Here is a 212,533-nt window from a genome sequence, read left to right on the forward strand (position 1 = left end):
CAAACACCCAAAAGAGAAACCCTATTTAAGTTTCCCTTTATGTTGTGAGTCAGTAGATTTCACCTGGAGGTGCATCTTGAATTAAGAGGAGGCTTATCTGGAAGAGGCTATTGCAGAGCCTGTGTTTCCAGGAGGTAGATCTCATCACTAGGAGCTCAGGAACTTTATTTAGTTCATCACTATATCTTCAGCACTTGCAAGAGTCTCCATCATATAGTGGTAATTAACAGATATTTGTTGAATGAAGGGATCAATGAATAAAGGTGGAAAGGAGCAGCAAGAGTATAGTAAATACCGTTTGGGGTATATGTTCAAATGATGATTTCCTTGTTCATTAGTTGGCATGGGTTGGGCTACAGGAACAGAAAGCCTAACAGCAGAGGAAACACATAGAGATTTTTTTATCTTATGAAGCCCAGGGCAAACCAAATACCATCAGAGACCCAGGTTATTCCACGTTTCTGCTTTGCCATCCTTTACACTAGCCATTGTCCTTATTGTGTCATCTCATGGTCACATACGGCTGTTGCAATTATAGATATCAATTGCTCTTTATTTTTTGCCAATTTGTTTTTCCCCAGTGATTTTTGCAGGTATTTTCTTGTCTGGAACCAGGAAGCTACAATTCGCTGCAAGGGAAGCTGAGAGCAAGTTTGTAGAATTCTAATCTGCATAGTAGAATTATCAATTGTCATACTTGATAGAGGTGAGAATGGGAATTGAGAAAGTATGATGATTGAATCATTCCATAGTACCTGCAACAGAGCTTCCCTGTAATTTGTTGATAGTCCATGGGATTGGATGTTTAAATATCATGTTTGAGCCACATATGAGTCTTCATCCCAAGCCACCACTCGGTGGTATGGAAGTGGCTAGCTGCCCCAAGCTTTTGGAATTCTAGAGTCAGAAAGAGCCAAGTGAGTTTCTGAGGATCGCTGGAACTGCAATATTTATGAGCCCTCCCAAGCTGTTGTTGTTGACTCTGAAAAATACTCGAAATTTGGTCTCTGGCAGAGAGCACAGAACAGAGCAGACACTTGAGAGAAGTAGGGATACAGAGAGAAATAAGATGGACTTCCTGTTCCTCGGTCTAGTCCACTCCTGAGATACAGTGCCCTTGGATCATTTTAATAAAATTTCCTCTTCCAACCTACTTTTAAAATTTCATCCAAAAGTTTTTAAAGTATAAAGTGTGATCAAAATTGTACATTCAGTGTGCACGAGTTTTCTTTTGGGGATAATAAAAAAGTCTAAAATTAGACTATGGTAATAGTTGTACAACTCTACAAATGCACCAAAAACCATTGAATGATGCACTTTAAATGGGTGAACTATATGTTAATACAGTAGGTAAATTAGATCTCAATAAAGCCATTTCAAAGCTTATATTCACTGTAATTCAAATGTGTGAAGAGGTATATTCTATCATTTATATAACTAATTTAATAATCCTAAATAAATCCCTAAATAACCCTAAATAAATCCCTACCTTTCTCAGTAGCAAGAAAAAAATATACTTTATGTTTGCAATTAAATGTTTATCTCAGAATCTTTATGCTCAGCCCATCTTCATTGGATGCTTTGGCATTTTTTGAGCAAATGGTTGGCCATTTAGCATTTTTACCCTTTCTATATTGAGTCAGTGTCTGTAGATGTTCACAGGTCTCTGCTGCTGACACTTTGGCTTGTATCCTGGAGGTTGCCTATTGGGGTACCCTGCTTTCATCTGGTTTCTTGAACCATCATGATGCCCCCCATTGTTCTAGATTCTAATCCTTGCCTTTTGCTTCCAATTGTCCAAACCCAGTACACAAAGGTCTGCTTTTGCTGACCCAGACTTCTGCTGGTCCACTATCTTTGAAAGTCTTTCCAAGTCCTCCCTCCATTAAGCACAGAGAACTTTCTGGATTTCCACAAGCAGTTTCCATTTTTAGTCCCTAAGGAGACAAGAACACTCAGGCTTATCTATCTATTGACCTGCCTTGGCAACTGACGTGAAATCCTTCAAACCTACTTTGAAAGTCTCTTCTCAGGATTCCCTGCTTTCAGACTTCCCATCAACCTATGTAGTGTTTCTCCCTTATCCAGTACCCCTAGTCCCCCAGTCAGAACCCTCTACCCCTTTGCTTTCAGTAAAATTTCACCTGCTCTACATCGCCAAGCCTCCTTCTGGTTAGGTGAATGTGAACTGCTGGAATTAAAGGAAAAAAAAAAATCATTTACTTTACCCAAGCCAAGCTTTCAAAGTGTTAGAAAAATTCGACTTTGAATGTCAAAAGCTGGCTTTTTCTTAAATTTTATTTATTGAGATACAATTTAAATAAGATTAAAAGCATACGTTTAAAGTACATATGTTGATATTTTCTATTAAATGTACATGTCGCTTTAATTCAGTAGTGAGTGAACTTGATTCGTATTTGCAAAAGTGCAAGGAAAGACCCTGAGAGTGAAGCTGGGGCATCTGAGTTTTGAAAGGGTAGACCCATCAGCCTGTAATTCTCTGTGAAACTAATAAACTTGAGAAATCCATGTAATCAATACATGGCGAGAGGTGCTCTGTTAGCTGTGGTCGTTATGACCTTTTTCTCTGGTTTCTGAATCGCTCTACTACATGTCATTGGCTTCCACAGCCTCAGGCTGGTCAAACTCCCACTCAGGTGTAGAGTCCATCTTTTCAAATTCTGCCTCTCTTCAACAGAAGATTCTCAGTTCACGGACTAACAGGCAGGGACTATTTTGATCCTTGCAATTTACAATAAGGTACAAATGAGGCTACTGGGAATTACCTGAATTTTCAATGATCGGTACCTGAGTATTGGGTCTGATCTGTAGAAATACTAAGGGGCCTGGCCCTTCTCACATTAATCCATGGCTGTTTTAAGCCAGCCTCTTCCTGCCTTTGAGGTATGTCTCTGTGCTTCTCCCACTTTTATCTTGTCCACTGGGGAGCCAATGGAAAGTCATTTTTGCAACTTTCTTTCCATCCTCCTTTATTCTTGCAGGCATCCTTCCAAAGAAGTCATTTCATAAAGAATATGAGCCCTAAATACCTAAAATGATGAATTACATATCCATCAATTCTTAGAGTTATTATAACCATAAACCCGCTATACCACAAAGGTTAAGAGCATGGAATTTGATAAACTAATGTTTGAATCCATTCCTATAAACTCCCAAGTCTACTCTTGGCATTACCATTTTTTGGGTCCTTAATTTGAGCCAGACATTATGTCAAAAACTTTTACATATATGGCAAGTATATGATAGAATTTCATAATCCATAAAGGTAAATTTCTTTCTAGCACCAAAATCACAATAATTCAAACCCTCATTCTGCTTGATAGCTGGAAATCCAGCCTGTGTGGGTGATAAAGTCTGGGTGAGTAAAGGTCATATCAGACCTTCTGGAAACACAGCAGGCTCTCTCTGAGTCCATCCTCATCCACATGGGAGCTTTCTGCATTCGTTGGTATGTATCATGCCAGGTCACATCATCTGGACCAGGTGCACTTTTCAATCTTGAAGTTATGCAATGCACGTAAACTGCAGAGTTCTGTAACATTAGGTATAGGCAACAACCCCACCTGGAATACACATGGACTCTGCAGTGAAATACAGCCCGTGCCCAGGATATTACCAAACTCAGAGCTGCAAAACTAAAATAAAAGCAATGTTTCAAATTCAGTCCACTTCCTAAAAAAGTGCACTGATGGCATCTTGTATAATGAGATGTGCTGGTGATTTCTTTTTAAACAAAAGCCTACAGTCAGAGAAAACGGAAAACTAGGATTTGCAACATTATATATAATTACAGAGCTATGTGACCAATAACATTATATATAATTACAGAGCCATGCGGCTGATAACTCAGATGTGACTCTCCCTCTCCACACCTCATATGCACAGACAACTTTCAGTGGCCTGGAAGTCCTTCACTGGTATCCACTGTTCAAATAAAGCTGGGGTGAGAAAACTATTCAAAGACCTAGATATTAAAACTTCTCAGGAAGAAAACTAAGGTACGTAGGTTTATTTTTAAAAACATACATACAGTGTTTTACATTTTTTTCTCGATATAAACAAAATAGTGATCATTTTTTAAAATCTAGAAAATAGGCCTGGCGTGGTGACTCACGCCTGTAATTCCAGCACTTTGGGAGGCTGAGGCGGGTGGATCACCTGAGGTCAGGAGTTCGAGACAACCCTGGCCAACATAGTGAAACCCCGTCTCTACTAAAACTGCAAAAACTAGCTGGGCGTGGTGGCGTGCCCCTGTAATCTCAGCTATTTGGGAGGCCAAGGTGGGAGAATTGCTTGGACCGAGGAGGCAGAAGCTGCAGTGAGCCAAGATAATGCCACTGCACTCCAGCCTGGGCGACAGAGTAAGACCCCATCTCAAAAAAAAAAAAAAAAAAAAAAAAAAAAAGAAGTAGAAAATAAAGAGAAGCAATAAAGAAAAAATGAAAGTCACTTAAAAGTTTATTGTTCTTTTTAAAAACCAATAATATTTAATCTATTATTTTCCAGTCTTTTTCTTACAAATGCATTTGTTAATAGATTTTATATTTATATAATATCGTGTATTTTATTAGTAAATATGTTGTTTTTACAGTCTAGAATTATTAACATACTAAAACAAATATTTTATTATATTTTAAAATTGTTTTCACAAATTAGATCAATCAACATGTAAACTAAATTGACTTCTAAAACAATAAAACCAAATTATACTTTCACTTGAAGTGTTAAAGAATACTTATCATTCTTTTTTTTTTTTTTTGAGACAAGGTCTCATTTTGTCACTGAGGCTGGAGTGCAGTGGCACAACCACTGCCCACTGTAGCCTTGATTTCCTGGGCTCAAGTGATCCTCCCACTTCAGCCTCTAGAGTAGCTGGGATCACAGGTGTGCACCATTACACCTGACTATTTTTTTAAATTTTTAGTAGAGACGCGATCTCACTATGTTGCTAAGGCTGGTCTTGAACTCCTGTGCCCAAGAGATTCTCCTGCGCCAGCCTCCCAGAATGCTGGGATCACACTCATGACCTACCATACCTGTCACTTAACACTCTTAAACCTACGAGCATTAAATATTTAAACAAATAAAAACTGGTGCCACTTCAAATTTTAAAAATATCTTCCTGTGACTGCTAGAGATTTGAATTGTTTTCATGCGCTTGTTGAGCAATTATATATTCTCTTTTGTGGATTAGCTGGTTCTGCCCTTTGTGTAGTTTTGAGCTGGACGAGGGGAATGAAAGATTTTACTTGTTTCTTACTTTTGGTAAGATCACTTGCATAAAAAAAATAATAATAAACCTTTGTCATATTTTTCTCAGTCTGATGTTTAGCTTTCTTATGGTCATTTTTACTCATTGAAATGTAATTTTCTTACGTGTTCAAAACTCAGTAACTTGGAAAGACCTACACATGTGAATGTATAAGTAAATACATTTTTCTCATCAGGAAATTCCTAACATAATTTGGACCTGGGAGTGTGTGTACTCAGGTGTACACAGGTGGGCTGCCGGGCCAGTGCTCACCCACGTGTGCTTGGCTAACCTCACTCCAACGATATCCCTCCACCAGGATGGCCAGGTTGAACAATGCATTTGCTGCTATTTCTCTCAGGAAAGACATGAGGCAGGTCAGGCGCTCATTCTGCTGCTCAGACGTGGATAACCTTGTGAAGGACCCATTCAGAGAGCGAGTTGCTTAAAATAAAATGGCAGGAAGACTTTTAAGAGATGGAACATCTGTGATAAACTCATTTTCTGTGTGAGCACCAATGGAGATGCCTGTCTGGGTCGGCTGAGCAGCATGTCTATAGCAGTTGAAAATTCATTTCATTTCATTATCGGAACTATTCAAGCACTCCGGTTTGGATCAGGGAACAGCTTCTTAAACCTGCAGGAAGCTCATTTACCCCTGCTGAGGCTCCAGCTCCCTTTCTTATGGGAAGGTAGAGACGGCTTACTTACAAATCCTGGCATATATGTGTGTGTGTGTGTGTATATATATATATATAATCTACATCCACACACGTATGATTTGTATTGAAGCAGCACATTTTCCAGGCTCCTCCATCTCTAGCAGCCCTAATATTATCCTTTTTCTGTTTTATTTGGGTCTGTTTCAAGGCTTCTTTCCAATCCTCTCATCTGTTAGAAATACTGCTCTCCGTGCATTAGTAAACAGACAAGTGCCTCTCAGGTGGCGCACAGTGAAACAAAGAACAGAGCATCAATTCTCTCAACAGCCCACAATGAGGCAAGTCATAGTATTTTTCAAACAACAAACACTGGTTGAGAAAACTTTTAAAGAATCCCAGATGGCATTTACAGATTCAGAACTAAATTAATGGAGGGGAAAAATTTCTATATACTTTGAAGCCTTTACAATGAAAGCCATAAGACTTCTAGTTGTTTCTCGACTGCGACACTTCTGGGCTGCAACACCATAACTGCAGCCACATTCTCAGATCTTCCATGTCAGAGAAGGAGCCAAGAAGCCTGTGGCTACTGAGAAGAGGCCAGCTAAGTGATGCTGGCATGTGGGAAGCAGGCACACTACTAGTGGATAGGGAGCATGGTGAATGGAGAGACCAGTGAGGGCAATTTGCATTCCTTGAGGGCAATTTGGTCTCCAAAGAACAGAGTGATCAGGAAGGAGTGATAGCCAAGACAGTCAGCCAAAGTGTCGCAGCCATCCGAGGAATCAGGGAAATCCTGGCAGGTGGGCCCCTGGCCAGGGTGAGGGAGTTTAAAAAGTAAGTGCCTCTAGAAAGCTTACCTCAGATGACTCAGAGGAGGCCTTCATTCCTGGATTACTGGCTAAAATAAACCACCATCCCTCCCTTAGAAGGAGCCCTAGGATGGGCGTGGTGGCTCACACCTGTAATCCCAGCACTTTGGGAGGTCAAGGTGAGTGGATCACTTGAGGTTAGGAGTTTGAGACTAGCCTGGCCAACGTGGTGAAACCCCATCTCGATTAAAAATACAAAAATTAGCCAGGACTGGTGGCGGGTGCCTGTAATCCCTGCTACTCGGGAGGCTGAGGCAGGAGAATCACTTAAAACTAGGAGGCAGAGCAGGGGGCGGAGCAAGATGGCCGAATAGGAGCAGCTCCAGTCTCCAACTCCCAGCGCCAGCGACACAGAAGACCGGTGATTTCTGCATTTTCAACTGAGGTACTGGGTTCATCTCACTGGGGAGTGCCGGACGATCGGAGCTGGTCAGCTGCTGCAGCCCGACCAGCGAGAGCTGAAGCAGGGCGAGGCATTGCCTCACCTGGGAAGCGCAAGGGGGAAGGGAGTCCCTTTTCCTAGCCAGGGGAACTGAGACACACAACACCTGGAAAATCGGGTAACTCCCACCCCAATACTGCGCTTTAGGAAACAGGCACACCAGGAGATCATATCCCACACCTGGCCGGGAGGGTCCCACACCCACGGAGCCTCCCTCGTTGCTAGCGCAGCAGTCTGTGATCTACCGGCAAGGCAGCAACGAGGCTGGGGGAGGGGCGCCCGCCATTGCTGAGGCTTAAGTAGGTAAACAAAGCTGCTGGGAAGCTCGAACTGGGTGGAGCTCACAGCAGCTCAAGGAAACCTGCCTGTCTCTGTAGACTCCACCTCTGGGGACAGGGCACAGTAAACTAAGACACACAGACACCTCTGCACAGACGCAAACGACTCTGTCTGACAGCTTTGAAGAGAGCAGTGGATCTCCCAACACGGAGGTTGAGATCTGAGAAGGGACAGACTCCCTGCTCAAGCGGGTCCCTGACCCCTGAGTAGCCTAACTGGGAGACATCCCCCACTAGGGGCAGTCTGACACCCCACACCTCACAGGGAGGAGTACACCCCTGAGAGGAAGCTTCCAAAGCAAGAATCAGACAGGTACACTCGCTGTTCAGAAATATTCTATCTTCTGCAGCCTCTGCTGCTGATACCCAGGCAAACAGGGTCTGGAGTGGACCTCAAGCAATCTCCAACAGACCTACAGCTGAGGGTCCTGACTGTTAGAAGGAAAACTGTCAAACAGGAAGGACACCTACACCAAAACCCCATCAGTACATCACCATCATCAAAGACCAGAGGCAGATAAAACCACAAAGATGGGGAAAAAGCAGGGCAGAAAAGCTGGAAATTCAAAAAATAAGAGCGCATCTCCCCCGGCAAAGGAGCGCAGCTCATCGCCAGCAACGGATCAAAGCTGGACGGAGAATGACTTTGACGAGATGAGAGAAGAAGGCTTCAGTCCTTCAAATTTCTCAGAGCTAAAGGAGGAATTACGTACCCAGCGCAAAGAAACTAAAAATCTTGAAAAAAAAGTGGAAGAATTGATGGCTAGAGTAATTAATGCAGAGAAGGTCCTAAACGAAATGAAAGAGATGAAAACCATGACACGAGAAATACGTGACAAATGCACAAGCTTCAGTAACCGACTCGATCAACTGGAAGAAAGAGTATCAGCGATTGAGGATCAAATGAATGAAATGAAGCGAGAAGAGAAACCAAAAGAAAAAAGAAGAAAAAGAAACGAACAAAGCCTGCAAGAAGTATGGGATTATGTAAAAAGACCAAATCTACGTCTGATTGGGGTGCCTGAAAGTGAGGGGGAAAATGGAACCAAGTTGGAAAACACTCTTCAGGATATCATCCAGGAGAACTTCCCCAACCTAGTAGGGCAGGCCAACATTCAAATCCAGGAAATACAGAGAACGCCACAAAGATACTCCTCGAGAAGAGCAACTCCAAGACACATAATTGCCAGATTCACCAAAGTTGAAATGAAGGAAAAAATCTTAAGGGCAGCCAGAGAGAAAGGTCGGGTTACCCACAAAGGGAAGCCCATCAGACTAACAGCAGATCTCTCAGCAGAAACTCTACAAGCCAGAAGAGAGTGGGGGCCAATATTCAACATTCTTAAAGAAAAGAATTTTAAACCCAGAATTTCATATCCAGCCAAACTAAGTTTCATAAGTGAAGGAGAAATAAAATCCTTTACAGATAAGCAAATGCTTAGAGATTTTGTCACCACTAGGCCTGCCTTACAAGAGATCCTGAAGGAAGCACTAAACATGGAAAGGAACAACCGGTACCAGCCATTGCAAAAACATGCCAAAATGTAAAGACCATTGAGGCTAGGAAGAAACTGCATCAACTAATGAGCAAAATAACCAGTTAATATCATAATGGCAGGATCAAGTTCACACATAACAATATTAACCTTAAATGTAAATGGACTAAATGCTCCAATTAAAAGACACAGACTGGCAAACTGGATAAAGAGTCAAGACCCATCAGTCTGCTGTATTCAGGAGACCCATCTCACACGCAGAGACATACATAGGCTCAAAATAAAGGGATGGAGGAAGATTTACCAAGCAAATGGAGAACAAAAAAAAGCAGGGGTTGCAATACTAGTCTCTGATAAAACAGACTTTAAACCATCAAAGATCAAAAGAGACAAAGAAGGCCATTACATAATGGTAAAGGGATCAATTCAACAGGAAGAGCTAACTCTCCTAAATATATATGCACCCAATACAGGAGCACCCAGATTCATAAAGCAAGTCCTTAGAGACTTACAAAGAGACTTAGACTCCCATACAATAATAATGGGAGACTTCAACACTCCACTGTCAACATTAGACAGATCAACGAGACAGAAAGTTAACAAGGATATCCAGGAATTGAACTCATCTCTGCAGCAAGCAGACCTAATAGACATCTATAGAACTCTCCACCCCAAATCAACAGAATATACATTCTTCTCAGCACCACATCATACTTACTCCAAAATTGACCACGTAATTGGAAGTAAAGCACTCCTCAGCAAATGTACAAGAACAGAAATTATAACAAACTGTCTCTCAGACCACAGTGCAATCAAACTAGAACTCAGGACTAAGAAACTCAATCAAAACCGCTCAACTACATGGAAACTGAACAACCTGCTCCTGAATGACTACTGGGTACATAACGAAATGAAGGCAGAAATAAAGATGTTCTTTGAAACCAATGAGAACAAAGATACAACATACCAGAATCTCTGGGACACATTTAAAGCAGTGTGTAGAGGGAAATTTATAGCACTAAATGCCCACAAGAGAAAGCAGGAAAGATGTAAAATTGACACTCTAACATCGCAATTAAAAGAACTAGAGAAGCAAGAGCAAACACATTCAAAAGCTAGCAGAAGGCAAGAAATAACTAAGATCAGAGCAGAACTGAAGGAGATAGAAACACAAAAAACCCTCCAAAAAATCAATGAATCCAGGAGTTGGTTTTTTGAAAAGATCAACAAAATTGACAGACCACTAGCCAGACTAATAAAGAAGAAAAGAGAGAAGAATCAAATCGACGCAATAAAAAATGATAAAGGGGATATCACCACCGACCCCACAGAAATACAAACTACCATCAGAGAATACTATAAACACCTCTACGCAAATAAACTGGAAAATCTAGAAGAAATGGATAATTTCCTGGACACTTACACTCTTCCAAGACTAAACCAGGAAGAAGTTGAATCCCTGAATAGACCAATAGCAGGCTCTGAAATTGAGGCAACAATTAATAGCCTACCAACCAAAAAAAGTCCAGGACCAGATGGATTCACAGCTGAATTCTACCAGAGGTACAAAGAGGAGTTGGTACCATTCCTTCTGAAACTATTCCAATCAATAGAAAAAGAGGGAATCCTCCCTAACTCATTTTATGAGGCCAACATCATCCTGATACCAAAGCCTGGCAGAGACACAACAAAAAAAGAGAATTTTAGACCAATATCCCTGATGAACATCGATGCAAAAATCCTCAATAAAATACTGGCAAACCGGATTCAGCAACACATCAAAAAGCTTATCCACCATGATCAAGTGGGCTTCATCCCTGGGATGCAAGGCTGGTTCAACATTCGCAAATCAATAAACATAATCCAGCATATAAACAGAACCAAAGACAAGAACCACATGATTATCTCAATTGATGCAGAAAAGGCTTTTGAAAAAATTCAACAGCCCTTCATGCTAAAAACACTCAATAAATTCGGTATTGATGGAACGTACCTCAAAATAATAAGAGCTATTTATGACAAACCCACAGCCAATATCATACTGAATGGGCAAAAACTGGAAAAATTCCCTTTGAAAACTGGCACAAGACAGGGATGCCCTCTCTCACCACTCCTATTCAACATAGTGTTGGAAGTTCTGGCTAGGGCAATCAGGCAAGAGAAAGAAATCAAGGGTATTCAGTTAGGAAAAGAAGAAGTCAAATTGTCCCTGTTTGCAGATGACATGATTGTATATTTAGAAAACCCCATTGTCTCAGCCCAAAATCTCCTTAAGCTGATAAGCAACTTCAGCAAAGTCTCAGGATACAAAATTAATGTGCAAAAATCACAAGCATTCTTATACACCAGTAACAGACAAACAGAGAGCCAAATCAGGAATGAACTTCCATTCACAATTGCTTCAAAGAGAATCAAATACCTAGGAATCCAACTTACAAGGGATGTAAAGGACCTCTTCAAGGAGAACTACAAACCACTGCTCAGTGAAATCAAAGAGGACACAAACATATGGAAGAACATACCATGCTCATGGATAGGAAGAATCAATATTGTGAAAATGGCCATACTGCCCAAGGTAATTTATAGATTCAATGCCATCCCCATCAAGCTACCAATGAGTTTCTTCACAGAATTGGAAAAAACTGCTTTAAAGTTCATATGGAACCAAAAAAGAGCCCGCATTGCCAAGACAATCCTAAGTCAAAAGAACAAAGCTGGAGGCATCACGCTACCTGACTTCAAACTATACTACAAGGCTACAGTAACCAAAACAGCATGGTACTGGTACCAAAACAGAGATATAGACCAATGGAACAGAACAGAGTCCTCAGAAATAATACCACACATCTACAGCCATTTGATCTTTGACAAACCTGAGAGAAACAAGAAATGGGGAAAGGATTCCCTATTTAATAAATGGTGCTGGGAAAATTGGCTAGCCATAAGTAGAAAGCTGAAACTGGATCCTTTCCTTACTCCTTATACGAAAATTAATTCAAGACGGATTAGAGACTTAAATGTTAGACCTAATACCATAAAAATCCTAGAGGAAAACCTAGGTAGTACCATTCAGGACATAGGCATGGGCAAAGATTTCATGTCTAAAACACCAAAAGCAACGGCAGCAAAAGCCAAAATTGACAAATGGGATCTCATTAAACTAAAGAGCTTCTGCACAGCAAAAGACACTACCATCAGAGTGAACAGGCAACCTACAGAATGGGAGAAAATTTTTGCAATCTACTCATCTGACAAAGGGCTTATATCCAGAACCTACAAAGAACTCAAACAAATTTACAAGAAAAAAACAAACAACCCCATCAAAAAGTGGGCAAAGGACATGAACAGACATTTCTCAAAAGAAGACATTCATACAGCCAACAGACACATGAAAAAATGCTCATCATCACTGGCCATCAGAGAAATGCAAATCAAAACCACAATGAGATACCATCTCACACCAGTTAGAATGGCAATCATTAAAAAGTCCGGAAACAACAGGTGCTGGAGAGGATGTGGAGAAATAGGAACACTTTTACACTGTTGGTGGGATTGTAAACTAGTTCAACCATTATGGAAAACAGTATGGCGATTCCTCAAGGATCTAGAACTAGATGTACCATATGACCCAGCCATCCCATTACTGGGTATATACCCAAAGGATTATAAATTATGCTGCTATAAAGACACATGCACACGTATGTTTATTGCAGCACTATTCACAATAGCAAAGACTTGGAATCAACCCAAATGTCCATCAGTGACAGATTGGATTAAGAAAATGTGGCACATATACACCATGGAATACTATGCAGCCATAAAAAAGGATGAGTTTGAGTCCTTTGTAGGGACTTGGATGCAGCTGGAATCCATCATTCTTAGCAAACTATCACAAGAACAGAAAACCAAACACCGCATGTTCTCACTCATAGGTGGGAACTGAACAATGAGATCACTCGGACTCAGGAAGGGGAACATCACACACCGGGGCCTATCATGGGGAGGGGGGAGGGGGGAGGGATTGCATTGGGAGTTATACCTGATGTAAATGACGAGTTGATGGGTGCAGCACAGCAACATGGCACAAGTATACATATGTAACAAACCTGCACGTTATGCACATGTACCCTACAACTTAAAGTATAATAATAATAAATAAATTTAAAAAAAAAAAAAAAAAAAAAAAAAAACTAGGAGGCAGAGTTTGCAGTGAGCTGAGATCACACCACTACACTCCAACCTGGATGACAGAGTAAGACTCTATCAAAAAGAAAAAAAAAAAAAAAAAAAAGGAAGTCCTAGGCAGGTTATTGGAGAACGGACTCAGGTACATGAAAATTGTCCGGTTCCCATCAGAGACAGCTCCCAGACAGGGCAGCAGCCCTGCGGCTGAGCACAGGCCAGGGCAGCTCCATGGAGGGGTCTGCTTGAGGCCGGGCCTCTGTGTGTCTGGGATATTGGTTGCTTCTCTTCACCCTACTAAGTATAGGGTTAGTCACATGGCTCAGGAGGTGCTAAGTCTGCAGGAGGAATGGGGCTTAGGTTAAATCCACATCATAATAATGTGATCAAGTTCTACTATTTATAAGTGACCAAATTGGGAATTTGTAGGCAAGGTAAGAAGTATAGGGATGGGAGTCAGGAGCCCCGTAAGTGCTGGAAGAACTTTAGCATTAAGACTGTTAGGTTTTAAAAGCAATATTATGTTTATTTTGCACCCTAGTCTATTTCTTTTCTCCAAGGAGTCTGCCTGTTACAACACTGCACATAGAATGGGGGCTGGATTAATGCCTGTTGCTGGACTGGAGATGTCTCAAGAAAATCAGGTGAATGGGTACTGTAGATTAGCCACTAGAATGGGGTCCAGGAAGAGCTGGACTCTGTGTTGTGGGTTGAATGACTAGGTTGCAGGCGGATGAGTACAACAGAAACAAAACTGTGGCAATCACCCTTGGTTGAGCATTTACTGCAGACCTCTCATTACATGAAATGTTTCATGTGCATTGTTTTATTTACAGAAGGCCTATGAGATGGGTACTGTTTTTTTCACACATAGTGACTGATGAAGAAAGTAAGTCTCAGTATAAATAAGAAACACCCCCAAAGTCACATGAATGAATGGTAGAGCTGGACATGACAGCCAGATCTCTCTGACTTGGAAGCCTATGGGATTATACACTGTTGATGGCCTTTTTTGTCTGGTAATATTTATCCTATGCAGTGTCAGCCTCAGTCTGATTGATTGACTGCTACACTGATTAAGTACAAGATCCCATATCTTGTCAACAGAGTTAGAATATTTTATTTGAATTCCCAAGCTTCAGCTGATTCACCCTTTGCCCGCGTGAAATTAGTAAAATGGCTACATTAACATTTCTTTTAATGCTCTTTTTAAAAAGAGTACATTTTTAAGCATGGAAATAATGCATTTAAATGTGCTCTATAAAATGTGCAGTTGTTTATAATAGACCACGGAAATTGCAAATGCAAAAGTACAAATTGTTTTAGACATGGCAATTTTTGTACTTATAGTACTTACAATGGCCTAAAATACACATTTTAGTGTATATGTGCTGAGAAATGTGTTTTTAAATGTTGACTTGCAGTGTAGACATATCAAAATTTTTTCATTAATTGCAAATATATCCTAGTTACTACCTATTTCTCGAATTAGAATAATATCTACCTCATTTTAATGACCAATATAGAGCAATTCACACAAACCTAATTTATGGGTGGGAAGCAAGATGGAAAATAAACATACAAAATGGTAAGTCTGCTACTTCAAAAGACAGACATCTTTATTATATGTATTCGAATAATGGTGACTGTTGTTTGATCTGTACAATAAAGGTGGAGATGGGGAGAAAGAAAAAGGGAAAGGTAGAGCAGCAGAAAGGAAACAAGTAGAACCAATGATGGGAGTCGGGGAATCACATTGAGTTATTCACATGACAAACAAAAATGAATGATTTTTTTTTGGCAGAAATATTTCATTAAGGTAGGACTGTGACTTTTTACTCATTTATATTGAGCTTAAATGCCAGAAAAATGTTATTATTTTGCCTACTCTCATTTATTAAAATCATTGTAAAAATGTAGTTCCCAGACATCCATCTGTCATATCAGGAAATAAACTAATTTTCTCTTTCTTTTTTTTTCCTCCAAATATGCTAGAAGATACTAAAAAATGTAATAAAATTTATTATATATTTTCTCCACTATATAAGAATACAAATACTTACTAGAAAACTTGGAAACACAGAAAATAGAGAAGAAAAATCTGTATTCTTACCACCCAAATAAAGCGAATCTTAACATTTTAATAAATTGTCTTCCTTCCAGTCTTCCCCCCCACTTATAACTACTTACAGGCTTAAACCAACATTTTGGGAAACCATTAAAATATTCAGAGTTCAATAATTACTAGGTGCATCATCATTATTCCCCCCCACATTGAAGAAAAGCAACAAAATGCTTCTGAAACCCTTAGTTTGTGCATCTCACTCTGAGTCCAAGAGAAATGATGTTTTACCTAAACTTAGTTAATTTCAACCTTGCATCCTTCACTGCTTTTGATGTATCCAACCATATGTGTGACAGAGCAGAGCTTCCATATACTGTTCCCAAGTCTCTCTCCCAAGTGCATTGTAATGATGATGGAACCATGAAAGGAGCATCAATGAAGAAATTGTACAATTCAGAATGTCAGTGAAGAATAAATCTAATGAACTTAATGTCTCAGCAGGTATCTATTGGTTCCAAAATTGGAACACAGTACATGGTAAGAATTTTCTTCCCTGGAGATAGCAGCTAGGAACAGGTCTGTTTTGATTCCATTAGTTTAGTTTAACATGAAAGCTGCTCCCTGCACTACTTAGTCTTTTACCAAAGATTGATGGGCAAATAGTCTACATAGCCCAAGCGAAGGGAAATGTTGGACATTCTGTGGGAAATTCAGGTTCTACAGAAGCAGTCTTTGTATCTACATGTGCACCTCTGTGCTTTGCCTCATTTTAAGCTTCTCCTATGTGATTGGTTGAAAGAGGACTCAGGAAATCTCAGAAGTTCTGGATGGACCTTCAGGTCACTCAGTTGCCTGACCCTTCTGTTTTCAGCAGGTGAAGCATGAGAGAAGTTATGCTACATTTGAGAATGGAAAGTTTATATTAATTATAACTGATGTGTGTTGTGGGGAGTCAGGGACCCCGAACGGAGGGACTGGCTGAAGACATGGCAGAAGAACATAAATTGTGAAGATTTCATGGACATTTATTAGTTCCCCAAATTAATACTTTTATAATTTCTTATGCCTGTCTTTACTGTAATCTCTGAACATAAATTGTGAAGATTTCTTGGACATTTATCACTTCCCTAGTCAATACTCCTGTGATTTCCTATGCCTGTTTTTACTTTAATCTCTTAATCCTGTCATCTTCATAAGCTGAGGATGTATGTTGCCTTAGGACCCTGTGATAATTGCGTTAACTGCACAAATTGTTCATAAAGCATGTGTGTTTAAACAATATGAAATCTGGGCACCTTGAAAAAAGAACAGGTTAACAGCGATGTTCAGGGAACAAGGGAGATAACCATTAGGTCTGACTGCCTGAGAACCGGGCGGAACAGTGCCATATTTCTCTTCTTACAAAAGTGAATGGGAGAAATATCACTGGATTCTTTTTTTCAGCAAGGAACAGCCCTGAGAAAGAGAATGCATTCCCAGGGATAGGTCTTTAAAATGGCCGCTCTGGGAGTGTCTGTCTTATACGGTTGCAGAAAAGGGATGAAATAAGCCCCGGTCTCCTGTAGTGCTCCCAGGCCTATTAGGATGAGGAAATTCCTGCCTAGTAAATTTTAGTCAGACTGGTTGTCTGGTCTCAAACCCTGTCTCCTGATAAGATGTTATCAACGACAATGCGTGCCCAGTGGGACATGAAAGTTTATCAGCAATTTTAATTTTGCCCCAGTCCTGTGATCTCGCTCTGCCCCCATTTGCCTTGTGATATTTTATTGCCTTGTGAAGCATGTGATCTCTGTGACCCACACTCTATTCGTACACTTCCTCCCCTTTGAAAATCACTAATAAAAACTTGCTGGTTTTGCGGCTTGGGGGGCATCATGGAACCTGCCAACATGTGATGTCTCCCCTAGACACCCAGCTTTAAAATTTCTCTCTTTTGTACTCTTTCCTTTTATTTCTCAGACCAGCCAACACTTAGGGAAATAGAAAAGAACCTGTATTGAAATATTGGGGGTGGTTCCCCTGATAGATGTGGTTTATAGACTTGAACTTTATAAACTCAAACTATGTATGCTTATTCAGATGTTGGCATTTTGTGTCTTTATACATTGGTGGCCAAATCTATGCAAGAAAAAAATGGTGAGAAGTTTTGTAGCTTTGGCAACTTTGTCCCATAAAGTCACAATTTCTTCCCCACTAAAGTTTTCTGCCTTGATGTTTTATAGGGCTTTTTGTCTTGGGAAGGTGCTGTGGTCTTGAAATTCCCAAAGACTATGTAACCCAGTAGAGAACATCATCCCATGATTATCTTTAGGTAGACTAAGTGTTCTGTATCTTTGTATATGTCTCAAGAGTTTGTCATCTACTTTTAGCTTATCAGAAAACTAGATTTTCCTGACTTATCTAGGTTCTATTATTTCTGCCTTTGTCATCTTATAGTTAGCCCCAACATTCTTGATGTGTGCACCCATATGTGTTTTCTAAATTGTATACAGCATCACTGATTAATTTCTGTGTTTCATCATTGACTTGGAACATGGACCTATACAGAATGAAGATGGCATTCTTTGTTTTCCTTAGTTGGTAATATAAACCTTTATATGTATTTGCTCTTCCTTATTATTTCCCTTTCTCATCAATGGTGTCTCTCCCCTTGGCCTCAAATAGGCTAATTGCTATTTATTCCTTGATATTCTGCTTATGTAATCACTTGCTTCTATAATGGTTACTATTACTTTTTTGCTTGCTAATCAGTGAATCAGTATAATTTCTCAGACAGTAAACTCCATTAGTACTTCTCTAAGTATTGCATTTTCTTCAGCTCCCATATATTCTTCCCTGGTTCACTGTATTCTCTTTATGGTCTAGACAAGAAGATGACAAATATTTTCTATTGATGGCTAGATAGTAAAGATTTTAGGCTTTGCTTGCCATGTAGTCTCTGTTGCAACTACTCAGTTCTTCCATTATAGTACAAAAGCAGCTGTAGAGAATATGCAAATGAATGGGTGAAGCTATGTTTCCATAACATTTTATTTGCAAAAAGAAGCAGCAGAATGGATCTGGCCTGCAGGCTAAAGTTTGCTGATCCATGTTCTTGACTATCACCTGCCAGGATAGATTTGTTATAATCCCATCATCCTTTTGGCACATTAAGATTTTATAATATTTACATGTACTGTTATGTTTATTAATAATCATAAGGGAAAGATAATAACATTTCCTGAACACTTAAATGTCATAGGAACTGTGTTAAGCATCATACATAAATTATCTCATTTAATCAGCTCAAAAGCCTTGGGAGGTAGTTTCTAATATTAGTCATATTTTACAGATGAGGAAACTAAAGCACAGAGACTTTAAGTATCATGCTCAGTAATGCCAGTTAAAAGGAATCCATGTGGCCCACATCCACAGCCCAGCCTACAAACTACTATTCAGTTCTGCCTCCACACACTGCAATACATGACTTCAGGTGTGGTGCCTACAAGTCCAAGGGCACCCTGGTCAAGTGGCCCTTTGAGTTTGTTCTAATTAGCTCTGGCCAAAGAAGTGACAACACTGCTGTTGTGGATCACCCAGTCCACAATGATCTTAAAGATTAAATATCACTTTTTCATATGTTTGTTGCCCATTTGTATATCTTCTTTTGAGGATTGTCTATTCATGTCCTTAGTCCACTTTTTGATGTGATGTTTTTTTCTAAATACTCAACATCACTAATGATCAGGGAAATGCAAATCAAAACCACAATGTGATACCACCTTACTTCTGAAAGAATGGCCATAATCAAAAAATCAAAAGACAGTAGATGTTGGTGTGGATGCAGTGAACAGGGACCACTCTACACTGTTGATGGGAATGCAAGCTAGTACAGCTGCTATGAAAAACAGTGTGGAGATTCCTTAAAAAACTAAAAGTAGAATTACCATTTGATCCAGCAATCCCACTACTGGGTATCTACCCAGGGAAAAATAAGTCATTATTCAAATTAGATACTTGCACAGGCATGTTTATAGCAGCACAATTCACAATTGCAAAATCATGGAACCAACCCAATGCCCATCAATCAACAGGTGAATAAAGAAACTGTGGTGTGCATATACATATCAAGTGATCTGTCCACCTCAGCCTCCCAAAGTGCTGGGATTACAGGCGAGAGTCACTGCACCTGGCCTGAGGAAAAAAATTTAAAAATCATTTCTAAGTCCCCATCCAAAGAGAACTACTGTTACTAATTTGATGTTTTACATTTTCTTGTGCATACTCTACATGTAGATTATTATTGAGAGAATACAGATTATGGTTTTACATACTTCTTTTTCCATTCAGCATAGTAGACTGACCATTTTTCATATCTTTAAATGTCATGCAAAAGTATCATTTTATTGTATGTCATTTAGGTTGCACATTACATTCTAATTCCTGCTGACTGGCTATCAGGATTTTCTTCTCATAATTATCTAATACTCACTTGGAATCCTTGTAAGAATAGTTTCCTTACAAAATGAGAAAAGTTGAGCCCTTTCTATTAAAAAGGTTAAAATAAAAACTTCATGTGTTTAATTCTGGTTATCTGGAAAATGCACTATGCAGAACTTACAATGTCAAATAAATGAGCTGCTAATAAATGTAGATCATGTCTTATCCAAAAATGCCTATCTACGTGACATAGTATAGTCATTGTTATATATCAGTGCAGAGGGGAAGAAGCTGTGATGTTAATAAAGTTGAATTTTAAAATGAAAATCCAAAGAACTATATGTATATAGGCTAAATAAAAAGTTACTTTATTACTTAATAAAATGGATTAAAATGAGTAATCACCATAATTCATATATTCAAGAAGTTTTCTTTTCAAATTAACATTTTGAGTCCTGCCATGCCATTCCCCTTCCATATAAATACACTCACATAATACATACACAACACACATATTCACACCCACTCACTCTCCTGAATTAATCAATTCTACATTTTGTTAGAGTTTAATCGTAAGATTTAGTGACAGATATTTTTCATATCTTGTCATATCTAACTTCTGGAGTCACGTACATATGGTGAATTTGGTGCAGAAATGTGGCCAGATTTTTCAAAAGCACCAATCAAAACATTTTGATGGTTCATTTAATATAAGCAAAAAAACCCCTCACTTTATGTTTTTTTTTTTTTTTTTTTTTTTTTTTTTTTTTTTTTTTTTTTTTTTTGGTAACTTCTTAGAACAAGTGATTTTCCAGCAAGGGGGTGTGGGTGGGTTTCACTGTATCCAACAACATATTGACTCTCTGCCTTTTTTCTCTCTCCTTGAAGATTCTTTAACTTGGAATTCAATTTAATAGTTAATCCCATAAGGGGATACAATAGCTGCTACACATTCTGGCAGACTCAAAAATCTACAAATTTTTAGTTTTAATAATGTTTTCCCTGTCTCTAATTTCCTGTGTAAGAAAACATTCTCTTGGACAATTACCCCTGTAATGGCCTTGCCAGAATCAATTTCAACTTTAGTTGTCTCAGAGAGTTCAGTAGCAGTCTGGGATATTTTTTTCCCCAATAATTTTCATTTTTTCTGCACAAGAAATCTTAGATTTTATTCATTGTCATCTCAAATGTCTTCACATATAGTTAAATATACATAGAACATATATGCATTAGCATTATGTATTAGTATAATATTCCAACTGTCTCCAACTCACAAATGGGTCAAGTTCTATGAATTCTTCTCTCAGTCATTTGAAGCAAGCTATATATTTAAGGGTAGATTCTAAGAAAAACAAAATTTAAAAATTTGAACCTTAATGCATCTGTAGAAAGCACTTTAAGCAATATTTTATGTGGCATGTAGTCCCTAGTGATATGGAGAAGTTCATTCTGAATTCTAGTTGCAGATACCATGAACACATCTCTCCCCATTCAGTGTCTTCTCTACCAGAGACATAAAGATTGGCATGTGGGATTCATTTGGAAGGGGCAGCATAGGCACAAATAATCCCTATTGCCAATTTCTTGTTTATGCTTTACAACTTCAAAAAGAAAGACATTTCTCCAGATCTTTCACACCTCAGAGATACCCAACTGAGGACCAAAGGACAAGTTTATTCAGAAGAAATGTCAGGGGAAGTTCTCGTCTTAAATATATCTGCAGGCTTGCTGTTTATATAACAGTTATTTTTTTCCAACTGAGAAGAAGGTAAACGTTTTTATTAACTTATGAAAATGAAACAAAATGCAAGTTTACACAACATGAGGGCTCAGATGCTACTCTTGTAGATCATCATTACATTTGGGGGAATTTCTTTTCTTTCCTTCCTTCCTTCCTTCCTTCTTTCCTTCCTTCCTTCCTTCCTTCCTTCCTTCCTTCCTTCCTTCCTTCCTTCCTCTCTCTCTTTTTCTTTCTTTCTCTTTCTTTCTTTCTTTTTCTTTCTCTTTCTCTCTTTCTTTCTCCTTCCTTCCTTCCTTCCTTCCTTCTTTCCTTCCTTCCTTCCTTCCTTCCTTCCTTCCTTCCTTCCTTCCTTCCTTCCTCTCTCTTTTTCTTTCTTTCTTTCTTTCTTTCTTTCTTTCTTTCTTTCTTTCTTTCTTTCTTTCTTTCTTTCTTTCTTTCTTTTTCTTTCTCTTTTTCTCTTTCTTTCTCCTTCCTTCCTTCCTTCCTTCCTTCCTTCCTTCCTTCCTTCCTTCCTTCCTTCCTTCCTCTCTCTCTTTCTTTTTCTTTCTCTATGTCTTTCCTTCTTTCTTTCTTTCCTTTGTCTTCTCTGTTGCCCAGGCTGGAGTGTTGTCGTGCAATCACGGCTCACTATAGCCTCGATTTCCTGGGCTCAGGCAATCCTCTCACTTCAGCCTTCTGAGAACCTGGGACCAGGGGCACACACCACCACTCCCAGCAAATTTTTAAAAATTATTTGTGGGCCAGGCATGGTGGCTCACGCCTGTAATCCCAGCACTTTGGGAGGCCGAGGCAGGTGAATCTCTTGAGGACAGGAGCTCAAGACCAGCCTGGCCAACATGGTGAAACACTGTTTCTACTAAAAATACAAAAATTAGCTGGGTGTGGTGGTGGCACCTGTAATCCCAGCTACTCAGAAGGCTGAGGCAGGAGAATCGCCTGAACCCAGGCGATGGAGGCTGCAGTGAACCAAGATCATGCCACTGCACTCCAGCCTGGGTGACAGAGCGAGACTCCATCTCAAAAAAAAAAAAAAAAAAAAAAAAAAAAAAAATTTGTGGAGACAGAGTCTCCTTGTGTTACTCAGACTGCTCTCTAACTCATGGGCTCAAGTGCTCCTCCCACCTTGGCCTCCCAAAGTGTTGGGATTACAGGCATGAACCACCACACCCAGACTGTGGAAATTTCTTAAGCAGAAGTGACTGCAAGCTGTCTGCAAGGCAGTGGGTGAAAACATCACTTACTTTGTTGAATACATCACTACTGAGGGATGAGATGGCAGCTTCAGGTATATGGGCAGCCACTCCCCCTCCTGCCCCTAGGTCAGGCATTTCTCAATTCTCAACTGCTGCCTGCTGAGCTTGAATGAGACTTTAGAACCTTTTTCTACAATGGCACCCCATCCCATTCTTTTTGTCTTGTAAAAAGATTTTTATAGAAAGAACAGATTTTTAAAAAGAATACATCAAAAGTCAGTGTAATCTACCATATTTTCACATTAAATAAGGAAAACCACATGATAATATCAAAAGATGTAGAAAAAGCATCAGACAAAATTAATTCATGTTAAAAACTCTCAACAATTCAGGAATAGAAGGGAACTTCCTCAATTCAATAAAGGACTGTAGGTTTTTCAAAAATCAGTACCCAGAGCTCTCACAGAGTCAGGAATAAAGCCTGTTCCCATCAGCTAGACTGAAAAAAAAAAAAAAAAACAACTCCCTCGTAATTCACAGGACACAGGATAGGAGCAAACTCCCTCAAACCAATTAATGGCATCTACAGAAACGCTCGTGGTGTATTCAGTGATGAAAGACTAGATGCTTTCCCTCTAAGATCAAGAAAGAGACGAGGATGTCCATTTTCACCAGTTGAATTCAATATTGTACTGGAGGTTCTAACCAGCACAATACAACCAGAAAAAGAAATAAAAGACATTCAATTTGAAGGATAAAAACAACACTGTCCTTGTTTGGAGACAATGTGGTTATCTTTGTAGAAAATCTTAGGGAATTTACAAAACAAAAGAAATTAAAACTAGTGAGCTTTGTAAGGTGGCAGGATACAAAAATCAACATAAAAGTTAATTATATTTGGATATACTAGCAATGAACAATCAGAAATTGAAATTCAAATAACATTATCATAACATTACTATGAGAAATTAAATAAGACAAATAAGTGAAAAGATATATTGTGTTCCTTCCTTGGAAGACCCAATAACGTTAAGACATCAGTCTGTTCCAGTTGCATCTATAGATTTAATTCAATCCCAATCAAAATCTCAATAGGTTTTATTTTAGTAGAAATTGATAAGTTGATTTTGAAATCCGTATGGAAACGCAAAGGACCTAGAATACCCAAAATAATTTTGGAAAAGAGCAAATTTTGAGGACGAATGCTACCTGTTTTCAGGATTTATTGTAAAACGTAAGTAATCAAAAAAGGTAGTACTGGCATGAAGATAGACAAACTGATCTAAAATTTGGCTAAAACACAGGTGAATGGATAAAACAACTCTGGTGTATCCATTCAATGACATACTATTTTGTAACAGAAAAATGAATTACATGATGAACACAAATACATTTTAAAATGATTATGCTGAGTGAAAGAAGCCAAGCAAAAAGGGTTAGTATTGTAGGATTCCATTGATGGAAAATTCTAGAACATGTGAACTAATCTAGCGTGAGAGAAAGCAAATCTGTGGTTGCCTAGAGACCATGGGGCAGGAATGGTAGAAAGACATTACAAAGAGGTATTAATACGAGGAAGCTTTGGTGTTTCAGAGGTGGATTCATATGTCCAAACTTACCAAATCAAGTTGTATACTTTAAATATTTGCGGTCGACTGTATGTTAGCTATACCTCCCTAAAGCTGTTAAAATACTAACAATTAAAAACATTCAGTATTAAAGATTCTTCTTCAACTCTTTGGCGAGAAAACCAATGGAATGGGCAGTTCAGTTTCAGGCAAAGAAGTATTGCTGCTCAAGAATGGTTTCTGAACAGATTGGAGGTTAAAGAAGGACTATTGAAATCCTGTTTAACCTAACTACCTTTCTCAAAATACATTGATCTTTTTCCTTAAGTAAAAAAGATTAAAATGAGCTATTTTCTGGCACTAGTGGAGAAGATGGCAAATATGCAATGATCTAGCTGGACTTTTTTCCTACTTTTGCTATCAGGGCTGATGACTCTCAAGGCTCAGATATCTGTAGCTCAAGAATGGATGCGACCAGTGATGGCAAGCCACCTTGGGCCATTCAAGGCTCCCAGCAGGAAAGAAGGCATCTCTCATTTGGGTGTCTATAGAGAAAGCCCAACACTCTCACCTCCAGACCCAGGCTCAGCCTCTTATAATGCTCCCATTTCTCTCTCTGGTCTGGCCAACCTAGCTCAGATCTGAACTGCTTTTTCTCGCTTTTGACCAGGGCTTATCTCATAGGCCTTGAAGAAAAACTCCACCTGGAGTTCCCACTTGGAGAAAAACTCTTGATTCTAATGCCTCATCCTGTATTGGTGGAGATATAGTGTTCAGAGTCCCAGAATTTCCACATTCAAGTCTTCCTGGCCAGCAGAGTGATAGCTGACTCACATTCTCAAAAATATCTACGCCAAAACTACAAGGTCATGCCTGCTACTACTCCTACTCCTCAAAGGGAGGAAATCCCAGACCACAAACTACAGTGTAACAAAGTCCCTGAGAAAAGTGTCACTCCTTCTTTTCTTCACCAATCAAAGGAAGACAAAAACAAACAGAATTTTAAGGAGTTTTCTGAACATTAATTAGCAGTATGAGCTTGGACAATTCACAACTTGTTGGTCTTCAATTTCCCCAGCTGTAGAAATAAAACAATTATACAGAATGATCTCGAAGGTCTCATTCAATTCTATGCAGACACATATGTTCCCAGGCCTTAGTGGGTTTGCAATCTGGTTGAAATAGAAAACTAGCCATCCTGAAAAAAAAAAAAAAATCCAGCAAGCATTAGTAGAAAAAATACAATTATGTGTTCAATTATGTGGTACAGATTCTGAGTGTTCTAAGAATTCAGGGCACAGTTGTTTCTGAGGCTAGAGAAACAACTCAAGGCCTCATGGAGGAATGGTGTTTGTAGCTTGGTCTTAAATATTGTTTACTAGCTCTGCAATTCCAAAATCCACTGGGGCAGTGGCTAATTTTCAGGGCAGGAACTGTGTCTCCTTAATCACTGTACTTCTCCTCCCTAGAGCTCCGTGTCTACACGATTGTATTTAGCTCCAAATCCACTCTATCTTGTCCTGTTTACTGTGGGCTCATGCATGCTGGTCCAACTATATTGTAAGTTCTTAAGAGCCAGGCCTTTAGTTTACAAGTTTGTATCAATTCTGTGGCTCGACACAAGTAAATCATACTCTTTATGACACAGGCCTTTCTAAACTCTCTTTATTGAATTGAAATGAACGTAAACTGTGCGATCAGGGCAGGTTTCAAAGGGAAAGAAGTTATTTAAAGAGAAATCTGAGGAGACAGGAGAGAAAAGGATGGCTCTGTTGGATGCTTGTGAAGGAGAAACATACCACAAAAGAGTGACGTATATGTAAGTCATGGGCTGGCTGCAAGAAGACTATCAGCCTCAACTCTTTTGGTTATTTTATTTTATCTTGTCTGTGTTCAGCCAGATGCTCTACCACCTTCTACCGTGCTTGCTGTCTTTTAAAATCCTTCCTGAACTCTATAATTTGGGTGCCTTGTACTCAGGTCCTTAGAAAACTGTGGGCTAGTAATAACCATGTCTGCATTCCTTCTCTAACCTTTAGCATAGAGCAAAGCACAGAATGATGCTTTATAAAGTATCTGTTTCTTCATCCCTGAAATTTTTTTTTCCTTAGGTAAATGAAATGTTCTTAAATGACTGTAGCATCAAATTTCGCAGCATGGTTAATTCTAATGCAGCAATTGGCTGGGATCAGAGGTCCCACCGAACCTAGACATGCCTGAACAATGTAGACATTTGGGACACAATGGTTTAGGGACTTGGATTTGTGCTTGGAGTTTGAGTATGGTTTATGATTGGGGCCTGTGCAGAGTATGGCCAGGAAGGGCGTGGCAGATTGCATTAACGGTGCCAAATATTCATCTCTTCCTGAATGTACTCTTTGCCATGTGATTTTGCAGTTTCAGTAAAGAAGCGAACTCTATTCTCTACCCCCAAATCCCACCCTTGAATTAGGCTGGCCTTGTGACTTGCTTTGGCCAACTGAATACCATAGAAGTAAGAGTGTGCTAGGTCCAGGTCTCTGCTTCAAGAGGCCTGGCATGTTTTCACTTGCTCTGTGCTTGCTCCTCTGCTGTAACCGGGAGTAGATGCTTGGGAGAGCCTGGGGGAAGCTGAGACATAGGAACAGAGCAGAGTTGCCCCATCATCCTAGCCAATCCCAAATTAAACATAAAACCCCAAATGTGTGACTCAACCCAGTTGTGATCCGCTGAGCCCAGCCCAGGGCAACTGGACTTGCCAAACACATGAGCCAAGAAAACGTTCACTGTTGTACGCTACCAAGGTTGTGAGGTTGTATGTTACCCAGCACTGTTGTGGTGATAGGTAACTGATACAGAGGGCTTTGCTGTGGTCGTGAAAAGTGGGATGAGGGTTCAGCTGCAGCTCTTGTAGTGGCTTCTCATGAACCAGTGCTGGGGGAGTTGTTAGACTTTATACTCCTTGCTACCTGTTCTTTGGAAGCAAAGCACACCTCTGTTGGACAGATAAAGTTCAAGAGGTTCTTGGGCAAAGTCAGAGATACAAAAATCCTTGGGATGCAGATACTGCATTTCCTGCTAAAAGGGGGAAGGAAGTTTGTTTTGTTTTGTTTTGTTCATTTTTTTTTTGAGATGGAGTCTCCCTCTGTTGCCCAGGCTGGGGTGCAATGGTGTGATCTCGTCTCACTGCAACCTCTACCACCCGGGTTCATGCCATTCTCCTGCCTCAGCTTCCTGGGTAGCTGGGACTACAGGCACGCACCACCATGCCCAGGTATTTTTTGTATTTTTTAGTAGAGACAGGGTTTTGCCATGTTAACCAGGAGGTCTCTATCTCCTGAGTTCGTGATCCACTTGCCTCAGCCTCCCAAACTGCTGGGATTACAAGCGTGAGCCACCATGCCTGGCCAGGAAGTTCTTTTTAAGACTCAAGTGATCAGTCAGAAGTAAAATGAAGCAGATTAAAGTGGGCCATGCCAGTTACACTATATTTTCAGATAACTTGGGGAAAATAAAAAAAAATCAGCACAATTAAAAGTAGTATAATTCCTATTTGAGATATGATGATATTTGTATCTATTAAAATGTCTTGAACAGCTGGAATGATCTATTCATTCATGGAAAAATATTTATTTAGTGACTACTATGTGTCTGACACTCTTTTGGGTATTAGAACTACATCAGTGAACAAAACACACAAAAAGAACTTCCTCTACTCTGAAAGCTTATAGTAGAGGTTGAGAGATAATCGTCAAAAAGCATTTTAAGTAAATCATATAATACGCTGAAAGATCACACACGCTACTGGAAAGTGAAAAATAACTAGAGTAAGGGGCATGGGGAGTGCCTCAGGAAGGATGGGGGACAGTTACAATTTAAAGATGGCATTTAAAGAAAGACTTAGAGGTGAGAAAGTTCTGTGGAGGTGCGAGGAAATGAGGCAGAAAGGGAAGCTGCTTGAGTAAAGGCCTTGACATGGGATCTTACCTCCTGTCTAAAGAGCTGCAGAGGCCAGTGTGGACCAAGAACAAGGTGGGGACAGGTGTGGAAGAGTAATAAGAAAAGTCAGAGAGGTAGCGGGGTCAAAACTGTCTAAAGCCATGAAGGCCATTATGGGTACTCTGTCCTTGGAGGAAAAATGGGGGCCTTTTAGAGGGCTTTGAGCATGAACGCCATCACGCTCTGATAGCTGAGTCACATTCTCAAAAGTATCTACACCAAAAGTACAAGGTCATGCGTCTTCCTAGGATGGGCCGCTGGGGGTGGGGTGGTGTGGAGGCCACTGCAAGAATCCAGGTAACATGAGAGGGCCCAACCACAGTGCTGTGAGAAGGGGTGGGTTCCTGGTATACATTAAAGGAAGGCCCAAAAGAATTTGCTGATGGGTGGGATGTGGCGCAGGAGAGAAAGACAGAAGTCAAAATGACTTCAAGGCTTTGGGCCTGAGAACTAGAAGCATGGGGTTGTCCTTCCCTGGGGTGGGAAAAGTGCGAGGAACAGAATTTGGCAGAAAGAATAGGAGTTCCAATTCACACATGTGAAGGTTGAGCAATCTGCTAGATATTCCAGCAGAGATTTCCTGTATTAAGGAATACTAGAATTTAGCTTTGTGGATTCCGTGGAAAAACTAGGCTCTTCTTTTCAAAGAATATAAGCATATCCAGAAATTCACAGATTTCTGATTTCCAAGAAGGTTGGTGGTTCTTAAGATCTGTTTGCTTTCATTTCTCCTTTAAATCACATTTCTGTTTTATTAACCTAAAATTTTGCATATATAGTGTAATTATTCCTCATCAGGATAGACCCAGTTATTTATTTCTAAATTGCGAATTTCGTTTGGTAATATAAATTACCAGTCAACATCAAAATCTCAGAAAGTGTCATGTACATCATTTCAAGTGCTAAGCAAAAATGGATTTGTGGAGTCCAGCATACCATTAAATTGTATATTTAGGGATTTAATTTTAGATATCCTGAATTATATTTTAACCATCCAACAATCATTTACTGAATAAATGCCATGAGCTTGGAATTGTGCTAGCATCAGAGGGACCAGAGACTTTTTAAAATGTCCTTTAAAAAGGCATCTTTAGGAGCCTGTGTGGAGGCAATGGTGGACTTACGGAGAGCTCTGGTAAGGACCTTTTAAATGACTGAAATATTCATTGTAATATAACTATGAATTCAGGCTTAAGCAAATGGGTGGCGGAGCGCTGGAGGAAAATACAGTCTCTCTTTTCTTTATTCCATGTGCAAATTCCAGCTCCAATTTTGTAGACAATTCTTTTATTTACTAGTGCTTAGTACAACTCTTTCTCTCCATTACCCCATCAAAAGGTACTGGTCTGTCTCAGAAATGACAGGCAGAAATAGGTTAATTAGATGAAATAGTCACAGCTTCTGGGTTACCCTCCCAGATCACAGTGTTTTATCCTTTAAGCAGTGACCACTGAAGTTCGAGTCTGGAAATGGGCAATGCTTTGTCAGGCAGGAGTAAAGAAGGAGTGAGCTGCCCAGAGCCCCTCACAAGAGTGTCTGCTGTCTTCAGTCTAGCAGAGAGGACACAGTGGCCCTTTTGTTTTCTTTCTTGGAAGCCTAGAGCCACTTCCGAGGATCATATGCATTCGGTAAAGAACTTAATATTACCCCCCACCCCCAACGTGCCATATTTAATACAATGAAGTCCAGTCCCAATGTTTTGCCTGTGATAAACTGAGGAAGGTTTCTGCTCGGACGAGGACCCGGGCTCCAAAGGCAGGTAGTCTATTTATGGCTGTTTCACAGCTTGGGGCCAAGTGACTTTGGGTGAGTCACTTAATCGGCCCCTGCCTTGGTTTCTTAATCTGCAGGAAGGGCGGGTGGTTATGTAATCACAGGGTTGCTGTGAGGATCATATGAGATAATCCAGCTAAAGCTTTTAGCACACAGCTTAGTATAAAATAGATGCTTAATAAACGTTAGGCATTTTACATTCTGATTTCAGTCCTTGAGTTTACAGTTCAAATTTTGATACCTCTAGAGCCAAGGCTAATCGTGTGAAACAAGAGAGCCCTACAGGACAGGATCTAAGAAGATCCCCTCAGCCCTACTCCAGGATCCTAAATACATAGGCTTTCAGGAGCCTGGATGTCTAGACGTTTTATGAAATGTCCACTAGGTGGCAACATGTGGTCATATTTACTGTCCTCACTGTCTAAATTTCCAACAGGGATCCTGAAAAACCACATTCACCTTATCCGATACTTAACAATTTTATCATAAAAAAACCCAGATTTGCTACAGTCATTATTTCAACTAAAAAAACCTCCAGTTAGTGGGTTCTTGTTTTAAAAATAACATATTTGTTATTCACATTGTTTGAATGGTTATCCTTGTATCATAAGAACAATATGATGTTAAATATCACACTTGAGAATTTCTCTGTTTTATATTGTTATGCTCCTATTTGATTTTTAAATGTTTTGTTTTAACACATTGGTTACCTGACAAAGGATGAAGGATGTTTATCATGATTCAAAAAAATCTCATTGCATGACCTGTTCATTTGGCATCATATTAACAACTTGGGGAAAGAAAGGATAAAAAAGTTTTTTTTTTTCTTATAGATTTTCTGTTCTTAGATCAAAGTCTTGATGCAGACCAAAAAACAAAACAAAGAAAAGGCCAGCAACTGCACATGGTACACAAACCTTGTGTTCTACCAGGGTGCGATTTTTCACAAAATTCAAAGTAATCTCTCTAAAATGAACATGTATTTTACTTTCCTTGCTATTCCTTTCAAGTATGTGTGTGTGTGTGTGTTTTTTTTTTTTTTTGGAGAAATGTAGATAAGGAATGAAGGAAGAATAAATGGATGACTCTGACATAAAAGGAGGCTTTGGCATGCAACTGTTATGTGACAGCAAGGAGTAAAAAAATAAGAATTTGTGGATGAGGAAGAGTTGGCAAGAAAATGTTCCCAGTGATGTGAATTAGGATTGAAGGACTCCAGCCGGAAGAGGGGATTATCATGTGAAACACAATTATATAATAAAACCACTATAAAGACACAAGAGAGATTTGTATGATGAAATGTTATGTTACCTTACATAATATATGTTTTGGTACATGATTGAGAGGTCTTTGAGAATGCCATGATACATTTTATTGTTCACTTACATTTATTAAAAACATAAAATAAAAGGGTAAATAGTTGATATTAACAAATAGAGTTTCAGAACAAGTACCGACTATGGGCATTTTTTCTAAGTCCCCACTGTCTATAATAAAATAATGATACATTCCTCATCAGTACACGTGTTAAGTCTTTATTTTTTAACTAAAACTGTCATTAATGATCCAACTACTGCCTGGAAATTAACTCGGGCCTATTATAAAATTAGCATTTCCAAACTCATATTTTAAAGCAATATTTAAATGTCTGTTGTTCTTAGTGGTGGGGGGCTCCATAGTAGGAAAGGAGGCATATTGATTACAACACATATTATTGAGGAGGGTTGTCCCAGCATACGCTTCCAATTATATTGAAAATTATCCTGTGATAAGACATAAGTATCTGTAAATGTTATACAATGGGGTTTTATCTGTTTGTTTTGCGAAAAGCACACTATCAGTAAACAGATGGTTTAGAACTATTGAAGCATAGTTGCTGAGAACTGGAAACTTGGCCTTAGCAAGGACAAAATATTGTATGTAATTGTTTATTAAACAAATATTTATTGACTCTCTGATGTGGGCCTTAGAAATTCAATAGTGATCCAAATAGGCATAGTTTCTGACCCCATAATTGCTCCCAGGTTCTAATAGAAAAACAGACAATAAGTAAAAAGTGTAATACATGTAGTAATGATGGAAAAGAAAGCTGCAGGAAATTTGAAATAAAAGAAGAACGTTTGCCTAGGGTACACACTGGAATTGAAGTTTACTAAATAAATAACTTGTACATGTAAAACAACAACAATAAGAAACCTAAACAAAACCCCATATAGTTTAATATTGCTAATTAATGATCTTTCAAATAACCAGTAAATATATTTCACAGATTACCAATTTGTTACCATCCTGCTATCCTTCAAGCTAGCACAAAATCTACAAACGAAACTCTTCATCTGATTCCCATTTAACTGACTCTCTGAAATTAACCTCTAGTGTCCACGCCATTGATGACATCTGTGAGTGATGCTCACTGCCTCTGGATCTTGCAGCTAGTTAGCTAACTCTCTGGAACCCCAGATCCTTTTCTCACATGACTGGGTTATGTGTTTATTAACCATCAATTGTATGCTTTCCCCAAACTGATGTATACCAGTTCTACTGTACATTTTAGTTTTTTAATTTACTTGAATATCTTGTGAACTGATGAAGTAGGACAAAAAAGAATAGTTGTTTTTATGAAAAATAAGTTGAATGCTTTGAAAAGGACTCAAGGATAAATTACTGAAAAATATTTTGCTCCCAAAATAGGAAATGATACAAAAACAACGGATTCAAAGAACTGATGAAAATCTAGAAGTGTCCTGTACTTAGATTTCCTCCCAAGTGTGTTTATGTCCTCACTTTTCTTGAAAATAACTGAAGCTGGACACTTTAGACTATACTCTTTTAGGTGTGTTTGTTTAAAATTAAGATGCTTAGGCTGGGCATGGTGGCTTACGCCTCTAATTCCGGCAGCACTGGGAGGCTGAGGCAGGAGTATAACTTGAGGTCAGTTGAGCAGCCTGGCCAACATGGCGAAACCCTGTCTGTGCTGAAAATGCAAAATTTAGCTGGGCATGGTGGCACGTGCCTGTAGTCCCAGCTACTCGGGAGGCTGAGGCAGGAAAATTACTTGAACCTGGGAAGTGGTAGTTGCAGTAAGCTGAGATCGCACCATTGCACACCAGCCTGGATGAAAGGGCAAGAGCCTGTCCCAAAAACTACAAAACAAACAAACAAACAAAACAGCCATCTGGCCTACACATATTGAACATTTCTATTGCAAACATTCAGTGGTTCCCTATCAACCTGCCAAATTAAATGTACATTCCTCACCATGGAGTTTCAGGCCTCCCAAAATACAATGGTGATTTACTTTTCATGTAGTATTTCCTACTATTTCCCTACTTATATCCTGCTCTCGAGTCAATAAATTACCTGACATGGCTAACCGTGGTAAATTACGACAGTAAAATCTGACCGTTTTATGCCTCCTGGTATCCATGCCTTTGTGTGGCCACCCCCTGCATTGACTCTGGGCTTGGCCGTGTGGTTTGCTTTGGCCAATGAAACATTGGTAAATATGACAGAAGCAGAGGCTTGAAGGGGATACAAAATTTCAGCCAGATAAGAGGAGTAAGTTCAAGAGAACTATAGTACAACATGGTGATGGTAGTTGATAGCAAAGTATTGTGTTATTGAAAATTGATGAGAAAGTAGATTTTAAATGCTCTCACCACAAAAAAAAAAAAAAATGATAAGTATGTGAGGTAATGCATATGGTAATTAACTCAATTTAGCCATTCCACAATGTATATCTACAGTATTTCAAAACATATTATACACAATAAATACATGCAAATTTTACTTGCCAATTTAAAAAAATAAATAAAGCAACAACGGCACCAAACAAAAATAAAAACAAAGTAAAAATGCTTTGCATTGGGGATTGTCCTCTTGGAAAATGGCTGCTGCCATGTGACAAATCCAAGCCAGCCTTTCTGAGGATTAGAGCGGCTCAGCTGTCCTGGGTGGATCCTGGCTGCCTTATTCAACAGTGCTGCTTGAAACAATAGCCTGATCCTAAACTTGAAGACATGGGCTGACCATAGACTAGTCACCTGGTAGAAGCCCCTGGCTGTTCTTTGACCACAGATGGACTAGTTCCCAGGCCAGCTGTAATGTGTGATTTTTACTTTTTCTGAACCCCCAGCCCTGCTTTTACCCTCCCCACTCCTGTGTCATTGCTCCCAGGGAAACCACCTGAATGGAAACCCCAGTGACAAAAATAACACAGCACTTACAGAGAGCCTGTTGGCCATCCAGTGTAAGGTAAATGATTGAAATCTTTGCTTTGGACACATTTTCCCATCACACAAAGGTTTACCAAACACACAGTCCGAGAAGCCCCTTTAAGACACTGTTTAATATAGTTCTAAAATCATTAAGTGCCATAGAGAATAACATTTCCTTAGGATTGCTTTCTTAAATCCTATAGCTTTCATTTCCAAGGGAAGTGGCTTGATGTAAGTGCAGGTGTGCCTCGTTTTCTTGTGCTTTGCTTTACTGCACCTCGTAGTTACTGTGTTTTGTGCAAATTAGAGGTTGTGGCAACCCTGTGTCAAGCAAGTCTATAGGCACTATTTTTCCAACAGTACGTGCTTACTTTGTGTCTCTGTGCCATATTTTGATAATTCTGATCATATTTCAAAGTTTTTCACCACTTTATCTGTTATGGTGATCTGTGATCAGTCATATTTAATGTCACTATTATAATTGTTTGGGGTACAATGAGTCACATCTATAGAAGACAGTGACCTTAAGTGATAAATGTTGTGTGTCTTGACTCTCCTAGCTTCTATATTCTTTGAGACACAGCAATAATGAAAATAGGCCCTTTAATAACCCTATCATGGCCTTCAAGTGTGCAAGTGAAAAGAAGAGTTTCAGGTCTTCCACTTAAAGCCAAAGTTTAGTGAGGAAGCCATGTCAAGAGCCAAGATAGGCTGAAAGCTCAGCCTCTTGCACCAATGGTTAGCCAAATTGGGAATGCAAAAGAAAAGTTCTTGAAGGAAATTTGAAGTGCTACTCTAGTGAACACACGAACGATAAGAAAGTGAAACAGTCTTATTGATGATATGAAGAGTTTTAGTGATCTGGATAGAAGTTCAAACCAGCCACAACATTCTGTTAAGCCAAAGCCTAATACAGATCAAGGCCCTAACCTTTAATTCTATGAAGGCTAAGAAAGGCAAGGAAGGTGCCCAAAAAATGTTTGAAGCTAGCAGAGTTTGGGTGTATGAGGTTTAAGAAAAGAAATCATTTCTATAACACAAAACTGCAGAGTAAAACAGCAAGTGCTGATGTAGAAGCTGTGTAAGTTACCCAGATCTAACTAAGATGACTGATGAAGGTGGTTACGTGAAACAACAGATTTTCAACGTAGACAAGACAGCCTTACGTAGGAAGAAGATGCTCTCTAGGACTTCCATAGCTAGAGAGGACAAGTCAATGCCTGGATTCACAGCTTCAAAGGACAGGCTGACTCTCTTGTTAGGGGCTAAAGCAACTGGTGACCTTAAGTTGACTCTGATGCTCATTTACTATTCTGAAAATCCTAGGGCTCTTGACAATTATGCTAAATCTACTTTTCCTGTGCTCTATAAATGAAACAGCAAAACCTGGATCACAGCACATATGTTCACACCATGGTTTACTAAATATTTTAAGCCCACTGTTGAGAACTACTGCTCAGAAAGAAAGATTCCTTTCAAAATATTACCACTCATTGACAATGTATCTAGTCACCCAAGGGCGTACAAGATATGTATGATAAAGATGTACAAGATTAATGTTATTTTCATGCATACTAATGCAACATCCATTCTGCAGCTCATGGATCAAGGAGTAATTTTGACTTTCAAGTCTTTTTATTTAAGAAATACATTTCATAAGGCTATAGCTGCCATAGACAGTGAGTCCTCTAATGGATCTGGGCAAAGTCAGTTGAAAACCTTCTGCAAAGGAGTCACCATTCTACATGCCATTTAAGAACATTTGTGATTCATGGGAGGAGGTCAAAATATCAACATTTACAGGGGTTGATTCTAACTCTTATGGATGACTTGGAAAGGTTCAAGATTTCAGTGGAGGAAAGTAACTGTAGATGTTGTAGAAATTTCAAGAGAACTAGAATTAGAAGTGGAGCGTGAAGATGTTACTGAATTGCTGCAATCTCATGATAAAACTTTAATGGACAAGGCGTTGTTTCTCATGGATGAGCAAAGAAAGTGGTTCCTTGAGATGAAATCTGCTGGGGAAGATGCTGTGGACATTGTGGAAATGGCAACGGAGGATTTAGGAGATCCCATACATTTTGTTGATAAAACATTAGGATAGACTTCAATTTTGAAAGAATTTCTACTGTAGGTAAAATGCTATCAACAGCATCACATCCTACAGAGAAATCTCTCGTAAAAGGAAGAGTCAATCAATGTGGCATACTTCATTTTTGTTTCATTTTGAGAAATTTTGCCACAGCCATCCCAGTCTTCAGCAACCACCACCCTGATGAGGCAGCAGCCATCAACACTGAGGCAAGACCCTCCACCAGCAAAACAAAACAAAACTATGACTCCGAAGGCAAAGATTATCAATAGCATACGTAGCCATAAAGCACTTTTAAATGAAGATATATACATTGTTATTACACACTTAATAGACTACAGTATAGTTTAAACATAACTTTTATATGCACTGGGAAACCAAAAACTGTGTGACTTGCTTTATTGCAAGATTCACTTTATTGTGGTGGTCTGGAACTGAATCTACAATATCTCCAAGGTATGCCTGTAACACAGCAAAAAAGAAGAAAAATCACAAAAGGGTAATAGGCCAAAAGTCTTATGTTTTTGAATAAAAAAGTAAACTCAGCACTATAGGTGAAACCATCATTTCTAATTTATTTCTGGTTGACAGTATATTCACCCCAAATTTTGAAAGATTTAGTTATAAATGCATCAAATAGTTTAGTAATGTTCTAGTTAATAGCAGAAAAGAAATTCTTTATCAGGCATATTACTCTATGAGATGGAAAAGAAATATGCGTAAACTTTCTGAATATTAGCTAGATTTTCATAGTCTTGGAAGGTTCAGCTAAGTTTCAGACTTGGACTAGTAGGCTCAGCATGATCCTGGGTCTTGGCTACTATAATGTAGGAGCAAAGATGCACATATGGGATTCTAAAGCTATGATCACTGTTGTGATTTGAAATTATGTTTGAGGTCCTGAGACATGGGTTAAATTTAACTTAGATTAGATCATTAGATAAATGTTAGGCTAGGATTTCGGCAGTAAACAATCTGACAGGGTGATTGGCAGCCTCTCATTATAGAGGTGTAGTGATTAATTAACACAGAGCTTCATTAATTTTGTAAGGCAAGGAACAGTATTTCTTTGCAGTGAAAATCAATATTTGAACACTTGGAGCCTCTTCTCTGAGCTAATTTACTCAGATATTTAGCTCCTTTTAAATTCTCAGTTCTCTGTAAATGTTCTATACTTCCAACTATTAAGGTAATTGGGAATATTTATGATATCCTGCCTCAAGTTATTTTTGGAAGAATGTGAAGTGTAAATGAATATATTCTTGTATTCGTGTTTCAATTTCGAAAGCATATTTATATTATCATATGGGTCAGGATGCTACACCACATCGTTAAAGGCAAGGATGTACATAGAAACTGTGGGAAAATACCTACCGCCCTGCTTTTGGTAGAAATTATATTAACATTCTACTCAATATGCATTGAAATCATTTTGCTATTGTCAAACTCTAGAGAATTATTTCCTCAATTATTGGAGTGAGTCTTAGGAACTCTGTGGAAAGGAGTTCATGCCCTTGACATATGACTCAGCAACAATTTCTATTTTGCAAATAAACCAAGAATGAGAGATTTTCTTTAGCCTAGAAAACAAATTTCCTGGAAGGATCCAAAGAGAACTCAGAGCCTGGAAATGGGAAGGGCTGGGATTGTTCCTTCAGGTGAGAAAGGGACATGATACCAGCCAAGGAGCTCAAGATGAAGACTGAGCAATATGGCGGTCACTTGCGCCCTCTGAGGCCTGAGCTCAGCACAACAAATGAAGGTGCCCTGCTTCCCTGAGGAAGACGGTAGTGAATGTGGCATAGATCAGCTGCACAGCACAGAGACACACAGAGAGATGGAGCAAGGTGGGAAGTGGGCCTTATGAGCGCAGGTATCCTAGGGCCTTTTTGGAGAGGTGAGGCAAGAACTCACTACAAGACCAGAAGTCCAGGGAGGACTCCGGGATACTGTGTCTTCTTTTTCCTTCTGCTGAACCAAGAGCTAGAGCAAAGCTAGGAGGACGCTAGAAGGGAAGAGAGCAGAAAGCAGAACGAAAATCGTGCCCCTCTGACAGGCCACAAAGGGTCTTGGGAAGCAATGATTAGGAAACAAGTTCCAGAATTAATTGAGCGTCTTGTTACATCTAAAACTTACCACATTCTCATTGCACCTGTGCGATAGCTATATTTTGCTTTAGCTTTCCAAACAGTTCTTTCCAACGTCATAGTTATTTGGTTAAGCTGAGTTTTTAAGTAAATATTTTTTAGTCTCTTTAAGATTATGGAGCGGAAAGCAGCATCTCCTTAGGACTAAAGTACAGAGTTATCACCGAGTTTAAAGTTCAGGGAGAAATAGTGATACAGGACAGGAGGGGGTAGGGGAGGCACTTAGGGAGAATTTCAGGGTCAGTTGTGGACACTTGAGGCCCTGATGCCTGCTTTTGTTTCCAGAGGCACCTGAAATGCTACATCCTGCGCATCTGTGACAGCTTGATACCACACACACAAATCATGTGCACACAAAGGGGACACTTACTTACTAGTAAAGATAAGCTGTGACCTTTGCTCACTATCTGCTTTTAGGAACAGGAAGAGAATTAGATTCTTTCCAAGTATGAAACTGGTCACCTGTTTGAACTGTCCTAAACAATATCTTTATGTTTCAATAAATTATTATTTTACAGATCATCATCATGAAAACATCATATATATATATATATATATATAAACTTTAAATGTTTATGTACCAGTCACACTAATTAATTAGTTGGATTTCTACTTGACTTCCTCTATGTTCATCGCATCATGAAGTTTACCAAGAAATACAGAATTTCAAAGCTACATATATCTAGTCTTTCTCCAAATGTATTGGTTGTTTTTCTCAGTCTTTGGTACATCCTTTTCTAACTATTTCCCAACTGTACTCACTTCCTAGATTATTTCATCCATTCTATATTTTCCTCTACATTTAATAATTCATATATCTATTTGTATCCAGTTTACAACTTTAATACATTGAGGTAAGTAATTGTTAGCTGTCTGCAACTGGATATCTGGGAAGCATTTTAGACATAAAGTTTTAAAAAGAAGCACTCAATTTTCCTTTAAAACCTACTCTTCCTTCTGCTATTTTAATCTCACAAATTAATTCATTGTAGAAACACTATTGAGTACATCTTCTATGCCAGATATTGCTGAAGATGTACCAGTGGACACAAAGGCGGGGGAAGACAGAAAATAGGCAGCAAATAAAACACCCAAAGAAATACCTAGGATGTTAGAGGGTAATCAGTTCTTTATAAAAATGAGAAAGAAAACTAGATCAGTGTACAGTGGAAAGAGGTCTTCTGCATTAAATAAGAGGATCAGAAAGATGTCACCAAGGTGGCATTTGAACAAAGATTTGAAATTGGTGAGGGAATTCATCATATAGATACTCAAAGAATATTCCAGGCATAGCAAACAACCAGTGATGCAAAGAGTGTAAGCCAGAGCCTGCCAGACACACTCAAGGAATAGCCAGGAGTCAGTGTGGAGGGAGTGGGGGAAAAGGGAGAGGAGGAGACGAGAGCAGAGAGGGAATAGGGACCAGGTCTTTGCAGATCCTTGCAAGAATTTTGGCTTTTATTGGAGAGAAATGGGGATGCCTTGCACAGGTGACTTGATTATATTCATGTTCTTGAGGATCACTCTAGCAATGATCCAGAATAGATTTTAAGGAGGCAAGAGTGGAAACAGGGGCACTAGTTAGGAAGCTATTGTCATTTGAGCTAGAAACAATGATGACTTATTCCAGGGTGGTAGTGAAGGGATGGATGTGTTTTGAGGGTAGAACCTATAGCATTTTCTCATAGACTGGTAGAATAGGAAACATATGGGAAATATAACAGAAAGAGGAAATTCCAGGATGATGTAAAGATTTTGTGGCCTGAATGACTGGAATTATAAAGTTTGCCATCTACCCAGTGAAGAAGATTGTGGTGGAGCAGGTTTGTGGTAAGATCATGAGTTCTGCTTTGAACATGCCATGTTTAAGGGTCTGTTGGACATCCCAGTGGTAATGTTGGAAACATGAGTCTGGACTCAGAGGAGAGGCCCAAGATTGGAGATTTGTGTTTGTGAGTCATCAGTACATAAATGGCACTTAATCAAGGAAGTGAGCTTAGATGGAGGGGCAAGGCAGATCAAGTACTGAGTGGCTAGGACTTTCCAAAATGAAGAGTTTGGGAAAATGAGGAGGACTCATCAAAGGATACTGAGAGAAACTGCCAGGGAAGTAAGAGTAACATTGGGAGAGTGGTGTCCTGAGAGCCAAGAGAAGGCATCTCTGTCTATTGGGAAAGAAAGACGACTGCACCAAATACTGCAGACAGGTGAAGTGAAGTGAGGACTGAGAAGTGACCACTGGACTTAGCAATGTGGGGATCATAGGTATCCATGATAACAACAGTTTTGTTGGTATGAGGTGTGTGTGTGGGGAGGGGGGTGAGGAGAAGCCTGATTGGAATGGGTTTAAGAGAGAATAAGTAAACAGAAATTGGAGGTAATAACAACTCTTTTTAGGAGTTTTGCTATATATAGTACAAAGAAATGGAAAGGTAACTGGTAGAGGAAGTGGGACTAAGAGAAGATTGTCTTGATTTTTGTTGAACATTTTAAGTGAAGTATAACAAGCATACAGAATGTACAAAAAGCCTAGGTAAAATGTGAAATGTTTTTATAAGGTCAATACTACCCAAATCAGGAAATAGAATAGTACCAGCACCCTGGAAGAGAAGACTCCCTTTTGCCCCATCCCAAGCACTGTGCACCCAAAAGTAACCAGTGTTTTGACTTTTAACACCAGAAATTTGTTTTTTCACTTTTTGAACTTTATATTATGACGTTATTTAACGTGTGCACTTTTGTGTCTGGCTTCTTTCTCTAACATGTTTACAAGAGTCACCTGTGCTGTTGTGTGCAAGAAGAGCTAATTTATTCTAATTTCTATACAGTATTTAACTGTATGTTATACCACTTTGTGACTTAAGCTTCATTCTCTGGATCTAATTTAATGAACAGAACTTATTAATTTTAATGTAGTAACATTTGTTAATCTTATCCTTCATAGTGTGTGATTTTGGTATCCTATTTAAGAAAGTTTGCATATGCCAAAATTGTGAAGATATTCTTCTATGTTAATTTCTAGAAGTTTTGTTGATTTGTCTTTCATATTTAGATCTACAATGCTGCTGGAATTAATATACATGTATGGTGTGAAGTAGAGTGCAAGATTCATTTTTTTCTTAGTTGTTGGCACTATAATTGGAAAAAAGTCTTTTCCAATTATAGTATAACTCTTTTCGTTTTATAAATCATGTGACTGGATATATGTGGATATCTAGACTTTCTATCCTACTCAGTTTGTGGTGTTGTCTATTTTTGGGCCATTTACAAACTTAATTAGCATAGCTTTCTATTAAGCTTTGATATCTGATTGTGTAAGTCCAACTTAATCCATTTTTGTTCAACTTTGTCTTGACTGTTTATGGATGTTTTCATTTCCATATAAATTTAATAAATAACTTGTCAACTTAATGTCATCATGTTGATTGTAATTTTTTAAATCTGGAGAGATCAATATGAGAAACAACTGGCCTTTTGACAGTACATCTTCCACTTTATGAATTAGTGCTCCAATCTATGAACACAATATATCCCTCCATTTTCTTTGGGCCTTCTGCAGTTTGGCTCAGCTTGTTTTACAGTTTTCTGTGTAGAGGCCTTGCATTTCTTTGGTTTTATTTATTCCAAGTATTTTATTTATGCTATTGTTTATTAATTCTATTGTAAACGGTATCTTTCTAAAAATTGTCATTTTCTGCTTATTTATTGCATTTTTACAGAAGTAGAATTGATGAATTTTGTGTGTATGTATATTAATCATGCATCCAGCAACATGGATCAATTTACTTCTTAATTTAAAAAATTTATCTATAGATTTTTATGGACATTCCAGATATATAGTCATGTTATCTGTACATTTTTTGCTTTTTAATATTTATATATTTTATTTCCATTCCTTGCCTTACTTCACTGGAGAGGATCTCCCATATAATATTGCATAAAGCTTTGATGGGCCTAGGCACAATGGCTTATGCTTGTAATCCTAGCACTTTGGGAGGGTGAGGTGAGTGGATCACTTGAGGTCAGGAGTTCAAGCCAGCCTAGCCAACATGGTGAAATCTCATCTCCAGTAAAAATACAAAAAAAAAAAAAATAGTGAGGTGTGGTGGTTCACACTTGTAGTCCCAGCTACTCTGGAAGCTGAGACAGGAGAATCGCTTGAACCTAGGAGGTGGAGGTTGCAGTAAGCTGAGATTGTGCCATCGCACTCTAGCCTAGGCAACAGAGTGAGACTCTATCTCGAAAACAAAACAAAACGAAAACTGTGATGGAAGCTTTCTTACCTCATTTCTGATCTCAGATTAGAGAACCATTAAGTGTGATATTTTTTACAAAGTTTTGTGAATATTCTTCACTGAATTAAGGAAATTTCCTTTTTTAATTTGTTATAAGTTTTGTCTTTTAATCATGAACAGGTATTCAGTTTTAGCAAAAGTCCTTTCTCCATTTTTGAAATGATTCATTTCACATCTTTATTTTCTTAATGTGAAGAGTTATGTTGATAGATTTTTAATAGTTAAACCGTTTTTGCAACCCCGGAACAAGTTCACCTTGGTTGGGTTATATTACCCCTTTTGTATCTTGCTAGAATCAATTTGATAATATTTTGTCTGAGAGATTTACCTATAAATGCTCATAAATGGTGTTGGCCTGTTATTTTCCTTTCTCCTGGCAATGCCAAGGCCAGCTGATAATACCATGCTATCTCCTGACTGTCAGGGGCTGCTTTTTCTTTTCTTAGTCCCATTTTGGACCAAAGGTAAGCAATATTAGACCACAGGGCATTAATCTAGGATATAGAGCATTTAACCATTGCTATGATTTTGCTGATCAGGAGGTTGTCCAGCGAATGTCGCCTGTAGTTAGGGGAAGGTTAGTGTCTTCTGTTCTTTTTGTTACAGGATGAATTATTCAAACCTCTGGTGTAACAAGGGCTGTAAAGTAGCATTTAAGAATCTGAAAGAGATGCATCAGCCAGCTGCATCAGCTAGGTGAATATGAGAAACCAAAGGGCCACTCACTATTTTATTCGACTCTGAAGCAGAGGCCTCAGTTATCATCCCAGGATATGAAAACATGTCCCAAAGTTCAGCTGGCCTTTTCTAGACACCTGGATGCTTTTCTCCTTTAGCCTGGTCCTGAACCGTTCAATTTAACCTCTAAAATTTATAAAGGGACAGCAAGAAGTGATTGCTAAAACATAAACTTTCCCTTGGGTTATGAATTTAAATTTAAACTAGCTTAGAGCAGAAATCACACTTTCTTAAGAAGTAGTAACAGAGGGCCACAGATTCTATTGGGAACCACACAAATAAGACATTGACCCCTTAAGGTGGGCAGACTCATTAAATAGAATTATATAATTTCTGCAAAGCAGGCTGGAAAGTCTCTGAAGTAAACAAACTGGCCATTGTAGCAAGGATAGCCTCAGGAAATTTCAAAGTCTACCAACTTCAAATCATATCTATTATTAGTATAAATACTTGCTGTTTTATCTTTTGTCAGTCAGCATGCCCAGGCAAATGGAATTAATCGAACTATTTGAACTATGTTACCTTCTGGGAGAAGCTAATATGTTAAGGGTAAATATACATCTGTGCTAATGTAGCCCACTCTGCAATTTTTACTTTTTCTTTTTAGGTATAAACCATCGTCATCAAACAAAATTTAATCAGCATTATTCAAAGAAGTGTCTCTGTGCAGGAGAGGTAAGTTCCTGCTCCTTAGGTTGAGGAAAGAGAAAGACTGGGTGTAGAGTGTTGGAGTAACGAGTAGAGATGTGTGAAGAGCAATGAACGATATTTCATAGGAGGTCAAGAAACGAGCTATATAAATGGCTGAATGTTTTCAGTCAGTAGGACAATCGGAGAATCTGTGTAGAACTGAGAAATATTACTAATAATGGTTTGGCTATTTGACCCACCCAGATCTCATGTTGAAATATAATCCCCAAAGTTGGAGATGGGACCTAGTGGGAGGTGATTGGATTAGAGCGGGGGATTTCTCACAAATGGTTTCGCACCATCCCCTGATGCTGTCCCCATGACAGTGACAGAGTGCTCATCAGATGTGGTTGTTTAAAAGGGTGTGGCACTTCCCCTCTTTTCTCTCACTTCTGCTTTCACCATATGACTTGCCTGCTTCTCTTTCTGCCATGATTGTAAGTTCCCTGAGGCCTCCCTAGAAGCAGAAGCTGCTATGCTTCCTGTACAGCCTGCAGAACCGTGAAATAATTAAACCTCTTTTCTTTATAAATAACCCAGTCTCAGGTGTTTCTGTATAGCAATGCAAGACTGGAAGACTGGCCTAATACAGTTACATTTTGTGGAAACCCTAGGACTAAATCCACTGAGTCAAATTTTAAAAAACAAATACTCTTTGCTATTGCCGCTATAGCTTTTAGATAAGGAGGAGATGCCTTGGTTTCTAGACCTAATGAAAGATTTAAAGAAGCAAAAAGGGCCAGGTATGGTGGCTCAGGCCTGTAATCCTAGCACTTTGGGAGCCCGAGGTGGGCTGATCACTTGAGCTCAGGAGTTTGAGACCAGCCTGGCCAATATGGCGAAACCCCTGTTTCTACTAAAAATAGAAAAAAGAGCTGGGTGTGGTGGCAGGTGCCTGTAATCCCAGCTACTTGGGAGGCTGAGGCAGGAGAGTCTCTTAAATCTGGGAAGTGGAATTGCAGTGAGCCGAGATCACATCACTGCATTCCAGCCTGGGTGACACAGCGAGACTCCATCTCAAAACAAAAACAAACAAAACAGAAGCAAAAAGACCTCTGATGATTCCTTGTAAATGACTCAGTACCTCCAGTGCTTGTTCAGACTTTCTGTAAACAAAAAGAGAAAATGATTTGTGAATCTAAAATCCTTTAGTAAAAATATTTTCATAGACAGTTATTGTTACAATACTTATGCTTCAACAGGAGCTTGATTTTAACTTAAAAGTATATAATCATAAAAAGATATTTGTTAGTATATATGTGTTATGTGTAATTAGTCTAGGAAGATAATTCTTATTTTGATTTGTCCATTGTTTTGAATTATCGTAAGTTTGGTGAAGAAAAGAGCTTGCAAAAGACTTTTGAATTACTAATGTGCTTTGATTGTGTCCCCACCCAAATATCATTTCGAACTGTAATCCGAATTGTAATCCCCACATGTTGAGGGAGAGACCTGGTGAGAGGTGATGAGATTATGAGGGCAGTTTCCCTCATGCTGTTTTTGTGATAGTGAGTGAGTTCTCACGAGATCTGACTGTTTGATAAGTGTCTGGTAGCTTCCTCCTTCTCTCTCTCCTGTTGCCTTGTGAAGAAGGTACCTGCTTCCCCTTCACCTTCTGATATGATTATACGTTTCATGAGGCCTCCACAGTCATGCAGAACTGAGTCAATTAAACGTCTTTTGTTTATAAATTACCCAGTCTCAGGTAGCATCTTTATAGCAGTATGAAACCAGACCAAGTATCTTACTTAAAATTTAGGTAATTTTATTCAAATCCAATTATTTCTATTGCCTTTTCTTTTGTAGGGTAAAGAAATACATCTTAGTGTTACCTAATGTCCATTTTAAGAAACCCAAAGACAATTGAGGTATGAAAGACGTCTTAATGGATTCATTATTCTGAATTTGAGGCTTGAATTTAGGAAAGACAAAATAAAAAATAATTGCTAAAGAAGATAAACATCCTACAAACATCATAAATATCTAAAGAAAAACAGGTTTGTAGGCAACATTATAAAAATATACAGCAATAACAATAACGATGATAAGGAGTGTAGTTTTACTTCCAAAAGCAAGGACTATTTTAAAAAATGACTAAAGACTATTTCAAAAAGTACCAAAAATTAACAAATTCTGCAGAATCTCTACCAATCTGAGCATAAAATAACTTGGTCATTTTACAGGAAAAAATCCCAAATTCTAATGTTATTAGTTTTGTGCATTATTAGTGTAATAATTTATTAATCTATGTTTATATGTGTGTGAATTTTGACATACACAGATATATAAATGTAGAGATTTATTACCTACTTAGGTAATAATTTAAAGCATTTAACTATAGCTAAAAAAGAGAAATGCAGTTCCTAACAGCTGGGAGAGAATTGTAGTTTTTTAAATTTTTGTGTTCTTTCTTTCCTTCTTTAGTGATTTTCTTAAAGACTCTAATTCTTCCTCCAGATGCCACCTGCCCCCTCCTGGACCCAAGTTGAATTTTTTGGCTTCAGTCCTTATCTTCTTTGTACTTGAAGCCACAGTTATGGTGCCCACCAGCCCTAGTTTTCATTTGAAGGGCTTGTTACACTCACAGTCCCTGTTGAGGGAGGGGCCCTAGGCAGGCATTTGCTCTGTCATGGGTAACCACCAAATAGTTACTAAGTCCTGGAAAACAGACAGAAAGTGATGGGCACCCATCCCAGTAACAGCCAAGCCAAAGCACGGCCTGTGACTTTTGAGGTGATCTGTGAATAGCTCATCCTAAAGAGGAAAAAGCAGGTTTAATCAGATCTTCATTCTCAAAAATTCAAACTGATGAGAACAAGAGTAATCTAGCAGTAAGGCGCCATGGCTGACGTTGCAAGGATTCATGAAAGTTAGAGACCATTTTACAGAAACTGAAGCCAGAGAGGATATGTCACTTGCCTAAGGTCAACTAGCTAATCTGAATACTGCATTACACCACACTTCATGGCCACTGAAGATTCACAGGACAAGGGTAAGGAAGCCACTCAATAGCAGCAAGACACCAGAAGCCATCCTCATAGAAGCAGAGATGCCGCATTAATGCTGGGTAGAGGGAGAATCCCCAGACTCTTGCTGAAACCCTAAAGCTCCTCCATCCTTATCCAGTCTCCAGGAGTCTCAGCCATTGCAGGGTTCCTGCTTTGGGACCTGGATGAGCTCTCCATCTTCCTTATTGCCATGTGGCAATATTAACTCCCCACTATTACTTGAGCTAACATGAAGACATTTTTTTTTCCCCAAAATTTTTATTTTGATACCATCCACTTACCAAACCATCAAGAAAGATAATATTTCAAAGAGAAAAAAAAAAAAACAAAAAACAAGAAACAGAGATATAGGTATCAAACCACAATTATTCCCCAAAACACTGCTGTTGCAAAAAGGATAGAAAGACAAAATCCCATAGACTGTTAGAGAATAGCTTTAAAAACAAGCACGAATATTTTGTAAAGTTATGGTTTTCACTACAGTGTGTGGATAGGTTCAAACACTGGATAATTAAAGAAAATTCATCTTGTTTGGCCTGGGAATACAGTAAGACTTCTTCTATTCCAGCTGAAGAAATAAAAACAAACCAACATGAGCTTCTGAAGTTAATATTGAAATTGTCTTTACCAACTGAAGATAGCGTGAGAATAAAGGGAGAGAAGGTGAACAAATAGCAAAGACAAGTAGTCTTGAAATTTAGGCTCTACCTATAACCAATAAGCTTGTCTAACACAGCCTTCCTACAGCCTTATCCTGGGCTTCACGTCCCTCCTCCAAACTTAGAAATACCTGAATTTAGAATATACATCTCAACCTTCATGTCTTCTTTCACCTTTCTCTATGAGTTCTTTACTTAGGGGTAAGGGCTCACAGTGCAGAGAAAACTGTTATTTATTATTCCAGCTACTGTTAAGATAAAGTGAACCAAGCTCATCAACAGAAAGAAAGCCTTCAGAAATCAGAACTTAATAACTCCAACTGGGTGCTTTGAAAAGGCATTTCCAACAGGATATTTAGTTTTGCTAAGAGAGCAGCAATCATTTTAAATAATGATGTTCAGGGCTGACTTTTTGCTGGTTCACCTGGATTCATACTCACCAGTTGTCTATTATGGCTGGCAGCTTTTCTGATTGGTCAGTACTACTGCTCAATCTATAGGTGCATATGCTGAATATCACTCTTGGTTATGTCTTGGTTTCTGTACCTATTATGTGAAAGGAGTCCTAGAAAAATATTCACCTGTATAGACAGACTTGTATATACAAGTAGACATTCATATATTGTTGATAGCGTTGGCTAATTATTTTACTAATGAACTCATTCAATAACCAGAGTTTCAGTTCCTACAATATTGTTTTCCCTTCCTTTCTTAGCAGAGATGGACAAGAAAAATGTATTTCCTGTACTTCTTGTTTGTTACTCAAGGCTTGCTTACACCTCTCTGCTTTACCTCCCATTAGTCTCCTGTGGTTTGGGTGGACTGATCTGCTTGGTAGATTCTCAGTCTGCCTGAACATTGACTTGTTTTGGTGCCTTTAACTGTGTCTGACCTTTAAAGGCTTCCATGTTTTCCCAAAATAATGTGGTAATTATTCTCAAAAACCCATGCCAAGCCTACCCACCTCTTGAGGCCTTCCCTAGAACACCAACTAAAGTCAGTACTTTCTTTTAGTTTTCTGGTTCTTACTATCTTCACTAATACTCAGTGATGATTTATTGCTTGAAAATATTTTAGCTTATTACGTAAGTGCATTTATAGGTATTTTTATGTGCATATATGTGATCTACCCATTTAAAGTGCAAACTCCTTGAAATTTAAAATTGTAAAATGGACCCCAACACTTAGCATATCAGCTGTGAAGTGTGTAGAATAGATGGAGTTTTGTCCTAAGCTTGGAGACATTACGTATAGGGTGTTTTTCCTAGCAATCAGCTCCATTGTGAGCTCGGAGCTCAAAATGCAAGACTTGTGGGGCTCATAGAGTTAAATTTCAATGCTGTAACTTCCATATTTGCATTCCCTTTTCCTTCCCACAAGTCGCAGAAAGTGTAGGTATGGGAGAGGAGGAAGAAGTTGGAAAATTATCCAATACCAGGAACTCCTTAGGGTGGCATTATGGAGGCATCACAGGAATGTGAGAGGACAGGAGGGAAAGGCAGGCAGAGGCATGACCAAAAAAGTGATGGGAGCATGCCTCCTTTATAATTTTGCAAAGCCTTCTTGATTTTGTGCCTTAAAAATGAAATATTTCATAACAAAACCTAATTAATGTTTGAATTATGACCTGACCTATGGGGACAAAAGTATGGTAGGCAGAATAATGCCCTCCTGCAAAGAAGACCATGTCCTAATCCTCAGTCCCTGTGAATATGTTATCTTATGTAGCGAAGAGACTTTGCAGATGTGATGAAGTTGAGGATGTTGAGATAGGGAGATTATCTTGGGTCACCTAGTTGGTCTTAATGTCATCACAAAGGTCCTTACAAGTGAAAGTGGGACAGAGTCAGGGGGAAGTGTGCTGCTGGTTTTGAAGGTGTAGAAAGGGGCCATGAGTGGAGAAATGCAGACAGCCTCTACAAAAGGCTGGAAAATGCAAGGGAATAAATTATCCCCAAGAGGTTCCAGTAAGGAACAGTTGATTTTACCCTGGTACCATGACATATTTCTGACCTACAGAACTTTATAACAAAAAATATGCATTGTCGTAAGCAGCCAAGTGTAGTTATTTGTTACAGTTCCTACAGAAAACTTATAGAAAAGCAAATGCAGTGCATCAAGCACTTTATGGGAAGACCTAAGTGGGACACCCAACATAAACTGGGGAGCTCAGGGAAGGTTTCCCTATACATAGGAAATCAATGGAAAAGGAGTTTCCAGGTCAAAGAGGAGGAGAAAGAACATTCTGGTCTATGGAGTCAGGGTGGTGGTGAGACAAGAGCAACAAAAGGAATAAGGTAAGAAACAAGAGTTGGTTTGGAACACCACAAATCATCCAGCCTTGTTGAAAAACAATGTGGCAAGAGATGAAGCAGGAGAGGTGGATGGGGGAGAGCAGAGCAAATTCTCTCCCTGGGGAAGGGTTTAAGTTTTCAATAAGAGCTCATGGGGGAGGCAATGAAATGTTTTAAAGAATGGTGTGTGTTTGTGTTTGTGTGTGTGTATGTGTGTGTGTGTATGTGCATGTGTTAGAGGACAGAATGACAGTAAAATTTGCATTTAAAATTACGTGTGTGTGTATAGACACACACACATATATTTTAAATGCAAATTTAAAATAATATTAAAATAAAATAATTTTAATACATTTTAAATGCAAATTTTAAATAAAACAAAGTTGCACTAAATACACACACACACACACACACATATACACAAAACTTTCCCTTTCAGCAAATAATCCCTGAACAGAAGTAAACAACAGTGATTTCAAATATGAACCTGGGTCCAAATGCCACAAGCCACAGGCTCTCAATATCACAAGGCAGGGTGTTAGATTTACAGTTAGACTCTCTTTCAACGTGGGTGACAATTCGTAGTGTTCTTCAGGAGGGGAGCCTGCATCTGCTGCATTCTTCTGCACCCTCAATCCCTCCTCTTTTTAGTGGAGTGAGTAGGAGAGGGATTTATTCAATGAGGGCACCCTGGGTGGTTTGGGGATGCTTTAGTCCCCACCTAATCTCTATCAGACCCAACCAAAGCCACTCCAAACATTACGTAATAGTAATACTTTTCCTTAATGTGGATAATCTTAAAAGTGAGAAGATATACAGCTCTAGAAAAATTTTAAATGGTTTGTACATATGCTGTCATAAAAATAATAATCAAAGCAACAGCTGTAAGAGAAATCCATAAACATCAATCCCCACCTCATCCCTAACCCCCCAATATCCAACCTCTGAGAAACACCACTGGAGTTTTAAGTTAATAAATAGTTTATAGATTCTCCTGAGCTTCCCTCTGGAGGTTGCCAATATATTGTGACTCCACACTCTCATGAATTCTGAGTTTTCTCTGCTTCCCTCCACAAAAGATTTATTATAGTTACCGAGGGAATAGTCTATTTGCAGAACAATGAAATAAAATTATGATTTCATTCTAATTAGAATGACCACTTTCACTTAAAGCCTCCCCTCCCCCTGCAGAAACGTACACAAGAATCTCAACTTCATCTCTGACCTTGTCGATTTCTTCTGGGATACTGTCTTAGTTCCAGGGGCTGTAACAAAATAACATAGACTGGTGTTAAACTGGCTTAAACCAGTTATTTATTTCTCACAGTTCTGGAGGTTGGGCAGTCCAAGATCAAGGCACTCGGAGATGTGGTGTCTGTGGGGGCCTGCTTCCTGGTTTGCAGATAGCTGCTTTCTTGCTGCGTTCTCACATGACAGAGATCTTGTCTCTCTCTCTCCCCGTCTCTTTATTTGAGACAGAGTCTCACTCTGTTGCCCAGGCTGGAGTTCAGTGGTACACTCTCAGCTCACTGTAGCCTCTACCTCTTAGGCTGAAGTGATCCTTTCACCTCAGCCTCCTTGAGTAGCTGGGACTACAGGAGTGTGCCACCATGCTCAGCTAATTTTTGTACATTTTGTAGAGATGAGGTTTTGCCATACTGCCCAGGCTGGTCTCAAACTCCTGGACTCAAGCGATCCACCTGCCTTGGCCTCCTAAAGAGGTGGAACTGCAGGCATGAGTCACCATTCCCAGCCTTTTGTCCCTTCTTAGAAGGGCACTAAAGCCCATTCAGGAGTGCTCTACCTTCATGACCTAATTACTTCCTGAAGAGCCCACTTTCACCACCACATTGGGGATTAGGATTCCATTATATGAACTTTTATGGGGGAACACAAACCATTCAGTCCATAGCAGATATGGTGAGACTTAGGTATGAAATGTTTTCCTTTAACTTTTACTTTTGTTGCCATCTTTGTTAAAAATAGTTGAAAGATAGAAAATGACTTAGCTCTGCAGTTCTGGAGGACTCACTGGTACTCCACTGCATCCTGTGTTTACCCAGCTCAACCCAAGCTAATGGAGAAGTAGATTTCCTTCTCCAGGAAGGGTCAAGGCCAGGAAGAGAGGTGGACAGGTCTCAGAAAGCAGGCGGTGTCAAATGCTGAGCAAAAGCCAAGCTCAGAAGGAGGAAATGTAGTGTTTATGGAACCAACTTGCAAATGCAAACATGAGCGAACCAAGGCAATGTAACAAATGATCCTCAACAGCTGGATTTCTTCAGTGCTGAAACTTATAATAAACATCCATGGCTATCTTTGCAACATGATTTGTCTGTAAATATACATACATCTATTTAATAGAACCACAAGGATTAGTTAACAAAAAAAATTGCCTAAGAACCATCAACTTTCACTTCTCCAATTGGGTCACAATCTACAAGTTAATCTGTTAGTAAAAAAAAAATAAATAACTTTTCTCTCTAATTGTGGTGGGAATCAGTAATTGTAGGATTCCCAGGAAGATTCTGAAAAGCCCTTGGATATTGAAGGATTTGGATTGCAGTTTTCTCAATCTGTTAAATGTTGAGGAGGGGGGTGGAAAAAATACACCTTTTTTTCCCCCCACAATCCTAAAAGTTTATTAACTTTCAGAGAGACACAGGAGCCAACCTGAAAGAGTTCCCAGTGGTCAAAGCTGGAACCATCTGAGCAACAAAATTAATAATGTAGTATTGAATTCTAGCCAAAAATATAAAATAAATATACATGGGTCCATATTGACATAACAAATACTGAAATAAATGATTGAGTAAACAAGAGAGATGGAACAAATCTTCCTTACAGAATAATTCTAAATAATAATATATGGATACTCCATCCTCTGGGATGGAGTTTAATCTTGCCCTCATCTTGAGTGTGGGTTGAATGGAGTCATGCCATTCAGAGTAGAGTGTATGGAAAGAGAAAAACAGCTTTGCAGTAGATAAACCTGGCAGACACAACCTTAACTAAGGGATCAAGGTCAAGTCACCAGTGATAAGTCACGTGGCCATCGTGCCATCATCCCTGAGAGGATGAGATGGGAAGGCACTTCATCTCTGAGGCTTTCCTCCCCCAAGTCTCATCATGAGAAGAAAACAGTAGACAACACCCATATGAGTGGGTGTCGAGGTACCCCCACAAAACTATACCTTACCAGAATACTTTATCACAATACTTTACTAGAATTCCTTACAGCTGTCGAAGTCAAGAAAAGACAGAGAAACTATTATGAATTAGAGGAGACAAAAGACACAGGAAGTTAAATGCAGCATGGTATCCCGGCCGGGATCCTGAAAGGGAAAGGGGTTAGCCTAAAAGCTAGTGACAGCTACATCAAGTCTGGAGTAGTGTTAATAGTGGCAGATCAATGTTAATTTCTTTTAAAAAATATTTTTAGTAGAAATGAGGTCTCGCTGTGTTGCCCAGGCTGGTCTCGAACTTCTGAGCTCAAGCGATCCTCCTGCCTGCCTTGGCCTCTCAAAATGCTGAGATTACAAGGCGTGAGCCACCGTTCCGGGCCCAGTGAGAATTTCTTAGTTTTGACAAATGTGCCATGGTTGTCGAAGCTGTAGGCATTAGGAGACACCGACTGAGGGGTATATAGAGGACTCTCTCTACTATCTTTGCAACTTTTTTGAGTTCCAAAAGAAAGTTTTTTAAAAAAAAACAAAAAAAAAATGCACTTGTACGCCATAAATTTATACTAAAAACAATAAAATCAAAGATTATTTAAAAAACAAAAAAGTTTATAAACTTAGGGTGCAAATAGAAACTTCTTGAAAAGCAGCAGCCGATCCCCTCCCCCAACCCGCCTGTACAGCACCCTAGCGAGGGGTGTGAGGGTCACAGCCTGGCTCTCCCGCGATGGGCGGGCGCGTCCAGCCGCGACTCCTCCCCGGAGCCTCACCGGCGCCGGACTCTGCCCTGGGCGCGCCCCGCGGGGCGGAGCCAAACCTGCGGGCGGTGGCGGCTGCACTCCCAGGACCCTGGCAACCGACCCTGGCCCCAGGGCCCGATCACCCAGGGGAGGAGCAGCACCGGGACCCCGTGCCGGCTGGGCGCCCCCCAAGGTAGGCGAGTCCGAAGGTAGGGATCTTCGGGCCCGGTCCCTGCGGCGCGCCCCCGCATCCCCTCCAGGTATGTGGGTGTCCAGGTGTCTTTCCAGCGGCTTCCCCAGCGGAGCTCCTGGCATCAAAGACATTTCCTGTAAAAGGGTCCTTGGTGAAGAGGTAATCCTTCCTGAAAATCTAGGTTCTGGGCTCGAATTTCCTGGGCGAGAAGTTTCTTCTCCACTGGGAAGAGTTACTTTTTTTCCGCAGAGAGGAACCCCTACTTAACCCGGCGCACACCTGATTATTTATTTAGGTTGTTGTTATACAATCCGTTTGTCAGGGGTCCCCGCGATTTCTGCCTGCTAATTTCAGAGGCTGTGGAGAAAAGTCCTGCGGTAAACGCCCTGACCTGGGAACTCCAGCGTGGTGACTTTGACAGGTCACTGCGCTCGTATTTTTTAAACAGCAGAGATGAATGAGGGTGGCTGTCTTCATTCATTTGTCCGGGCTTCCGCAGCTGCAGGTGTAGTTAAAAGAACAGCCCATTGCTTGACCGTTTCCTGCATGTTGAGTAGGCATCATGAGATTTTAGAGCTGGAAGTTACAGAGTGCTAGGCAGCTAGACAAAGGAACACTTACCTTACTAAAGACTAGTATGGGACCGTGCAGGTGTAGTTTTTAGACTGGATGATAACATAGCTGTGAATTTTCAGCCTTTTTGGAAGTGAAGACAAAATTGAATATAAGGATCAGAAAAAGCAACAAGCCCTGAAGCTAACTGAAGCTGCGTCTGTTCCCCATTATATTCTAATTGTTTTATTTTAGGAATCAAAACCTCTTTTACTTTCTTGGTGTATATAGATCGGATGAAGTGTCAGAATACAAAAAGGAATTATTCTGTGTTTGTGATAGAGAGGAGATAATCTGTCCTTTTGATTTTACCTAATGCTATTAAATATTCAGAGCTACTGAAGTCCGGTTTTCCTGAAATGTGAGCTGGGCAGGAGTGTCAGGTACCCTGGCAGACACAATTGGTGCTGTTGTTACGCTTTTCCCCTGCTGCCCACCCCCTTCTCCACCGCACTCCCAGTTTGAGTGAAGGCCCTTGACACAGAGGAATTTCTGCCCAAGGCAGGGAGTGTCCCCGTGTGGTTCCTCAAATGTTTACAGAAAGAATGAAAACAACTATACTTCCTGGGACCCGGGCTGACGTCACAAGGCCAACGTCATAAGAAGGTTCTTACCTCTTGCTATTTACAAAATAAATTGATCCCTTGTCCTAACTAGAAAGAGACTTTTGAAATTAATACTGATGCTATTTTGTGAATTACGGATAGGCATGTTATTTGTTAGCTTATTTGTTTATAGTGTGCTCAACACTGAAGGTGAGTTGTAATCCAAATTTTGGCCAAAGCTAAAAAACGTAAGCTAAATTTAGACAAAGCTGAAAAATGAGGTGTATGTTTGCTTGGAATAATGACTGAAAGGGAAATAACTGAAGATTTTGGTGGGAATGTAAAAGTCTTTTAAAGTAGTAGTTTCTCATCTTTTGAACTGAGATATTTACATCAAAATTATATGGCTATTTATTGACTGAAAATATTTCATAATGGCAAAATTTTACCATGAATTTACTAACATGTTTAAATGAATGTCATTTACTAAAATGACATTCAAAAACAGCCATTTATGTGGGTTTGGAAAACGAGAGAGAGAGAGAGATTGTGTGTGTGTGTGTGTGTGTGTGTGTGTGTACATTCAGTTTTAGAAACTATTTGGTGCATCTGTAAATTTGTGGGCCTATTCATGTAATCACTAAAACAATATTTATTGAGGGCACTGTGTTCTGTGTGAGAGAACCAGATGGGAGGGGAAGAAGGTCTGGGCCAAACACAGCCCTGTGTAAATAAGACACAGTTCTGTCCTCCTGGAATTGACTACATTGGAGTCCTCCAGGCCACCCCAAGTCAAGGCCATAGATTTACAGACCACAATGATCCATTCAATTTCGACCGTGACTGAAACCAGATTAGTTTCGAATCACATATTTCCTTAAATTGATTTAAATAGTCAAATCTAAAAATGATAGAGGAGCTTGTGTGTTATTCTAGTCAGTGGTTTTCTCTTTTGTTTAGGTTGGGGAAGAACTTAGGAATCATGTGTTTCAGGCTTAATGCTATGAAATATTAACTTAAAATAGCTAAGTATCAATTTCATGCAAATTAAATAAAAACTAAACTTGTAGTATGGATCACAATAATCTAGAGACAAAAATTAATAAACAAAAAATTTAAAACGGAAAAAAAATCTATCCATTAAATTATTTTTTTGCTATAAATTAGAAAAATATGACTATAATTAGATTTTCCCCCTGGAGGAAAACAGCCTCTTTATTCAAGTTATTCTTACTTTTCCTTCTGTTTTTTTTTTTTAACAGCTTTATTGGAGATATAATTTACGTACCATGAAATATATCTAAGTGTTTCAATGATTTTTGGTAAATTTATTGAATGGTGCAACCATAAGCACAATCCAATTTTATATCATGTCATCATTCCTCAAACATCCCTGGGACCTGTTTGCAATCACTCACCATTCTTACCCCAGCCCCAGACAACCCCTAGTCTATTGTGTCTGTTTAGATCTGCCTTTTCTGGACATTTCATACAGATGGAATCGTACAATATATAGTCTTTAGCATCTGGCTTTTTTCAGTTAGAATAGTTGTTGAGATTTATTCAGGTTGTCACATGTATCTGTAGTTGGTTCCTTTTTATTGCTTGACTAGGGTTTATTCCATGCCATGGCTATGCCACATTTTGTTCACCATTTAGTAGACGTTTATGCAATTACATTTGCATGGTAAAACAGATACGTTGGTGCAGCTTCCATGGTAGCATAATGTGAGAATAACTGATGTGAGCCAGCCTCTTATTTGGTGCTTTGACTCTCTTCTATGATAATTTTAAATATGAATGCCAAGAGTTAAACATCCGGGTTCCTATTAAGCAGTGGTGTTTTCTGCGTATAACTGTCTAGAGAACAAACCAACATTAAGAACTTCTTAACTTGGCTGGGCACAGTGGCTCACGCCTGTAATCCCAGCACTTTGGGAGGCCAAGCTGGGCGGATCACGAGGTCAGGAGTTCGAGACCAGCCTGACCAATATAGTGAAACCCCATCTCTACTAAAAATACAAAAACTAGCCGGGCATGGAGGCATGCGTCTGTAATTCCAGCTACTCAGGAGGTTGAGGGAGGAGAATCGCTTGAACCCAGGAGGCAGAGGTTTCAGTGAGCCGAGATTACACTATTGCACTCCAGCCTGGGTGACAGAGCGAGACTCGTCTGAACTTCTAACTTTCTCCAGCAATTTGGGAGGCTGAGGCGGGTGGATCACCTGAGGTCAGGAGTTGGAGACCAGCCTGGCCAACATTGTAAAACTCCTTCCCTACTAAAAATATTTTTTTTAAAAATTAGCTGTGTGTAGTGGCGTGTGCCTGTGATCCCATAGGTTGCAGTGAGCTGAGATCTCGCCACTGCACTCCAGCCTGGGCAACAGAGCGAGACTCTGCCTCAAACAAACAAACAACAAACAAAAAAGAACTTCTTAACTTTGCAAGAACATTGACTTTTGGTATACCTCTATTAGGAATCAGGAAACTGGAATAGCAGTTTCCCACCAGAATTGTTTTCTTATATATCTCCATTGATCTTCCTTTGTGCTATTATGGCAAATGCATTTTGGGGGTGGGGGCGGGTCATGTTTGACAACTTATGCTTAAATATCCTCCTAGGGAGATTTCTGTAGTTGAACAGAAATCCTTTTATAAAAATCTAGTCAGTTCTGTGAGCCTAAAAAGAAGACAGTGTCTCTCTGAATGCCTTTAAGTTCCTACTCAAATTGCAAGTTTCTTTTGGGGGAAAAAAAAAGAGCATCCAAATAACTTGAGGTCTGTTTTTGTGTGTATGTGTGTTTCAAGACAGGGTCTTATTCTGTCACTCACGTGAGAGTGCAGTGTCAGGATCCTAGCTCACTGAAGCCTCAAACTCCTGGGCTCAAGTGATCCTCCTTCCTCAGCCTTCTGTATGGCTGGGACTACAGGAACGTGGCACTACGCTTAGCTAATTAAATTTTTTTTTTCCACAGATGAGGTATCACTGTGTTACACAGACTGGCCTCCAATTCCTGGCCTTAAGCAATCCTTCCACCTTGGCCTCCCAAAGTGCTGGGATTACAGATGTGAACCACTGTGGCCAGCTTTAGAAGTCTATTTTATGGGCAATTTAGAATGCAAAAGATTTTTTTTTAACATCTACAATTTGAAAAGAAGATAATGTAGGTTAAATAATATAGTTTTCCAAAGCTGAATGTCTTCATTTGCAACACATTTTTTTCTGCTGGAAATGTCAAAACAACTTCCTAAAACTCCTAGGTGAGAATACTACTACTGTTTTGATGATCTGTGTGTGATTGGATGGAGTAATCAATCTCGATTGGTAATACACCTTTGTTTCCTTGATAAAGATTTTTAAAATTCTAAAACAAATGCATTTTTTTTTTAGCCTTATACTGATGATTTTATACCAAGTATCTCCTAAGAGGTATTTACCATCTACAGGAATCCACCTTCATCATTCTCACTTTCAAATACTCCAGGGATCAGATTAGGGCGGAGACATTCACCAAGCTATGTTGGTTTATCAAGAGAAAGAAGGCTTGATTGGTATTGAAGTGTAAGCACCTGCTATTTATTTTGATGAGGTCACTTACGTTGTTGTGATCTGATACAAGGAACTTAGTTTTACCCAAAGTGGGAGGCTGCCTCTGACACTTCTGTCTTTCTATAAACACCTGGAATTTGGTAGGACGCTGCTCTTGGATACGTCAAACATCTTCATGGTGTGGGAGGGTGGGCGATGGTATTGATGAAAAGTAGGGTCATGGCCGGGCTTGGTGGCTCATGCCTGTAATCCCAGCACTTTGGGAGGCTGAGGTGGGTGGATCGCCTGAGGTCAGGATTTTGAGACCAGTCATAGGCAACATGGTAAAACCCCATCTCTACTAAAAATACAAAAATTAGCCAAGTGTGGTGACATATGCCTGTAGTCCCAACTACTCGGGAGGCTGAGGCAGGAGAATTGCTTGAACCTGGGAGTCGGAGGTTGCAGTGAGCTGAGATTGAGCCACTGCACTCCAGCCTGGGTGACAGAGTGAGACTCTGTCGAAAAAAAGAAAAGAAAAGAGAAAAGCAGGGTCCTGGCTGTTTCAGACCCTGAATAAGTAGACATTTTCATCATTGATCCAACAGTGTATATGCAGATGGACAAATATGAAGAATGAAAACATATTGTGATCTAGAAAGCTATTAGAAAAGGAATGGATAGATGAGAAAAAAAGTTCTAGGTTCATGAATTAGATTTAAAGTTTGTTGGAAATATTCTTATATTTCCTATGTATTATTATATATTTCCTTCTACTTTATCACCTTTAATAAACAGGCTTTCCCTGTTTCTGTCATACTGAATGCTAAGTTTAATTGACTAGTCACGTAGCATGAGCTAGAATCAACAGCCCAGTTGCCTGTTGTTTTTAACAACACTGATTCCATTGCTATCTATCTATCTCTCTATATGTGTATATATATAGATATATATATTTGATCATTTACACTGTTTTGGGGGTCAAGAATTTGAATGAAGTAAAACAAATCCAATTAATTTTGGCTTCCAGTTACTTCTGATAAAATCAGTGGAGGTTCTTGGATTTTGAAATCTCAATTATGCATTGCTTTTTCTAGATCCTGCCAGATTACTATTTTTTTTAAATAATATGTACAAATTCATCTTTTTCAGTGTAGAGTATTGTAAGTTTTGGGAAATTGTTATAGTCATAGAACCATGATCACTAACAAGATATATTCCCCCACCCCAAAGTCCTACGTATTCCTTTTGTAGTCAACCTGTCTCCCACTGCCAGTCCCAAGTAACCACTAATCCCTTTTGATTCCTACAGTTTTTACTTTTCTAGAATGTCAAATAGATGGAACCATAGAATATGTAACCCCTTGAATTTGGCTGTTTCAGTTAGCATGATGCATTTGACACTTACCTATGTTGTTGTGTGTATCCCGTAATTCATTCCTTTTTTTTTTTTTTTTTTTTTTTTTTTTTTTTTTTTTTTTTGAAACAGTCAGACTCTGTCGCCCATGCTGGAGTGCAATGGCACAATCTCAGCTCACTGCAACCTCTGCCTCCTAGGTTCAAGCGATTCTTGTGCCTCAGCCTCCTGAGTAGCTGCGATTACACATATGCCCCGCCACAACTGGCTAATTTTTGTATTTTTAGTAGAGATGGGGTTTCGCCATGTTGGCCAGTCTGCTCTCGATCTCCTGACCTCAGGTGATCAGCTCGCCTCGGCCTCCCAAAGTGCTGGGATTACAGGTGTGAGCCACTGTGCCTGGTCCATTCCTTCTTAATGAGGAGTTGTATTCACCTGTTGGTGAACATTTGAATTGTTTGCAGTGTTTGGCAATTATGAACATTTGTGTGCAGGTTTTATGGAATATAACTTTTCATTTCACTTGGATAAATACCAAGGCAGAGGGTTTATGGGTTGTATACTATGTATTTAACTATATAGGAAACTGCCAAGCTGTTGTCCACAGCAGCTCCACATTTTCCATCCCCATCAGCAACAGACAGGAATTCCACCTGTTCCACATCCTCACCAGAACTGTTATGGTTTCTCTTTTTCCCCTTGTTGGATAGTTTTTTAAATGACGTAAATTATGTTCAAGCTACAATAATCCAGGACAAGCTCAGAAAACTGTAGGTATTTTATAAATTCCTGGGCTTTTCACTTCTAAAGTATTTTATAGAGCCACAAATGACATTTTCTAAAAGGACATCATGTAAATGTTGCAAGTGACTGTGACATATGTCATTGACCTCAGCTTCCTTTTATATTTTATTGACTGGCAAGTGTTAATCAGGTTTTGGGGTGACTTGTTAATAGAGAAGTTCAAGTCAAGAGGAACAATTGGCTGATGGGATAAGGAAGGAATTGTGAGGGGAAAACTAAGCTTGGGAACTGACACTTTCAAATCATGTCCTACAAGCAAATGTCCACAATAAGTTGTGAGTATAAACATTATGTTTCAATATTAATTTAATGTGCATGAAGTCAGGTACTCCATTAAGCACTTTTCATGCAATATCTCATTTAATCCTCACATAACTCTGAGAAAGTTGGCATTCTCATCTGAATTTTTCTGTTGAGGAACCGAGGCTTAGGAAGTTTAAATCATTTTCCAGGACCTCCCAGCTGGTGAGGAAGTGGAACAGAGTCTTGTAGGCAGAACAACTGAGTGCAAATCCCTTGTTTTTAAGCCATGCAGCCAAACTGCCTTTGTTCATGGAGTAGATCTACTGGGACAACAACATCTGTTCAGGCTCCTGAAGGACACACCTGGGACCTCCCATCAGGAGTTCTGTGACTGTTACTTAGTGACCTACTTTGGAAAACTTTGATTCTTCAGCTATCTTGGGCCCAAGAAGTTGAAGCTTAGAAATTCCTTCAGAATGTAGCGGAGGCAAAGTGGTAAGTTAGAAGGAGCTAGCAGACTCCTGAGAAAGAGCCAGACAACTCGTGGCTTGGGATCCAATGGCCACCAACTAGTTATCTTTGTTTATGTTGTTGAGCCTTGTTTCTTCGTCTGCAAAATGGGAATAATAATGCCAACCTCTCAGGGCATATGTGAGAAGTATTATAGAGAGCATACCCTACCGGGCATACAGTCCTCACTTAACAAATCCTGGCCCCTGCTTCCCACTCTTCTCCAGATGGGAAGGGATGCGTGTGCTTTGCACCTTTTTGCAGTTTAGTTGCTGAACTGAACATTGGCTGAAACTTTCAGCTGTTTTTCAATGCTTCAAATTATGCCAGTGAACTATGAGGATAGACTATTTCATGAAAAAGGCATCTGAATTTGGGGTCAACCTATTTGTGTTCAGTTGATGAGGTTCTTATAACCCTGAAAATCTTACATCTTTTTTTGTGCCTTATTGCATTATATATATATATATATATACACATATATATATATATACACACACACACACTGAAGATAATAACTATAACACAGTGTCGTAATGATTAATTTTGGCAATATGTGAAAAATTATTTGGTAAGTGGCACCTGTTTTGTCAATAGCATGTATTTGTATATTGTGTTTACACCAATATTTCATTTTTCCTCCAAAATAGCTTTTATCTTATATCTAAGAATTTTCTGTAGCACTGGCTATAATATATGTGGATATACAAATGAGTAGCATGCAGTTGAATAAAATTAATTCTACTTAGCAGAAGCTTAGATTCTTATTTGAAAACAGAACTTGGGTGCAGTGTAACATACATGTCTTTCGTATACTGTGTGTCATTTTCAGGTAAACTGCACAGTCACCTGAGATTTAGCCAGCTGACACTGGATGTCACCATTGTGCTGCATAAAGTAGCTGCAGAACAGGTGTGCTATTTAGTATTCAGGGCACAGTTAGTCTCATCAAAGGTTTGGAGATATGTTCGCTGTTTTCCCTCATATAACCCAATTATCCTTGTGGCACTTTTGTAGTCACTTACTTTTTCAGTTTCTAATATTCAAGCTCTATAAAATAGTAATCAAAAATGAACAAATAATCCCTTAGAACCAGGAAACGAAAACCTGAAAACTCAGAAACTGTACTGAAACCAAGCAGGGCTCTTGATTGCCATCCGGAGTAATTGATTCTGGCTGACTTAGTAGAAGAAGAATTTACTGAGAGGATATAGAGCAGCTACTGGAATTGATGGGAATGTTGAAAAACTAGGTTTGGAAAATGGGAGGATCTCATATACTAGGACACCAGTGAAATCAGGTTGTGGGATGAGGAGTTAGGGTCCTCCTGACATAGCCACTAGCCACTGACCACTGGATACTGCCACTGAATTTGCTGCCACTTGAAGCACCACTCTGTGTCACAGACCCCCCCCCCTTTCCTGAACAATGACTGGATTTCCACTGCCTCCAGCTCCAACCAGCCAGATGGCCATTCCCTGAGTTGCACTTCCAGCGGGAGCTCTCATTTGGCTGATTCTAGGTGTTGTCCCTATGCCCTAGCTCCAAGGAGTGAGCATGAACAAGAGACCTTTCCTGCAAGACTCATACAGACGGTGCCTCAGCATATCTGGGAAGGAGATTCAAGCACTAGCTAGCCAAAACCTGCCAGACATCCAGCATGGTGCTTTTCAATCAGCAGGCCCCAGATGTGAGTGAAGAATACCTCTGTGTGGTCAATCAGATTTTGTTGCCCCTTCTCTGGGCTGACCTGGGGTCAGTTGTTTATACCTTGCAGTACCTGGCAGCTTCACTCTTGTCTTTGCCTCAATCTTGGGGGATCCGTAATAGCAACGGCTAAGCCTGTTTTAATGTGGCCAAGGAGACAACTCCTTAGGCAAACTGGAAGTCTCAAAAAGTTTAGGTCAAAAAGAAAAAGGTCTTGCAACATTAAAAGAAAAGAAAATGGTAGACTTTGCTGTGTGCCGTGGTTTCCTTAGAACACTACTCTAGCGACCGGGTGCCATGACTCATGCCTGTAATCCCAGCACTTTGGGAGGCCAAGGTGGGTGGATCACTTGAGGCCAGTAATTCAAGACCAGTCTGGCCAACAGGGCGAAACCCCATCTCTACTAAAAATACAAAAAAATTAGCTGGGTGTAGTGGTTCACCTCTGTAATCCCAGCTACTTGGGAAGCTGAGGCACGAGAATCACTGGAATCCAGAAAGTGGAGGTTGAAGTAAGCAGAGATCATGCCACTCCACTCAAACCTGGACAAGAGTGAGACCCTGTTTCAAAAAAAACAAAAAACAAACAACAACAACAACAAAAATCAGAACACTGCTCTAGGTACATGCCAGCCTCTGCTCTTGCTTTCCCATTTGCCTGGAACTCTCTTCTCCTAGATCCTAGAGAGCCACACGGCTTGCACTTGATTTCTTCATCTTTTGCTCAAATACCAACTCCTCAGATCAGCTTCCCTCACTGCTCATCTAGAACAGCACCTCCTTTTACCCTCAGTCCCCTGATGGACTTTCTTCATGTCACTCATCACAGCCTCCCTTAGACTCCCTCTATATTTACCTGTTTGTTTAATGTCTGTCTCTCGCTCTGTACTGAAAATCCTATGAAACTATGGTCTTTGGCTCAGCCCTGTAACCACAGTTCCTAACACAGTGGCTTTCTGTAAATATTTACTCTCTCAATAAATGAATCAAGGGTCAAGTAAAGAAGGGAAACACCCTTGTTACAGTCTCTACAATATGAACAGTGTGTGTAATCTTTTTCTAGGGTTGCTCTAACAAAGTACCACACACGGAGTGGCTTGAACAGGGAAATGGATCATCTCTCAGTTCTAGAGCCTGGAAGTTCAAGATCAAGGTGTCTGCAGGGATGTGAGCAAGATCTGTTTCGTGCCTCTCCCCTGCTAGTGGTTTGCTAGTAATGGTTGATGTTCCTTGGCATATAGAAGCATCGCTACATCTCTGCCTTCATTTTCACAGGGCATTCGGTGTTCTCGTCTCTCGCCACATTGCTCATTTTCATAAGGATATCAGGCATATTGGAGTAGGGATCGCCCCTACTCCAGTACCTGACCTCATGTTTACTTAACTAATTACACCTGCAAAACCTTATTTCTAAATAAGATCCCATTCTGAGGAACTGGGGGTTAGGACTTTAACATGAATTTGGAGGGAGGACACAGTTCAACCCGTCACAGGCACTTGTTTGTGTTTATTGTATAAAACTTCTGCTGTTCTCATGTCATTAACCAGAGCACAAGGTTCAGGTAGATTCTCCTGGGTGCCTGGTGGTGTGGTGGTTTATCATATGGATTACAATTCACAATAATATGTGTACATTGCTTTGTGGATTGTAAACTCTTCATTAGATGGTAGCATCATTGTTTGAGGAAACTGACAAATAATCAGTGTATTAGCAATAAGGAATTTGTACCACGGATTTGCTAGTCTTAAAGTCCTCCAAAGCAATTTTTCCTTCATAGCCCAGTTCAGTCTGCAGATTATTTAAAATATAACCTGCTTCTTTCCTGGAAGAAAGGAAACCACTCAGATTGCTTGTCAGCCTTAATTGTGGATAATGGTTTCATATTTTAAGTACTTGTTTGACAAATATGTACAAATAATTTATTATATATTATATGTGCTGCTGTAAGTGCTTGACAAATATTAACTCATGAACAACCCCACATTGATTATTGTTGTTAAGAATTAATATTATTTTCATTTTACTGTTAAGGAAACTGAGGCACAGAGCAGTTAAGGGACTTGACAGAGGTCACACAGGTACGGAGTGGCAGAATGGAGCCATGAGACTAGGCAGGCTGCCTCTAAACTGTTTCGGCTGTGGAACCCTCTTTCTTCACAGAAAGCCTCATGGGAAAATTCAGTGTGTGTGACAGAACAAAGCAGAGCTGCTGTGGTTGAAGTTGAGGTGGCAGAGCTCTGTCTGTTCAGCAGCCCTCCGCCTCCTCCCTGGGAGCCCTGTTTGAAAGGCCCTTGTCTAGGAAATACCTCCTCTTGGCGTGATGCCACCTGTAAGCTGTCTTCAATCCATTCTAGCATAAGACAAAGAAAAGTATTTCCTTACTTTAATTAACTGATTGTGATTTATTTTGAAATTTTTATCCCCTTAATCTACTTCTGGCTGAAATAAAATGCTAACATGGATTTTCCCGAGGATAGTAATGCCATATGGCAATTTGGACTTTGCCGGCTTGTGTTCCCCTTGGGTTTCTTTCTACGAACCAAGGACTCTGGGTACAAAAGTTTTCTGAACCAAAGACAGATATGGAATTTAATTTCATATGGATACAGTTATAAAGCTTTGCAACCAGATAGAGGTGAACTACCTGCCCTGCTTGTCTTCTGTGGCTATTGATAATATAAAATAACAGGGTAACAATATTGCCAGTGACAGTCCATTGAGTGCCTTCTGTTAGCAGGCATTAAAAAAAAAAAACACAAAAACTTCATTTTCATATCTCTAGGTGTTATCACCCCTATCTGACAGCTATTTAAGTGAAAACTAAGATTTTATGTAACTTGTTTAACATGGCCCAACCAGTGAGGGAAAAAGGTGGGAAGTTTTCAGAAATATCAGTGATCAAGAGACAAAATTCCTTGATTTTAAGAATAAAAGGTACATACGAGAGTATATTTTAGGATAAAAGACGTAAGGCCCGATGCAATTTTCAAATTATGAAAGAGCCTGAGAATGCAGACAGATTCATTCTAAAGAGTGATTCATTCCTGTGATAAAATGCCTCTTATCATCTGTTAATGTACACACTGCATAACATACGAAAAGGAAAATGAAAGTAAATCAGTCAAAGGGGACTGTAGATCAAGGGTACTGTACTGGAGGAAAAAACCAACTCAGGCCAGATCGATTGCTTTGCTTGCCTCTATTTTCCCACTGGTCCTGCCCCACTCCTTGCCAAGCCCTAACCCAGAGGTCAGCAAACATTTCCTGTAAAGGGCCAGATAGGAAATACTGTAGGCGTTGCCTGCCACATACTTTCTCTGTCACAACTACTGAACTCTGCTGTTTGTGGTGCCAAAGCTACACAAAAGATATGGACACAAATGGCCATGTTGCATTAGAGTAAAACTTCATTTATGGGCACTACGTTTGAACTTCATATAATTTTCATGTGTCATGAAATGTTATCCTTTGATTTTTTTCAACCATTTTTATGAATACTAAATTTGAAATTCATATAATTTTCATGTACCATGAAATGTTATTCTTCTTTTGATTTTTTGTTTGACCATTCAAAAATGTAAGAACCATTCTTAGCTCTGGGGCTGTACAAACAGGAGGGAAACCAGATTGAGCTCCCAGGCTGGGGTTTGCTGACCCCTACCCTGGCCTGACCATCGTCTCTCTGGCTTCCAAGCGTACTGCGTATTGACCCTATGGGTGTTTCTCTTACTTCAAGCATTTAAATGTTGTTTTGCACCAATATCTTAATCCCGGAAGAGACTTCAGAGGACCCAGTAAGAGACGTACTTCCACTCGTAGTTTGCAAAAGCACACTTGCAGAGTTGCTGCTGCCAAATCAACTTCTGCTGAAACATATTTAATAGAAGCCATAGCTGCTAAGAGGATTTATAATAAAATGGAAAATTCTTGGCATGTTCTGTCAATTTCATTGAAGATTAAAAGACTTTGTAGTGTCCCCAGAAGGGATCTTGTTTCAAAGTGATGCTCTCAAATATGCAAATTCTTTGTTTTTTTCCAGCCTAGGTCATTGTTAGATTTTAAATATTTTGTTGTTGTTATTGTTTCTCTCCAGGGAAGCCAGTCTTAATATAATGGAAACATCTCTGAACTTCTAAAAGACCAAGGTTGGAGTTTTAGCTCTTAATTTTACTTCATCTTGGGTAAGTTAATGTCACTATGGGAGTGGAGTCTTGGCTTCTTATCAGTAACAGAGGATTAATAATCCTACCTCACAGGGCTTTTTATTATAGTTTACTTATTGGTTATTTACTATTTATTATAGTAAATAATAATTATAGGCTCACTTTACATATTTCTTACCCCAGACCTGGATCAGTCAAGAAGTCCTAGTTTCTTTTTAGTAGGATATGATATTCAAAGACTACAGTCTGGCAATGAGGGATGCTAACCACTACTATTTCTAGGTTTATCGGTGAATAAAGGTAGAATATATATTATTTTAAGGAAAAGAAATCATTATTTTCTACCTCCTGGGTTCAAGTGATTCTCGTGCCTCTGCCTCCCAAGTAGCTGGGATTACACACGTGTACCGTGCCCAGCTAATTTTTGTATTTTTAGTAGAGACGAGGTTTCACCATGTTGGCCAGGCTAGTCTCAGACTCCTGACCTCAAGTGATGGGTCCACCTTGGCCTCCCAAAATGCTGGGATTACAGATGTGAGCCACCATGCCCAGCTTCACCTAACATTTTTGTTCTTTATTTTATTTTTTCTTTTATGCTAAATAGCTTGATTCTTCATGATGTTAACATAATTACCTGTTGGCTTTATTCTACAGTGCGAACCTGTGTACATAAACACACACAAACACAGTTCGCAGTTCAAAATAGCAATACCAATATTTCCACTAATAATATTATGAGTGAATATTTGTTCAAGATTGTTTTGCTGTTCTTTTTGTTCTTAGAATATAGCACAGCAGGGATCGATAGTTCCTGGTATGTCATTTTTAATCACTTGAATAATTCTTGTGGTTACAGAACTTGATATACAGATATATTTATTTGTTTAATTTATTTCATTTCACCTTTATTTTGGACAATTACTTTTTCTGTCAATTTTATTTCATAGTTAAATAAAATATATACGTGGTTTAGTATTAAAACCTTAAGACACAGATTTCTTCCTTCCATTCCTATTTCCTACCCTTCTTGTAGAAAATATGATATTATATATTCTGTTCTGCTCTATGCTTTTTCATGAGATAATAATACATCCTAGTGATGACTCTTTAGCAGTTGATAGTTTATTTAATCTATCCTCTTCTTGTTGGCATGGGGTTTTTCCAGACTCTTACTATTAGTTATCCTAATAGTAAATCACCTTCACGGACTATGTATGAAGATACACACACACACACAAAAATATAATGTTGTTATAATTGTATCATGTTAATTCTACATTTATTATGTGCTTACAATGTGCTAGACTATCTATAAACCTCATTCCTTTTTACAGTCTGAGATTTTAGATTTTTCCAGTCTGAGATGATACTGAATAAAAAGAGAAATTTCAGATTTACCTTCTTAGATTATTTAAATGTGAAATTTTTAATTCAAGATTCCTTCAGATGATATGGCTTTATATGAAATTAATTCCTGGATTTATGACTATATACAGATACCAATGATTTATAGCTTTTCTGCTATATTTCACCATAGTGATAAAACAACTTATTTCAGTTTATGAACCATATAATCATACAATCAAAACAGTCTGTTTTGCTTAGCTGATTTATGTTTTCTTAAAGCCAGAATTCACGATGACAACGGTGACAGTGACCACAGAAATTCCGCCAAGGGATAAGATGGAAGATAATTCTGCCTTGTATGAGTCTACGTCCGCTCACATTATTGAAGAAACCGAGTATGTGAAAAAGGTATGTGGGTAGCAGAAATCATTAGTATGATATGATTTTTAAAGAGAAATTCCAATATGGGCTGGGGGACTTTGTTTCCCTCTCCATAGAACATATGTAAAGGAACAACTCTAATTTGGCAAAGGACACTCTTCCTAGCTGAAATTTAAACCCATGTTTAGTCATTTCTCTTGAGGATATGAAACTGTTCCTACCCTTGGAGTTAAATAATTTTCCTCACTAAGTAAAATTGAATAATGGGCCAGGAGGGTTCAGAACACCTATCAGCACTTAATTTGTCCCTCACTATTCACCACTGGATTTCCTACTGTTTTATAATGTTTTCCAGTGGTTTCACGAGTGTTGATCGTGTTCCCAAGTAGATGTTTACATTTCCTGCTGAGTTGGTGCCTCTTGTTACCTTGTTCCTTTTCAAAGTTCAGGGTAACTATTGCCAGTGACTGCGGGTTGGCATGCCACTTCATTAAACGTGTGAAGTCTTATGAGAATCCAAAATGATAATGGCTGACAAGAAATATATATTCTTAACTGTTTCTTACAACAGACATGTATTAAGCACTTAAAATGTGCCAGAGTAGGCCAGGTACAGTGGCTCATGCCTGTAATCCCAGCACTTTGGGAGGCTGAGGCAGGTGGATCACCTGAGGTCAGGAGTTTGAGACCAGCCTGACCAACATGGCAAAACCCTGTCTCTACTAAAAATACAAAAAAATTAGCCAGGCGTGGTGGTGGGCGCCTGTAATCCCAACTACTTGGGGGGCTGATGCAGGAGAATCACTTGAACCCAGGTGGTAGAGGTTACAGTGAGTGGAGATTGCACCATTGCACTTCAGCTTGGGTGACAGAGTGAGACTCTGTCTCAAAAAAAAAATTATAATAATAAAAAATTTAAAAATGTGCTAGAGTATAAACCTCGCTCCTACTCTCACAGTCTGACAATCTAAGAGGATACTGAATAAAAAGAGAAATTTCACATTTTACCTTTTTGGATTATTTAATTAAATAATGGACAAATTCTGGCATAGTTTATAACTTGCTCAGATCAATTAATTCCATCATCTTTGAGTGTCTTGCAACTCCATAGGTCATCAAGACATGGGGCTTATATTTCATGCATAAATGCATGTGATCTCTCAGTAATTATTCTGTAGTAATTACTTAATAGTAATTATTTTGTAGTAATTACTAGGTAGTAATTATTTTGTAGTAATTAGTAGATAGTAATTATTTTATAGTGATTACTAAGTAGTAATTGTTTTATAGTAATTACTAAACAGTAAATTAGTACTAAATTACTAAAAAGACAAAACAAAACTAAATAATATTAAGTACTAATTACTAAATAATAACTGTTTTGGGGATAATATTTACTTAAGTGGTGTGTTTTAGATTTGTCTGAGAAAGAGTTGTAAAGACCAAATGCTTACTTTCAGCAATCCAAACAATATTAGCCTAAATGCAAGTTAGGTTGATGGTGGCAGTTATTTAAATCTGATATCAATATATATGTATTACTTTCTAGGTAATCAGGTACCCTGTAACTGGTATTGAGAAAAAACTTTCGGCATTAAATGCCTTTGAAACGAATTAATTTTTTTTTTCCTTTTCTAGATTCGAACTACTCTGGAAAAGATCAGAACCCAAATGTTTAAAGATGAAATAAGACATGGCAGTACAAATAACAAACTAGATACAAAGGTAATAATTTACTGCAGAAGATTAGCATAAAGCCATTTAGACTTTTTAAAGTAACTTTTTGGGCAATTACTAAGTTCATTGAAGCTTCAAAGGATGAGTGTTGAAATATTTCATGCATATCTAAAGATGTTAATGGCCATATGTGTGAAATGTTTAACCACAAATGTTATGAGATCAAATTGGAATGGCTAGGCCTTACTTGAATATGTTAAACAAGGCTTACTTATCGAAAGTAAATGAGAACATGTTGGTCTAGCCAAGATTCATGACAGCAACATTTCCCAATGACAGGCAGAGCTTTTAGTCTCACGTGGGCCACACAAATAGACATACACAGTTGAAGCTTTTAGGCCTGAGTTGAGTGAAGACTTTGTCAGATAAATAGTTGATAAGCTTGAATGCACTCCCTTCCCCAACATCAGCTTTATATACCTAAGGTCGAGCAATCTGCACTTAGCTTTGCCTGGATTACACCAAGCTAAACCACATCTGAGCCAAGTGTACTTCATCAGTGTTGTCCACTATAAGCATGGCCACAGAGTCCACCATAACGTGGGGTATGATGCATAAATGTAGTCATTTTCATCACCCTCAGCCTCCCACACTAACATAACTAGCTTCCATTATTATTTAAAGTACTTCTAAACTAGAAAACAAGGTTATGTTTAGGAATGAGAGGGAAGATTAAAAAATTCAGTTTGGGCTATGTTGAGCTGCCTGTTAGACCTCCAAGTAGATGCCCATTCCCAATGTTGAGATGTTAGGAAGAAGAACCATCCCAGGAAGCTGAGATCAGGCTGGTGGATTAGAAGGAACAGGAGATTTCAAAGCTCTAGGGTAGAGCCTAGATGCTGCATTTCTAACAAGCTCCTGTTGATGCTGAGCTGCTGGGACTGTAGACCACACTTGAGAGTACTCTCTAGATTATCATGGCGAAGTCTCTACAGGGCCAGAGGGCTGGTGATTTGATGTGTGGTTGATCTGCTCACCTTTTGTGGTTTGAAGCTACTCCTGTCAAGGCCACTGTAGCAGGAGTCACTGAAGGCAAATGAGGAGAGGGTTTCAGAAGCAGGGCGGGACACCCCTGTCAAATGCTGTCCATGGGCCAAGGAAATTGAGGACCAAATGCCCACCATAGATAGGAGGAGCTTCCTAGTAATGTTGACATTGTGTTGCTGTGTGTCTGCCTCAGCTACCTCAGTCCACAGAAGGTCAGCAGATCCACCATGCATCAAAACATTAGCCCTCTGGCCCTGTAGAGATTTCACCATAGTGATCTGGGGCCTTGCTACTCTCAAGTGTGGTCTGCAGTCCGAGCAGCACAGCATCACCGGGAGCATGTTAGAAACGGAACATCTAGGCTCTACCCCAGACCTGATTCAGAATCTGCATTTTTTAACCAGATCTATCACCCAGTAATTCATAGGCATATTGAAGTTTGAAAAGCACTGATCAATGATCTTTGTAGCCATCTGCCACTGCTGATAATCTACCTTCTACAAGAGTTTTTTCTGTCAAATATTCTTTAACAAATTAAAAGAGAAAATAATTCCTACTTTGTATATGGAGAGTAGAAATATGCACTAGGGTCTGGACTATAAGAAACCAAATTGTGGCAGAGTTATGGTGAGGGAGGATGTTATCCACATACACTATGTTCTTTTTGTTATTTATTTCTACAGTCATAGTTATTATATTATAGTGAAAATATTATATATTTTGTTGTTAAACAAACTGGGATTCTAATTCTGGTCTGGCAGTTATTTTAGGTATAACCCTAGGTGTGTTCGTTAAACTTTCATCTTCAAATTCCTCACCTGTGTAAAGGGCCTAGTGCCTTCCAGTGTTTTCAGTATTCAGACAAAGGACTGTATGTAAAACATGTAAAAGATGAGCAGGCACATAACAGGTGTTTAACAAATAGAAGTTGTTATTATAATTGTAGGGTATGTGTAATTGTGAATAGTTTCTCTGTTTTGAAATAAATTGAAAGAACAGAAAGAGCACACAATAACTATTCAAGAGGCTGTGCCAGGAACTCTCCCACTCCTTTGCTGCAGAAACTTGGGCCCTGGTCCTCAGTTTCTACAGCTGTAAAATGGACAGGTTAAGTTAGATGGTTTATTATTTCTTTTTCACCTCCGTGTGTCCACAATTCCAGATGATATTTATGTTCCAAGTGTATTTTCAGTAAGCTAGAGCTTACATCAAGTTATAATGGCAGTGCCATTCAGTTCTGATATCTCTGATTGGAAATTTAATATGAGGTAATTACAGTGAAGCATCACCAAACATTGACCATTATGTATTGTAACTGTTAGGTCTGACTGTTAGTCTATAATGCAATGTAACAAAAATGTAATTATGTCAACAACTTAGATTTTTTAAAAATGTCTGGCCTTGTGGACATTATTTATCTCCTAAAAAGCACTTATCAGTATATTTGAAACTATAGAAAATATAAAAGTTAAAATGTCATTCTACCTCTTTCAATATAAGAATCTGTTCAAATTTGAGCAAATATAGAAGACAGGTGCTTCCAGAATTTCTCATTGATATTTGAGATTCAAAAGATGTTTATTTATGCTGACCTGAAGCCTCTTTGCTATACGTAATACTAAATGATCATTACTGTTGTCAAAGCTTGTAGAGGAAAAGATAGTTAGGTCTATGATTGTCATTTGTCTGTTTCAGCACTGTGGAAACCTTCAACAGGGCTCTGATTCTGAGATGGATCCTTCTTGTTGCAGTTTGGATTTGCTCATGAAAAAGATAAAAGGAAAAGACCTACAGCTCTTAGAAATGCACAAAGAGAATGAAGTATTGAAAATCAAGGTATGACTGTTAGAAGTTTCAAATTCTGTGTTTTGAGCCTTTGCGCTAATAGGATGGGTTGTTAGCATTGGTGGCTCTGTAAAAGCAGAGAGATGTGTACACACATCCATAGGTCCATCTGTGTGTTCCCTTACATAGAGAAGCATTTTTATATTTCACAAATCATATCTCACTGTTTTATTTTTGAGGCTTCTTTTGTTATTGAAAATATCTCACAAAAGTTCAACAGTTATACAATTTCAGTCATGCAAGATGACTAGACATCTACTGCATAACATTATGCCTATAGTTCACAATACTGTACTGTACACACTTAGTAGATCTCATGTTAAGTGTTCTTACCACAATCCACAATACATTTTTAAAAGTGTGTTCATATTTAATAAATATTAATTATAGCCTTCATAGTCAGATGCCACAATATTTTTAAAATTTGTCTATTGCTGAATGCTTTTGATTTTCTTCTTTAAGGTTTATTTTATATGCAGTCCTGCAATGAATATCTTGATAGGGAAATCTTTATAGTCATTCTTGATTGTTTCCTCAGGTTAAATCCCGGAAAGATTCATGACATTTTAGCATTATTGTCCTCAATACTTTAACCTTGTCCCACTTCTATTTCAGGAAGATACACTTTTTAACACTGTTATGGACATTAATGATAAAAGGCTTGCAAATAAGTGTATACGCTGACAGAGCAGCATAGAGTTATCTGAACAGTGAGGACTATCACTGCAGGGCATTACTGTGCACAGAGCTCTGGTTTGGTTTGACTATGGCAAATCTGCCTTTTCAACAGCCCCTCTAAATAGGGAGTTTCTCCTTTTACATTTTCCTCTTACCAAATAACAGTGTCTTCTCTCCTATCCATTGTCTATGAGGCTGTAAAAGGTATAGTTATACCCTTGGTGTTCTTAATTGCCCATCAAACTGTTCTGCCTTTAAAGTTTTTTGTTGTAAATGTCAGAACATGCATAGTGACCTTTTTTCTAGCTGGAAGCCTCCAGAGAAGCAGGAGCAGCAGCTCTGAGAAACGTGGCCCGGAGATTATTTGAAAACTACCAAACACAGTCTGAAGAAGTGAGAAAGAAGCATGAGGACAGTAAACACTTACTCCAGGTACCAAACACGCAGCTTGTCTATGGGAGAACTAGCCCCCACCCTGAGCTGTTCAAGTTCATCTTTCTGGAAGAGTTAGAAATGAAACAAGCAATGGCCAAGTGACTTGGCAAAAGACTTGGGAAAGGAGCGGTGTGCTAGTCTTTTCTGCCAGTTTCCCTCGCCCCTGCTTAGCCCGACACCCCCAGATGTTGCTGAGCTGCTGTGTTGCAGTTGTTGCCCGATCCCCCATGAGCACAGGTGGGAGGGAGGCAGTGCCACCCTGCCTGGAAATCTGGGCTGGCCCTGCGGAGCCTGACTGGTAACCTCTCTTCGGGTTTTGCCATTGACTTGCTAGATGACCCAGACTGAGCCATTCTTCCTGTCTGGATTTGGGTGTCCTTGTCTCTAGAATGAAAGAGTTGGGCTAGACACATGATTTCAAAATTGTTTTGGACTTAGGATACATACTTTGGGTTATAGAAAATAGAAAACAAAATATGTATCTATATGTTTTTAAAAATATATAAAGATATATATTTTTAAAATATATAGTTATATATAATAAATTATATTATATATAAAGTATAATAAATAATATATAATATATGTTATATATTTTTATATTTTAATATGTAAATATATAAATTTTAAAAATAAAAATGTACATACACTTATACATGTTCTTTTTTGTTCATTTGTTTTTAAATCTGAAGTGTATACACTAGGGCCAATAAAATCTGTCTGAAAAATATATTCTAGAACTGGAGAAGTCAAAAAAGTGTGTGTATGCCTGTATGTGTGTGTTTGCCAAAATTAAAAATATAAAACAGCTAATAGGTAAGTTTACTCATAATAGTTTGGGGCACCCAGGTGTCTGTCAGCTCAGGCTGTAGGAAGGTCCCCAGGGGAGTACAGTAGGAAATTCACTGCCTAGGTGACACCCTTTCATGCATCAAGCTGTGGTAGTGATGGTTGCATACTCACATGCATGCAGGGTGCAGATGAAGAACATAAGCGGGAAGCTGATGAGGGTGCTATGCTATGGGGGGGGGGGCTTGTGGGGACAAGAAGCATGCATCCCTGTAATGTGGGCTCGGCACTAGCCTGGAGTGAACTGACTGAAAGGCCCGCTTGGTACTTACAAAGGAAGCCAGACACTTATTTTTCCCTGTGAAATGTCAAGCTTTGTTAAATACACATGCAGAAGAGTAACAAGTTAGTCGACACAGTCCCACTGTAGCCTATTACCTGCTAGATGGAAACTTCTCTCCTATGATCCCTCAGCACAACCCCTGCTCTATGCCTGTGAAGTAGCACGGTGACACGCTGAGGAGAGTTATTCTGATTTTATGACACTTTCTGATTAAAAATAAAAAGTGTTTTAATTGAACCTGTATGGTTTTTTTTGGTTCTGGATAATAATTGTTGAGAAAAAGTCAACAATGTTGCTTTTGTTAAATTAGCATCTTTCTCTCTTGTATCAATTCAGAAAGTATGCTTTATGGTAACAAATGGAAGCATTCTAGGAAGGATATTTATGTTTATTATAATATTAATTCTTGATTTAATGTTGTTGTAGTCTATCAGGGTTATTTTGAAGGAAACACTGAAATCAAAAAGAGCAATTCTAAGCAAGTATGAATTCTGAATTTTTTTGGCTAATTAGAAAATTGTAGAAAGAGGTAATATGTGTATAGGTTTAATAAAAACAGAGTTTTCACAACACAACTGTTTCTCTGACCATAGGTTAACAAGCTTGAAAAAGAACAAAAATTGAAACAACATGTTGAAAATCTGAATCAAGTTGCTGAAAAACTTGAAGAAAAACACAGTCAAATTACAGAATTGGAGAACCTTGTACAGAGAATGGAAAAGGTACAGCCCTGGAGAATTAGAGGATTTTCTTACTGACAGGGTTAGGATGAGAATGAAATAAAATAATACCAAAATAAATAGGATATTAAATTAAATAAGATAATGTTAAGTGAAAGTATTCTTTACAGTATTTGCCCTTAGGAAGCATTTAATATTAATTTTCCCTTAAACATTTCATATGATCTATACTGTAGTGATTGACTTACCTTTCTGCAAATACTGTAGTCATATCATCATTTGTCACTTTCTAGGAAATACATGACTTAGAAAGGGGAACCAGGTGAGGCTGTGAATGCAACTAATGGAAAAGAGCACAAAGTCCATCTACTAGGAGTATTAATATAGCAGGTCCCTGTAATCACAGCATTTTTATGTATTAGAGTCAGTGCAGTATCCATTTTTGATCACCCAAGTCTACTTTGTGTTTGTAAAAACCTATGGCTGCACTAGGAGAGATACAGTTTACATTAAGAAAAGCCATTCTATAGAAATTGGAACTTTAAGAAGGCACATTTAGAGAAGAGTAATAATAGAATAAAAATTTGAAAATATTTCATGCCATGTTCATTTAACTAGCTAGCATTCCAAATATACACAAAAGGTGAACACGTAAATTTGTGTATGTATGCCTTAGAATTTAGAACTTGGACAAATCAAGGAATATTATTTTTTAATAGCAAAACAAAGAGAAAACTGGCATCTCTGAAACTGAATTGGGGATAGAGAAAAATATAGGCTTTGGATACTAGTAAATATTGCCCAATACATTTTTTATATTTATTGTATTTGCCTCTGTTATTTTTAGCTTTAATTTGTTTTATGAGTCTGCCTGGGTTTATGCCATTTCATAAATATCATTTCAAAAACATCACATTTCAATATTTAGGTTTCTTATCAAAGGAACTTTGATTTGTTTAAAAATATTTCCCAAGAATTTAAAGTTTTATGACATTGTGATTTGGTTGAATTCGTAGTCTTGGTGAAGGACCTATGAGGAAATCATAAAAATTAAATATGCCCATTATCAAGTGGCTCTAAGATAACAGTATTCAGCTGCATGTGTATTATGTGGTAGGTCACTGAGTGTTATACTTTAGCAGAATCACTGGGCTAGAATATCCTTAAGCAATTAGTTTATCCAGGCATGACAGTTTATAATTATGCTGTTTTGGAAAAACTGTAATATTTGGATGTGTACCTGGTAGTGGCAGAATACTTGATCTTATAATAAACAGCTTAATAAAACTAAGATAGCACAAAGAATGTTTGCATTAAGGAAAGAAAGACAATTCTGGGAAACGAATAGAATTGCTTAACCAAACAGATTGATTAACCAGCTTGAAATTTAAGTTTAGTGTAGAGCTCATGCCATCTCAAACCCAGTAATATTGGGTCAGGTTTAGTGCCCCCAAATTAACAAAAGAACAGGCTGGGCACGGTGGCTTATGCCTATAATCCCAGCACTTTGGGAGGCCAAGGTGGGTGGATCATGAGGTCAAGAGATCGAGACGATCCTGGCCAACATGGTGAAACCCTGTCTCTACTAAAAATACAAAAATTAGCTGGGCGTGGTGGCAGGTGCCTGTAGTCCCAGCTACTTGGGAGGCTGAGGCAGGAGAATCACTTGAACCCAGGAGGAGGGAGGTTGCAGTGAACCGAGATTGTGCCACTGCACTCCAGCCTGGTGACATAGCGAGACTCCATCTCAGAAAAAAGAAAAAGAACAGTAGAAGATAATTTCTATTTCCTAGTGATCCTAGGAAATGTATACTAGATGTTAGTTCATCTCAGAGTTCTGGGGTATATTTACTTGACTGTTTACTAAACAAATATTTGAACACCACCATGTGTAACAGAACTAGGGGCTGAATATATATTTGTGAATGAACCCGTCTCTTTTTGTGGATATGACAATGTAGTATATCTGGATTGTGTGAGGCTCAAGGAACTTCCTAAATCTCCCTTTCTTAATTCCTCTATGAGTCCTTTAGGGAGGCTGAAAGCACAGTCAAAGGCAGAGGAGTATGCCCTAGAATAAGGTTCAGTGACTCAGATCCTGGCAGGACATTCTTGGGAAGTGATGGCCTAGATCCTGCCCTGATAATAACTCTTAATAGTGGGCTGTCTCCAGGAGATCTTGGACAAAGGAAGTAGACAGGATGTGCATGACTTAGTAAGGCCATGCAGCAACCTTCCAGAATAATTCAGTGACTTTCTAAAGTGCAGCCTACTGGAATCTCTGGAGGGTGGAGGTAAGTGGGGATGATGTGGAGGGGCAATGTGCAGTTTTATTTAAAGTAAAAGATGGTTTAGGCCAGGTGTGGTGGCTCATGCCTATAATTCCAGCATTTGGGGAGGCTGAGGCAGGAGGATCACTTAAGGCCAGGAGTTCGAGACCAGCCTGGCCAACATGGTGAAACCCAGTCTCTCCTAAGAGAACACAAAAATTAGCTGGGCATGGTAGCACGTGCTTGCAGTCCCAGCTACTCTGGAGGCTGAAGTATGAGAATCACTTGAACCTGGGAAGTGGAGGTTGCAGTGAGCTGAGATGACGCCACTATGCTTCAGCCTGAGTAATAGAGCAGGACTCTGTCTCAAAAACAAAACAAAACAAAAAAAAAGCAAATTGGTTTTAAAATACTTTATATTTGTGAAACAAGCAAATAAATAAAACTATAAGGAACAAAGTTGGGCAACATCTTGGTTTAAAGAGAGACTGAGGAGACAGGCTGTGAGGTAGGGTGTCTCAGGGAGGGAGTGTGGGCCAGAATAAGGGGAGGGTGTACTGGGCCTTTTGTATTAATAGGAAAAAGACACAAATTCAAAAAGAAAGTAAAAATTAAAAATGAACATCCTCACAAAGGTTGATAAATATTGCCCTGGTCGTGGGTGCCCCCTGGAGAAAAATCTACTTGCTACTCACTTGAACAATCCACTGCTCCAGTAAATAGCCATTAGTGGTATGAGGTCTGGTAATGAACACATTACTTAAAACCTTCACCATCTGTCCCACTTTAATCAGGAATGCAGTGAGAATGAATTCCATAAGCACAGTGATAAGCTAGCAAAAATGCCCAGTAAGAGCATTTTAATATGGCATATGTTCCATTTGCTAGCAGTGCAATTCTGTTACATCATATTTATTTTCTAGAGTCATTGATTTAGCTCCATTGCAATTTTAGAGCTCAAAGGCACTTTTGAGACCACCTAGTTCCTCATGATCATTTTATAAATGAGGACAGCATGAACCTGAAACTGTTCCACAGTCCTCCACTTTCTACATCACAACCCTTTCCGTTATGCCCCCGTCTTCTCTCATGCTGGACAAAAATGATAGAGTTGGTTTCAAAACATTTAGATGTTAGCATTTGGCCATGATTGAAATTGGTGCCTTCTCCGATCAGCCTGGTGAGGGAAACCTGGAGCTGTCTGGAGGTATGGCTCTGGGAATAGTGGGTTGCCCACTGTGTGGTGCTATGAACTCCCTTTCCCTTTCCTGATGACATTGCCTGAAAAGTGCTATCTGGTATGGTGAGATTTTCTGTGTTGTCAAAGAGGAGGCAAAAAGAACCCAAGCTAGATGGCAGAGCCTGGCCAAGGGAGAGCATTTACTTGTCTGGTTGTCTGGTTCCCTTGACCCCTGTTTATGAAAATCCATTAATCAAGAGTAAGACTATTAAACATTTGTTAGGCACCATTTTCCCTCACCCTACAAATTCAAAATACATTATCTGTGGTGTGTTTTTTGACAATCCAAGTCTCATCATACGCTTGTAAGATGTATCTGTGGGCCGGGCGCAGTGGCTCGTGCCTGTAATCCCAGCACTTTGGCAGGCCAAGGCGGGTGGATCACCTGAGGTCGGGAGTTCGAGACTAGACTGACCAACATGGAGAAACCCCGTCTCTACTAAAAATACAAAATTAGCCAGACGTGGTGGCGCATGTCTTTAATCCCAGCTACTTGGGAGGCTGAGGCAGGAGAATTGCTTGGACCTGGGAGGCAGAGGTTGCAGTGAGCCAGGATCGCACCACTGCACTCCAGCCTGGGCAACAAGAGCAAAACTCTGAAAAAAAAAAAAAAAAAAAAAAAAAGAAAGGGGGGGCGGGGAGAGAGAGAGAGAGAGAGAGAGAGAGAGAAAGAAAGAAAGAAAGAATGAAAGAAAGAAAGAAAGAAGAAAGGAAGGAAGGAAGGAAGGAAGGAAGGAAGGAAGGAAGGAAGGAAGGAAGAAATCTGTGATCCCTCAGAAATAATTTGAACACAGCTAGGGCAACTCCAGGGCTATTTTTATGTGGCAAAGAATACTATAAGAAAAATTTGAAAAAGCATACAGAACACATAAGATATGAAGTAACCAGTGCCTTCCAATTATTATATATTGAGATCCAAATATGTGCCAGGAAGCCTGTATCTCTTTTACATATATTATCTCTATCATCCCAACATTTCAATGTAGGTAATATTATCCCCATTTTAGGAACACTCAGAAGATACAAATATGAGTCAAATGAATATAGAATGAATACATGTCAAATGTTGTAACTCATTAATTAATGAGGGAAACAGTAAGATGAGAAAGCTGGTTTAAATAAAATATTTTCAGAAACTAGTCATTTATAGGCATTTTGGAGAAAAATTGAAAATAGTATAGGATTACTAGATTAAATTTAAAAAAACAGTTAATATTCTTTAAGGCAATTAAACCATAACCTTTGGGATTATGTCTTCTACCAGACAGAAATCTACAAATTTACATGCAACTTCACAGACCCAGGGCTCTAATCAAATAATAAATAATAAAAGCGAACAGAGGAAAATTCTCTGAGAGAATTAAATAAATCTTGGGTCAGATAATTAAACGATGACCCAATATGACATTAAAACTGCGTGCTGTATATTGTTTTTATTTCCAAGTTTGGGTTAATTTTTCTTAACATTGGTAAGGCCCGAGAGTTGAAAACCTTGGCCAAAATTTAGAAACCAGGTTAAGTCCCTACGTACAATCTTTGTGATGTTTCTGCTAGACAGCACTGCCTTGTTTTGTACTACTCACTGAGATGCTGCAGCAGGAAGTAATTTTAAACAGCATTATAGATAGTTTCAGCACACGTCTTCCAGTCAATTCCATCCAAGTTGCCAATACCAATTCCTGCCTCTTTTCAATCTCCCTTGATTCTTTCCAACTTGGCAACCTAAACCGTCAGGCCAAAGCACCAAATTCCTTTTTTCAGCTGAGTGCCATCAAATATAAAATGAACACAGTCATCTCAGCTTCGTTTTTCATGGTCTTTTCTGTTTTCCTTTTGAATGGAAAGGCTTTGGCTTAATAATCAAATTAAGGCATCTTTTTAAAACATATTCTTTCCCAACATCATAAAATTGCAATCTGAGTTTCTCCTGTATCCTAATTGGAAAGCATTTGTATCCTTTGTGGCCTTGATCCTTCATCAAAAATATGTTTATTGTTTTACTACCTTCTGACAGATGACACGTAGTACCTAGAGGTATCTAGTGTCCTTGGATACCAACAACTCAATCTAATGCAGGGGAAGCAGATGTAAGGGTGGGAGAGCCAGGGTCTAGCAAGGGATGAGCTGGCTGTTTATGTGTGGTAGGATGGGGAGAGGTGAGTGGGAGAGGTTGAACTGAACAGGCTATGGGCAATGCCTTGGAAGATGAGCAAAAGAAGTCCTCCAGGCAGGTGAGAGAGTGAAGACAATTATTTTTGGCCTATAGTTGAACTATGTGTAAAGCACACAGGAGAATACTCAGCTAGGTTTCCTTGAAGATAAGAGTAACAGCACATGGGAAATTAACTCTTTAGCTCAAGCCATAGTTCTAGTATGACAAGAGGAAGGCCTTACCAAACATACACATGTAGTTCAGCAACATTTGTATCTCATTTTCTCCTAGGAAAAGAGAACACTACTAGAAAGAAAACTGTCTTTGGAAAACAAGCTACTGCAACTCAAATCCAGTGCTACATGTGGAAAAAGGTTTGCGAAGCTACCTGTTAAGTAAAAGCAGTTCCTGATTTCTTTCCTGTCCACTGGTATGCCAGCGAGGGAACAGAAGGTCTTCTGTCCCCCAAAGAAATAGGATGACTGACAGTGCAGGAGGAAGGTTGAATTCCTGGGATTAACAGTCATGTAGTTATATGCCTCCCCTTCCTCAAACTCAGAGGAATCACAGAGCAGTTGGGAGCAGGGGGCAGAGTCCATTGGGGGTGCAGGGAACCCCACGGGAAGCTTAGTCTTTCTGAAGAGTGAATGAGTGAGTAAGCCTGGCACCTCCTGGTTTACCGTTTATGCTAAGGAGGACGCTTGAGAGGTCTTTATTCTCTGATGCTTCTGTCTTAGTTAATGAGTTTCTTTTACAGCTAACATTGCACTGGCCAGCCCACAAGCGGAATTCTAAGATAGTTTCCTGATACTCCTTAATTCTGTAGGGTGAAGGAAATACTAGGGACAATATCCATAGTTCTTTGGACTTATAAATACTCACAGTTTACAAGCAGTCACAGTCCTTAGTATGCTGGGGGTGGGTTTGTGGATATCGCCATAATCGCTGTGCTACTCAGCTGCTATTAGAAAAAGTATCTGTATTATCGTGTAATAAATCATATAATAAGACATTTTCTGAGATTTTTCTTTATTTTTTAAAAATTCTAGTCCAACACAATCATTGTATGTTCTGATATAATTACATTGTTCAAAGTCAAATCAATTTCAAGATCTTAGTTTGTCATCCTAGAACTATTGTTTGCTAGGATATTAGGCACTGTTATGGACAGAATTCAATGATATGTCATTTATTCAATGATATGTACTCAGACATCCCTCTTTCTCAGTCTTTCGATTTCCCCCCTACAGGCTCCGTGCTGCTTCCTTTCCTTTTTTATCTTTTTTCCCACCTGTCCTCATCTGTTGTACCTTCTGCCTGGCTTGTATTCCTGCATTTTGGACCACATATGCCAAAGCCCAGAAATGGGCTGATCCTGGCAATTACACACACACACACACACATTTGAAACATACAAGATTCCAATAAGTTATTAATTTTCCTAGCTTCTTCCCTGTGACAAACATGTAGCCCAAAACAGGGGACTTCTAAGATAGTTTTATAACACTGCACATTTCTGTAGAGATTGAAGGAAATACTGCAGAAAGTATCCTTAGGTCTTGGAATTACATATGGATATTCATAACTTCAATCTAAGTAAATCTTCAGTTAATATTTTTCTTAAATAGGCAGAGCTTTTCCTTGTAGCAGAACTACTGATTTGTATGTGTCTTCCATTAAAAGTTCAGGCCGTCCAAGTTTGATTTTTTTTCCTTTAAAAAATGTGTTTTTAAAAAATTGGTGATAGGGCTATTGTCCGTCTTTGAGCCAACAATGTAGCTCTTTTAAAAACCAACCTGATCTATTCTTTCACTTCTATTCTATATAAACAGTTATTATAAAGAATTCTTTAAAAGCTCCTAAGGAAGTTTTAGAAATTTCTTGGGGAAAGTGGATGTTTGGTGTTTCTAGAAAGGTTTTTCAACATCCAGGCTTATGCAATTTTTATAGATTGTGGGTATCACACATATTTGTGATTACTTATTACTTTGAGCTTTATGTAGAGGCATTCAGTTTCTGAAGTGACAAGAAAATGAAATCAGTAGGAATCAGACTCTTTTGGTTGAAGTAATAGAGACTTGATTAAGCTACCACAAAAAAGAGGGTTTCTGTTAGGTTAAGATTAGATAGATAGGGTCATAAAAAGAAGACAGAGAAGTTAAAAAGATTTGTCTTCTTAAAAATAAGGTTGACTCCATATTTCTATTACCATTACTGGTAATTGACATAGGTAAAATGCTTTGCAGTTTTCAGAATAACCTCAGGTACCTTCTTTATTTTAATCCTTGCATTCACCTTTCCAGGAAAGAGCTGAAATTCTAATTGAGTTGTGCAAGATTGCTCAATCTCTCAGAAGTTATAGAGCTGGGAGTTTTCGCTCCTACATTCTCATACATAGCAAAGCATGTGCTCATTTTACTGTAAAAGATTTTGACCATCTTTCTTTTATTTCTGGAAACCTCTGAAGATCTCTCAAACTGGGTTCTTCATTCCTCTGAGTAACGATTAGCAAAAGACCATTTTCCAACTTTTCCCTCTGCCCTGCCACATCACAAACAAATATGCAGGCCTTTTTAAGAGTTATCTTTTGGGGAAACATATTTGGGATTGATACGGTTTGGCTGTGTCCCTACCCAAAAAGATGAGAATCTTGAATTGTAGTTCCCATAATCCCTATGTGTCATGGGAGAAACCTGGTGGGAGGTAATTGAATCATGGGGGCGGTTAGCCCAATGCTGCTGTTCTCGTGAGTTCTCACAAGTTCTGATGGCTTTATAAGGGGCTTTTCCTCTTTTTGCTTGGCATTTCTTGCTGCATGGTTTTGGCCCGCCATGGGAAGAAGGACATGTTTACTTCTCCTTCCAACATGACTGGAAGTTTCCTGAGGCCTCCCCAGCCCCGCAGAACTGTGAATCAACTAAACCTCTTTCCTTTATAAATTACCGAGTCTTGGGTATGTTTTCATAGCAGCATGAGAACAGACTAATAGGGATTGTAAAAATAAACAGTGTTGGCCCTTCCATATTTACATAGATGCCGCTTAGGAATGGAAACTCCTTAGAGGAGAAGAGACCTTGAAGTTGAGGTTGCATGTCAAAGCATATGGTTGCTACCTAAATTGTACATTTATCTGTGGTAGTTTGGGGTGGGAGTGTTCTCTCAAGGCACGCCTTTGGTACCACCAACGAAAATAATAATAAAGAAGAATTTTATGGAAAATAGACACATTCATGAATTTTGTTGAAATGCAAACAGGACTACACCTACATCCAAGTTGATTCTTTCCCTTAGTCTGGCCTGGGAATGGGAATCTGACCTCTTCTGTTCTTGTGGTTGTGGTCCCTAGTTATTCTCTATTCCATGGGGGGCCCATAGTCAGTGATATTCACACTCATGGAAGTCCAGAGAAACAATGGATCCTAAATAGAAGGCAATATGAGTCCCCACAGATGGTAGTAAGATTCTTTTATAGCTTCAAAGAAGCTCTAGGATGCCACTAATCTCACTATCTTCTCTATCCTGTGGGATTTCTATGTAGGGCTATTCATATTTCCAATGCCTCTGAAATCTATAGTGTACCCAGAAGTAGCCTCTTGGAGCCTGCAACATGGCTTTCATTGCTGCTTTTACTTTCTTTGTCTCAGCACCTAGCTCTTTTGGTTTCTTCTGGAATTTTCATTCTCATAAACATCTTACTATATGAATCCCTGGTAATAAATGTACTTTATAAAGACTGAAATGTGTTATATTCTTGGGCTGTGTAAATATGGCCATGCTCAGGCTATTCATGCCCTTTGTGAAGTTTTTAAGAAAATCTAAGGTTATTTATAAAAACTATGCAAAATATAATATGATTGCTTAAATTAGAAAAAAATTAGATAATGAGGACAAGGAGATAAAATAATAGGTATACCATAAAGTTTGTTTACAAAATTAGGCCCATGGATGCTACAAACTTGCTCACAGGAGACCACTGACTCAGTTTTAAATTTTCCAGCAGCCAACCCAAACAGGAAATGATGATTAGTTTTGTGAGTCACAATTCCACATGATTAAAACCAATCAGGTGTTTGCAATCATTCAGTTATTTCTAATCTAGCTATAAGGCCAGAGTATGGTCATAAAAAGAACCCTGAATAATGTTTTCAACTTACCCCTTGTAATAAACACAAAGGCTTACCTCAAAACATCATCTAAACAGAATAGCATGATGCCAACAGAATCCAATAAAAGCCACTATAACAGGATCAGAGGGCACTGTGAGAAAATCCAGTAATGCCACCCTCTGTGGTATAAGTTGACCCAAAGATAGATTCTCGAGTATCGTGAGGAATGGAGGGAGAGAAAATTCTCCATGAACTCACTTTCTTTTCACCAACCCTTTGGGAGACGTTGGGGAGTACAGAAATTGAGGGTGGGCTTCCTGTCAGGTGCGGCTTCTGTGATCATCCCATGTTGCTAATTAGAGGCAAAGTAATTTCTTTTCACATTTCTGCAGTTAAAGATAGGATTGACTTCTCTTCTTGAATGCTAAGGAATCTAACAGGAAGTGAACCAGAAATAGTTGTCTCTTCCCCCTCCTTCAGTGATGAATTGAGAGAGAATCCTCAATTCCCTCCCTCAAAAGGGTAGGGCAGAGATTCTCTTCTCCTTTTGTTGGGGCTTTTTTTTTTTTTTTTTTTGCTTGCCCCCATTGGCATTCCAGGCTGCTGTTTTTTTCCAGCTCCAAGTCTGGGATGTGTGAGATAAAAAGAAACCCCAGAAGATTCACCATTGTGTCATTTCTTGGATCCCAGGTTCTGGAGCCAGTCTGCCTTCTTCTCTCCACTGTTCAGAGTCTTCTTGTGTTTTTTTTTCATATACAATATCCAGGGCTTTTAGTTGTACTTAGTGGAAAGAATGGGGAAAAGCATGTCTTCTACATTTTCTTAGAAGCCAAAGCTTTTCAGTTCTGCTTTAATTTCCACATTTGCTTTATATCTTTATTCAGTTGCATTGTAGAGGAAAACATGGTCAAAAATTATGTTGAGACATCAGAAAGCAGAGCAGGAATCCTGGATACGGACATTTGCCTCCTTTTTTTAGACTTGACCCTTCCTTATGTTTTCTTCCTCCAGTTTTGCTTGTGTACCTCTTTATTAAGACTGGGCTGGGTGCAGTGGTTCACGCCTGTAATCCCAGCACTTTGGGAGCCTGAGGCAGGCAGATCACTTGAGGTCAGGAGTTCGAGACCAGTCTGGCCAACATGGTGAAATCTCGTCTCCACTAAAAATACAAAAATTAGCTGGGCGTGGTGGTGGGAGCCTGTAATGCCAGCTACTCAGGAGACTGAGGCAGGAGAATCACTTATACCCAGGAGGCAGAGGTTGCAGTGAGCCGAGATTGTGCCGCTAGGCGACAGAGTGAGACTTTGTCTCAAAAAGAAAAGAAAAGAAAAGAAAAGTGCTTTAACAGAAAGATAAACAGCAAAGCTCAAAAGAGGATCAAGTGGCAGCTTACTTAGATATATTTTTACATTTAAAGGTCTTAAATGGATGACTAGGCTTCATGCTTATTGGACAATCCTAATAGAGATTTTCTGCAATTTCCTTTAGTCACTGTTTTAGCGTATTAATGGAAATAAGTGAAGCCTCAAGGCCTTGTGTTTTCAAGAGTGCTTCTAGAAATATTTTTCTTCTACTTTGAGGCCAATTTCAAGTTTTTGGTGTTTTTTTTCCACAGTGAACTTTATGGTAATATCTTCAAGGGGTACATGGGAAAGTTTTCTGAGCTTGGTATTTTTGATAGAAAAATAATAACATCTGTTCCCCGTATCTCAAGCCATCTTTTTTTCCCAATGGTTCCAAGGTTCTAGGTCATGGGACACAAAGAGAACCATTTTAAATACTCACCTTTAAGAGCTTACAGTATTTTTATATTTCGTGCATATTCACAGCTAGCTTGCCTCTGCAAGGTGTCTTAAGCTCTTTCTCATTACTTCCCAGGAAAGTCCTGAGTCTGACCATTAAGTGGGTCATAGCTGCTCTTTCTGTTATTTTTATCTTTTCTTCTTTCACTATCCTTGCTGGAGCAATTTTGAATTTTAGCACCAGCTATGGACCCAATTTCTGTTTGCCCTCTGTGTTTTGATTTTTTATATTTTTTTAGACGGAATCTCGCTCTGTCGCCCAGGCTGGATTGCAGTGGCGCAATCTCACCTCATTGCAACATCCACCTCCTGGGTTCAAGCGATTCTTGTACCTCAGCCTCCCCAGTAGCTGGGATTACAGGTGCACGCCACCACGCCCAGCTAATTTTTCTATTTTTAGTAGTGACAGGGTCTCACCATGTTGGCCAGGTTGGTCTCGAACTCCTGACCTCAAGTGATCCACCCACCTTGGCCTCCCATAGTGCTGGGATTACAGGTGTGAGTCACCACACCCAGCATAATTTTTGTATTTTTATTAGAGATGGGTTTCGCCATGTTGGCCAGGCTGGTCTCGAACTCCTGGCCTCAAGTGATCTGCCCGCCTTGGCCTCCCAAAGTGCTTGGGTTACAGACGTGAACCACCATGCCTGACCTGTTTTGATCTTTATATTCTCCAGTCATCTTTTCCTAGTAACTGAGGTTTTCTTCTGAGGCTCCTCAGTTACTCCATCCTCTGCATGTTCGCAGCAATTCTACCCTGCAAGGGTTCTGAGCAACATCTGCAGATTTCTCAGCCCTGCCCCTCGCACGCTCCCAATCTCCCTGGACTTCTGAAGACATCCTGCCCCTGAAGATTCTCTGTGGGCAGTAAACCTTCTCACTGTCTGTTAGGAATGTTTGCAGACATCCAAAGTCTGGTCTCTCCTTGGAAAGCTCGTCCATCTCCCCGCAACATCCTTAGGGTTTGGAGCCTCACCCGCTGGGGTCCTGAAATTTCGTCAGTCTCCCGTGCCTCAAGAAGCCTCTGAACCTCAAATCTAGGGACAACTGAAATCTAATGTGAATACAGGCTGGTGCTGATGCAGCCATTCTCTGAACTTGAATTTTGGAAATACTGTGAGAGCTCAGTATTGCTGCCATTGCCAGTTCAAATTACATGGGCACAAAGCGTTTTCATCTGAATCAGGCATCAGCTTATTTCTTTTCAAACACTTCCTGCCATGGACCGTGGAAAGGAAAACAAGGGACTTCTTGCTCATTTACGTTGTTTGGATTCCCTACTGCCCCTCTCCAAGAGAGAAAGACCAAGATAAGGCTTTCTGCCAGGTACGGGGTCCTTTAAGTGATCGTGTTATAAAAAGCAGATAAAATATCGGCACAGCTGAACTAGTGATCTTCCTTCAGCCTGTGTTGACAGTCTACATTTCTTTTATGGCTTTTCTTAATTTGATAGTTGCTTGTAGTATTAATTAAGAGGAGGGAAATGGACTTTTGCAGTGAGATTTAGTTGTGTAGGTATGATAATCAGACATGTTTCTGATTATCATCTAAAACAGAGTAGCACACTTGATGCATGTTCTTGTTCCCCCATCATTTTGTACCTTCTCTTTTTGTTCTCTGCATCCTTCTCTCAGGCCCCTCATTTGCTTCCCTCCCCTCACCAATGTCCTAGGCATCCTGTTCCCTGTAGATTTCTTGTGCCTGTACTCCCAAACATCCTCCTATCTTCCCCTCCTGTCTCTTTCAAGAGTCCTGGAAGTTTACAATAATTTATTTTATAATTATAAATTGTAAATTTCTTTTGTTTTTCTTTCCAGGACTCTATTGGACCAATTAAAATAAAGCTTCCTTTTTTTGTTTTAATTTCAACTTTTACTTTACCTGCGGGGGTACATGTGCAAGTTTGTTATATGGGTATATTGCCTGATGCTGAGGTTTGGGCTACTGTTAAATCTGTCACCTAGGTAGCAAGGCATAGTATTCAGTAGGTAGTTTTTCAACCCTTTCTCCTCCATTCTTTCCACCTCTAGTTGTCCACAGCATCTATTGTTTCCTTCTTTAAGTTTGTGTTTACCCAGTGTTTAGCTCCCACTTATAAGTGGAATTGTGCAGTATTTGATTTTCTTTTTATGCCTTAATTCACTTAGGATGATGACCTTCAGTTGCATCCACGTTGCTGCAAAAGACACAATTTCATTCTTTTTTATGGCTGCAAAGTATTCCAGGGTGTATATGTAACACATTTTCTGTATTGAATCCACTGTTGATAGGCACCTAGGTTGTTTATATGTCTTTGCTCTCATGAATACTGCTGTGATGGACATACGAGTATACGTATCTTTTTGGTAGAATGATTGGGTTTCCTTTGCGTATATACCCAGTAATGGAATTGCTGGGTTGACTGGTAGTTCTGTTTTTACCCCTTTGAGAAATGTCCAAACTGCTTTCCAAAGTGGCTGAACTAATTTACATTCCCACGAACCGTGTAAAAGCATTCTCTTTTCTCTGCATCCTGGCCAACATCTGTTATTTTTTTACTTTTTAATAATAGCCATTATGACTGCTATGAGATGGTATCTTATAGTGGTTTAGATGTGCATTTCTCTGAAACAATGTTTTAGTCCATTATATGAAACAAAATGGAAACTGATAACTCCTTTTTTTAATTAGAACATGCTGTATAGTATCTTATGAATTTCCACCATCTTTGTGATACACGTAGAGGCTGAGGCAGGTGGATCACCTGAGGTCAGGAGTTGAAGACCAGCCTGGCCAAAATGGTGAAACTCTGTCTCTACTAAAAATACAAAAATTAGCCAGGTGTGGTGGCACATGGTTGTAGTCCCAGCTGTGAGAATCGCTAGAGCCCAGAGGTGGTGGTTGTGGTGAGCCAAGATCACCTCACTACAATCCAGCCTGGGTGACAGAGTAAGACTCTGTCTGAAAAAAAAACAAACCACCACCACCACCAACAACAACAACAAATGAAAAAAGGAAACAGAATTGGGATGACACTGGATAAGAGCAAAGGCCAAGTGACTTCTCTGAGGTCACAATGCTTCTAAGCTTGTTAGTGTTGTCACAATGTATGTGGCTTCATAACTCTAATAATAGTAGCAAGTAGAGAAATAGCCAAAACAGTATAACCAATTCCAGTTACCTGAATGGAGCTTTGGGAAAGTATAAATAATCTAAGTTCAAAATTGACTTTTTTTTCCCATAATGGTTGATGTGGACTCAAAAATATTTGCTGGAATTTAATTTCTTCCTTTCTTCTCTTTTTTTTTCTCCCTTTCCCTATGGACCAATAGTAGAATTACCAAAAGTAGGAAGCCAAAAAATAAAAAATAAAAAAAGACAATCACAGACAATCTACAACATATGCTAAGCCCAAATCATTAGAAATTGGTTTCTTATAAATATATTAATAGATAAAATCTCCCTTTCTGCTCCCATGTTCTGACTCTGCTATTGCCATGCAATTGTCTGTGAAGTTTGATGGGTGCCAAGTCTGTGGGTGCTCAGACAAGGCAATTTAGCATATAAGTGCTTTATCATACTGAATACAACTTGATTCCACTACCTGCTAGAAGAGTCACAGATGGTCAGAAAGGAACTTTTGACATGAATTGATATTCTCATTCAAGTCAAATCCAAACAAATCAGAACCCACTTCATAGCTATTTATCTTCAGTGTGTCCTGTGTGGCATAATGGAGCCCTGGGGTCTTACCTACCTGATCCCCAGTAGTAGTGTGGTGTGGAGGAGGGCTAGCAGTAAGGGCAAGCTATGGAACGTGTGAGCCAATCATTTTCTCTTGCTCTTTTTTCCTTTGTGTTCCCAGTTGCCAGGATCTTCAGAGGGAGATTTCCATTCTCCAGGAGCAGATCTCTCATCTGCAGTTCGTGATTCACTCCCAACATCAGAACCTGCGCAGTATCATCCAGAAGGTCAGTTTAATCAACTGTATTTATCTGGTAAACAATATGTTTATGGTGTGGAGCCCAAATATGAGTGGCTTGACTGGACTTTCGAAGCAATGAGATTTCTCTTCCTACTGACATATCCTTTTTTGTTTCTCATGCAATATGGCTCTGTTTCCAATGACCTCTCTTGTTTGTAACACCAACACCTGTAATACTGTCAATGAAGATAGCTTGGAAAATTATATGTAACTATTTTTTAGATGTTTCGGTGATTTTCTAAAAGTATTCTGAGCCAAATAATGTACACTGGTCTTTAGACAATTTCACAGGTCAGGAGATTCAGCCCTTCCTTGAGCATGAAATGATCTATTTTCATAACCTCATAATTTATTTAGGAGATGATTTAGGGTACCGGTGTAGCCTGGCCCTTCTTCTCTGGGAGCAGCCTGACAGGTGGCAAAGTAGAGGCAACTGTGGTAGCAGCCAGCTAGATGGTGGAGTGTGTATTTAAAATCTACTTCAAGATATGCATTGATCTGGTTTTGGGGGTCTGTTTTAAAATTTAAAATCAGACTTCTATTCAATTACTTTACTACCAAATAGAAGTCCTCCCAAATAACTCCAGAGCCTTCCTGACACAGATACAGCATTTGTGCTTGCTTGGCTATGACCTCACTAAAAGGCCATATAATTGAGTAGTGGAATTTGAGAGCCAGGAGGGACTTTGGGCGCACCCCACACCCTCTTTTTATAGAGCAGTTTAATGACAGCTAGTCGTGCCAAAGTTGGTCTTAGAATCCATGTGTCCCCTCTCTTCTTTCACCGCTTTGAATCTCGTCACCCCACCTCCTGACTCCACATTGCCTCTTGGCAAAGCAGGTTCACCTTATTATGCTGCTGCTTGACAAATCTCTACCGCAGGGAGCCTCTGCACACCAGGCAGTGGCCTTGCATCCTGTCCACCAGCAGCTGCATCTGCAGGATGAGAACATCAAGTTGCTGAGACGCAGAAGGGCGGCCAGTGCTGCTTTCATAGGATGCACTCCTGCTGAACTTGGTTTAAACAGGTTATCCAAAGATTAAAGCGAATCACGGCACCAGCTGAGGGCTTTCAGCCCCAGGTGTCAATTTGGCCTGCTACTTTCTGTTGCCTGCTGAGTCTGCTAATGCTGTGGGATTTAATTTTTTTTAAATTTGATGAACATCTTTTGACTTCAGAAATCCATACAATTTCTGACTTAAGTAACTATTTCCTGTGGTCTGACAAGGTTTTTCCTATTGTGTTTTCTAATTATTAGATGGAAGGATTAAAAAATAATTTAAAAGAACAAGACAAAAGAATTGAAAATCTCAAAGAAAAGGTTAACATACTTGAAGCCCAGGTAAGGAGGGAACCTATCTTACATTTTGTTGTGAAGGTGTTAGTGTGCATGTGTGCGTGTGTGTGTGTATCTGTGCGTGCAAGGGTATCAGTATCAGTGAGCCTATGTATGAAAGTATGCAATTGTATGCCTGTATAACACTACTAGTATTTCTGTTTGGGAGCGGGCGTGTGAGTGTCTGTGTGATTGTGTGTGCTTTGTCTATGTCTAAGTGTATGTGCGTGTGTCTCTGTGTGTATCCAAGTGTCATTTTGTGAGTGTGTCTGTGCATATTCTATGCATAAGAAATTAGCGCTATGGAAAAAAGGATGGACAATTTAATGATTGTTAAATTATGAAGTGTTTAAAAGATTGTATTATGTTATTAAATTATTAGCATTATTAATGTTAAATATTAAATAAATATTATTAAATTATTATTAAAAGTTCATTCAGATTTTCCAGAATATTCGCTGTAATGGAGAGACAGATGATAACCTCTCTTGATATGGGCTCGAATCAGAGGCTTGCTCAAGTACACTCTTGTGTAAATTTCACTCTAGTCAGATGGCCAGGCTTCCTGTCTCCTGCCTTTGTTAGTACACATAATCCTTTCCTGGCTTGAGATGTCCTCTTTCCTCCTTTCTTCATTCGTATCCATCCTGGCCTCCCAGCTTTGCCTCCAGGATTACCTGCTTCTAGAAGCCTGTTATAATTGTCTTGCTTTTCAGTGTTTTAAAACTGAGCACAATATATCCTAATGTCCTGGGATGAGACATGCTTTTCTTCCCTCCCACTCACTCCCCCTTTCCTCAGGACCCCTGTATTAGTCTGTTCTCAGGCTGCTAATAAAGACATACCCAAGACTGGGTAACTTATAAAGAAAAAGAGGTTTAGTGGACTCACAGTTCCACATGGCTGGGGAGTCTTCACAATCATGGCATGGCGGAAGGTGGAAGCCATGGCTTGCGTAGCAGCAGGCAAGAGAAGTGTCAGTAGGGGAAATGCCAGATGCTTATAAAACCATCAGATCTTGTGAGAACTCACTCACTATCATGAGAACAGTATGGGGGAAACTGCTGCCGTGATTCAATGATCTCCACCTGGCCCTGCCCTTGACACATGAGGATTATTACAATTCAAGGTGAGATTTGGGTGAGGACACAGAGCCAAACCATATCAATCCCTTTGCTGGCACTCAGCTGCCGTCCTCGGCTGGCGATGCCGCTGCCTTGCAGGAAGTGCAGTGAAGTCCCTGCCAAGGTTGGAGTTCCTCTGAAGACCCCACAGCACTTCCACCTCACTCCGTTTCTTGCCGTGTCTCTGCTTCTGTCTCTGTCAAATGGCTCATCACCCACTGCCTGGAGCTGGGGACCTGTTCTCCTCCATCCCTCAGTATTTTGATTTTCTGCTAATTGTCACCTGCCAATGTTAATGTTGCCCAGTCCTGTGGACTGTGGAGATGTTCTGACTTCCCACTGGAGGCCTTATCATCTTTTGGAACTGTTCCTTCCACTACCATGTTCTTTCCGCTTTCCCCAAACAGAAGATAATCCTAATAATAGTTTTTTACATGTTAATTTTTGTAGCCTCATTTTCCATTTCTACCTTCCCAGCAGACAACTGTTCTCTTTTGGTTTTGAGGATAGACCTCACTGAAGCTCACACTCTCCTTAGACTCTCGCCCTCTTCAGGCTGTATGGGACTGATTAACACACTGCTCTCAGCTCTGTGCAGCTAAAAATGCCTTGATTGTGGAATAATTGGCTCAAAACTAGTGTTCACTCAAGTGCCCAGTAATAGCTGGCTAATTTATATCAGCGGACCTTCAGATTATGTGATTCATGTCACAGTGAAGCCTCCTTGTATGAAATGTTCTCTAAAGACATTTCTTCACAGCCTTTCTTAGTGGCTTTTTGGCAAATGTTACTTGATAAAATATTTTTTCTTATATTATTACATATAGCAATATATTATATATTTCATATATATATTTTTTTAAACAGGGTCTCACTCTGTCACTTAGGCTGGAGTGCAGTGGCATGATCTCGGCTCACAGCAACCTCTGCCTCCTAGGTTCAAGCGATTCTCCTACCTCAGCCTCCCGAGTAGCTGGGATTACAGGTGCACACCATGTCACCTGGCTAATTTTTGTATTTTTAGGGGAGATGGGTTTACACCACGTTGGCCAGGCTGGTCTCAAACTCCTGACCTCAAGCGATCTGCCCACCTTGGCCTCCCAAGGTGCTGGGATTACAGACATGAGCCACCATGCCTGGCCTATTTCTTGTATTTTTTATGTGACTAACATTCATTTATTCCATATAAGTTGGGACATAATGGATAAGCAACTAGAACAAGAAAATCACTGATAAAAGTACCATCCCTGAATACTAAATCAGCATAGTTGGGTATATCTATGTTTTGTGGGAATCTATGTGCCTGTTATATACCTGTGTGTACATACTAACTATAGAATATATATGGCACTGCACTGTGCCTATTGAATTTTCGTTTTTAAACTTTCATTCATTTTATTCATTTTTCCACATCACTAATTATGTAATTACTTCTACACTTAATTATTGAGTGGCTACTACGATATAGGCACTAAATTCCGGAAAACAATGTTGAACAAAATAGACATGAGTCCTGCTCCCTGGAACTTACTGGCTAGTGAGTGAATTTCTGGACTAAATTCTTATTGAAACTGTTCCAACAGCAAATCAGCCTATTTTGACTCCAATAGCTTACTGCTTTAATTATTGTACATCTGTAATATGTTTTATGGAGAGGTTGTTTTAGGGTTGGCATCATTCTCAGATCTTTCACTTCATATGGTTCTGGGCTCTGCTCATATCTAATTAAGTGCCCATTCTTGTCACAAAGTCAAGGTGTCAGTGGTACTACTGCTTCTAATTCAATTTTGTGTTCTTTAGTTATGCCTATTTATTTATATTGTTCCCAATGAGGATTTTATCTTCCTAAATAAACTGACAACTTAACCCAGATACTGTACATTATCCAGTTGGCCTGTTGGTTAAACAGTTAGACAAGGAAGATGTATTTGTTTCCATTGTACTCTGTTTGTATATTCCAAAAGTTAGCAAATAATTACTGACTATTCAGCAATTATGCCACAGAAATAGATGTGTGTCCCTCTCCTTTCATGGAAATTTCTTGGTTTGTGGCAGACTCTCTACAGTAATGCGACAGAACCTCTCAGTGTTGTCTTAGATTCTCTGTATGTAGCTCAACCCAAGCCAGTGTTTTCTTTTTTCTTTTCTTTTCTTTTCTTTTTTTTTTTTTTGAGACAGAGTCTCACTTTGTCAGCCAGGCTGGAGTGCAGTGGCATGATCTCATAATCTCGGCTCACTGCAGCCTCCGCCTCCCGGGTTCAAGCAATTCTCCTACCTCACACTCCCAAATAGATGGGATTACAAGTGCCCACCACCACGCCTGACTAATTTTTGTTTTTAGTGGAGACAAGGTTTCACCATGTTGGCCAGGCTGGTCTAGAACTCCTGACCTCAGGTGATCCGCTTGTCTTGGCCTCCCATGGTGCTGGGATTATAGGTGTGAGCCATTGTGCCCAGACTCAAGCCAGTGTTTTCTAACACTTGTATAAAAAAAGGCTTCCAGTAATAACAGTATCTGAGGAGTGACTTTATGTTCTCAATATTTATTTTCTTCAATAGGTAAATCTTTCCTTCACAGCAATGGATGTTATTTGCCCATCTGAGCTTTAAAAAGTCCAAGCCATATTTACTTACTTATTCAACAGATTTTTTGTGTGTTTATGGTGTGTCAGGAAATGTTCTAAGTGCTGGGTGTATGGCCGTGAATGTGACAGATTGTCCCTGACTTCATCTTACTTATACTTTGAGGAAACAGACAATAAATACATAAACAAGCAAGTTTACAGCTTGCTCAGGAAGGGCCAAGTTCTCTGAGGACGAGTGGAAGAGTGTGGGGAGTCATAGAGCAACAGGGATTAGGGAGGGCATCTCTGAGCATGTGATGTTGGACCAGGTATCCAAATACCTAAATACAGTGACTTTGAGCCATAGTGATTCCATTTATTTTATTTTATTTTTATTTTGTTATATGTTTTTTAGGGACAGGGTCTCACTCTGTTGCCTAGGCTAGAGTGCCGTGGCGTGATCATGACTCACTACAGCCTCAACTTCCCAGGCTCAAGCAATCCTCCCACCTCAGCCTTCTGTGTAGCTGGGAATACAGGCGCACACCACCATGCCTGGCTAATTAAAAAAAAAAAAATTGTAGAGACAGAGTTTCACTGTGTTGCCAGGGCTAGTTTCAAACTCCTGGGCTCAAGTGATCCTCCTGACTTGGCCTCCCAAAGTGCTGGGATTACAAGTGTGAACCACTTCACCCAGCCTCATAGTGAATACATTTCTATCCTATTCCCGGTGAATGGCTTGTTATAAAGCTTTTAAACTAGAATAAAATGTATAGGAGTACACTGTCTTGCACTGCAAATTTAAGGCCACTGCCCATTTTGGAATTCCTGAAATAACAGAAGGGACTTATTCAGTTTATGAAAAATGATCATCAGAGCTTGAACAACCCTTTAAACACATCGACTTTTTAAACCATAAAGACAGCACCACTTTCTCATTCATGCTAAAATCATTTGTCTCTGTTTAGTCATGCTACATATTTTGTTTTCTTTAATCCTCAAAGCTGCTCCAAGAGAGCTATTATTGACTACATTTTGCAAGTGACAAAACTGAGGGTCTGAGAAGTGAAGCAATTTGTTTAAAATCACTCAGGGAGCAGGTGGCAGAACCTGCATTTGAGTCTGCTTAACTTTGCAGCACATGCCTGCCCATCAATATCTGCCTATCTCTGTATCTGGGTGATATGGTTTGGCTGTGTCTTCACCCAAACCTCATCTTGAATTGTAGCTCCCATAATTCCCACGTGTTGTGGGAGGGACCTGGTGGGAGATCTTTGAATCCTGGGGATAGTTTCCTCCATACTGTTCTCGTGGTAGTGAATAAGTCTCATGAGATCTGATGGTTGTTTTAAGGAGAAACCCCTTTTGCTTGGTTCTCATTCTTTATTGCCTGCCTCCATGTAAGATGTGTCTTTGCATCTCCTTTCCCTTCTGGCCGTGATTATGAGGCTTCCCCAGCCATGTGGAACTGTGAGTCCATTAAACCTCTTTCCTTTATAAATTACCCAGTCTTGGGTACATCTTTATTAGCAGTGTCAGTACAGACTAATACACTGGGTGATTAAATGTGTGTGTGTGTGTGTGTTGTGTGTGTGTGTGTGCGTATACATGTTTGTGAAATATATATGTGTAGCCAATATATTTTTAAACACATGGTTACAACATTAAGTTTGCGCAATCTTTTACATTGATTTTAGTCATTGTCACAGTTACTATATTAAATATCTTCTATTTTACTTCTAGCTTTCAAGTAATGGAAATACATCCTTTTTTCCTGTGTTGGTCTTTCTATCCTAGCAGTTTTTTTCCCCTCCCTATAGGCAATAACATTAACTCATATAACCCTATCTTTTAAAAAATCTTTAATTCTTCTTAACCAGTTTTAAATATCACCAGAAAATTTCTGCTTAACTCTACCAAAATTATTTACTTTCTTTCTGTTTTTGCATATCTTTCATCATCTTAATTTACAGCTCTGACACTCATCTTATAGTTATTGCATTTCTAGTTTCTTCACTAAGGACCTGCTCCTTAGGAAATGCATTTTCAGAAATTACTGCATTTTCTAAACTTTGAAGATTACCCTACTCTATATAAGCACCATCATCCTTAAAATTTAATTCTGGAGTGTGTTGCTAAAATATTAAGTATGCAAAAAATTATATTCTTTTTGAAAACTATTTCAATAAACTATCCTTAGATGGAACCATAATAATGGCAGGCATATTCTGGCCAGTGATTTGTAGTTTTTAAATAAAACTCATGCATATACTGTCCTAGTTAAAGGAAAAATCAGAAAAGTCTATGAATCAAGACTAAATGCCTAAATCTGGTAGATGAAACAAATCAGCATGGAATTTAAAATAAATTAAAGAGAGTCTAACATAATAACTCTTATGCTTTTATATTATTTGGTACTGAATTGGTTGAGAAACTGGGAGTTTTTTCTGGGGAAAACCTAAGTAGCTTATACCTAATTGACCAGTCACAGAATATTTTCATTTCAATGGTGCTTGTCATCAAGAGACTGCATTTCAAATTGCTTTGTCAAGTGTAAAGTACTATAAAGAGGGACTTTTTTCTAGGCACATGCTTGGCCTATAATATGTGCCTGCCCTTGTTTGGAGTGTATAATAGATTTATATTCATTACATGAGGAAATCTTCACCATCAATTGATCAAATCTGAAGTACATTTCCCGGGCGAAACTTAGCTTCACTCTTGAAATTTCACAGTGAAATGATGACTGCATGTGAAGATACTGGCTCCATCTTTGAGTTATTATTCATGATAAATGCTGGGAGCTAAGAAGGGGCATAGTCCAAGGCTGACTCTAAACCATTGACTTACTCCAAACCATCAGGTGGGATTTCAGAAAATACCTTGTAGGCCAGATGCAGTGGCTCTCACCTGTAATCTCAGCACTTTGGGAGGCTGAGGTGGGCGGATCACTTGAAGCCAGGAGTTCAAGAGTAGCCTGGCCAACATGGTGAAACCCTGTCTCTACTAAAAAAAAAATACAAAAATTGGCCGGGTGTGGTAGCACATGCCTGTAATCCTAGCTACTCGGGAGGCTGAGGCAGGAGAATCTCTTGAACCCAGGAGATGGAGGTGGAGGTTGCAGTGAGCCATTGATGGCTATAATGGGCCATCTGGAGGGGCTATTGCCATCTCAGTGGCTGCAGCAGGGAGGTGTGGCAAGGGCTGCATTCTCTTTGGAGCCCACAAGAGCCCCATGCCTGCTGGGCACAGCTGTAGCTGCTTGAACTGTGGCTGCAGACTCAGGAGTCCCTGCACTCCTGGCAGCCCTGGAAGGCCCCCTTTGCCCTTGCAGGCTCTGAAGTGCCTGCTCCCACTGCCTGGCTTCTCCCTGCTGTTGGCACCCTCCCCAGTTTTGGAGCAAAGTTGGGGCCAAGCCTGGGCACTGTCACAGCTCAGCCGGGTATGTACATGTTTGGGTCAGCGCTGACATGCCAACCCCCTTCTGCCTCAACCCCCTCTGGACTTTGGGCACCAATAAGCATGGGAAGGAAGCTGAGGGCAGTTTGCTGCTGGCCTGAAGGTGCCCCTTGGCACAAACAGCCTAGGTGCTATGAACCACAGCAGAAGGCAGACAGGCTCCTGGGCAGAAGGGGACAGGTCCCAGTGAGTCCCCACCTCCAGGACAAGGAGGGTCTAAAGGCTGGGGGCCAGGCTGCCAGTCCTATGGACTGGAGTAAGAACTTGTGTTGCCTTTTCGGGGCCCACTCATGGATGCCCATGGAGGAATCAGCACATATTTCCTTCCCCTCGGAGGCCATACAAGCCCCAGGCTTAGCCAGAGCTGGGCAGACATTGGGATGACCAGCTGCAGAGAGGAGCTACACTCCTGGGCCTCCTCTCTGCTGAGACTCAAGCAGATATTGGGACAACCTGCCTGCAGAGAGGAGCCACTCACTCTAGGGCTTCCCCTCTGATGAGAGCCGCACAGACGATAGGGCAGTCAGCTGTAGAGAGGAGCTACCCTCTCTGTTGATAGCTGAACACTTGGGATTACTTGCCTAGCAGAGAGGAGCTACCTTCTCTGCTGGGAGCTGGACACTTGTCAGGACACCCTGGCTGTGGAAAGGAGCTGCCACCTGCAGGTTTCCTCTGAGCTGCTCAATAAACCTCCTCTTTGTCTTGGTCACGCTCCACTTGTCTGTGTACCTCATTCTTCCTGGTTGCTGGACAAGAACTCAGGACCCACTGGATGCCTGGGCTAAAAGAGCTATAACACAAACAGGGCTGAGACATGCCCCTTGCTCTCCATGTTGCTGGTAAAGAGAAGGAAAAAAGAGCTGTGGCCCTTTGGGCAGCCCAGACCTGGGAGCTCCCTGAGCCAGGGTTGTGACTCTCTTTGGGGCCTTGCGGTTCCTGGCATCTCCAAGCTTCTAGATGCCACCGTGTACCCCAGTGCCGGCTGTGGAAGCTGCTTGTGGTGCACCTGGTCTGGCTGCAGCCTCGCAGAGCCAGCACCTATGCCAGTGCCTGGCGCTGTGTGCCCCACTGCAGCAGCCGGCATGTTTGACTGTGCACAGTGGCTGGACCCCACGCTTGCTCAAACACCCCTCGCGATTTCACACCTGACTCGCCCTTGATAGGCCTGAGACCTAGGCCAGTAGCGTGCAGCCTGCCAAACTGAGTGGACAAAATGATCCCAACGGACCCAAGTAAAACTTTGGCAAAGGCGCCGCTGGCCTCAAAGGTTTCCGGCCAGAAAAAATTACACCCTGTAACACTGAGATTGCACCACTGCACTCCAGCCTGGGTGACAGAGTGAGACCCTGTCTCAAAAAAAAAAAAAAAAAAAAAAAGAAAGAAAAGAAAAGAGAAGAAAAAGAAAAAGAAAAAGAAAAATACCTTTTAAACTGTAATTACATGACTCTCTACGTCTGTGTTCCTAGAAAGGGAAGGGAGCTGGTGTGCTGCTGTTCATCACCTGTCATCGTTCCACCCAGCTACCTTTTGGTCCCAGACACTTTTATATGGGTGTGTCCTTTAAAGACCCCTGACCCGACAGTGCAACCCACTGGCAACTCCGCATTGCTCATGATCCTTCACTGTTTTAAGTCTCACTTTCCAGATCTGGGAAGTGAAATTGCTCGCTTGGCTATGTTGTAGAGAAAACACTGGCTCTGGACGGGAGGACACAGCTTGGCATTGAGCTCTGCATGAATAGGATGTGGGGCACTGGAAGTCTTTGGAATTCAATTTGTAGTTATAAAAATAGTACTTGAGGCTGAGCACGGTGGCTCACACCTACAATCCCAGCACTTTGGGAGGCTGAGACAGGTGGATCAGTCAAGTCCAAGAGTTTAAGACCAGTGTGAACAACATGGTGAAACCTGTCTCTACCAAAAATACAAAAATTAGCCAGGCATAGTGGCGCTTACCTGTGGTCCCAACTATTCGGAAGACTGAGTGGGAGGCAGGTTGGAGCTCGGGAAGTGGAGGTTGAAGTGAGCTGAGATAGTGCCACTGTATCCAGCCTGGGTGACGGAGCCAGATGGTGCCTAAAAACAAATAAAAAAAGGCACTTGGACTAGAAAATCATAACCAACTGCCTTTACGTCTTAAAATCTGTGCCAGGCACTAGTTGAGCACTTGACATATTTTTTATCTCATTTCAAATCTGTGAAGAAGGTGTTATTATTATTATATCTGTAATACAGTTGAGGAAATTAGGCACAGAGAGGTTAAGTAACCTAAATGAGGTCACATAACCAGTGAGTGACCGTGCTAGGATTTGTACGTGAGAACTTGTGCTCTAACCATTACTCCTGTTCTTAGCTGTTGCATGAACTCCCAGAATTATGAGAGTGATTCCAGATGTAAAATATTATGTTCATACGACACTTGTTTCTTCCAACAATTTACACAAAGTAGGCAGTACGTGTATCATTTACCGCTAGTATAGATATGAAGAAACTAAGGCTTCATAAGAAAATTGAGGCTATAGAGGCCATGAACTTACATTAATAGTAAAGAGCAGATGGGACCTATTTTCATGGGGTTTATAATCAAGAGATTGCAAAAGGAAGACGAACATGTGATCGATATTATGGGTATCTTTAACAAGGTTCCCTAAAAGTTCTTTTCATTTGTCTGTATTTTTAAAACTCTGTAAAATAAAATATAGATCCTTCAGCTGTTGAATTTCAGATGCTAAATCAGAATACTATATTTTAGTCACTTTGTAAATTATACATTTTCAGGGAGTATCTGCATCTTCAGAGATAATATTTAGTGACTTTCAGCTGTCTGTTTTCTTTGTTCTATAGTATAACTGCAATAACAAACTTACTGCCAAGGAGTGAGGCAGGTGTTGGGTTGAATAGAAGCATTCAGGGTGTAGCTAATAAATGTGTTAGTTACTTGATGTCTGCATTTTTTTCAATTTTAGAATAAAGAACTAAAAACCCAGGTAGCGCTTTCATCTGAAACTCCTAGGACAAAGGTATCTAAGGCTGTATCTACAAGGTAAGGTCTTTGTCTTCTTCCACCCCGTCTTCACAACCTATATTGAACATGTTTGACATTCAACCCACTGAAGAAAGATTCCAGTATGTCACTACTTATGTAATCATTTGTTTACTGTCTGTCCCTCAGTTTCTGTTCAGAACTGTGTTAATCTTATTCATCATTTAATCCTCAAAGCCTAACGCAGAAATACTAAATAAATTAATGAACAAATTTAGATATCTCTTTTTTCTTCTTTGCCCCAAAACAAGTCCAATCTCAACTCCAACACCTAGACATTATAGATCATCTCCTTTATTGTCTTTCCTCTTCTGTTGCTCTATTTTTATGCCATTGATGGACATTTTAATCTTTAATTGTTGGCATTTATTGAAACTGCTATGTTGTCAACTCTAATAAATTATTAATATAAATATCACCAGGGCAAGAATAGTTCTTTTTAATTTCCTGCATTGCTAAGGACAAGGTTCTTCAACAACTATCTAATAATGAATGATTTCAAGTGATGATGACAACCTGTTAAAGAAATTGAAATGATGGTTGAAACCAACTAAGTCATTTTTTTAAGTTAAATTTTTGTTGTGGTTGTTGGCAGAATCAGAATCTGGGCTCAAATCTCATTTCCACAAACCCCATGAAATTATCATTTAAAAGAAAACATAGTTTCTAATTACATGTATCATTTAAAAAGTGATTAAAAACTTCCTCTTCTAGCAACTTTTGAATTTCCCAAGCTAGTCTCTCTTGGGAAGAATCTCATTTTCTAAAACTCTCTTCAGCCCAGTGCCAGAGGTGGAAAAAATCAGACCCACTGTGATTAGCATCAGTCTAGGAATGCAGGAAGATTCTTCTCTCTCTTTAAAACTGTCTGAAACAGTATTTCATTTTGCTAATGATGTACGTAATTAGAGACTAGAAATGAAACTATTAGGATTCAAGTCCTCTAAAATCTTTTGGCCTACAGATGCTTGTTATAAGCTTTTTGGCCACTAGCCCTGCAACTTCTAGGAAAGAAAAGAAATGGAGCCCCAGAGGTTTCCCAGGAGGAGATGAAATGCCTACATTTCAGAAACAGGGAGAGTGGAGTCACTTCAGTTGGGGAAGATGTGAAAGGTTTGGACTAGGAGAGCAAGCGTGACATTCCAAGGGAAGGAAGGATGGCTAATATTTTGCTGCCTTCCATCTGTACCATTCCCATTGGAGTGGTGAAGCACTATGGCCAATCATAGCTGCTTGGACCTGGAGGTAATGGGGCCAGAATGGAGCAGACAAAGAAACAGCTGGTTATCTTCATATGGTAACTACTCTAGTATTGAATGCTGGCACTCTGGCTGGTATATAGGGGTCATGTTGTAGAGAATGACTTCTTTTGCCAACTCTTTAGCTACAGCTATTAATTAGCATTTAACTAATTAATAGTTAAAGGTTTACTGTTCTTTTTCTTCTCCCTGTGACTTGGGAAAGGCCAAATGGGGGAAATTTCCTAACTGCAGTGGTGAAACGAGACTGAATGGCCCCTTTGTTCTGTGATTTTTGATAGAAATTCTTGTGTCAATGATATAAAGCAGCAGTCCCCGACCTTTTAGGCACCAGGGCCCAGTTTCATGGAAGACAGTTTTTCCATGGACCAGGGTGGAGAGGATGGTTTTGGGGTGCCTCCAGTGCATTACGTTGATTTCTATTTTTATTACATTGTAATATATAATAAAATAATTATAAACTCACTGTAATGTAGAATCAGTGGGAGCCCTGAGCTTGTTTTCCTGCAACTGGCTGGTCCTATCCGGGGGTGAGACAGATATTCAGGCATTAGATTCTCATAAGAAGTGTGCAACCTAGATCCATCACATGCACAGTTCACAATGGGGTTCGCGCACCTATGAGACTCTAATGCCATTGCTGATCTGACAGGAGGTGAGCTCAGGAGGTAATGTGAGCGATAGGGAGTGGCTGTAAATACAGATGAAGCTTTGCTCTCTTGCCCACTACTCACTTCCTGCTGTGTAGTCCCATGCCTAACAGGCCATAGAGTGGTACCAGTCCCTGGCCCAGGGGCTGGGCACCCCTGATATAAAGGCAGGACCCACATTTGCAGAATAAAATATGGCCCATTGGTTGCTTGAAAAATGTAAGTGGTAGTTTGGTTTTGTAAATCTGGCTTTACAAATATACAATGGAATTAACTCTAGAGAGAGATTTGAGTATAAAGATAACTGTTAAGACTGAAATTAGAAAATTATGTACACATAAAACTTATAGACAAATAGTATTGTGGTAGTTGAGTATGGTGGTCCAGCCATGATCACTAGAGTTTAACATTCTGCATTTTGATCATCATGTTGTCTTTTCTACAGTGAATTGAAGACCGAAGGTGTTTCCCCTTATTTAATGTTGATTAGGTTACGGAAATGAACTGGCTGGCTGAAGATCTGATTTAGAAAGACTGCGTGAGTCTTATTTATTCTCTGAAACACAGCACAAATTTCATGTTAAAATGGCACAATGCCATTATTTAAATGGAACTTATTATATACCAATGGCTTTGCAAGAAGATGACATTTCAGAAAATCAAACAAATATATATTTAACGGATGGACTCTTCAAAACTTACCAAGTAGGTGAAGAAACCAGGTGCCTTCCCGTGATGGAAGACGGATTCTGCTTTAAATTAAAAAAACACAAATCTGAATCTTGTTTTCAGATTTTTTTCTACGGGGACTGTTTTAAGGTTATCAACTCTGACTTTTTTGATAGTGGTTTTTAAGAGTATAAATAGAAGGGAGAGTATATATGTATGAATGAACATACATTTCCTGCATATATATGTATGAAGGGCATATATATGTATGAATGAGCATACATATTTGAAAACTGACTTTTGGATGATAAGAAAAATCTTACAGTGACATGAGTTCATCTCCTGATCCATTGTTTCTTGGAGAATTATACTCAACTGAATTACGGACAGGAGAAAGAGTGGATTTCTTTTAGCTAATTCCCCAACCCATATGCCCCTCTGAAGTTGAGAGTCATGGCTGCCTCACCACACATCAGAGAATGACTGTTCTTCGGTAGTTCTGGGATTAAAAATTGGTTTCTAGAGGTAACCTGTACACATAAACACACAGGGATGCACATGGCGTCCTCTACCTTTGTGACTAACTTTCTTCTTGATATTTATTAATAGTATCTAAATAAAGTATGGGGGGGGGTAGAAAAATAATGCTGTTAGCCCATACTTCCATGAAAACATTTATTATAGGCTCAAAGGAATAATGACTGCTGTCTGCAGCCAGAAAGAATCTGAATTCATGAATTGGAATGATAGATCTCGTGTTTTTGTGAAAGTTTGCTTAAATTCTGATACATGCCTTCTTTGTAGGTGGAGTTTGTGATTGCAGTGAATAGACCAAATCTGACTTGCAGAAATGCAGACATACAGTCGGGAAAGAACAAACTTCAATTAAATGTATAATGGGAGACCTTGGTCCCCCTAAAGGATGAATTTCCTTTAGGCCTTTGATCTTCCCCTCTAGTGTGTAACTTTAAATATTTGCTCAGGAAAGATGCTGACGCTTTCATAGTGGAATGTGAAATATCAGTATTGTCTATAAAGTATTTGAAGATATATAAAAATGAGATGATATAATGTATTTATAAATTTATCCAAGTACTGTAATCCTTGAATTGTTGTGTAACTGTATGTGAGTTTTATGCTTCATGGTATCTTTGAAAACATTTTTATTGCTTGCTTATTTTGAAGGTATATTTATCTGTTAACATTTAGGGCATAGTTACCCTATGCCAGGAACAAGACTAAGCACTTTACTTGCATTAATTCCTTTTATCTTCCCCAAAACCCTCAGAAGCAGATCATATCATTTCTGTTTTACAGAGGAAGATACTGAGAGTGGTTGAGTAATTTGCCCAGCTGCTAACTGTGAAGCAAAAATTTGAGCCTTTTGACTTGGCTATTGATATTCATTCTACTTGCTCACATGGTGGTCTAAGAAATTTCCCAGCTATAGAAATCTCTCTGTTTTTGCCACTTTAATCAACACATAGCTTCCTGGATGTCTGCCTGTGTTATTTTGTGGATGACAGTAAGAAATAACAAATACTGATAAAATCAATATTTTGCCGAAATGAGTTGATCTTTCACCAGTTGGACTACCATTGTGAGAACTCAGTTGAGATAAACTTCCCTGCTAAAAATCTGTTTATCATACATTTATTATTTATGACTTTATGTCACATTGAAGAATTTCTTCGTGATACATTTTCAGGCACACTTGTAGGAAAATTAGGACCATGAATCCTGCTTTAAATATTTGCAGTGTAGTAAGAGAATCCGTCTTTTACTAGGAGACCAGATTCCTTTAATACCTCATTCATCGTGCTGGATTGTAATAAATTTCAGATTTTGGAATGGGCTTATTTAACTGACCTAACAATCTTGATGATCTTAGAATAAGAAAAACTTATTCTAAGGTCAAAAGTGGAAAGACACTGCTGGTTTTTATTTTGATTTCACGATACTCATTTTTGAACATGGAAATACAGTGGTGAAACCACCTATGCAAAAATGATAACAGTGAGAAAAGTACGACAGTGAAAGAGATCTGACCTAACTATCTATCTTGCCTCCAAACTGCCCTTGGTCATTCCTGAGTGTGGGCCAAGCTAACTTTGGGAGAAATTTACTTTATAGGTTAAATTATAGTAGCCCTTCCCAAAACTAAATGATTCTCCTGCCTCAGCCTCCCAAGTAGCTGGGATTACAGGCACTCACTACCATGCCCAGGTAATTTTCGTATTGTTAGTAGAGATGGGGTTTTGCCATATTGGCCAGGTTGGTCTCGAACTCCTGGCCTCAGGTGATCCAACTGCCTTGGCCTCCCAAAGTGCTGGAATCACAGGCATGAGCCACCACACCCAGTCCGCTTCTGCACTTCTGATGACCAGATGGCCCCACCTGGACAAGCAACTCCTCTGTGGCTCCCACCCAAAAGCGGACTTAGCGCAGGAGGACCATTTTCCGCACTCCTATGATTGCGTCCCTGACTAGTCAGCATTTCCCATTCCCCCAAGCCCCCTGCCCACCAAACTGTACTTGAAAAACCCTAGCCTCTGAGTTTTCAGGGAGGCTGATTTGAGCCAGCTTTAGGTGCATTGAACTCTTTCTCTATTGCAACCCCCCTGCCATGATAAATTAGCTCTGTGTAGCCAGAGGGCAAGATAAACACACTGGGCAGTTACAGTGGAACATACTACAGATGAGACCTGTTCATGACATCTTCAGGCTCACTCTGGAAATCTTTGGATTTCCTGAGAATAAATAAGCCATTTCAGAGACCCCCAAAAGTCCGAATTCTTCAAATATAAATGTGTCTTTATAATACCATCAGCCTCATCATTTATGTGTCACATATGGATTGTTTCCTATATCCACTATCATAAAATTATCATTTGAAATGTTTTTTTTTTTTTGAAAAAAAAAAAAGACACTTCTCAGTGAGAAAGCAAGATTACAAGGGGGAATAATATTTATTCAGCTAAAAGAGTACTCCAGAGGAAATACGGGAAAACAAACACTAGTTCAGTTTTATTCTAAATAAATGTACTTCTAATTGTACTCTTGAATTTATTGGATAGCAAGGTCTGAGGTGGTTCTGAAATTCATACATGAAGTCAGGAAAAGAAAAGAAACTTAATTCTACCATGATTACATATGTCGTTACAAATTATCTTTATGAAATGTTTAAACAATTGCTGTAGTATATCTTTCAAATAATTGCTTATAATATGCCTTACCATAAAGAAAATTGATGCTACATTGTGGAATTATTTGGTTTTATTTCTTTTTATATTAAAATTATGCATAAATAAATTAAGTAGTGTTTTGGGTTTTGTGGTGTTTTTTGTTTTCTGGGTTTTTTTTTTTTGTTGCTGTTGCTGTTATTGTTGTTGTTTTGAGACGGAGTTTTGCTCTCGTTGACCAGTCTGGAGTGCAAAGGTGCAATCTCGGCTCACTGCAACCTCCACCACCTAGGTTTAAGAGATTCTTCTGCCTCAGCTTCCCAAGTTGCTGGGATTACAGACGCCCGCTAACCATGCCCAGCTAATGTTTTTGTATTTTTAGTAGAGATGGGGTTTTGCCATGTTGGCCAGGCTGGTCTCGAACTCCTGACCTCAGGTGATACACCCGCCTCAGCCTCCCAAAGTGCTGGGATTACAGGCGTGAGCCCCTGGCGCCAGACCAGTAGTTTTTATCTGATTGTTTATGACAATATTATCCATAGTGTATGTATTGTTTTGGTCAGTCAACAGATTTTTTTTCTGCTGCTTTTCCTTGGATTCAAATTGACAATAAAATAAATCTGCTAAGCTTTTACTCTAAATTTGTAAAAAGAGTTATAAAATTAAGAGGAACACAGACACACACACACAGCTTCTCAAATTCATTCATGTTTCTTTACTTTGAACATCTCTACCTCTCTTCTGACCTGCAAATAAATACAGAATCCTTGTCAATATCCAAGTAGTTACTCTATCTACCCAGAACTGAAAAGTCCCCCAACTAATATTGCAATCATTATAACTTCCTTCTTGTCTCCCTTCCTTCCTATTTTTTGGTGGAAAATATTAAGGAGGCAATAAAGATTAATAATAATATTAATGGATTTATTATTAAAGTATATACTACCCCATGACATGCTATCCCAAAACATGGCACCGTGGCATTCGAGAAAACAGCAGAAGCAGGAAGGCAACCCTTACTTTCTGTCCTTCTCCCTTGAAGCAGGTCATAAAATCTAGCACGAGTTTATTTTTTAAACTTTCCCCTATATGACCCTCATTCAAGAGGTGTCCTCCTTATACCCACAGGAAAGGAATATCCCTATCTGGGAAGACACAGGGATACAGAACCAACAGGGCTTGCTAATTTCCCCCAACTTTGTTAACATTAGCTCATACTCCATTTCTCCAATATACTTCTTCACAACTATCCACATATTCATCAAAACTAGCATTAAAAAATACACAGCTTTACCTATCTCTTCAGGTCTTAATGTTCTTATAAAGGCTCCTATGCTACATACAACTTATATTAAAGAAATGTGTATATTAGTCTTTTATTAATCTATCTTTTATTATAGGGGCTTCAGCCATGAACCTAAGATGGGAAAGAAATATATTTCTTTTCCCCTGCACACAAAAAGGTGTTTAAAGTTGTGGTAGAATTATGGAAAATTTGGATTTATCCTAGGCATGTAAGGTTGGTTTATCATTAGAAAATCAACTAATGTAATTCACCATATACACATAATAAAGGGAGAGTAATTATATGATAATTTTAGTACATGAAAAAATCACTTTACAAAATTCAGCACCTTTTCATGATAAAAACATTAAGCAAACTGGGAATCATAGAAAACTTCATCATTTCTGATAACGAGCATTTATGAAAAGCTTTCAGTTAATATAATTAATGGTGAAAGACTAATGCTTTCCCTACTGATAGTGGAAAAAAGGCAAGGATGCCTGCTTTTTTTACCACTTATCTTAAACATTGTACTGCAGGTCCTAGTCATTGGAATATGGCAAGAAAAAGAAAAGAAATAAAATGAAAAGAAAAAAGAAATAAAATGAAAAGAAAATAGAAAGGAAGAATAAAAAGAAAAGAAAGAAAAGAAAAAAGAAAGAAAGAAAGAAGAAAGAGAAAGAAAGAAAAGAAAAAGGAAAGAAAAGAAAGAGAAAGAAAGAAAGAGAAAGAAAGAAGAAAGGAAGGAAGGAAGGAAGGAAGGAAAGAAGGAAGGAAGGAAGGAAGGAAGGAAGGGGCATACAGATTGGAAAGGAAAAAGTAAAACTATCTACATTTTGCATTTCATATAATTATTGATATAGAGAACTCTAATGAAACTACAAAACTACCAGATATTGTATACTTGAACTTTGCTAAGGGTATAGTTCTTAAATATTTTCACCCCACCCCCCACACACAAAAGGTAACTATGTGAAGTGATAGATATGCTTATTAGCTTGATTATAGTAATCATTTCACAATGTTTATGTATATCAAAATGTTATATATCCTAAATATATATAATTTTAATTTGTTAATTATATCTCAATAAAGCCGGGGGAAAAACTGGAAAAAATGAAGTTAACAAGGTCACAGAGTACAAGATTAAAAGGATCAACATATTAGCAGTGGGTGAAAAGACAGACATATCAATGGTTGGAAAAAAGAATCCATAAGTAGGTCCATCTAGATGATTGATTGATTTTTGAGGAAGATGTCACGGCTATCCATGGAGGAAGGAAAGTCTTCCCAATGGTGCCAGAAATACTGGAAATGTCTGCATTCGGTGGGGGGAACAAATAAGCATTGATCCTTACTGAATACCATACACAATAATTAACCTGAAATGGGCAACATTCCTAGATGTAAAGCTAAAACTACAAAATTTCTAGGAGAAAACCTAGTAGATTATCTTTGCAATATTAAGGCAGGCAAGATTCTAAAATAGCACACAAAGAACATGAGCCATGAAAGAAAAATAAATTATAATTGAATTTTATTAAAATTCATCTCTTTTGCTTTTTGAAAGATACCACTAGAGAAACAAAAAGTAAGCCATAGAATTAGAGAAAATACAACATATATAGGGTTTGAATCCTGAATACATAAAGACTCTTAAAACATAAATATAATAATACAATAAAAATGGGCAAAAATGATTGAACCATTGCTTTACAAAACAAGATATACAAATGACAAATACACACCTGAAAAATGCTTAATACATTAGCTGTATAAATACAGCCAAATGCAAACTAAAACCACTAAGAGTTACCGCATTAGTGGTGTCTAACACTCTAACCCATTAGAACAACTAAAATTAAAAGGACTTTCCCTTACTGAGGATGTGGAAATCTGGACTTTTCATTTAGTACAAGTGGAAATGCAAAAATAGTACAACCACCTGGAAAACAGGCCGTTTCTTAAAAATTTAAATATGAACTTGCCATTTGAGCTAGTGACTCAATTCCTCATTATTTTGCCCAAGGGAAACAAAAGATTCTTTCCACGGAAAGAATTGTATGTGAATTTTTGTAGCACTTTATTTGTGAGAGCCTCAAACTAAAAACAAACGTCCATTAACAGATAAATAGATAAACAAAATGTGGTACACTTATATATTAGAATATAACTCAACAATATACAAGGACCAAATCACAAACAAATATATACAATAGATAAATCTCAAATCCTTATGTTACGTGAAAGAAACCAGAGAGAAAAAGAAGATATGCTATACAATATCATAATGACAGAGAACAAATTAGTAGAGTTGACCTTGAACAACACGGCATTGAACTGCAAGGGTCCACTTATATGCGAAGGTTCTTCTGCCTCTGCCACCCCTGAGACAACAAGACCAACCCTCCTCTTCCTCCTCTTCCTCAGTCTGTTCAGTGTGAAGACAAAGGTGAAGACCTTTATGATGATTCGCTTTCACGTAATGAATAGTAAGTGTATCTTCTCTTCCTTAGGATTGTCTTAATAACATTTTCTTTTCTCTAGCTTACTTTATTGTAAGAATACAGTATATAATACATATACCAAATATGTGTTAATCGAATGTTTATGTTATCAGTGAGGCTTCTGGTCAATAGCAGACTATTAGTAGTTAAGTTTTGGGGGAATCAGAAGTTATATGCCAGTTTTTGTCTTCCTGGTTAGGGAATGGTCTGTGCTTGCAACCCCCACATTTTTCAAAGGTCCCGGGGACAGGAGTAGAAGGAGGAAGAGACTACAAAAGGGCACGGGGAAACACTGGAGGCCATAGCAATGTTTAGTGTCTTCCAAATGGTGATGTTTTTCATGGGAACATTCCATGGCAACAGTCATTACATTATACAGTTTAAATATGTGCTATGTATTGTATATAATATTTGCTTCAATAAAGTAGTAAAAGACATGAGCACTGTTATTCTACAATCCACCCAATCAGGTTCTCTGGCAGGATTCACTCATTTTTCTTTCAACGAATATTTATTGATCACATCCTATTTGCCAGGCACTGTTCTAGATGCCAGGGCTACAGTGGTGGGCAGTTTGGGGGTGGGGTAGACAGGGAGAGGCAGGGAAGAAAGAAAAAGTCTTTACCTTCATGGGAATACATTCCAGTGAGGAGGGACAGATAATATAGTCAGAGGTGTCTGAAGAATTGAAGAAAAATAAAGCTGAGCCTACGAATAGGGAGTTTTAGGGATGACAGTGTGGTTGCAATTTTAAATTGGGTGATAATTTAACAAATGTTAACTATAGATTTGCAATTTAAATAGGAGAGTAAGACTCAGTATCATGTAAATCCTTACCTATGCAATATATTTTGTCATATTTCCTTTGTGTAAATCGTTCCTTTTATTTGATTAGTAAGTTATCCTTCCAGTTCTTTGAATGCTGAGCAGTGATTAGCGAACAAGGTTTTGGAATCTGTATCTCAATCCCCTCCTGGGTCTAGTTTCCCCAGTATACTGAGAAAGCCCATGTTCTCTGCAAAATGCATTGAAAGAATAACTGCGCCTAGATGGTTCAGTTAAGTGGTCTTGCTTTGATCTCCCCTCTCGGCTAGAGGAAATACCGCTGGAAGTAAGGGGAGGAGAAAGGGCCCAAGGTTGCTCAGAGTCAGAGTACTCATAATTCAACTTTCTAAACAGCACAGCTCCAAATCACCCCTTCTGGTTCACTTTCTCTTGAGAGTGAACGAGCTCATGATGTAACTTTCTCAGAGGTATCAATCGAACAGATGAAGTTCTCTCTTGTAATCTTGCTGGTTTTAATTTTTATCCTTTTGGTAATGGACAGTCTTTTGTCTTTCTCAGAGAAATGGTCCAAAACTATGATAATTGCAAAAGTCAGATTACCATCACAAAACATTGAGTAGCTATAATATAGCTTTAGTTAAATCTTAATTAGTGTATAGGCTTCCTAAGCTGTAATGCAAGTCATCTAAATGAGTTTCTAAGAGAACAGCCATGCTCATAATATTATGGCTATTCTTTCCCCACAAGTAGCAATCCATACTAGAAATGAAATTCTCCTTGGCATGGAGAACTGTGAATAATACACCTTATACATGGCTTTAAAAACAGAAATTCTATCATTACAGTGAATGTCCAGCAGCTCTTTTTTTTTAATCTTTCCTTAATATGGGGCATGCTATGACTTTTTAAAAATTCTATAAAACCATTAAGAAAAATGAGTTCCCAGTTACTTATCCTGAATTATTTAAGATGAACCCAGTGGGCAAAATATTCTGCCCGTGAGAAACAGCATTATTGCTACTGGGGAATAAAGTTGAGAGAATAGTGTCAAGGATTTATTTGCCTGCAGTGGGAGAACTGTTTATCTTTAAATTAAGAACTCATCATTATCTTGGCAAAGCCGATGTAAGTGACATATGGAGGGAGATCTACTCTGGGAACAAGTCAGCCTTTGCAAATGAACATTGTAAAGGAGGCTGTACAGTTGTGGTCTGGAGTTGGCCTCAAACGCCATCTTTCACCAGTGTGCCACTAAGGTAGATACCACCACCCGCTCAGCATTTTCTTATGGAGAAGAAATAGTTATATTACGTGGAAGTGCTTATGTACTAGGGAACACTTCAACATGTTAACTGCTAAGTTTAATAACTGTTTCCTTCAAAATCATTTTAAAAATTCACTTGCAAAGCCCAGTCTTTAAATAATTAATGAAAAATTTGAAGAGATAAGTAAAAATCGCTTTGCTAAGTCCAAATCACTTATTTCCTAGTTCTGAATGGAATCGATTTTTAATGTGATACAAGTTCCATGCTAATATTGGTTTAATGTTTCCCACTCACCATATACTCAACTTCAGCACAGCAATAAAGTTGCTTTGAGTACAGAAAATAATTGATAAAAATGCATTTTTTTATTTGAAACGTGTGCAGAAACAATCACTGAATACAATTCTCAACCATAATACTCAAACCCAGACAACACAAAAATCATTGGATGCTATGATTTCTGAAGCCACTAGAACTTTGGTACAACAAAATAATGACCTAACAGTGTGCGTCAGGAACCACAGTCTATTAAGGGGCATATAGAATAAAAACTCCATGTTTATAGCTTTTTTTTTTTTTTTTTTTTTTTTTTTTTTTTGAGACGGAGTCTCGCTCTGTCGCCCAGGCTGGAGTGCAATGGCCGGATCTCAGCTCACTGCAAGCTCCGCCTCCCGGGTTCACGCCATTCTCCTGCCTCAGCCTCCCGAGTAGCTGGGATTACAGGCACCTGCCACCACGCCCAGCTAGTTTTTTGTATTTTTTAGTAGAGACGGGGTTTCACCATGTCAGCCAGGATGGTCTGGATCTCCTGACCTCGTGATTCGCCCGTCTCAGCCTCCCAAAGTGCTGGGATTACAGGCTTGAGCCACCGCGCCCGGCCCCCATGTTTATAGTTTTAAGTTACATTTATAGCACTAGACAAAACAGATCTGTGTAGGAGACAGACAAAATAATCAAACGTGCTTAGCCTAAAAATAAGGATAATATTACTTGAAGGTAAACTGTTGGGATACAATGAAGCACTTCAGTGTTATATTAGAACAATGTCTACTTTTAACACACTAAAGCAGGATAATTTATTTTTTAAAAAATAATTTCAGATGCAATCAGTATCTCTTGCAAGGCTATGGACACAGAAGCCCTATTTGTACATGGAAGATTTTGACCAAGTTGTAATATACTACCTAGAATTCATTGGTTTCCTTGAAATAAATACAAGATGACATACATATTTTGTCAGTAATGAGATGTATTAAACATTTTCAATCAAATACAATGACTTCAAGTTGCCTGCCCATTTTTAGTTTTTAATACTTCTACTGTACGAAAATTTGTGTGTTTTCCTTGCTATGATACCTCTTTTCACATCAAGCAGTTTAAATTATAACTGTGGTTTTTTATTAGATTTTAGTTTGTGAATAGTGTCTATTTATGAAATGGAACATAATTTACAAACCACTTTCTTATACATATCTCGTTTGAGCCTGACATGAACTCTGTGAGGCACATATAAACACATACAGGGTTTATAAGCCCTATATGAGGATAAATCACTAAGCTATTTAATGACCTACTCATGGTTCCCAAGTTGTTCTTTCTGGCCACTTTCCTTTCTACAACACTAGGTGTTTTCGCAAAGAGCATTTGAAAACAAAATCACCTGGAAAAAGAATAAAGATAAGCATATGTTATTACTTTTCTAGGAACAGAAATTATTTTAATATGCCAACAGACATAAAGACAGAAGCCACTGATTAAATAAGGGATCCATTAAGTTAAGGTCAGACATGCTTGCTCCTACAGAATTTGCTAATAATCCTTGTAGACAAAGTCAGCTGAGGGATGTTAGCCATTACTTCCACAGCCTGCTGGAAAAGAACCAGGAAACCCACTCAGTGAAAAGATGATTTATTTGTATATTAGTTTTTCTGAAAAGATGACAAAATAGTTCCACTATTCTGGCAGTAATGTTTTTGCTTTTGTGTTAGTGATATTCTCTCTATATAGGAAATGAGAAAATATCTCAACCATGGACTGTTGATACAAAGAACTCTGCAGGAAAACGTCTTTGTGATGGTACTCCTTGAAAAACTAATCAAGTGCTTTATGAAAATATCATAAATCGAATTTTTCTGTAAATTAGATTTATATGCAATAAACAAAATATCTCTAAGTGTCCCATATTTTTATGCCAATAACGAAATGTTTTTTGTTCGGATATTTTTACTAGTTTAGTTCTAAGGGCATAAACCTCTACTTGGTAGAAAAAAATGGACACATATTTGCTATGGATCTGGTTACAAAAAAAACTATCTGTTACTAGGTCTTTCTTTATTCGGACTCACAATCAACCTTCTCAAAATCGACCTTTGAAGTATGACCTTCTCCAGGTTCTGCTGTATTCAAGGGCACAATTTAAACAACTTTGAACTCTAATTATCTTTATAGTTCTTGCATGACAATGTCATTGTAGTTGGGTCTCCACCCAGAAATTCTAAGGCAACAAATTTATAAAATTCTCTATATATCCAATCAAAATTTGTATCAGTTTTACTTTATGAGACAAGCAGCTTCATGGATTTATAAAGCATTGAAACGACACTCATCCCAAATAATAGCCTATCTCCATTTTCATGTATAAGAGCTCAGCACTTCCCCCAGAAATAAGCTGACATCACCTTGGTTAAAGATCCAGAAGAAAATATAGCTTATGGTGAATTCTTAGACAACTTTTGCAAACATAGGCAGCATCTTGGCATCTTAAAAAATGATAAAGCTTTCTGTAAAATATTCAAATACACTAGACTTTTTTTTTTTTTTTTTTTTTTTTTTTGTTGAGACAGAGTCTCGCTTTGTCGCCCAGACTGGAGTGCAGTGGCCGGATCTCAGCTCACTGCAAGCTCCGCCTCCCGGGTTCATGCCATTCTCCTGCCTCAGCCTCCCGAGTAGCTGGGACTACAGACGCCCGCCACCTCGCCCGGCTAGGTTTTTGTATTTTTTAGTAGAGACGGGGTTTCACCGTGTTAGCCAGGATGGTCTCGATCTCCTGACCTTGTGATCCGCCCGTCTCGGCCTCCCAAAGTGCTGGGATTACAGGCTTGAGCCACCGCGCCCGGCCCGACTTCTTTTAATGTCTTAAAGCTTGTTAGTAGAGAGGAAAAAACAACTCTTCTATCACTTTGGAAAATACCAGCTCTCAGATCTTCTTTATAAACAGTTGTTATGTATCTTAGGAAACCAGAGACTTGGAATATTATTTCTTTATAGTTGAGTTTTAGATTATAAATCCAAAATCCTTTACGAATGAGGATTTTCCCCTCAAATGCTTGGTGTAACATTCCATAAGGAAAGAATTATGTGCCCTTTTTTAAATGAAGAGAGATGCAGAACAATGAACAATCTGTTTCATGAACACAAGGTTATATACTATGCTTAACTAACCACTGCACCAGTTGCACAGTACTGCTTCTCTTTCTAACTGCTGCACTCACTCCACTGGTGAAGAGATAGACAAGCTTCATCAAATTTGTTGATTCCCAGTGTACTCAATTTACAGCTTAAAGAACATCATATTGTGGCTATTAAGTTATTTTTAATGTAGTCTTGTCTTTCTCTATGGTCAAGTGTCTCTTTCTTACAAAGGGGACAAGAAAGGGCTGATTAAAATTCTTGCCTGGTTCATCTACCTGTACAGGTTGGCAAAGAACAATTTATAGTAGAAGGATGACAAAGACACCTATCTGGTTAAAAATAACATAAAATGTTTACTTTCGAAATGGCTGGTTTTGAATATTTTGCAGGGCAATAGCTGATAATATGAAAATAATAGTAAACTGGGAAAGTGGTAACTCGCAAAAGTTTTAAAACTCTTACGGAGAGACCCACATGCTCAACTCTTGACATTTAGTATTTTCTCTGCGAATCCTTGATTTCTTATCATCATCAGACCAAGACAAACATTTTGTTCTCTGGATTATTTTTGATAAATTTTTCAAAGGATCTTTCTTTTGCTACCCTGTTAGGTAACCTTGTACCTAATCACAGCTAAGAGTCTCAGGTAATGCCAACTTCATAAGAAGTAAGTGGGGAGACCAACAGAAGGTGGTTAAACTCTCCAGATTCCAATAAAGTCATTGCATCCCTTGGTGATAATATCAGAAGATCTTTAGCTGTGTTAGTGTCTCTGTGAGGGTTTCCTATGATATAACGTTATAGGAAATGAGCTATGTGGTTGGAGGCAAATTTGGTCACAGAGGTATCTGAGGCACTGAGTTACAGCAATGTAAACATCAAACCAGTATAAATACTCCGGAAATGGTTTCTATATCAGAAAGGAGCTTCATGTACATTTTCAACATTTCTCCTAAATACAGTATGTTTTACTAAAGCATTGGGAGATACTTAGTAACAGGACATATCTTAGCTAAAAATACATGCTGTTGTGGGGTAAGTTAGGGGATTTGGAAATCTTTAAAGTAGTCTGTATAGTTTATGGCACCAGATCAATTTGAAATTGTAAAATGAATTATACAGAACTATTAATCCTGAAATAATGAGAGAAAGAATTTCTAATGATGATTACATAGAATCTGGGGTCAGGTGTCAAACTTTATGGATAAATTGTTTTTTAGATCAAGCATTTATTTATAAGTAGAACAATATTTTAAATCAATTTTGTCACTTCTCATTCCTTTTGAAATTATTACCCAATAATTTTTACTTTTACAGGAATACCCCTGTAATTATAGGTATCATCAGCCTCTGCTTCATACTACAGCTATCAAATAATGATCTTAAAACAGACCCTGAAAAAACACTCATTAAATAACTGACAGTGACAGAATCTTGGCATAAGTAAATCAATCATATAACTGAAAATGAATAGAAACAAAAAGATATATCAAAACAGAATACTTCTAGAGTTTTATAAAGGCTTCACATTCCTGATTAAGGAAATGCAGGGGACATTACAATTTGAATCCAAAGAAAAAATTGATATAATGACCACAAAAGTTCACCAAAATTTGCCACAGCAGTGGCAATATAACTTGTTCCTGCTCACTTTCCTCCCAGAAGAAACATCTTAAATGTTAGCTTACAGTTTTCTATCTTCATGGCACAGGCACTGAGATAATGAAGAGCATCCCAGAGGAAACAACATGGGAGGGAATACCCAGCCACGATCCATCTTAGAACCTGTTGCGATGCTGCAGAAATCAGAGGAGCTGCCCAATTAATGCTGAGAATTTCATTGGGGACTAACAGCATGAAAGCTTTCAAATTATTAATAATTTGATTCATGGCACATTTATGGGTCTAGTCCATCCTAAGAACACTATAAAGAGACATTTCCTTGTATCTGTCTGTGTTTTTGAAACTGAATCAATACCAGATAGAAGTTGGTAGAGGGAAGCTGAATGATGGAATGGGATTTTTAGGGTCTTCAATGTGTATAACTTCACAAAAAATATGCACAGAGTATGAAAAAAGTAGGTTTGATGGGGAAAAAATTATAGGACAAGGAAACAGCCTGTAAAAAAATTGTATGCTCATAATTTAAAAAATGAAAATATATTGTCTTTCTTATTGGTAAAATTGACTGAAATAAATAATATTTTGATAGGAATGGCTTGTGTTTATCAGAAACTAAGATCAAAAATTAATGTAATGTTAGTTTAGACACAAGGACAGAATAGGCCAATGAAAAATGATTTCGTTATTATTTTTTAGAAAGAAAAGGAAGCTTTACATTTAAAAAAAATACTGGCCAGTTTTTTGGTGATATAAGATATAGGTCCTTCCTCACCCAACCCCCCAAATACAGCTCAACTATAGGTGTTTTGCCTTCGGCAAAATAAAATCTATTGTAATATAGAATGAGGTATTATCAATTTTTATGTGATTAATGACATGAAAATTCAGAGTGACCACAGAATTGATCCATAATTGTTCCAAAGTTACTGATCAACAAAGTAACACACCTGCAATTCTGCAGCTGATTCAAAGTCAGGAATGGGTGGGATTTGGAGGGAAGAAATATGATTTAGAGTTTCCAGTGCTTTTGTAAACTAAAAGGAAACCTGCAATAATTGTCACTTTTTGTTTCATATCACCATAAAATATTTATCTAAAAAAAAGTTTTCCTTGACTGCATTTTAAAAGAGATTTAATAAACCGTAACTGTTAATTTCTCCTTGTGACTATTTTATCAACATGTGCTAAGAAAAAACGAAATGTAAAGCTGAACACCAAACCGATTTCTAAAATTTTGTTTGAATTGGAAACCTCTGGAGTTCTCTGAATACCAGCTGATAATGTCAGCTTCTAATTGGCTTGAGTAAAATTTGGCTAAGTAACCCTTCCAGACATCTCTAACAGATACATTGAATTTCAGCTGTACAAATGCCAATTTCTCATACTTTCATTTTTTTCCCAGGGTATTTGTCTTGTACTTTGTCATTTACAGTCCTGTTCTTGTCAATGTGCTATATATTAAGAATATAAAGATGGCATTATGACACTATCTCCTGCATTTTAGCAGAAGTGTGACATTTACCTATTTGTAACCTTATCAGTAATCTATTCATTCTAGTACAGCTTATTGGGTGTACATAGTATGTCATTCTTAATTAGCCAAATAGAATTCTTCATTGTGTATCCATTTTTAGTTAATACGTTTTCCCCAATGCAAATCTAAAAGTATACATCTGATTCAATATAAGAAGTAAACCCAACCTTTTAGAAATTCTTGTTTCTGTGTTCGCCCTTCAGTAGCCCACCCTTTTCTCCAATGTGACAGGTAACTTGTTCTGATTTAAAACTCACTGATATTTCTTCTTGTATGTTGTCTTATATACTCATTTTCTCTATAAGAAAAACAAATTGAGTATCCATGATGATGAGATCACATGTGGGAAATCTTTGATCTTGTTTGAAAGGGTCTCGGGGATAACTAGTCAATTCTTTTGAACACTGTTGACTATTCTGGTTTCTTAAAATAGATTTTCTGGCAGAAAAAGAAAGACATGCCATTGTGCATGGTTTACTCAACGACAACTGTGTGGTTTGTCATTGTTTATAAAAGTAATATTTTGGTGGGGTTCTTGATGTTCAGTTTCTATTTAGAGTCTAGCAGACACATTTCTTCTCTGGTGGCTTTTCCCCATCCAACTTTCCAGAATTTCCACCATTGACAGTATCGGGGATTTGTGTCTTCTCCACACACTGTTCCATTCGCTTCATGATTAAGTCCAAAAGGGTTTCTACAGCTTTCTCCACATTCTGTCCAGTTGCTGCACTTGTTTCAAAATATGGTATGCTAGCATAGAAAGGATGACAAATATTTTTGAAAGGAAGAAATCAGAACAGATACAGCAAGATGTACAAGTGAATCACACATGCAAAAACGGCTGGCTGAGAGATTGTGAAATAATTATGGTTTTGCTGGCTAAGTTGGAAAGCATCCTTGTTTTTTCCTCAGTGAGTAAAAATTGGTGAGCTGCTCTTTATTATGATAATAACCAGTTTTACGGGCAAGGAAATTGACACAAGAAGTAGTCAGGAAGTTGAAGCCAAGGCATTATCACTGCTTAAAAAATTAGGAGGGGAAAAATACCCCCTGATCAATAAAACTACTGACCAACATTACTATTAAAATACTGCTTCCCTTACACTCAATTATCTAGAAATCTGCTTTAAAAATAGGTATGCATTGAATAAGGATATTCATGTGAATACAGTCAATGTTTATTTGGATTTAAAAGTTTCAAGAAGACATGTAAATTGTACAGCTTTCAGAGAGAATTCTTCCATAAAAAATGGCAGATATGATAAAGCTACTTTAAATTTAAAAAATAATGACAGATTCTGCTGCGGAAGTCAATTTACAATTACATGGGGTGCTGTTTCTGGTTTTTTTTTTTTTTTTTTTTTTTTTTTTTTTTTTTTTTTAAGCTGCCATTCAAGCTCAGCTGGGATAAAGACCACATTTTCATGCCCATGTCAGGGATTATTCCTTAGAGTTTTACATCTATTGATTGAGAGGCAGAAGAATACAGTGTTTAAGAGCATGAGCTTCGATCTCAGACTGCCTGGATTGAGTTTAAGTTCTGCCTCTGCATTAACTCACTGCATGGGGTGGCCTTCCATCAGTTACTTAATCTCTCTGTGACTCAATTCTTATATATAAAATGGGATAACTCTAGCTATGATGGGTCAAAATGAGTTAATGTCTAGGAACTGTTGGTAGCACATTATAGGTATACAGTAAGTGTTAGGTGCTCTTATTATTAAGTAATTCATTAATACATCACACATATCTTGCTGAATGATTGTTTTAATCCAGGTGCTGTTCTTGGTTAAGGGGATTTCTTCTAATATCAATCTAATGTCTCTGCTCCATTTGTTGAAAAGCAGTGTGCGAAGTCACATGCCATCTCAGTGTAACTGACTTACCCATATTTGTCAGCCAGCTCCCGAGCTTGCCGTTCATTGACTTCCCTCTGGTCTGGTAGGTCTGCTTTGTTGCCAATTAATACTATATCTGGATTTTCACAATAAGCATTTGCTTGCAGTTGGCCTTGCAAAGAAAGCAGATGGAACCAGCAAGTTATTGATAAATAAGTGATGTGAAATGACTGCTCATATTCCAGATTCCTGATCTAATTGTTCATCTCCAGTGTGGTTGCTCACTAGTTATATTAGCCAAGTTACTTCCTCTTCCCAGTCACAATGTGCTTATCTATTAAATGGAGATAAGATCCTACAAATTGCAGATTATGAAGGGGACTAATAATATATATGAAACACCTGTATTAATACCCAACATTTAGTAAATGTTAGGTGCTTTTATTATTAAGTAATTCATTAAAACATCACATGTGTTCCTTTAGAAGATCTTTTTAATCCATGTGCTGTTCTTGCTTAAGGAGATTTCTTCCAATAATATATATGAAGCACCTGTGTCAATACCAAACATTTAGTAAATGTTAGGTGCTTTTATTATTAAGTAATTCATTAAAACATCACATATATTCCTCTGGAAGATCTTTTCAATCCGTGTGCTATTCTTGGTTAAGGGGATTTCTTCTAATAATATATACCAAGTTGCTAGCACATAGTAAGTATTCAGTAAATATGGAATACATCTGGGAGATGCTCTCTGAAATGGCCATAACCACTTCACACCATTTGTTCCTGAAATATAGGTGGAGGTAAATAGAACATGATTTTTAAGTGGATAAATTTGCTTTTTCCTTTAGGAAGTTGCTACCTTTCCTTTCCCTAATCTTTGAAGTGATGATTTATAGTGTGGAACATTTTTTAATCACTACAAATTCATGTAGAAACAATTTTAAGACAAGTAACTTGTTTTTCTCTTTTCTCCAAAAACATTATGTGTTGGGGGGAGGGGTGAGGAGAGAGAGAGAGAGAAAAGAAGGAAGGAAGGAAGGAAGGAAGGAAGGAAGGAAGGAAGGAAGGAAGGAAGGGAGGGAGGGAGGGAGGGAGGGAGGGAGGGAGGAAGGAAGGGAGGAAGGGAGGAGGGAGGAAAGAGGGAGGGAGGGAGGGAGGGAGGGAAGGAACTTTAGTGAAGTTAAAGATGTGCTGAGATTCACTTCAATATGAGCAATGGGAAAACCAGAGACCACATACAGGGAAGCAATGGAGGGAGAAAGGGAGGGAAGGGTGGGGAGGGGAGGGAAGGGCAGGTCAGGGAAGGAAGTGAATAGTAAGAAAAAAAAAGGAAAAAATATAAGAAACCTGTCAAGCTGTGTTTTCGAGGTTACAGAGGCTGCTCTAATGTCTATCATAAGGCAAGCTGTGTGCTACCTTGCCGAGACCAAAGGAAGAAGACAAAGAAAGGCTTACTCTGTAACACCAATCACTTGGGTGTTAAAATTAAAGTGTTATTAGGCATGACAATTAATTATCTTAAATCCCAGCAATATCCTTCTGGAGATGTTTAAAAACAAGGGAGACTCTCATCTGCCTTGAAAAAGGATAAACAAACCATTCTCTGAAAGAATTTAATAAGCTTATTATCTCCTTGTCTCCTCAGAATCTAATGCTACCACCAAAATTTTAACGAAATACAGTATTAAATGGAAATAAAGGACAGATCCTAAGATAAACATTCGTTTGGAGAGGCAATTATGAAAGTCAGAATTTGTTTCCCCATTGGTTACAAGGTTATTGAACCCACACTGAGAGTGGTTCTATATAATTATTATATAGAATAGTGAATTATATACAAAATATATTATCAATTTTGCATAATATGTAGTGATAAGAAATGTATCTATTTTGAGCATCTACTCTGTGCCAGGCACTCACCCAGGTGTGGCATATTGCATTGAAATAAAATGGAAAAGTCTGCACTTTCATAAGAGCTTACATTCTAGTAGTAGAAAGCGTCAAAAACACAAGTAAGCCAAAAATACATCACATCATGTCAGGTGATGGCTGGGACTGAATGAACTCTAAAACGTGTTGAGGGGATATAGAGTGATGAGTACTATTTCTGATGGGGTGGTCAGTCAAGAGACAAATAAAATTTGGGTAAAACTTGGAGTGTAGAAATGGTATGGTTTGGAGCCATGTCTCACGTTGAAATGTAATCCCCATTGTTCGAGGTGGGGCCTAGTGGGAGGCAACTGGATCGTTGGGGAGGATTTCTCATAAATGGTCTAGCACCATCCCCTGGTGCTGTTCTCATGATAGTGAGTTCTCATGAGGTCTGGTTATTTAGAAGTGTGTGGCACATCCCCTTTTGCTCACTTGGTGCTCCTGCCATGTCAGATGTGACTGCTTCCCCTTCAGCTTCCATCATGATTGTAAGTTTCCTGAGGCCTCCCCAGAAGCCAAGTAGATGCCAGCAACATGCCTCCCATACAGCCTGCAGAACTGTGAGCCAGTTCAACCTCTTTTCTTTATAAATTACCCAGTCTCAGGAATTTCTTTACAGCAAGGCAAGAATGAACTAACACAAAAAGTAAACCAAAAAATACATAACACATTATCAGGTGATGGCCATGAGCTATAAAGTGTGTTGAGGCGATACAGAGTGATGAGTACCATTTTAGATGGGGTGGTCAGTCAAGAAATAAATAAGGTTTGGCCAGAACTTGAAGTGAATGAAGAAACTAGCACAGGGCTATAAATGGGAGAAGAGGAAACAAGATAAAGAGAATGGCAGGCTTTTCATATTAGGAATAGCATGGGACCCAATTTGGCTGAAGTCTAGTGAGCTTGGCCCGAGTAAGAGGGAACTAGGGAGGAAGCCCAGACATCATCACAGTGACCTTGCAGGTAAGTGAAGGACTCTGGATTTTATTCCAGGTAAGATGGAAAGTTACAGAAGGACTTTGAGCAGGAGAAAAACATGATCTAGTTTTTAAAAAATACAACTCTAGCTACAGATGGCCCAGACAAATCTGGAAATAAGAGCAGCCCCATAGGACGACTCAGCTGTCCTGCTACTTGTATATCCTGCTAGGATCAAAATTCTTATTTGTAATAAAAAATGCAAATGAAATATGCCCTTTATTACTACATCAAGTAAAACATAAAGGAAAATTCCAATACTTCTCTCCTGTGTTGATGTATGTCAATATGACTTTAGTAATTTATTAGGCAACATTTCAATTTGTATTATATCGAAGTTTCCACGGAGGCTGGAGATTTGTCTTTACACGGTTTCCTCACATTTGAACCATTTTTTAAAAATAAAATTCCCAAGCAGCTGACTGACCAACACACGTGCTGTGCCTCGCCTTATCATTATGCGACTGGTCTGCTCTGGTTTCATGCCTAATTAACCCACTAGTGTTTAACACACCTTAAGTGCCAGTGTCCCCTCAGAAAATACTGCCAATTTTCCCTGTGATCTCTCCAGGTCAAATGTAGTAGCTCACTTAGGTTTAAGAAGTCCTTCAAGATTTACTGGAAAAGTGGAATTAATGGCCTTTCAATGACAATAATAAAGATCTTAAATACAAGTGGTGATAAAGCAACATACACTTCCTCTAAAAATATCAAAGGAAAATACAATTCCAAGCTACCTAGGGTGGTCCACATAAAGGCTACCACTTTGAAGGTGACGCAGTGACACAGGCAACACTAAACTCATGACTTTGAAAGTTCATCTGCGGTACCCAATCTGGTTTCATCTTGTAAGACCAACAAGCACCTAGGGCAGTTGGGTCCCAAAGCGGCCAATGCACATTACTCAGTCCCACTTACTCATCCAGTTTCTGACGTTTAAGAAGCTCTGTTGACTGGTGAGGTCAAACATTAATAAGAAGCCCATGGCGTCTCTGAAAAATGCAGTGGTGAGACTCCGGAACCTGCCGAGGAAACACAGTGGGTAGTTCTGAAAGTTAGTCCACATAACTTTGACAACAACACGAACAACAGCTTCCCTTTCAGGCATGAATTCTCCGTGGCTAGCCCTTATGGAATATCCTAGGGGAATGGGAATGTGGGCAGAGAGACTGCTGAAGAACGAAGGGAGAAGATTTGGTTGTACATTTTTTTCTAAGACCACTTCCTGCCTTTCTGATCTCACAGCACTTTATACACACAGTTTGTAACATTCAATCACGGATTTGCTTACACAGCTTCTTGGAATCTTTTCGGCTCGTGGGCATTTTGTGGTCCACAATTAAAACGTAAAGCACTTTAGAGTGGGGACTTTAACTTATACTTTCCATCTTTCTTTTCTGTGCCCAGAAGAAAGCTTGGCACACAGTAGCCTGAAAATGAATGCCTGTGATGATATGAAGGAAACTGCAACTTGTTAGCTACAGGAACTGGAATTCTTTTGTAAGGAAAAATATTGATGACAAAACTCTTTTTAAAAAGCACTGTTTGGGGATAAAACTGAGCTTCAGGTTGGCATCTAGGATTCACGAGGAAAAGGAAGATGATTGAGGGACGGAGTGGATGTCAGGACAGAAAAGAGACATAGTCGTTGGTGAAAGGAGGAAAGAACTCTCATTTTTAATCAGGATTTTGGAGAATTTGCTCTTTCGTGTGCAATGCAGTTTTTCCCTGCCTGGTCAGCTTTCCATGCCCCCACTCCCGTCCCCAGTCACCATCAACCATCTTTAGTGAAGTTAAAGATGTGCTGAGATTCACTTCAATATGAGCAATGGGTAAAACCAGAGACCACATACAGGGACCAGAGAAGGTTTTGAATTTGGCAATGGGATTTTAGAAAGGCACACAACTTTGAACTAGAGATATGCTTCCTATCCTAAATGTTCTTCTAATTTTTGGTCTCCTATTTTAGCTAATTTGTAGATCCTTTGTGTTGATTTCCTCCGAGGTCTACTGTTGACCCCTCTCACTCTACATACATTGACTGGAAAATCTTATCCCCTTCCCTGGCTCACTTGTAGCCTGTATGTTGAGAAGCCCAAAATTAGAGATCTAGAGGTTTCCTGCCTTTCACATTAGATGCCTAATTACTTGTTGGATATTTCCACCTGGAGGAAACTCAGGCACCTCCAACTTCATACATCCAAAACCAAACTGGCCACCCTTCCTAATTTCTTTTTCCATTTATACATCACCATCCTTCTGGTTGCCACGATGTCTGGTTGTCACCTGATGTCTACAGTTAACACATATCTTTTGACCTGCTCATTTCTGTCCATCTACTCTACCACTGCTCTACATTCAAACCCATTCTGTCTCACCTGGACAACTTCAACAGCTTTCTCATTAGGCTTCCTGTGTCCAGTTTTGTTTGGGACCCTACTCCTATCACCATTCCATTTCTTCCCATAGATTATATCAATGCTCTACTAATGACATTTTTAATGATTAGACATCGCTTGTAAGCTAATGCACAAACTCCTTACAAAGCTGGCAAGGCTCTGCAGGAAGTGATCTTTGTTCATCTATCCAGCTTCATCCCTTTGACTACCCACAGACATGCTGACCTTTTAGTTCTTAGAAATTTCACTCTGCTCCCCTGGGCTTTCACATATGCTGGTCTTTCTGTGGGTTACCTTGTCTTAGTGCTTCCTTTTCTTCCTACCACTTTGTTGAGCCTGGATTGTACTCACTCATACATTGTGCATGAGTACATAGATAATGGTATCAGAGGAAATATCACTTTCCCAAGGGGCCTTCCCAACACTGCATGTGGGCTATGCGCTCCCCCTGGTGGGCCTGCCTATGTCTTTGTTTTCCTGTTACTTTCCTAAGGCTCCATTGCAATTGCTTGTTCATCCAAATTCTTTCCTAGACTGTAAGCTCCATCAGTAAGGGAGCTGTGTTTCTAACTTGCTATCCATCGTATTTTCATGGCTCAGAACATGGTATTTGCTCACTAAATATTTGTGAAGTTAAACAGTGCAAGAGAAAGAAAGAAACAGTAAAATATATGCAATTATTAAATATGTAAATGACTGCAACAGAGAATGATACTTTTCATATGAAAAGATGGGAGAAGAGATATTTTCACTGCTATTTATTTCCAAAGTAGGATTTGTTTGTAGGGCATCATCATGATCTAAAAATGTAGAGCAGAAATACCAAAAAAATTTATTCAATTTTTTCTTGTGGATTTGTTTCTACCATTCCTTGGAATCCCACAGAGATTATAGTGCATTGATTGAATAGTTATCCCTCTTTGGAGACTAGCTGTACCCACAAAATTGTCTCCTACTCGACCATAATTGTGTCATGCCAGGAAAACTGCTCTTTGTTCTCTCCTTAAGTGTGTGTGTCTCATTTGAGGACAAGACTTTGTGTTATTTCCTCTCATTGCCCAGAGCATATGACAAAGTTACTGAAAAACGTGCTTGCCATAGTGATCTGATTGGGGCAAACAATTTCTCCTCCACAGCAGCATGGATAGGACATGCTTATTTCAGAGGAGTAACAGACATCCTGCTCTATTCTGTCCAGTATCTTTGATATCCCCCATTTCCCCCACGAGGAGACTAGTAATTCCTTTCCAGCCTCCCCCACCCATCTCATTCTGTCTATTGAGTCAGCAGGGTGGAGGAACCAGTGAAACCATGTTCCAAAGAGTTAAAGAAACCAATGACGACAGGAATTGAGTTTGCAGGATGGCAGATAAAGAAGGAAGTAACTTGCTGAAACACTGACACTCCCTCTGCTTATGAGATAAGTGAACTGGCTGAAATCGACTAGAACTGATATGGCCGACTGGAATCTGTACAGAACGAGCTTGCTAATGTCACAGCCTGAATTTCTACCACATGTTTCATACTAACTCCCCTTGAATTTCCACACGTGACCCCTGAGATAGAATGCAGAGATAAGTGCCCATGTCCAAGGACTTTCCAGCCCTCCCCTTTCCTTCCACGAATCACCTGTTAATCTCAGAACCCATTCCTTCCCCAACCTTTTCTAATAAAAATACTCTTCAAAAAGCCAGAACAAAAAGACAGATTTGAGCTTGACCCTCCTGTCTCCCTGCAAGTCGATTTGCAATAAAACCTTTCCTTTTCTCAAAATTCAGTGTCACAGTATTGGCTTCCAGCACGTTGAGTGGTGACCCCCTTTTGCTCCAGAACACTAGGATCACAGAAGAAACAGACCCCAATGCCACATTATCACTCTTCCCCCTCACTGGGAATGAAGTCTGTGCCCTGTATCCTTTAAGTTTCCATAAGGGCCATGCGTTTTCTCTTCCTTCCCATGATGTGACTTCTATCAATACCCATTATCTTTCATGGATTGCACAGCCAGATGTCCTTAGGCACGGGGCTGAGGTGTGAGGCTTTGTTTATCTTGCTTAGCTACACCTTATATATACACAGAATGCAAAATTCTCAGGGGATGAATAACCTAAGTGTTCCAAAGGCTGCCCTGAGTATTCCCCATTTCCCCCCTAGAGCAGCTGCCTTCAGGGGACAGACAGAGAAGGCTGCCATCATGCAAGGCTGACATATCATGTGCGAGGACATATGGGAACCACATTTTCTCATATTACTTCAAAAATGAATTAAAGTGCTCTATAAAACATACATCTTTGTGACAACAAAACTGACATATGAACAGAGATTCTTGTGAGGAATGGCTTCAGAGGAACCAGCAGTGTTGAAGGGTGTGTGTAAATGGAATTCACAGTCAAAAAAGCTAACAGAGAGGGCCCAGCACCTCTCCTGGCGTTTACACTCACTGAAAGCGAGAACGCTTTGGATGCATTTCAAAGACGGAAGTGTTTACAAGCAGAAGCATTCTAAGACATACGATGCAGGATTTGGAGGTATGTGCCTTCTAAATATCCTCTCTGCCAATTTTTTGCCACTTTTAATTTAATCTAATATTGAAAAGATTCATTAGCTTGGGGTCTTTTGCACTTTGAAATCTTGGATCTTTTTTTTTTTTTTTTCCCATCTGACAATAGAATAGTACCTCCAGCTCTAAGGAATTAACACTACCGAGTATTAGCTTGGACACTGTACCAGAGACAATGTGAAAAGCCAGACAAGATCTCCACACCTGTAAAGATGACAATTTCATTGGGGTGAGAAGGCTCCAAGTGAATCAGTGAACAACAGTTAAAGACAGAAATAGAATGTTCACTTTATGACAAGGTGGCATATAATTATTTTAGACCTTAAGGGTGAAAGAACTGGTGTCTGCAGTAGTTCAGAGGAAAAGTGAGTTTGTTTCAGCTGGGATGTTCAGACAGGCTTCATAGAGGGGAGGAAATATGAGCTGGGCCTGGTACAAGGAGAGGATCAGAAAAAGTGGGAAAAGAGTAAAATATTCTAGCTGGAGGGCAATTGTTTATGATCAAAGTCTGAAAGGACAAAGCCAGTCGCACAGCATGGGACAAAGAGGCTGTGTTGAAATAACAGAAAGAGACAAGGAAGATCTTAACACCCTTTTTTCAACTCCCTCTTCAAGTAGCACTTATAATGGCGTTAATTTCCCATCTTCATTCAACTAAATTCCAGAGAACCTTTTTTTCTTCTAAAAAGTGCAAAGACAGTGCAGAGCAAGAATCTTCAGAGAGATTTTTGAAAGTCTGATTTTTGAAATTCGTACCAACTGCACATGGCTACTGTGATTAATTAATTACAAATCATTTATTTTTATTTCTGGATACAAATGTCTATTTTGAAACCAGGAGAAGAGTTGCATATTATTTCTTTTTCAAATTCACATACAGCATTCATTTTAAAGTAAGTTTTTCTAAGCTACAAATAAAGCAATTTACTATTACCGCTCTTGTCCCGCAGTGTCCCAAAGCTGAAGATGCACTTTAAATGCTTTCCCTGAAGATCCATTTGGTCCTTGTGCATTATAAACCTTAAAGACACAATGTTCATTAGTTGAGGTTGCTTTGGATTTTGTCAATACTCAAATTCTCTGGGTTCACTCAGCATGTTTTTTCTCAATTACTATAATCAAAGTTCATAGTGCAGAATAAATATTTGCTCTATATTTTTTTTTTCCAGAATTATCACATGTACTCTCACTTTTAAATGTCAAGTGCAAGTATGATTTTCAACACAGTTTAGGCATATTGCAAACTTAAATTAGACACCTTCTGTCATTTCCTCATGAGGCAGCAAACATCAGATTTAGGACCCAAGTTCTAGGTTCAAACACAAACTCTTCATTTAACCTCTTTGAGTCTTATTTTCTTATCTCTAAAATTGAGATCCATAACCCCTTCCTGCTTTACAGAGTTACTTCAAACTGCAAACTTCAGTGAAATCACAGATGTTAAAGCATTTTTTTAAAAACAGTAAAGTGCTTTACAAATACCCGAATATCTTTTGCTGTAAAATGGACTTTCAAAATGACTTAGCCATGAAATATGCACAGGATTTCTCAATAAGTTGACACAGGACATTTCAAGCCTTTCTTCACTAGTCATTTAGTCAAAGGCTCTTTTTAGGTAAGTTTAACTTTTTAAAAAAATTCTGGCCTTTTTATTGTTTAAGCAAAGCCTAAAATACTTAATATTTACTCAGTTTCCTTAAGTATAGTTTAGTGAATATGTTTTAAAGGAAAATTTCTGCAAGGACATATACCCAGACACTGGAAAGGAGAGAAGGCAGAAAAACCCTGAATGGGTTGTCAGGGAGTTTGCTAAGCCTACACAACCATGTATTGACTTTCAGATCAGGTCCAGCACAATATAAGAAACCATGATTCAACTTCCCAGGCAATGGCTTCCAATTACCATTTCTTTTGTTTTCTTTCCCAATTCTCAAGGAATGAGTGGATTTGTGACATCAGCTGGAAGCCACAGCCATCTTGGCAATCAAGGATACCCAGGGTGGCAGTAAATCTGGCTGAGCTTCTGTGCCTATGCTACACATCTCACATGTCACAATATCCTTATTCCTGTCAATAGTGTCTAGCATAGGAGAAGGAAGTGGTTGTGATTCTCACTTAAACTCTCTTATCTTGGAAAATAGCATGATTGGTGTCTCACATTCTGTTCATAAGAAGCCAGTGATTGATGGCTGAGTCTACACATAAATAAAAATGCAGCAAGAACTTAGAAAAAGCTCATGTTCCAGATATTTGCCAATCATACTTTTAACTTCTTTCTTAAGAGTGGGGAAATGATCACTTGCTCTTATTGAGGACTTTAACTCAGGTCAGAGTTAATGTTTTTAGATTCTAATAATTCAAGTTTTGAAAGATTTCTTAAGAATTTGTGGAAAACACACTACACAAATCAGTAAAATATTGATTTGGATTGCCTTGTATACTTTGGGAGACAAGAGAGTGCCATTTAATACTTTTCTAGGAAAATGTTATTTATATTTGAAAAGCAGCAAATAATATTCTAAAATAAATTAAAATGACAGGTTATGAATCTCATGTGACAAAAGAGACTCCAGTGCAATAAACATAGCTTCTTCATTCTTATTTTATATAGGGGGATGAGTGACAAGGTTAGCAGTACGATTAAAAACTCACCACACGTTTTTCCCGAAAGTCTATTCCTACTGTAGTGATGAATTTGGGATTGAATTTATTGTCTGTGTATCTATAAAGAAATGTTGTCTTCCCCACCCCTGAATCTCCGAGGGCCAGGAGTTTGATCAGATAATCATAGTCTCCATCGGTCATAGTGATGGTCTTGGTCGGTCTGTATAGGAGAGGGAAAACAAGTATGTTTTGATTAAAGTTGATTTTCATTTGCTTTATATCAAAATACAACATAAATTTAATTTTCAGGGTTAAAAAGTCGAATACTTCTGCCATATTCAAAATTAACTTGATCAAAGCAGCTTTAGGGGTGAAGGCACATCTAGTATTTTACTCAGTACAAATATTTTTACATCATATCACCTCGTATGGAAAAATATGCAAAATATCAGTTGCCACAGTGTATTAGTCTGTTCTCATGCTGCTGTAACGAACTGCCTGAGACTGGGTAGTTTATAAAGGAAAGAGGTTTGACTCACAGTTCAACATGGCTGGCGAGGCCTCAAGAAACTTACAATCATGGCAGAAGGAGTCTCTTCACAGGGTAGCAGGAGAGAGAATGAGAGCTGAGCAAAGGGGGAAGCCCCTTATAAAACCATCGGATCTTGTGAGATCTCACTATCATGAAAATAACATGAGCAGCATAAGGGTAACTGCCCCCATAATTAAATTACCTCCCACTGGGTCCCTCCCATGAAACATGGAGATTATGGTTACTACAATTCAAGATGACATTTGGGTAGGGACACAGCCAAACCATATCACACAGCAATAGTAGAACTTAAGGTAAAAAGTCATAGACTTGTGTTTTAAAACCAGTGCATTTGGGATTAGGAGGATGCTATTAGGAAGAGGAGAGAGTCACAGGGAACAGAAAACCCAGTTCAAGATTATGCAGATATCCTACAGAGAGACGTCACTTATAGACAGATAATGGAAGAAAAAAGCAGAGGGATGTGTTTTGCATCTATCCATGCAGGATGAGCCTTCTATATAATCTGTATACAAATGATTCCTTTTTAATTTAAAACATTTAACAACTGACATGACAAGCTTTAATCCTGTACTGGTAACACCGAGAATACCAGGACATGTATTTGACTGACACAATTGCCTACTTGGTGAATTCTCCACTCTTGAGTAGAGCAAAATAATTTACTGCTCAGTACAACTTCCTGAATCATGGGCTATATTAATAGAAATGGGTCATATCTCATGTGAAGGAAGGCCTATGCAGATTTTTCTAGAATGCAAAGGTTTATCTCAGTATTATGTGAGAGGGAGGAAAACTTCCCCACTCCCGAAGATCCAGAAAACACTGTATTCTTTAAGCATTCTGGGATAATTAAAATTAAATTTCAACAACAGCCTATTCTATGGACATGATATGGTTAGAGTTTGTGTCCCTACCCAAATGTCATCCTGAATTGTAATCCCCATAATCCCCACATGTCAAGGGAGAGGCCAGGTGGAGGTAATTGAATCATGGGGGTGGTTTCCGCATGCTGTTCTCATGATAGTGAGTGAGTTCTCACAAGATCTGACGGCTTTATAAGGGGCTCTTCCCACTTTCGCTATCTCTCTCTCTCCTGCTGCCTTGTGAAGAAGATGCCTAGCTTTCTCCTCACCCTCCGCCATGATTGTAAGTTTCCTGAGGACTCCCCCAGCCACACTGAACTGTTAGTCAATTAAACCTCTTTCCTTTATAAATTACCTAGTCTTGGGCAGTTCTTTACAGCAGTATGAAAATGGACTAATACAGGACATATCTAAAATTACTAGATAATTCTAATAAATTTTTATGTGTAAAAAAAATTGGTACATGTACATGTTCAAAAAATTAAAACAATTTTTTTGTTTTTATATTGTTACTTTAGTCACCTATCAAAACTGAAAACTTTTATGTCTTTGGGTAAATAATGATGAAGAATAGAATGAGGTACTCATCAAATAATCTGGTATCATTATATCATTTGGAATATTTGCATTGCTTTACATTATACTTTATTATGAATGTATGTTTCTTTCATGAATTAATGCTTTTTGAGGTAGGATGTTTTTAAAGTTGCAAATTCATACTTTTACTCTAAAGCTTCCCTGCCGTATAACACACTTTCTTCACTAGTAGAGCTCTCTGGATGGATTTTTGCTGACCTTCGGTGTTCTCTTTAAAAAAAAGAGAAAGAAAAATAAAAGATCTAGACAAAGAATAACCATTTCTTAGGAAGAGATCCACAGCACCCATCAAGACCAGTCTTCCTTAATAAAAGGATACATGTCTCAATTATTGCCATGAAGGATACACATGTCTCAATTATTCCAATATAGACATTGGAAAATGTCTATATTGTGTGACTGCATAGAATTGACTGGCATCGACCTTCCCTGGCTTAGGTGATCCTCCCAACTCAACCTTCCTGGTAGCTGGGACTACAAACACATGCCTCCAAACCTGGTTATTTTTGTGCGTATTTTTTGTATAAATGGGGTTTCACCATGTTGCCCAGGCTGGTTTCAAACTCCTGGGCTCAAGTAATCCACCCTCTTCAGCTTCCCAAAGTGCTGGGAAGACATGAGCCACCACACCCAGCCTGGTAAAATATTTTACCAGGACTGTATCATTGAATATGTTGCTGCTCTTATTCTTACTTGCTGCTCTTGGTCAACCCAAATGGGTAGCTAAAGGAGTTTTCTGCTGAAGTGGTATGATTTCCCCCCACACTTAAGGTCTGTTATCACCATCACTCTACCTTTTTCTCTCTTCCCCTAAACTTGCTCATGTAAAACTATTTTGGAGGGTGATAATGTTTGCCATTTCACCAGTAGAACTGGATGAAACTGTTAATTTTCAGAAAAAAAGACAGTGCTGAAATTTATTCTAAGATATTAGTAACTAAAGCCAAGTTCTTCCCTAGGCAAGAGCCTTAATTTTTTGAGCAGAGTTTTTGGGGTGGGGGTGTGAAATTGAAGACACTAGATTCTGTGGCTCCCTGAAAAAATGAAAAGAATGGAGTCAATAAGACACACCTACATACTTTAAAATTTTGCTTACAGTTAACTTTTTTTTTTTTTTTTTGGCAAATGTGTGTGTATGCATGCGTGACAGTCTCAAGAAAGGCTGTCATGAGCAAATCTAGTTAAATGTCTTCAGTACATAGTGTTAGGCCCAAAGATGAAAACTTTAAAAATGGAAGTTCTAGTCTAGCTTCTGACAAGGTATGAATTTACTTAAAAGTGAAATAAGGATGTGAGAAAATACAATGTAATTTTGCAAGATCGAATGATTAATTGATAAATGAGTTAAATCCTGGTTGTGTTTTCAATTCAAACAAAACAGTGTCTTCATGGACTGCAGTGATCCAAGAAGATTGCAGAGGAAGGAAAATTTGCATTTAACCTTATAGCAGGGAGTGGAATTAGACATGAGGAGAGGAGATACAGGACCATGGCATGAGAGATTACTTTCCACTTGTAGAATGAGAACACTACCACTTGCCAACTACATGACCTATCATGTTTTCCTGATTGGCAGGCAGATTGTTCTCCGTTGTTTGCACATAAACCTGCCTGGGGCAATACTGGTGCTACCTCCTAGTCAAAGTCTAATCCAGAGTGAACAATCCAGGCTAACACAAATAGTTCCACTGTGGCCCACACTCCCTCTTTGCTATAAGTGGGTGCTGGACACTTTGTGACATTTAACACAAATTCCACCTGAAATGAATGCAAAGTTTGGCACTGTGGAAAAATCTTTATTTTTCCATAGGCTATTTGACATATTAAGCTAGGTATGAGATAGTTCACTTCTAAGCTTCTTTCAAAAATGAATTTTACTTCTTATTTTTTATATCACTACTCTCCTCTCTCTCTATGTCTACCTCTCTCAACACACACACACACAGACACACACACACACAGTATTTGGCTCAGCTCCTCTTTTTATTATTATGTGATTTTTTTGAATCCTAAAATCATATAGCCTCAACATTCTATTGTTGGTTGTTGGCATGGCAAATACACCATAAAAAAAAGTCTTGGCAAAGTTTCCTAGAACTGGGCTAAAAAAATGATGTGGGAAGGATCAAAAGGCTGACAAGTTTAACCTTTTGTTTATTCCTGCACAGTGGCTGATGGTCTTGCTGGTTCTTGGTTCTGTGGATATAAAAGGGAAGAAAAGGTCAGAAGACTACAGTGTTTCAGGAAATGCATCTCACTCAGTCCTTATCATGGTGTCACAAGCTGTACCACAAGAACCAGGAGGACTTTTAGATACAGAGGAGCACTTCATGGGAAGGCGAGGGGCTGAAAAGAGTAGGGAAAAGAACTGAAATGTATCACACCCATGAGGCTCTGTTTAATGAATAATTGTAAAGGTAAAAAGGAGCCCAAGTAATCAGGTGGTGTAGCCCCTCAATTTTTGGATGAGAAGTCACATGCAGAGAAGGAAAATCCAAGATTATTATTATAATTTGAAATACAAAGTGTGTTAGATAGGAACAAGGTAGGAATATTTTTATTTTATATAGAAAGGGAATTTTATCCTGGATATATGCAGAAACAGAATTTCCATAGCTAGAATATCTCAAACGAAGTTGCCCATGGATTCACTCTTACCCACTCTACCTCTCAGCTCCCCCTATTTTTGTTTAATGTAAGTTCCATTAGCACAGAAACGTGATCTCTTTTGTCTACTGCTGGATTCACAGAGCTCAGCTCAGTGGCTGTCATATAGAAGGAGCTCAATACATATTTGTTGAGTGTATAAATTTATTTAAGCTATCTGCAGCCATGCAAATGTCATGATTAATGAAATTAATCTCATGAGCCATTTGTGGAAGAGGTATGCATCCGAGTGCAAGGACTTGGATTCTCCCTTCTTATCAGTGAGGTGAGTGTTTAGATTAAAGGATCACTGTAGTGCTTTCCAGGTCTGGCTTCCTGAGCTCATTTTTGTTTTTTTTTTCTTTTCTCTTCTTTCTTTCTTTTTTTTTTTTTTAGACAGAATTTCACTCTTGTTGCCCAGGCTGGAGTGCAATGGAGCCATCTCAGCTCACGGCAACCTCCGCCTCCTGGGTTCAAGTGATTCTCCTGTCTCAGCCTCCTGAGTAGCTGGGATTACAGGCATGTACCACCACGCCCAGCTAATTTTGTATTTTTAGTAGAGACGGGGTTTCTCCATGTTAGTCAGGCTGGTCTTGAACTCCCGACCTCAGGCGATCTGCCGGCCTCGGCCTCCCAAAGTGCTGGGATTACAGGCATGAGCCACTGCGCCTGGCCCCTGAGCTCATTTTTCTCTTAAGTTGCACAAGAGTACAAAACCTTCTCAAAATAGAATATTTATATCTTCAGAGGAATAGTTTCAAATAACATGAGAAAAGGCAAAGCACAGAGAAACTGCACTCAAAAGTGAAATTTATGCTGGCAGAGAACACATAAAGCTGTTAATTGAATAGGTCAGGGCTCAGAGAACTGGGATCCTCCGTATAAGCATCAATTTGCCATCTAACATACCCTCATTACTACCTCTTATTTGCATGGCATTTTGCATGGCTCTGAGGATATACTCCTTGCTTGCCAGTGGGGAGCTTGGCAAATGCTACAGTTACATGTTGATGGCTACTCCACATTTGGAATCACCCACACACACTTTGGTGCTCTTTGCTAGTGTACTGGAAAACAATCTCAAGAATGCCTTGACAAACTATGAACCTGTGACTTTAACATATTAAATTAACAGAAACCAACTTAATTTTTTTTTTTTTTTTTTTTTTTGAGACAGAGTCTTTGTGGCCCAGGCTGGAGTGCAGTGGCCCAGACAAGGCTCACTGCAGGCTCCGCCTCCCAGGTTCACGCCATTCTCCTGCCTCAGCCTCCCAAGTAGGTGGGACTACAGGTGCCCGCCACCACGCCCGGCTAATTTTTTGTATTTTCAGGGGAGACGGGGTTTCACCGTGTTAGCCAGAATAGTCTCGATCTCCTGACCTCGTGATTTGCCCACCTCCACAACTTAAATATTCTTAAGGCACTTCGGAAATCTCAAAATAGTAGGCAGATAAGGTATCAGCGACATTTCTTTGCATTCCATGTACAAAGTGTCAGTAAAATAAAGCTGTCAAGCACAAGATATTGATTGACTATGAAATACTCGTTCCCGTAACCACATTTATGCCCTGAAGGTTAGAATTAAACTATGGGTGGCTAAAGTACTCTAAGGACCTTCTGACTACCAAGAGAACAGAAGGTATGTTTCTGAGGGAAGGGGAAGTTTCTTTAGTGTACTTTTTTTTTAGCATTTTGTTCTATTAGGAAGGCAGTTAATTTTTATTTCAACTCTACTTAAGGACTATCTAGAATTAATTCATGAGTATCCGCATGAAAGGTTTCAGATCACAATTGCAAACATAAATTAACATCAACCAAAAAATTACTTTTTCTCTAAATAACATATTTGCCTTTGGCTTAGTTTAGTTGCATCTTTTGAAACTATAGGAATATTCTTTCACTTTTTATTGCGGAAAGTTTCAAACATATACTAAGTTTGAGAGAATAGTATAATCAATTGCTCAGCTTCTAAATTATCAATATATAGCCATTCTTCTTTCATCTGCCTGATAACTCTCCACCTACCAGATTATTTCGAAGCAAATGTCAGACATGATGTTTTTTCATAAATAATTCAATACATATCTGTAGAACAAGATCTCTCAACCTTACCACGATTGGCATGGTATATATCTACAGAGAAGGTTATTATGTTGACTTCTTAAGAATTAGATAGGTCTGAAATCATGTGTTAATGATATTTTAACCTATATTTCACTTACAACACATCAAAGTCAAGTATGTTTTCATATGTTTAATGGTTTTTCAATTTATTATTTTGAATTTTCTAGATGTACAACCATATCCTTTCTTAATAGAGCTTTAAGGTCTTCCTCTCAAATTCTTATGCTTCCTTTGTTTTTTCTTATCCACTTTCACTGGCCAATATCTCTATCATAAAATTAAAGAGTAGTAGTGGGGAGTGGGTTTCTTTGTTTCTGATTTTAGTTGAAAATGTTTTTAGCGTTTTCCCATTAAGCAACATGCTGGCTACTTTTAACATGAGTGGTTATTAAATATGTTGATTGAACTTTCTTCCTCTATTGAGATGATCTTCTGATTTTTCTCCTTAGCTGGATTTTAATGGATTTTCTAATGTAGAATCATCTTTATATTTTTGAAATAAATTTTACTTGTTCATGATGTATCATTTTTAATGTGCTGTTGGGTTCTGTTTTTTATATTTTATCTAATTTTAAAAATTGGTATTCATAAGTAAAATTTGTCTTGTTTTTGAAACAATCTTTGGTTTTGACCTTTGCATTATATTAACTTCATAGAATGTAAAATGTTTCCATCTTTTCTGTGCTCTGAAATAGTTCATGTATTCTTGGGATTATCTGATTTTTAAATGTTAGAAAGAAATTCTATGTAAAACCACGTTGTCCTGGTGATGTTGTCTGGGACTGTTTTCTGAATTATCTTCTGTTTTATTTGGTAATTGGTCCATTTAATCCTGTTTTTTCTTAGGTCAGTTTTGTAAAGCTGAAATTTTGTAGAATATTAACCATTTCATCTAGGAATTCAAATGTACTTATATGGAGTTGTACAAACTATTTTCATATGATTTTTAAAATTCCCTCTGTTTTGATACTTATTTCCTACTTGACATTTCTAATTCTGTATATTTGTACCTATTTGTGGAAGGCTTTGGAAAACAAAGCACCAGTGTTACTTCTTCAAGAGTTTATTTTTATTAATAATATAGCCTAGGTCATTAATTCTATTTCCTACCACCATTCACTTTTCGCTTAGAGTGTCCTCTTCAGCACTACTCTTGTCTTCTAAATTTAATCACACCCACAATTCTGCTGTCCATGAGTTCTCGCACTTCTCCAGTTTTACTCCAGTTTCTATACACCAACTAATAGACAAGTACTGTGAGGTTAATTTCTAGTGAACCTTGAAAATCTGGACATGAATTTGCTAAAACCCACATTTGCTCAAGGAACATTCTTGCTGGGAACTCTGACGCTTGTCAATAATGTTTTGTAGTCAGTGTTGGGAAAGGACTTTTCCCTGATCTAAGACATTTTGCCTGAATTGAATGTGTTTTTAAATCACTGTTTACTAATAATATTGATCAATTCAGATCAACGCTTGTCATGCATTTCCCTGCTACAAATGATTACAACTCAGCAGGACCCAAACCAGCACAAAGCTATTTTGTTCCCAGGTGCAGAACAATATTGTCAGATACTCCAAATGGATTCCATCTGAGAACAACATGAAAGCAAAGGGCTAGTATTATCCCTGAAGCTCACATACGCCCATGGATAGAAAGTGAATCCCTAATTAATATATCCTTTAGAACACTGTTTTGCAGATAAGACCCAAATCTCAGGGTTAGTTAAAACAATTTAGGCTTTTGTCTTCAGGTGAGTAAATGATCAGGAGGAACAAAACAGTACTACACAAATTTGCTGTTTCAGATTCAGAGAAGACTTTGCGAGATTGTGTTTATGGGCTATAAGTAATTGAGAAACATTTTAAAATGCTGATAGCCTAAAATACCTCTTAATAAAAACAGAGAGTTTAGTTCATGACCAGCCTGGCCAACATGGTGAAACCCCATCTCTACTAAAAATGCAAACATTAGCCAGGCATGGTGGTACACATCTATAATCCCAGCTACTCAGGAGGCTGAGGCAGGAGAATCACTTGAACCCGGGAGGCAGAGGAGGTTGCAGTGAGCTGAGATCACACCGTTGTACTCTAGCCTGGGCAATAAGAGAGAAACTCCATCTCAAAAAACAAATAAACAAGCAAACAACAACAACAACAACAAAACAGAGGGTTTAGAATGTCCCATCCTTCTTGGAAACATAAATGATAAATGTGTGCAATGCCAAAGCGTGCCCAGGGTTATGCTGAGGGCTAGGTGCACTGGGCCTTTCTTGCATTGCTATAAAGGAATACCTGAGAGTGGGTAATTTGCAAGGAAAAAAGGTTTCATTCGCTCATGGTTCTGCAGGCTTTACAGGAAGCATGGTGCTGGCATTTGCTTGGCTTCTGGGGGAGGCCTCAAGAAGATTACAATCATAGTGGAAGGCAAAAGGGCAGCAGGCACATCATATGGTAAAAGCAGGAGCAAGCCACATACTTTTAAGTGACACAGCCAAGGTTCCTAACTGGGCATCAGAAGTAGAACACCACACTTAATTAGTTCAAGCTGGTGGCCAGAATAAGAATTTAGAGGCATCTCCCCCACTTAGCATCTCTCCCACTTTTATTTTAATAAAATAAAAACTAATCTTGTGCGAACACACTCACTATCACAAAGACAGCACCAAGCCATGAGGGAACCAACCCTGTGACCCAAACACCTCCCAACAGACCTCACCTCCAGCATTGGAAAACTCATTTTCAACATGCGATTTGGACGGGGACAAATCTCCGAACTATATCACTAGGTGTGTGTGCAGTTCCATGGGAAGCCACGAGTTTCTTTGGTAAATACTTTGCGCTACTGAGGTTTGAGGTGGTGAGAGAGGCAGGCAAGTTCTCGTTTTTTTCTCATGGATTCCTATTGAGTCTTGCTTCCCCTACTTCATGTCCATCTTTCTTCGCTGCCCCTGGTTCTGCTAACTTCAGGTTCATAAGACATAAAAGCACCAGGTGGCCGGGCGTGGTGGCTCACACCTGTAATCCCAGCACTTCGGGAGGCCAAGGCGGGCGGATCACAAGGTCAGGAGTTTGAGACCAGCCTGACCAACATGGTGAAACCCCGTCTCTACTAAAAATACAAAAATTAGCCGGGCATGGTGGTGGGCGCCTGTAATTCCAGCTACTCGGGAGGCTGAGGCAGGAGAATTGCTTGAACCCGGGAGGCAGAGGTTGCAGTGAGCCGAGATAGTGTCACTGCACTCCAGTCTGGGCAATGGAGTGAGACTCCATCTCAGAAAAAACAAACAAACAAAAAGCACCAGGCTTACAAAGACTGCCCAGCCAGCTCCTACAATTGCATAAGGTCTAATCTGATTAATAATGCTATTGTTCAGTAGCACTCTGCAATGGGAATAGCACAGCCAAGGTTGTTGACTGCATATCAGTAGTAGAACACCACACCTAACTGGCTCAATCTGGTGGCCAGAGATAAGAATTTAGAGGTATCTCTGCCACTTACCATCTCTCCCACGTTTATTTTAATAAAACAAAAGCTTGTTTTAACCAAAAACTCATTTTTGGTTGTTATTATCGTTAAAATAAGTTTTTAAACTTAGACCAAAAAAAGTGGGCTCCCCACCTCCTGCTCTTTCCTTTAAAGAGACTGTTCAGGCATTTGCTCAATACTTTAGTGTGACCCACAGCCTACTCCTTATATACACTGCTAGTTGCCACGTGCTACGTGCTCTTCTTGTTCTCGGTCTGACTCTTCATGCCTGCCTTGTGTGACCTGGGGATGAAGGGCTGTCTCACTGACTCATCGCACCCTCCCTGCCCAGGATCTGTGCAGAAAAACCTTTGAACTTGTTTCCTGTTACGGCGGTACCTTGAATTTATGCCTTCCATCAAAAACACGAGGAGTTGCCCCACATTGGGTTTTCTCCAGGACACCGAGGAGAAAAAACGGTTTGGCTCCCAGTGCCAGAATGATGGTCAGGCAGGCATAAACTGGACACAGGTCAGACAAGAGCCACCAGAGTGTCTGTCAGTATAAACATTACCTGTTTGAGGGATCCCTGCCCTCACCTCCCCTCCCGTCACAGGTAAGACAACTAGGGATCTGGGCTTCTGCCAGGTAAAAGAAGGATCCCTGCCAGGCGCAGTGGGTCAACCAGTAATCCCAGTACTTTGGGAAGCCAAAGCGGGCGGATCACCTGAGGTCAGGAGTTTGAGACCAGCCTGGGCAACATGGTGAAACCTGTCTCTACTGGAAATACAAAAAAAAATTAGCCTGGTGTGGTGGCACATGCCTGTAATCCCAGCTACTAGGGAGGCTGAGGCGGGAGAGGTGCTTGAAACCAGGAAGCAGAGGTTGCAGTGAGAAGATATCGCGCCATTGCACTCCAGCCTGGGCTACAGAGCGAGACTCCGTCTGGGAGCGCGGGGTGGGGGGCAGGGGCGGGGGCGGGGAGGCGGGGAGAAGGAGCCCATCAGGATCCCCTGTTCACACTGTAAACACCCAAGTCCATCTGCCCTTCATTTCCCTTTAGGACAGTGTTGCTAGCAGGTCTGGGATTGGAACCCCAATTTAGCTGGGGGCTCTCAAAACACACTCATAGTGATTCTGGTTTTTTTGATAAAACTCTCACTGATAAAACTTTCCAGAATGTTGATAATCCAGCATCAGGTACCTGTCTTTATTTTTTTAAGTTTAGAAAATTAAAGTATAGATATTGTTACAGCTAGGATAGGGCCATGAACAGAGCTGCTATTTCAAATCTGACATTCTGCATAACTTACTTTTAACCTATACATTCCAGTTTTGAAAGACAGCCATATAATTACCATATGAAGGTATCCTGCTTATATATCCTAATAACCAGCTGAGAGGGTCTTTCAGTGAACTGGCCTATAGTTGAAGTGTTTGTCACATATTCAATTTCAGTATTTCTATACTCACTGAAACAAAGTTATGAGCATTTAACATTAGCTTATTTAACTCTAAGGTGTAGTTTTGGCATTTCCCTCCAAATTCTCCAAAAGAAGACCTGTAGATGCTAACTTGTCTTAAAATCAAATAGCAAATGGATCAAAGAACTTTTGCTTTATATCCATCTATCGACCTTCAGCTCACATTGATGACAAGGAAGGGGAAAATTTGGCTCCTTGTCTAATTTACAGCCTATTAAGCCAAAGGAAGAATAACTGTTTCATGGTTTGGAATAGGGCATCTTCAGAGATTACTCTCAAGTTAAAGGCCTCGTGAAATCCATAAAGGGTAACTGGAAACTTCATAGATAGTTCTTTACAACATTATGGTATAGAATTTTATGGTTATTTACCCAGACAGGTACACTTGGCAATTTTTATGTACCAACTAACATAATTTCCACATAAATCTAATAAGTTTTCACCAAACAAAGCAAATTATGACTATGAAGAGAAAAGGGCCACATACATACACACACACAAGGCCATTGCAGTAACAATAGCAAAAATATAAAAAATTAGAAAGGAATATTTGAGGCAGCTCAAATGATAGTAGAATAATGATAAAACAGTGCCTGATATATATGTATGTATTTAATCATATATATACTTAATATATAATATATATTTAATCAGGTACAGTTCTATCATTATTCTATTATCATCTGAGTCTATTATCATTTAGTCTAAGCACTAAACACTAATGATTAACACATTTAGTCTTTAAAACAATGCCACAACACTACACATTTAATTTAATCCCTCTCAAAATCTAGTTGACTTTTCACAAAAATCACAAGCTGATCCTAAAATTCATATGAAAATGAAAGGGACACAGAATAGCCAAAACAATCTTGACTGAAAAATAATAAAGTTGGAGGACTTATACTTCTCAACTTCAAAACTTACTGCAAAGTTATAGTAATCAAGAGAGTGTAGCACTGGTATAAGGATAGACAAATAGATCAAAGGAAGACAAGTGGGAGTCTAGAAATAAACTCTTACATTTAGGGTCAATTGTGACAAGGGTGGCAGGACAAATAAATGGGAAAAAGAATAGTCCTTTCAACACAGAAGCTTTAATAGAAAAATTAACCTAAATGGATCATAGACCTAAATATAAGAGCTAAAACTATGAAACTCTTAGAAGAAAATATAGGAGTAAGTCTTCATAACTCTGGATTAGGTAATAATTTCTTAGACTCAAAAAAAAAAACAACAAATAAATTTAAAAATTCTGTGCTTCAATAGACACCATGAAAAAAAGGAAAATACAACCCCTAGGCTGGGTGAAAATACCTGCAAATCATATATGTGATAAGGAACTTGTATCCAGACTACATAAAGCACTCTTTAGCTCAATAAAAAGACAAATAAGCAAATTTTAAAAATGAGCAACGGCTTTGAAGAGATATCTTCTCAAAGACTGCATATAAATGGCACATGAAAAGAAGACAAAACAGCATTAGTTCTTAGAAAAGCATGAGTCAAAACCGCAATGAGATATCACTTTACACCCACAAGGATGGGTATAAAGAGATGGACAGTAACAAGTGTTGTTGAGGATGTAGAAAGTTGCAACCCTCCTATATTGCTGGTGGGAATGTAAACGGAGCAGCCACATTGGAAAACAGTTTGGCAATTCTCCAAAAATTTAAACATAGATTTAACGCATGACCCAATAATTCCACTTCTGGGTCTAGACACAAAAGAAATGAAAACATATATTCACTCAAAGACTTGTACATGAATGCTCATAGCAGCATTATTGATAATAGCCCCAAATTATAAACAAACCAAATGTCCATCCACTGAATGTGTAAACAAAATGTGGCATGTATGTACAATTCAATGTTATTCTCCATAGAAAGGAATGAAGTGCTTATAAGGCAACAATATGGGTAAACCTTGAAGACATTATGTTAAAGTAACAAAATCAGAAGCAAAAGCCAAATATTTTATGATTCTGTTCATATGAAATGTCCAGAATAGATCAATCCATATAGACGTAATGTATAGGCGCTTTTGCCAGCAGCTGGTGAGAGGAGGATTGAGGAATGACTGCCAGTGGATATGGGTTTCTTGGGACGAAGGGTGAAAGTGTTCTGGATTTAAATAGTAATGGTAGCACAACTTTGTGCATATTCTAAAAAAACACTGAACTGTACTCTTTAAAAGAATAGATTTTATGATACATGAATTACATTTCAATAACGCTGTTATTGAAAACCCCAACAAGGTAAGAATGTTATATTTTCTCTTACAAATAATTTTTCAGGCCTAGCTCTACAACACTTGTTTGTTTGCATTGTAGTTACTTACTAGTAAGTATCATGCATATTCAAACAATAATACCCTCCTGAAACCAAATTGAAATTGCCTATAGAATACATTTTATCTATAGGCCATAGAATACATTTCTATCAAAAATTAGAAAAGAATATTTGAGACAACTCAATGATAATAGAATAATGATAAAACAGGGACTGATGTAGATAAATATATTCAAACATATATACCTTTAATCACCTATATATTTAATCATATATTATATATATTTAATCAGGTACTGTTCTATCATTATTCTATTATCATCTGAGTCTATTATCATTTAGTCTAATCACTAAACAGTAACGATTAACACATTTAATCTTTAAAACAATGCCACAACACTACACATTCAACTTATTCCTTCTCAAACTCTAGCTACCTTTTTGCAAAAATCACAAGCTGATCTTAAAAACTCATATGGAAATGAAAGGGACACAGAATAGCCAAAACAATCTTGACTAAAAAATAATTCTCACAAATAAAGTAATTCATTATTTATAAAAATGTTTGTTATTTGACAAAGTTCCAACAGCCAATCTACTGTGCACATGTGCTTACAGATCAGGAGTGAGTAGTTGAAAATCATTGAGAAACAGCAGGGCAGGTTGGTGATCCAGGCACCGCCAAGCGATCCTGGATCAGAACTGGAGCATGTATATAATCCAGTGGGTCCCACACTGGGGATCATCAATATTCCCTGTGAAGTTTACAAATACCAACTCGAGGGACTCTCTGGATAAGCTGAAGCAGAATGTCTTCAGGCAGGTCTTGGACAAATGGGAGCTTAAATATTCCACTAGGAATCAACAGAAGTGCAACCAGGTCTGAAAACTATTTTTCTCCATCCTCATCCTTCACTTTGAGACATGTCTAGAAGGCACTATTCCAGAATCTTGAGACTCTATAAATCCCTTCAGCACCCCATTCCAGTGTAGAAAACCCATTGGTCAAGAAAAGAGCCTATTTATCTATTAATAATTTGATCCTGTGGCAGTTTAGAGCAATTTCTCCTTACTGATGGCTATCAGCAAAGCTTGGCACATAGCTTGCAGATTTCTCCTTCTGCTGAAAACTGTTATAAATGTCCTTAATATGCTTTCCCCACTACATATGATTTTGTTCCCTCACAAATTCTAAATTTCCCTGAAAAATAGGAGTAGCCCCCAAAATATTATAATTTTACTCACTCAAAACAGATGCACTGAGATGTTACATAAATGTTTGGATTAAATAAACTCACTTCAAGAATTTTTGGAAAGATTTATCATTTGATTTCAAAAATTGTTCTGCTTGTCTTCTTAAGTTGGTTGCATGACTCAATTTTTCTAAGGGAGTCATGCTTTTTTTTTTCTTTAAATGCTTTCCTAGATCCTTTCTGCCAGGACTCCAGCTAAGGAACAAGAAAAATAAATGTAAATTGCTTGAAATTCTGTGAAGCTGTATATTGAAAGAATCTTTCAAATAAGTCTCTTCTGAGACTGAAAACACTTGTGATGCGATGAAGCAGAACCAATGTCATTGAGCAGACTAGGAAGTACACCCAAAGAGGCCAATGCCTTCCCTAAGATCAGTCACCAAGACAGGAAAATGGGTTTTCCTAACTTAGTGGTTCTCAAACTTGGCTGCTTTAAAAACTCCCCAGTGCCCAGGCCATACACCAATTTAAGTATTGTAAATCTGAATTCTGATATGACAAAAGTATGTGTACCTTTTAACACTCTCCCTAATGATTCCAACATGTAGCCAGGGCTAAGAAGCACTGCCCTACCTCTTAGTCCAGAAACTCCTCACTGCCAATGAATGATTCCTAAGTCTCACTCTACAGCTACTAGAAGAGTAGACCACACTCATAAAGACATGTCTTTTCCTAAGACAGTGCTTAGTTAGGAAGATGGCTCCTTTCCCACCATAGGCAACTGATTCAATGGGCTCACCAGCACCAGTCGCAGCGTGATTCATTGCCCTTATCATGAAAATGATATGCCACCCTCAGTGAAGCAGATAATCCATCCCTTTTCTCTGTAGATTTATGTGATATACGAAAGCATATTACATTTATATATGCAAATTGAAGTTTCTACTCCTAAACAACGTCTCCATAGAGAAAAAGATTTGGTTTTAAGTTAAAAATATGGCTCGTTTAATAAAATGCTTTATTAAGTTTTCTGACATTGGCTTATTACTTGCAAATTGGGTTCATTTTCTAGGTAACAGCTGCTTTGAGGAAGTCATGCCAAAGTTCCACTGCTTTGCTTTGTTATCAGAGAAAGGACAAGCTAATCAAAATATCTGCCTACAAGTTCTGCCTCTCTGAGATGTGGGGAAGCTGAATTAGATAGCATCTATGGGTTCGTAGGCAAATATCTATGAAAATAAGATGTGTCATTTTATTAAAAATTTCTCACTTAAATATAATTCTAGATAACTCACAGAGCCATTTGATTCCAAGGAAAAGCCAAGATCTCTTTAGAAAAAGAATGTTGGCTATTCATTGTTTTAGCAGATATTTTACAAGAAGCATTTTATGAGTTGAATAAATGCTGGAAAATGGATATTATATCTACAGAGTATGGAGTTAGTCCAAAGAAGGTGCGTGTTTGTTTCACCAGTCTCTTTCTACCCTACATAGATGCCTATGGAAATAAAAATCTCTGACTTGGAACTTTCCTTCTGCGATGTGCACGATTTGAAACTGAACAGAAAATAAGGAAGGCAATTACATATGATTCTTAACTCTTATGTGATTGGGGAAAATATTTCTTCATCCGCTAACTTATTTGGAATGAATTCTACCTCAGAAAATCTAGGGTTCTAAATCTGACAGAGGAGTTCAGAGGAGAGAGGAAAAACTCATAAAGGGATGTGTGGTGGGGTGGGCAGAAATAATCAGGAGGGCTTCATGGAGGAGGTGAGATGAGAGCTGGAGTTTGATAGCCAAAGGAGTTAGGGAGAGCTGGAATGAGGAGAGTGGTGGTCCTGGAGGTAGAATATGCACGAATGTCATTGGTTACAGGAGATTCGGTTTAGATGGAAGCAGAAGCTTCTGGGGCCTTGGCAGATGAGGTGGGATCCGAAGGGTCATTGTTGTCTATGGTATAATGGAAAGAGGCAGGCATTGGAATCCACAGCCCTGAGTTGAGAAGCTCAATTTTAGCCATTTACCAACTACAGGAAAAAGTACTTAACCCTTGATTCTTAGGATGTTTATCTGCAGTCGTGCGTATGTAACATACCTGGCTCCCTCCCTTGAAGAGGAATTCACACGAATTCCTCTCCACTCTTGACATGCCAAGAAATAGGGAACCACAAAACCCTTTTGACAAGTACCCAATCTAACAAAAACACAAAACAACTAATCAATTATTATAGGCTACTTATTAATCTAACTGAAGTTACCAACTTCATCAGAGCAAAGGTAGTATAGAAATCTCAAGGGAAAGGCATGGCTGAGTTTTTAAAATCTGGTTTTACTTCTGCTTCACAAAGCACTAGATTATGCACTAGATGATTTCAGCCACTTCATCCCCTACTGGAGCTCTGATTAAAAATACAATATGTCAACATTGACTAATTACAGCTTTAATGAGTCTACTGTTTACCTCTTGGAAGTAACCTAATTGTTTGACCATGTTTCAAACTCACCTAGTGTTTTCCAATATAAAACATTTATAATTTTGTCTTTGTCGAGTTTCACTCTCCAGCTGTTACTGGTGAGAAAAGTCATCATTAGCACAAAGACATTTACAGCTATGACCACCTTTCCCGCTGCTGGGTGCTTTTTAAAGTTTAATCAGAACAGAGCAGAAGGCAGATTCTTGGTGCCTCACTCAGAGCCTGCTAAGGATATGACAACGGAGAGTGCCATTCCCAATTCTACAATATTCTTTAGCTTTCAAATTGGTGATTTTTTTTGGATTAATTGCAATTTTTGGTTGACAAAAGTCATGAAATATTTGAAAGTGTGGATGGTTTAATGAAATTACACTTATAAAAAAGTTGTTACTTAGAACTGTGCATTATGCTTTTGCTAAACTTTTCATTAAGTTGGGACAGGGATCTTCATATGGAAACATATTCTGTTGACTACTGATATTCACAGTGACTGTTCTTGCTGAAAACGAATCACAAATTCAGTAATAAAATAAAATAAACATCAAGAATTGTAGTTCTTACAAACTAAGATTTGTTATAAGACAGTTGTTATGACATAGGTTTGCCTGTAATTTTCCAGACTTGATCTAAAAGGAGAGTTTGTGGCACTCGGAAAGGACACAGACTGGGCTGTGTTACATCTCATCTCTGCAAAGTCACCGCCCTGAAGCCTACTCCTGGCCAGGAAAAAATATGACAATTTCCATTAAAAAGTGACATGTTAATTTCTCATATATTTGAACAAAAGGGAACATATAACTTACTACATTAAGTCAAACACTAAAAGGTAAATGTTAACATTTTAGTGGAATAAAGATCACAAAAAGTTATCATTCACAAAGAATAGATTTGCTGTATCTGACACTTCCAGTTTATTGATGATCCAGTCTCAAAGAAATTCTTGGGGATCACTCTGCCCCTCCAGTGTCAAAGAATGCTCTTCCTAACTCGTTTCTGTTAATTTTTAAAAAGGCAAATCCAAATCCAAATTTTATTTTATAAGTTTCCAATAACCTAAACTGCAAGCAGTGAAGCGGAGAGAAGGGGATTTTTAACAGCTAAACTCACGAGTTTTCCTGCTGGAACCTGAGCCCATTTTGGTAGGTGTTATTCTTACAACAAAAGGCATAATTATGAAAACTAAAGGTTTACATGTTAAAGTTCAAGTATATAAATTCTAATGCATGGAATAACAAAATAGAAATGCTTCACATTTGCTCTATCTATGAATACACTGAGTTGAGTATATCACTGTATGTAACTATGAGAGGGTTTATATTTTAGAAGAATGTTAGCACTGTCCTTTTCTGATAATATTACTCAGTAGTTAATCAACTAGTTCATATTTACACGATGACGATTACAGGCTAATATAAAGGTCCATTATCTTTCTCCTAATCAAGCAAAGGTTGGGACTATGATGTTGTAAACTTTAAAATCTTCCAGCATCATCTGAAAGAGCTGATTTTCCCTGGGATTTAAAATCGAAACTAGTTTTATAAATCTAACTAAGGGGGCGGGCGCGGTGGCTCACGCCTGTAATCCCAGCAGTTTGGGGGGCCGAGGCGGGCAGATCACCAGGTCAGGAGATCGAGACCATCCTGGCGAACACTGTGAAACCCTGTCTCTACTAAAAATACAAAAAAATTAGCCGGGCGTGCAGTCGCCTGTAGTTCCAGCTACGGGAGGCTGAGGCAGGAGAATGGCATGAACCCGGGGGGCGGAGCTTGCAGTGAGCGGAGATCGCGCCACTTCACTCCAACCTGGGCAACACAGCGAGACTCCGTCTAAAAAAAAACAATAAATAAATAAAAAATTAAAAAGTAAATCTAAGGGGAAGATGATCGTGTTGAATATCCTTTATCTCATGGTATACAGGTTTATATTTTCTTAAGCAATGTAATTAAATAGGACAAAATAGGAGGAATGAGTATAAGGATGCAAGCTACATTTTTTTCCTGAAGCATAACAGCACTGAGTGGGCTATATCATGTTTATGGATTATAGAGGATGAGCAGGGTCATAATGAGTGCATGTGCACATGCGTCTGCATGCCTGCCCACACGTGCACACATGAATGCACAAGCATGAACACATGAGCATACACAACATACACAGACACGTCAAGCATGCGCCCATCATTAAGCTGGTGCATGCACATCTTCTATTTATATGCCAGTCTTCTATTTAACCTGATCGTGCCAGAAGATATGTCTATTTTGAATGTTTATGGAGTAAACTAGAAATATATATAATTTGCAATACAAATTTTATAAATTTGAAATTTTTTAATATTCATAATTCAAAGTAGGAGAGTGAGATGCTCTTTTTTATTGATAATTTGAAAGTTATCCAACATGCAAAAGCTACTCTACCTCTAAAGGGTGTGGTGGGTACGATGGAAATGATTCGTAAGTCTCTTTACCTGGAAGTAAGGGGGAATTATTTCCTGGATGGGCAGAAGAGAACAGAGGAGAGAGTGTTTTGTAAAAGGTGTGAGTGGGTAGGTAAGACAGCACATGTCATCAGACTTGTTAAATGAACACTGACAGAGTACCCAGGTGGAGACCTTATGAGGTTGGGCATTAAATGTGGAACAGGGCGCTTCAAAAGGAAAGATCAAAAAGTTTCCTGGGGACTCTATATTGTTAACGGTCTCTCTGGTTCCTGACTTTGATAAAAATGAATACAGCAAATACATTTATGAAACCTTTGCATGCAGAACACTAAACCTAGGAGAAGAAAATGAAATTCTTCCTTCATTTATGGAAATATATGTACAGTAGTTTAAAAACATTTGAAAAGCAACAATTATGATGTCCTAGGTAAGAAATTAAAGAAAGAGTGTGGGTTTTATCATTGGAATTAGAGTTCACAATATGCTTGTAGCATAGCTTCTTTTACGAAACAAAGATATTAATCTTCCCCCAGATTAACTCATTAACTCGCCCAGCAAACATTTATCAGGTGCTAATATGCATTGGGCACAGAGTTTATTGTGAAGATTACATGAAGCATCCTAAAAGGCTCCACTGCTCCCTCTCCAGCAAGACCACTGTAACACCTAAAATGGCCACATGCCCTGGTCTGCTCAGCACAGGCCCAGTTGACATTCCCTGTTGTTAGTGGCACCCACCTTCACCCTCTGAAAGGCCCTGCTTTGGATAAACTGCAAGGTCACTGCAACTAATAAGAGCCTCCTAACTTGTCTCCATGCCCCCAGTTTTGCCCTTCCCCCATCCATTCTCCACATAACAAGCAGAGTTATCTTTTAAAAATATAAGTCAGACCACATTACTGTTCTACTTAATATTTTCCAGTGGCTTCCCATCAAACTGAAAATAGAACCTAAAGCCACTTGTCTGGCTTATGAAATGCTGCATGATCTGGCTCTGGCTACTTCTCTACTAATACTCTTTGCCCTCTTTCCTATATTTCTTGAAGGAGCCAAGTTTCATCTGGCCCCAAGGCCTTTGCACTTGCTGTTCTCTCTACCTGAACTTTTCCTTCTCCCCAACTTTCATAAGCTGACTCCTAATTATCATTCAGTTCTCAGCTGAAATTTTTCTTCCTCAGAGAGATCTTGCAGAACCCTGTATCTAAAGAAGGCTCCCATTCATCTTCTGTGGCTTCCCATATTTTAATTCTTTTTATAGCCTTTCTCCCCAGCTGATGTCTGTCTTCTTGTTCATTAACACTTGCTTTTCCCTCTAGGGTGCAAGCTCTAGGAAGGCAGAAGCTTTGCACGTCTTGTTTACTTTAGGGTCTAGCTCAGTATAAGTGTTCAACAAATGTTTGCTGGAAACACTAATATATACCCTGTTGGATCTAATTCAGTGTGGTTGTATAATAAAGACTACTGGTCTTGGAGAACTTCAGGGTGTACATATAAGAAAACTGAACACTGCACTTTATATAAGAAAAAGTATCTCTACTCAAAGGTACCTTATATGTTGAATCCAAAGAAGAATCCAGTCCAAAACTCACAAATATAAAAGCTATAGAATTAAGGGATCCTGATGAATTAGTATATACTTTTCAATAGTACACTGAACCCTGTCAATAGCTGCATTTAAGACAGCAAATTACTGAATACCTACTTTTGCTTCTGTGGTTTTCAGAACCATGCTCGGTAAAAATATGTGTTGGGGATTTTAATGAGATACTGGAACGGGTCTTATTTAGGTGCTGAAGGGTAAGACTCCTGAAGAGGAATTCCATTCAAGAGAATCATTGGCTCAAATGCTTACTTCTACCTTGTATCCAAGGCTGCTAATGGAGCAACAGAACACCTTGGACATCACCCTTTGATGATATATATTATATAATACAAATAATTTGTACTTTAAATGAAGGCAAGAATCATGTTAAATCAGGGGTCCCCAACCCTCATGCTATGGACCCTTACTGGTCAGTGGCCTATTAGGAACTGGACCGCACAGCAGGAGGTGAACAGCCAGAGAGCAAGCAAAGCTTCATCTGTATTTATAGCTACTCCCCATGGCTCACATTACCACCCAAGCTCCGCCTCCTGTCATATCAACAGCAGCATTAGATTCTCACAGGAGCATGAATTCTATTGTGAACTGCGCATGCAAGGGATCTGGGTTGCATGCTTCTTATGAGAATCTAATGCCTGATGATCTGTCACTATCTCCCACCACCCCCAGATGGGACAGTCTAGTTGCAGGAAAACACCTCAGGGCTCCCACTGATTCTACATTATAGTGAGTTGTATAATTATTTCATTATATATTACAATGTAATAATAATAGAAATAAGGTGCATTTGAATCATCCCGAAACCATCTCCCCTACCCCAGTCTGTGAAAAAATAGTCATGAAACCAGTCCCTGCTGTCAAAAGGTTGGGGACTGTTGTTTTAAATAGATAAATATGGCTAGCGTTTCAGGAAAATTCAAGAGAACATTGTCATTAAAGGATATAAATAACTCACATTATATGTAAACTAAAGGATGAAGCTCGTATGGTACCATTATTTTTATTTTGGACTTGATTCTTCAGCAGCTTATAAATTAATTGTTCTGTAAGGGACTGGACTCTGAAAGCAGGTCTGCTTGTAGACTAATTTCAGCTATGTTGAGTTCTCAGAACCTGTATTATAGAGATCTAAATGGTGGGCTAGGAAATTTCACACTTAATCATTTTTTTAATCTCTACATATTTTTTAAGTAAAGGTTATGTTTAATCTCATTACTCCCACAACCACCTAAACTAAGCCTTTCATTGATCTGCAGAGTAGCTAGTAAAGAGGCACAACATATTTGTTAAATGGTTAATAGAAAAGACACAAAGAAAACATTGGAATGGGACATATTTCTACCAAGGAAAATCCTAAATGGGAAAGTGGAGAACCAGAAGCTTACTAGAATAAAGTCAATAGGCACATGGAGAGACACTTAAGAATGAAAAAGTGTGTATGTGGGTGGGTGGGAGGATCCGAAGTCAAGCGCCTGTCTTCCCTTTCTGACAATTTTGTTCCTGGCTGACTCTAAAGATATTGCAAAAATTTCTAAATATCTGTATTTTAACTGGTCTCAACCCACGTTTGTTGAACTCAGGATTCTAAAGACTAATGTAAATAATTAACCTGGGAGAAACCTCTCTGCCCCTTACTGGTGGCATTTCATTGAATGTACAATATTCTGCACTTTCACTGATCCCCAAAACTAAAGCTATATGTTGAAACAAGATGCAGTAAATGGTGGGGAGTAAAGGAGGAATATCAAATTGTTCATCTAGAAGTTATAAATACATATTGGCATTACTGGATTCTAGATGTAAAAGAAGCCACAGGCAAAAAGCTACACAAAAAAATACAAATGAAAGAGGGTGGAAGAAAGAGGATAATGTGAGGTGAAAAAACATTAGATGTGAGATTATGAAAGGTCTAGGCTGGAAAAAAGGGAATTTTATAAACTAACAAAAGCTATATATCATTCTGCGCTTACAACAGGTAGTCCATCCAAAAGTAGATGAAGGGAATTACTAACAGTAATACCCATAAAAAAAACCCACTGTATATAAATCATGTATGATTGTGATACTTCCAAAAAAGACAGAATCAAGTAATTTCATACCAATTAACAGGATTAGCAAAACATCAAGTAGTTAACCTAGTTTCCATTTCTCTTCTTTCACAGTACTTAGAGAAAACTATACTTACAATTTCATTGTTGCTGTCACAGCATTATCTTTTGAAATCTGGGCCAAGACCCAGTCAAAACTACTCGAATCAATCAAATTGTGGTTTCAAGATTTTATATATACATACACATACACACACACATATATATACACACACACACATATATATATAGAGAGAGAGAGAGAGCACAAGTCCACAACTTGCCATAGACTGCCAGGAATCAAGTTCTCTCTGAAATTCAGACTTTATAAAGTTCTTTCTCATCTACTTATTGCTGAATGTTAAGATTTCAAGTTCAGTTGCTCTTCTAAAGATGCTTCTAGGTGAATTGAGATTGCCACAATTAAAAGAATTTAAGATCCCATTGCAGTTCTATGGTCTCTGACTCATAATTGTGCCCTCACTGACACATTGCCAAGTTACTCAAAACACAGCATATCCTCAGTTTTCAAAAAGAACATCAAGACAGTTCATTCAACCTTTACTGAACATCAACTATATGCAAGAGACTTTCAAAATTGCTTTAAAGATGGAGGCAGATGAAAACACCTAAGCCAGGAATAGAATTCAGTCCTACTCTCCTCCCTGAACCTATGCCTCAAATTTACTGGAAGACAATATTATCAGGAAATGACCTTGAAACAGATACTCATATTGTGTTCTCCGCTGCAGAAACTAGAATGGTTTTGTGGTCTGTCTCTACATCCTGAATTTCAAAACAGACATCCATAAAGGAAGAGAAACAAGATAGTTGGCATGTGCAGGAACAAGATATTTGCCCCTAGTGTTTTAAGTCAATTCTTTCATTTTAGTGGCATGTCAAGGCATGGATACGATATACACACAACTTGAGGGCAACAATAAGGTTCATTAGCAAAAGACACTACTTCTTTTCCCCTGAAATCACAGCTTATAATTATATCCTTTCAACTTTTTTTTTTTAATAAGCCCTTCATGCTCAGGTGATCCAAGGCATGTGAACCAACAAACACAAAATCCAGAACTACCTTGTAAAGGCTTTAATAGAGATCAAAGAAACTTGAGCCTGAAGAAATTTGACCTGTTTGGTTTCTCTTGACTAGTTCTCTCAAGAAGGCATTTTGGCTGAGATAAGCATCTGCTGAGAAACGGAAACAGCTGTTCTGAATCATTTTCCAAATTAAAAATAGGAGTTTCTGAATAGTGTGAAGAAAGGTGGAATCTCAAAATTATGCCATATTGAGAAGTATCCTTACTAAGAATTTTGGGTTAAACATGTGGTTTGAATCCTAGCTCCTCACAGTATTAGCTATGTGGCTTGAACAATTTCTTTGACCTGGTCCTCAGATCCCTCTTGTATAAGTAGGGATTTGTAGGGTCATACGGTATATGTGAAGCACCTGGCATACCACTTAGCCAGTGGGGAGATCTTGAGTAGGTGGAAATGATCTCTTGGTACTAAGTACTGTCTGCAACCATTTCTTCGCAACCTTTGCATTTCTTTGTTACAAGTGTTGCAACTGCAAACACTCACTAATAACATTTCTCATTTTGTGCATTAAACCTAAATAATAACTGAAATGAAGAATTCTGTTGTTAGTAAACCTGTGTTTCTCTGAAACACAGAATGCTCAAATACAATGAACAAAAGTAGCATAAAATACAAAATGTGCTCTAAAGGGTTTACAATTTAAAAATTGATTTTTGTGTGATCACCAAAATGAGTATTAAGTAAAAACAGGTGGAAAGAATTGAACGGTACGCTTAAAATGGGTGCTTTTTTGTGTAAATTATTCCTCAATTAAACACAATCACAGAAAAAAATACTGTTGCCCAAGAATGATTCTTGGGATTCTGATGAAATTGGTCTGGAGTGTGTAGCTTGGGCATAGGGAGTTTTAAAAGCGTTTTAGGCGATCTAATGCAGAAAAAAAGAAAAAAAAAAGCAGACAAACCGGATGCAGAATAGGGTGGATAATAATTTACTGATGCCATGTTTAGCGAATAAAATTCAGGACACCCAGTTTAATTTGAATTTCAGATGAAACACCAATTTATTTTTTAGTGTAAATATGTCCCAAATACTGCTCACTTAACTGATGTCCCATATTTCATTTGGCAACCCTAAATAGTATGCTAATTCTTGTGCCAAAAAGGGGGAAAAGAATTATATATGTGCCTAATTGTTTTTATATGCGTAAGATAGATTTTGCAGGTTTGCTTCTGGGTAGACAAACTACCACAGGAGACAAGGAGGAAAATGACGTTTTTTACGGTATACTTTGGTGCTTTTTGAATTTTGAATCACATAAACATATTACATATTTTTAAAACAAACACTATTATAAAGTTGAAAGATAAACAATTTCTAACAGGATCTAAAAATCAATATAGGGAGACAAAATGAATAATACATGTGATGCACCTAGCAAACAAAACCAATAGAAGTTTGCCTAAATATTTGGTTCTATTACACTCATTTTCTCAGTGTAGTCAGATATCTATAGAATATTAACAAATACTTTTTCAGTTGCCAGAGTATAACTCAAATTAATATTAGCAACCTCCTGTTGCATTGCACTTCCATATATTAGTTCATTGAATCTTCAAAATAATCTTCAGAGGTTTTGCAAATTAAAAGGCTTAACCTCAGAAAGGGTAAATAATTTGCCCAAGACCACACAGCTAATGAGTAGCAGCCTGAGGTTTGAAGGTCTGTAAAAATCCACAGCCCTTTGCTTTTAAATACAACACAACACAACACTCTCTTTAGGAATATGTATTCCTAAAGAGTCAGAAAATTCGTCTTTAGGCATAAATATCAATGCAAAAAGGAAAAGCACTGAATAAGTCCCTTCATCAGTCACTGAGCTATGAAACGTGACACACTGGCAAAAAAAAAAAATGTATTCTGAGGCCAGGCATTGTGGCTCACGCCTGTAATCGCAACACTTTGGGAGCCTAGGATGGGTGGATCACTTGAGGCAGGAGTTTGAGACCAGCCTGACCAACATGGCGAAACGCCGTCTGTACTGAACATACAAAACATAGCCAGGCATGGTGGCATGCGCCTGCAGTCCCAGCAACTTGGGAGGCTAAGAAAATCGCTTGAACCAGGGAGGCAGAGGTTGCAGTGAGCTGAGATCGCACCATTGCACTCCAGCCTGGGTGACGGAGTGAGACTCTGTCTCAAGGAAAAAAAAAAAAATTTATATATATATATATAAAATACATACATATATAAATGTATATAAAATATATAAATATATATTATATATAGTTTGTTTGCTTTTAAATAAATATACAGTATACTTCACTTTGTGTAATACTTGTGTTCCAGGAAAGTTGTTTGTAAATTACATATATGCAAATATAATTATATTTAGAATAAAATTGGGAGTCTGCTTCTTAGACAAACCCTGTTAAGTGTTTTTTAGACAGGAAGATATTTTTATAATGTGCCAGAGCACACTTTGTTTATTTTTGGACAGGGTATAACATTAGATGATCTAGGAGTTGGCTAATTGCCCTTTGCATTTGGGGGTCTTAATACAAAACATGGTTTTGTATTAAGTGGTTTATGTGTGAAGAGGAATTTTGCCAAATTTCAGAGGATTTAACTAGTTAGATTAAGTTTCTAACTCGAGCCTACCTTTAGCTAATTATTTCTTTTAAAGGTATGAGTAAATATTTACCAGAGAACAGCTTAACGCCTCTTAAGTGATGAAAGCAGTATTATTTTCACAGCTTATTGGAGACAAGAGTATGTCAGGGGTCTAATCAGTTTCCTTTTGTAAATGGTTTCAAAAACTTTTTTCTAAAGTCTATCTTGTCATATAATTTATATATATTCCCTAGTGATTTACTTTCTTTTTGTTTGTTTTGAGACGGAGTCTGGCTCTGTCGCCCAGGCTGGAGTGCAGTGGCACTATCTCAGCTCACTGCAACCTCCACCTCCTGGGTTCAAGAGATTTTCTCCCGCCACAGCCTTCTGAGTACCTGGAATTACAGGCACATGCCACCACACCCGGCTAATTTTTGTATTTTTTAGTAGAGACAGGGGTTTCAGGAAGTTGGGCAGTCCGGTCTTGAGCTCCTGACCTCAAGTGATCCGCGCTTCCTCGGCCTCCCAAAGCGCTGGGATTACAGGCATGAGCCACCGCTCCCGGCCGATTTACCTTCTTTAGAGTGCAGGTGCTGGTGCGGAGTGAGAGGAAAGATCTAGAAATGGCAATAGAAAGCTAATCTTTCAAGAGCCGTTAAAGTTAATAATTTTTAAAACAGTTGACTAAAAGCTAGCATCCCGTTGGAAAGAGATTCACAGCCTCCCTGGATAGTTGGCAGGATCTGCAACCAACGTCCGGGTGGGAGTGGTGACTAGGTGAAACAGCCCTTCACAGATCTCTCTAGCCTGAGTGTACCAAGGCTGGGCACATGGAGATTCAGGCAGGCCCTGAATTCCCCATGCATTTTCTCCCATTACATTGACATTTCTGAGCTGGCAGTATTACAATGCCAAATCCATGCTTTAAAAAAATCAGCTCAGGACTCAATCTCTAAAATGAAATCCCAGATGTGCTGCTGACCTGGCGATGGCTCCATTTGTCCCCATCGCTGTCTTTGTATTGCAGTGTTTGAGCCATTATCTGAATATTCTATTTCTTATTTATTTCTAATCAGAGTGATAATTTTTTTGAAAGAACAAAATGAAAGAATATGTATAACATGATAGATCTATGTCATCAAAGATTATGTCTCAAAGCAACAAATAATTAAAGAGTTTACATTACTTTTAGCTCCCTAGGAACAGACATCCCTCCTATCCCCTCTCTCCACCATACCATGAAATTTTTTAATGTTTTTATGTATTTAAGTCAGTAGATATTTTCCAGAATGCATTACATTCTGGTAAGGTACTGCCTACAGTTAATCTGCATTAAAACTATGTTAGTTTCAATAAATCAAATTGCATCTCCATTTAATTGTATTTGTTACATTTAATTGAATCAAATTTTTGTTTACTCTTCTAAATATTAAGAAATAGAGGAACTGAATGGTTTGTATCTTTTATAAACTATGATGGTTTTAAACTGAAGCTCTCATTTTTCTCCTTGCAGGTCAGCAGCCAATTCTTACCCAAATGGTTCTTTACCTATAGTCTGGGGAAATAGATGTATATCCATGTATGAATAAATTCCATGATTTTTCCTATTTAAATTTTAATGATATAAAGGACCAAGGCCTAACACAAAAACTCTATAGTGCAAAAATTGTTGATTATGCAGTTATGAGACAGCCATAAACATTATTTTCATAAATTCGTTCTTCCAGAATATGTATTCCTAAAGAGTCTGTTAAATCAAGTTTAGCCTAAAGTTGCCTCCTTACATATTTAAGTTCAGCCTAAAGGTTTTTCTGTACACCATGAACTATACAAATGGAGGTGTAAACCGACCATAGCCCACACCTGTGCCAGTCACTGAGTTTGGCCAATCAAATATAGCCAACTGTTCAAATCGTGTTCAAATAAGGCAAATGCAGAACTTGTAACCAATCCAGTTGTTTCTGTACCTCACTTCTGTTTTCTGAACATCACTTTCCTTTTGCTGTCCATAAATTTTCTTCCACCACGTGGCTGCGCTGGAGTGTCCCAATCTGCGTGATTCTGGGCCTAAGGGATTCATGAATTGATCATTGCTCAGTTAAACTCCTTTAAATTTAATTTGGCTGAAGTTTTTTTTTTCTTTTTCTTTTTTTTAACAAGTCCCAAATGTGTTAACAACGATGTTTGGAAAATCAGGACAAATTAAGCTAAAACATGTGGACATCAGCAGCCAATCCAGAAAATATATGGGGAGGTTCAAATGAGTTGATAAGGTTTTACTCAGTCTCCTGTTTTTTTCTGAACATTTCTTTACTCACTATTTGAACCCGTATTTCGTATGTTTCTCCACATAATATCAGAAAATTTTAGCATCAGTAGTAAGACAAATTAACAAATTAAAATGAGCATAGATATTTAAAAGAGTCAAGGACTTGGAGAAGGGAGTTTCAGATACATCTAATGTCATAATTAACACAAGACTTCTAATTAACATCATATTCCTAATTGGGTAGTCTATTATGGGTTGGAGACTATTCTCATTTTTCTGGGCTGCCGTATGTTGACTCTTCAATTTGTAGGCCAATGCAGATGTCTTCTTTTTACAGTGGTTTTAGGGGTACCAACACAGCAGCTCACTCAAACATATCTCCCCTTCCAGTTTACCAGAGAGCTGGGTATTCCTATCATTAGGATAATTTCACAGGTGCAGTAGAAATGCATTTTATGTCAGAGCCCCAGAAACATGCAGAACTTCAGATCCCTGTAGGAATGCGTTCACAGGGCAACGAAAATAGCATCAGTGCCTTGAGCTTCATTATTGTCCATTTAAAAAGCAGTCATGGCTGGGCATAGTGACTCACGCCTGTAATCCCAGTACTTTGGGAGGCTGAGGCGGGCGGATCACTTGAGATCAAGAGTTCAAGATCAGCCTGGCCAACATGGTGAAACCCTGTCTCTAGTAAAAATACAAAAATTAGCCATGCAAGGTAGCAGGCGCCTATAATCCCAGCTACTCAGGAGACTGACGCAGGAGAATCGCTTGAACCCAGGAGGTGGAGGTTGCAGTGAGCTGAGATCACACCACTGCACTCCAGCCTGGATGACAGAGGGAGACTCTGTCTCAAAACAAACAGACAAACAAAAAAGTCATGTGAAGTCCATTTCTACTTTATTTATAAAAGTACAATGGGAAACGTTGCCATTATGTGCTTTGTGACATAAACTTACTCTTAGAATTTACTAATAGAAAAAAAAAAGCGTCTCTCCCAAATATCTGATATATTTGCTTTAGCCTGAAAAGAAAAGCTTAAGGTATTCATTGCCTTCTTTTTTGCCTCTATTGCCTGGAAGCTCAGAGTTCAGTTTTTTGCTCAAATATGGTAGGTATCAAAGGTTCTCTGGTTCAACTACTTTACCTCTCTCTACTCCTAGACTACATGGCTTGGTTCTTGCTTGTTTTTTATTCTTCTTTTACATACTTGATTGAATTTTTATCTCTATTCCTAAATGATTGCAAATTATTTCATGGGAAGAGATAGAGTTCATTCTTGTTATTCACAGGAGTTATACGTTCTATAAAGTTGCTACAAACACTGAATTAGTGAATACCAAGTCATTGCTATTAGAGGAAATGGGATTAGGCTCCTGTGAGCCTCTGGCCACAGTATTTTCATCAACTGAGCAAAATAGAACATTATTTTCTATGTGCTTTCATTTAAAGATATCTTATATAATATATAGTTGATTCGTTAACACTGAACTCATGGTCAACAGCACTATAACTCATGCCTGAACGAAACTTATCTGTGTATCTTCTCCTTAAGGCACATACAGCCTGCTTGCCCTTAAGAGCACTAGACAGTCCCTCAGCACTGCCCATGGGGGATATTTTAAACAGAGAAACCGCCACTTGAAAGGACAAAAATGTGAAAAATATGGCATTAAATAAATCATGAAAAGGACACTTGTTTACAATATGAGAGCTAAAACAAGAATGTACAGCACCAACTTGTTTGACCTCAGTTGAGAATATGCAAGTTGTATGCAAATTTTTACCACTCTGTATATGCCTGCAAATAACTACAAAAGCACCATGGTATTGATTCTGGGGTCACAAATAAATGTTATTAAGCAGGCAGATTTGCAAATACACGATTATTGAATCACAAGGATTGATGGTATGTTATCTCAAAATTAATATTATTATATTTTGGCCAATTAGCATATTTACAACAATAAGAAGAGCAGGTTAACAAATAGAAAGGAGGGTTCTGTGGGAGTGGAACTGGTGAAAAGTATACTTGGATAACCTTGTAGAAATATGCAAAAGGCTAGAGCAAAGACAGAACGAGCATATTCCAGGGGGCAGCCAGGGGTTCTGACCAGCGACTCAGGGCCCTGGGAACAGACTAGGAAAAACAAGGTAAGGCTAAAAAGGAGACAGCATTAACCTATTTCACAATTTTCTTTTTTTTTTTTTTCTATTGCAATGACCCTTCTATTATATTCATTATTGCTTAGCTAGAAGTATCCGGAGAGACTTACTTTCTTCCTAAATAGATTTTATTTTATTTTATTTCATTTTATTATTATTTTTTTGAGATGGAGTCTCACTTGTCGCCCAGGCTGGAGTGCAGTGGCGTGATCTTGGCTCACTGCAACCTCTGCCTCCGAGGTTGAAGAGATTCCCCTGCCTCAGTCTCCGGAGTAGCTGGGATTACAGGCATTAGCCACCACACCCGCGTAATTTTTGTATTTTTAGTAGACAAGGGGTTTCACCATGTTGACCAGGCTGGTCTCAAACTCCTGACCGCGGGTGATCCTCCCACCTCAGCCTCCCAAAGTGCTGGTATTACAGGCATGAGCCACTGCGACAGGCCCCAAATAGATTTTTTACCCTACACTTAGGCTAACACATCAGGCCATGTGAGTGGGCATTGTGATGCTAATAGTAGCCTAATGCATAAGGAGCTTTGGCCAAATTGTTAGTAAAAGTTGAGGCATCAGATTCTAAAGAAAACCTTTAGTGTTGATGATGAAAAACCTTATTAAACCTGAAAGAGCCAACTCCCTCCCTATACCTCCATTTTCACAGCAACACCCACATAAAGACACCCAACCGGTGAAAACTGGTAGAAAGGCAGGCTGGAAAATAAACATGTGAAATGTGTAGGACAAAATAAGCAGATCAGCTCATTTATTTAGGATGCTGCAACGTAGTAGATTCTCAGTGTCTCAGGGATCTATTATGTAAGAAGTAGATCTAAATTTGGCCGAGCACAGTGGCTCACACCTATAATCCCAGCGCTTTGGGAGACCAAGGTATGCAGATCATTTGAGGTCAGGAGTTTGAGACCAGCCTGGCCAACATGGGCAAAACCCCATTTCTACTAAAAATACAAAAATTACCCAGGTGTGGTGGCTAATGCCTGTAATCCCAGCTACTTGGGAGGCTGAGGCAGGAGAATCACTTGAAGCCGGGAGGTGGAAGTTGCAGTGAGCCAAGATGGTGCCACTGCACTTCAGTGGGTGACAAAGAAAGACTCTGTATCAAAAAAAAAAAAAAAAAAAAAAGAAAGAAAGAGTAAATTTTCTATCTGTACTGGGACTGTCTTCAACTTTAACCCTCACAGATCTTCCATTTTGTGAAAATTATTAGGATTATTTGTATCACAGACCTCCTTAGAAATTTTAACTCATAATCATTTGTCAGGGTGATTGGCTAATTCATTGTCTCTTCCCACAGTTACATCCCTCAGAAGATATTGATATATTGAAAAACTATATCAATATGATGTGTTTTATTCATGAACTTGGCTCAGTTCTTGAAGTGGCACCCTCATTATCTCTGATTAATATGACACTCTTCTCCTCCTCCCTGCAGCCATCTCAGGGTTATGAGATGGTTTTTCTTCTAGTTCTGTGGCTCTTATCCTTCCTGTCCTTCATTTGGATTGTGGTCCTAAACCTGTTAGGATGGGTAACCAACATACAGATTATAGTGTAGGAGGGACCTTGCGCAAATAGTCATGATTTTTAACATTAAATGTTTTGATCTTGTTATTTGGCCAAATTTTACAGAATTTGAAGAAACATTTCAGAAAAGACTTTATATTAACATTTTCCATTTTAGAAGAATAGAAATAATCTTCATGTTGTTATGATACGTTAAAGTGTTAGGATCAAGTAGATTGACTTGAAAGTTAGAATGCATCTGATTTCCAAACAGGCCAGTTTGCTCTGCTTTCTTTTATAATAGGTTGACATCAGACCCTTGGCCCAGCTGATATGCAGCCGGAACACACCAGTGTGGTTTATTTTGATTGATCAGCAGGTGTCGTGCTCATTGTTGAATGTGTTTAGTATCACCCTTAGTCCCTGGAGAATCAGGAGAGGAAACAGCAGAGATGAGTGCAGATATATTACTGACACTCTTAAAAATGACTCTTCAAGTGTAAATTCTCTTTGCAGTGAGTCAGAAAGAAGCATCTTCTTAATATAGAATAGGTTAGCACTGCTAAAAAAAAAAAAAAAAAAATATGAGCTTTATTGAAAATCTAAACTTATAGGTATGTTATTACCACAAAGCTTTAACAAAAAACAACTGTACAGGGCATTAATTTATTGTAATTTATTATAGTGTTTTCTTGAACTTCAACAATCAGAGATATTTTTACTACAAATTCTATGTAGGTTATGTTCCTTGCTGACACAATATCCAGTGACAATGGTACAAATGAATTTGAAAGACAGTGATTTACGTTATAGAAGTTTATGTTACCTGTTCATTAAAAAATAGTATTATTGAATAAATTGAAGAAACTTGCAACAAATACTTTTGTCTGAAACTAGGGGATGGAGGGTGAAATTAGTTGCAGCAGCCCTGCAGACTAAGAATGTTTTTAAATAAGCTCTTGAGAATACACAGATAAGACCTAACAGCAAGGTGTGTCTTAAAATTTATTTTAGTCAATGTTTTGATTTTTGCTTTGATGTAAGGGAAAAAGATTTTTACCTATCCTATTAATATATAAGGTTGTCTTGTTTATCTTTCTTGATATTATCTTCTAAACTTTGATGGACTTGAAAATGTCCTGATAAACCTAGTTATACCTAAAATTACTTGAAAATATTAAAAGAAATTTTCTTTTCACATAAAGCTTTACAGAAGTCTTTTCTGAAAAATAGTTCAAAGCTGTATGCCCTTGAAGTAAGACTGGAAGCTATTTCAGTGCAGTTCATTAAGTCCTCTAGCAGTTCTGTAAAGAAAAACGCATCAATTCTCTCCAAGAATATCAATAGTTATCTGATCTAGACTTTGCTTGTGCTGGAATAAGCAAGAAACTGTTTACAGATCTTTTCTTACAAATAAGTGGGGCAACCAATTCCACATTCGTTTTCTAAATTTCTCTGACTTGAAATTATCATTTGGAGATAAGCCAAGTACAGATAGAAAACCAGGACTAAATTTCCCTGTGATGAACGAATTAGTTTAGTTTAGAGCTATTTCTCACATAGTAGTCTTCTGTCACTAGACATTTGACCTAACTTATTCCTTCACAGTCACACACACATGTTCATATGGCAGATACTGGACTCCATTTACCTTAATCAATAAGGTATGTTTTTAAGGAGTCAAGCTGTTGTCTGTGATCCCTGTCAATTGTCTAAATCCTTAATTGTGAGCCATTTTATTCTATGTAATGAGTCTATTTTTCTAGGCTGGAGGACTGGAAATTGGACTGAATAGTATATTGGTGTCTTGTTTCTGAAGCCAATGACTGAGGAGGCAATATAGCACTAATGATTACTCTAAAATTATTAAGGTGCAATCAACCAAAAGATCTTTTGCTATCATGTATCTTTGAGGTTGGCCATTTAGTTTGCAACGGTGGACCTGTTTGCCGAACCTACAGTTATTTATAAGCCCATCTCTTATTCTGGTAGTTGGCTAAATTTGGCTTAGAAAATAATGTCATCATTCTCAATGGAAAAATGTTCAGGCTAGTTGATCAGGTACTAATACTTTAGTCTGCAGAATGACCACAGCATCTGACAATTCACCAGCTCAATCTACTTACATATACAGTATTTCTCAGTGCTCATGGGGGATTGGTTCGAGGACCCTCGGTCAATACCAAAATCCACAGGTGCCCAAATCCTTGTATAAAATGGCACAGTATTGGCATATAATGTCCTTCAATATATTTTAAATCATCTGTAGATTACTTATACCTAAAGCAATGTAAATGCTATGTAACGAGTTGTTATACTATATTGTTTAGGGAATAATAATAAGGAAAAACATGTCTGTACATATTTAGGACAGATACAACCATTCATTTTTTCCCCAAATATTTTTGATCTGCAGTTGGCTAAATCTATGGATAATGAACCTATGAATGGGGAGGGCTATCTGTACCTCTCTCCATCTCGAGATGGAGTCTTGCTCTGTTGCCCAGACTGGAGTGCAATGGCGTGATCTTGGCTCACTGCAACCTCTGCTTCCCGGGTTCAAGCAATTCTCCTGCCTCAGCAACCTGAATAGCTGGGATTACAGGCGTGCACCACCACGACTGGCTAATTTTTGTATTTTTGGTAGAGATAGGGTTTCACCATGTTGGCCAGGCTGACCTTGATCTCCTGACCTCATGATCTGCCCACCTCAGCAACCCGAATAGCTGGGATTACAGACTTGCACCACCACGACTGGCTAATTTTTGTATTTTTGGTAGAGATAGGGTTTCACCACGTTGGCCAGGCTGGCCTTGATCTCCTGACCTCATGATCTGCCCACCTCAGCAACCCGAATAGCTGGGATTACAGGCTTGCACCACCACGTCCGGCTAATTTTTGTGTTTTTGGTAGAGACAGGGTTTCACCATGTTGGCCAGGCTGGTCTCAAACTCCTAACCTCATGATCCGCCTGCCTTGGCCTCCCAAAGTGCTGGGATTACAGGCCTGAGCCACCGTGCCCAGCCGGCTATCTGTATTTTTAAATGTTAAATAGGTGGGAAACTGATAACTTATTGTCAAAGATACCCAGTCAGGTGTTGTTGATAGTATTGGTGAATAAGCCTCAAATTCTATGCAATTCCCTTCCTGAGGATGGACTTAGAAACTCTACAGAGGAAGACAAAAGGTCCTTTCTACAAGAGAGGATAGTGACCATATTTTCAGAACTATGGATCAAAACATTTATTTAACTTGCTAAATATTTATTATTCATTTTACCCTGAATCTGCCAGTGTAATGGAATATTTAAAGTAGTAGCTGCTCCAGAAATTCCAGGCCATAGCACTGCCATCCAGATGGTCACATTAGATTTTACTGATAAAGTTATTTTTGCCCCGCAATTCTTCTCGTACAACTCTATTTTTAAGCCTGGAGCCTCTAACATTAGGCATGACTTTGGACTTTTGTTACATGTAAACAACTTTTGTTACATGTAAACAAGCAAATATATTTACTGGGAACAGTAATTTATAGTTGTTTTTAGCCATAACTACTTTAGCAGAAATTAATTTATCAGAAAGACTGGCCAACAAATCATTGATTTGCTAGCTTGGGGACTGCAAAATGGCACTAAGCACTGTAGAAAAACATCAAAAGAGAGAAAGATGGGCTCTGAAATAAAGTTCTAAGAAAGATTAATTTTACCCATGATTTGTACTGCAAAGAAAGAACTTTACCCTCAATTAATATGAAGGATACTCAAGAAGACAATCTTACCTTCATGATAAAATAGACAAGTCATAACATTATTTGCCCAGACAGAATTTTAGGAGCCATAGAAAATGTTTGACCTTATAAAAAGCTTCATTATTTCCAATTAAGTAGGAGAAGCTGAAGTTATATTATTTCTTCACAAAGTCTGCAAAAAAGCATCTTTTGATTCTTCCTTACTAAGGTGTCATGACAAAGCAACTATTATTTAGAATGTTATTGACTTATGTATAGACATTATTGCTATAGTGTAAATGTACTTCTGGAAACTCATCACTGGAATAAAGTTCATAAAAATATTCACTCCTATAATTCTAGTATAAATCCATTTCTGATCCATGTGTACAGGGTAATTTTAAAGTCAGAGTAATGAAGTGATATTTGCTGCTAAAAAAGCAAAAAGATATTCACCATTCAGTCTACTTCTTAGACTTTTCTTAATTAGTGTTCGATTTGAGGTATACTCTCAGCATCTGGGGGTGCTAGATAGTACATCACGACAAAGAAATAGGACTTTAGTAAAACCTTTACTTTTCTGCCCTTATATTTATTTGTCCTTGGGACCCTGTGGTTTGGAGAAGACCTAACTGTTGCCTGCATCACCTAGTTCAGTTGTGCCTTGAAATCATTCCTTGGGCTGATTTTGGTAATTGTGTTACCTAAAACTGGACTCAGAAAGACTATGGCTACAATGGGAGAATGTTTGTTTACTTTAACTCTCTTTCATGTTTTCCATGCTGTGCATATTTACAGCACAAAGGTCTTATAATCTTAACAAGTTATATGTAAAAACGTATTCCAAAGAGAAAGCAGTAGTAAGAAAAAATAGAATTTGCAAAACTCTTCCCATTAAAGTCAAAATTACTAAACTTTTGATTTTCTTATACAATAGCCTAGACTTGAACACTGTTATATTCAATGAATGTATACTTTTGCTGATAATAGTTCGAAGCTGAAAATGGGGATGCTTATTGTTGGTCTTTAGTCAAGGGTTTAACATCAATGTACATTTTCACCCTTGATAACCATGTCAAATAGTCATCAGTTAAAATGATTCACAAATGTTCATCATAAGTTGTAGGAGGACTTTTTCCAGCAATATGTGTGTCTTTCCGTATTTATTATTACTCTCTTATATAAGTCCATATACTCTTTACAAAACAAGAGATTTGTCCCTATAATGTTAGCTTACCTACAATCAAAACACAAGAAAAAACACATTGATATTTCCCAAAAGAATGTGAAATGTTGATCAATTTACAGATAGGGATAACACAGAAGATTAGCAGTTCGATACTAGTTTAGTGAATAATATAAGTAGCCAAATGCTTAAGAAAAAAAAAATTGAAGTCCACAATACTGTAATCAGAAATCTTGCCTGGAATATTTGTAGGTGTGGATTATGTGTCTGACTCGTACATGAGTCATTTAAATGTTCTCCATCTATGATCACCACAACAGAAATAACTCGGATATTGCCATATTATAAGGAGCTTTTATGAAAAACATATTTGTTCAAACTAGATGTCTCAAATGATGGATCCATAACAAAGAAAGAGTTATACACCTGAAATCCAGAAGGAACACAGAGAACATCTCAACTGAACAAGTAGGCATGCAATATGTTCTCATACTAATTATTTAATAGTCAGAAATACTTGTGATGGAGAGTGTGAAGCACCCAGATGGTGATATAAATAATTTTTATAAATTTAATAGAATATCCCCCAAACTTTTTCAAACAGTGAACTAAAAAAAAAATTAACATGGAGATGAAGAAGAGGAAGAGAAGAGGCAGAAGAAGAGACAAGGTAACTTTCCCTAAATTTGGTCAATCATTTGACACGTTTTTCAAGTCAATTTCTTGACAATATTTTACATGTTATTGGAATCTACACAAATACTCATTACTAGACAATTATTCTGTAATTTTTCTAGAACATCAAGATACATTTGTTATGTTTTGGTAAGTAGATCTTGAGGATAAAAGTGTCATCAATTTTGTGACAGCAAAGCTAGAACAAAGCTACTAATTAAAATGAAGAGAATGGGAGTTAATTTGAACTTAAATTAACATTAGCTGGGCATCAATTATTAGAGCATGATATTAATGAGCCAGAATCACTTGATTCAATCACTTTCTGTTGGGTTCCCAATCTCTACTACTAGAACGTATTTATAATTGAGATATGACTTGTCATTTTTCACAGGGTGGGTTGGGAGAGAACATAAGCGAAGAGAATTTTACACGAAAGAAAAATTACTTAGTGATTGCCCCCACAGAAGCTACAGGCATATTTATTATGTCCTTCCAATTTAACAACAATGATTTTAATGATAAATACATATATATACACACATATATATAATTAGATATATAACCTTAAATTTTCCCTAAGTCCTTCCAGAACTTAAATGTACTTATTAGCTAAAGCAGAGTAGTGCTTGTAGAAAATAAAGAAAATAATTATTCCTCTCTTATGGTTACTCCACCTCCTTCTTTCCAAGACCTCCTTGACAGATGGCATTTGGTCTCATAGATTTTGGAGATCACCCATGTGCCTGTATTTCCCAGTCATTATCATCAGCCTGACCTCTCCTGAGAGGTCTAGATTTCAAGAGTTATTTTCTTGAGCATATGCAATTGAATAACCACAGTTACCTCAAATGCAGTACTTCTTCCTCCCTTAACCTGCCTTTCCTTTTCTATGCCTGATTTCAATTTTGGGGACCACTATTTATCCATCTATTGCCTTAGTAGAACCAGAAATTTAGACTTCATAATAATTTCTCCTTTCCCCCCATGTCTGGTTAATGCCCACTCCTGCTAATTATTTCTTTAATATTAATATAATTTATCTTCTCCAACTTTACAATTTCAGACCTTTGGTATTTCCCACTCCTCACTGATCTCTCTACAGTTTTAACCTCCTTAAATTTATCTTCCTCTTTATTACCATAATACTGCGTTCAAACCACTAACTGAAAACTTATCAAGTTACATTAAAATTATCTGCTCATGTAACTCTCTATTTTACTTGATTCTAAGTTCTTTAAGAGCAGGAACTATGTCTTAATGACCATTACAACTAAAGTACCTAATATGACCTGCCAGATAGTAGGCACTTAATGAATGTTTTAAGCAAAAAAATTCAGATAGACGAAAATTATACCAGAGATTAAATTGGTATTGTCAGGTTTAACACGGTGACAGGTCTTTTGTTGTAATAACATTGTCACCTTTAACCAACTTAACATTTTTCTTAATGTTTATAATGTCCTACAACAGGTAGAAATTTTGCTCTTCAAAGAACGTCATTCATTCTTGGATTTCTTATTTTCGTCTTTCAGATCAAGTGACTGTGCACAATGCATAAACTGAACTTTCCACAGTTCAGTTTACTGTGGAAAACACCAATTAGAAAGCAGTTCTGGGCTATTTTTAAATCCTCCGATTCTAATTTCTACGTACTTTTAGAAAACATGATTCCTGAAAAATAAGACAAAAATATTTCTACTGGTTATAAAATATTGCAATGCAAACAGAACATATTTCTTTAAACATATAGTTAATATTTATGAATTTTAATTGTTCCTTTTCTATTTTGAATTAGTTCTCTGTTCTCAAGTTGCCAAGCTTATACCCTCATGTGTCTCAATATTTACAATATTGATTTTAAGAATCAACCTCACTGCTCTAGACTGCTTAGACCTTCACGGCTTTGTTTTACTAAAATCACTAGAATCTAACACCTTCTAGAACTGAAGAATGGGAAACTGGTTTCCGGGTCCCTGGCCTCATGCATAAGTCTACTTTAAAAGTCAAAGTGAACTTTGAAAGGGTGAAAACTAAGGAATCAGAACCATGGAAAATACACTTGATAAGAAGATCTGCTGGGAAGCAGAATAACAGTATAATTAGAGGCAAATTCATCTTCAAAGCAACTCAGTTATTATCATTTAATCATTTCCAAAGAAAACCTCAATGTAGAATTTTATGACTTCCTCAGAGCTTGCACAGGAAACAGATGCCCAGCAAGGTTTCTCCATGTTTGCAGAGGACACAAAGCCTGCAGGTTGGTGTACCTGTACTTAATGATCAGTATGTTTTGTCTTTATCCATTTTTCGTCTCTCCTCATCTTTATCTAAATATAAGCTGCTCCATAATCACAGATGAATAAATTCTTATCAAGTACGTACATTCCTGAGGGCACCCAAATTCAAGGTGTTCAGAAACAATACTAATGAATACTTGTTGGGTATATCTTACTTTTGTCTTCTTGGTTTTCCTAATAGGTAAGTGAAAAAATAAAATATAGCAAAGGAGATCTGGGGAGACTGTATGGGACAATTTCAAAATAAGTAGCACCTGATGATGGCCCAGTGACGTTACAAGAAAAAAGCAAACCCAAAATTGCTCATTTCATCTTATTACTATTACTGCTATGCAGGCTTCATCAACTAGCATCTCGTTTCCAACTGAAGATTAAAGAATAGACCTTTCAAACTTGATGGCCTATTTATTTAAGCCTGTTTTGTTATGTTTTAACCCTCTGTTATAAATATGAGAATATTTTCATCACAGCATTTCTTTTCCTGTAAGATATGTTTTGCAGTGTTGTTTCCTAGGTTCTTCCTAATAGAAGCTTTTACTTCCAAACCTTGAGAGGCAGTATTTGAGAATAGGTATTACAAACCTTAGAAAGATTAGGATCAAAGATTGAGTGGGAGAGGGACAGATATAGGGACTGGGAAGACAGTTTCCATACAGTTAGTTGTGATATCTATCTTTAGTTCGCTTAAAGAATTAATAAATTAGCAAACAGGTTGCATTGCTCCTACATTTTACAGCATTTGGGACAAAGTCCCAGAAAATCAGAGGCTTAAGTTACTCCAAGGAGGCACCTAAGTCAGTATGTGGCACCTCTTGATATTAGAAAAAGTGTTTAATTCTTTTCAAAGTCACTAAGACACGACTAGTTTCTCTTTCCCTCTGAAAAATCTAATTTCATTTTGTATTTTTAATATTTAGATATGTACAGGAACACTTATCAACAGTCCATTTTGTTTATGAAAATAATATATTTTGAATAATAGACCATAAGAACTGAATAATTCATTTAATGAACTTCTCAGGCTTTGATTACCTTGCCTAAGTTAGATTGGGCAAATATAATACAAGCTGATTTTGCTTTTTCTAATTATTATTGTTCTGGTATATCCCTCAGGTCAGATTTAATACATAATCTCATTTTTTTCTGAGCAAGTTAAGGAGAGAAACAAGAAGAAAACAGATTAATTTGACTCCAAGTTCAATATGATTGAAAATAAATTTATGTGCTAGAACGAAGCCAGAAAGAGGACTAAAATGAAGTCTTGTACTTTTTCCCTAAACTTATTAAAAAGAAATTTTCTGTCTATTATAGAGTTCATATGTTTCTATCTCTTCTTCCATGTTTACGTATATGCACACACACACACACACACACATATACTTATGCACACAGATTTATGTATAACATAAAGATAACCTTAGGTAGATCTAAGGTTATCTATCTATCTATCTATCTATCTATCTATCTATCTATCTATCTATCTCTACCTATCATCTATCTAGAGGGATAGACACATAAATGGAAGGAAGAAAAGGAAAAAGAAGGAAAGAAGGAAGGAAGTAAACATAAAACAAGAATTATGTGTTGCCCAAGTCTAGAGTTGAACAGTAGGGATGTTAAAATAACCCTTACCTTTTATTTTACACAGGAGAAAATCAAGATCCTTAAGGAGACTGAATTCCCTGTCTATAGTTATACACTACTCAACACTAGGAATATTTGACTAATAATAGACTTCCTACTGGTTTTATTTAAATCCCAGTCTACATCTAGACTACAGGAGAAGTCTACATCTCCTCTCTATGAAGTCGTTTCCAAAATTATGTGAGTGGGTCTTGGTATCCTTGAATACAGCTGTAGCTACCTAGAAACATTTTTCCTGCTTTTCTGGATATTAAACATTTGCTTTATAAGGCAGTCACTACTTAATTTACTTTGATCTGTTTTATATTTTATAACTAAACTTTCATTATCAATTCTTAATTTAAAATATCTATAACATGTTATCAAATATTAAACAAATTGTGTTCTTGTATTTGTAGGATTACAGCTTTGGATGAGAGCTTGAGGGTTGTTTAGTTCAACCTCCCAGTAGAAGCCATCTCTATAACACCTCTGACAAGTTAAGTTTTAGGTTGCTGCACTTCCTGATCTTCATTGGTCTTGTCTAGTTTCTGCAATGACTCTTCCCCGTTGGTGCCTCCAGACTCACCTTGTGCCTCTCTCTGCCACCTGCTTTCCATTCTCCAAACTCCTTTCCTCAGTTTCTTGAATACTCCAAGATCTTTTCCAGGTTAAGAATTCAGCAAATGCTTTTGTACCATCTGGTTTGTTCTTTTTCAACCCCTTCACCTGACTAGCAACTAGGCAACCTTTAGGTCTCAACTGAAATGCCCTTTCCTCACAGTAGTCCTCTTGACCACTTCTGCCATTAGTCTTTCTCATTTAAAGAAGTGATTTGCAGTCGCAATAACTTCCCAGCTTTCTTTGATTTTAATTTTCTTTTGGTGTTGTGTAGACCTTCCATTTTGAACACTATTTTCTTTCACATAGAAAGAAGAGGGATTCATGGCTGGGTGCAGTGGTACACACCTGTAATCCCAGCACTTTGGGAGGCCAAGGCAGGCAGATCACCTGAGGTCAGGAGTTCAAAGCAACCTGGCCAACATGGTGAAACCCCATCTCTACTAAAAATACAAAAATTACCCTAGTGTGGTGGCACATGCCTGTAATCCCAGCTACTTGGGAGGCTGACGTGGGAGAATCACTTGAACCCCGGGGCAGAGGTTGCAATGAGCGGAGATCATGCCACTGCACTCCAGCCTGGGCAATAGAAACTCCATCTAAAAAAAAAAAAGAAGAAAAGAAAAGAAAGAAGAGGGACTCAAAGTAGAAACTGAGTAATTCTACTTTCTCTCACGTTCACCAGCACCAGCATGAAGGGAGATGACCCTTCTTTATTCACTGCTTTGTTTCAAACAATGTGAAAATAATCTATCGCTCTCGTGAGCATTTTTTCCCAAGCTTCCACTCACTGTGCATTACTCTTCTTCAAACTATGCTTACAGCTCTGACAACACGTTCCTTATTTCTAATTATATGTTTCCTTTATTCATCTGTTCTAGAAGTCATTTAAAAATATTGAATTTATTAGAGCTTCTATGTATGTGGCCTCATGAGTTTTTCTGGGGGCATCCTTCTTTTCAATTATCTTTAGAATTAGGTGAAACGCTATTTTCAGAATATTTTAAAGTTAGTTTTTCTGAATATCTTATTTTGAGAACCCCATCTCTTTCCCGAACTGTCAATGATTCCACACTGCTACATGCAATCATCACTTCCCTGTCCTCATCTCACTGTTTATCTTGGTCCTGTCTGACCCCATTGACCACACCCTTCATCCTAAAAAAACATCCTGGCTTAGGTTCATGATGACATGCTCATCCAGTTTACCTTTCACTTGAATGGCTTTTTACTGACTCCTCCCATTCAAGGTCCCAAATGTCTGCATAAGCCAGAGCTGCATCCTCAAGTCCTGATTTTTTTCTCTGTAATCTCTCTCTGAGTGATGTCCTCAAGGCTATCACTCTAAATAGCATCCATAGGCACTTGCCTCTCAAATTTCTATATCCAGCTATGATGTCCTTTAGGTGTTCCAGATTCATATATGCAAAAGCCCAAGTTGATAATTCCACTTGGATGTTGAAAAACACTTCAGAAGGCTGCAAAGAAATTCCTCATTTCCCATTAAAACCGTTTCTTCCCTAGCTTTATCCATCTTAGGAAATGGCCTTCTGTCTACCCAGTATCTTTCAGTAGAAATCCTGTTAATCATTTGGTTCTTTTGTTTCTTCATCTCCACCTTTATCCAATTTATTAGTAAGTTCTGTCAGCTCTGCCTTCAAATATCTTCAAAATAGAATCTCTCTACTTCTCTAGGTGGCCACTGTTCTGACCCTAATCTATGCCACTGTCATAACTGGTCTATTGGAATAGCCTCCTAACTGGATTCTCTTCTGCTCTGGTCACCCTATGACTTAGTCTCTTCAAGGAAGCCAGAGTGATCTTTTAAAAAGATCACCTGGCCGGGCACGGTGGCTTACACCTGTAATCTCAGCACTTTAGGAGGCCGAGGTGGGCAGATCACAAGGTCAGGAGATCGAGATCATCCTGACCAATGTGGTAAAACCCCATCTCTACTAAAAATACAAAAATTAGCTGGGCATGGTGGCACACGCCTATGGTCCTAGCTACTCAGGAGGCTGAGGCAGGAGAATCACTTGAACCCAGGAGGTGGAGGTTGCAGTGAGCCAAGATCATGCCACTGCACTCCAGCCTGGCAACAGAGCAAGACTCTGTCTTGGTTATAAATAAATAAATAAATAAATAAATAAAATAAAAAATAAATAAATAAATAAATAAATAAATCACCTCCCCTGAGGCTTTTCTTGACCACTGAATCACACAGTCCCCTTCAGGTCACTCTCACTATATTATCCTTTAACATTTTTTTTTCTTAGTATCACTAAAAGTTCCAGAATTACTAATTTATTTACTTATCTGTCTCTCTCCAAACCCCAGATATAATTTCCATGACAGCAGAGGCCTCGTATATCTCACTAACCTCTGTTATCCACAATGCTTAGAAGAATATTAAAGTTCATAGTATGCTCAGTAAATATTTATTGAAAAACATTCAACGGGCTATGTCTAAATCATAGTGTTTTGTCATTTTACTTGGAATAAAAAACAAAGGCCAACAAGTTTATTAGGACCTTCAAAGTCCTCCAAGACCTGTCCCCATTATCTCCTCTCTTCCATTTCTTGCCACCCCCACCTCACTCCCTCTATGCCAGGTGCGTGGGCTTCTTTGCTGTTCCTGAAAGATGCCAGAATGCTTCAATCTAGAATGGTCTTCCTCCACATATCCATGTGGATCATTCCCTTACTTGCCTCAGATCGATAATAAAATATCATCTCAGTGAGGCTCTTCCTGGGCATCTGATATAGAATTTCAGTTCTCCCTGACCCCAGCCACTGACACTTTCTGCATGCCTCCTGGGCTTCATACTGTCTGCTGAGCACTTCTCGCTAATGTGCCATAGACTCACCCTGCTTATCTAGTTTGGTCTTTGTCTCCCTGGTAAAAGACAAGCCCTATAAGGTCAGGAATTTTGGTCCACTTCTGTCCACACAGAGTTCAGTGCATAACACTTTCAACAAATATTTGTTGAATAAATGAACGAGCAACTTAATTAATTATTTATCTCAGTATATTGAGCAGTGGTTTAGTTAAAAAGACTAAATTTATTGAAGATTTTTTTGGCCATTTGATAAACAGAGTGTTACTCTCCTTATTGGCAATCTAGACAAGTTTGTCTTATTTAAGGAGTGCCAATGGGAGGTTAATATTTAGAGAACATGAATAATGATTGCAAAGGGTGTGAAACAAATTGAGTAATACTATCAACTCCATATTTGGGGTTTACAATAGGTTTGTTATTATGCGTAGTGATGTTGCTGCTTCCTACTTCTATAGGATATACTTAAGCCCCATATATACCTAATAATGAATTTTTAAAAAAATCATTCCCCTTTGGCAGCCATCTTTAGAAAGGAACATATTCTTCATGGGAAACACTTGGTATGTCCTGTCTGTTTTTATTGAAATCATTTTCCTGCATCTCAACGTTACAATTACTTGCTTAACAGCTGAACTATTGGTCAACCTGCCGTGATGAATCAACTCAAGAAACTGGATTGATTGTGAGATGAGCTTTATATGAGTAATTGTTCTATATTTCATGCCCTACTGATCTGAGAGCCCAAAAACCTAACCAAAAATTTGCAGGAGTGAGGGTGGGAAAAGAGCAGGTTTCTATTCTGAACCACCTGGACATTTGGATAACTTCCATTTTTCCAGAAAAACAGTGAGATAAATGAACAGCAATTCTGAAACCAACATATAGTTGTAGTATAAACTGGCATACCAACTGATCTTCTCCTACCAAGAAGATCAATTATATTAGAGTTACCTTCCCTATTGGGTCAAACATGCCTGTTCCAGAAATGACCTATGAGAAAGAGGAACTGTGGTTTGCTTACATTCAACAGATTCCCTTTATTCCTTCTTGGCAACTATAAGAACAGGCTCATCCAGTTTCATCTGCTGTTTTGTTTTCTTTTCGAAGGCAATGTCAGTAACACTGTATGAGAGGCCATAGTCATTTCTGAAACAGGAAAGCCCCATTAATTTTAAACTATCTGTCAAGATTACCCTTTTTTGGTTATCGGTAGGAGTCACCTCCTGCCTTCAAGGATGGCTGACCCCGTCTGGGTAGAGGATTATACTAGGAAACTGTGAAAAATAACTGAGGGGCAATGGCACATGACAGGTATGTTTTTCTCTTCATCACTGCAATATGGACTTTACAGCAGCTTGAAAATTCATTAAACTCAAATATCTGAGTTTATAATAATGCTTAAGTCCCTCTTTTCCATCAACTTTTCAAAATTTATAACCATAAAACCCTGCATATTTTATATAGATATTACTGAATACATGTGATTATAACTAAATATTGAGAACCATAGACATTTTTCTTATAAACAGAACACAATCAAAATTCAGAGCTGTATTATATTAAACAATAATTTTGTTGTTAATAACCTTGAAATTATATGTTATTACTTTGGACTTAATGCTGTGCAGTTTAAAACTGGAATTGCATAACCTTAGCTTTAGATCTTGACATAAAAAAACTCATAAAACATGATACAGGTGTGAAGGCTCTAACCAAACACGGCTTTTTCCTAGGAACGCAGTCTGCTTGCAGTTTACCTACTTCAGTAGTTTTCAGAGGCTTAATTAATATTGCATTGGGTGGGAAAGTCTTGAAAGCTAATTTATTGTGACTACTTGAGTGAACACACATGCACACATATACCCTAGTTGGTGCGACACTTAGATCAGAATTCGAAAGTAACAGAGCAAAAAACTGGAAAACAGAAAGTACTCTTAAGGTCTCTGTGGCTATTTCATGTAAGGAAGTGCATATAAATGTCTTATCACTCTCCTGGCTTGCCTCACTAAGTCACTCCTCCTGGAATGAAACTCTAAGCACATCATCATCCATGCTTTTTCTTATTCATTATTTTGATTGTTTTTTTGAGCTGCAAATGAAAGGAAATTAACATTGCTGTGCCTAGGCTTTTTGGTTTTCTTTTTGCTTTTTTTTGGTGGTAACCAGCTGTTTGATAAGTGTTTACTCAAAGAGAGCCAGGTCGAGTTGACCCATGCCATCCGTGCAGCACACATCACTACTGTCTTCTTTGCAAGGATTTCTGATGGAAACCGCGATCGAAGGTGTACAGGCACTCACACACGCACACACACACAGAGGCCTCACTTACAACAGTGCAGGCCGGCGCTGCAGCACCCGGGTGGGTGGGAACGCGTTCCAGCAGCAACAGCCCGCCTTCCCAACTCACCAGCCTGCGAAGTTTCCTTGCCGGGAGAGCAGGTGTCAGATTTCAGAGAGGTTTCCTTCCCCTTCTCAAGCCCTGGAACTCCCGGGCTCCACCGCCAGCAAGGAGACAGGATCTGCTCCACAGGGCGACGAGCACGGGGACAGCTCCTTATCTCCTCCAACCTGTGGCTCCGGATGGGTCCAAGGCCAGGCGGTCCGCAGCCCCTGCCCGTCAGGACTGCGAGTGGCAGGGCTGGTGGCACCACCCTTGGAGTCCGCCGCGGTGGCGGGGCTGGGTAAGGTTTGTGTGAGAAGAAGGCGTGTCTGCAAGTCCCAACGCGGATGTGCGGAGCTCACCTCAGGCAAGTCTTGCTGGTGACTCAACTGCTGCAGTGAGAAACACACTCCGCTCAGGAATGAAATCTCCACACTGTGGGGCTTCGAGCCCTAGCAGCGAGCTCATTTTTATTCATTTTTTTTTCCTGTGTTTTCTTTGATGTCTCTCATTCAAAAAGCCCAGGGCGCTGTGAGAAGAACTGGGGCCCTGGCATTGCGTTCTGTCCTCCGAGGGGGTGTCTTATTAACTATGGGGAGTGAAGGTGAGGGATTGCGAGTGGGGAGCAGAGGATGGCCTCGGGAAATAAAAGAGGGCATTGGAAAGAAATTAATATTTCAAAAGTTAGGATGTGTTCATATGAATGCATTAATTGTATGCAACATCCAAACTCACTTCCCAAAGTCCTAATGCACTTCCTAAAGTCACTTCAGAGGTCAATAGGCTACCACTAAGTAAGATAATGAGCACACGGAGGCATTGAACAAATATTTATTAAGCACCTACTATGTGCTACGCCCTGTTCTAAACACATTAGATTCGTCCACAAAGCAACGATCCTGGCTGCCCATCTTGGGATTACATTTTAGACACATTCAGACATCCCTAATTTACAGACTGGTAGTAGAGGTAAGAATACAAGCTTGGGTACATTAGAGTAGCAACCGATTTACTCCTCTGTGAACAGAATTTAAAAGTTCCAAACCTGTGACTTGGATTCATGTTAGTAAACAATGAGATGTCAATGACTGCTTGAATTTTAATTGCTTAACTTGGTTCTTATTCAATGCCCTAGAGACAATCTGGGAGGCACTGCTGTTATCAGCTTCCAGAGAATTTCTTGTAGAAAGGAGCAAAGGAATAGCCCAAACCAAAACACAAAACAAACAATAGCAAAGTAGTGGAAAAATTGAGTATTAGAGAAAACATTTTGGTCTCATAGAAATCTATTGAAATCTATGAAACTATTAAAGAAGTTCTATTTTATGTCCTTCAATGTTCTTGAAAGTTGAAAAGAAGAGTAATAATACTTTCATAGTGTTATTGTGAGGAATTGACTTCATATCAGTAATGTGCGTAGAACGTGCCTGGCACAGTAAGTTCTATGAACCTGTTGGCTATACTTATAATTTTGGTAACACTTAATCTACTCCATTTTCGCCAAGTAAGATCCAGTTCATAAAAATTATTTTGGATCTACTACATAAAAGCATATGAGGCTCAGATTGTAGATTTTTCAAAGTATGTATGCTTGGAATCTATATTTATGATAAATCTACTTTGCATTTAACAGCAATATCTATGTGTATAACAAGTATGTGTCTATGGTCCCAGACAGAAATAAAAGAAAGAACATAAGAAACTTGAATCTTTTCCACTGTTAACACATTGATTTAAAATCACCCTCTGTGCTATACAATGATAACCCATATTCTTTACCTAGTTCATGTGTTCACCACTGACATTAATCCTAATAGCTATTATTTCCTGTACGCAATATAGTTTCATCTCATTTGACTTTCACAACATTACTGTGAAATAGGCAAGGCATCTATTATATTTATTGTCTCCATTTTCAGAATGAGGTAACTGAGGTTGAGAAAGTCGCAGTAAATCTGTCCAAAGTGATGAAGTTCAAAAGACGGAAGTCAGGTCTATTGATCCTGAATGCCGAGCTCATAGTGGTCACTGCATTGTGCTACCTACTTGCAACTTCTAGAAAAAGTTTCTGCCATGAGAAAATCTGACACACACATTTATTGATTACTCTCCTTGCCACCTTTCCCTAGATAAGTGTGTCACCTGCTTTATAGGACCAACTCTTGCAGGAATAGCTCTCCTGGAGTGACTTGCCACATAGAGTCCTGTCTCTGAGGTTCCAAGGCTCAGATCCAGTAGTGTTACATAGTGACACTACCAGAGAGTGGCGGAGCATTTCCTTCCCTGGGAAGAGGGGTTCCAAGAAAGAGAAAGAGTAGGAAGACACAAGAGAAATATTGCTTGGCCACTCCACGAAGACCACTTTGACTAGAGGTAGAGCAGAATAAAAAATAATGGAAAACCAGTGAAAACACGGGGACAGCATTATGTGATAAGGTCTTCCTCACCTGGAGTTTATGTAGCCCAACTTAACTAGACATAACATCTGTCTAATTCAATCAATATGGCACTGAGGTAAACGTTAATGTACATGGGGTGATATGTCGTTACAAATGGCAAAATTATCACATGTATTTCATCTCTCTTCAAACTGCTTTATTACAAGAATAAATGAATTTTTTAAAATGTTACTGAACCACAAAGTCAAATAAGCAGATAAAATAACAGATAAACTTGCAATGAATTTTGGAAGAAGCTAAATCAGATGGAGGCGTGGTGGCTGATTTGGAAGAGCAGAGGATTCTATACATTGCATGCCTGCAGGAGAGATTACGGATAAAAAGCAAGCCAATTCTTCCTGCAAAACCTGGGCAGACTCAGGCCTAGGAGGCAGAAATCTCAGCATAGAAGGAGGCCAGGTGGTGGGGTAAACACAGGGGTTTGGTTGTACGTCTGTTTACTGGAATGCTTGGACCCAAAGTTCCCTTCCCCACTGTCACACAATCAACCAACCATAAGTTCCTCCATCTGCTCAATCCAGCTTCCAGGAGACTGGAGGTTTATTTTCTGGAGAAAGTAAACTAGAGTAATTTGTGGTTCAACAAGATGAACTGAACACATGCCTTTTTACCCTGCTCCTAGAGATAATGAATAAAAAAAGAAATTTATACACAAAACAGGAAAAAAATCTTTTGAAATTGAAAATATACTCAACATTTACAAAAAACTGACAGATGGGTGAGAAGACTAAGTTGAAAAATCTTCAGGAAAGTAGAGCAAAAAGCTGTAGAAATTTTTTTTAAATGGAAAAAAATTCTGACTAATGGAAATCTCAGAAAGCTCTAGAAAAGAGTTCTTTCTATGCAGAAAAGGATAAAAACACTAATTTGAAAAAAAATGCAAAAACAACACCAGAAATGAAGATGATGAACTTTGGGGGTCAAAAGTTTCACTAAACGTCCAGGAGAACAATCCTTTAAATTAATCAAATAATTAAACTCATTGAGATATATCATTCTGAGATAAAAGAAATGCAGGAATAAAGAGAAAAACCTAAAACATCTTCCAGAAACATAAAGCCAATCACATACAAAGGAAAAAATAAATGCATCCGATTTCTCAAGAGCAATAATGGATCCAGAAGTTTCTTTGAACACCTTCACATTTTTAAATGAAATTATTTTGAACTTAGAATTGTATACCAAGACAAACTGTCAGCCAAGCTTGATTTTAAAAAATTTTCAGATATGCATGGACTTAAAAAATACACATCCTGTGTGCCATTTTAAAGTAGCAGTTCCCCAAATAAGCTTGTAAATCAAGAAAGAGGAAGAGATGAAACCCCAAAAATGCAGGCCCAACATAAAAGGCAGTAAAATAAATTCTCCAGAGCAATAAGTGTGAAGCAGGCCTAAAGAGAGGTGAAGAGATGATCTGCAGCAGGAATGTCTCTGAGAAAAAAAAAAATGAAAAGAAAATGATAGATTGTTTGATACACATGTGCATTTGAAAATACAGTAGATAGTGGGAAGTGCCCACCAGATTCCATGTTCTGCTCTTTTTCCTGAGCACCACACTAGATTTCATTTCTTAGCCCCTTGCAGGTGGGGACGCATGTCACTGAGGTCTGGTTCATGGATTGTGGGCAGAAGTCATGTACGTCACTTCCAGGGTATGCCCGGAGATCCTCTACACTTCCCCTCTTCCCTTATTAGTGTGCAGATGCAAAGAACCAACGAAGAGCTCTAAGGCCCTAGAAGACATGACAGCCCTTAGACGAAAAGTCATGACCCTGAACTAGGGTGTGACATGGCAACCCCAGCTGCCACATGCTGGACTACCACATGAGCTAGAAGTAAACTTGTATTGTATAATGCCAAGAAGATATTTTAGAGTTGTTACCACAGTTAGATCATTGTGTTACAGTTGTTAAGATCAGTTGGAGGCAATTGTGAATAATATACAATAGGTACAGAGTGTGCTGAATTAATTTTAAAAGGACATTATTAACTCCATGAGAAACAAAAAGTTGCAAGAGAAAAGAAACATTATGATAGAATACCACTTTGTTCAGATCTGGACATAATAAAAATGTTGGGAACACTGACAAGAGTATTAACCCTAAACTACAATAAAACTACAGGTGGAGGATGGCAGAGGGAAAGACTCTCCATGTATATGTGCATGTAAGACAACTAAACCCTCAACTATTATAACAAAAATCAATAAATAATGTGTAAAGTTGCTAAAGAAATAGCAGGATAAGCAAACCAGTTAGAAATATAAAAGTACAGTTAAAAAGCTACTGAAAGAGTCAAATGTTTGCCTGGGGGATTAAGATCAGGGCTTAGGAGGAGACCTGCACTGTTCCACAAGAACCGTAGATTTTGATTTTGTTTTAAGTTATGAGATATATTACCTTAATAAAAATAAAATTAATTTTAAATTACACTTAAAATACACAAAAGGAAACAAAAGATATTTGTTCTATAGAGAAAACATTATGCTTTATTAAAGTATTTATATATACTTTAATATAATGATCTATAAGCAGTGGAGAAAGTGAATTGAAATGCAGAATGAAGAAAGATTTGATAGGTTTGCACAATGATTTATTCATTCAACAAACATTTATTAAGCAACTTGTGCCTGGTACACTGCCAGGTATGGGGGATGCAGTGCAGAACATGAAGGAAAAATAAAGGTGTGCTCTAAGAGAAAATCAGCATTTTAAGCTTTAAGTAACAAATATATTTGGTTTCTTCTCTCTTGTCTTCAGTAGCATGAGCCACTGACCTTCTGGTCATGACAATGCCTTTCATCCTTCACTATCCTCTTAAAAATTTCTCTTGACTTGACCCCCTCACTGATGAGATCTGAGATTTTGTAACCCTTTTCTTGCGATTGCAGGGAAGGCTTCACCAGAAAGTTATGCACGGGTGTGCCTCTACCTCCTGCTGATATTCTGTTCATGTGAAGAAGTCTGTCTAATCACAAATCAAAATCCACCCTTCTCCAGTTTGAGAAAACCTCACAGCACGACTAACAAGTCATAAGACTGGACTTCCAGGCCATGCTAGTTTTTTTCACAATGAAGATGTAACTTTGAGAAATATATATGCTTAAGATACTTTCTACTGGCAAATTACTTTAAATGTATAGCACATAAAGACCTATTTTAGATATATTCTCATTAAACTGGCTATGTTTTCACAATTGTACCTACAGCATCTACTCTGTGGTGAGGTCTCAACCTTCCCAGTTCCAACCTCATTTTGCCTGTTTTTTAGAAAGTGTAATGAAGATATACTTGGACCTTATTAGAAATTATTGTAATTTTGTCTGATTTTTTCTTCTTATGTTAGAGGAACATGCTGTGGGAAAGGTCCAAATAATGTCACGAGTGATGTTCACATATAGCCTTTATGAAAAGTACTAACTTGTCAAGAAGTCACAGTAGTGTGGGTATGCCATGATCCTGTCTATGAACATTTGACATCTTTATTAAAAAAACCTATAAGCAGAATTTTAGAAATAATTACAAGAACAAAAATTGGTTAAAGAGAAGAAAAGTTATAAAAATAAGAACTAAGCACACAGGAAAGAATAATTCATTTTCTACAAGTCATATGAAAATACGCATACATAACTATAGTCATTTATTAGCATATATAATTGTATGTGTGGACATAAGTACAGTCATATGCAAAGCCATATAAAATTTATAATTATATTTGCTTTGCTGGTAGCTTTATGGTGAGCTGCAAAATAAAATGTCATATGGGCTTACCATATAAGTACAAATGAATATATGGTGATTTCTCCATTTTCCCAAAAGCTGTTACCTAAAACCAGTGTTTTTGTTACTTTTGCTACTTTTTAAACTGCAAACACTTCAAGCTGTGATGTCATATATTCAGGAATGACTATTAAGTCATCTTAAATTCCTTCGCTGGCCTTTTAACCAATTATAAGGTATTTTTTTCTAGGCATCGCAACTAACACTGACTAATGTAATTTCAGGCAAATATGTCTTTCCTTCTCAAAATACACTTTTATCAAATTAATTTGATGATTGTTTCCTTATAAGAGAACTGTCGGGACTCCAATGTTAAGATAACTATCTCTTTTTTAAGATATAATTTGGGAAATCATCTTGCCTTATTTTTGGCCATATATGATGTTATAAGTTGTAAAGAATAACAGCTAGTTGACTGGGCGTGGTAGCCCATTCTTGTAATCCCAGCACTTTGGGAGGCTGAGGTGGGTGAATCACCTGAGGTCAGGAGTTTGAGACCAGCCTGGCTGACATGGTGAAACCTCATCTCTACTAATAATACAAAAATTAGCCGTGCGTGGGGGCCATGGCTGTAATCCCAGGTACTCGGGAGACTGAGGCAGGAGAATTGCTTGAACCCAGGAGGTGGAGGTTGCAGTGAGCCGAGATCGTGCCATTGCAATCCAGCCTGGGCGACAAGCGTGAAACTCCATCTCAAAAAAATAAAAATAACAGCTAGTTAATTAAGGTTTGATCATAGCCAAGAATCACATGCTATATGATTACTTTTTTAAAACTATACTTTGGAAAATAATGTCAATAAACCTTATTATTATGTGCAACATGATCTATTTCTTTTTTCTTTTTTTCTTTTTTTTTTTTTTTGAGAAGGAGTCTTGTTCTGTCACCCAGGCTGGAGCGCAGTGCCATGATGTTGGCTCACTGCAACCTCTGTTTCTCAGGTTCAAGTGATCCTCCCACCTCAGCCTTCTGAGTAGCTAGGATTACAGGTGCACACCGCTACACTCAGCTAATTTTTTGTATGACCTAGTCAATTTTTAATATCAATATGGTAACAGCTTATATGCCTATAAGGAATTTTTATTATTATGGTTTTTTTTATATTTCTAGTAGTATACTAAAATATGTAATGTAATGAGTATGTTTATATTTTTGTATATTTTATAATTATATTATTATATTGATTTAGAATTATAATTTTATAATATTGATAGTATATAATATTCATTAATAATAATTATGTTAAAATATAATTATTTATAAGTAAATTTCTATTTTTAAAGTAATGTGAAAATTCTAAATACTACAGCCATACAATACCTTCTGAAATATGTATTGCTGCCATAAACACTAAGTAGGTTTCTGTTCTATGGATTTTTTAGCTACAGATTTCATTGCTACTGAAGGTTGAGTGGCTGGAATAAAATCCCCACATACTTCATATAAAATATGAATATGCTAGAACCATTCAATTTATTTTAAATCAATTATAAACAATATATTTTTATAGTCATATATTTGGTGTGAGTCTTAACAGAAGAGATAAGTTCTATAACAACTGATAAAAAAAACACGATTAGGATAAAGATACAATTAATAAGAACTTCTCATTATCTTGCATTTCTCTCCCTGTAAAATGTGGTGAACACTAGTCACATTGGTATAGGGCACTCAAATCTCTTTCCTGTTTGTGGGGCCTCCTCGGATGCATGTCTTAGTGGGAGTCCACTGAAAAAGTCAGAGGTCAGGTGCTCATGGCAGGAATAGTGGTGTGTAGAACCTGAATGCAATAGCACTGAGTGGTTCCAGTGGAGGCATCCTAACCACATGGTTGAATGCCTTTGCTTATGGCTCTAGTTCCATAAGATGCCCTGGAGTAGGGACAACAAAATGCCAAATGAGGGAGAAGAAGTCTTACACCAAAACAAATATAGAACTTGATCATTTGTATGAGCAAAGTGAGAAACATGTATGAGAATGAATTCTGAGGGTGGCTCGTACCAAGGAGAAAGGAGCACAATTTTAGAAAAGGATGAATTGATTAATGTAGATGTAGAGGATATAATATACCAGTTTGATTAGCTGGGAGGGCTTGTAATTGTTTTCTCAGTTTGATGAAACTCAAACTCAGATTAAACCCTGTTTTAATTCAAAGACCCACCCTAACTCTTTAGGAAGGGCATTGCAATACCATTACAAATACACTCAGAATGTATGCTGTCTGAAATTTCCTAAAGGATTGTTTATTTGTTGGTTAATTTGATTGTTAATTACCTTGGTTATTTGCCAAGGTAATTGGCGTTGGAGAACAGGAACATTTCCAGAATAATAGAAAAATTGACTCTAAGCTATCACTAACAGCTGGATAACAAGAAATCCACTGAAATTCAAAGATTCAAGTCAGGATTTGTGGCTTAACCAACTTCAACTTCAATGTGGGCTCAGTAGGAGTCTCAAATCCACCTCATATCTATTTTGCTGTTTCCTCCCTTCCTACAGATCAAAGGATAATGTGACAGAAGAGTGAATTCAGAGATACTGAAACTATGCAACACAACTAAAGAGAATATGTCCAATAGGACAGTCATTTTCTGAAAGAACTGCAGAAATTAATGTCACCATTAAGGACTTGAATCCTTAATGGTGATACTAATTTCTGGTGATTCTTATGAGATCTCCTCTAGGTTCTCTACACTGACTGTGTGGAAGGTGGATGGGATGGGTCTTCAAGAATGCCAGCGAATAGCTATAAACTTAATCAGATAATAACTTCAATTGCAACTAATGCAGCTAACCAAATAGATACATATTCTAATACTTGGTATATTTGGATAGATGGTTTTAAGAGACTTACTTACTAAATTACTTGCAAGACTTTCCAACAAATCCAGATTTCAGACAAAGCCATTCTGTTTCTCATATTTTATGCCCAAGAGATTTATGATAAACTATTTATTGATAATAGAACAGAGTGATGAATAGAGCCTGTGACATTCCCTAGTAGGATAATTAGTTTGGAAGCCTATACATTATAAACTTTAGGGTCTTCCCAAGTTCCAGAAAGGGTAAGATCAATAAGAACTCTAAATCTAAAGCCTTGGATTTTACTGCAAGTTCTGCCAAAGATACGTGATAAATTAATCTTTGATCTTATATGTTCAAAATAGAAGGTTTTAAAATAACTCATTCTGCTGATGAAAGTTTCACACACCTGATGCCACAATAGTTGTCCAAAGAATGAATGTTTGTTGAATAAATAACTGAATGAATCTGCTAATTACCTTCACATCCTTTGCAAGGAAAGTTTCAAGGAAAAGAGCACAGAATTTCTTGCTTTAAATTTCAGAAATTTTGATTTTTTTTTAATAATTGAGATGTAAAATGTTAGAAATAAAGATTTGTGAAAATGATTTAAAGTATTGTATATCAGACTCTCGAAATAAATGTGATTTGAAGTAAAAAAGTCTATAGCAAATACATTTATTGAGCCATAATGATACAAAATATTTGTATGTTTTTCTCTATGAAAATTAGGAAGGGGAACTCCTTCACATTAGTCATTATATTATGACCTTATGTCACTATTGGTGATAAACATATTAGCAACTCTCTGTTCTGCATTTTAATAAATAAATCACAGAAATGCCTTGGCTATTGCTGGTTGCCCTTAGCCTTGCCACAACTCATTAATGGACAAAATGGATTTGTGACAATCAGAAAATACACAGCCCAAACTTGCACTTACTGATCCCAACTCTAAGATCTTTTAACACTTGGCACCACAATCTGGAACCTGCTTCCTCCAACTAACTGGAAGTGTTTTTCACTTTCTTTGAGATTATCATTGTCAAGATAAAAATTATCCTTAAATCTTTTCTGTTTCAAAGTTAAAAAATAAAATATTTGCTTAAACCATTCATTTTTTTATTAATGATCATTCAACAAATTAAAAAGTATTTAAACGTATAGCTCCAAATATGTCAATCCCTCAGTCATCTTGGCACAGATATACTTACTGATTTAAAAATACTACAAATACAAGTTTTTGAAAATATTGGAAATTTGTGAAATATCTCAAAATTGAATTCAACACCTAATCCCATGACTCTATGATCCCATGTTTGATGTAGAAGCAACTATTATTGTATTTCACCCACTCTTGATTTGGCCTTCGCTGTATACCCTCAATTTGGTCAGTAGGGACCAGAAAGCATTTTTAACCTACTAATGTTTTTGCTGGCACAATTGATATTTTTTAGCCATGACAAGGAACAACCAACTTTACATTTCACAGTAACTCCAGAAGGGCTTGCTACTCACACTTAAGCATATTAAAATAATGGATGTTTATACTGGTGAATTTGTGCCATCACATACACAAACTATATATTAAGTCAGTTGAAAAAGATAGGGGTTTCGATATCTAAACTTGATAAATAAACATATTGAAACAATTTTTATACTTAAAGAGAGAAGATTTATTTAGACATCAATTTATTAATAATAATACTGGCCAGGCACAGTGGCTCATGCATGTAATCCCAGCACTTTGGGAGGCTGAGACGAGTGGATCACCTGAGGTCAGGAGTTCGAGACCAGCCTGACCAACATGGAGAAACCCCGTCTCTACTAAAAATACAAAATTAGCTGGGCATGGTGGGACATAATGAGCTATAACTTTAAGAATTTTTGTGTAGTAAATACCATCATGAATTGCTTTGGGTGATTTCTTAAAATGGTCCTCAATGTAGAAGAATGACATGAATAGCAAATTATTAAAGAATTATCAAGAAAAGTAGGTAAGAGCTTCTCTAAGGGAGTGAGGGGTTTATAAAATGATGCTCCTTGAAGATTTGGCTAAATCAATAAATTGATTTTAGAGTAAGGAATTGATAGACTATTCTCAGGTACACAGATTTTGATAAGTCCAGAGGCAGAGGGATTTGAGGTTATATCTCCCAGGAGTGCTTGGAAAATAGCTGTTATGTGTTGGTGGTTAAATGAGAATCATTATCCTTTAGCCAATGATGTAAGATGATGTCTTGCCACAAAAGCTGAGAAGTCTGACATGGCTATGTCTGCACAAAGGGCTCCCTATTTCTGCTCAAGTTTAAAACAGCGGAGGATCCTCTGCAAGTGGTTCTAAGCCTTCTCTAGTACACACATAACATACTCCCGAAATAATACTTCATGGAAGATTAGTATGACCCTTGGACAACAATTGAAGTAGTTATAATCCATGCATTTTCAGTGAGAAAAATACTGCCCCAGGGAGGCAAAATTTGTTGTTGGGAAGTGAAATAATCTTACTCTTTTTATGTATAAAGCACAGATATATCTATGGCACATAAACGGATACACAGTGTATCTGCGGTATTAAATTTTCATTTGGGTGGCAATTAGGGAAAAAAACGTCTGAAAAGGCTTCTTAGGGTGGGGTCGGGGGTTGAGATGGTTGTTGTGAAATAAAGGATAAGAAAAACTGATAAATACCAAACACAAAATAATAACAGCACATTCCTTTCAGCCCTGACTCACAAACGTATTCACAGACACTTAAACATATAAACTTGATGAACATAACCTCATTCAATATCCTATAATAAAAACTATTTGTAGTATATATTCTCAAGTAACTGAATGGGTTAACTCAGTTAAATGTTGAAATACATCTATTCAAAAGATTAATGTGGTTTTAGAATATTAATATTTTGGCATGGTTGTTATTCTACTAATCCTATTTTTGTGTCGGGAAGATAAAAATATATGCTTAACAAACCTTGCCTTCTTATTGTTTACAGAAGAGGGATTAGATATAGCTAATCTAAGAAGTATATCCTGTCAATTGCTAAAAATACTTTTAAAACAGCCAGGAGGGTAATCTGCTCTGGAGTATTGAGTTGCTCAGACAAGGTGGGATCACTATTTGGGATTTAATTCTTTTAAAATGTTTTATAACGGCAACTGGAGAAAGAATACAACAACATGTGAAGAAAAGCCATAGATTTCCCTCCTCCATTTGATCCTATTCCTTTGAACTAAATAAAAAATATTTCCACATTAATGTTCAAACAAATACTAACTTACGTAGGGTTTTAAAAATAGAATAGCTTTATTCAATAAATCTGGATTGTAAATCTGAATCTTTCACAGCTTTCCCAGTGCAATGGCAAAGTTGAATAGTTACTGCGACAAAGTAGTTGACATAGCCTACAAGTTTGAAATATTTATTATCTGGCCCTTTACAGACAAAGTTTGCTGTCCCTAACAATAGAGGATTTGGTTAAATAAATTACTGTTCATCCACTCAAAACAGACTGCATTTATTGAAATGTTATTATAAGAGAGTGCTTCATTAAATGAAAATAGATGCAAAATGCATATGAACTAAGCAACTGAAAACAGCATACATAATGAAAGTCAATTTTTGTTGAAATGTGCACATATACACAAAGTATTATGTTAGGTGCTTCGAGCTGAAAGAGCTTGGCTCTCAGAGTTTCACAGACCCAAGTTCCATTACTGACCATACCAACTAATTATCCTTTGTGTGGGAAAATAAGTTACTTTATCTTCTTTCTCCATTAAAAAAAATAACCTGGGGATGTTCAAGTATAGATATCGCTCATCTCCTTCCAAAAACTGATTTGAGGTGAACGGACATATTTATATCTATTCCTGTGTTAATCTGTTTATGTTGCTGTAAAGGAATATGAGAGACTGGGTAATTTATAAACAGATTTATTTTGGCTCATGGCTCTGTAGACTGTACAAGAAGCAGGGCACCACCACCTACTTGGCTTCTGGCAAGGCCTCAGGAAGCTTACAATCATGGCAGAAGGCAGAGGGGGAGCCAGTGTATCACGTGGTAAGACAGGGAGCAAGTCAGAGGGGAGAGGTGCCATGCTTTTTGAAACAATCAGATCTTGAGTGAACTCATATCCACTCATGACCATGGGGATGGTACCAAGCCATTCATGATGGATCCACCCCGGGACCCAACACCTCCCTTTACATCCCACTGTCAACCTGGGGACCACATTTCAACATGAGATTTGGAGGGGACAAATATCCAAACCATATCAATCCCTTATGGAGATTTAATCACTAAATGAAGCACGTAAACTTTCTCATAGGATGTCTAGTACGTGGCACAGCAGACTACATTTTTAAATGTTCCTCTTACCTCTGCTTCAAGAAGGCAATAGAAGAAGGTAAGAAACTCCTATCTTATTTATTTTTCAATAAGCAGATGGGATACAGAAAAGAGTAAAGAAAACCCCTTCAGCGCTGGGGTATTCTCCAGCCACAGTGGTAGACAAGAACCACAGAACCTCAGAGAAAAGCTACAACGGAGAGCAGCATTAGAACAAGGTATTAGCATATTTCTATGCATGACATCTTGTTTCTTCTCTGAATTATGTCAACTAAGGGGTATAATTGCAGAGGATGAGAGAGAATCTGCTTCTTTATTCATTCTATTTCTCAGGCTGAGACAGAATTATCATTTGCACCAAGAAGATGGGGAAAATATTTCTTGAATTATTAGTTTTATTTGCAACTATTTGGTATACTGTTGTGTATAGATGTATGTATACATATATATATGTGTGTGTGCGCGTTTGTATATATTTTGTTTTCCTCATACTACGATTTAAATTATTCTAGTATTTCATCTTTAAACCACTAGAAATAAAGTATTAACAAAATCAATTCCTAAAATGTCCTTGTTAACTAATGTAGAGTCATAGAATCTCAAAATTTGAAAGCAATCATCTAGGTTAGAGTTTCCCAAACTCTCTTCCATGGAACACTATGTCTGAAAGGTATTAATAGTTACGTGTGTCTGTTAAAGGAGTTCCATGGGAAATGCTGCCTCTACTACTGTCTCTGCAATGAGCACTAACACATTCAGGTCTCCAAAGTAATCAAACTTCTTTATTTAGCCTGTCTCATCAAAGGTAATTTGGCAATAACATTTCTTTACTCGTAAAACTCCTATTTAACATCTCCTAGGATTATTTCCAGAACATCTATAAATTTTCATGTAGTTAAATCCACTCATTCTACAGATGAGGAAACAAAATCACGTACAACAAAAAAAAAGTGAACCCGGCAACTCAGATCCTCCATTCATTTCTGTTTGCCAACTATTGATCTCAATATTACCCGGATTCTAAAATTCTGTTTAATACAACAACATGTTTGTCTTTTCTCCATCCCCAAACCCCCCAAAATGTCAATGAAACTAATAGAAAGGTATTCACTCATAAAGACAATAGCAAGGAAAAGGTACAACAGATATTTTGACATTAGCAAGTGTGCTTATTACCTTATCAGAGCAAACTTACACAAAATCCCTGCACTAGGGGTCATGGAGGAGAGTGATGGATTCGCTCAGAACCACTGAGATGTTCAGCATTTAAAAATACCAGGTAATGTAAAAAGTATTGGGTGGATAGGAAGTTGCAATAGAGGCATTGAGTGAATGTCTTATGAAAGAAAAATAAATCTCAAGACCCCCAAATCATTAAGCCAAAGGGAAAAGTCAAGGTGGAAACTGTGTCAGGCAAACTTGCTTCCCATTTTATTCCTAAATAAGATAGCTACAAAGATAAAAAGCCACATACCTCCCTCACAATTTGTCCACAAGGAAATTCTCTGGCACCTCAAGATCTTTACCCTAAAACACAGTTCTGTTGAATTTCACCCTGGCAATGTAAATCGATAGCTGATCTTCACAGGTGTAGGACAGAAAGTCATTCCTCTGCCCACCTGAGACAAATGCATATCTGATTGCTTCCTCTGCCCTATTGTTTATGTAAAAATGCAGATTAACTGAGTCAGACTAAAGCATAAGTGACTATTCCTACATCCTCCTCTCACATGTAAATTGTGTATTCAGCGAAAGGCTGATCAAAGACTCAAAGGACTCAAAATGCAGCAGTTTGTCTCTTCTCTACCTATGACCTGGGAGCTCCCGCGCTCTTGAGTTGTCCCACCGTTCCGGACTGAACCAATTTACATCTTATACATAATGATTAATATCTCATGTCCCGAAATGTATAAAAGCAAGCTTTACCCCAGCCATCTTTGGCACATGTCATCAGGACCTCCTGAGGCCATGTCACAGGTATGTCCTTAACCTTGGCAAAACAAACATTCTAAATTGGTTGAGACCTATCTCAGATACTATTGAGTTCACAGTCTCTATGTAGTGTGCCTCTTCCCCCATTCAGAAGTTTAGGAAACTGGAGACTAACCAAAAAGTAATAAAACAATCCAAATTCTAATATTATAATATCAGGCTATATTTTTTCATAGGAAATGTATTCATTTCAGGTAACATTTATTGAGCACCAATAATAATGGACTAGATGCTGAAGATACAAAGATAATTTAACAGCAGAATTCATACAAAAGCCATGATTCCTGGTCTCAAGGAGTCTATAATTGCAGGGAAAGGGTTCACAGAGGTTTTCTTATTTATATATATATATATATTTATATTTTATATGTATATTTTTTGAGACAGGGTCTTGCTCTGTCGCCCAGGCTGGAGTGCAGTGGCACAATCTCGGCTCACTGCAACCTCCACCTCCCCAATTCAAGTGATTCTCATGCTTCAGCCTCCCAAGCAGCTGGGATTACAGGCACCCACCACTACACATGGAAAAACACACACACATACACACACACACACACACACACACACACACCCCAAAACAAAAAAGTACTTTTTAAACACCCAGGTTGGTTAAGTCTAACAGAATAGAAAGAGCCTGAACCACAGTATTATCATTATAAAAATTTTCATTGTGACAACTCCTATAACAATAACTTAAAAATATGAATGGGGCTGGGCATGGTGGCTCATGTCTGTAATCCCAGCACTTTGGGAGGCCTAGGTGGGGGGATCACAAGGTCAAGAGATCGAGACCATCCTGGCTAACACTTTGAAACCCCACCTCTACAAAAAATACAAAAAATTAGCTGGGTGTGGTGGCACACACCTGTAGTCCCAGCTACTCAGGAGATGGAGGCAGGAGAATCACTTGAACCTGGGAGGCAGAGGTTGCAGTGAGCCTAGATTGTGCCACTGCACTCCAGCCTGGGTGACAGAGTGAGACTCTGTCTCAAAAAAAAAAAAGAATGGGAAAGAAATATATATCTATTTATATCTATCTATCTATCTATACATGTTATATATTATTTATATATAATTATATATGTTATATATTATTTATATATACTTATATATATAAAATCATTGCTAACATTCTTGGACCCATTTCCTTATCCATTTACTCATTATATATTATTATATAAAAACATATAACACATATATATATATTCATTTGGATACTCCATGCTTATATATACTTGAAATCAAAGTGAAAAGATACAAAAAGAGAGACTGCTCCTTTAACCAGTCTCCTATGCTCCCCACACAGTAACACACCATAGAGCTCCATGTCATACCACACACCAGGCTGCATCTCCCTAAGACGAGGGCAGTTCTGCATTAAGCAGATGATTCAGATACCAGCCAGTTTCCAGTCCTTGACCAAAGGCTAAGTACACTGCTTATCTGTGCCGGCTGTCAAAATGTTTCAAAAACTGTGACTCTCCACAGAGCACAGGATGTGGGTACCAGAACAAAAAAGGAAGCACTAGCAAAATGTTTTATATCTTTAAAGGAAATCCCATGGGTTGCAAGCAGATCAAATGGACTAAGTATATCATTCATATTTTCACAATGCATCATGATGAAACAGCTAAATTAGAAGCTATACAATTGAGTGACCTGGTATAAAAATGAGCACATAGTTTCACATGAATTGGGTTTGTTTCAACTTACGATTAATCAATGTATGATTTTGATGGGGTGGTACTTGTATTTGGAGACTTAAATTATAATTTCCAGTGGAATAAAAATTAAATGCTTCTCTGAGGCATTTTTATTACTCTATATAAGATCCAATCTTCTGAAACCTGATCTTCAAAGCAGGAACTTAAGTTTCATACAATAACTAAAACAAGTGCTTGGTGAATGATGAATTAACCTCAAGAAGACATTCAACTCTATTAGTGATTCTTAAGAACCTGTACTGTGCTTTCAAGACACGAATAACACATGATTCCTGAACTCACAAATTACCTACGCTAGAATTTTCACATCAATACTACTGGATTGTAGTCTTTTCAAAGAGGGAAGTCTTCAATCACAAAGGACAAATTTGCTCATGAATTCTCTAAGTATATACAGAAAATTACCACCATTTATTGTTGTGAAAATTGTTTTTGTGCTTTGTATATATACCTGAAATAGTACCCTGACATTTTAAGTAGGAAGACATAAATTTCTACAAGCACAGAAAAAGGAAAGTATGAAATTTTAATATCATACAGTCTTTGAAGGAACAAATAAACCAGCAGGAAAAGAAACCCAGACCCAGAGTAAATCTTTTTGTAGTGTTTTCTAGCACAGACTTTCCTAGGGATGAATGCCACAGTGACCCCTCGTCTACACGAGTTGTTTTCCAGCTACATCCCTGGCACTTGATAAGATTCCCACTTGCTGCCTGTGATGCCAACCAGAGCTGAATGCAAGGGAAGTGTGCAGAGTGCCTTGTGTCCCTGGAAAGGCTTTGCTGAGGCTCTTAACTCGCTGAGGCTCTAGGGAGGGTGCTCAGAGTGCCCTTGGATTAAGGAGACCTCCAGAAACCTCCCTGTCAGCTTGGGCACATCATGCAATGGTGGAGAGCAGTCAAAAATTTAAAAAACAAAGGAACAGAAAACTCAAACAAAACAAAACAAAACAAAACAAAAAAACCTTTTCAAAGACATATAAAAAGAGTGGCCACAGCAGAAAGAAACTCTCATATACCTCACCCATAGATCCCATTTCCCAGTCAAGTTTGGCCAGTTGTCCAAAAAATATCTTCCAGAGCAAAAGGATTCAATGGGATCATATGTTGTACTTAGTTTTCACGTCTCTTAATTTTTGTTTAGTATGGAACCACTCTAAAGTCCTCCTTTGACTCTCACGATCTTGACACTGTTGGAGATTACAGTCCAGTTGTATTAGTTTGTTTTCACACTGCTGATAAAGATATATCCAAGACTGGGAAGAAAAAGAGGTTTAATTGGACTTATAATTCCATATGGCTAGGGACACCTCTGAATCATGGCAGGAGGCAAAAGGTACTTCTTACATGGTGGCAGCAAGAGAAAATGAAGAAGAAGTAAAAACAGAAACTCTTCATAAACCCATCAGATCTCATGAAACTTATTATGAGTAGCATGGGAATAGCATGGGAAATAGCACGGGAAAGATTGGTCCCCATGATTCAATTACCCACCCCTGTCCAACATGTGGGAATTCTGGGCGATACAATTCAAATTGAGATTTGGTGGGGACACAGCCAAACCATATCACCAGTTTTTTGGTTGAATGTCCTTCAGTTTGGATGTTTCCTCATCATTAGATTAGCTGCTCTTTCCTAGAAATCAAACTTTAATATGCATAGGCATCTCATGGAGAATTTAACTGAATTGCAGATTCTGATTCAATAAGACCATAGTTCTGCATTTCTATCAAGTTCCAAGGTCATCAATGTGACTGACCACATTTTAATGGGAGGAGCCCCATAAGACACCAATCAAGAAGAGGGAGAAATAATCAGGACTGATTATCCACCTTTCCCCTCATCAGGACTAATCCCATGATCCTTTGTGATGGTTTAATGAAGTCACTTCCAGAACTCCAAACTTTCCTTAATCATTGATTTCACCACTAGAAATTCCAAACTTCCAGAACTATTGATTCTCTTAATCCTAAATGAACCCCCAAACCTGTCCTAACCAAATTATCATCATCCCAGTGAATGGTTCCATCATCCTCCCAGTTGCTTAAGTCCAAAGCCAAGACCCTTGCTTCTTCTCTTTTGCTCAGCTCATATTGCCAGTCCAGCAGAACCACCTAACTCCAAGACATATCCCAAATCTGTTCACTTGTATTTGTCTCTACAGTTCACAATGTATTGCATATCCCCACCCATCATCTCTTGCTTGCACTACCACTGTAATTTGCTGATTGGTCTAACTGCTTCCATTCTTGTCTCCCTTCACCCAGAAGCCAGGGAGAACTTTGAAAAATAAGTAAGTCAGGCTCCCCTGCCTGAAACCTCTACTGGCCACTGATCATGTTTAGGGGAAAACACTAATGCAAACTGCTCATTTTGCTTTCAAGGATCTTTGGGATTGCTCTCATATCCTCTTGCTCACTGCACTCTGGCCACACTGGCCTCCTTGTGTTTTCTCTGATCAGTCAAGCCTCATGCCCCTTTTGCCTGGCATATACTTCATCCTGAACATCACATAGCTTGCTACTTCCCACTCCCAATTCTGCTCAAAGCCATCTCTTAGGAGTATTTCCTATTGCCTTATCTGAAAGATCCTGTATTCCCAGTTTCTGTACTTCTCTATCCCCTATCTTTATTTCATCATAAACATCATCACTATATGAAACTATGCTATTTACTTTTTTCCTTGCTTAGTTAGCATTCCTTTCTTCTTCTAGATATACATTCATAAGGAAAGAAATATTGTATTTCTTTTTTCACTCATGTATTTCAGCTTCAGTGCCAGTTGTAACAAACTCAATAAATATTAACTGAATAAATGAATGAAGAAATAACTGCTACTTTAAATCAAAATGCTTATGTAAGCAAAGGACTGAATAGGGAGTTGATAAAACTGTCACTCCTCACATAATTACTCACCGTTGACAAAACCTTTCCAAATCAGCATGTGTCCCATTGACAAAGACTTGACATAGCCCATTCTCATGCTATGTTCAGGAGCTTACCTAAAGTTTCACAGAATGATCCTGGTCCAGTTAGACTTTATAATGCTGATATGCCCCATGCTAGCCAGGAAATTTTTCCTGACTTCTCCTGGTTTCAAGACAGCAAATTGAGCTTATATGTTTAAACTCTCTTTTGCCTTATGTTCCATTGAAATAACTAAGGAATTTAGAAATAAGAAAATATCTGTAGCAGTTTAGGAATATAGGGAAGTGTAGAATCACACATCAAGAAACCTTGAAAGATTTCAGGAGGGTATAGAGATGATTTGACCTGAGAGAAAATCTCCTCTTGCTGATCATTCAGTCAAAACAGAAAGGAGCTATCTTGGACATAAATTAGGAGATTACTGCAACAAATCCTAGAAAAACCTTGACTCTTGAATCACCATGTACCAGATATAAGAGCAGCAACTGAATCAGTGGGCAAAGGCCAATGGAAAAGCTATGGCAAAAGAACTTCAAGCACCAGCTAACTTCAATTGCCCAAAGCAAAGGAATAACGGAAGAAACTCAACTCAGTTCAGGAGTACAACCTCTGTGTTCTCCTTCTCCAAGGATTTCTACTTCTAATAGTTTCACAGGGGTGTGTGTTTTCCATTCTAGCAAATATTGCAAAGATTGTATTTGTAAACAATGTAAAGATTATTTCAACTTGATTTCATTGTACCATGAATAACCTTGATCCCTGGCTTTACTCCTTCATCTGCTAACCAAAACGAAGGTTTTGTAGCTTAGAGAATCCCATGGTCAAGTATCTTACTCAACAAGAGGGACCAAGGTACCTGATGGTTGATTGCTTTTGGCATATGTATTCTGAACGCAAGTCCATCAGCTGTTCCATCTCCTTCTCACAGGCCCCAGATTAGAGCTTGTCCTCAATTCTCTGTAGCCCTCCTCCACACTAAAAAAATAGGGATGACAGTTTTAATAGGGAATAGCAAAAAGTTACCTCCATAGTTGCTGACTGAGCCCATATCTTCCATGGGTTTAACAAATCTAGATCAGAGGTCTCAAATCTTAAGGCAGTGGTTCTCACAGTGAGGCCATAGAGTTCCTCCTGTGGCAATGGTTGGATACATTTTTGGTTGTCACAATTGGGTGGTAGAGTGTGTGTTACTAGCATCTAGTGGGTAGAAGCCAGAGATGCGCTAATCATCCTGAAATGTACTGGACAGCTTCCCAAGCCCCAACAAAGAATCGTCTGCCTCAAAATGTCAACAGGTCTGAACCTGATGAACCCTGCTCAAAGGTCAACAGGCCTAGATGGGCAATAGTAAGTGTGAACTGGCCATGAAGCAATAGGGCATCATGGAGAAGCTGGTGACCTGGGATACAGTGATGACAGATTTTCCAGTTTTTTAGGAGAGAGAAAGACTGTAGGTTTTTAATAGTCATATACTTTGTCGTAAATCAGTTTGATAGTGTTTTTAAATAAATGTTGAAGATCAATTTTAGAATGTTGAAAAACTAAATTAAAACACAGGAACAGGCCAGGAGCGTTGGCTCACACCTGTAATCCCAACACTTTGGGAGGCCAAGACAGGTGGCATACTTGAGGTTAGGAGTTTGCAACTAGCCTGGCCAGCATGGTGAAACCCCATCTCTACTAAAAGTACAAAAATTAGCCAGGCGTGGTGGCGTGCACCTGTAATCCCAGCTACTAGGGAGACTGAGGCAGGGGAATTGCTTGAAGCTGGGAGACGGAGGTTGCAGTGAGCCTAGATCGTGCCACTGCACTCCAGCCTGGGCAACAGAGCAAGACTCTGTCAAAAAAACAAAAAACAAAACAAAACAAGACAAAAAACAGGAACAAAACAAATTTAAAAATTAAACGACTCCAAAAAATAAAATAAAATAAAATTTAGTGGTCTGGATCTGGCCTGTGGATTGAGGGTTTGCCATTGCAGATTTAGTACTTTACTTATTATATATAAGCCGATCATAACAGCATAATAAAGTCTAAGCACCCATGAGAGCAGACAGCAGTTTAAATATGGGCATTATAATAACAGTAATAACCAGAGAAAACGAATACAATGGAAAAAAAGTTAGTATAAACAAGAGGTGAATTTATAGCATCATATTCCTGGTGAGATTAGAGATGAGGCTGGGAAGGTAAGCAGGGACAAAGTGTTAATATCTGTAATCTATAGCAGTATTTCAAATAGGTACTGCAAGGAATACTCCAATAAAAGTGTAGACAAAAATTACAAAAGGTACCTCTCAAAAGAAGAATGGCAAACAGTTGCAAGAGATGAATATTTGCAATGACAATGAAGTCAATGTAAATTAAAATGAAATGATCTTCATCAATTATACTAAAAAGGAATTAATGCCCAGTGCTGTGGAGCATTGGTTGGGGGGATGAAGAGCACCACTAATGCAATCCTGGCAAATGTAAACGTTCTTTGCAACCTAGGCTTTGAATCACATTAAAAATGTACGTGTTCTTTCATGCACAAGTCTACATCTAGGGACTTATCTTAGGGAAATAATTGAACAGGTGGATACAGGTAAACACACAATTCTGTTCATCGGAACATGATTTATAATAGCAAATAATTAAAAATAATTCCAACGTCTATTTACAGAAGTTTGGTTAAATATAATTTATTAACAACCACACAGTGTGGCAGTTTACAGCTGCCAAAGGGAATGAACAACTCTATGTATGGAGGGAAGATAGATTATAATATTTTTATAAACTCAAAATATTATCAGTGAGTAAAACACATGGAAAAGCTGAGGGACAGTCAGTTAAGTCTTTGAAAGAGAAGTTCTCACTAGTTCAAGTTCCTATTGGTTGATGTCCTTTCTGATTGTTTCTGTGTGGTGGGATAATGGTTCTTCTGCTTAAAAAATCACTTTATTGTATCTTCTGTTATTTTTTCCTGTATATATTGCAAGTATACCTTGCTTTTGTAATAAAAGTATTAACCATTGCTTTTTAAAAAACATAAATTATTATTTTCATGTATAAATCAATCTGAAACATATACATTTAAATTTATAAAATATTCACATATCATACCCTATGGGGAAACCTAGTATAGTATTTTATGACCTACAAAATTATTAACCCCAGATATCACTTGGTCTTTTAAGAATCAAGAAAATTCCAGTTGATTTATTTGTTTCTCCTTGAGTCTGAGAGAAATCATTAGCAAAAGTGCCATTAAGTTAGTACATTTTCTGTCATTGATGATAAATGAAGTGGTCCAAACAAAACTAAACTAATCATGTAAACTTACTATATTTTCCCTCATGATCCTAGCATAATCAATAACACAAATTTGGAAGTTAATGAGTCACAATTTTAGTTAAAAAATATTAGTCTAATATTACACAAAGTTTAATTTTTGTAACTCATTCTAAGCACAGCCTAAAATAAAAAATTGTTTCCAGAAAAAGACCAATGACAATAGTAAATTTAAGTTAAAATTGCCAGAAAACTTGAATAAAAGACAGTCCTTACATATGTGATCCTCTTGTGATTGTGGCTGATAAAACATACAATTTGATTTTTACCTTCATCTTTGTCCTTGAGGATTTTAATGTTCTAATAGTTTCTTGAATGTTAATAACACATTTAGGACATGGACCATTATTCTTTTGATTTTATAAGATGTGGCTATACACTACATTAATTCTTAATAGGAAAATAAGTCATAAATAAATAATTGTATTTAGTGTTCAAACAACTAGTACATCTTTGATATACAGAACATTATGACTGAAAGTTAGCAACTTAGAAGTTTCAGAATCTCCCAGTCCTATCATCTTCATATTAAGTAGGACTTTGAACCGCTGCCAGTACTGTCTATGTTTTTCCTATTTTCTTTGAAGGCCTAACACACAGAAGAACTTCCCAAGTGTTGGTTGACTCACCTATGCAGAATGGAATGGTTTTTCTCTGCCTGGACACTTATATGAAAAGACTCTAATACTCTCCTATGAGACCAGGATGCAGTGGAGACAGAGAAAGCCTGGGTACCCGAGGTCTTGGTTCTCATCTAGCTCCACCAGCACTAGTTCTTTGATCCTGTCATCCATGTCATCTTCATGCTTCTCTTTTGTCATCAGCAAAATGGAAGAGTTGTGCAATAGCTGAGGTCTCTTCAAGCCCTCACCCTCTATGACTCTGTGACCAGATCCAAGAACACACTTCAATTGTGGATTTCTCAGGGTCTCCTGTTGGCATCTCAGCCTTGGAGGAGGCCTGCCTCTATGTTTAGTTCCTCTACGGTGGATGGTTGCTTCCCATGCTTGTGATTATTCAGGAAACAGGACATGAATTGCTAACCAATGGGAAGGAGGAATGAACTCTCAATATAAAACATTAATGGGAAAGAGAAATAGATCAGAGAAAAGGAAAGCAAAGTCAGTTGTTAGATCATAGAATAGATGGTGGTTCTTGCACTAGAACCACCTAAGAAGTTTTGAAAAAATATACCAATGTTCAACTTATCCCACTCAATTAAGTCAGAATCTTTAAGGGGAGAGCTGACACTAATACTTAAAGAATAAAAACAATGTCTCCTGTATATTTATGTTGCACAGCCCGGATTGAAAACCACAAAACAAGATGATGGTGAGTATATCATTTGAGGAAGGGAAGAAGTTAAGTCCATTCAGAAATACCATTACGCAAATAGAGACTGTCTTTAAAAATCTTGGAAATGTTAATGATTCTCAGTTTACAAAAATGACCCAGACCACTCCCTAGACGAGTCTATTGGGCAGCCAAGGTTGGACCCACTAGACCATAAGTCACTCTGCAATCCTTTAATATTTGTTCCTTATTAGACACCAGACTTAGGTCATTGGAAAATAGAGATAGATAGCTGTTTAGTCTGTCACCATGAGTGAGAAAGAGCTGTACTTTAGACTAGACTATTCTGAACAAAGAAATGGATGCTTCTGCATTTTATTTTATATTTTATCTTATATTTTATTTCATTTTGACAGAGTCTTGCTCTGTGGCCCAAATTGGAGTTCAGTGGTGCAATCGAAGCTCACTGTAACCTCCACCTCCTGGGGTTAAGCAATTCAGCCTCAGAGTAGCTGGGACTACAGGCACATATCACCACATCTGGCTATTTTTTTTTTTTTTTTTTTTTTTTAGTAGAGATGGGGTTTCACCATGTTGCCAGGCTGGTCTCGAACTCCTGACCTCAGGTGAGTCACCCACCTCGGCCTCGCAAAGTGCTAGGATTATAGGCATGAGCCACTGTGCGCAGCCACTTTTGCATTTTAAAAGAGATGCGATTCCCTAGAAACTATTTCAAATTCTTATAGCCCTGTGCACACATTTGTACTCAAATATCTGCTTGCCTTTCTGCATATATCATTTATTTGCACCCACTTAGAACTAGAAATATATTTTCTCGATGTTGACAGAATTAGAGGCATTAGTCACATTAGACATGATCGGGGTAGATAAAAGTCTGCATCCCTGTTTCTGAAACGGAGCAAAGACTGCAATGACTCTTCTTAAACTCAGATGTTGTAGAAAATTATGCCTTTACATCTTGCCCAGGACCAACCACTGTGTGGCCAAGCTGTTATTACAACTATGATGCCACTATTTTGTCTTATTTTCAGGGAAGTGCTGGGTAGAGAAGGGCAGGGTCCCAGGCGAGAGGTCCACCCTCGGGCCTGTGTTTGCAGACTTAAGTGAGAACAGGCACTCCTGTTCTTGCACCCAAATGTTGCATATTCCAAGACCACTCTGGCCTGCCATGCCCTCACATCCTGTGCCCATATAAACCCAAGACCCTAGCAGGCACACACACAGTGGGTGAACATCGAGAGAAGCAGAGGAGTAGACCGATAGACACCAGCAGACAGCAGCAGACTGGCAAACCAGTGATGGCAGAATGATGCAGCAGAGTAAGAAAGAGGGGGAGTCTGGCCTCTGGGTATCCTGACTCCAGGGGAAGACCACCTTCCCATTCCATCTCCCCTTCTGGCTCCCCACCCATCTCACTGATGACCACCTCCACCACTCAGTAAAACCTTGCACTCACCCTTCAAGCGAACATGTGATCCGATTTTTCTGGTACACTGGGCAAGAACTCAGGATACAGACAGCTATCATACTGGTCCTCCGCCCTTGTGATAAGACAGAGAGTCTATCGAACTGATTAGCACAAGCTGTCTACAGATGGCAAAGACGGAAGAGCACACTGGAACACATGCTCACTTGGACTTTGGGAGTCACAGACACCCACCTCTAGATGGGGCTGGAGCCCAAAAGCACTCCCCATGGCCTCTGTACCTGCCCTTCTGCATGCTTCCTCTAGGGATTTGGGGAGTGGAGCAGCCAAAGAGAGTCACACCCGTCACACATCCTGCAAGGGGGATAAGGGAACTCTCCCATTTCACCAGTCTATAGTAATAGAAAGCAGATCAGTGTTTGCCTGGGGACAGAGGGACACAAGGAAACTTTGGGGATGATGATTATATTCATTTGATTATTGTGATGGCTTCATGGGTGTATACATGTTTCAATACTTATTAAATGGTACACTAAATGTGTGCAGCATATGTTGACTAGACCTCAATAAAGTTGCTTAAATAAAAATGTTAATGATAAATACAGGTTTTCTGCATAACTCACCTTCACACCTGATTCCAATGTGAAATTTAAGCTTTTACCTTATGGCTTCATCCATAATACAAAGCATGCATACATGTGAAACTGACCCAATAGTCTTAGAGACAGTTTCTGGGATATACATAGAAATCGACCCTTCTAGTCTTAAAGCTTGAAACTTACATTTGTTTTATCTGAGTTTCTTCCTTAGGAAAGGATGCCCAGGCCTCTCCAAAAGTATCAAAGAACTGAAACTCACTAGATCATCACTTCCAGACAAATGAGGTTCCAGACCCTTCATTCATCATGATTGCTTCCTAACCATTCCCTACTTCCTCTCTTCCCACACAAAGTTACATTTCTTCCCTGCTGCATAAACCTCTAATTTTAGTTAGTTAGGGAGATACATTTGAGACATATCTCCCATCTCCTTGGTAGTAGCACCTGATTAAAGCCTTTCTTGGCAATACTTGCCATCTCAGTGATTGGCTTTTTGTGTGGCGAGGACCTAGATGGAACCCTTGGCATTTCGGTAACACATGTACATCCATAATACAATGTTGGCCTTGTTGCTATGGGGTAAATTTACCAGTGAAAGGTGAAACATTCTCATTAAAACTGGGGGTCTAGCACAGCTACTTCCTAGGGTGGGTGTCAACTCTCTTGACTCAGGTATGTGACAGTGAATGGCATTGTGGCAGCATCACAAATTTTATTGTGGCAGCATCACAAATTTTATTTTATGGTAAAATTAACCATAAGTGGGAAAGTTTTAAAAAGTGACTCTAAAGCTCAATTTCCTTCCTGGTATAAAGACGATAAATTTGGAAAGCTGGTGACGGAAACAGACTAGACTGCCATGCTGCAGTTAGGAATGGAAGGTTTCACTGTGAAAAATAATTCTTGTAGTCTCTACATTAAATAGTAGTCAAAAAAGTAACAAATAGATAGTAACCAGCCATGTAATTTAGAGGATGACTTCATTTGTGCATTATATGACAGGATTGCTGGGCTTGTCTCTATTTACATTTTTAATTATTTTGTACTAAATAGAAGAAGCAGGACACAAACACATTGGGAGTGGGGGGAACCTAGAAACTAAACTGCTGGAGATGGTGGCATTCTGGAAATTGCTCCTCACTCTAAAGGGGACCACTTCTGTTGAGCGCTAGCTAATCATCACCATAGTACATATTGTCAAGTCTCTCCTTCTCCAAAAAAAGCTGGGAATTAAGATATTTTACGTGAACTTCCATTAAAACAATAGGAACAGCCATTCCAATATTTTTTCCAACATTGTATGGATCAAATACACACATCAGTATGTGATCTCTGTCAAAACCATTTTAATATCCTCAGACAGAGAATCATCCTACATGTAAGACTGTAATTTCATTTCTCAGAAAAATATGAAGATTTTTGTTTTTACTCTATAAGAGCTTATGTCAAACTTATGCAAAAGGTGTACATTTAATACAGCTACTGGAGCTCATTTTGATTATTCTCAACTTTTTATTTAATAAAAATGCAATCTTACTGAAATGTCATTGATAATGACACTCAGAAAAAATATGCAAATGTGTTCACCTAGCACTCAAAGTGTATAGGGAGTTCTAAGAAGACTAGAGTGTACAATGAAGACTAATATTATCTAGTGTTTTCTTAGTTCAGGGTTCCATACTAACTACTTTGTATATACTAATTTACTTAATTCTTATAACCACTTGAAGTACTAGTTTTATAATCTCCATACAGATAGAAAAACTGAAGCATAGAAATTTAAGTATTTTGTCAAACTTCTTCCCCACATAAGAAGTGGCAGAGCTAGGATTCAAACTCAATCAGGTTGGCTCCACAATCTAATTTTAATCCCTCTGACAGCCTGCCTTTCAAATTAAAAAGTTAATAAGTATCCAAATGATTGTGCATTTTTATGTGGATCATGACAATTATACCAGAATTTCAGGCTGTATGCATTCTTGTGATGCAGTAAATAGAATAAATGTAACTATTTTAAAAAATAGAAATGGGATCTCACTATGTTGCCCAGGATAGATTTGAACTCCTGGGCTCAAGAGATCCTCTCACTTCTGCTTCCTGAATAGTTCAGACTGCAGGCATGTATCACCACGCCTGGCTTCTAACTACTTTCAGACTTGATTGGATCATTACAGTGTGCCATCTTCTGAATTTATTACAAATCACCAGTGGTGTTTTCAGCCCAATATGTAACATGAGGAAGACTTTATATGTTCATCACAAGACTTGATTTGCTTACTTGCTGTTATTTCAAACATATCACAATATCCTAAGAAATGAACATTGGAAGAGACAGATCCTAGGGATTATCTGGTCCAAACTCCCCTTAATTGAGAGCTTGGGAAAACCATGTGAAAAGGACATCTCTCTCTCTCTCTGTTTACTGTCAAAATTGATTCAGCATATGTGGGGATTCTTGTCCTTTATCGCCTATCTATGTTCCTCTCTCATTATGCGGCATATCACATGAAAGAGGATACTCTTTCTGGATAAAG

General features: G+C 38.5%; 2 protein-coding genes across 12 annotated transcripts; one reads left to right on the forward strand and one right to left on the reverse strand.

Annotated features, from left to right (window-relative positions):
* The first annotated feature begins 54,103 nt into the window (after positions 1-54,103).
* Positions 54,104-109,896, forward strand: CCDC68 (coiled-coil domain containing 68). Of its 10 annotated transcripts, none has more exons than XM_015122029.3 (13): positions 54,104-54,253; positions 67,654-67,741; positions 69,350-69,478; positions 71,090-71,176; positions 73,871-74,011; positions 75,005-75,130; positions 76,859-76,987; positions 82,899-82,981; positions 92,360-92,465; positions 93,740-93,823; positions 103,930-104,006; positions 106,361-106,453; positions 107,389-109,896. In XM_015122029.3, exons 3-12 carry the CDS (start codon positions 69,362-69,364, stop codon positions 106,416-106,418), a joined length of 1,008 nt encoding a protein of 335 aa, XP_014977515.3. In that variant the 5' UTR covers positions 54,104-54,253; positions 67,654-67,741; positions 69,350-69,361; the 3' UTR covers positions 106,419-106,453; positions 107,389-109,896. The 10 variants fall into 10 exon arrangements, with proteins under 10 accessions (XP_014977515.3, XP_001083248.3, XP_077831177.1 ...); XM_077975055.1 differs by having other exon boundaries at positions 54,116-54,253; positions 69,354-69,478; XM_077975056.1 differs by having other exon boundaries at positions 54,128-54,320; positions 69,354-69,478.
* A 9,454-nt stretch (positions 109,897-119,350) lies between these two features.
* RAB27B (RAB27B, member RAS oncogene family) lies at positions 119,351-183,930 on the reverse strand. 2 transcript variants are annotated; one of them, XM_077975057.1, is made up of 7 exons: positions 183,318-183,644; positions 163,952-164,051; positions 134,543-134,714; positions 132,825-132,910; positions 127,850-127,953; positions 124,064-124,187; positions 119,351-122,927 (listed from the first exon to the last, which is right to left on the reverse strand). In XM_077975057.1, the coding sequence occupies exons 3-7, from the start codon at positions 134,693-134,695 to the stop codon at positions 122,738-122,740; spliced, it is 657 nt and encodes a 218-aa protein (XP_077831183.1). In that variant the 5' UTR covers positions 134,696-134,714; positions 163,952-164,051; positions 183,318-183,644; the 3' UTR covers positions 119,351-122,737. The 2 variants fall into 2 exon arrangements, with proteins under 2 accessions (XP_077831183.1, XP_001083132.1); XM_001083132.5 differs by lacking the exon at positions 163,952-164,051 and having other exon boundaries at positions 183,318-183,930.
* Between the last annotated feature and the right edge of the window lie 28,603 nt (positions 183,931-212,533).

This window comes from Macaca mulatta, chromosome 18, assembly GCF_049350105.2.
Source record: "Macaca mulatta isolate MMU2019108-1 chromosome 18, T2T-MMU8v2.0, whole genome shotgun sequence".
In the NCBI taxonomy this organism is placed as follows: Eukaryota; Metazoa; Chordata; class Mammalia; order Primates; family Cercopithecidae; genus Macaca; species Macaca mulatta.

Bases quoted from the DNA above. Each gene is read 5' to 3' on its own strand.
- CCDC68 (XM_001083248.5), top strand. From the start codon at position 69,362: ATGACAACGGTGACAGTGACCACAGAAATTCCGCCAAGGGATAAGATG. The intron at 76,988-82,898 runs GTACAGCCCTGG...ATTTTCTCCTAG, and splicing joins TTGTACAGAGAATGGAAAAG to GAAAAGAGAACACTACTAGA. The intron at 104,007-106,360 runs GTAAGGTCTTTG...TCTTTTCTACAG, and splicing joins TCTAAGGCTGTATCTACAAG to TGAATTGAAGACCGAAGGTG.
- RAB27B (XM_001083132.5), bottom strand. From the start codon at position 134,695: ATGACCGATGGAGACTATGATTATCTGATCAAACTCCTGGCCCTCGGA. The intron at 127,954-132,824 runs GTAATAGTAAAT...TTTCCTCGGCAG, and splicing joins GACACTGCGGGACAAGAGCG to GTTCCGGAGTCTCACCACTG. The intron at 124,188-127,849 runs GTAAGTGGGACT...TTTCTTTGCAAG, and splicing joins AAACGTCAGAAACTGGATGA to GCCAACTGCAAGCAAATGCT.